At 43.4% G+C, this 288,358-nt stretch overlaps 18 protein-coding genes across 24 annotated transcripts in view; 8 read left to right on the top strand and 10 right to left on the bottom strand.

The window, feature by feature from the left end:
- The window catches only part of exoc6b (exocyst complex component 6B), an 82,861-nt gene extending 25,727 nt beyond the window's left edge, over positions 1 to 57,134 (bottom strand). Inside the window, exons 1-20 of one of the 4 annotated variants that reach the window (XM_080839979.1) lie at positions 57,026 to 57,134; positions 43,873 to 44,038; positions 42,927 to 42,974; positions 42,369 to 42,459; positions 42,022 to 42,067; positions 40,637 to 40,841; positions 30,259 to 30,435; positions 27,364 to 27,432; positions 19,401 to 19,484; positions 19,083 to 19,129; positions 17,649 to 17,769; positions 17,484 to 17,555; positions 17,276 to 17,373; positions 16,269 to 16,374; positions 16,058 to 16,167; positions 10,871 to 10,982; positions 9,616 to 9,750; positions 9,307 to 9,486; positions 7,618 to 7,647; positions 1,353 to 1,494 (exon numbers count right to left, since the gene is read on the bottom strand). In XM_080839979.1, coding sequence (XP_080696105.1) covers positions 1,353 to 1,494; positions 7,618 to 7,647; positions 9,307 to 9,486; positions 9,616 to 9,750; positions 10,871 to 10,982; positions 16,058 to 16,167; positions 16,269 to 16,374; positions 17,276 to 17,373; positions 17,484 to 17,555; positions 17,649 to 17,769; positions 19,083 to 19,129; positions 19,401 to 19,484; positions 27,364 to 27,432; positions 30,259 to 30,435; positions 40,637 to 40,841; positions 42,022 to 42,067; positions 42,369 to 42,459; positions 42,927 to 42,974; positions 43,873 to 44,038; positions 57,026 to 57,114 — 2,128 coding nt within the window. In that variant the 5' untranslated portion in view covers positions 57,115 to 57,134. The other 3 variants (XM_080839980.1, XM_080839981.1, XM_080839982.1) reach the window with 3 other exon arrangements.
- A 4,682-nt stretch (positions 57,135 to 61,816) lies between these two features.
- On the top strand, positions 61,817 to 65,523 carry badb (BCL2 associated agonist of cell death b). Its single transcript, XM_080840007.1, has 4 exons — positions 61,817 to 61,933; positions 62,746 to 62,877; positions 64,981 to 65,189; positions 65,376 to 65,523. Exons 2-4 carry the CDS (start codon positions 62,754 to 62,756, stop codon positions 65,511 to 65,513), a joined length of 471 nt encoding a protein of 156 aa, XP_080696133.1. The 5' UTR covers positions 61,817 to 61,933; positions 62,746 to 62,753; the 3' UTR covers positions 65,514 to 65,523.
- A 4,918-nt stretch (positions 65,524 to 70,441) lies between these two features.
- On the bottom strand, positions 70,442 to 71,684 carry LOC308366331 (glyoxal reductase). The gene is made up of 2 exons (XM_080840006.1): positions 71,647 to 71,684; positions 70,442 to 71,320 (listed from the first exon to the last, which is right to left on the bottom strand). The coding sequence occupies exons 1-2, from the start codon at positions 71,662 to 71,664 to the stop codon at positions 70,454 to 70,456; spliced, it is 885 nt and encodes a 294-aa protein (XP_080696132.1). The 5' UTR covers positions 71,665 to 71,684; the 3' UTR covers positions 70,442 to 70,453.
- Positions 71,685 to 72,699: 1,015 nt separating this feature from the next.
- Positions 72,700 to 76,583, top strand: majin (membrane anchored junction protein; the record flags this gene model as incomplete). Its single annotated transcript, XM_080839513.1, has 10 exons — positions 72,700 to 72,800; positions 72,891 to 72,936; positions 73,063 to 73,138; positions 73,367 to 73,489; positions 73,581 to 73,609; positions 74,086 to 74,219; positions 75,214 to 75,265; positions 75,668 to 75,725; positions 75,924 to 75,996; positions 76,547 to 76,583. 10 exons carry the CDS (start codon positions 72,700 to 72,702, stop codon positions 76,581 to 76,583), a joined length of 729 nt encoding a protein of 242 aa, XP_080695639.1.
- Positions 76,584 to 79,911: 3,328 nt separating this feature from the next.
- Positions 79,912 to 81,336, top strand: gpha2 (glycoprotein hormone subunit alpha 2; the record flags this gene model as incomplete). The annotated part of the gene is made up of 4 exons (XM_080839789.1): positions 79,912 to 79,917; positions 80,470 to 80,599; positions 80,853 to 81,037; positions 81,232 to 81,336. 4 exons carry the CDS (start codon positions 79,912 to 79,914, stop codon positions 81,334 to 81,336), a joined length of 426 nt encoding a protein of 141 aa, XP_080695915.1.
- A 4,937-nt stretch (positions 81,337 to 86,273) lies between these two features.
- On the bottom strand, positions 86,274 to 102,013 carry ppp2r5b (protein phosphatase 2, regulatory subunit B', beta; the record flags this gene model as incomplete). Its single annotated transcript, XM_080839882.1, has 13 exons — positions 86,274 to 86,448; positions 87,095 to 87,196; positions 88,504 to 88,631; positions 88,910 to 89,029; positions 89,174 to 89,224; positions 89,567 to 89,620; positions 93,114 to 93,222; positions 95,216 to 95,275; positions 95,434 to 95,564; positions 95,815 to 95,907; positions 97,152 to 97,253; positions 98,348 to 98,544; positions 101,818 to 102,013. The coding sequence occupies 13 exons, from the start codon at positions 102,011 to 102,013 to the stop codon at positions 86,274 to 86,276; spliced, it is 1,518 nt and encodes a 505-aa protein (XP_080696008.1).
- A 2,791-nt stretch (positions 102,014 to 104,804) lies between these two features.
- On the bottom strand, positions 104,805 to 106,866 carry batf2 (basic leucine zipper ATF-like transcription factor 2; the record flags this gene model as incomplete). The annotated part of the gene is made up of 3 exons (XM_080839788.1): positions 106,764 to 106,866; positions 106,393 to 106,503; positions 104,805 to 105,140 (listed from the first exon to the last, which is right to left on the bottom strand). Exons 1-3 carry the CDS (start codon positions 106,848 to 106,850, stop codon positions 104,805 to 104,807), a joined length of 534 nt encoding a protein of 177 aa, XP_080695914.1. The 5' UTR covers positions 106,851 to 106,866.
- An 11,353-nt stretch (positions 106,867 to 118,219) lies between these two features.
- On the top strand, positions 118,220 to 122,240 carry arl2 (ADP-ribosylation factor-like 2). The gene is made up of 5 exons (XM_080839488.1): positions 118,220 to 118,415; positions 118,580 to 118,690; positions 118,900 to 119,062; positions 121,654 to 121,734; positions 121,898 to 122,240. The coding sequence occupies exons 1-5, from the start codon at positions 118,351 to 118,353 to the stop codon at positions 122,030 to 122,032; spliced, it is 555 nt and encodes a 184-aa protein (XP_080695614.1). The 5' UTR covers positions 118,220 to 118,350; the 3' UTR covers positions 122,033 to 122,240.
- A 9,595-nt stretch (positions 122,241 to 131,835) lies between these two features.
- On the bottom strand, positions 131,836 to 135,762 carry b3gat3 (beta-1,3-glucuronyltransferase 3 (glucuronosyltransferase I)). Its single transcript, XM_080838692.1, has 6 exons — positions 135,609 to 135,762; positions 135,364 to 135,462; positions 135,032 to 135,200; positions 133,892 to 134,246; positions 133,080 to 133,370; positions 131,836 to 132,809 (listed from the first exon to the last, which is right to left on the bottom strand). Exons 2-6 carry the CDS (start codon positions 135,443 to 135,445, stop codon positions 132,711 to 132,713), a joined length of 996 nt encoding a protein of 331 aa, XP_080694818.1. The 5' UTR covers positions 135,446 to 135,462; positions 135,609 to 135,762; the 3' UTR covers positions 131,836 to 132,710.
- Positions 135,763 to 137,169: 1,407 nt separating this feature from the next.
- Positions 137,170 to 142,915, bottom strand: naa40 (N-alpha-acetyltransferase 40, NatD catalytic subunit). Its single transcript, XM_080839923.1, has 8 exons — positions 142,597 to 142,915; positions 141,378 to 141,473; positions 141,191 to 141,243; positions 140,993 to 141,088; positions 140,435 to 140,593; positions 140,148 to 140,231; positions 139,927 to 140,004; positions 137,170 to 138,229 (listed from the first exon to the last, which is right to left on the bottom strand). The coding sequence occupies exons 1-8, from the start codon at positions 142,600 to 142,602 to the stop codon at positions 138,085 to 138,087; spliced, it is 717 nt and encodes a 238-aa protein (XP_080696049.1). The 5' UTR covers positions 142,603 to 142,915; the 3' UTR covers positions 137,170 to 138,084.
- A 5,724-nt stretch (positions 142,916 to 148,639) lies between these two features.
- On the top strand, positions 148,640 to 155,751 carry rcor2 (REST corepressor 2; the record flags this gene model as incomplete). Its single annotated transcript, XM_080840015.1, has 12 exons — positions 148,640 to 148,762; positions 148,932 to 148,988; positions 149,161 to 149,241; positions 149,418 to 149,470; positions 149,744 to 149,905; positions 151,351 to 151,475; positions 151,570 to 151,636; positions 152,114 to 152,347; positions 153,056 to 153,133; positions 153,232 to 153,289; positions 154,449 to 154,669; positions 155,392 to 155,751. Exons 1-12 carry the CDS (start codon positions 148,642 to 148,644, stop codon positions 155,749 to 155,751), a joined length of 1,617 nt encoding a protein of 538 aa, XP_080696141.1. The 5' UTR covers positions 148,640 to 148,641.
- A 4,648-nt stretch (positions 155,752 to 160,399) lies between these two features.
- On the bottom strand, positions 160,400 to 196,679 carry mark2b (MAP/microtubule affinity-regulating kinase 2b). The gene is given in 19 exon segments (XM_080839111.1): positions 160,400 to 161,184; positions 161,186 to 161,350; positions 162,353 to 162,391; positions 165,231 to 165,257; positions 167,690 to 167,953; positions 172,886 to 172,974; positions 173,860 to 173,990; positions 174,141 to 174,276; positions 174,404 to 174,516; positions 174,766 to 174,865; positions 175,101 to 175,220; positions 176,031 to 176,267; positions 179,451 to 179,507; positions 179,666 to 179,736; positions 181,218 to 181,283; positions 182,508 to 182,556; positions 183,286 to 183,339; positions 184,591 to 184,761; positions 195,434 to 196,679. Coding segments are annotated over 19 exon segments (2,271 nt in total). The 5' UTR covers positions 195,485 to 196,679; the 3' UTR covers positions 160,400 to 160,853.
- Positions 196,680 to 200,946: 4,267 nt separating this feature from the next.
- Positions 200,947 to 211,163, top strand: efs (embryonal Fyn-associated substrate). 2 transcript variants are annotated; one of them, XM_080839925.1, is made up of 8 exons: positions 200,947 to 201,083; positions 201,980 to 202,229; positions 203,504 to 204,925; positions 205,809 to 205,937; positions 206,626 to 207,576; positions 208,626 to 208,700; positions 208,885 to 209,142; positions 209,318 to 211,163. In XM_080839925.1, exons 2-8 carry the CDS (start codon positions 202,218 to 202,220, stop codon positions 209,498 to 209,500), a joined length of 3,030 nt encoding a protein of 1,009 aa, XP_080696051.1. In that variant the 5' UTR covers positions 200,947 to 201,083; positions 201,980 to 202,217; the 3' UTR covers positions 209,501 to 211,163. The 2 variants fall into 2 exon arrangements, with proteins under 2 accessions (XP_080696051.1, XP_080696050.1); XM_080839924.1 differs by having other exon boundaries at positions 208,626 to 208,718.
- A 449-nt stretch (positions 211,164 to 211,612) lies between these two features.
- Positions 211,613 to 239,365, top strand: acin1b (apoptotic chromatin condensation inducer 1b). Of its 2 annotated transcripts, none has more exons than XM_080839150.1 (17): positions 211,613 to 211,762; positions 219,995 to 220,060; positions 220,733 to 220,844; positions 221,104 to 221,177; positions 221,374 to 222,909; positions 223,199 to 223,257; positions 228,220 to 228,364; positions 233,124 to 233,169; positions 234,813 to 234,955; positions 235,146 to 235,295; positions 235,649 to 235,823; positions 235,913 to 236,058; positions 236,226 to 236,333; positions 236,927 to 237,034; positions 237,148 to 237,511; positions 237,719 to 237,819; positions 237,985 to 239,365. In XM_080839150.1, the coding sequence occupies exons 1-17, from the start codon at positions 211,625 to 211,627 to the stop codon at positions 238,402 to 238,404; spliced, it is 3,891 nt and encodes a 1,296-aa protein (XP_080695276.1). In that variant the 5' UTR covers positions 211,613 to 211,624; the 3' UTR covers positions 238,405 to 239,365. The 2 variants fall into 2 exon arrangements, with proteins under 2 accessions (XP_080695276.1, XP_080695275.1); XM_080839149.1 differs by having other exon boundaries at positions 221,101 to 221,177.
- A 1,784-nt stretch (positions 239,366 to 241,149) lies between these two features.
- Positions 241,150 to 246,712, bottom strand: ajuba (ajuba LIM protein; the record flags this gene model as incomplete). The annotated part of the gene is made up of 8 exons (XM_080838875.1): positions 241,150 to 241,428; positions 241,969 to 242,037; positions 242,179 to 242,230; positions 242,547 to 242,677; positions 243,080 to 243,142; positions 243,346 to 243,413; positions 243,890 to 243,991; positions 245,263 to 246,712. 8 exons carry the CDS (start codon positions 246,710 to 246,712, stop codon positions 241,321 to 241,323), a joined length of 2,043 nt encoding a protein of 680 aa, XP_080695001.1. The 3' UTR covers positions 241,150 to 241,320.
- A 4,628-nt stretch (positions 246,713 to 251,340) lies between these two features.
- On the bottom strand, positions 251,341 to 258,831 carry cirop (ciliated left-right organizer metallopeptidase; the record flags this gene model as incomplete). The annotated part of the gene is made up of 14 exons (XM_080839787.1): positions 251,341 to 251,563; positions 251,652 to 251,779; positions 252,225 to 252,350; positions 252,859 to 252,960; positions 253,218 to 253,314; positions 253,425 to 253,494; positions 253,664 to 253,847; positions 255,738 to 255,886; positions 256,083 to 256,167; positions 257,302 to 257,427; positions 257,759 to 257,908; positions 258,016 to 258,067; positions 258,232 to 258,325; positions 258,429 to 258,831. 14 exons carry the CDS (start codon positions 258,829 to 258,831, stop codon positions 251,341 to 251,343), a joined length of 1,989 nt encoding a protein of 662 aa, XP_080695913.1.
- An 898-nt stretch (positions 258,832 to 259,729) lies between these two features.
- lrp10 (low density lipoprotein receptor-related protein 10) lies at positions 259,730 to 268,637 on the bottom strand. Of its 2 annotated transcripts, XM_080838612.1 has the most exons (10): positions 268,512 to 268,637; positions 267,600 to 267,788; positions 267,142 to 267,174; positions 266,814 to 266,952; positions 265,181 to 265,365; positions 264,445 to 264,929; positions 263,350 to 263,777; positions 262,240 to 262,434; positions 261,857 to 261,986; positions 259,730 to 261,638 (listed from the first exon to the last, which is right to left on the bottom strand). In XM_080838612.1, the coding sequence occupies exons 2-10, from the start codon at positions 267,646 to 267,648 to the stop codon at positions 261,015 to 261,017; spliced, it is 2,268 nt and encodes a 755-aa protein (XP_080694738.1). In that variant the 5' UTR covers positions 267,649 to 267,788; positions 268,512 to 268,637; the 3' UTR covers positions 259,730 to 261,014. The 2 variants fall into 2 exon arrangements, with proteins under 2 accessions (XP_080694738.1, XP_080694739.1); XM_080838613.1 differs by lacking the exon at positions 268,512 to 268,637 and having other exon boundaries at positions 267,600 to 268,101.
- A 544-nt stretch (positions 268,638 to 269,181) lies between these two features.
- mmp14a (matrix metallopeptidase 14a (membrane-inserted)) lies at positions 269,182 to 281,892 on the top strand. The gene is made up of 10 exons (XM_080838656.1): positions 269,182 to 269,711; positions 277,095 to 277,243; positions 277,418 to 277,540; positions 277,756 to 278,063; positions 278,188 to 278,349; positions 278,545 to 278,684; positions 278,908 to 279,046; positions 279,158 to 279,308; positions 279,542 to 279,657; positions 279,809 to 281,892. The coding sequence occupies exons 1-10, from the start codon at positions 269,613 to 269,615 to the stop codon at positions 280,123 to 280,125; spliced, it is 1,704 nt and encodes a 567-aa protein (XP_080694782.1). The 5' UTR covers positions 269,182 to 269,612; the 3' UTR covers positions 280,126 to 281,892.
- Positions 281,893 to 288,358: the final 6,466 nt, after the last annotated feature.

Raw genomic sequence — 288,358 nt, 5'->3', positions numbered from 1 at the left:
GCCTAGTGCTGGGGCTACCACTGTGATGCCGCCGCCCCCCCCCCCCCCCCATCTAAGCTCATCATCAAGGAATCAGAAGTCCTTCACCTTTAGGCCAAACTGTGCTGAACAGAAGCCCAATAAATACAGTAGAACAATCTCTAGCTGTACAAATCTGACACATTACAAACAGGACTTTTACACACTTAAAAAAACACTTTACAGTGTTAATAAATGTGAAAGGGATTGGACATTTCTTTGACAGATCATTTTTAAGGCTCCGGTCATGATATAGGCCTAATGCCAATGACTCATTTCTTTCCACCTGAGGTTGAAAATGATTTCAGCAAGGTTCCTCGAGAGGGCTTGGAAGTGCACATGCATTTAGAGAAAACACAGAAATATTAACCCTCATCATCTTACTGCACGCACTTAATGCCAAACTGCGGCGTTTTGGCAAATCAAGTCACACTTTAATACTAAAAGAGGATTTGCAACTAATGCTGAACATGTCCAAATCCGCCCCACATCATCATGATGCTGTCAGTTCTATTACCTTTCAACTTCAAATTTTCCATCTTTTTTTTTGATGTGGTGGAAAAACAGAGCATGCAGAACAAACTAGCACACGGCACAGCATGGACCTGAGCCCCTCCATACCACTCAGGCACTGGGCTCTGGAAAACACCTTGACACAATTGTATTGTTTGGCGCTATATTAATTAAATTGAATTGAAAAAATTCATATGCCAGTAAACAGTATAGGTTACTAAAAGCAAACTGTAGGGCCACTATGGCGACGGGGTCACAGTATGAGGTAGGACAGGGAGGATATTAAATGAGACAATCTCACCCCATTCTTCTTGCCATTCACCCCAGGCTTTCCCTGACATTATGGGAAAATCTATTTCCATAGCTGTCAGCGGTGAGAGGCGTCAGCATGGAGTGGTGGGGAAGGAGGTGGCCAAGGATGTGTCCTATCCCTCCCCTCCCCTCCGCTCCCAGCCTCAGCGAGCCTCTCTCCACACAGGTGTCTGGGGCTGCTCCATGCAGCAGATATCTGGGGGAACGTTCGGGCGGAACCCTGAAGAAGGTGGTGACAGGCCAAAGTTGGCCTCATTCTCATGGCCAGCAGCGGTATTCTTAAATGCCGCGCCACTGACGCACGCCAACGCCCAATGGTGTCTAGGCACAGCTCCACATCTCCACATCTCCACAGCTCTAAGGTCTACAGGTCTACTCTCTCTCGGAGGAGGTGGAAGGGCAAAAGGCTTGGGGTGATCGGGGAGGGAGAGGGACGGGTGGCGGGTTAAATGTGTGTGTGTGTGTGTGTGTGTGTGTGGTCCGGTGCTGTGGTGATTGGCGGTACTCACGCTCGCACTCCTTCACGTCCACGTTCAACTGCTGCAGCGCTCCCATGGACACCTGCCTGACGTCCGGCTCCAGCAGCTGCTGCAGCAGGGAGGTGGAGAGGTGCTTACAGGCTGACATGCAGGCCGTCTGAGCCACCTTACCCTAACAGAGAGAGGGAGAGAGGGGAGACAGTGAGAGGTGGACGTGGAAGTGGAAATAAATCCTGGGAGTGGTAGGAAGAGAGAAAGAAAAGATATAGAAAGAATGCAGAGAAAGAGAAAGATGATGGGCACTGAAGGACAGAGAGAGAGAGAGAAAGAGACAGAAGTAATAGGCTTTTAGTTGATGTGAAGGACACTGTGACCTAGAGGCCATGATGTAAAGGTAGCCAGCGGGTACAGTGCTGTGTAGTTAGTAAACCTCTTTCCTCCAACACCTTAAAAGTTGTGCCAGCGAAAGATGCTAGCATTCATAGATTCTAGCCTCCTTGCTAGCACGCCCGCCTCCCATGCCCGAGGTTGTGAGTTGGAGGGACTGCTTGTCCACACGAGGCAGGTTGCACTGGCACACATGTGAATGGAGGTAACGTGATCTGGGTCTCTCCCTCTGCCTCCGTCTCCCTGTGTGCAGACCCTGTCCACTCTCCTCTCTAGAGACATCCATCACTCTGCTGTGCACTGGGACCCCTCCCATGTCTGCTTGTTTTACACTAACTGAGCCTATTTCTCCACACACACACACACACACACACACACACACACACACACACAGGGTGTATAGGAAGGAATTCTTCAGACAGAATGGGATGAGACAGGCACTGTAGCCCTGATTCATGAACTTTTCACTTAAGGCCCTTCAGGTGACTGTGGCCAAGAGGTCTAATGACACACCATTCAGAACACGTCTGACTAGACACGTATGCACTGACACAAGGTGGGGGATGTTATTTTTCTATACTATATTCTTCTTATTTGTGTGTGTGTGTGTGTGTGTTTGTGAGAGAGTTAGTGAGAGAGAGAGAGAGAGAGAGAGAGAGAGAGAGAGAGAGAGAGAGAGAGAGAGAGAGGGTAAAGGAAAGAAAAAAAACACTGTTACACTTTTTATTATGTTAAAATGCACAAATTATGTTTTTCTGAGATGTGCATGCATGAGAGTCATACATTGAATCTACAGAGGAAACACGCACACGCGCACGCACACGCACACGCACACGCACACGCACACGCACACGCACACGCACACGCACACGCACACGCACACGCACACGCACACACACACACACACACACACACACACACACACACACACACACACACACGGCCCCCACATTTCTCGCGACCCCCACAGAGAAGGAAAGAGGTAAAGAGGGCATTGATGAGGAGCTTTCCACTGTGGAGCTCATGAGCACGTAATTACTCCACTCAATCTGCAGGCTTTGAAACAGGGTGTGCTCTGCTCTGCTCTGCTCTGCACATGGGACGTACTGGGGTACAGCAGGGACGAGAAGAGACACATAACACACACCACAAGCTGCACTGATACACACATAACACACACAACCAGCTTCCCTGATACACACAGTTCACTTTCCCATGAGGGAAAACAGCGAACCAAGGGGCAGAGTGATTGTCAAGCTGAACCACTTCCCATTTCAACATCAGACAAATACACATGATGCACTGTGTGTGTGTGTGTGTGTGTGTGTGTGTGGTGACTGGACAATAAACATGATGATGTTCTGGGCATCCATTAGAGAGTTTTAACTGCCACACTAAGATCACCCACCTGCTGCCCAATGCCTCAACCATGTTTGTTGACATTCTTTTTTCCCCTCCATGCGGTCTCTGCTGAATTTGTGCTAACCGCGCGCACACACACACACACACACACACACACACACACACACACACAGATACCTGTCTCCCAGGAAGCCCATTATAATCACCCACAGAGTTTCCTGCCCTGATTGGGGAATGGTGAAGGGGATTTATTGCCTTGGCGTGCAACGGTCCATTTTTGATTGGGTATGTCTGTGTATGTGTAATTCTCTTCCTTTGTGTTCCTCTGCTATGGAAGCCCTTAATTGCTAACACTCTTTGCTGCTTTATTTTATGATCTGGCAAAGCTAACAGGGAAAAATTGTTGGAAAAACAGATTCTTTTTTTTTGTGTGTAATGCTGAAAAATGATAAACAGTCAACAAAGACGGGTTTATAAACAATGTTGGCTTTCTTTGCAGGCATATGTTCTCTATTCACGTCCTGTGTGCGTGTCGGAGGAGGAGGAGGAGGTCTTATTATTGATCACTCAAATCCCAACGCATGATGCTCTGTGATGCTCTGTGCTTTTGAGAAGAAGAAAAAAAAACTACGTATCTGTATTGATTCTGAACTATATTAGAACACCTGGCTTAAATGCAGGTTGGTGTTGTAACAGGGTATGTCAGATAATTATATGGTTTTATTGTGATTCATTTATATTATTTGAATTGATTTAATTGATAAATAAAATGTCAAATTATAATTCAAATGGAGGTTAACTTAAGTATAGCTCCTGGCCTGGTCTTCTTTCAGTATGAAACCCAGATATAATTATAATCCTAGGCGGCACCTTCAAACTAACACTACACCTAGGTACCTAGGTATTGACAACGCATGCTTGAAACCCATTCCACCTGAAAACAGTTATGGACATTCAATTGCACCCACCTTCCCAATGCTTCTACACTTCCCAAAGCAGTCTTTGAGAGTGTAAAACCATATTATTTTAAAGCATATCCATCCTCCAATCAGTACACTAGGACCTTGACATTCACATTTACAAGCATATGCAGCTGGGTGATGCTGGTATGCCCTGAATGTTGACCAGAGGTCCCGTAGGCCGGTGCAAATAAGCAAACCAGTAGACTTCTGGCCCAAGGCACCGAGCAGAGGTGCAGCCTCAGGAGCCGGAGGAAGGGTGGAGGTGCAGCCTCAGGAGCCGGAGGAAGGGTGGAGGTGCAGCCTCAGGAGCCGGAGGAAGGGTGGAGGTGCAGCCTCAGGAGCCGGAGGAAGGGTGGAGGTGCAGCCTCAGGAGCCGGAGGAAGGGTGGAGGTGCAGCCTCAGGAGCCGGAGGAAGGGTGGAGGTGCAGCCTCAGGAGCAAGAGGAAGGGTGGAGGTGCAGCCTCAGGAGCCGCAGGAAGGGTGGAGGTGTGGAGATGGAGATGTTGGGTAGCGGAGGGGTGGAGACGGAGGGGTGGAGACATAGGGCACTCCTTCCCGCTCACAGTAGCACATTTGTTTTACAGTTCAGGGTAGAGGCATGTTAACAATTAGCCTTTGGGCTCAGCAAAGGGTGAAAGGGGGAGAGAAACAGAGAGAGAGAAAGAGAGAAAGAAAAAGAAAGAGAAAGAGAGATGGGGGCGCAGACTGCAACTCCTCCCGTTTACAGTCCTCCCATTCTCGACCCCTTAATTAAGGAGAGGCTCATCAAAGTGCTCATTAAAAAGCACTCGGCTCCCCACGGCAGAGAAAATAAACAGCCATTAGCCTGATCGACCGACAGGGCGGGTGACTGGGAAAACAAGAGCCAGGAGCAGGAGGGAGAGGGTGAGAAAGCAGGTGAGTGAGAGACAACAGAGGAGAAAGTCTACAGTGACAAATAAGGTGAGAGGGTTAAAATGGGACAGAGGAAAGAAGCATATACATATAAATTATAGGCCAAGAGGAAAGAAAGGGAATAATGAGAGAGAGAGAGAGAGAGAGAGAGAGAGAGAGAGAGAGAGAAAGGGAGATGAAGAAAATATGGAATATGGAAGAGATTCATAAAAGTTGTGGTGAGCGCCTTGTGGCCAGCGTGCATGAGCCAGCAGCCTTCTCACAGAAAATTCCTCTACCCAACGCAGGAGCTCAACGCAAATGGTGTCGGACACGCCATGCACACCAGACACACTCGGCACCCGCAGGGTCCCCAGGGCTTTCGCGTGTCCGGGTGCCACTTGTGTTTAGAAAACACAAAACCTCGCCACGGCCAGTGTTTACCATAGCAACGAGCGGGGGGGCACGGCAGCCCATAATCAGACACAGAGCAGGGAGGCACGAGGACGACCAGAGGGCTGTCAGGCGCAATCACACTCCAGCCTCAGATGCGTGCTACAACACGGTCATCTCCCTTACATAGGAGCGCTCCCTCTCGAAACATCCAGCACACACACACACACACACACACACACACACACAGAAGGCAACAGGACACTGCACGACTCTCTACTCCCAAGTATCAGCTTGCTGTGCTTGCGTTTGAGGAGGTGCTCAGAGAGTTTAAATAAATAGTAACTAGTCCCAAACCTGCTGGCCAGAGGTGTTTACACACACACACACGTCCAGAGTTACACAATGCTTCCATGCACCGCTGAGGACAGCAGGAACATTTGAGAGTCATTTAGGATCAAACCGCACGCACATGTGAAAGCAGAGACACACACACACACACACACACACACACACACACACACAAAAAGAGAGAGAAAAGGAGTCTCGGACATTAAGTGTCAGCATGCCGTTAGCCTCTGGTCACAAACTGCTTGAGAACACATACCACATGTGCAGAGAAACAAACACGCTCTAGCTTCCCCACACTCTAGATAAATACATGCAGAGAGAGAGAGAGAGAGAAAGAGAGAGAGAGAGAGAGAGGTAGAGGAGAGTAGAGGAGAGGAGAGGGATGGAGAGCAATGGAGATCGATGGAGAGGGATGTAGAGGACCAACAGAGTGAGAAGGAGTTGTTGCATTTGGCAAATGAAAACACATTAACCAAAACCAACAGCTAGAAACCTCTCAGAACCACTCTAATTAAATATATCTAATATGTAACATGAGTAATAATCATAAGAACACACACATACTTAGTAAATAGGTTACTATGGTATTTGGTTCTTAAAACAAACTTAACTTAGACACATAGGCCAATAGGCAGAATCCCGCACACTAATATACACAATGACAACGAGTGAACTTTGTGTCTGCAGGTGCTATCACAAACACCCCTTTCAGCCTTGGCTTCATCTGGACCATATAATATCAGTTATAAATGTCACAGTTCTCCTTTAGTGTTATGCCAACAGGATCACTTCTGCCCCTCTGAGGCGGGCAATATCAACACGCTGTGCTGCGCTGGCACGGGTCAGGTCCCCCCTGGACGATGACGTGTCTGAGCTTGTGTTCTTTTGTGCAACAGGCTAAGTGATCCTTTCATAAGAGCGGACTACTTTCCACACCTTGTAAGAAACTGTGCAGCAGGACTGGCCAACCTCCTCCAGAAGATCCAAAATGGCTGCACGCTGCAAAGAAGTCCAATCAGGCGAGTAGCCTCACGGAGTAAAAACCTTGCCACCGCACACCAGCCATACCTCTCTTCGGTGTGAGCAATGACCCAGCCTGACTTTACACAGCCTGCTTGCCTGATCCAATGGCTTCTAAGGGCCATGCATGCCTCTGCTCCCTGGCCTTGTGGCGCGTGAGCGTGAGTCTGGAGCAGTGGGCCCGATCTCACCCCTGCGCTCCCTCCACACGTGGCCAGGACCACTAAAGCAGCTCATTTGAAAACACAGGGTCAAAGAAGGATATTCTTGAGCTTGTTTTTCAGGCTAAATGTTTTCGTCTCCCTCTCTCTCTCTCTTTCTTGCCTTCTTGTGCTCTCGCTCCCTCTCTGTATTTGTCCCTTCATTTCAAAAGCATACGCCTGAGTTCCTTTAAGTGCACGGGACACCGGGAATGCTAAGGCGTCTTAGGGTTCATCGCCATGTGAGCTTTAAGTTGCTGCTGTTGTTTTCCTGTCTACAAGTAAGGGAGAAAAAAAACAGCACGCAAAAAAAGGTGGGGAGAGGGAGAGCATACATGTGTGTGTGTATAAGTCACACATCAGAGCATACATGTGTGTAGAAATCACACTCATACACAAATCATAAATATCTTATGTATGCATTAGCATGCCAGAAAGAGGTTTGTCCACTGTTGATGCCCATCAGTCAACAAGCATGCCACCAACCTAATTAAGTCACAGCAAATGGAGCGTGTATACACACACACACGCGCGCACACACACACACGCACGCACGCACAAGCACACGCACACACACACACACACACACAAGCACACACACACTTCTCTCAATGGTTCTCAATCAACGGTTCAGTCTGTAAGAGATCGAATTCCAGGCAGGGAGCTTTAGTGGTGTGTTATGGTCAGTGCTTGGTTGGTTGGTTGCTTGGTTGGTTGGGGGTTAAACCACACCGTGACCATACTCACCGGAAGGGTGCCGTGCTCAATGGCCTTCCCCTAAAGGAGAGAGAAGGTGAGGGGGTTGAGAACATCAATCAAGCTCCGGAGCCCGTGCCATGGAGCCCGGTCTGTGGAGATCCAGAGAGTGTGGCTGGAACATCAGTGTTCTGTGGTCACGTGCGAGCTTGTGTCATTCGCGGCCCACGCCAAGATGTATTCCCCTGATTGATCTGTGGTCAGGAAGCGCAGGGATCACGGCCAGGGCTGCACGGGACAAGCATTCATAGATCGGAGGATTGTGGCAACGGGGTCATTCCCTAAGCAGCGAACTTTTGACTGGGCCGAATCTCGGGGAACGGGGAAACACAAGCACTTTCCCATGCCTACGCACACGTTTTATGGGACAAGAGCAGTGGCCGGTGGCTTTGGCATAACCTTATCAGCGCTGACGGTCAAATGAGAAGCGACATTTACAGAGAGGGGGACTTCTAGGAAATGGGACTGTGGTGAAGCCGTGTGTTTGCGACAACTTGGCACGTGAGAGCACTCAGAAATCACGAGAATGTGTGTACGTGTGTGTGTACGTGTGTGTGTGTGTGTATTGGCGTCAGCTCAACAATGCAAGTGCTGTTGTTTCCTGAGTTTCTTCCTGTGTAGCGAGTGTGTTTGGGAGGGGAGGGGAGGGGATGGTGTGGGTTAGGGGGCTGTCGTGGGGGCGCTGGGGACCCAAGGGTCACTCTAGATCAAGGGTGGAGATTAGAGTCTGACCCTGGAAGCAGCTTTCACCGCCTCGGCTTTAGAGCCTACAGCAGGGCCTCGTTTCACTGGCTGACCTCAGGGACACCTTTGTTCTGCCCCCCACCCCCCTTTCAACAAAAAAAAGAAAAGAAAACATGTAACAAATCCTCGGGCAGTGGCCACAGGGGTCAGTCCACGGGCAAGGCCGGCTGTGCAAGGGCACGATCTCCAGTGACCCTCTGGCTACTAAGCCTGGTCGTTAGCTCCATAGAATGGTGAGGGGCCCCAGCGTGGTGCACAAAGCTTCTTGAGCGGGGCAATCCCACTTAGCTTCCCACCGGAGTTCAAGTGCACAGCACGGCTAATCCCCTTAAAGCAATGGAGTCGATGAGGCCGAGCCCCCTGGGAAAGGCATAGCTAGTGGCTAATGACTTAACCCCGGGCTTTACGTTGGCCATGTTAAACAACCACATGGGAATAAGGACAGACATATTAAGAAAGGGGGGTGTATGGACAGACAGAGGAGGAAAATGACAGGTCGGAGAGAGAGAGAGAGAGAAAAAAACAAGACAAAAGCAACAAAAAAAGAAAAAGAGAGAGAGCACAGAGTGAGAGACAGGCCTCTATTAGCCTGGATGTGTCTCAAAGGGTCAGAGAGATGAAGGGTGTGTGAGTGTGTGGTCAAACTCACGGGCGATGGGTGAAGGGTGTGTGAGTGTGTGTTAAACTCACGGGCAGAGAGATGAAGGGTGTGTGTAAAACTCACAGGGAGAGAGATGTAGGGTGTACGAGTGTGTGGTCAAACTCGCAGGCAGATGGGTGAAGGGTGTGTGAGTGTGTGGTCAAACTCACGGGCAGATGGGTAAAGGGTGTGTGAGTGTGAGTGTGTGTGTGTGTGTGTGTGTGTGTGTGTGTATCAAACTCACGGGCAGATGGGTAAAGGGTGTGTGTGTGTGTGTGTGTGTGTATCAAACTCACGGGCAGATGGGTGAAGACGGAGAAGGTGCTGCAGAGGAAGGCAATGAGGTCACTCAGGTAGTCACTGGCCTGACCCGCCCCCTGCACCGCCATCCAATCATAATCAGCCAGCTGCAGGAACTGATCGATCTTGTGGTTGAGTTTAGTGTAGATCCCCGCCTCAGCCGTATGTCGTGCGTCCTACTCAGAAGAAAAGGTAGAGAGAGAGAGAGAGATGGTGGGAGACAGAGGAGAAAGGGAGGGTCAATAGACATATGGTAGACACCCTTGAAGAGGTGCGGGGTGGACAGGGCCAAGAGCCCAACATGCCTTAAAGGTGGAGGTGCCGTAGAGTTTGGTGGCGTTCATGGTGTCAGGGGGCACGTTGGTGATGTTGGAGATGAACTCCTCTAGGTAGTGGCAGGACTGCTCCAGGTGCGTGGTGTTGATGATGATTTGGACCAGCTGAGGGGACACACACACAAGGAGACCATGCTTGAGGTTTCATGACTTTAACCCCTTAACTTTCAGTCACATGTTATAAAACTTTCAGTCACATGTTATAAAACAACTCAACACTGCCATGCTTACAAAATGGAAACACACTAAACACAGGTGTGCAGTCATCCAGGTCCGGCAGCGTTACTGCACACATTTCTATCCCAACTTGAAGGACTTACTTTTGAGGCAAATATAGTCTGCTCATGTTTGGGCATCACAGCGGTCTTCTTCCAACACAAACAATAGATACCAGAAACATATTACAACCATTTGAGTTCTCCCAACAGGGACTGAAGCCTTTGGAAGGCAGAAAAAGGTATTAACACAGCAAACTTTGTGTGCGTGGTTAACAGGTTTGGCTAAAACACCAATTCTAATGGAGCTTTGGGTAATGGACAACACCTCTGTCCCCATGGTGACCTTCTCATGCCAAATTGACAACCAAGCACTGCATGAAAACCTCACTGTGCCTCTCCACACCTCCACCTCCCTCTCTCTCTCTCTCTCTCTACCTCCCCCCTCCCTCCCTCCCTCTCTCGTCAGTGGCACCCAGCTGAACTCCATATCTGGAGACTGAAGGTTGTAAACAAAAGTCCATAAAAACGGGGTCAGGCAGACTAAACACACTTCTGAGGCAGAGACAGTGAGAGTTAAGCCCTGGCGAGCGCGGCGGGGGCATGCAGAGGCTAGCGCTTCCTGAGAGGTAGGTGTCATGAGGGATGGCTAAGGGACACGGAGGTTAGGAAACTCTTGGGGAAGAGGACTGGGAATGCTGGGAGGAAACGGCTGAGAATGCTTTTGGGAGAGGGCTGAAGGGTTGGGAATCTGGGAAGCAGGGGGGGGTGACAGGGTGGCTGGGGGTGACACGGTGGCTGGGGCCTCCCGTGGGACCCTGGAGGTGGATGGGGAGAAGGAGTTGACGTCGCTGAGGGCAGTGGTAGCCTGTGATGTTCACCTGGTACCTATTTGGAATCAGCTCACACCAACGCACACACACCTACACACACACGCACACACACACGCACACACAATCACTTCAAACAACATTCAACAAACAAACAAACAAACAAACAAACACTCTCACCTCTGCTAGTCCCACATTCTTCTTCTTGATGGCGTACTGAAGGCAGTTGCTGAGAGTCCTCGTGAGCAGCAGGTTGGTGGACTTGCGGATCATGTCATCAATCTCTGTTGAACTGAGAAGAGATAACACCCCTTACTCCTCTGATCCCCATTGTGTGAGTACACACATACACACACAGACATCCAGCATTTACCATACACCACGTGCACATCAGCATGCAGTGCCTGGCTGCTGCAACACTAATTCAACCTCTAGAGGGACCAGTGTCAAAGATGGCTAAAGTCCCTGCTCCTGTGTGACTGAGGTCTCGAGAAAATTACAGATGTTCCAAAAACAGATGCTGCAAAAGCAGCGGGGTTATCAATTTTCTCATCTCTTCTTTCTCCCATTGTGGAATTTAGGAAATGTTCAACTGCGGCTAATGGAACGCTCATGTCCCAGTTTGGACAGGCAGCCAACCTCCTGGAGCGGGCAACTGGAGTGGGGGAGGGCAAGAGTAAGAGAGGGGAGAGGAGTAAGGAGGAGAGTGGGAGAGGGGAGAGGAGTAAGAGAGGGGAGAGGAGTAAGAGAGGGGAGAGGAGTAAGAGAGAGGAGAGGAGTAAGAGGGGGGAGAGCAGTAAGAGGAGTGGGAGAGGGGAGAGGAGTGGGAGAAGAGTAAGAGGAGCGGGAGAGGGGAGAGGAGTAAGAGGAGTGGGTGAAGAGTAAGAGGAGCGGGAGAGGAGTAAGAGGAGTGGGAGAAAGGGAGAGCGAGTGAGACCAATCGTAGGATTGATGAGATCCATGCAACACTGTGCTGCTTCTCTAAAAAGAAAACAAACACATTCCTTCTAAATTGCTAAATTATCTCCTCCATTTTGCTGTGAGGACAACAGCAGCCTGTGCAGAATCCACTGACTTCAGAGCAGTGGCAAGTAGCAAGGACAGATGTAGACTGAACATGCAAGTGGAAGAATCAAATTCAGGAAAACAAAAACAACATTCACGAGTGCAGTGACCTTACACTCCTGGTTTAAAAATGGATATTCCATTGGTTTTGGGCCCCACCATGGCTTGTTGGTGTGCACTCGGTCACATGACCCCACCACGTAAGAAAGATAAGAACACACACTCACACACACACACACTCTTCACCCATCTGCCCATGAGTTTTACACACACTCGCACACCCTTCATCTCTCTGCCCGTGAGTTTTACACACACACACACACACACACACACACACACACACACACACACACACACACACACACACACACACACACACACACACACACACACACACACACACACACACACACACACACACACACACACACACACACACACACACACACACCCTTCTGGACAGTCCAGACAAGGATGAGGAGACGGCAGCAAAGAGCCAGGTGTCAAGCTGACTGCTCTATTTGGCAAGTGGCAGCTATAACAGCAGCCATGAGATCATGGAGAGAAACGTCACCCTGTTTTCCTCTGCCTGCCGCACTGAACTCTGGGTCATTAAAGGTCAGCGCGGGGAGAGATTGATGGACTCAACCTGAGGAAAATAAATGATGCTCGCCTAAACCCATGAAACAGGCGCTCAGGAACCTAAACTGCCCCGGTCAGGGCGTACTCCAGCTGCAAGCACAGCTGTCCAATTGTTTATTTAGCATTTCGCACACATTAAAGAGGATAAGCAAATAACATTAAATGGTTATCATCATCACCAGAGACCCATCAAAAAGCCCAAAACTCGAAATTTCAAAGACCCTCTAAAACAATGGACGGCGGACAAGGACATTAAAATACAGATTTAGTGGTTATGTGGAAACACACATGCTCGAGTTACTTGCTCAGTCTATGATTCGCTTTTGGAATAGGTGCTGGGATTATCCTAGGATGTGACCAGAGATTCCTGGGGCAGGAGGGGTGCGGAGTGGTGCGGTCAGGAAGGAAAGGAAATCAGGAGAGTAATTTGGTTGATTAAAGAGAGAAAAAGGAGCAGGAGGGAGGGACGAGGGGGGGGAGGCGGCCGCAGCGGTGGTTGGAGCGGAACCGAGGATGGATGGATCCTATTGTGAGGCACCTCTCTCGCTCCCTCCATTTATTTATGCAAGCCGCTTAGGAGCCTGCCTGATTAGCAACTGATCCTTAACAGGAGGGGAAGAAATTTAAATATTTCCAGCGTTAAACATTACAGACTTAATTGAATACCACTGATGGTGATGCTGGGTTTTAAGGACACTCTGAAGGCACAATGACACAAGGATGCACATTCTGAGGAAAGGGAATTCTGTAGTAATTGCCACAGAGAAATCTAAACCTTCAAGTCACTTGGAAAACCGAATGATTTTTGAGTGGCGATTAGGGCTGTGAAATGTCATATGCCTCCCCAAAAGCCAAAAGTCCCTTTTGTATAGAAGCAGAAGTTCAAAGTTCACAGATGCATGAAGTGAAAGGAGAGAAAAAACGGGTAATGAGAATGACCAGAGGAAATTCCTGAATTCCTGCGAGTCAACACCACCTGCACTGGCGTTCTCTCGTTCCCTCTCTCCCTCTCCCCCTCTCCCCCTTCCCTTCATCCAGCAGCACCTCTCATCTCCGTATTGAATCCGGTGCAAACCGCAAGGCCTAACTGTCTCCTCCTCCGTCTTTGTAGTATGCAGCTCTGCTCCCCGTCTGCTTTGGTCTGTCACTCACAGGTTTCCGTTTCCGATAACCACAGGTTTCCAGCCGCCTCCACCACCACCGCCCCACCCCAGCTTACCCCACCCCACCCCACCCTGTCCACACACTACTGCAGTTCAGTACATCTGGTGGAGTCTGATGGCTCCCTTGCCTTCAAGTCCCACAAGCCCTGCACTCATTTCTCACATACTCTAATGAAGACCTGTCTGTAAACTGAAAAAAATGTCAAATATGCTCAGCACCGCTACACAAGCCACTGGCTGCTCTTTTTTCAGGCAGTTCAAAAGTCTGGGGATGGGGACTTGATGCTGCTCAGAGCCCAGGCTGACTCCATGCACTCCACACCACACCAAAAGGAAAGGCTGCTGGGTGAACAGGGCTGAAAGACAATCCCCTCAGAGGGTTCATTTCTCTTCATCTCCCATTTCTAACGGACACACCCCACACCACCACCACCCCCACACCCCAAAGAAGAAAAAAAAACACACACACACAGATGGAGTGAGTGCACAAACTCACATTGAACAACATACCTCCCTTGATCTCCCTCGCGCTCGCTCGAACACACACACACACACACACACACACACACACACACACACACACACACACACACACACACACACACACACACACACACACACACACACACACACACACACACACACACACACACACACACACACTTCAAATTCCCCCATCGTAGGCTATGCATGCTATGCAATAAATTACCAGCTTTAGCTGACAGTAATAAAAAGGATAATTTTTAGAAACGAAAAAGAGGACATAGAGTGTTAAAAAGCTCACAGGGCCATTAATCCTTCCTGACTGTTTCCTAACTAAACAGTCTTATTTCCTTGCCTGGTCATTGAACCATCAAAATCATTACTGAAATAACAAAACAAAACAAAAAAGGAGTCAAACAGGCTTTTTAAGCACAGGAAGTCTGGACAACAGAGGAACTTTAGGAAGCAGGTTTAAGGTTGCTAATATCTACCCACCTTCTCAAGGTCTCGCTTTGAGTCGACCACTAAGGAAACCCTTCTAACCCCTGGCTACCAGCACCAGACACCCCCACCCCACCCCACCCCACCCCCCAAATCAAGATCAGGCGGCCAGACGGTCCATCGTCCTGTAGAGGTAACCAGACCTGACACACACGTCCCAGAACATGCAGGCAACTCAACTTCAAACACACTCAAAAACATACCCTATTCTGAAATGGCCAATCATTGAATTCTAAGCTTTGCGCAGACAAGCAACCCCCACCATGTCTGTTGCATGTAAGAACCGGACAGAGGGCTTAAAAAAAAAAAAAAAAAGAACTTTTGTCATCGATACTACCGGGTACAAACTCTGAACTCTGACCTTGACCTTCATGACCCCTCAGGCCTCAATTTGAAAAGGTACTGTGGCATGGCTTTAGGGGATCAGATTCACTGGTCTGCATCCCAGAACTCTGCTGAACATGTATATATGTATAGCATAGCTAAAGCTGACATTTTCAGGGATGGGGCTACCCACAAAAATGCAATATGCTGTATGTCAAGAATGAGTCTGACTGAAAAAAAAAGCTAAATAAAGTATATGCCTTGATATGTATGCAAATATATAATGTATATGCATGCAAATCATTACTTACTGAAAGCCTGGTTGTTTTACTACTATTGGCATGCTTCATGAAAGACAATGCAAAGACTGGATACCATTCAATGAAATACGCTGGTTATATGGTTAGGCATATACACCCTGCATGGAATACTATCAATGTGGACATGTGTGAGAGCTTTTACTGTAAGCCTTAAAGAACTCACTGAGAGACATCTCTCAACATACAACCCAAAACACTCCCATTCCCAGGGCCACTGTGGACCTGGACAACACATTAAGAGAGCGCGGAGGGCTGGGTGTGCTGACGAGAGCTCGTGTGCTGAGGAGGCTGGCGTGTGAGGGCGGGAGGCGGCGCTGTTAATTATCTCTGTCTCTGATGACGGCCAGACAGACAAGACAGTCGGTGGCGGCACAGAGATGGGCTGAGGTGTGAGAGCATGTCTGGCCATTAGTCCTGGTTGAGTACAGCACTGCACCTCCAAATGTACATCAGCCACACTACTGGATGTCTATGTGTGTGTGTACTGTGTGTGTGTGTGTGTCTGTGTCTGTATGCTAGAGCGTGTGTCTGTGTCTGTATGCTAGAGCGTGTGTCTGTGTCTGTATGCTAGAGCGTGTGTCTGTGTCTGTATGCTAGAGCGTGTCTGTGTCTGTGTCTGTGTCTGTGTCTGTGTCTGTGTCTGTGTCTGTGTCTGTGTCTGTGTCTGTGTCTGTGTCTGTGTCTGTGTCTGTGTCTGTGTCTGTGTCTGTGTCTGTGTCTGTGTCTGTGTCTGTGTCTGTGTCTGTGTCTGTGTCTGTGCAAGAAGGCAAGTCTATGTTTTGGAAAAATATTGTCACAGTGTGTGTGTGTGTGTGTGTGTGTGTGTGTGTGTGTGTGTGTGTGTGTGTGTGTGTGTGTGTGTGGTTTACCTGAGGTGTAGGTCCTCAGAAAACTTGAGACAGGCGTAGATGAACTCCTTGAGCTGGCTGTAAACTCTAGGCACAAACTCTGAGAAGGGCAGCTTCTTAGGAAATGGACTCTAGAGGGGACAGAGTGATGGCGAGAGGGTAAAAAAACACACACTCTTTCTCTAAATTATGAATCAGAGCTACTATCTATCAGGTGTGACCTTGGGCTCACCTTGTCCAACTCTGGGTCCTGGAAGGGGAACTGACTGGTGATGCTATGATACTCCTCTGGAGTGGAGACTGGGATGGGGCTGTAATTGTCCAGGTCCAGGATTTGCCTGAGTGGGATGGAGGAATAGGTAGAACAATCTTCAGGTGTCTTCAGTAGAATCACATGTAGGTTTCAGATGAATCATTACAGTTTCATCACCAGCAGAGGTGACCAGAGGGATACAGATAAACTAAACTATGCTGTACTGACACATAAATAAAAACAAAGCCAAGAATGAAAGATGGAGGACAAAGCGCTTCAGAGGTCAAATATAAAAGTTCAAACTTAATGTTTGACCACTTGACCTTCATAAGAATTCAAATACACAATTTGGAATACTGTTATTAGGACAAAACCCAACAACACTTAAGTCTGTCGATCCACAAAGTGGGAGGCGTGTGTGTGTGTGTGTGTGTGTGTCTGTGTGTGTGTGTGTGTGTGTGTGTGTGCTCATCTCATGTGTTTCTCCAACATTCCATGTGTTTTTCAGGGCCATACACATTCCAAAGACTCCGTCTCCTGTCTGCCACAGCCAAAGAGTCTCCCACCGGGAATCCACAAGGATTTGCACAAGGTCAGAGCCGTGTTCCCATCCGGGCTTTTTCCCAGCCCATTCCGGACACATTATCCTTGCTCCTCTGACTCAGGACTTTGATGTGCCTTGGCTGGCTGGCACAATGGGCAGGCACTTCCCTGGCCTTCCTTGTCCAAGTTTAAATGGGTTAAGAGACTTCCAGAAAGTTTCTGTGAAACTTCTCCTCTGAGGATGCCAACAATGCTTTTGTTTTTTATGTTCTTGTATATGTGTGTGCGTTGTTGTCATCAATTTGTCATGAAGTTAATGTATCTTTAATCGTTTAAAGGATTCTCAGTGAAGTGACAACAGCACCAAAACCTCATGCCTCAAACACAAAAGACCAAAAAAACAGAGATATCCTCCTTCATCTCAGACTTCATCTTCATCTCACCTGAAGGACACGGCCCATTTTTTCAGCAAGATCTCGCCATACTGGTCTCTCATCTCCAGTAGCATGTCAAACAACTGGTTTACGGTGAAACCATAACCCTTTAGGACGAGAACCAAACACCACGGTGAAAAAAAAGCAATGATAATCACACAGATACAAATGTAACATCACACATAGTTCATCTTAAGATCACATGTGTGACGCCCACCTGTAGTGTGTCTGCGAAGAGCACAATGAGGTTCTTAAGATCCAGTACCAGGTCAGGATCGGTGCAGTATGACTGTGATGGAACAGGGAGAAGAGGATCAGTGAATATCAGAACTGTTCCTATGAGGAGCCAGGCGAAGGCCATAGGCATAGGTGCAGGACCTACTGAGTGTGTGCGCAGCGCTGCTATGGTCTTGGACAGGGCCAGGTCCCACAGCTCCTCTAAGTATGCCCTGTTCACCAGCCCCTGGGTCGTGTGGAGGACTTGATCCTCCACAACAAAAAACCTGTCAGGTGAGGAAGGAAAAATAAGGGAAAAGAATGAACAACATACTACACAGGTAAACACAGAAGAATGAACAACATGCTGATTCAAGGTTGGCCATTCTATACATTAGATCAGTTCACCGAATTAAATAAGAGGTATTCGTCCTGGTCAGGAGACACGAGGCGCCGTGCCCAGACTTCTCCCTGTACATGTGGGCCTTCACCCGTCCATCTCTGGGCAGGGCAGGGCACTGCCATGGGAGTGTTTGCAGAGCAGCCTGCACCAGATGTGGGACATTCCCGCCATTCTCATCCAGACAGTCAGAAAAACACAGAGCTGCCATGTCCCATCCCACTGACTGTAAATCCACACGGAGCCCCTCGCTCTGACAGGCCGGATGAGGAGCGTCAGGGGAAGAGTTTTTGCAGGATGACGAGGGGACTATTTGACAAGGGAGCCTTTCGGATCTCAATGGTTTCTGGAAATAAAGTGATTTCACATGCTACCTTTCCTACGATTGAAAAAAGAGCAGCCAGTGCTTTCGACTCCATGTTAAACCCTCAGAGAGAGACTGCTTCTCCATTGTGTTTGTGGGAGTCAAAATGGCAGACTGGCAGATCCTCTCAACAGACCTTAGAAGTCATGGAGATCTTAGCACTGGACACCTTCAGACTGCTACCCATAGTTGACAGTGTCTAAAATATGTACAACCATCTATGTCACATTTATGCAGGGGGTTTTGGAACCATTTAAATATCATAGACTCCCCTAGCAAAGATGTTAAGTGAGTATTTTGACACCACGTCTCACCTCACAAACTTCCAACATGAACCTTTTCAGGAGGCATCATCAACCCAGTGGGTTAAGAATGTTGGGGAATGAATAATTTTTGGGTCCATAGACTTATAATGTGGAATTTTAGAATCGTACATTGTTGATGCAAGTTATTTAAAATATATATATTATTACATCAAAATGTTCAAATCTCAAGCTGAAGTGTTAATTTGCGCACATTGATCCTCAATGATAAAATAAATTGTCAGATGTTCTCTTGGAAGGCATATTCTGACAATATTTAGTGTTTTGGCACTATATGATACAGCATGACAGACATAGTCAAATAAAATATAAATAAATACTTATTTATCCCAAAAGAAATGTAGGATATTTAGAATTTGAGATTATAGATATATATGTAAAAAAAAACTACTCTCCTCTCATTTTTGCTAGTCTTAAACTAAATGATAATCCGGGATAGAATTGAGTTGAGATGGATGTGATGTGATGTGTTGTGTTCAGCTGAGGAGGAATGAGAGAAGAATGGAAACATACCCCACTATTTGATTGAAGTACCTCCTGTATCCCTCCAGGGTCTCGTGCTGGGGATCACACACACAGAAAGAGCATAGACACATCTAATGGCAGCAGACTACAGTACAGCATGGCCAGAGCCTAGTAATAATCACTCATATTTGTACCTCACCTTCACAAGTGTGTGTGTGCCTGTGTCTCTGTGTGTGTGTGTGTGTGTGTCTCTGTGGGTATCTGTGAGTGTATGAGTAGAGCTTTGTGTGTTTGTGTGATAGTGGAGTGTAATTTTGTATCACATCTTCAGACAGACTGAGTTGACTGTTAAAGCTTGATCCGTACCATGTTGGAGTGTGGCTGGAGCACTAGCCGTGCCTGTTTCCTCCGCTGCTTCCTGTAGTAGTTCTCAAACGTGTCCCTCGCACCCTGGGAGACACAGGACAGTTTCAGGACAGACAGGGAGAGACACAGGACAGTTTCAGGACAGACAGGGAGAGACACAGGACAGTTTCAGGACAGACAGGGAGAGACACAGGACAGACAGGCAGAGAGACACAGGACAGACAGGGAGGGACACAGGACAGTTCCAGGACAGACAGGTCTCAATGGTTGAATGTGAAGGAACCCCAGCACATCCAACTTTCCCTGGGCAACCTTTGGGATTTCCAGAATTGCCTCATTCTAAGGAATTGTCACCAGCATATGCTATCTAGTGTGTGAGTGTGAGTGTGAGTGTGAGTGTGAGTGTGAGAGAGAGAGAGAGAGAGAGAGAGAGAGAACAAAATCATCATAGGGCACAACTGAATATGACTACAGCTCTTTGCTTAAACTTTTGACACACACATGGCAAGACACATAGTGTGTGTGTGTGTGTGTGTGTGTGTATGGGTGTGTTTGTGTGTGTGTGAGCAGGGGTGGACAGCAACTAAGTAAATTTACTTGAGCACTGCTATGGGGCATGCATCCGCGTCAAAGTAAACCGTTTTTTTTTTGTTTTGTTGCCAGCTCTGTCTGACAGGTTCATAATGTAATTACAAGTGTCTGACTCATGGAAAGGATCCCTACAGAAGGACACCGGTCTCACAGAACAAAACTGAAACGTAAGCAACAGAAACTGTAGCTCTTTACAGTCAAGCAGACACAGGTCTATCACTGTAGGAATCTTTTACAGTAAACAGACACAGGTCTTTCCTTTCCATGTTGTCAGACACTTATAACAGCATTAAGAGCCTTTCAGCAGTGAAAACAATCAGTTTACTTTGTTGCAGACGCTTGAACCCTGGGAGTACATTTTATAAGCTTTGCGGTTGCTGGTTACAGTGTTCCAACTCAATACTGGACAGTTTTAGATGAATCGCCATTAATTATCCTTAGTAAAAGTTTGACCGAAAAAATATAAAAAAATAGGGCCCAGGTAAAAGAAAAAAAAAAGTTTCCCTTTAATGATTTTTAAAAGCAAGTACTCCAGTACTTTAACTCAAGTAAAAACCTTCCCTTGTATTAGAGTAATATTTAACCAGGAGTATCTATGCTTGGCCTCAAGTAATGGAGTTGTGAGCATATGTTCTCTTGTATGTTGATCTTGTGTCCTTTTTCAAAGCCCCTCTCTTAAGGCTCAGGCCAGGCCCTCAGGTACAACAGAACAGCAGACGGAGTGGAATCACAGAGCCTACTGGGACTGCAAGCTGTCTGAGACCCAACAGAGAGCTCCGTGTGCTCCACTCCACTCCCCCTCCCCTCCCCCTCAATGCCGGCGCTGTTCCTTATCGGAACACGCCTCTTCAGAAAGAGCCCTGCTTCCATCACCACAGGACCTCCAGAGCAGGGCAGCGAGACACAGGGGCAGAAAGTCAAATGGAAAGGGGTGAGAAGAAAAGCTCAAACAGTACTCACTCTGTGGCCATGAAGCCTTACCACATCCGGGTAGAGGGCCTCCGAGAAGTGAGGCCTATCTCCCAGCCAGACCAGGTTCCTCCACTGGCACCACCCCAGAGATAAGACTCCTGGAGCTGGGGAGATGTTATCCCACAAAGGGCCCCCTCACATCCAGCCAAAGTGGAGCCGTTCAGAGCGAGGGTCACCAGCCACCCCTGCCACCCCGTGGAGCTGGCCGGGAATATGAGTGCCACTGACTTTCCAGTGACGACTGATTGACAACTGGTTGAAAGGACTTGCCACAGTGGCATTGTGGTGGGAGAGTGGTATTCTTTCAAGGGTCCCATTATATGGGGGGGAAATAAACATTTTAATAAGAGACAAAAAAATCCAAGACAAGCCCAAGGCCACATGTGTGGGACAGATCTCACTGGAGTTCTGTCCACGCGTAAACAATGACAAACTCTCTCTATTGACAGAAGGGTTTGGAAGGTACAAACAGTGGCTCTTCATATACAATGGCAAATCCCACTGAGAGGTTCAAAAAACACACACACACACAAAAAAACACACACACACACACACACACACACACACACACACACACACACACACACACACACACACACACAGTATCACCGAACATTAGGGTTCAACTTTGACCTTCCACATTTAGTCTGGGCACTTCCTGCTGTGAAGGAGGTCTGCTTCCTGCCCGATAGACTTGCGCTCTGAGGACCAGAAACCGCGCACCTAGGTCACCGCCACACCAACAGGCAACCCAAGACCAACCCTCCCCCTATGGGGACAGGAGGGGGCCGGGTGGAGAAGGTGAGATTAAAAAACAGCCGACCTCCCTTGAGTCCCCCCCCCCCCCCCCCCCCCCCTCCTTCCCCCCATTTTTTCCCTTTCATTCCTTCTCTTTCCCTCCCCTCCTCTCTGCACAGAACCAGGAGGTGGAGAAGGAGTCAGTTTCTTGGAGCAGAAACTGAATGACCTAAGGAGTCAAAAGAGGTAGAAACAGTACCCTGCTTTGTTCTTGCACTCTTTTTCTATGAGAAAGTGCGTGTGTGTATGTGTCTGTGTCTGTACATGAGAGAGAGAGAGAGAGAGAGAGAGAGAGAGAGAGGGAGAGAGAGAGGGAGAGAGAGAGAGGAGAGAGAGAGTGCAGGAGGGGGTGAATTTACGGCGACACCTCCAGGCATAACCCTACTTCATCTCTTTCCAGTTCAGCAGAGGTCACGTCAGCAGTGCGGACAGGCAGAACACTCTGCTCCATAAACATCCTCGCACCTCCTGGCTGCCTCCTCGCCCTCTTCCAGACGCCCCTCACTCGCCCTCTCCCTGTCTCACCTCCATCAGGCGCTCCCTCGCTGCCTAAACACCAGATCACGGCCCCCATTTCAGCCATTTTTCAGGGGAGAGTGATGAGAAAACCCAGGCCATGTATAGTCCTTGAGTAATGCACCCCTCCAAATACACACACATAGACACAGACGCACACACACATATCTATATATACTCACATCTTCACACCCTCTCCATCTAGGGTTCAGCTGGAAATGTCAGCCTTCCCCCTGTATCCAAGACAGGCAACCCTAGGCCACATGGAGCCGGTGGGGTGGATAATGTATACCTGGTGGTTGGCTGCATCCAGGCAAGACAGCACGAAACAGGGGTGCTGATCCCTGGGTCTGACTGGAAGCAGTTAGCCCCGACTGAACCGCTCTGTTTACATTGATCATAATTCTAATCAGATTTTTTGGAAGCCTGTCTGAGAGGTAGGAGGTGGTGGCAGACAAAGGCGTATTGTTCGCAGGCTGAAGTTCAACAGGGAGGAATTAAAACTGGACTGGGGGGGGGGGGAGAGTCAGAGTGGGGGCGGGGGAGCATAATGGACGAAAATCTTGATTGGGAATGAGCTTTTACATCCATGTTTAGATTTGAAATAAATGAAGCGAGACTGGAAGGAGACACTGGTGCAGGAGGCGTACTATGGGATAACCTGAATGAAGTATAGAGATGGAGAAAGGGGGCTTCCAACAATAGTCAGAGATTGGCACCAGTCACCAGTCACGCTCAATCAGGCTATGGCCACATCCGCCATCTTGGCTCTGAAGTTCTCCCTGATGGCTCAGGCCTCCTGTTTCCCCCCAAGCCCAGCCAGGCAGCACTCTATCAAAGAGAGGTCAAGAGTACATGGGTGTGTTTATCACCTCTGGATGCACTTAAAAGGGAATAACAACAGCACTTTTAAGAGATGAGGTAAGGTTAAAAAACAAAAGACGTTAAAAAATGAGGGAAAGAAACAACGGTGGGAAAAGCGATGGAATGAGACAAAGCCAAACAAACATGGAAGTCACAAAAAACAAAAACAAACAATGAGGGCTGACCCGATACCACGAGCCGGAGCGTTGAAGAAGTCACGCTTGTCAACACCTTGGGAACGCCGGCCTGAGCCCTTCTTCTGCGTTTCCTCCAGCCAGATCCCAAGCTTGCCTCCCCCCTCCCCCCACCTCTGTGACCTGCCCCAACACTGGCTCACCGAGGGCAGCTGGAGGTCACTCACTCGGTCTCCACAAACACCCCCAACTTCACCTGGTTCATCAGCGGCCTGGGTCCACACGCACACCCAACCTCTGTTCCTTCCACCAGTTTCTTGTTCTCACCCCAACCTCTGTGGTTTCACCCTAAACACCCCCCATCAGAGTGCCATGGCCATGGCCAGGTCACAACCCTACTCCTGCCATGGTCAGGGAGAAAGAGCAGAGGAGACGCAGGCGCTCCCCTATCCCCACACCCCCCCTCAGCTTCCTCTCACGGGACCCCCAGCCAGCATATCAGAGCACATTAGCACACTTATCTCACATCATATACATCCATAGTATCATCTCCATCTACAGAACAAATATACAGCAAATATACGGCTCCCTCCCTCTCTGTCCCCCTCCCTCCTTCTCAGCCTCCCTCCCTCTCTCTTTCTCAGCCTCTCTGCTTCAACTCCTTGACTATCTCATCATCTCCCTTCAGTTGTGACTTCTTCTTCATCTGTACCTTTAATGTTGCCACTCTGTTGAAGTTAATTACTATCTAAACATACACAATCTCTTCCTGCCCCACTACTGACGATCCATACGATGAAGTGTGTATGGGAAAGTCTCACTGGGTACATCCAGCAGACAACACTAACCCCACGTCCACACACACACTCCAGCCCTCCAGAAGGAGCTGTGTTTCCAAGGACTCACAGGGGGTGAGCGGAGGGTCATGACCAGTGCCGAGGGAAGGAAACACATAAACTACAACATTCCCTACAGAGAAAAGAGAAAAAACAAAACCCTTGCCTATCGAGAGACGCGATATACTCCTTAAGTTTGTTTACCTTCTCCTTTTCCCCCTTTCCCTTTCACGACAGCCATGGGATAACCCCATCCTGCCCCTTCACCTCGCAACCAACCACTTCACCTTTTGACACCGTGTGTGTGTGTGTGTGTGTGTGTGTGTATATCTGTGTGTGTGTGTGTGTGTGTGTGTGTGTGTGTGTATCTGTGTATGTTCCTCCACATTTCCTCTCTTTCCACACTCCATCGTGTTCCACTCTCACTTATACATGCTCAGGGAGCAGGCAGCGAAAATGTATCCCTGTGTGTCTGTGTGTGTGTGTGTGTCTGTGTGTGTGTGTCTGTGTGTGTGTGTCTGTGTGTGTGTGTCTGTGTGTGTGTGTCTGTGTCTGTGTGTGTCTGTGTCTGTGTGTCTGTGTCTGTGTGTCTGTGTGTGTCTGTGTGTGTCTGTGTGTGTGTGTGTGTCTGTGTGTGTGTGTGTGTCTGTGTGTGTGTGTGTGTGTCTGTGTGTGTGTGTCTGTGTGTGTGTGTCTGTGTGTGTGTGTGTGTCTGTGTGTGTGTGTCTGTGTGTGTGTGTCTGTGTGTGTGTGTCTGTGTGTGTGTGTCTGTGTGTGTGTGTCTGTGTGTGTGTGTGTGTGTCTGTGTCTGTGTGTGTGTGTCTGTGTGTGTGTGTCTGTGTCTGTGTGTGTGTCTGTGTCTGTGTCTGTGTGTGTGTCTGTGTCTGTGTCTGTGTCTGTGTCTGTGTCTGTGTGTGTGTCTGTGTCTGTGTGTGTGTCTGTGTCTGTGTCTGTGTCTGTGTCTGTGTGTGTGTGTCTGTGTGTGTGTGTCTGTGTGTGTGTGTCTGTGTGTGAGTGTCTGTGTGTGAGTGTCTGTGTGTGTGTGTCTGTGTGTGTGTGTGTGTGTGTGTGTGTGTACATCAGTGTTGTTCATTGATCACGTTCATTTTTACGAGAACGATGAACTGAACACAACCTAATTAGAAATAATGAATTTGAACGGTGAACACGTTCATATTATCTGGGTCCGGTGCAACTGAGGTCTAGCTAAAACGTTACGGAATGTTTTCCTTCTACTGAGGAGAGACGATGTTTAAATCAAATGCTTGCAACCTGTCATTGCTCAGTACCTGTTAAAAAGGCCATAGTAATTATTTTGTTAAGTTGCCAAGACAGAGCATGTTTAGGTAAATGACCATATTTGGTAATTGCGTTAGTCATGTGATAGTGTTTTGATTTCTCTTCATGGCTTATTTAGATGGAGTGGCAGTTAACATCGGGAATATTTTCACATAATTGAACGTTGCACTTTGTTGAAGTTTTGTGCGTCCATGTAGCCTATACGTAAGTTTGACTTTGTAGCCTTGTCATTACGTGTTTGTTATAGTTTAGCTTGCTCATAATTGTTACGAGCACTGTCACTTAATTAATAAGCAGGATGGTACTGTTCGTGAAGTCGCTTATCATAAACTGCTAATGTATAAATACGAGTGTTACAGGATTTACCTTTGCTAACTTTTGAGCTGTCATTCATTTAGTGTACATGCTCTTGTCTATCTTAGATTAAGCCAGTCGCATATCATTGCTTAAGAGGTTTGCATTCTTACCGTTAGTTCCCTGTATAATTCATTATTTAAATGGTAGCCTACACGGGCTGTGTATCTGATAAAGTTTCCGACAGTAAAAATCGCACCTTTCTGTGCAAACTATGTCCTCCTGGAAAATTAGCAATAATTTAAATAAATTAAAATGAACTGAACTGAACTGAACTGAACTATGAACGAGTTCAGAATTGAAATGGTGAACTATGAACGTGAACGATTCATATTTACTTGTATGAACTGAACGTTGAACGAGTTCATGTGAGGTGTAAACGTGCACAACACTGGTGTACATAGGCATGCATGTGTCATGTGCCACAGACAGAAATAAAGGGCCTTGTGAAAATGACAGCACTCTCCCCTCCAGGACTGTGAGACTCTGAAAGGCCAAAGGGTGATATTCAAATCCTCCTCACCCTGGGCTGTGCTCGGAGCCCAGTGTTCCCCTGGAGGAGAGGGCTGAGCCCAGTGTTCCCCTGGAGGAGAGGGCTGTGCTCGGAGCCCAGTGTTCCCCTGGAGGAGAGGGCTGTGCTCGGAGCCCAGTGTTCCCCTGGAGGAGAGGGCTGAGCCCAGTGTTCCCCTGGAGGAGAGGGCTGTTCTCCTGGAGGAGAGGGCTGTTCCCCTGGAGGAGAGGGCTGAGCCCAGTGTTCCCCTGGAGGAGAGGGCTGTTCCCCTGGAGGAGAGGGCTGATCCCCTGGAGGAGAGGGCTGATCCCCTGGAGGAGAGGGCTGTGCTCGGAGCCCAGTGTTCCCCCGTCCGCTGCTCTGTGTGCCTTCACTGTGTGCCCAAAGCCCTTGGTTTATTTGGTTAGGCTGACTCACAAAAACTCTTGTGGACCAAGTGGTAGGAGGAGAGGGGGTGGTGAAGGGCATGTGCATGACTGAGAGAGAGAGACAGAATGGGAGAGGGAGAGAGAGAGAGAGAGAGAGAGAGACAGAGAGACAGAGAGACAGAGAGACAGAGAGACAGAGAGAAACAGAATTGGAGAGGGAGAGGGAGAGAGAGAGGGAGAGAGACACATAGAGAGGGAGGGGGAGAGAGAGGACATTGTGGGTTGCTAATTGGGAGCTTGATTATAACCGCTGTGGAACAACTTGTGAAAACACATGCAGGTCCCTAATACATGGAGTCCAGTGAAACACAACACATACACAGTCCAGATTCCCATATCTGTAGAATGGAGGGCATCCAGAGAGAGAGACTCTTATCAGCATAAAAAACAGTCAGTGGTGTGGTGTTAAGCCTGATTTATGCTCAGAGACGCAAGCGCAAGCGCAGGCGCAAGAAGCCCTTGCGTGCCCCTTGCGCGTCTTTTCACGTCTTGCGTGCGTTGGCCGATTTTTCTAGACTTGCGCCATTTTACGTGTTGCGTCTAAAAACTGAGTATATCTCAGCCTTTAGGCCTTCATTTGTACCGGGTGGGGAGGAGGATGAGAGGAGGGAGGAGAGAGAGGAGTGGGGAGAGAGGAGAGAGAGGAGACAGGAAACTTACCAGGACTGTGTAAATGTGCAGACAGCGGTAGACAGGAGAGTAGTCAACTAGTTCCTGCGCACCAGGCACCTGCAGAGAGAGAGACACAGAGAGAGAGAAAGAGAAAGAGAGAGAGAGAGAGAGAGAGAGAGAAAGAGAGAGAGAGAGAGAGAGAGAGAGAGAGAGAGAGAGAGAGAGAGAGAGAGAGAGACACACACACACACAGAGAGAGAAGAGACAGAGAGGGAGAGAGAGAGGGAGACACACACAAAATATTTCAAGGCATCGTTAGAGGGCACAACTGAATATGACTACAGCTCCGTAAACATTGCTTGAAACCTTTTAAACACACACACAGAGACACACAAACACACACACACACACACACACACACACACACACACACACACACACACACACACACACACACACACACACACACACACTCACAAACACACACACACACCATCTGAAACCTGTTCCATCCTTCTTTGGAATGCTGCTTTTCCCCAGAGCTGTGTGGCTAAACAATGCCAGCTTTCATCTCTCTCCCACGGAACTACCAGGAACACTCAACTCAACATAGAAAACAAACACAACGCAAAACACAGCACCGGCAGCCATCAAAGAGCGCAGAGAGGAAGAGCAATGTAAAACAATGGTGTGCAGCAAACAAACAGGCCTGTAGAGTCTTGTACCGAGCCACATTGAAATGCTCCCTTGGCACAGCAGGCTAAAGCTCACATTGAGTCGGGGACCAGGAAAGGAAAGGCCAAAGGAGTCATGGTCGGGTGGCACCATGCACTGGCACGCTGGGACGACCTGGCCTGGACAGGATATGGGACATGGTGCTGAGAGATGGGCAGAGTAGACGGAGTTGGCACGTCCCCGCACAGGAAAGGCGGCGATGGTGACGCATGTACTGGGGTGAGACCGAGGTGGTGAGGGGAGGACAGGAGAAGGTCAAGAACCGGTCCCAAGGTCAAGTCAACACGTCTCTTAAAAGCATCTGTGTTGTGTTGCACCAGAAGGGAACTGCAGTTCTGAAGTTTGAGGAGGGCTGGTCTTTTGCAGGCCTAGTGGTCAAACACGGAACTGAGGGTCAACACCACCATGGGCCCATGTTGGTGGAAGAGAAAATGTCCCATGGAAGTGCCTGCTATAACAAAGATAGCAATATTCATTTAGAAGGGCTGTGTTTTCTTTCAAAGGCAGCAAATGCAATGAACTTCCCTTCGTTAAACAAACTGCGTCACTGAATTCTTCGAAGCGGATTAGACAGTACAGGAGACTGAGGGCACAACAGCCAGACTTCTAAGTCGACGTTAATGACATTTTAACAACTGATTCAAAAGCCCATAGGGAACAAAGAGTCATGCCTTGTCTCTATCTTCTCTAATGTCGAGGCCACTGCTCCTTTATGTGGTGAGCCTTTGAGACATCTGGGGCCTTTCTGTATGGATCTTTTCCATCATGACTTCACTTTGTTACTCCAAACCTGTTGTGGTTGTGGGTCCACATCTGCAGCTCTCCTAGAGTTCACCCTCCTTTTCTGACATGTGCAGCGTTTGGTTCCAGCCCCCTATCCAACGCATCAGTGCTGGGCATTATTAGTGCTCCTGTTGGCAAAGTGCAAATCTAACACCGGCCACATGTTGATCTATGGAATTTGCTGGTATTTCCGGTGAACTGCATGTCACCCTTACCGACAGAAACAGTGACTAATATTGTTATAAAATCACAACAGACATCAACACAAACATCAGCATCAAAAACAGCTGAAGGCTACGTGTGATATGTCACTGGAGGCAGCTGCTGCTGAGTGGAGCTGTTGGATCCACGTGACTTGGAGGCCCTCTCCTTTCCTTTCCTTTCCTCTCCTCTCCTCTCCTCTCCTCTCCTCTCCTCTCCTCTCCTCTCCTCTCCTCTCTCAGCATCATTACCTTCGGCTGTGCAGAGATCACGTTCCCCATGCGCTGCACGGCACACCCCCACCCCAGGGGAATGAGACGGCCCTAATGACACTAAACTACTGCAGAAACGAGACGATCCATTAAGAAAGGGGAAGGGCGGGGTTCGCCAGAGCAGGCCTGCTGCCAGGAGCCACAAAGACAGGAGAATGAGGGAAATCAGGAGGGGAGGGGGGATTGGGACTAAGCAGAGAGAAGAAGGAAGACAGAGAGAGAAAAAAGGAAATAGAACATAAAATGACAACAGAGACACTCGAAGGAAGCAACAGGAGAGGAAAACGGTATGAGGGGAACAGCCAAAAGTGTGGAAAAGAAAGCATCACACATACCTACTAACGGAACCACAGATAACAAGAAAAGCAGTTCACTGACAAATAGGCATGTTTACCTCCACAATCAAAAATATTAAGAAAAGAAAAGCGGCTCTGCGCATTGACCATGACCAAACGAAATATTCTCAAGCATGGAGTACATACTGTATATACCAATGTCTCCTGTTCGGTCAGACCCAAGAACTGAACATGGAACAATTTACAAACGCTTGCTCCTGTAACGTCTGGTTAAATGTTCACACCAGTGTGAACTGTATCGAATCTCTGTTGATCGAGATGTGTCAAAAAAAAAATACTCTATATAAAATAAGGATATGATAAAATGGCCACTGTCAAGCTGTTGAGATGAGGTGTTGTATGCTGAAGCAGCTCACACAGCTGTGCCTCCAAGCAACATCTGGTTCATCTTTCATCTGCGGTCCCAATTCTGGTCTGAGTCGGCCATAGGAGCCGCTGCCAGTCACTGATCAGAGCTGTAGACCCTCAGACACAATGTTTCCAGCAATCAAGCTCGAGCTGGAACACACTTCCTCAGAGATGACCCCTGGATTTGACATGGCGTCCTGAACCATCACTTGACACGTGACATGAAGGTCAGAGGTCACAGATCTCACCTCCTCTTCACCGTCGTCCTCCTCGTCCTCCACATCCAGGATGCCAGAGTCCTGCTCAGAGAGGGGGCTGCCGCTCTGGCCCTCCAGCTCGGTGCTGGGAGGCTCCTTCCGGACGCGCCTCCCACTGCCTCCTCTCTGCTGCATGCCTGCACTGTTCAAGGAGCGCTGGGTCTGGGCCTACACACACACACACACACACACACACACACACACACACACACACACACAAACACACAAACACACACACAATATTCATGAGACTGTAATGACACGTATAAAAGTTTCCCAATGAACAGGTTTATTAGCCTGAGTGCCATCCGTTTTGTACCACTGATTGCTGCCTTCTCGCTGAACAAGCGGTCTGGGATCGCTCCACACGGTTTGGTCTGGTTATGACGATATTCGGCAGAATATGGCCGAGCGCCTGGATTGGTCCCTTCCATATGCGCCCCAGCGGGAAGGCTTCTCATTATCATAAACATGGCCGACGCGGAAGCCGAAACAAGGTCTAGCTTGATCGAGCAGGCGATTTCGTCTGTTCTCGCTAATTTAGACAGAATTTCAGAACTAAAACGTGAGCAAAATGAGGCACTGAAAGCTTTTCTTTGCTCTGCTACCAAATGGTTTAAAAAGAGTTTGATTTACCAACTTGTGCCTCTCGTATGCAAGAAACTTGCCCCCGCCCAGCGCGCCCCACATGGTTCAGCTCATTACGTGACATCATAACCAGATCGAAAACGGGTGGAGCGATCCCAGACCGTTTGTTCAGCAAGGCAGCAATCAGATAATAAATAAATAAAACTTTTACATAACCTATTAACTATTTTCCTGCACAGGAGAAGAAGATGATTGTCTTCAATTCTCAGAGGAAATTATAGAAGAAAAAGAAGATTCAAGCAAAGGAGGCATTTCTGAAGCCATGTCAAAGTTCAGTGATGGTTTTGTGGCAACTGCTTTTTCTGCTCTGGATTCCTCTCCAATATTTAATTTCACTCTAAAGATTCTTCTTGCAGAAAATGTGTAACAAAACAATGGAGTTATGGGTTAGTTTGAGTGTATTTTGTAGATAACCTATATTAGTCACTAAAACACTACTCAATGAAAATAAAATGTCTTCCTGGGTATCTGAAGGAGCACCAAGTTCCCATCAGTATTAAAACTCAGACATCATGGATAGGTCCATTCTCACTGAAGGACAAAGACTTTTTGAATTAATCTTTGCAACCACCATTATCATCTCCTCAAGAGAAGGAAGATGCATTGGTTTATCCCATTCACTGGGGAGCAAAAACAAATTAAAGTTAAAGAAAGCATACCAAAAATGAGGACCTCTTTCTGAAAAGCACAAAAGAGTGAGAGAGCCTACGTCAGGCCTTATGTCTGCACCTGCGTCAGCAGCTTTTGTGCAGAGTAGGAGCGTTCATTAATTGCAGACTTAGGGGAACGTCAGGAGAACTGGAGAGCCCTGCCACTCACGTCATCACTGCGAGTGACAATGGAATCCAGGATTTTTCAGAGTGTTGCAGAGTTTTAAGCAAAAAAAAACAGAAGAGTTTGAAGTGGAGCCCTCAAACGTGAGCGTTAAAGGAGAACAGGGGTCCTCCTCCTCCTTGAAGCAACCCCTCCACACCCATACAATCCCAACCACCATGTGTGCTCATCGCGCCCGCAGCACACTGTTGTTCTATTCTTTTTCAGAGACTGCAAGTGCAATGGATCCACTTAACGGTTTTCAGGGAATAGCAGGTTGGACATCATTGGAATCTGCAGTGACGTTGAACGGGCAGAAGCAGAGGAGGACGGCGGCGTTCCCAGCGTCTCTTCCCACGCTGGGGCCTTTGTTTGGGTGGAGAGGTTCGAGGAGAACTGCCCCCCCCTCATGCCCTTCACAAAAGGTAGGAGAAGGATCAGGGAAAGGTCACTGAGTGCATCCTCAACTCCACGACCCAAGGGCAGGTACATACTAGTCAGAGTCAGTCGGGCTGAGTTGAACTTGGTTCGGCTTTAGCCTTTCAATATTGTTCTTCAGTGTTACTTTACCCTATAATAACATTTAAGGAAATCACACTGAAAACAAATATTCACCATTTGGCAACCAAATAGAGATAAGGCAGTTTGTTGAGTTCAGTGAGAATCAGTCGAAATGCTGACTGAAACCGTTACTAACCGAAGAATCAAGGTCATCTCCTTCTCACCATCAGCTGAGTTTTTACAAGTCTGAGGCACAGAATTGTGACCATTGGGTCTTTAAAGTTGTCACCACAATGTTGGCAATACTCTTAGTCATTTGTGGAGTTAAGGCAAACATACGCTATAGGGTAAAAAAGCAATCTCTAACAAACATCAAATGGATACTTCCAGCCAGTGGTGTAGTGGTCCCTGGAGAAGTAGGTATACTCTTATATTTTTTTTAAGCAGCCCATACAGAACAGGATAAACGGCCTGTTTTGAGAAGTGGGTATACGCAAAGCTGACTGAAAAATAAGTGGGTATACTCCGTATACCTGCGTATACCCTGGACTACACCACTGCTTCCAGCCAAGCCTCCCAGCAGACTTGACGGGCCCGAGTGCAAAGCTAGTCAATAGGCCCCCCTTACCGTCGTAACGTCAGGCGAAAACAACGATATTGCAATTCAACAAGACGCAGGCCAATGTACTTATGATGTACAATACACATTAAGGGTTGCTACAATATGTTGTCATGAAAACACCAATGAACATATTTCATCGATCAAACTGATTTTGGAGAAACAGTGTATAATGAGCAGATAGACAACACATGGGAAAACATTAATACAACTTCTTCAGGGGGTCATCAAACATTATTGTGAATTACGAACATTTACATGGATTTATGGGAACAGCTGCTCGACAGCGCCTCGTGTGCTGCAACCAAAACAAACTTCCTCCAACAATATCACGTAGGCCTATGTGCAAAGTAACTTATTCCTTTAAATTGAAGCGAAAAAATACATTTCAAGTAGCATTAGGCGTATTATAAAACGTAACATGCATGACATTTAGAATGGCATTCTACGGTAAGAAACAATAGCAGAGCCGTGCACAACTCGCCAAATGCTGATGTAACCAAGTGGTTATCCACAATCTGAGCTTTTGCTATCTGTTGCACTCATGACTGCTGAGAGATCGCTGCTTGAAAAGCAGGACGTGATATATAGGAGTTGACAGTATATCAGACAGTATACCAGACAGTAAACGCTATGTGATTAGCCTACTCTGGTGGGCCTCATTGCCGTTGGGCTGGGGTCAGAGACGAAGCGTTCTCCTGAACACTCTTCGCCACAAATCCAAATGAAGATAATTTTGGCAGTTTTGCCACCCTTTCATTGTCTGGGAATTCCCTGCCCCTTCACTGCATTCCATTTGTTCAGTTGGTCTGGCCAACTCTCAACGGCGCTCCACTTCAGCCACCTGATTGGACAGTCCTTTAACCAATCAGACCAACGATACTATACAACGATACAACGATCGGTAATAAAGCAAACACATATTTTTTCTGTATGAATTGTTCCAGGGCAAGTTTCTGTTCTGTTTTCAAAGAAAACTTGCCTTATCGAAGTTTTGCGGTGCTTCGGCGGCCACCATGTCCAATGTTTAAAAACTGTCCGTGCAGTAGATTTTGTAACGTAGCCGTGGTAAGTTTAAATCCGCCAATGGCGCGCCAGGTAGCCAAAAGCCAGTTTGTGATTGGCTCCAAGGATTCTGGAAATCTTGAAATGAACGGGTATGCAAACTTGGCCAGACCCAGTTCTGAGGCAAAATCAATTTGGCCGGAAGAAGTGGGGCGGGACTTCCCAGACTAACCCTTTCATCCTTCTCGTTGCGTTCATACCGCTTCCTGCAGCCACTTTTGTGTTTGAAGGGCATGGGGTAGCCTACTAATCGCTTACTCAACACGCAATGCAACAAAACACAGGATGGGAAACAATCGTAACATGTGTGGGTGGGCTGTAGAATCTTTGACAACAAAATTACCCAGACATCCTTGCTATTTTTCGATGGCAGTATTACTTAATAAAAACGAGACTCGATTCATTCAGCAAAAGGCAAATGAGGCTAAATGAATTATTTGCTGTTAAGACTGACTATTGTTAAAATGGTTATTGGGCAAGTGATAGCTCATAATTATGAATAACTGTCACCGTAATTGAGAAATGTTTGCGAATTGATGGAACTGAATCATAAACAAATTTCCAACGCGTCGAGCATGGCGGGGGGCCCGGTCAGTTCTTCAATGTCTCCCTTCTGCGTTGAGATTGAGGACGGGCCCCCTTTCACCACGGGCCCTAGTGCAGCTGCACTCCCTGCACTCCCTATAGTTACGCCACTGCATCAACATGATCTGAAATCATGATTGGTGCTACATCCAAAGACAACCTCTTTCAGCTCTGGTTTGTGGTAAATTAATTTCATGTTTACTTATATTAGAAACATTGAATTAAGAAAAGTCATGAAGATAGACTGGGTTCCAATATCCACACCTGTTGATAGCAAATGAATAGATACCAGGGGTACCTATCAGTATGTATTCAAGTGAGCTACATGGCAAACTGAAATAAACTTGTTTTAAGAAAGCGTGACAGAGAAAAGCATTGAATGCAGAATACCTCTGGATGGAGATGAAAACTAGAGAGTAAAGAGAGTAAATGTTTCCATACACAACAAAAAGCTCCACCAGCTTCCTGGACCACCACTATCTAAGCGTAGCTGTGATCTATACCGCCATAATATACAAAATATTCTGTATTAACCATCATACATTTAGGGGGTGCATATCAGGAATAAGGACCTCTGAATTAAACCCTCAAAGCAGGCCTTGTACAGACAGATTTTTTAAGTACCATTTATTAATAGGCATTCAGACACAATTCAACCAATAATATTTGGTGGTCACCGACCACTAAATGTTTTTTTGCTAGGCCTTCTGGGTGTGTGTGGCACAACCTTAATTCTCCATTTAAGAAGCCATGGGGAAGAGATGTGGGCCAGGCTGGCTAGATCATCTTGCAGGAGTGAGAGAAAAGACAGACGGACAGTGAAAGGGGAAGCCATGATATTCCAGTAGACGCTGGGTCTAATGTGCAGTCAATAAGTGTGACAACCATATTACTTCCTCTTCTGTGAGGTCTCCCTCTCCCTCTGTGTGTGTGTGTGTGTGTGTGTGTGTGTGTGTGGTGTGTTTCGGTAACTAGATACAGGTAATCAATCTTCTACTTCACAGGCAGGGCAATGTGTTTCCCATTAATCTGTGTAGTAAGCCAGTCTGAGGAACTACTGAGGGTATCCATACAGAGAGAGAGAGAGAGAGAGAGAGAGAGAGAGAGAGAGAGAGAGAGAGAGAGAGGTGGAGAGAGGGAGGGAAAAAGAAAGAAAGGGATAAAAACAGAGATGGGAAGCCTAAGACTAACAGAAGAATGTAGACATCAATGAGAGCCTAAAAGAGGCTGAGTAGAAGAGAGAGTATGAGGGAAGGAGACGCAGGTCAAGTGAAGGAAAGAGATGGAGACGGAAAGGGAACTGTGGGGGAAGGGTACATTAGGGCAGAAAGTCTCCAGCCTCAGAGTTTTACCTCCCTATACTACACTCACATAAGTGTGCGCACACACACACACACACACACACACACACACACACACACACACACTTTTGCCTTGTGGCACACAATGGAACCATTCTCAGAGCTCTGGATCCCCCTGATTTATTTATTTTCAGATCATTCATTAGTGGAATTAAAACAAATCACAGGCGCGTTGCAGACCTGGGCCTGAATTCCAGCAGAATGGCTGTCTGCAGGACCTTGCGGCTCGCCCCAGACAAACCGCCTCCTGTTATTAGTGGCTAGTTCCTCCATCTGTTGGGCTTATGGGGATGGCGTTAGTAGGTGGAGGAGAGGGAGGGGAGAAGGCCCATCCAGGAGCTCCCTTGGGGGGGGAGGAGAGGACCACCCCTGGGTTCCTGCCTCCACATGGGTCTACACTGAGGGGAGAGAGTGCAGGCCCAGCTGCTCTCACTTCACAGGGAGCAGAGAGCTGAACACTGCCCCTAGATCTGTGGGGCTGATCAGAGCTGGAGCACAGGACTCAGTTCTGGGGAAAAACACAGCGGTGATCTGCAATCTACAAGTCATTTGTTTAGTCACTCTTAGTCATAATTACACATTATTTCTGTGTATGAGCAGAACAACGCATATCCGTTTTCCACTGAAATCATTTGAGAGGAGCAAGGTCACACATGGCATCGCTGACTCTAAATCATCTCTGGAGCAACGGAAAACACATTTTCCTGAGAAAAACGTCGTTCAGATGCCATATGAGATTGTCTTCATATGCTATATGAGACAATTCCATGAAGCATCATGTGGTGGTCACAGACTGATCTCCAGGATGAGATTAACAGAAGGGGTGACAATCACCTGTGCCTTACTTTTAAAAAAAAAAATTAAATCCCACAAGAACCACAAAGACGATGGTGGTGTTAGAGGCCAAAGAACCTTTTTCTCAAACCGTGTTATACGCATGATATCAAGGTCAACCACAGTGGCCTTGCTGATTAGGATCAGCGTCCAATCCTTTTTCAAGACCAACAGCCAAGAGAATTCAAGCTAGAAAGCAAAAACCAAATATTTGACAGACAGCATTCCAGGAATAGTGCCTGGCATCTCACCACTAAAAGCTCAGGAGCTGAGCGGGAACACGCTGGCTACTGGGGTAAGATGACCTCTGTCTGAGGCTCAGCCAAGCCAAGAGCCGTGCAAGCTTGAGAACTCCTACTGTGATTATCAGGACAGAGGGGCATGGCTAGATGATGTAGCCAAGATGCTAGCGAGGACCAAGAACAAGGTCCCTGGGTATATAAGATGGACACATGAGAGCCTGACAGGCATGGCATGGACCTCAAACTCAGGTCAGTTGTGATGGAATGAATGTAAGCTTTCCCTCCAACCTACCAGGAGTTTACCAGAAGGTGAAAAGGGCAAACATTATTACACAATAAGGTCAAACCCAACTGTTGTTGCATTGGAGCGTTACAGTGCAATCACACAAACACATCTCAAGTGGAAAAGGGCATGAGGGAGAGAGCAAGAGAGAGAGAGAGAGAGGAGGAGAAAAAGGGAGAGAGAGAGATATATTCTGAGACCACATGCAAGAAAACAGACTTGGAAGGCTGGAATTTGGGGCTTTGGCAAGTATTTCTCTGACAACCACTTTGTCAGCGAGGGTTACTAGGGTTTAAATCTCTGTTAAGTCCTGAAGCAACATTCCGTTGCTGCTGGAGGGATCAGGGAGGAGGGGCACAGGTCCTACTGCTCCGGTGGCCTCTGCTGCCACCTTGTGGTAAGGAGTGAACAAGAAAAGAACAACAGCCTTTATCCTATGACAAACCCAGTTTACACAACAAACATCAGAATTTTCCACGTTGAAACACCCTCTCAAACACATGTTTGGGCATGGTTGAGAGGTGAGGAAGCTAATTTCTGGTCATGACCCAGATGTTCTCGTCTCCCTCGTCATTGAGAGCGGTAAGTACAGAGTCATGAATTCAGAGTGACAGTCAAGGACAAGGGGTGGGATGATGCTGTGGATTATTAACTAATGACTAGCCAACCGCACCAGCCACCAAGGCTTCACAGACTGCTCAGTCAGAGCAATGCAGACTGATTCCAGTTAGCATAATCTCTAAACATTGTGTGTGTGTGTGTGTGTGTGTGTGTGTGTGTGTGACCTGCATGTTACAGAATGTGATCAAACTGCAGGAGTGGACCAGGCCATCCCCTGAAGTTGACTAAACTGCAGGAGTGGACCAGGCTGTCCCCTGAAGCCGACTACTAGGATGAGGAGTAGAACACAGAGGATGGAGTAGAACACAGAGTAGAACACCGAGGACGTGGAGTAAAACACAGAGGATGGGGAGTAGAACACAGAGGATGGGGAGTAGAACACAGAGGATGGAGAGTAGAACACCGCAGGGCAGCAGCCAGAAGCTCAGAGGATGGGGAGTAGAACACAGAGGATGGGGAGTAGAACACAGAGTAGAACACAGAGGATGCGGAGTAGAACACAGAGGATGGGGAGTAGAACACAGAGGATGGGGAGTAGAACACAGAGTAGAACACAGAGGAAGTAGAGTAGAACACAGAGGATGGGGAGTAGAACACCGCGGGGCAGCAGCCAGAAGCTCAGCTAATGGTGGTCAGCGACATCATTTTGAAGGGAAATTCTGAAGAGCAAGAGGAACGAGGAGGATTCCTTCCTTACGAAGGACGAAAGGCATGCAGTCACACCGCATAGAGGAGGCAATGGATCCTCATCAAGAATGTGTCTGGAGTCAGGGCATCATTTCATTCCAGGGGACCCAAGCAGAGGCCCACTGCACAGGGAGAGAAAACATCACGACAGAGAGGAGAGGAACTGGGTAAAGGAAAGGGGTACACGAGAGAGATACAATGGACAGAGGGAGAGGGACACAAATGAAAGAGAGACTGCTTGCGGGCTTGGTAAGATTTGTTGTGGATCCAGATGTCAAAGGGTTGTGCAAGCCGTCATCCGCAAACGTTCCGGTCTAAAAATGTGGTAATTTGCAGTGGGGGCACTGCACAAATGTCCAAAGGAAGCAGGCTTCGTTCACAGTGCACAATCGGTGCTCAATTCAGATGTATTGCTCAGATCCATTGTTTACATTATTATTTATTTTTTTTTTAAATGTGGCCAATATCAGATTCTTCTGTGAACTGGTCACGATATGACCTGACCCACACTCACAAAAGAGTAATGACAAAGACGTCACACACATCGTGCTGTCGTACGGAAGGAAGTATGAAGGCGTTTACAGTTTCATTTAGAAGTTGATGTGCTCTGGAGGCTAGCAATTTTTTATATCGTCTATCGCAGCGGTCTTCCAAGGTCACATTGCAATAAAAAATCCTACTTGTAGAATCTAAATTTTGAACCAGGTATGGAAGTGGCCCAAATCAGAATCAGAATCAGATTCCATGTGATTTGTGCTCTACACACTGTTATGAAAAAAATCATATTTGGGCCTCTTTTGCGTGAGTGAAATCTCAAATCACATCTTAATGACTTTCAAGTAGCCCAGACAGATATGTGTACTCACTGATACACCCAGATGATCACAGTGCTGGATATCCACCATCACTGTAGCTCTGAGAATCAGCTTCCTCTGCCAACCCCTTAGACATGGCTCTCATCAAGAGACAGATAGGGGAGTCCTATCTGCAGTATGCCGAAAATCCTCCCTCGTTTTTTTTTTAGGCGATCCGACCATAAGAAAACACACATTCTCCACAGGACAAATCTAAAGGGCACAATCATCTGAAGGCCTGAAGGCAACAGGCAAATGGTCTAATGAACACAACACAGCCAAGTTAATACATGTCATGAGTGAACTCAACATCAAGATGGCTTGCAGAACATTCACAGTCAAAGCGTCATGGTGGATATGATCGCTTAAATGTTCTTCTCCAAGTTTTCAAGTTAACCGAGTTCAAAATGGTCCTGCAACAAAAACAGGAACATGGAAGAGCTAGAGAAGGGAAAAGAAACAAGCGAGGAGAATTTAAAAAGTCATGAGAGAAAAACGATGGATAAAAAAGGAGAGCGAAATATAAGAAAACAAGATAGAGTAATAGAATCTGTATGGCAGATGTACAGAATCATGTTTGCGCTCCAACGTGTGTGCATATGAGAAAGAGCCAGAGAAGAGCGCGAGAGTATTGTTCATGCACATTGGCATCAGTATAAGCGCAGGCTTTCACTGTTCCTTCACCCCCTCTCTCCCATCTTGGACTAATGAAGCAGAACCAACTCATGAGGACATTTCGCTTCAGTTCCATGAGTCCAGGCAAGCCCCCTCACATGGTTTGCCTTTCGTCCTAGAGCCATGCTTCAGAGCGAGGAGGGCCAACCCGCCAACACGTACATGTGGACAAATCACACACACACACACACACACACACATACCAACACACACCAACATCAAAACTGCGTTGCCCTCTGGAATTTATCAACAATTTAAAACAATTTGTCAACTCAAAACAGACTGTCAACGCTCCTCCAGGGTATCGACAGAGCAAAACAGAGGACAGAAGCCGTAGGAGGCCCTTTTCCCATAATAATCTCCATTACATTACTGACTGTCGTAAACCTCGGGGGAGGGTTTGGGTGCCAACAGTGCAGTGCATCAGACCCAAGAGCAGGGGTGAATGAAAGGTCATGGGGGAAGGTGAAGGGGATAGGAGCGACCCGTTGGCATCCCCTTCCAACTCCTCCTGTGCGGTCAATGCAGTGCCCTATTAGAAGAGCCCTTGGCAGGAGGTGACTACCACAAGGGTGTTTCACCTGTTTCATCGCCGCCCCTCCGATCTTGTCCGAGTGCTTCCGAATGCTCTCCAGGAAGTCCTTGAGCTCCGACATAGACACGTCTCGGATCTGGACACGCAGGCGTGGGATGTTCTCGGCCATGATGGCGCAAAAGCGGTACTCTCCTGCCTGCGGAAGACAGCTCTGCTCCAGATTCTCCAACGTCCGCAGTGCTGGGTAGTACCTGGATACACACACACACACACACAGTTTCAAAGGGTCAGCATATGCAAGTAAAAAACACACAAGACTGGAACTTCACAACTGCACCAAGGGACACATGTTGGAATTGTGCCTTAATTTCAACCTCCGTAACTGTAACATATTAACAATAAATATCAGGCAAATCTTCAGCTGCTTTTATTGCATTTGTTTCCAGCAGTGTTGCGCCATAATCCCTGAAGCGCCTTCTCAATATTATAGATTGGGTCTCAGAACTCCAGGAAATCACTGACAAAAAAACGGTGATTAAAATAGTAAACAGTTCTCAACTACTATATGGTAAGATCATTAATGCATCTGAGAACTTTTGAAACAACAGTCTGAATGATAACTCCCAAATCTCTGAGATCAAATCAGAGAGAAGAAAGCATGTGTTCTGGGGCTGTGGGAGGCAGAGGAAGAGGACAGCCTCACGACTGATGAGCAGTAAATAAATAACATACTAACGCATCCTTTCGCAAACACCCTGGGAGGAGTTGCTCTTGGCCGACCTGCCCCCTACCTCAGGGCCGATGACAAAACCAACTGTGGACGGGGGGAGGATTTATGTGCCACCAGACGCTCATCTTAACAGCTGCTTAATGATAGGCTCCACAAGGGGGAGAAGAGCTCATGTACCCAACACGACCCAATACTTACTCATACAAGCACTCAGACTGATGTATAACAGTGAAAAATGTATAACACTTTTACAAAATCCTTCTCATAGTTTGGCAGATACTAATAAAGAATATGCTCTGGGAACACAAAACCAGTCAGTAGACCTTGGATCCTGCCAATCAGGCGTTCTATACCAGGGAGATGCGACATTCAGCTCAATCAAGTCCCCTCTCTGAATGTAAAGTTCTCGCCTGCCTGTAATCCTTGCTACACGGTCATATAGAGTGAGAGCAACAAGAAGTTGCTAACAGGACGATGGGAGTCTGGATGCATCTGGAACATTCTGAGCAGAGAATCCAGTGCACTCGGATGGGACATAAGACTTCTCTCTAGGCCTCTCCTCCTCCTGTGTTTACTGAATTCTGTCGCCATCTAGCGGTCTCCGAGAAAAAAGCTCTAATATTATAGACCAACAATAACTTTCTATGGAGTTACTGTATAAGCAAAGTTAAAACTAATGAACCTTCAAAATAGAACCATACCGTTTGGCCTTCATCTGTTCTTGTAGCTTGCTATACATCTGCAATACTGAAAGAAAGGAAAACATTAATTAAAAGAACATTGAGTTACTAAAAAGCCACGTTACTACTTCATAGCTATTGCACTTGAGAAGCCAGACAGTACAGAGAGTTACAAAGGGAAACACATAAAATTGGCAGAGATTTGTTCTTGGAAACCTATATTTTCCAATCTTCACATAAAGTAACTTCCATGTAACCCTTTGTTTATTTAGAAAAGGGGGATTCTATTTTGTTTGTTAAGTTAAGTGAAGGCATGAGGTTTCTTTTTTCTGCCGATGCTATGGAGGAATATAGAGAGGGAAGCTCACCGGGCAGGCAGCGTGTGAGTTTCTCAATGGTGGTGACGATGTTCCTCTGCTGTATCCGACAACCCATCAGCTCATCCATGGTGCTAAGGATCTGTGGAGACAGAGGGGACAAAAAGGAAAATAACCTAGGTCATTAAAACAGTCAGATCTTAGAACACATTAAATATCACATCAAAAATAAGGCCTGAACTATATCATTGTGCATCCAAAGACATTTGTTTCAATTTAAATAATTGATTTGAATAAGGTTGGATAGGTTTGGCCATTTAAATAAGTAAAAGCAAGTATTAACAACATACATTATTTAGACAATCTATTAACAACAGAATAGATTGTCTAAATAACACCTCCTTCATCTAGGGAAAGGCAGGAAAAGTCAAAGGTCATGTATTTAGTTCAGTGACAGTACTTGGCCTCGGTGTAATGATCTTTCAAATAAAAGGAGCTCAAATCAAAGCTAATGTTCATCTGTCAATGTGTCTGATGTTTTGAATGTTTGCATACCTACCTAACTACAAGCCCTTTAAAGTGAACAGATCTCTGTTAGAAATGCCATACCTCTTTTCCATCATCCTGGAGCTTTGTGTTGGTCTCCGTCACCTGACTCTGAGAAAACAAAGTGGCTGTTAAAGGAGAACACACAAGAGTCTGCTCAGCACAGGTCCAATCACAACACGTTCTTCTTCCTCACACAAGAGTCTGCTCAAACACAACACGCTCCTCTTCCTCTTCCTCACACAAGAGTCTGCTCAAACACAACACATTCCTCTTCCTCACACAAGGGTCTGCTCAGTTCAGGTCCAATCACAACACGTTCTTCTTCCTCACACAAGAGTCTGCTCAAACACAACACATTCCTCTTCCTCTTCCTCACACAAGAGTCTGCTCAAACACAACACATTCCTCTTCCTCACACAAGGGTCTGCTCAGTTCAGGTCCAATCACAACACGCTCCTTTTCCTCTTCCTCACACAAGGGTCTGCTCAGTTCAAGTCCAAACACAACACGTTCCTATTTCTCAAACAAGAGTCTGCTCAGCACAGGTTTACTTTTTGTTTGTTTGCTAAACAGATTACTCTTTCTTCTCCAAATGGGACAGATGCCTTGAAATTATTGGTTTCATCATCTTTGCTGTATTCACTATGTCTGCAGTAAAGCTTGATCGGTTTCATCATCTTTGCTGTATTCACTATGTCTGCAGTAAAGCTTGATCGGTTTCATCATCTTTGCTTTATTCACTATGTCTGCAGTAAAGCTTGCCGAGAATGTTGAGATCATCTAGGAAAATAGTTAAAGGTAGTTTCAAACGTAAACTTCATCTGTGAAATCAGAAGTGAGCTGTCCAAACATTTTTCCACATCTCCATGGACAGAGACCAGTGGAAAATATTCACTGGCAATACTCCATCCTTGACCTCCCACAAGTCTTCCACTACAATCCAGCTTCTCCCTGCCACCACCTCCATCCTCCTGCTCTTTGCCTCACTCTCTCTCCTCCAGCTCACCTTCAGCTTCTGGGCCTCCCCGCGCACTTTGAGCAGCTCAGTGATGGAGTCCACAAACCCCTGGAAGTGGTGGTTGCACATCTTCTCAATGTCACGGTCATGGTTCCGAATCCTCCCCTCCAAATTCTCCACGAAGAGTCCGTGTGCCCGGCCATCGTAAACGGACCTGGGAGAGGGAACAAAAATACAAGATCTTTGTAAACAAGCGTCCAAATAACACTGGCCAATATAGTGTTTCACGCGTTTTGGAGTGAAGCACGGGGTTGGATCAGTGATGGTTTGGGCTGAATCATGGCATTCCCTAGGCCCACTTCTTGTTCTAGATAGGTGTGTCACTGCCAAAGACTACCAAACCATTCTGGAGGACCGTGTGCACAAAGTGATTCAAACATTGTGCCCTGGAGGTGGTTCCGTGTATCAGGATGATAATGTACCGATACTCAGAGCAAGACTGGTGACAGTGATTTGATGAACATGGAAGAGAAGTTGAACACCTCCCATGGCCTGCACAGTGAATATTATTATTATTGATGATTATTTGGGGTGTTTTGGAGGAGCGAGTCAGGAAACGGAAAAGCATCCCCTGGTGACTTGGCCCCTGTTCTACAAGAGGAATTGCTCAAACTTCCTCTGTCCACTGTGGAAGTATCTGTCAGTCAAAAGACGAATCGATGCTGTTTTGACAGCAAAGGAGGCCTTTACACCACACTATTATTATAAGTTAATTAGTAAATTATTATAACCAGGTGTTTGGGCCTTATGTTCCCTGAGCTTGGTAACAGATCTTTTACATGAATTGTCCAGTAGGTGGCAGAAGAGCCTAACCAACAGTGAAAGCAGTAACTTCCTCAGCCCAGGCAGCACAGGCTAAGTGGGGAGTTGCAGGTGAAAGGGCACAGGAAGGGCTCTGTGGTGTCTCTGAGGGGAGAGAGCTGGCAGCAGATAGGGTTTACGTATCTCAACAGTGGCGGGCACACGTGTGTGTGTGTGAGTGTGTGAGTGTGTGAGTGTGTGAGTGTGTGAGTGAGTGTGTGAGTGTTCCTATAATTCAGGCTGAATGAGGCAATGGCACTGAATTTAGTTTTATTAAATTATGATGTAGTGTCATATTGTTTATATGCTATGTTTAGTGTAGTGTCATATGTCTTTAAGACAGTACATCTGCCATTTACCCAACTCCTACACAGACACAGACACAGACACAGACACAGACACAGACACAGACACAGACACAGACACAGACACACCAAGTTCGTATCCCCTCTTAGACCACTCCACTCTTTATTTCCTAATGCAACCCAGACCTAGATCCTTCTCCAGAGGTTACAACCTTCTCAGCCCTCCCTGAAAATGATCTGTGCACACATCTCGTCCCTCGTCCAAGAGTCCTGCAGCTGTGAAGACTCTGTAGGATTACGGCCGTCAGCAAAACAAATTTAGCCCAACAGAAGAGGGCTTGATGTGGACTCAAGTCGCCCCCCTCCACATCATCCTCTCAATTCTCAATTCTACTGAATTTTATTTAATTTATATAGTGCCAAAACAATAAAATTGTCTCGAGGCGCTGAACTGTTCCACAACTCAGAGTGAAGGGCTGTTCACGGCTCCACTTCATCCTGACAAATATGTGTTCTTTTGTGAGGGGGGACTGGGGCCTCTCAGCCTAAATACTTCCTCCGTTTAGCATTGGACTTCTTAGCATAGAGCCCACCCCCAACTCGGATAACGTTGGTGCTCTAGTGATAAGAAAGCTGAAAGAAGGGAAAGGAGAAGGGGTGGACTGACTGACTGACTGATGGATGGATACAGACAGACAGACAGAGAGACAGACAGACAGACAGACAGACGCAAACAAGCAGGCAGACAGACAGACAGACATATGAGGGATGGAGTTAATGTGAGGGTTACCGGCACGGACACTGAGGCTCGAGCCTTGATGAGACTGGTTTAAGATCACACATCCACAACCCTCCAGTTCACTTCTTTGTAACCACATAACTTCTCCTTTCCTTCTTCATTCCTTCTTCTTTTTCCAGCCCCTGCCTCCCTGTTTCTCTGTGTCCAATATTAAGAAAGATAAGGGTAGAGGCACTTTCTCCAATAATATTTAGCCCTAATGGACTTCAAGCAGAAACATGCAGGCGTGTCCTGTGCTCTTTGCTCACACAACTCTCCCATCATGTATTTGCACTCAGCCTTGTATCTAATCATTAAAACAAAGCCAGAGCTGCCACTGAGGACGTGTCTATACCCATTAGCCTAATGTGTCCTGGATTGGCTGACACTATGAAGCTTACTCTATAGATTTTGTTTAGTCAGTCGAACAAACAGAGAAGGAGAATGGCCATAAGCTCACACGCTCATGAAAAACAACCTCTGTACGAAATCATCCTCCTTGTTTGTTTAAGATGGACTCTGATTTGTGAATCCACACAGGACAGAAACAAATGATCAGATCTGCTTCATGCATAGACAACAAAACTGCATCTCCTTCACATCGTTGTCTCCTTCAACGTCGCCATTAAGGCTGGCTTCAGGTTTTGTCTGAATGAGTATGAATGAGGAAATGTAACTGTGTTAGTGCTTTAGAGCACCAGCCAGTCATGCAGCATTCCAGCTCCCATCAACCTCCTCTACCAAGAAGGCTTCACTCCCTCCAACCGACAGTATGAGATCACATCTCGCACTTCATTGGAAAAGCAGAAGCAGAGCTGGTGGAATTTAGCTGGTCAGGAAACTATCTAAAAAAGGTCGGCATAACCTTTCTTAAATTAGAATTCATCCACTCATTGTACTCACTCACCGTCCTAGTCCACGTATCTACAATAAGGTTCAAATGGTAAAAAGAAAAAAGAAAGCCCCTGGTTCTCTATCGATGTTAAATGTTAGGGCCTGACGCCAGAGGCACAGGCATCCCGTTGGCTTCCCTATTTAGCGTGCAGGAGAGAGTTGCAGTAACATGATCAGGAAATGACTACGGCGTAAGGTGCTCACTAAACATTGAGCCGCAGCCACACACCCCCAGCTGCTCAGAGTGAATGAGGCCAAGTCCAGAGCATAACACTGGTTTGTTCACTTCATGCCGCTCTTAAACGCCAAGTCGAGAGCACAACACTGGTTAGTTCACTTCATGCCGCTCTTAAACGCCAAGTCGAGAGCACAACACTGATTAGTTCAGTCTAGCGACTGCAACGAGACAAAGTCATAGCCTTCAAAGCAATGGAATTGGCTTTTGTTCAAGAAAACAAACAAAAACACACTTCTTGTTGAAATATGTTAGCATTTGCATATGGGAACACATTCCTCAAGTTTGTACTTTCATGAAATATGAGCTTGATCTTGCACTCTCAGTTTGAGACCCTGTTAGGAATGTCAGCTTCATCCTTGACAAAGGAAACTATACATGGAAACAGATGATTCAGGGGAAGATGCATGTCTGACTGCTTGCTGAAACAGACAGGGTCTTAAGTATATCAGTGGGAAACCAGGTCAGCGTGCCAGGCATCCTCTAGCACTGAGAGAAAGTGATGCGATAGGGGGGAATGTTCACATTCCTCGGAGAAGAGAGGGCAATGGGGGGGGAGTAGACACAGCAGCTTCAATACAAAGATGCTTAAAGCAGCGGTTAGGAGTTTTGCTCTAAAACTAAAAAGCCAACTAAATTAAAGGCATGACAGAACCTTGCAAACAGCAACAACAGTTGACACATACAAAAGCTAGCATGCTAACTGGCATCTTCTGCCAATATAGTTGGCGATATCGTTCTGTGAAAGCTTTTCTCACAGTTTCACAGAAATACATAGCGCGTAACCACGGCAGCCGGCAACTGGGAACGGCAGGTGTGTTTGAGGTGTGCATCAGTCATTCACAACTGTTACACCCACAAACGTAATAACTTCACACAAACGTGATAACATAAGGTGCTGTTTACCATTTGGTTTTGAAAAAAGAAACAAAGGGCTCCGGCTTGCAAACACACTGTAGATGCATGACGGTCAAGAAACGAATCCAGTACTGGTGATCTAAGAGAATCTGATACTGCTGACCTATCCAGTGCTGGTCAGGCTTAATGCCCTTATACAGGTGGTAGTCTGTCAAATCTGGCTGAAGCCAGACACCCCAGTCCCGATGGGGATGAAGTCCCAACACCAGTTAGGCTGGTGAACACACAATGCCAACCCATGTCAGAGGAAACCCTCAGTAGGATTATTAGACACACATTGAATTCAGACATGCAGTCAATTCTGGCTAAGACGTAGAATGTTTGTCTGACAAAACATCTGAAACCTGCTTGGCCCTTAATTATAACCTGGACACACTATATAAGTGATTTATTAGATTTGATGTAATAACGACATTTTACCTTCCCACAAACGTAACATCCTGCAAACAGATATTACGTCCACACGCGTCCATATATCATCAAAAAGAATTTGAAGGTAGCCAAAACTTGTTGCCTACAAAAAAACATACCTAAAAAACTGGCAAATTTCTGCATAATGATGCTTTAAAATTATGTAGATAAATGCCATACAACAGAGTCATTGTAATGTGACGGCCTATTTGAGGCATTTAGAAGTAAGGCATCAAGGATATTTAGGGAACAGGGATGTCAGGGGCCATAACAAAAAGCCAGTTGATGTCTCTGAAGATAATTAAAGATAAGTTGAGAGTTGTTTACAGATATACATAGTACTTGAAACAAACAAAATTCCAACAGAAATATGCCCTGAATCGAAAATAGCCTAAGAATTGGCCTGGGTTCCTTAAATGGAGGGAACTAGGGGGAAACTAGTGAAGAACTAGGAGATCAAAGTCTACATCAGAAAAGGCAAAGATGACAGCATGGAATGGCCATTCACAGCATAATAAGGTGCTATGCAAAAACAAAATGAGCACATCTGTCACCAAGATATTTGTGCATAGTCACATGTGAGGTCTCAGAGATGATTGGGAACATCACATCCAAAATCTCCTATTCCATTTTCAGAACACAGACAGGCAGGAGAGAAAGGAGGTTATACAACACACTGTGTCGTCTAGTCCAGAAAAGAATGGACTAGGAGCAAATGGACTGGTTTCACCCATCCACAGTGTCTGACTACAGTGTTCTTCCAAGCACTCAGCACAGATTTTAGCAACACCAGCTTCTGGCATGTATGGGACACAGTGTTCTCCTGTAAGAGGACAGACTTATAGAGGCCCTATCCTCCACAGAGGATTGACCAACAGAGCTGCACTGAGATCAGTTCCAAAGAAGAATGAGTGTGTGTGTGTGTGTGTGTGCTTCTGTGTGTGTGTGTGTGTGTGTGTGTGTGTGTGAGCGAGTGAGCAAGAGAGTGAGAGAGTGTGTGTGAGTGAGTGAGAGAGAGAGAGTGTGAGAGAGAGAGAGAGAGAGAGAGAGAGAGAGAGAGAGAGAGAGAGAGAGAGAGTGTGTGTGTGTGAGTGTGAGTGATTGTGTGAGAGAGAAAAGTCACTCCACCCCCTGCTAAGTTGGACCTGTGCGTCACACTCTGCGGTGGCCTGCAAGTTCTCTGACTCAGCAGGGAGGAGATCTGGCTGCACCCAGCAGCCCCTCCTGCACATGGCCAAACAGACCTACTCAAGAAGGCAGAGTCTTAGGAATGAAACCTGTGTGTATACTATTGAATGGTTTAAAGAGCCAAACAGATCTACTTAGGGAGGCACCATCTTAGGAATGAAACCTGTGTGTACACTATTGAATGGTTTAAAGATCCAAACAGATCTACTTAGGGAGGCACCATCTTAGGAATGAAATCTGTGTGTATACTATTGAATGGTTTAAAGATCCAAACAGATCTACTTAAGGAGGCACCGTCTTAGGAATGAAATCTGTGTGTATACTATTGAATGGTTTAAAGATCCACATGTCCATTCAAAGTCTCGGTCCGATCACATTTTAACAACACTACATAACCTCTACTTATTTAAAGATCTATGGTACCTGAGCTTTTTAATTTCTTTGTTTAAAAGCAGAAGCTCTAGATGACAATGGGTCTACAGTTTGTCAGTGAAAAAAATGGATGCTGTAAGGACTGAGCTGATCAGGTAAAGGCCATGGGGACAGGAGCTGAGATATTTGTTCAAATCTACTGTGCTAGGTTTTGACATAACTTCACAGGGAAGTAAGAAGAAAAGTCTTAACATTAGGTTTGGAATTTCTATTAATTTCTTTCACCTGAATAGACACATTTTTACTGAAATGAATCTTCCCATTAATGGCTGCTTTGGACATGGCCACTCTGGGGACCAACCACAAACCTCAAAAGTGCTGGGCACAGACAGACAACACAAATGGGGATTCCTGTCAATGGACAAACTCTTGATGGTCAGCATAATCAAGGAGGCATAATAAGAAGCAAACACTGACAGCGCTACCATAACAGTCATTCAAAATCAGAAATTCTGCATCTTAAAGAGTGAGGGCCTGACCAGATCTGTTCCTGGCTGTTTTCCATAACTAATTCATTCTCTCAATCACTGATGTCATAATGTTGAAAAAAAACTCAGTCCCTCCTGATTAATGGTTTCAGCTGCAACAACATTATTAAACAAACACTGTGCAGGAAAAGCCAAATGAACTGAGCACTAGTCTCAAGCTGTAGTTTTCCACCTCTACCTGATGGCTCTCCCCCAATTGTTTGTTCGAAGCGGAAGAATTTTTCCTGCTCGCCGCGACCTTGTGACCCCACCCATAATGTTCATCCCTGCCTCTCCAGAAATGGGTAGAGTGTAAGGACTAGGAACAGCAAGGACTTCCTTATCAAGTTGTTCATTGTTTGCAGGTTAATTGCTCTTGATTGCGTGTGGCGTTTCCAAGGCCAGGGAAGGTCTTGGCTGCTGGTTCCCAGCCAGGCCATAAGGGAACGGGGTTGGGGTCGCAGGGTCGCCATGCTAGTGTTGTACAAGTCGGACAAACAGTGCCTGTGACATATTCTTGCTCTTTATTAATCTTGACCATTTCCGTTTAACATCCCTATCATCGCTTATCTTCCAGCCCTCCATGATCTTGGCTTTGTGATGACAGGGCCAAGAGCACATTAACAGTCTACGGACTTCCTCAGCAGTGGACGAGAAGAGAGCGGAGAGGTGAACAGAGAGGCACTTCCCTCCCCTGGATGGCAGTACATTTTTATCAACCACTCCCTGTTGTTGGGGGAAAAAACAACCTTGTTTCAATGTTGATGTCACAGTCCCTGACTTCTCCACTTCCCCCTGTTCCCTAGGAACTAGTCTATTTAAGCCATCACGCAAACATCACAAGACATCCCACTGCAATGGAGACCACAGTCAAGATGAAAGCCACCAAGCATCAAGAACACTAAGCCACTAGATTAAGGCTATTCGATATCTATCAGCACTCAATGCGGAACTTTTATTGAAACATAAACCTACTTTTGCCCACGTGTAACCTATAATCTCTCCAATGACAACCCAGTGTAGCCTGCTTCATGTAACGGTAAAGAGCATTGCAGGACAAACGCAGCTTACACCAAGACCATTCGTCAAGACCATCAACTCCAACATCTCAGCTCAACAAGCAAAACAGGGTAGGGGTTCAAGTACATGCGTCAATACAGGAACTCATAAGGAATAATAAAAAAGGGTAAATAAAACTGTTGTTGTAATGTGATCGTTTCAAAGCTAACAGTATATTGCAGTTCAATTACGCCGCTACAGTAAAGATAATATTTAAATATAAAACATACAGATAACATCCGACTGGATTATTTTAACTAAACATACTGCATAGCGGTGGGTAATATGACACTGCACAAAGTGAGAGAATGAGCATGGATGGCTTAAGAAATCAGGGACCCCTGGGCATGAAAGCCTCCTAGGCACTCTAACTCCCAGGCTTACAGCAAGAACCAACTCACAGTCCAGCCACCCGGTGCTAACATAACATATTTAATACCTGTAGATTGCGGACAGGTGTCACACCACATTAACACATGATGCTTTATTAATGTATTTGAATTGGCAATAAATAGCACATTATTTGACAAAGTTAAAAAAGACACCTGTATAGGCCATCATACAAGATTCACATGACTAACAGGCAGTAGCTGTGTCTGTTCCTCTTGTTCCTGGCCCAGCATGCCTTGCCACTGACCCTGCCTGACCTTTCACAACCAATCAAACAAGGCAGGCTTGCTTAACGTATCACAGCACACAATATTCTTCAACAATCACTTGACTTCACTGTATTGATCTAGTCAATTTTGTGCTTTCTGACTCTACCTCTCCACCCTCCTTTATGAACCGAGGTTCTCCTCAAGGTTTCTTCCTTTAACGTAATACTATGCAACAATGACACTTTTTCAGGTCTGTAGTTTTGGTACCTCCTCAAATTAATTTTGATAGCATATGGTCATGTGAAGGACAGATAAACACCTATGTCTTTCCTACTAGCCATCCATGATATGCACTATGTAGTTCTGTGTAACTGGCTGGAACACCTTGCATAAATGGAAGAAAAGCTTTCACAAGCATGACATTGCCAGCTATACTGCCAAAAGGCACCAGTTAGTGTGTTGGCAAGGTCTTATCAGTGTCAACTGGGCTGTTGGTGGTGTTTGCAAGGTTTTTTGCATGCCTTTTAGGTAGTAAGCGTGCTAGTTTTGGAACAGAATTCCTTATTGCTGCTTTAAGAGGGAGTTTTTCCTTGCCCCGGTCACCTTTGTGTTTGATCGAGGGGGTTCAGGTTCTGGGCTCTGTAAAGTATTGAGACAATGTTATTGTTTTTGCACTATGTACATAAAACTGAATTGAATTGAATTCAAACGTTCGGCTAGCAGAGCTAAATCAGTTTAGTTGTAGCCTAGCCTTAAAGATCGTTGGCAACTAAGCATTACAATTAAAAGACAGATCCATTCATTTCTTGGCGTGAATGTATATATATTCTGACTGGAGTGAACACAACACCAGATTGGATACCCTCGCCCGCCCACTTGCAATTTGCTGTATGTTTTTATGGAAGCCAAAGATTTCTGCCCATCCTCTACTAACCCACAAGGCATTTTTTTTCTTTCCCAGTCCAGAATGGTACAAAACTCAAAGATGAATTTTTCTTCAAATAAATTGTAAGGAGGCCAAGTGGGCCTTAACCTAGTTTGGCTTCCCCTCAGAAGCATTCATGTACATGCAAGCCTACTGAAAATGAGAAGCTTACGATTTGATATTGAAAAGCTTTCCTGTCCCCAGAGTCATAGTAAAAACAAAATGTATACAAGCAAAATTGATATCGTGAAATGTTTTATGAGGTATATTTTATATGAGTATTGTTACAGAGACTTTCATGACTTAAATTATTTCATTCTGAGGAAGCCTGACTTCTGCTAGGATCCGCTACTGAGGCCAACTAGCCACCGATGATGCGGCTCCTACAGGCCAACTAGCCACCAGTTATGCGGCTCCTAGAGGTCAACTAGCCATAAAAATGTCATTATTTTGGGCAAAACAGTTGTCGATTATTGTCTAAAGTGCTTTGAGCCTATCCCCATTCAGAGGGCACTAGCATGAAGGGATATGTCCACCTAGGGACACAAACCTTACATTCCATATCAGCCATGTGGAGCTACAATCACGGCATGTTTCATGTGATTTGGTGAAGTCTAAGTATATTATATTGGTATGATGGTTAAGGCATTTATAACCAATTATAAATTCAAAAATGATATATTATTGATATCAGTATTCATAGCATGAGCCATCACCCAATTTCCTTTAAATATACTTTGGATAAATGTATAGTTGCTCTGAATGTGGGATGGGCCTAGCCAGGCTAACCTGAAAGACAAATCATTTAAAACTGTAGCCAATAACTTTGACATTGCAGGATTCTGAAAAAGGCTGGGCAATCTACCATTAAACCTATATGCACCACAAAATAAGCAGGTGGTTCCCAATTTTGCCATGAGTGTGGCCACCTTCCTTTACACAAAAAAACCCTGATGTAGCAATAATATGAAGTGCACAGGTCTAGTACTATTTATTTGGAAAGGAGAAAGAGTTCCATCAGTCAAAAAATTGAAAGATTTCCAATACGAGTTCCAAAACCCAATCTTGGGTCAGCGGTATCTGACTGGACCTAGAGTAGATGGGGTAATTGACTGCCTTCTCTAAGCTTACCGTGTTTTACCATCCAAGATTGTGCAGGAGACAAGAGCAAGACCTCCTGTCATGGATCCCAAACTTGAGTCCACCCCACCCTAAAATGAGTGTGGAACAAGTCCAGACTGTTCCAGCATGTCAAGACTGAAGTGTTTCTTGAGAAGGGATACTTCATTTCTTAGTAATGTTTGCATAATTATCGTGCAATCCAACACTGACATACCGACACAATTTGTGTCACAGCACATGACAAATAACATTCTTTAGTTCCTCACCACTGTTATGTTGCTGGTGCATATCTTGCATTAAGTACTTAATGTTTGCTTTCACCACCGAACTGGAGAGAACAACGTCATGAAGAACACTAGAGTAAACAAACAACTCCCATTTAGCTGGGCAACTCCAAGTAATCTGAATTCTGAGAGAGAGGCATCCAGAATCAAATCTTTCTTAATGGATTGAATGTCCCTTCAGAGAATATGCGTGTGTTTCTTACCAATGGAATGCTATTGAACTGCACACTGAAACAAACTTCTTGTTGAACTGTCCTCTGACTCTTGTTTTTGTTTTTGTTTTTGTTTTTGTTTGTGTGTGTGTGTGTGTGTGTGTGTGTGTGTGTGTGACAGTGAACTCCCAGGACACAGAGAGAGAGATGGCTCACCAGACACCACTGCTACTATGGTACTCTTGGTCCTGGACACATTAAGTCAGTTAAGCCACACAGACCCTGGTGCTCAAGGACTGGTATAAGACTGCCATCTAGATAGGGGATGCACCCTGAGGTTACAAAAGATGATCCAAACGACTAGCATGAGAAAACCTTGAGACACACTCATTTACAGGGTCGATCTGCCATTGCCACCAGAAATCGCTCATAATATAGACCCAAAATGTATGGCACAACTAGAACAAAGTTGGTAACTGCCTCTGTCTAATTAGGCCATTGATTTGTGCTTGCATGCTATGTTCGTTAACCTAGGACAGTGAAGGACCATGGCAAACAACTGTCCCCAACACTGTCAGCACTTTCTGAAACATGCTGATCAAAGATCTTTGATCACAGGGGTGAGGCAAAACCTACGTATGCTTTCAGTCTAAGTGTGGGAGACATACACAAGTCCTCAAACACTCACCAGCAAAAACACATCCAACACTGATACCAATTCAGCTCCTATTTACTAACTACAACTTCTAAATGTCTGACCCAACAGACACTCAAAATGGCCTGACAACATATTCTCTTAGAGCTAGTAGATGTGTACACCACACACACACACACACACACACACACACACACACACACACACACACACACCCACACCCACACCCACACCCACACCCACACCCACACACTCCTTCACATCCTTGCTGAAGACATCCTGGCATCATCAGAAAGCAGATAAAAATAGCCCTCTGTTTGTTCACGTCTGTGTGTAAGTATGGGCACTTTGACTCAGACTCGGACTGTTTATGAAAGACCACTGGAAGGACTGGGAGGACTGACTCACTCACTGGGCTGGGTCTATGAGTGCAGAGCCTGTCTGCAAACACACATGCACACACACATGCAAACACACACGCACGCACACATGCGCATACACACACACACACACACAGAAAACAATGCTTTGCCACACTGCCACACATTGTGTCACTGAATATTTATTCAGAACCAAGTGACATAGACAGACACATACTGTCAACTAACACACAAAGTCCTATTGTAACTCCCCTTATACACTTAGAAAAAACCCAAACATACATAGGGCTAGACTGGTGAATGTCCCACCAATGTCATGGCAATGTAATTTCCCTATGTAAACCCTGTAGCCTACCTCCGTCACAGCGGATCCATAATGAGTTAGACTGCAAGACAGACCCTCTCAATTAGAGTTATCAGTCTAGCTTTCAAATGGGTTGTGCCCCTGGTGCACGTCAGGTAAACGGTTAACAATGGCACAGCCTGCAAATAGGGAACAGGCACTAGTGGAAATACTAGTTGATGGACCAACGTAAGCCATCTAGACTAAAGACAGTCATTATTGATTAAAAGGCCACATTCTCTCACTGCTCAAAGAAAGAGAGGATGCTGTGTGATGCTACGTGAAGCCATTAGATTATAGCGTAGGCCTATAAAATCATATCTAGAGTAGGTTTTTTTGTGGATCTCTCCATTTAAAGAACATTTTAGTTTGTGAAATTGCACATTGGCTTTGTCAAAACACTCAACAATGTATTATTACAAATAAGTACAATTGTACAATGAAAGGCGATTTTTAAAACAAGTTGTGTGGCACGACATAACTAAAAAAGATGTCTTCCTGTTTAAAATGTAATATTTTAAAGTGTAAGTTCAGAGGGCGAACTTCCCCAGGAATCCAGGCTAATCAGTTCTCGAGGTGTTAGAATGTGAAAAAAAAAAGTTAAATGTGACGCAATTTTGACAGCTTGATGCTCGTTCTGAGAGCAATGTATCGTGTGTTGTTAATTTGCTTTACCATCAGACCAACCCAAGCTGTTCTGTCTCTGTTGGTGACAATTATAAACTGTCTGGTTCACAGAAAACTAGCTGAAAACGTATGCTTTTTCTTTTCGATGTGTACACGTTGGGTGTATAAGAAGCATAAGAAGCAGGAATAGACTTCATAATCGTATCGTAAAATAACTTCACTTTGTTCAAACTTGAATAGATTTAACTACTTCTTACAACACTAGTCATAGCCTATCAACAGGGTTCCGCTGAATCTCTGCCTCTACCCACTACAAAGTGACCAGAATGTCAATGATTTCGAACGTCTTCCAAGAGATACTAACAATGTATTCTTTCTGCGTTCTGTGAGGCCACTGTGGTGAATCAGCTATCCACAAGTTCGATGAAGACTCTTTGAAAGTCTAGAAAGTTTCGGCAATCGAGGAGACACCCTTTTCAAACAGATTACTTACAATACATCTGAATGACAAGCAAAGGTAACGTCGCGCATAAACTACCACACCCGCATTCTTCAGCATGTCTTACCGTAGAGTGGGTCCGATACAGTTGGTGTCAGTACTTTCAATCTCCCGTAAAATTCGTTCATGTTCCGCAGCGGTTTCCACACTCGCCATCTTCCATGCCCAACTACACCTCTCGTTTGCGTCATATTATAAGGTGAAGCCATTTCTAAGGGTGACTTTTGTGAAGAAAAAAATACACGCGTTTTACTTCCGGGTTGCAAATAGTGAAAATAAAAGTTCAGATATCATCAAGTAAACTTGTATTTCAAATGTTTTGGTTAATTGCTGTCAAGAAAAAGATGAAAGAAATCTAAAGTTAAACAATAGAACTATAGAAAAGTAAAGGGAATTGTGAAAAAATTATTGAAAACAACTCAGTAAACTTGCATGTGACTACCCCATCCACTGAATAAGATAATTCATCTAGTTGAGGGAAATAATATATCTCATCTGCAAATAGAATTCTCAGAACACAAATTGCATTGCCATCTTACAAGGATAATTGCTGTTTCTTTCTCTGGGTGAGGGTGTTATTTCTGATAAGCTTAGGCAGAGGCCATTTGAGATTTGACCAGGGTTGGGTGTCCAACCTTGCTGGAATTATTCTCATTTCATGGCTTCCTCTGGAATAGAGGGTAAATTCAAGGTTTGTTCCTCCCAATACATTATAAGGTCAGAACTAACCAACAGTTTAAGTCTTAGATAGTATAGGCCCAAGCTACAAGATGACTACCTATCTATGGCTATTATCTTGGATAACTGAACAACTAGAAGCCGAGATAAATAATATATAATATAATGTAATAATATATACAGGTTAGCTAGCTAGTCAGACTTAATTACGTGGAAGTAGAAGTTTCAAAGTCTGAGCTCAATCACAAGATGTCCACAACTTACATTCTAGAGACTTCTAAACAATAGTAATAGTAGCGCGGATAAAGGCTGGACCTTTTATTGACGCACACCTGCACACTTGCTAGACTGTTCAATTATTTGTTCTCAAAATGCTATGAAGTAGTCTTACCTAGTTTTTTAAGGACCCGACTTGGAAGGACTCGGAAGGACCTGTATTACCAAGGAAGCATCCTTGACTTTGAGCAATACTCAATAGGCCCGTGACTCATATCACTGCTGGCGAGAGTAAGGAAATACAGATGAAAGACCATCATTTTAATTTCACTGATTAAAAACTGGACAACTCCAGGTACCGACATTGCCCACACCATTGACTGTATATTATACAGATTCTATATACAATCTTTGGTTTACATACAGTATACTTTAAGACAAACACTGACCAACCAACAACACATTCAAATGAAATGATAGAGGAGATATGAGAAATCATGTCAAAATCAAATCAATGGCTATGACAGCAAGACCAAGAGGGTAAATTTAGCAGGCTAGCTAAATATCAGAGACTTATTAGTAGAACAGAATGAATGGGAAAAGTGAGAGCAATATGAGGGAGGACTTTCACCCTTAGGTTTCAGGTGATTCTAACACATCCCAGGAACCAAATGCAAGATCTCTGTAAAGCAAAGAGAGTCTTAGCAATAGTTTGAACATAGACAGCTGGTAGACAACTGGGTATGACATGGTGAAACCCATTCTTTCACTGGTACAGTCCTTTCATGTGAAATAGAGAGAATGTGAAAACAATGAGGTTTACAATTTAAGACAACCAAAATAGAAAAAAGGGAATCCTCAAAGTATCTCTCTTTGGGCAAGCTGCTTCACAAACTGATAATATTCTGCCATTTTGTTTTATTGTCAGTGAAAGTATACCAGGGCTGCTCAGGGCTGACTGACTACTCTGCCCTCCCCCCCACATATTTACTACATATGGGCATACTATGGACTATATTTAGGAGTCCCTTAAGTGTGTGTTTTTCAAGTATGCAAGGGGTGGACACCTCAAAACAGAATCTCAGGATTTATTGAATATGCTTGTAATACACTATTCGGCTATTCATTTTGAATTGTTAACTTTTAGGTTGTTACTTCAGAGTTAGATTTTTGAACAATATAAAAAAATGACTTCATCTTCAGCGCAGTTTGTATACATGTCTATGTACCAACCGGAATGACGTAATCACTTTTGGTTTCTCTGCCTCACCAGCCACGAACCTCCCTGCACGTCACTGGAACAAACCCAGAGCGTGATCACGTAGACAGGCCTGTAGGATGAGTTAAGAAGACCATGGACAATGACATTTCTAAAAGATTAGAAATCGAAATAGAACAATTTGATTGGCTGATGTGTCTTACACTGTCACTATACTGCAGACCTGCTGAGTCCTGGGTGATTTATGGTGGGAATTTAGTTGTTGTCTTCTAAAGCTGTGTCTGTTGTCTTTTAAAGCTGTGTCTGTTGTATGTTAAGTGCTGTGTCTGTTGTCTGGAAGGGGAGCCCTAGCAAAATACTAACAAAAAACACCCAGGCCCCAGAAAAGTTAGGACCGGCCCTGGGCATACCAGTCTAATTTCCGATTGTTTACCTGATCAAATTATTTTGAATATGAGCTACGGTCATGTTCTTTGATATTCTCTGGCTTTTCTGCTGGCCTCAGAAGGATCTCCTTGTAACCTACAGTAGTTTAAAGGGTAGCCTGTATGGTAGAAAAGCAAGAGGAGGCCAGTGGCCCCTATCTTATACTTGAACTGGTAAAAAAAAACCTCTTCTATGGGGAGAGTCCTCTGGCCTATGTGTTTTCCCATGACTATATGCTACTTTTGATGTCACCCTTGAAATCTCTCTTGAAAAACACTCATGTTATTTAGGGTGACCAGACGTCCTCTTTTACCCGTACATGTCTTCTTTTCGAGACCTAAAAAATGCGTCCAGCAGGGATTTCAAAATTGTCCGGGATTTTGCCTCGTCGGATATTTGTGTTTCTCTTGGTCTTTCACAAACTAGTTTTTACGCCCTTACAAGTTTCGCAAAGGGTATCTCCCTTACGTTCCACCTTCTTGCGCAAGCTCTGACTGTAGAGAGAACTTACATTGGTCGACCGCCCTCTCAGTGTTGCCAGATGCACGAAAAGTATCCTCCAAAGATGATCATTTTGAGCATTTGGTACGATATTTCGCCATTTCCAATCTGGCACCTTTCGGCTTCCATTAGTAACTAGTATCTTTTCCACATGCAGATGTCATGTGCTGTTATTAACAATGCAACTAGTGACTTGTTGCATTGTTAACAACAGCACATTACACAGATGGCATGTGCTGTTGTAAACACTAGTTGCATTGTTTACAACAGCACATGACATCTGCGTGTGGAAAAGATGGCAAAACCTTGTTGCAGGGGGAGGGAGCGGGGTCATCTGTATGCTATACTCTACCACGCCCCCTCCCCTGTGACAAAGTTTCCTCTTTTTCTCAAACTCAAATATGGTCATCCTATGTTATTGATATAAGATTTCCACCCATGCTCATCTCATGTGTGTGTGTGATGAAACCCTATAGGCTAATAAATGAATGCATACATGTATTATTGATAAATTGCTAGATGAATGAATAAATAAAATAATTAAAGTCAAGATAACAACAATTATCATTAAAGCATTTTATTCATGCCTAACATGTGGGTTAGCAGATGTATTATTAGTAGTAGTAAGATGCGCTATCATGTGCCTTCGCCATTGGGTCGGCCCTCCCGGGCGCTAATGGTACAGTCCAACCACAGAAATGGAAAATTAGTTTTGAGTCGTGTTTTTCTCTTATTCAAAAATCTAATTCTGAAATGGCAACCAAATAGTGAACAATTAAACATGAAACTGATACACAATTATTTATTCACGAAGTAAAACAAAATGAACAATGAAACTTTTAAACCCATGAAAAACGTCTGCCTGCTTTGATCTGTCTGCTTTTTTGTTACACTGCAAAGAAAATGCAACTGAATATTACAAGCATTATGCAATAGGTACAATGAAATCAATTGTATCAATACAGTGATGTAACGTAGTTACGACGGGCCCAGGTGCAGGCTATTGTGAAGGGCCCTATAGTCAGTGGCGTTTTACAGTCCCGTACCCCCTTTTTTTCATGTTTGTAACCACCGCCACGCCCCTCCCCCGCGCAAATATTCTGCCTATAACACTTGAAACTGTGAAGTTGTCAGGGTGGATCACTAACCACCGCCGCCATGCTTCCTTCCCCCGCACACATATTCCGCCTTCAGACTTTTTAGATTGACGTTATTATGCCTATGGCCCACGACTACGGGCCCCCGAGTCCCACGGGCCCAGGTGAATCCGCACCTGCTGCCCCCCCTTTAGTTACGGACCTGTATCAATAACAATTGTCACTATATTAACTATATTATATTGTCACTATTCTGTGCGTAGCATAATTGACCAGTGTGTATATTTATAACAACAATGTAATAGTTTAGAGATTGCAGATCTTATTGTAATACTACTGCCTAGGCCTACATTCTGCCGATAACAAAACCTTTATTTTCATAAACATGAAGTCATTATGCATTACTTCAGCCTGCAGCCATATTTCTGTAGACTGTTTCATGCTGCAAACCAACCTTTTATCAATATTGGTCGGGACGAGTGGATTTGCTAACATACAAGTATGTTGTTAATGTAGTAGGCTTATAACATGGCAGCAGAACATACTACATTTGTTTTACAGATAAAGACTGGGTATGGCAAAGAAAGCCTGTCTTAGCTAGCCTGCGCAGGACGAAGTGCCAACTGGCTCCAATGATGTCATCAGGCAGGCTGCTGATGTACCATCCTACTCTCCGCGAAGACGTGTGTGATAGGCTGAGCGCAGGGTGCCGAGACAGTTGAGCAAGAACAGGAGGACAACTTGAGACATCAAGCAACAACAGCAACGAAAGGACAAAAAACACAAGTTAAACACTTGATATTGTCGCACGATCATTGTAAACTGCCAAAATAATCAGGTAAGTGTGGTCATTTTTGAGCGTGTTTTATGAAATAAGAAATCTTGGTCATTAGCCGACTCCAGGCGCGTTTTGACAGTTGCTCTCTGGATATCGATTGGATTCTACTACTCCGTCCGGACGATACTTCATGACTCCTGTTAAACCACTGTCAGTAGTTAGCATTTCGACTTGGTAAGATAACAAAGCGATAAACTAACACGGAAAGTGTTACATGTAGTGACAGTGTAATGGTGAACAACCCATTTGGACTTGGCCATTAGTAAAACAACAGGAAGTAATGTTTCGGTGTATAGCTTCATGCACCGCCAAGACTATAGGCTGGTTCTCGATGACTTCTAATAATTGACTATGAACAGGCCTCACTGACAACAAAACCTGTTGTGTAATACGCGGCCTTACGTTGCATTCGTGCACTTACGTTGCATTCGTGCATCACCAAATTACTGTGGGTTGATTTGCCTTAAAACACGTTCAATCATGACAAACTAATAGTAGAAAGATCCATCTGGTTAAGGCTGTGTGTGGCGCCACAGGCTCCAATGTTCCAACCAAGGTGCTGGAACATAGGAAAAAATATTTACCCATTTTTACCAGGCATATTACTTCTGTCAGAGTTTAGAGGACAACAGTTGGCAGATTCACTATTATATGCATTATTATATGCATTATATTGCAGTGCACCACATTCAGTATTACAAAGTTTGTGAGAGTCTCATCATACTTTTAATTTCTTTCATTTTAACCAATGCTTCTCTAACTCTGTCTAAGTCAAATCCTTGGATTGCTTTGCTTTTTGGTGTTCTTTTAAGATGTAACAATGGCCCTGATGTTTCACATATCTGATCCCGACTCTGACACACCAGAGGAAGGTCGAGTCAAAACAGAGGCCACAAAGGTGCCACCCTCTGGAGGCACTCTGCAAATACCTGGCCACAAAGCAGGTAAGCGCACCTGTAGTTTGTTCTGTGATTGTATGCGTGTAGATATGAAAATGAGGATCTTAATCCTCAATGTGTCTTCCGAGGCCTAAATAAATAAATAAATCAATCAATATTGGTACCATGTCGCATATATTGTTTCAGACGTTTTAGAAGATGCAATACCAAGCTTTTAGATGCCAGGGATTTTGAAGGATTTTAAGGACCTTACACCAAATAACCTCAGGCACTTTCTGTAAATCTCGTACCCACATCTGTAAGGCAGCACATAAGCTTGGATGTTTATGAACTGAATGGCGAAGGCTGTTGTGTTTTGAATCCACCCTAATTTTGGATTTACTCCCTTTTCCACTCTCCATGTATCCAATTCTGCACCTATCACTTGAGGGGCATCCTGACAACTGTCAGTTCCCAGACCAAATGATGTCACACTTACAGCTGTGATGTGCAGTTAGGACACATTGCCACTCTCCACTAGAAATATGAAGCCATGCCCAGTGATATGCTAACACCACAGACCACAGTCATGTTTTTAATTCCAAGACTACATTAACTGCATTCCTAACTGTCCCTGCAAATGCAAAACCAAATACAATATACAACAAATGATCAATAATGTATATTCTGGTATGCTGTAAAGGCCTCACATGTTGTTACCTGATTTGTTCATGGGACAGATTAAATGGATTCAGTGTTCTTAACAGGACCTATAATATTAATTTTCAATGGTCATAATCTTATTTTTGAGGTCTACTAGCAAAGATTTACATGCTTCAATGTTCCAAAAACAAAATTTTTCCTTGCACCTTATCATTCTGCCTTCACCTCTATTCCTCTTCTGTCTGAAATGCTCTCCCAGAGCCCCTCCCATCCCGATAAACCCAGTGTCTCTGAAAGTGGTTTATATGGCAGATATTTAGTCCCTTTGCCATGTTCTTTGGGCTTTGTAACTTTGCAGAATATTTACATGTAGAAAAAGCTTTATAACACACCAAAGGGACCGCAAAAGCATACTAGGTCCTCTTTAACATATCAGCACCTTGCATGGTTTATTTGTATGTTACGTTACTGTGAAAAAACAGGATGATCACTGCAAAAAAAGATGTAGTTTGTGGCGGCGGCCACCCCAGGTAGTAAATAGTTCAGGCGCCAGGCAGGCCTAAAATCCTGCCACTTAACCGAGGTGTACTACTGTCAGCAATTTAACGAAAATAAGTGATTGCAAATACGTAAGTATACAACTCAAAAGAGTTGATTCAAACGTACATAGTGCTTATTTAATAAATAACCAACAATAAACACACTATCAAAAATCACAAATATCACCCCCTTAATCCCACGTTAAGGCAAACATGAAATAAACAAAACATTGTACATTAAACAGACGGTGTGTGTGCGTTTGTATGTGTGGGTGCGTGCGTGTAAGGTTATGTGCGTTTATGTAGTGTGAAGCAGCTTGAGAGTCAGGAAGTATGAGCAAGGTGCTCTCCAGTCACGGCACGTCGTTTGAAACCAAGGATCTGCCCTGGTCCTATGAGAATAGAACGGCAGGTTTGGCGAACAATTTGAACCAGCGTGAGGGAATTCCGGGATTTCCAATGTCGGCTTCTCAGTGTGGTTTTTCCGTGACTCGTCGGGAGAACTTCTCCAGACCACGAACTCCAGCACTCTTCGCGACAGGAAATATGTCCCATATCCAATTCACTATTAGAACTCCTCCAGGCTCAACTTGGACTCTCTTGCTCCTTACGTGGCTGTGTCGGCGTCAGTGTCTGTTGTTTGTCACTCTCACTGACTTTACAAACCCGCCATTGATTCTGTGATCACCCTTTATTCAGCACACCACTCCCATATTGACGTGACTGACGTAAATTGGCAATTACGTGTGTGACTAAAAGTAGCAGGATTATGTACTCTGCTAAAAGTTGCAGGCTTAATATCTAGCAAAGTATAACTATTTAACTGTCAGTTAGTGTTTTTATGATGTGCACTGAAATAAGTTCACCCAAAGAGACAATTTAAACACATGTTTTTGCTGCAGAGTACAACAGCAGTGCTCAGAAGTTTACAGGTTGAATCCATGTTTTGCCCTCTCTCACCCTACAGGAAAACTGTCTACAAGGCACCGGGTTAACTCTGAAGACCAGACCTCTCGAAAGACTGCATCTGAACATGAAGATGACGGTTTTGACTCTGATGACACACCATTCCGGGGTCGCTCCCGCTCAGCTCCCCCTGCCCTCTGGGCTGCCAAAAAGTATGGCCAGCAGCTAAGGAGAATGAGCGATGAGTTCGACACCCTGCTAGTCACAGCGGTAAGGTTTAGCCATTTAAAAAAAAAAAAACAGGTTAAAAAAATGTGTTGGATAAAATAAAGGCTGACTATGCTCAGTCACCTGGCTGCTTTGAAAATGTGAAATGTACAAACACCGTGTCGGGCTAGTGTGAATAAGGAACAACATGAACAACAGAAGGTTAAAGTGTGACCTTTAACCCTCCAGGAGATGAGACGGGTCCAGAGTGCAGGGTCAGCCCGGCAGATGCGTAAATCCTCCAGCTGGTTTCCCTCCTTCTGGAGCCACAAAGAGACAGAAGTGGATGCAAGCATCACGGACTCAGAGACCTTCACCTCTGAATGAGGATGAGCACAACCATGGCCAGGGAAAAGAGTAGGCCACCAACGAATGCACTGAAACCTCAGAGAAACCTCTATACACTATCTCCCAGCGTAAGGCCCTTCACCTTGCCACTCAGACAGACCTTCCACAGCTCTTTTCATGCCTCCTGAACATTGTGCACACACTATGCAAGGACAGATTGAGGCCTTGACAGGAGCATTAAGGATAAAACATAGTTGATCCTGCAACAATCTATTGGAAGACTTTGGAGAGGTGTGGATTCAGAAACTGCTACTTTTACAATAGTGCTTACTACGCAAGCATGGCTGAAAAGTTAGAGAAAGGATTAGAATGGTCTTGGGAGCAAACTATGAGTGGACCAGGAGAACTGTTGGGCATTATTCCATCGGATGTTGATTTGTAAGACCGCAATCATTTGGCCAATTCAAATTTGAATCTGAATTACAATCTGAAGTGCCTATACTAAACACATCTTCCAAAGCAATGGGTAAAACCACTAAAATGACAACCTGTGGTATATGGCAAACTACATTTAACCTACTGTTCAAAAGCTGGAATCACTGAGAAGGTGTTTTTATATTTTTGAAGTAAAATCCTAATTGATCTGTAGTGAGAGCAGGGTGATCCTATGGTGTGGGCAACGTTTGGAAGACAGTTTAGCAACTAGGCTAAGGTATACAAGACTGCAATGGTTGCAACTGGAGATTCAGCCACCACATTGATATTTCAGTTGGAAATAATAATTTCTCACCTTGTCAATGTGTTTGATATTTTCTATTCATTTAGCAACTTGATGAACTTAACTTTGATCGATAATAACATGAGCCTTCATGGAAAATGTGACATTTTGTCAGTGATTCCAAACATTTAGGGCTGTATTCACAAAGCTTCTTAAGACCAAAAGTGGCTTCTAACTAGGGGTGGGGGGGAAAAATCGATTAATCGATTTTTCTCGATTCTTTCTAAAACGAGTTGTCTTGATTCAGAAAAGTTATAATCGATTTTGTAATTTAAATGTTTTTTTTTTACACATCCATTTTATGTTACATTATATTAAAGATGAATTATCGATTATCAATCCAAACCGATAAAACGATTATTGATGCATTTCGACTAATAAATCATTGGAGTTTGCAACTCAGAGTCTAAAATCACTTCTTACTTCGTGTTTGATAATTAAAGAAAATCAACAGATGAATTACCTTCTCTATTTGCTTTATTAGAGAAAAAGCTTTTTCTTGTCACAATTTTGACTTTCTATGAGCAATGCAATAATCGATGCAGCTTGCATTTCAACATAAAATGGATGTGTAAAAAACAACAAAAAAAAAAACATTTATGTTGAGGTCGATAATCGGTTTAAAATCGATAATCGGTTTAAAATCGATAATCAATTTAAAATCGATAATCGATTTAGAATCGAATCGTTGACCTCTGAATCGGAATCGAATCGTGAGGTGCCAGAGATTCCCACCCCTACTCCTAACTCCTAAAAGTGGGCGTCAGTAATGAACTTAACTTTGATCGATAATAATATTTTGTCAGTGATTCCAAACATTTAGGGCTGTATTCACAAAGCTTTTTAAGACTAAAAGTGGCTCCTAACTCCTAAAAGTGGGCGTCAGTCTATCTTTTGCACTGCTAGAGTAATTTAAAGTCCCTTAGCGCTAAAAGTAGCACGTATGTCTGGGAGAACTAATAAGCAGTCGACCATACACTAGAAGACTCTGAAAAGACTTTTAAAAGACTTAAGTTTGACAACCTCTCATATCTAGTGTTTAGACACAAACTATGATTTTGCAAAGACTTGCAGGGTCACTATTTGCAAGACTGCAACTAGATTCCTTTTGAGATTATCTCCCATCATTGTCCTGGTGGAAATTTACAGGAAAATAAACTGTTGAACAATGGAGCAGAAACAAAAGCAGCTTTTAGGAAGAAGAGACACTCTTGCTCCCTCAACGGAGTCTCTTCTATGTCTATCTACCCCCCACAGATGTTCCTGTACCTGCTTTGCTGCTTCCTGTTTGGTGCTGGAGAGAGTTCACCTATTGGTTGCTGACAATGTCCACGTCACTATAAGTATGAGCCTAGACTAAAACCTTATGATGATATTAAACACGGTTGATTTTATCGGAAACGTCCGCTATAATAACCACTTCACTACAAACGATTACGATGATGGGAGCACGCCACAACTCAAACAAAACTCGGATACCGGACATTTGTCTGTGATAGTGAAATTACTGTCAGGAGCCTTGGTGTAAGGCCGGCAAAAGAGCCACTTGTTTGGGACAAATGTAAAACAGCAGTTAGTATCATTCCACATTACAATGTTTTGAAAGCAGATGCAGAATTACTGAAAAGATACTGTCTCAATCGCGAGGAAATAATAAGGGATGCAATACGTTACCAACCAACTGAAACAACTGACTGTGCTGAAATTAAATGGAACGTTTTGTTGTACAAATGAACTGTTTACACAAAGGTGTCATCATAAGATGCTCTGTTGGCAGTGTATTCCATTTCATTTGTAGTCTTATTTATTTATCATTTCTTGGGATAGGCTTTGAAGCACAGACCGGTCACACGTCAACCAATCACAGAGGTCATTGTAAGCAAGCAAGTCTTTATAGGGTAGTCCCGCCCCTCAGTAGCCATCTTGGAAACGCTTTCTGTCACCTATGGCTATTTCAGGCAAACAACATCAGGCACCGATCTAAATGAATGGGGAGCGATTCATAACTCCACATAGGATGGTCAACCAGCAATTAAAAGTACATCATGTGAATCCAGGGATTCATGAGAAAACTTGTAGTTAGAAACTTTCATTGCGACTGAGGAGTACTCTCAGTAGTAAGATCAAATGCTTTGTAGATATGGGCCCAGTCCAGAACAGTATATATTTGTAACTGTATGTACTCCACCCTGCATCGGGGTCATGTCTTATGATTGTCCTGCCCTGACTTATTTCCCTTTACTGACTGACACACTATACATTATCCCTTTCATACACCAACATTGATGAACAGGGGAATGAAGTCAGATATTTGACAAGAGCTTTTCATTGTAAATCTTCGCCAGTGCCTCTGGAGCATTTTTACTTACCCACACTTTTCTAATTTAAAAATGTTTCATACATTCACACTAAAATACACTCACAAATCAAGGAAACAACTTTTGTAAATTAGGTTTATCCTGAATTCCCTATTAATTGAGGTGATTCATATTCTAGGCCTATAGCCTACTTCTGTATAGCCTGACGATGTCATACTCATGATTCTAGTCAGAATATGAGTCTGATACCGAACCATTGGGCTTTGATTATGGGGTGTGTTTCAACGAACCAGGAAAGAAAATGCCTATTCGCTGAATTGGATACCTAGAACCAATCAGAGCAACGTAGTATTATCATCTGATAGATTAAACTTTTACCTGATCCCGTAGGAAGGACGGCAAAAACATCTTTTCAATCGACAAATGCCTTGATCGCGTTTCTCTGTTCCTCTTTCAAAATGAATGCGCTGTCAATGTCTGTTGAGATATGCCTGCTCACGTTAATTAATTAGCATTAAGGCTACAAGCTACCGTTTGTTTCAATGGGTTTTTTGTGTACACGTTAGCAATGATCTAACAATAATGGTCTAGATAGCTTAAGTTAAGACAAACAATACTCTGCAACATCCGTGTTGCACATGCACAACTAACCGAGTCATTGTAGACATTAAAAAGTCGTGTAGATAGCTTAATTCACATAAAATATTCCCCACTAAGCACTCGAGACGCGGCCATCTTGGTCGGAGATCGAATCTACCGGTTAATTCAACTCAAGCGTTGGTATCTGTCCATCAACGTATAAAGCCCGCCCTGACAATTTGATTGGTCCGGTTTGATCCTACCGATGAAACTCTCTCCCAATTAGCCCAGAGCCAGACCAAATCTCCCTGACCAAAAATTTTGTGGGCGGGGTTTGGGCTGGTATCCAGGCTAATTTCTGTACATAGTGGTATTTTAATAATATGAATTAAAAATAAGGTGAATTGTCAAAAACAGGGTAACAGAACATATTTTCTACACAGTAATTTTATATTTAACATAATACATTGTTTTAGTACCAGATCTGAGGAGCATGATTTTAATGTATATGTTATCCACCCAAGTTTTTCATCTGTCCTCAGCACTGTGGGTAAGATTTTGAGTAGGCTGTAGGGAAAAACATCTGGAGAATTTGGGCTTTTTTCTTTGCTTTGTCAGTGCAGGTTTCCTTTTCACTGTTTCTGGCATGCATAACTTTGCATTAAAAATATATGATACCAGTCACATTACAAGACGCCCTTTGTTAGAACAACTAGGCCTGCATTTCCACCTAATGCTATGAGGGCTGTGTGATTTAAGAGCACCTGAGCAGGAAGATCAAGACTACATTCAGAAACAGACAAAGACCTCAGACATTACTTAAGCACTTGCTAAGTATATTGTGTTTTAAGTGGGGAATGTTTAACCCGTTTTGTGAGCTTATTTTCATGTTTTTGAAATATGTAACTTGTAAGTTGTAAATTTGCCTCATCGTGTTTTGAAACTATTGTTGGTGTTTTGTATAATAAATAAATGACATGAAATGAAAAGCATCTGAGGAATTTAGTTTTAGAGTATTCCAATTACTGGCAGCACAAATACTAAACGTAAATCTAGAATGAAGTATGACAATGGGCTGCATTGTTGAAGGACAAAAATAAATCAATGTGTAATAAATATGGATGAAATCCTATTCATTTTATGCATCACATACTGTCAGTTCATGCATCTCATAATGCCGTCATCGGATCATCAGACTGTTAAGACTGGCTCATTTTAAGACACATTTAGTAGTTTGTGTGCAAACAGTTCATACAGTACATCAAGTTTTGACTTAAAATCTTATTTGAGAATGTTTGCTCTCTCTATGCCACAGAAGTTGGATCCCAACAGAACCTCAGCCCCTTGTCCAGGCCAGTCAGTTTCTCCATGTCCTCCTGAGTCAGCTCAAAGTCAAACAGCAGCCCATTCTCCTGCACCCTACTGGGATTACATGATTTGGGCAGCACAGGTACGCCTTGCTGTACTGCCCACCTCAGCAGCACCTGAGCTACTGTCCTCCCGCACCCTTTAGCCACCTCCAGCAAAGTAGGGTCTGAGAGTAGTGCCCCTGTGCCCAATGAAGAGTAGGCCTGGAAGCACACTTCCCTCTGGGCACACAGAGCCCTCAGTTCTCGCTGGACGAGCCTGGGATGGAACTCTACCTGCAGGACTGCAGGAGCCACCTTGCAGCTTGCCAGCAACTCCTCAAGGTGGCGTACGGTGTAGTTTGATACCCCTATGGCCCGGAACTTTCCACAGCTATGGAATTCCTCCAGGGCCATCCAACTTTGCGCACGATTAGCACTGTTCTGTGGGTCCTCCACGTGTAAGCCTTGTGTGCCGGGCCAGTGTACCAAGAACAAATCAATATACTCCAGTCCCAGTTGATCCAGGCTGCGCTGACATGCTTCAGGAGTCTTGTGGCCTTGGTCTCGAGGTCCCAGCTTGCTGGTGACAAAAATATCAGCCCGCGAAAGCCCATGCTTTGGCAGCAGTTCACGGAGTGCCTTTCCTATCTCCACTTCGTTGCGGTACACAGCAGCTGTATCGAAATGACGATAACCTGCAGCAAGAGCTGCATCCACAGTCAACATTATGTTCTCTAAGCCACGGAGTTTAAAGGTGCCCAGGCCTACAAGCGGCATCTGGGAACCTGTATTCAGCAGAACGGAACGCTGCTGGTCAGACATCTGTGAACAAAATGGTGATTAAGCAAAATGCAACTTAAGTTTACTATTTGTGTGACAGCCACACAACACACAGCCTACATTAGTTATCTTAAATATAAACATGTGATCAAGAGGCTAGACTAAAGGATTCAGAAACAAGAAGCCTATAACGTTCCTCCATGTGGGATCAGACTTCTCTACTGCTTATTAAACCAAACTGTAAGTTCACGTCGAACAGATAGTAGGTATCCGGGGAAGTAGTCCGTTCAGTTGACCTAAACTGTTATTCTCACGTTACCTACCCTACACTATTATCTTGCACGTTTGCAATTGTAATGTCTACTTACTTTGTATTTTTCCTTCATGCATTAGATTCTTCTTTGAAGAGATTCACATTTCTATGAACTTGCTCACCACTACCGTCATGCGTGAATTTGCAAGATCATGTGACACGAACAAGGTGGGTGGGACTGAACCCGAGGCAAACCAATCCTGACGAGCAGCCAGCATAGACTATGCTGTTGATTGGATATCGTTTAAACCAATGCAACTTCTGAAAAGAGCCGGGAAGTCGAAAACGACCTGCGGTTTGAGGAAAAATATATTGCACTTATTGTGGTTTGTCAGTGAAGACATTTCACTGTAATTATCCTTAACTTCGTGTACCATTACATTGTGCAGGCTACCTCGATAATATTCCGAACTTTGCTACTTTGTACATGTAGCTACTGTTGAAGATTCAACTTTTACAGCTAACTGAGGTAGCTTCTTGTGTTGAAAGATTGTAAGGTTATTGAATGCTAGCTAAAGTTAACTTAAGATAGCTCGCAAGGACAATTTGATGACCCTAATGCCTGGTATAACTAGTGACTGGTACAACTTAAATGTTAGGTATGGGTAACAAACACATTGACTAAAATTAATGTATAGCATTTACCTCAGCTACCATTTGGTATTGATATCTTAGGGGGTGCGAAACTATTTGAAACATTTAACCTATGGCTTGACATCATAGGTCGGATGTGGTCGGATGTGAATGGGTAGGACATACAACTGAGACTACTATACTGTCATTACTTGCATAAATGGCTACTTACTATGAATAACATTTCATGGAGTTTGAATACATTCATCACAAATGTTATGACTTGACTGTTAAGTGTAAAATGTTGTTCTACCTACTGAAGCACATACATTATTATTGTAATGAACAACAAACAAAAACACACTTGGACCTCTTTAGCGAGTCAGAGCCCAAGTAGCTTGGCATAGATATTCCGTTAGTTAATGACTGTCATTATTATGATCAACAAAACTACTTGAAGTATATTACCCCAAAATCATAAGTATAATTTGATTTCTGGTCTTGGTGTTCCGTGTATCTGTACAGCAGTACCATCATGCCAGTGCAGGCCTTCTCCTTCCCGGTCCCAGAGACCAGGTTCCTTCAGGCCGGTCGACGCGTATTCAAGTTCAAGATCACTCGTGGTGGCAACTACAGGCAAGGGAGCCAGGGGTTTTGAAGTTGTTGTTTTTTGGTAGGAAGTATAAATAAAAATAAATTCTACTTGTGTTCTCCATTTTCTCTTAGTGGCGAGGACATGACGTATGAGGATTTTGTGAATGAGGAGCTAGAGGTAAGCTATTGATAAGCAGGGATATGCTGTCCTCAAACCAGACATGACACCATACAAAAAAGAAGTAAACAGTTGCCATCATTTCTTTTAATCGCTTGCTTTAAAATCTTCATTACTGTCTTGTAGGATGCCATTCGCATTGTTCTTGCCAGTTTGGATACCCTTCAACCATTTGCAACTAAACACTTCAATGTCTTTCCCTGTAAGGATAGGAGTGGTAGTATTTTTTAGATTACAATTTCATAGGGAAGAGATTATCTTAGTTAGAGATTAAACATATTCTCTACTTGCTAATCAGTAGCATCTTTTATTGTTGTGAAGTTTGTTTCCTTGCAAATGTGCAAGGATTGTTTTCTCAGTGTTAGATGATACATCGGTAGGGACTGTGGTTTCCTCTGGACAAAATCAAACTTGTGATATTATGAAATAGATAAGTGCAGATGGGAGCGAGTGTCAAAACTACGCTTTGAACTGAATAGCATAAAGCTGTCTCCATACCCCTACCTCATCACGCTGTATGTGGAACCACGTCTTCACAGCCACGGACCTACAGGTAGGAAACACTGGCCTCGAACTTGTTATCCTTTCCAAAGACCAAACACATCCATCAGTCATGTCTTTTCTGTTGTGCTTTTACTAAGCAGGCAGGCAAACGGGGGACTGGGATGTCACTGTAAGTGTTTCCTCTTTTTCCTCAGTTAGTTTGCATTTTTATCAGAAACTTGAATACTGTCATGAACGCTGATGTTAATATTGGCAAAAATATTTTTTTTTTATAAAAACTTGGTATTGTGGGTTGAAGATGGCTCAAAACGGCATCTACTGTTTTAAATCAGTCCTGGACTTTGTAAGGCCAACCAATTGTTACATACATACATTAAGAAATTAATTTGTTGCCTCCTTATTCATTTCATTTGCTGATCGAGACTCATCATTCACAGGAGTACACGTCCCCCTGCCCAGCTCCACTCTGCCACCCCTCTCAGCCCCTTGCCCACTTTTTAGCATTTTTCAAATATATGCAGCGGGTGGAGTTAGTTAGGCTCAGAGTCAGGGTTTAACATACACTTTAAGTGTGTGCAATAACATATAATGAGAAAACTATATATACATATATATATATGAACTATTGTCTCCTCTGCTCAATAGGACTCAAAACAGGATGCGTCTCCATGCCTCTCTAGCCCTTGCAGACCAAGGAAACGCAGTAAGAAGGAACAGCCACCAGAGAGCGCCCTTCTACAACCCAGCACTGATACACCCAACCAACAAAGCTGCCATCAGTGAGTACCATGTGTACTCTGTGTGTGTATGAGTGCGTTTGGTGGGAAGGGAGGTTTTCCTCTCACCTTGTGTGTGAGCATCACCCTTGCTTCGTATTCCTTGTTGTGATCTTCCTTATTTTCAGTCTTCATTCTCAGAGTCTCCTGTGACTACAATGGTGTCAGTCTATGTCATATGGCCCTGTTATGAAACAGGCTGACTGGGCCTCTGTTCTCGACTTTATCGACTTTTCTTCACCCACTGGGCTGCAGATAATAATTTAGTTCCTAGAAAAGCTCCTGTTGCACACGTCCACTCAGGCGTGAAGTGGAAGTCCAGTGAGGGGACAGGGGAGCACTTGCTCCTGAGGCAGTCACTTATAGGATGTTCTGGCCCACTGGTTTACAGTGATTCAGACGAGAGCTTGCTCCCTTCAGAAATAGGGACTTCCACATGTAGTGTTCTGTGAGTCTTTGGGAGTTGGGCTGTGAGATTGCAGACGTGCCCGTGCTGGGCCTTTTGTTTTCTTATTCAATGTGCTGGAAATGGCAACAGGAATGGGACGTGTCAGTCTGGAGCCCACAAATCAAGACACCTCTCTTTCTCCTCTTCCCCCTTTTTTGTTTGTTTCTCTTTCTTGACTGTTCTCTGCCTCTCCTGTGTAAAGCACAGTCATGCTTCCAAAGCAATTAATGAGCACACAATTTAACACAGAGAAATCCTGACTCATAATAAGAGGGAGACAAAAATAAGTCCACTGAAATAGTACATCTCGCCTTCTGTCTCTCTCTCTCTCCCCCTCTCGCTCTCTCTCCCTCTCTCTCTCTCTCTCTCTCTCTCCCCCTCTCGCTCTCTATCCCTCTCTATCGCTCTCTATATCTCTCTCACTCTCTCTATCTCTCTCTCTCTCTCGCTCTCTATATCTCTCTCACTATATCTCTATCCCTCTCTCCCCCTATCGCTATCTCTCCCTCTCTCTCTATCTCTCTCCCTCTCTCTCTCTTTATTTCTCAGGGACTCTCCAGAGCGAGCTGATGATGCAGAAGCAATAGTGTATGACAGTAAGGTAAGGTCTTGTCTGTGTGTCTCAGTTCTAAATCATGCTTTATTGGCGCTGCAGGGCACTCAAACTGACACATTAGCCCAGTAAGGCGCAATAACTGGCATGATTATGTTAATTATAGCATCAGATTAAAAATAAAGCTGGGAAAGATTCATATATTTTTAGAGAAGGTGATATGCAGCACATGTTCAAATGTGCAGAAGTATGTGTGTCGCTTAACCACCTTCTCTCTGTCTCTGTCTCTATCTCTCACAATGCTTCGGCATTTCTTTTGATGAATTTAAATAATTGATCAGTCAGTTTATCCGTCAGTTAATCGGTCAGTAAATGTGATAGTTTCTCAGTGCTTAGGATATATACGCTTACTGAATACGCACTCTCCCCATCTCTCTGTCTGTCTGTCAGGTTAATACTGGATTAGAAGAGTGTTTGAACAGCACACCAGATGAACACCGTTCAGGAGGTAAAGAAACATATTGCAGCGAGAGAAATCCAACTTCTCACATGTCGAATATTACATGAGCAGGGCAGAGGTGTTTTATCATACTATTATATGGGTTTACATAACATAGCATAGCATAGTCTATCTAAATGGTTTGAGGACAAATTAAGACATTTTACATTACAGAGCTGTCTCACCACTACACCATTCACATTACAGAGCTGCCTTGTGGTTCAGTGGAGCAAAAATCACCAGAAGAGGACAACCCTAACTTAGTGACTCGCCTGGCCAGGTAAAGGCCATAATGTCCATGAGTGTGCCCGTGTCCATGGTCTTGTGGGCAGATGTTAAGGCCATAATGTCCATGAGTGTGCCCGTGTCCATGGTCTTGTGGGCAGATGTTAAGGTCATAATGTCCATGAGTGTGCCTGTGTGTCCGTGGTCTTGTGGGCAGATGTTAAGGCCATAATGTCCATGAGTGTGCCCGTGTCCATGGTCTTGTGGGCAGATGTTAAGGCCATAATGTTCATATCTGTGCCCCTGTGTCCGTGGTCTTGTGGGCAGATGTTAAGGGCATAATGTCCATTAGTGTGCCCGTGTCCGTGGTCTTGTGGGCAGATGTTAAGGCCATAATGTCCATGAGTGTGCCCGTGTCCATGGTCTTGTGGGCAGATGTTAAGGTCATAATGTCCATGAGTGTGCCCGTGTCCATGGTCTTGTGGGCAGATGTTAAGGTCATAATGTCTATGATTGTGCCCGTGTATCCGTGGTCTTGTGGGCAGATGTTAAGGTGCAAAATGAAGGTCTGGAGTTTGTCCGTTTCTCTTTTTCTCTCTCCACAGGGCAGTGTTTCCCCTCTCACTTTTCTTCAAAAAATGAGCACCACTGGACCTAGGAAGAGGCATTCATAAGTTGTTTCTGTTGTTTTGCAAGATGTTAGGACATACCTCAACATACCAGTTTGTCTAAGATTCCCCTCAGTTTTTAATACGAAAGAAAATTTTGAAATGTTGTCGAAGACAAAAACAATGAACCATGTCTCTTGCCTAATGTGCCTACAGCTACTGAGTCTCTTGTGTGTTTGTATCATATGGACACGAAAGAATGGGTTGTGTTTATATAATTTTATAGTAATAAACATTTTATATGTGTCAAACTATCAGTATTTTTTTTCTTCAAACTGGAAGTGAAATCTACATCTTAGATAAAGAGTCTGTTTGGACTGTTTGGAATTTAAGTGTGTGTAGGAGTGGGAATGCGAGTGTGTTTGTGTATTACAACATTTGAGACACATGGTGCCAGCTCTTATTAGTGGTTAACTTGTCACTTTAGTGTATTCAAGCAGATGACTTCTTATCATGCCATCTCTCACTAACTCCTTTCTTTCTCACACATTCGGCCATTACCAGTTATGAAACGGGCACTAAATGTCAGTTTTTGGCTCAAGGCTTAGTGTTAATACATTATTTTGTCAGGCAATTATCATTGAGATCTATGGAATTGTGATTTGTTGGTTGTTTATTTCCTCACTTTGTCTATATTTAACACTATCCATGTGATTATGGTATGTATGTGGTAGAAGTATACTGCAATATGTCTTCTCCCTTTTCTTTTTTAGTGTCCATCCCTTCTCTGCCCTCTCCTAGCCAGCCTTTTGTGTGCCAACCTGAGGTTGATCCATTCCTCATAAGCAGGGGCTGATAAGGACAATTTGAACATATACGAGCGTATATTATCATGGGATGATAAACCCCATGAGATGTGGCCTGTGGGCTGCCAAGGCCAGCGTCGTTTACTCAAGTGGTTTTGTATTTTCAGGCAGTTTGAAATATCTGTAACCTGGAGACACGGCTGTCTTGAAAAACGATAATATTATGAATATGTCTCCTTCAACTTGTGGGCCAGTTATTCTGGGCAGCATGACGCCAGCCAGCGGAGGCCTTACTGCATCTTTCCCACTCATTAAAATCAATGGCACTTTGCTCTCTTCACCTCATGCCCTTTCACCCTCTCGCGCCTTAGCTCACCTTTCTTCTTCCTCTCTCCTTCACTCTCAAACTTCCTCTCACACTCTCGGGGGGTCCCACCTTAATAGAGATCTCTCCCTCAGTACGCTGTTGTGATCTTTTTGTGTGTCTTTGGAGGTGGGGGGGGGGTGCATTAGGGGAACCTGTCTCTTACAGTAATTGATGGGGATAAAATGAATGTAAAAAAAGGAAGTTGACTTTTCCCCCTCTTAAAAGCGACATGTGATGTCCACAATTTAATTGGAGAGCGACGGGAGGAATAGTTTAAAGTGCGTGGTGCATGCGTGTGTATACGAGTGTGTCTATGCATGTGTTTAGGAAGGTATGGGGACTTAGTGATGTAAGCCATTCCGTTTCCAATGACGTCATGAAAGGCGATTGTCAGGGGTTGAGGGGTGTAATAGTTTTAGTTTGCGTGAGTGTGTTGCTGTTGTCAGGGGGTCGAGGGGTGTAATAGTTTGAGTTTGCGTGAGTGTGTTTCTGTTGTCAGGGATGTGGAATGCATTGTGCCGGCGAGCTGCACCCCTAGAGTATGGGGACTGTGGCTGCTTTATGTTAAACAGGATGTTTGTATCAGGACTCAAAGATCGGTTTGGTGCGGGTGGCCTGGCAGACCTGTTCTGCTGTCTCATCTACAAAGTGTTGCGCCGTGAATGGTCATTGAACACTGCAACGCAACATTACATTACTGAACGGAATCTTAAAATGAAATATTCCTTGGACTCGAGTGCATGGAGTCATGGAGGTAAAATGGAGGTATTGACCATCATTAGAAAGTCCTCATTAAATGCTAAGAGCACAAAAGTATACACACACATGCGTGCGCACACACACACACACACACACACACACCACACACACACTTGAATTAAACCCACAGAACCTTCTGACCCTGCCATGGGCTTTCTCCCGCTGCCCAGCCCAGAATAACAGAGAGAATGGAAAACCCAGGCAGAGGGTGGGTTGCGGGGGGGTTGTAACCCTGGGTGTATCTACCACACTTTAACACAGCACAGATACAACATGTCAACCAGACGCGCCACACACACACAGATCCGGGGGTATTTATAAATCAGAGGGAAACGGAGTATCCAGAGAATACCATGTTCTGTGGGTTCACATGTAAGGTCAAATTAAAAAACATGTCTTAAGTTCATTTGAGCTGTAGAAATCCATTCCTTCATTGCCCCCACTGGGAAACGAATCTACTCTTTCTAGTTTCCTCAGTCACGCCATCCCCTCTGTTTGATTTATAACTAAAGGATATTGAACCTGAAAGGAGCCAGGGAAGAGAGAGAGAGAGTGAGTGAGTGAGAGGTGTTTAACGGGAAAGGTAGACATAGAGCACTTTGTGTGGAAGGAGGGGTTATTACCCCCATAGATTGAAAGCAGGACTGTGGGTGTGCCTGTGTGGGATAAGAGGGGAGAGCTTATCCTTACCTGCACTACTTATAGCTGTGTGTGAGGCAGTGTCTCTGCAGTACACACACCTGTCCACACGTTTGACTTACCTGCATACACCTGGATCCATCTAGAACGCACCTACAGGTAAAACGCACCTCTTTCTCTAACTGAGCTAAATCTGTGCAGTGACATAGTTGCATAGTGACATAGTTGCATTTTCAATCTTCTCTTTGTATGGGGTGTTATTGCTAGTTAGTAGAATTTCCAGGAATGTCAAATTATTTTTCAGCTGTATTCACCGATCATTACCACTTTATTGTATTTTATTATATCATCATGTCTTTTTTGTTTGTTTGCATTGCTGTTATTTGTAATTATATTTCATCGATCTGTAATTGATCAATCTTGTTTTTAGGATGTAAAGCATAGATGATGGTACATGAACATTGAGCTGGTTTGCAATTGTGAAAGAATCATTCAAATTTGTCCAGAACATTTTTGAGTAGAATAGACACTGATAAAAATGTGTAAACATATTATTCCACTTAAATAATCTTGAGGCATGGATAGCCATATCCCTCTTAAGAGAAAAAAAAGGAAGAAAAGTTTCCCCTAGAATGAGAGGGCAATTTGACGCACCCCCCATAATGGTGTCCCAGGGCAGTAATTGGAACGCTCGGCAGCTCGTGTAGCGCCAGAGCTGGAAAGAGTGAGATGAGGTCGGGTCAAGCACATAGCAGGGAAATTGAGATCCTAAAGGAAAAGATGACTTTAGCATGGAGGTAAACATTGTTGAATCACTCACAAGGACACAGAGGCATGAGATTATAGAGCGGACCATGAAGTAATCCATCTTTTAAGGTTGACGCGCTGGATACTAATGCACTTAAGCCTATATCTCTCCCCAAGTGCAAAAGTCTGTATTATCTGGATTTGACTTGAGGATGTGAAGATTTAAAAATGTATACTTTGAAAACAATACATTGAATATTTTCTTCATACTCATGGTTAAGTCAAGCACGCCCGCAGCCTGTCAGGGAAACGGGGGAGGGAGATGGGATCTTGATAGACATATAAAAAGAACACACTGTGTTAACTCAAGGGGGTTAACTCAAGGGGGAAATCCACCTATGAGACTAGAAGCATTATTTAAGCTCAGTGAAAGCGTATGACTGGCCAGGCATGACTAATGAAAAAGTCTGGTTTCAACCTTAGATTCAACAGTACATACAGGATAAGAAATGATAGCCTTAATAGAGTTCCTGCAGCATCTCAGAGAGTAGTGGGAACAGTCTTGTTGACCCCCTGTGGTCTTTGCTGTTTTCCCCACACAGACTCCTGTCCTCATGTCAGGCTGTGTGACCTCCGCCCTTGTAATGCTGATGGTGCCTCTGCTGGCTTTGGTGCTGCTCAGTCCCATCAGCTGGAGCTATGAGTTTCCGAGTCCTGGCTGTCACCTCTACCGTAAGTTACATACACACTCAAACACACACACACACACACACACACACACACACACACACACACATAGAGACTATTTCAAATGAGTAAGACACACATGCCTACAAACACTGATCTATCAATATTCATCCATATGCACACAAATGCATTACCTAAGTAGGCATATGTTGGTATTCTGGACTTGCACACATGTTTTGTAAGTGTGCAGGATGAGACACACTGACATGTTCTCTCACCCATTCTGTCTCTGTCACAGCCTTCAATGTGACCATACGTAGCGACCGCAGGGGGACGTGTCGCGGAACCCACGTGGTGTACGCCTGTGTGGGCTACTGTGAGTCCAGCGCCTTCCCATCACGCTACTCTGTCCTGCTGGCATCCAACTTCACTCACAACATCACCTCCACCTCCCGCTGCTGCACCATCAGCAGAGACTCCAGAGTGAGTCAGCTGCTTTAATTTTCATCAGTAGATACAAGTTTAGGCCAGCTACTGTGGTTCCATGAGAAGGCTTGATAATCTTGCCTTAGTGTTTGTGTTTTGGTTAACTAAAATAAACAAGATATTTATTTTTCCTGAGATTTAATTTTTCTTGAGGCATTTCATGTTAAAGTTCCTTGTCTCCACCTCTTCAGGTCAAAGTTCGGCTGGACTGCCCCCGTGGCCGCCACCATGATGAAGTTGAGATTTCGACAGCACAAGCCTGCAGGTGTGATATGTGCCGCAAGTCCCGCTACTGAGGCGCCATGGCAACTGGCAGCATTAATCAAACACAACTTAGCTTACTTTAATCTGAACAGTGCAACTTGTCATGGATTCATGGATGTGTGTGTGTGTGTGTGTGTTTGGGAGAGAGAGAGATATAGAGAGACAGAGAGAGATAGAGAGAGAGCGACAGAGAGAGAGAGAATGATGTGAAAATATTCCTATAGTATCCGATTGTCAGAGCTTCCAAAGGAACTTAACCAACCACTTCAGCAATAATAGTACAAACTCATCCAAACTGCAGACCTTCATTTCCAGAACAGCACTTGAACCTGTGCAATTTGATGATGTAGTGAATGTACATATTTAATTTATATTTTTGTGGCTTTTTAATGAGAAATGTTAAAATAAACAAAGAAGACAAATACTCTGATGATGCATTTATTACTTGAAACACATCAATAGACTGGTTTAGTGTCTATAGCCTGCACTATAAACTATAGTGAGCAAATTCCAGAAGTACAATGATATAAAAATTGTTACAAAACAGCATGTGACCATAGACCTGTACCCATGCAGTATGGGGAGGCTGAGACGTGTGTTATTTGATTGGCCGAGTTAGTTTGCAGTGAAGCACTGAGTTACAAGACAATAAGGAATCCTGACAAAAACACTTGTTAATATAAGTCTATCAGTGAAGCAATGGCAAAGAGTAGTATCGTCATGCAATATCATTAGGGTAATCTTAATGACTATAATGTAGCCTGCTGTTTCATCAGAAGGTCTGGCACTCAGTATGGTGATGAGAGCAGGCAGAGCAGTCACACTGTAGGGCGTGTGGGTAGTGGAAGAGTGGAGAGATGTTCGGGTGGCAGCCAGGGAGTCGGGCAGTCAGGTGGCGCATGCGGCTGTACGTGCAGACTCGGTGGTGGCGCTGAATATATGGCGGCTCCGGTAACGGTTTCTGAGAAAGAAACAGAGGGAAAGCTGTAAATTGCATCTGGTACAGTAGGCAGACATGAGGACGCTCATATGGATGGTTTTGTATTAAGAGTGCGTACCTCCCAAGTTTGGCATCTCCCCCAGCATGCCTCTGTGTGCACGCGCAGACCCCTGCAGCCAGGTTTATGCGCTACAAAGGAGAACTCGCGCACAGCGCAGCCGCGAAAACTGTGCAAGGTGGTCACAGCCAAGCATAATCCGCCCATCATACCCAGCAGCAGATAAATTAGGGGCGAAGCAATGCCTGGACGTGTCAACATTCTAAACAAGAGTTATAAGCACAACACAAAACAGCATAACATTAAAATGTGGATTCCAAAGTTCATAGAAAAAATTTGAAATACTAAGAGGTAGAACAAATTTTGAAATATTCTTTATATTCTGAATACATTAAACTGGTCAATGCAGTCAATTTGAGCTGACTGCCTCTATACAGCGCCCTCTTTGGTGCCAGAACAGATCGACTTTAGACTACACATTTTGTGTTTTTTGATGTAGCCTATGTATTCCGTTTGCTCCATTATTTATTTATTCATTCGCAGAATTTCTCAAAAATCCATGGTAAACTTTAAATTAAGTGGGCTATGCAACAGATGGCAGTAGGCTAACGTATTTATTCGCGGTCTTGTTGTACGTGTCTTTTAAACTTTTTTCACCATTCCCATAATAATCTCCAAAGTAATAAAGTGAATCTATCCCGCCCCCCATTAAGCTCTGCACTAAAGGAAGTAAACCAAATAAAAAACAAATAACCCCTACCAGTGGTTTGAGGAAAGAGAAACATAAATCAATAGCGCATATGCCATAGCCTACTCTATAAATGTTCTAAAAATCAACAGAACTTAAACCTACCTGTTATTTTCAGGCGATAATCCTCCTTGTAAATCTGGACATTCAGTCTCCCGAAAGAGCAAACCGCTTGTTATTGTTATTAGCCCGCGATGCTCGGACACTCTGACATCATCACAATTATAATACAAAAAAATCCCATTAAGAGGGGATACTCCCCGGAAAATAGGGCATAACTGTCAATAGCGCCTTATCAAAACACTGCTAAAACTGGAACTAGATTAAGTATCCTAGATTAAAGTAACAATCATGCAATACATAAATGTAATGTTAGCAGAATGGTCGAATGGAACTAATCACTTTATATTGTAAAAATGCCCACTATTTCACAGGGTAACAGGAAAAAAACAACAGTTCTATTTTGTCTTTATCCTCAAACATTTTTCAATTAAAATTTGAAGTGAAGAAGCAATAGGTTTAAATAAGCCTACAAAGGAAACTCCATCTCTAATACCTCCAGCTATGTGATGCAAGTGGAAATCAGGTAGCAACACTTCTTAATGTCAATGAGCCATTATGTGATTAATAGCACTTTAACAAACATTTACAATATGGACGCATTTTAATACGCAGTTATCAATAAATTCTAACAGTCAACCACATGTCATCTGGCCCTGATCATAATCTAATTTTAACCCTCACCCACATCAGGTATTTTTAAATGGTTTGTTTTTTAGGATGCATATAAAAAAAACATCAGACTGTAAAGCTCTACCATCAGATGTGTGTCTGTGTGTCAGGCTGTATGTGAAAGAAGACATAGAACACCATCAAGTTTCTATGGGAAGTTATTAAGCACACATCTCCATTGTAATATCCCAGCTTTTATACATTCATATCCCAAAGCCATTGGTCCCCAAAAATACATTGCTATGTTTAAACACAAAACATCGATCAAGAGGACAGTGCAACTGTACTTTAAGTGATGCTACGTATGCTTACATTTTCAACCCATTTTATTGCCTTCTCTAACTCTACGGTAGCCTGTCGGTACTGGAACTTTCAAAGGTAATGGGATCATTTCCAGCAGTCGGACAAAAAGGGGATCTGTAAGTCATTAAGAAAAGCATGAATAAAAATGCACAGAAGTGAGGGTAGTGGATTGTTTTTCATCAGTAAACAAAGACAATTCAACTTATTCATATGCTGTTGGTTTGGTCTTGGGTGACCAATGACCAGTAGCAATGCTTTCTGGAAACAAATAATCAATCAAAGTGTTACATTCCAATTTAAACCCTGTGCTGTTTCAGGACCGTTCCTAACTGTACACCACTCTGACATGGTAACACATACCTAAAGATAGAACACAAGAGTTTCACACACACAAGCAACATACAGACCCTTTCATTTCTCTTCTAACACACGCTGTCTCTCTCTCTTACACACACACACACACACACACACACACACACATGTATACATACATACAGTCAAACTAACTTTCGTTTACGTGATTTCTTCCTTCTAAATAAGGTTGCAATAATAAACAAAAGTACAAATAAACACCATAATAAATATACAGCAACAACAAATTTCCGTATCATAAAAACAAAGATAATTCCATACGATGTAAACAAATATAAAGTAACATTCAAATGAGTGTGCACAGAACTACAAAGAGACAACGCTGTATGCTGGGGAGGGCGAAGAGTGGGAAGAGGGTGACCCCCAACCCCCCCTCCCTAACCAAGACTCCGCCAGACACACAACCATCCAAAGATGATGGAAATATTGCTAAAATAACATCTTTTGGGTTTTCCTTTTATCAGCAGAAAGAAACGACTAGAATAAGGTATTGTCACATCAGAACAAGTTTAGTCTAGCAGCATACTTCTGTCGAGTTTTAAGTGGTGCTACACAGGGATACCCCCACCGACACTATAATCAGACATAGATATAATATTTATATATATTTATATATAAAAACATCAGTTATAGTAGTAGTAGAAGTAGTAGTTGTAGAATAAGCAGAAGTAGGAACATTATAATCATTTCTTTTACAGCATTATAACCTTGATCCTTCCTCTACGTTGTTTGGGAGGTGGACGTGTTGTCCAATGATCGGTACAGAGTGACGGGACCCACTCATACTGGACAGAGAGCCTAGATCCAGTTTTACCACTCAACCAATGGGATTTGGTGTGGGACGTGTCTGTTTGTATGCATCGTGTTGAAAGAGAGAGGAGCAGAAGAAGTGAGAAATGAGACTGAGAGACATAGAGAGAACAAGAGAGAGAGGAAGAGATTGTTGACAAATGTTTGACAAATGTACTGTAGGTTGTCATGCATGTATTGTGTGTGTGTGTGTGTGTGTGTGTGTGTGTGTGTGTGTGTGTGTGTGTGTGTGTGTGTGTGTGTGTGTGTGTGTGTTTGTGTCTGTGCATGAATTGTGTCATAGTCAGGGCGCAATCTACTGTATTGGGATAAGTATCATACATGTGTATGCCTATCCATACACTGTACTTTAGGACCATGACCAAACTTAATAGGTTCTGACTTGCGATTACTCAGCACCAAGTGATGGATGTAGTGCCTGCTAGATCCACCAAATAGCTCCAGTGTAAAGAGTTCTGTACTAACCAGGCAAACCATTAATCTAAGTCATACAGCATGTGGATACATATCCATTCTTCTTATTTTCACCAGGTTACTTCTCTGAGCTGTTAACAATTACAATAATTTCAAACACTGATACATCCATATTCATTGAAGTTCCCACCACTGTGATGTTGTTTTCTTTTGAACTCTTACAAGTCTGTACATTGAATCACAGGTTAAGCTTGTCATTGGTCAAGAATATCTTATTGAATCACAGGTTAGGCTTGTCATTGGTCAAGAATATCTCAACATGAGCTGTTTGAGGTGGTTCCTGTTTTCTGTGCCAGGCTGAGTGTGTGTGTCTGTGTGTGTGTGTGTGTGTGTATGTGTGTGTGTGTGTGTGTGTGTGTGTGTGTGTGTGTGTGTGTGTGTGTGTGTGTGTGTGTGATGGAAATCTGAGTATGTGTGCTTGTGTGTGTGTGTGTGTGTGTGTGTGTGTGGTGTGTGTGTGTGTGTGTGTGTGTGTGTGTGTGTGTGTGTGTGTGTGTGTGTGTGTGTGTGTATATGTGTTGGCTTGCAGGTTCTAAGTGGTGTTAGTCGTGCTGCTCTCTGGCTGACTCTGACTCTGAGCAGGGTTCTCCCTCTCTAGAAGGTTCTTTTGGTTCCTGCTGGCCTCCATTAGGCTCTGCAGCCGGCGTTGCTGCTGCTCCTCCAGGCCGCGCCACAGCTCCAGACGCTCTCGCTCACGCTTCAGCTCTCTGCCCACCGAACAGACAGAGAGAGAGAAAGAGGGAGAGAGAGAGAGAGAGAGAGAGGGAGGAAGAGAGAGGAAGAGACATGTAAGTTTGACATGAAACCAAGGGTCAGTAAAAAATGACAACAGTGAGGAATCAAAAGTGGGAAACACAGTGGTGGGAGAGACTCAGAAAGAAATTGGCCAATCTACAGAACGGAGGAGAACACACAACACTTGGTTTACACCGAGTGAGTAGACCGTGGGCCACCGAGTTGGCTAGGGTGGGATAGCAAGGACTGAGAAATGGCACAATGTACAGACTCAGATGGCATGGCTTGACCCCAGAGAGCCATGAAGCCTAAATGCTCCACACAGGACAAGCCGTGCTGAGAACTGAGAACAAATTGGAGGACAGAGCAGCACTTTGTAAAAGCACCAATACTGAGAATATAGGGTCAACTTTTTTATCCCGAAACCTTCGATGCTCTCTGTTCACAAGCTGCACAAATTAACCTGTTTTCCTTCAAATATGCAATGAGGAAGAGAAACTAAGAACGAGTCACACGTACAAACTTACGCACACACGCACGCACACACACACACACACACACACACACACACACACACACACACACACACACACACACACACACACACCGAATACTCACTTCTGTTTCTCCACTTTGTAGGAGGCAGTGAGGTCATCAAAGAGCTTGCTATTCATTTCCATAAAGGTCTTCAGAACATTGTAGATGAGAGAAACAATCGTCCTGGCAAGGGAAATGCACAACAAACTCAATAAGAACAAAATCTTCAGACAGGTCTAAATTTTCAACGCAGGTGTGCAATGCAAGTGCAGTACAAACTTGTGAGAGTGCAGAAAATGGTATATAATGCTACAATCACAGATTAAAGTCTTCATCTGGTCAGGTGAAAATACTGAAATATTTCCATAAAGCACTTCATATCTGTGTAACATTGCTCTATCAGTGTATGAGCCACTATGTCATGTGAAAAACGTTATGGTTTATATCAGTACTCTTTGCTAGCCTGGATGCCAGACCGAATTTAGCCCCGCCCACAACATTTGAGGTCTGGAAGTTCGGTCTGGCATCGCTCCGTTGGGGAGAAATAATGCCCGATCAAAAACTAGACAGCCAATCAAATTGTCAGGGCGGGCTCTATACGATGATGGACAGATGATCAACCGCAACGTAATCAACAACGTCACCAAAGAACGGTTGGTTTGAAGCCAGCTGCCGCTGGAGAGCTGAAATGTGGAGATTGGAGTCTGTTTTAGAAGACATTGATAGCGCATTCATTTTGAAAGAGGAACAGAGAATCGCGATCAAGGCATATGTCTATCGAAAAGATGTTTTCGCCATCCTTCGTACGGGTTCCGGTAAAAGTTTAATGTATCAGCTGGCCCCGATGGTCTACGTTTGAAACACGCCCCATAATCACAGCCCAATGGAGCAGTATCAGACTCATATTCTGACTAGAATTATGAGTGTGACATTGTCAGGCTAACTCTTTGCAGCACTTTTTCCCCAAACATTCTAATAATGTGTAATATTTAATATATACTCCAAGTCATCTCTCAGGTGAACTCAACTAACCCATGGGGTACCGAAGGCATTTTTCTTTTCCAAAGGCAAATTTCCCCTCGTGAGTTGGAGAGTTTACTGCATTGCTTACATAAAAGAGTTTTGGCAGACAGCACTATCTACTGTTGTGAGATCTAAATACACATTACGGTACACTTTCTAATTGAATCAAAATGTGTACTTAGATCTCACGGCAAAAACAAAGATGGCAACTTCAGCGTTATGGTCTTTTCTCCCACGCCAATATGTGCATGCTGTTCTACATGCCTCCAGCACTAAATAAAACACATAGACCCAAAATCTACAAAAAAACTCATATCTAATCACTTCACAGCCACCTCAGGCCAGCTTAAATTGATGTGCTTCTGGCTCCTGGCTGTAGTGATTAGAGGTGAGGGAGAAAGAGTTCCTTACTGCTCCTTTGGAGACTCTGTAGAGGTTTGAAAAGACTAGGAGAAAGAGTTTCTTACTGATTCCAGTGCTCTTTGGAGACTCTGTAGAGTGTGGAGAAGACTAGAGGCAGGATCATCTGGCAGTTCTCCTCAATCAGACTCAGAATGTACTCATTATTCCAGAAGTACAGAGCACGCTCAGCCACCTGAGGGGGAAAAACATACACAGGCATTCACTCAAAGAGCATAACTGAGTAAGCCTCATCCGTGGATGTATTTTTAAGCGTGTGTGTGTGTGTGTGTGTGTGTGTGTGTGTGTGTGTGTGTGTGTGTGTGTGTGTGTGTGTGTGTGTGTGTGTGTGTGTGTGTGTGTGTGTGTGTGTGTGTGTGTGTGTGTGTGTGTGTGTGTGTGTGTGTGTGTGTGTGTGTGTGTGTGTGTGTGTGTGTGTGTGTGTGTGTGTGTGTGTGTGTGTGTGTGTTAGACCTGAAAGTGAGGGCTGGAGATGCAGGCAGCAATCTGTTTGAAAAGCGGCTCCTGAACCCGAATGAACTGGGATGGCTCGATCACATCCAGGATCTCCTCAATCTCCCCCAGGAACATGACCTGGGTACAGACAGAAGCAGCTAACTCCAGCACCTTCAGGCACTTACATTGCATAATGTAGCATGACGTGTAATATTATTAGTATTCATTATTCATTGCAATCATACAATAAAAAGTGGCATTTCATTCATCCACACATATCACCTCTTTCTGAGTGCACGTTTTTGGCCAGTATCTGAGCAGTCCTCGGATGATCTGTTGATGTGACAAACATCAAAAGTAGCATTTTAACCAGGCAAGCTGCAGCGCACCCGGTTGCATCCCAACTATATATATGAGCGCCCGCAGTCATGTTCCAATACCACTTCCATCTCTCTCTCCAACTCATTTCCTGTCAATCTCTTCCTGTCTTATCTGAATAAAAGGCAAAAAGCCCCACAAATCAAAACGTCCCACTACACTGTGTGTAACTGTGGCTACATTCATCATACTTGTGCATAACAGGGACTGATCTGTCAGTGTGCCACGACTTTACTGTTCCTCCTCACCCACAATCTCTTAAGTGAAAAAGGAGTCTGCGGTAGAGGGCTGACTTACGGACTCTGTGACGGTGGCATCCTTCTCCATGAACTGCACCACACAGTACGCCAGCTGAAGGAGACAGAGCAGAGAAGCAGTGGATCAGACATCATCTTAATTCTGGCATGACAGGATAATCAACCTAACCAGACAGACATCATCAAAATGGAGTCCGGGTTTTGAATCATCACGGAGACTAATAAAAGTGAGAGCGTCTGTGTGTTTTTGTGTGTGTGAGTATGAGTGCAGTGTGTATGTGGCTGTGTAAGTGTGTGTGTGTGTGTGCACGCAAATGTGTCTGCAAGAGAGCAAGAGGATTATAATCTAGTGAGTGTCTAACCTAATTGGATAGACACACTCTAATTTGTATTTGGAAGGCTTGTCAAACTCTAGGCCGGCTCCTGTGATGAATGCGTAGCAGCAGCTAGGTGCAGGAGTGTGCTGTGGCGTATTAGTGCAGGCAGCCATTGATCAGGCATGGGCCGGATGTTGACTATCGGCAGCTGTTTTCCCGCAGACACTGTATTGATTAATTAATTGATTCTGTTTGCAGTTCTGGCCAGCTTCCTCATCATGGGCTCAGTGCAGTAAAAAAAATACACACAAATCTGTCATTTTCAAAAACAACAGAAACAAATGTAACAAAACAAAAACAACAGTGAAGGCACATGGAATACTTGGTGTTTTTTACTCTATGGCTGAATAGATGGTTCTTTGAATGACTGTTGAAGTTAAAGTCACAGATACACAAGCTCCACAGAGAGAAGAGGGAGCTTTCTTGGCATTCTCTCTCTCTCTCTTTCTCCTGCTCTTTCATTCTTGTCTCTTGGTGTGGATTATCATTTTTCCCAGTGGGAGCATTCCCGGGAGTGCTGAGACACAATGGCCTCTAAGCCTGTGATCCCTTGAGATTAGGAACTAAAGATCGGAAAAGGATGATTTTCCAAGAGGTGGTTACAAAGTTTGAGTGCGCTGCTGTGCGAACGTGTGGCTGTGTGTGTGTAGGTGTGTGTACTCTGCGTTACCACGGTTGCCCTTCTGCCTAGGCTGGTTGCTGTGGTGAGCTGGTCTGCAGCGACAGCACATATGTGTGTTTACTTCGGAAGGACTGATGTCACAGGATCTCTGTCCCTTGAGGGGAGACTCAACCATTATGATATTTCTCTCTCTCTCTCTCTCTCTCTCTCTCTCTCTCTGTCTGTCTCTCTCTTTCTCCCACCCTTCCTCCCACCCTCGTCTCTAAGACACACAGGATGGAGAGCGGAGCAGAGGAAACAGCAGTTACACAGTGGGTGGGGGGCTCAGTTCTGTAGGTTAAGTAAAGTGATTAAGCTTAGTGGCGTGTGGGGTGGAAGGCATTGCAGTGAGATCAGCCTGAAGTCTCTGGTAAATAATATGCTGTTTAATTGGGCTGCCGGGGTTCGGCGCAGGCCTTAGGCCCGGAGAGGCATGGCCACGATGACTGAATCAAACCGCAGATGTCACCCGGGAGACCAAGAGTCTACGGTGATTAATCTTTAACGGTGCAAAGTAAAGCCACAGGACTTAAGTGATATTTGACCCAAAGGCTGATGTGCAAACAAAAACTATTGTTACCATGTTACTGTGCTTATAGGTTACCCAGAGTTCACTATTCCATGGCACACAGGGCACTTCAGAGCAGGGGCAGTAAATGAGTGAAGAGAGAACCTATAAAGCAGGCTTATGACTCAGAGCACAGGAGACCTGTGGTGGGCCCTTATACTGCCATGTCCTCAAGGCCGGCACTACAACAGCTAGAACAGCTAGAACAGCTAGCCTATCCCAGGGGTCATGGGGCTTTTAGCAGGGGGGCACCAGATTACTGGCAGCGTAGAGGTGCATAGTGAAAGTGGAATCATTCAGTGGTATGCTAACCGGGAAAACATTTAAAGAGAAAAGAATCGCAAAATGAGTGCATTATCGTTGCTTTCCTGACAATATCAACACAGGTAGAAACACATATCTACTTTTGCCTACTTTAAACAGCTGAAAGAGTAGGCAAGGCTCACCCCGCTACTCTTGGGATCAAAATTAATTTTATTTTAGTGTGGTAAATCCAAGCATTAGGCCCAGGAAGGATGGCATCGATGCAGTCAGTACAGAGCCATTGGCATGAGTCACAGGCAGCCTTGCTATAGCCCGCTATATTCTCCAAAAACAACTGCAATTGGATAGGCCTACACCTCATAAGCAAGTCTAGCGTATCTGGATAAAAGTTGATTTTAATAACCACTCACTCACCAAATAGGCCTAATGTCCGACAAGCAAACTCGACTCAACCGCCTTCCTTCCCTCTAGGCAGCTGGTTTTTCTTCTAGCGAACATCAAGATTGTCTAGACTAGCCATAAGTTGCAAATAAAGAGTATCCCCCCACATACTATACAGCTGATAGAGCCTGTTTACTCCATTCAAAGACAATTTAATATCAACAACAATAACTGGGGGAAACCTGTTCCCTTACCTTGCTAGCTGCCGTAGCTAAAATGCCTGTTTATGCTAGGCCAATCAGGCACCATTTAAGCACTTTTACAAAACCAAGAAAAAACTGATGTTAACAGTAATCCACATTTCATTTCTATATAAAGATGAGTGCTGTGAGGAGATACCTTTTTAACTTGGAGCTATTAATGTTGTGTCTAAACGATTCTCACATCATCTGACTACACTGGGCCCAAGTGAAGGTGGTGGAATCAACCACAGAAGACACAAACGTGGTCTAAGACTGACTTTTTTTGCCACTATCAAGACACACAAACAAACTTTGTTCAAAATATTCAACTGAACAACAAAAAGGTTTCAGTTGGTTTAGTCAGGCAGATTGGCCCTAAAATGGGTCCCTTCATAAACAATGAGAATTGCCACTTATCTATATCTTTTAAAAAATAGTCCCAAGACACCCAAATCAACTGAGACTTGAGTTTGAGTGTGTCAGATCCACAGTGGATAGCAGACTGAGCAAACTGTGTGTCTGGACTCCCTGACCCATAAAGGGAAGACGTATAGAAGAAGAGGAAAGAGGTCTCTCCGTACAGGAGCTCTCCCCGGGACAGGCAGGGACACCTGGCCAAGTCTGACTCCAGTTAGCGGCCCTGTCTGGCTGTGTGAATTATGTATGGGGCGAGAAAAACTCGGAGGAGAGAGTGTAGGAATGTAGGGCAATTTGGCACTTTCAGAAATCACAAGTTACACACACACACACAGACACACACACTCAAATACACACACACACACACACTCACGCACACCAATACACAGTTATGCATAGACACTACATTTAGAAGCAAACACACACAATGTGCAAAGGGATATCAGCATGTTCATTGCTGACCATTAATTCAGTTTTTGCCCCACTGTAAGAAGAGGGTGGTATCAGGCATGGGATAGAACTCTACTGCCCTCCAGTGTTCAGTGCTGGGCTACTGGTTTACTTGAACTTGATGCTGAGACATCGTGAAGAAAGTTGAGTAACTGGGTATAGAAGTGTATGTGTGTGTGTGTGTGTGTGTGTGTTTGTGTGTGATTGCCTCTCTCTCCGGCACTGACCTGCGCGTGAAAGATGGATAGAGATTTGGCCGTGTGAAGAGGGATCAGGACTCTCACCAGGAACTGCTTATGCTCCGACTTCAGAGGCAGAGCAAAGCCATTTATGATACTGAGGAGAGGAAGGCAGAGGAAGCAACCAGGGGAGAGAGAGAAGGATGGCCAGAGGAGGAGAGGAAAGGGGTGAATCAAAGAAGAAGAACAGAAGGTAAATATGGGGAAAGGAGAGCAGATGTGAGGAGGAATGGGGTGATTGGGATAACGCATTGGATTAGTATCAACAGGCCAAATTCACAATTCTGTTCATCTCTTCACTGACACACTTACATACACACACTTACATACATACATACACACACACACACAGGTACGTGCATGCATGCATACACAGACATAACACATCTCATCTGTTGACGTCTATTGAGATTGCTGACCATTAATCCGATGAATCCCCTCTCCATCTAAACAACTATGGATCTATGTCTATACATTTTGTCTCGCACATACTTTTCAGGGGCACATACAAGGGAAATTGTACACAGTCCAAGTGATATTATTCTATAAATGTATAGTTAAATCCTCTCTTTCCTCTCTCTCTCTCTCTCTCTCCTCCTGCCTGTCTGTCTATCCATCCTCTCAACTTTGTGTGTATCAGAGGCAAGATGTGGGTGGATCTATAAATACCTCAGCTGGCATCAACCTGAATATAGAGCCTCATCCCTACTGCACACTGACTCACCGAGGAGCCGCCCCCTCCCCTCTCTCTCTCTATCTCTCTCTCTTTCTTTTTCTCTCTCTCTCTCTTTCTTTCTCTCTCTCTCTCTCTCTGTCTATCTCTCTCTCTCTCTCTGTCTATGTGTCTCTCTATCTTTCTATCTCTCTCTATCTCTCTCTTTCTTTCTATCTCTTTCTATCTGTCTCTGTCTGTCTGTCTGTCTCTCTCTTTTTTACTACCTCTCTCTCTCTTTATTTCTATCTTTCTCTCTCTCCAAATGCTTTGCTTTGTTTACTCCTCTCGGCAAAAAAAATGAAAAAATTATATTCACTCTACACAAAGTGAAAAACAATGATCACAGCCAGACACATGACCTCGCAGAAAACTCTCAGCTCCAATGAGACTCGGCTGGGAATAGTGCTATGAGGAAGTGCAGGTGTTTTTAGCTCCATTTACAGTCAGAGATGTGCTGTGAAGATGGGCAGAAGGAAGCTGACAGCATGAATGTTTTCCGTGTGCATGAAGGTTCTGAGTCATAATCAGGCTATGGCATTATGGGAGCCTCCTCAACCATTAAGAAGATGGCTGAGTTAATCTTTACCAGCACAGAGGGAACGGACCACTTTACCTTTCAATGAAATGATTCTCATAAAGGGCAACGAGAGATGCGGAGCAAATGTGATGTTTTGATTCGCCAATGATGGATTTGTGTAAAGTGATAGCTTGACTGACAATGTAAACAATATGGGAAATATTTACTATCTGAAATGTATTAAATGCTGAAAGTGTTAAAATAAGGCCATGTGATTGGAGGGCTGTCACTCATCTGCTGAGGGTTTCTTTTTAAAGACCGTTTCTCCGTTTCGGTTGCCCTTGGAGATGTAGGCATTGGTCTCGATGAAGCGATTCAAGAGTTCAGTGTCCTGACTTTCCTTTTAAGAAGGAAACTTTTAAGAAGTTAGGTATTGAACTGTGACGTGTTTAGCAAGGTGTATCTGAACAAGGTGTATGATGTATCTGGCCAGGGTCATCCTGACATGTCTGTGTAGGATGAGTTAAGGCAGTCCCCCACAGGACACGCTCATGAAGAAAGAAGGAGGGATAAGAGTGAGAGGGAGGTTTTAATGTTTTGTAAAGGCTCCAAAACTGCTGTAGAAGAAGTCGTTTAAATGAGCACTGTAATAGGAAGGCCTGTAGAGCAAGTTATTAAAGCATCTGCAGAAAGGAAATTAGCCTGGATTTAAAAAAAAAATGCTCTCAGTATTGCGGATGTGTTATTCTGTAGGCAGCTAACTGTTTGAATTGTTCTAATTTGTTGAGCTATTTCAAGCAAGTTTGGGACTGACAATTGCAACAAGCATCACCTGATAATATCAAGACTTTGACCTACCTGCCTAGAATCTCTAACAGCTCTGCAACTCCATTGAAATGCTCAGTTTCATATATAAACCTGTACACAAGTCACAGAGGGCAATCAGTTTAGTTCACAGAGAAAGATATTCATAGTACTAATCATGTGCATGTGCGTGTGTGTGTGTGTGTGTGTGTGTGTGTGTGTGTGTGTGTCTGTGTGTGTCAGCTTCATTTTGGTGTGGGGGCATCACTAACCTGAGGAAGATGTTGTTTATTTGTTTGCGGATATAGGCTCGAAGGCCAAGCAGCTTGCCATAGACACGGTGCAGAATAGTTTTCAGGTATTCCCTCTCCCTAGGGTCCTCACTGTCAAATAATTCCAACAACTGCTCACACACACACACAAACAAACACACACACACACACATACACACACACACACACACACACACGCGCACACACACAAACACACACACACACACACAATCAGCATACTATAAAATGCTTGTTCGCCTCTCTATCGCTCTCTCTCCTAGTTATTGAACAAATAATGCAAAAAACGTGCATTCATCTGTAAATGTATATAACAATGTATATAAATGCATATGTGTGTATGTATATGCAGATGTAGTTCACCTGAAGGACAAACTTCTGGTCAATGTACCGCTTGGCCATGGAGGGCTGAAAGTCAGGACTCTCAAGGAACCGTAAAAAGAACTCGTAGACCAGCTGTGGAGAAGGAGACACAAGCAGGTGGAGGTGTGAACTCTTTAGTGTGTGTGTGTGTGTGTGTGTGTGTGTGTGTGTGTGTGTGTGTGTGTGTGTGTGTGTGTGTGTGTGTGTGTGTGTGTGTGTGTGTGTGTGTGTGTGTGTGTCTGTGTGTGTGTGTGTGTGTGTGTGTGTGTGTGTGTGTGTGTGTGTGTGTATGTGTGTGTGTGTGTGTGTGTGTGTGTGTGTGGGGGAACCCTTTACTGTGTGCATGTGTGAACTCTTTAGTGTGTGTTTGATTGTGTGTGAACCCTTTAGTGTGTGCATGTGTGAAACACGTGTGGAGCGTTAACAGTCAGTCTCTGTGTGTGTGAGTGTGTGTGTGGGTGCATGTGTGAGAAAGGGTTTGTGTGAAATGGTGTATGAGAGGAAGATGAAAAAAGAGCATGTGTGCATGTGAGTGTGGAGCGTTAACAGTCAGTCTGTGCGTGTGTATGTCCACTGTCTGTGTGTGTGTGTGTGTATGTCCACTGTCTGTGTGTGTGTGTGTGTGTGTGTATGTCCACTGTCTGTGTGTGTGTGTGTGTATGTCCACTGTCTGTGTGTGTGTGCGTGCGTGTGTATGTTCACTGTCTGTGTGTGTGTGTGTGTGTATGTCCACTGTCAGTGTGTGTGTGTGTGTGTGTGTATGTCCACTGTGTGTGTATGTCCACTGTGTGTGTGTGTGTGTGTGTGTGTGTGTGTGTGTGTGTGTGTGTGTATGTGTGCATGTCCACTGTCTGTGTGTGTGTGTGTTTGTATATCCACTGTCTGTGTGTGTGTGTGTGTGTGTGTGTGTGTGTATGTCCACTGTCTGTGTGTGTGTGTGTGTATGTCCACTGTCTGTGTGTTTGTGTGTGTGTGTGTGTATGTCCACTGTCTGTGTGTGTGTGTGTGTGTGTGTGTATGTCCACTGTCTGTGTGTGTGTGTGTGTGTGTATGTCCACTGTATGTGTGTGTGTGTGTATGTCCACTGTCTGTGTGTTTGTGTGTATGTCCACTGTCTGTGTGTTTGTGTGTGTGTGTGTGTATGTCCACTGTCTGTGTGTGTGTGTGTGTGTGTGTGTATGTCCACTGTCTGTGTGTGTGTGTGTGTGTGTATGTCCACTGTATGTGTGTGTGTGTGTGTATGTCCACTGTCTGTGTGTGTGTGTGTGTGTGTATGTCCACTGTCTGAGTGTGTGTGTGTGTGATGTAAGTGTGTCTGTGTCTCTCTCTGCCTATACCTGTAGGTGGGGCCAGGAGGCTTCCAGGGTGGGTTCATCTTCCTCTGGGTCAAACTCCGGGTTCTCGCTTGGTGGCAGTGTACGAAAGATATTCACTGAGATCTGAACAGGACCAGAGAGAGGGGGAACATTAGTCAGTCCTCCCATACCCAACAGCAGAGATCCCACAGTGAAATACATTTTAGAAATTCATTTGATCTCTCATTCCGTTTTTTCCCACTGTGCCACATATTATTTTAGCCTTTCCATCTCGTCTCGCTCCCCTTTCTTCTAAACTACACAGCGCTCATACAGATTCTTGAGCCACATACTTTACCTCTTGACACTTTATCTCCCTACTTCTTTCACTGTCATTGAGGCACCGACGACAGTTTTCTTTCTCCAACCGACCTTTCAGGTTCTATTTCTTTAATGTATTTCACAAAATGTTGTGAAGCAAATCAAAGACATTGTTGACAGCAAATAGAAGTTATCTGGCCAACTAAAATTATATAGCAAGCTATACACCCATTTCTTTGAAAGACTTTTAAGCTGGGAGAAGCCATTTGTGTCATTGTGTGTGGTCCTGACAGAAATAAAATTCCCACTCAGGATTTAGAACCAATCTGAGTGCTTAGACAGTCCTACTTAGAATAATAAATTATCTGTCTTGGGCAATATACCATCATGACTCACATGGTATGTCAGGTAATCTCACAGCATCTTCTCCAAACTTTCACACACACACAAACACACACACACACACACACACACACACACACACACACACACACACACACACACACACACACACACACACACACACACACACACACACACACACACACACACACACACACGCACACACACACACACACACACAAACACACACACACACACCCTAGAGTTTCTAGACCCTTTCCTGGATTTTTTTCAGCCACTTATTGCTTGGCCTTAGGTGTGTATTCTGTTACCATGTCTCAAGAATCTGTTGATTTCAAAGGCATGTGATGAGAACTCCTTCATTTAGTTTGACTTTGTCCCTCAACTGACCCCTTTAAACTTGTCTCTTTCCCTATTTCCTTATCTTTATACCTGTATACATTTAATTTACAGTAAAGTTTAAAACACAAGTCTAATCTGCATCATGCTATCCCCATCTGTCCTGTTATCCATCTCTTTCCACCTCTTCTCCTCCATCCCCTTTGGTTTCTTACCATCTTGATGATCTCAGGGTAGAGGGGCTCGATGAGAACCCCTCTGTTGGTGGCCAGACTCTCCACCAGTTCATTAAGGGCAGCGCGTTTGATTTCTTTCCCCTTGAGGTCAGCCACGCAGTCCAGGAAGTCAAAGAGGACGCAGCACTGCTGCAGCTTCTTACAGAAGAGGTCATGAAGCTCCGCCACAGGGGTATCTTCACACACACACACACACACACACACACACACACAAACACAGAATATAAATACTTATAGAAACACAAAGGAATCAGCAGGTGTGATAGAAACAGAAAAAGGGCTAGTAAAAACATTCACACATACACATTTAACAGTAAACATACTGTACACTAATCTGTAAAAGAACAGTAAATAATCTGTTTATAGCTGAACTGTATACTACTGTCACATATGTACACTTGCTCGAATAAGGGTCACGAACACGATCAGCGGAGAGTAAATCCATTGTGAGGCACAACATGATTCTAACTGTAAATTTAGACCTATAAATGATTGTTGTTAAGGAGTTATTTTTAACAACAGCATGGTGAAATTGTTGACCTTTGATTGCCAACTTCCTTGTGCCCTGTAAGAAGACATGGGAAGAATACCTACAGAAAATTCCTCAGCAAGCGTAGAAGTATGTCAAGCCTGGGGGCTGAGAACACACCATGAGTGCACTAGTGTTGCATACTTACAGTAAGCCCTTACTCTGTCTTTTCAGAGAAACTACTACAATTGCTTGGACCTTCAATAAATGTAGTCATTTCCCTACATGCATCAACAACTCTTGTGAAAAAACTTAGTGAATCAAACCGATCAACTTCTTTTACAGTCAGTGATGGCCTCCTCTCCATTGCTACAGTTGGCAGGGGTGTATATTGTTTTGTCAATAGACGGTGTTGTTAAAATATTGATTATATGTCACGTTTAAAATGAAGACACAGCAGCCTGGGTGTGGTTGTATGGTGTTGAATGAGCTTGTGAGCCACATCAAGGCCTTCCTACGTATAGAGTCTCTTCTGCTTTGTAATAGCAATACAGTAATGAGAAAATGAGCCATACTTATGGGCCATGCATGCGTACATGTACAACACTCAGACAAGAGCACGAGTCAAACTACTCTCTCACTCGCTCTCTTCCTCTTCCTTCCACTGAGGCTAAGTGGGTACAATCAAACCATTTCTAATTGACAGTGATTGTAGGGAGAACTGGTATACACAGGAAGAGAACAGCTGTGTGCTCGTGTGTGTGAGTTCAAGAGTGTGAGAGAGTGTGTGGGTGGGTGAAGCGAAAGTCGGAAAAAAGATGGGGGGTAAAGGAAGGGGGGAAAGAGTACAAGGGAGCATGAAGCACGTACTAGGTCAAGGCTTGTAGAAAACAACTGATCATCATTGAACTAGACTCTCATGGCAATATGTTCTACTAATCAAGATCTGTAGTCATTTATACTGCAAAGACAGAGAGAGAGAGAGAGAGAGCAAGAAAGAGGGAAGCATGATGGACTGGCAGAGAGACCGGGTTAAAGCATGACGTCATCTCTTCTGTTGCACTCTCCACCCTCTCACTCTGTCTCTCCCACTCTCACTGTCTACCCTCTCTCTCTTCTGCTCTCCCTCTCTCTCTTTGGCTCTCCCTCTCTCTCTCTCTATCTAACACTCTCCTGCTTGCTCTTCGCTCCCTCGTTCTCAGAGGTTCTCTGAAATAAGATGAGAGCACTGAGCACGAGCAGCGCCACTCGTTAAATAACTGTTACCCGGTTTGGGTGTCTATTTTTGGTGCTCCCCTCTCTTTCCATGCTTTCATCTGACAGACCCTTGCAAAACCATCACGAGCTACACTGCAAGAGCAGAGACATACACCAGGTGAAATGTATAATATACCTCAAAGAAATAGCTGTGATTTTTGGCAGATTTGAGCTAGCTTTAGGAAGCTTGACCCTATGACAGTTGTACTCTTTCTTTTGTACATGCATCCTCATAGATCTGTACTGTAAAAGTGTAATCAGTTCCACTGCACCCTCAGACCCATGGGCTCGTCTGCAATCGCTGGGGTCTATAATTTTTTTGTCTTTCCCTCCTTCAAAGTTACATATTTATGGTTATTTTTACATTGACCACTTCCCCCTTTCCACTGTATTTATGTGCATTTCATTTTCTTTGCCAGTACATGCTGTCACTCTGCACCTCCTCTCCTGTGCTCCTGTCCTCCTGCTCTCTTTATTGATCTGAGAAGGCCTGGAGGCAGTGAGGACGAGGATCCTGTGTCTGCTGTAACATTAGACCAGTCTCTTATTCACAAACACACACGCAGACACACATATAGACTAACACACACCCACACTGGCATAACCCTGCAATATGGAGGGCCTTTCCTGTAAAATGGAAAGACATATTCTTGTCAATATAGCCTGCTCTACCCTCTGATACATTTAATATGGAAATTAATACATTAAGATTTGTTTTAATATGGTAAGCATGAAGAGGTTCTCTTAAACAAAGAATTTGGGCCTCTTCTTTTGCATTAGAAATATGACAGTCAGTATTGAACAATGTTATGTCCTGATGAATATCACTGAAATAGTCTGAGGAAGATTACTTGCGTCTAGGACACTAAATCACACTTCTTAGGGCTTCAAACAGGTCAACATGGAGGTGACAGTCCAGAGGCTAAGAAGGGCAGGAGAAATGGGCAGAATAGAGACTGGGGGGGTAATGTCTGGAGAGACTGTCCTGCTAATACCAGCTGGAATTAAAATAGAAATAGAAACATGTCTCAGAGATTTGTCTTTGCGCAGGGCTGAGGCCTTATAAAACACACAAGGCCTTTCCAATCCAGTGTGTACAAGTAGTACAGAAGTGATAAGGTCATACTCTGGTAGTGATGGTGTTCATTTACAAACTGAACTCATACATTGCACATAAGCTTACTCATGGATGATACAAAACCATTGAATAAACTGTAGCTTTTGTACAACTTGCAGATATTTTAGAGCATGCTGCCTGAGAAAATGTATGTTGATGTGTGATCAATTCAAGGATCAGGATCATAAAAACAAAAAACTGTTTGAATTTGAAAGACACCAGACCAATCCTACATGTGGGGAACTGCACAGTAGATTAACACACACCTGCTCTTGGGCAAAATAAACATATAACAGCCTACTTCACTAATAGTGTTGGCCAGAGCATACAGTTCCATGTCTTGAGGAAGCAAAATCGCTGCTGAACACCGCTGGATTGATTTACCACCTCCATATTGTAATCGAAGCCAGTCCTGTTACTATTTACTCGTGGTGAGATTCGGTTACATTAAACTCTAGGTAGGGGGTGCACTTTGAATAGCCAAAGGTCTCATGCTCAAGTATCTACATGCCCTAAACGATGACTTATTGACAGACAATGAAAAGGGAAGTGTGCCTGTACGTTGTAAGGTTGGAGAAATGGATCATACATCTCCAGCCAACCTACCTTTCAGTAAAGGCAGCGGTGTTAGCTCCACTTGAGAGCTCTGGTAACGGAACTGTGAGGAGCTGTGTGACCGTCGCTGCCGAGCACGGCGCATTGACCGACGGGGAAAGCCATCTACTTTCTCCGCGCTGGGCACCGAAAAGCCCGTAGTAGGTGAAGAAGGGCTGGAAGGAGGCAGCTTAGTGGGAGTCTCCATCGCTGCAGTGATGATGCTTTCGGAGGATGCAAGCAGGGGGGCCGTTATTTACTTGGTTTACTTGACAAAAACTACAACCAGTATGAAAACAAATGTCTCTTCCAACGATAACTGAGAAGGGTGACAATGAGCCAGATCAGAAAATAAGTCAACAGATAACGCCGTGTTTTAGGCCGATATAGGAATGATGTTTGGTGCTCAATTCGATTCGCCCAGGGTGACTGCCTCAGCAAACCCGCTAAACTGGGCTCGATTTAAAAATAGACACATCTCAGAAACAAAGACGCGAATGATATATATTTATAATTCCATATTGAGACAGGAGGGCGCACATGTATCGCTACTATTGTGAGGCTTTGCCGTAGTGGCGTCATCAGCAAGTCATCGGCCTAAATTTGGTCTTTATTTATATATTTAAGATCGTAGATGTGTAGGAAGAGACTGAAATTAAAACAAACCAGACAATGTTCTTTCCGGTTATTCGTACATTCCCATTTGCTTGCTTTACAAAGTCGATAGGCTCTAATTCAGAAAAAAATCAGTCGTCTCTCTTCTCCACATAAGCTTACAAAATACATCCTTTATCGATTTTGAACGACCACCTCATCACCAAATCTTTCTCTGAACCAGATCCTCTCTGTCTCGCCGTCGTCTCCTGCTGGTTCTCTACTGTTCCTTTATTCTGCAGAAGGTCCACCGCTGTCGTCTCAGACCCAGTAAGCAGCATCCGCGCAGGGCGGGGATGGCGAATTAGAATGTGCCGACATGTGCGCACCTTCGGAACCGCCGCCGCAACACTGCTACTCCCGATGCCCCCTCACCCAATTCAACTCTGAATTAATGGACACTGCAGTGTCACCGCGACCGATGTGAGGCTGTTCGTTTCTTGCTTCTCCCGCTCCTGCACCGTGTTCCGTTTACTGCTTCCTCTTGGACATCCGGATGAGATCTGCTCAGGTGCTGGAAAGAGATAGGCTAACCTTAGCCACACACTGCGGATATGGCTACTTTATGCTTTCTGGTGTTTTAACGCTAATACCAGGATGGTTGTTCAGTTATTTACATTTGCTGACTGGTTTCGTTAAACTGCATCACAGGTTTAACGCGGAGTGCTATCACATGAGATTTTTTTCTTCATTCACGTTGGCTCCTCTCTCTCTCTATCTCTCTCATCCCACCCTCTTCTTTCTTTATGCCTTCACTCCCTCCCTCAATGGTTGGCACTAGCTCGTCTGTTTACCACCGTCTCAGGGCTGACGTGAGGGAGCTTGTGATGTGCAGCATCAAACCATTGTTCCCATGTTCCTTGGCTTGCCCCCTAGTCCTGTACAGCCACCATGTTGCGCAAAACTGACCCAGCATAGGGATCACAGATTATGATATTTGTTTTGCAATGTGTATTTTTCCCGGTACAGCAAATTATACTGTAACACAGACTGCCGCTCCTTTCTCTCCGCAGTCAATGACAGTTATAGCAGTTAAATGATTCCAAACATACATTACAAACATATTAACATTTAGTGGTGTCTCAGGGGGCCCTTAAACATGACAGTAATGGACGTTTTTTTTTAAGTATTCCAATTTTACTTCATTTTTATATACATACTGTAGAAGTAATGCACCGTCTCTAAGTCTAAGGAGAAATATGTCTCAGAAATGTATGAAAAATGTAAAATAAAAATGCTACACACTCATGTGATGTTTCTATTTAGTCATTCTATTAGTCATCAAATTGACAAAATGTGTTTAGGCTACATCCCCCTCATATAAGGCACTCTTTGATTGTATTATTGCTATTATTATTTTATATTTAGTTTTTCTATATATTTATCTCATCATGTCTGTCATGCTTACACCAGGTAAGTTTAAAGTTCCAAGAAAGTACACACACATCCTGACATGAGAGTCACATTATGGGGCTATTCATATGAATCATAACTTATGTTGAGCTGATTAGTTAAGTGGCAAAAGCAATGAACCCTAAAGATAAATATTGCTTGTGCAGGTCTAGGGTTGTTTACAGTCAAATGCAAATGCAAATATTCACAATATATTTCTATGGCAATGCATACCTATCAGTGAAAACCTACTAATACCTACTGATGTTATTTGAATCTGGTTAGTTGGCTTAACATTATGACGACTATAGCAAATATAGTTATATAGTTGCTCTAGTATGGGATTTTCCTATAACCAGCCAGTACAACTTTCAAAATTGTCCATCTGTATGTATTAATCCAAAAATGTCCACTGACAGAGGTATGCCGGTCTACCAGTTAGTTAATGTGTGCTCTAAACATTGAGGTTGACTCTTATGGTGATAGCATGAAAGTTAGCAAAACATGCTACCAAAACCAAGCATCTTCAATGGTAAAGGTTGAGCAACAAACAGCACATCCCTATCCCACCCCTAAACTGTTGATAGACAAATAGCAAAGCTTATCCATTACACAATAAATAATACATTATATATATTTAGATATATTTTAAATACAGTATGAATGTGTTTGTATGGTCTGAAAAGTTCTGTATATTCTATAATGTACGCCCAAAAGTCTTTGGCAGCTTGTGACAAGAACAGAGACACACTTAAGGTCTGCAGGGGTGTGGTAATCATACCTAAGAGTATATCACTTTGCACTAAAGTGATTTTAAACATTGAATTTCTAACAATGACTAATGTCAAATCAAATAATTCTTTGTTTCAGAAGAACTGGGCAGTGCCTTTTTCAGTAGCCCTTTTTTGCAATGGAAAATTTGGAATCTGGTCACACAGTGCTGTGTTTCATCATCAGTGTAAACTCCAGTGTCCCGGCTCCCAACCTCCACTGTCCAAGAGGTCTAAGAGGGAGAACTCGAGCTGGGTCTCTCCAGGACGGGCAGGCAAGGACTGCGCGCTGGTGACAGGAGCGGTGTCGACGTTTAAGGCTGATAAAGAGATAGTGGTAGAGGTACAGGATAGGGCCTTCACCGGTGGGGTGACATGACCTGCTAGTCTTGACTGGCTGTGCAGTGAGCACTGAGGCTCGTGATGCTGCAGGGCTGTAGTGTAGCGCTGGAGCTCAGCTTTCAGGTCGCCAATCTCCTTCTCGAATGCAACATTGGAACGCTCCAGGAACTGCATCTCCTTCAAGAGAGAATAAGTTTTAGTGTAATAAAATGAAAAAATGTCATATCCCAATCAAAGGACCATTACAATACACAATATACTGTACAATATTGTAGGAAAAATATGTATAAAGAGGAATATTTCTGCTAAATATCAGCTTAAATAATCATTATATACAGAGCCTTTCCATATGACAAAGAGCTCTATATACAACTATAGGGAAGTTGGGTCAACCGACGTGGTTACTTCTCTCTCTGTTGATAAATCAGGTGTTGTTGTCACCATTTGAAGAGTTCCATGTGATAAGCACATAGTCACATGTTGTCAGATGTTACAGTGCAGGGAACAAAAACAGCAGGAGGCACACAAGACCTTATTCGTGTCGGCCATGCACACTCAGACTTGTATGGGCATAAATGAGTTCCCTTGATAAGCCTAACTACACTGTGATAAGAGATTAATTACATTACACTGTGATAAGAGATCAATTTCCATCAATTTCTCTACAATTGTGTTAAGAATCCAACCTGTCAGTGAAATCCACTGTGAATTTGTAATGACTTAGTATCGGACCATTTGTCCCACATATTATTTAGAAAACCACACACAGTTCTCAGTAGGCAAAAGGTACTTAGAATCATCAAAGTGAAAGAGAAAGCAGAATTAACAACAAGGCAATATGCGGTATTAGATATGACTGAGGGTTTTTTCTGATAAGAAAAGGAAAGCAAAATATAGGAGTGCTCCAGTTCTTTGGTAAGAGTGTGGCGAGACTTTATGAATTAACTGATATGATGGTGGTTACATAAATGTCAAAGCTGTCAGAGTTCATTACAATATGGTAAGAGTCTCCAAATAAGTAAAGGTTATATGTAATCTAATTTGCCAAATAACCAGAAAAAAACACTATCAGATGACAGAAAAGTTAGTCTTGAAAAATAGCCAAGAAGTGACATTTGTTAGCAAGAGTTTGGACTGCTGTTGGCGGGGCTGTGGGGAAGAGAGATTCTTTTCAGAGGCTGTGTTTCCCAGAAATGCCTGCAAGGGCAAGTGAGTGTCTCAATACCTCCCCCTCATGCATGGTGAAACACACTCACACAGGGGTCTTACACACAAGGCAGGGGTAGAATCCTATTTTTCTTTATACAAACCCTAGTCCTCTTCACTTATCATTCACACAATGATCTATATTTGTGCATGATCTTACAGGATGACCAAACCAACCAAATAACAGTAAGAGAGAAAGAGAGAAACAAAAACTGATACTGACCCCATGTAGAATATCTGCTCTCTCTGTTTGTTTCTTTCTATTTTTCCTTGCAGCATCCCGGTTGTTCTCCCTTCGTTTACCGGTTTTCACAGGACCAAACCCACCTTTCCCCTATTTACAACAACAATACACAAAGGTAGTTTGGTTGGGACCTGCCGACTCAAGTACGGTAATTTGATCAAGTTAGAATTAAGATATCTGTACATTGCCCTCTTCACTTAGGCTACTAACTAAAGCGTAATTTTAAATATTTACCTTACGACTATTGTGGCACTGTTGTCTAGTAGACTACCGTTTAACAGCACGTTAGTGTAAGGCAAGGCGATATTATCTTATTCGTTAATCACATTAATGCATATCCTGTAATTTACCCAGTCTGAGGAACTCTGAGACTCTTCGCCAGAAAATGAGGCAAAACTCTCTGTAGAATTGGTTGTGTCCATAAAAACACCCGGCATCCCGTTGTAACTTCGTTTTACTCCGCTTAACAGAACGCATGTATTCTCAACAGGTGAGAAAGATAGCGCATGTCAGTCAATGATTTACGCTTGTTAGGGGACGAACTCCTCTCGGGCAGATGGCGATGTGCTAATTTTGATATATAGATAGGCTAGAACTGTCCCCTGAACTACGTCAGCTATTAACTTCGGTCAGCTGAGATAGACTAAACTATAGAGCAGACAACAATCCCATGTAGCAAAGTTAATTTTGCTTGTCTCTTCGCTGCAATGAACACGCTGGGATGTTCTTGCGCTTTAAATAGGTTTGCGTAACAACTGGTCATTGCCTGCGGGGACCAAGGAGGTGGGGTGTCAGTACTTTCAGTTTCAGATTATTTTAAATGCCTGGTCTGCGAGGCAAACGGAAATGCGGGCGGATCAGTTTAGGCGTTTTACGGGAGGCACCCACGCACTAGGAATTTCTCAGCGAAGGTTAGTGTTCGTATGTAATTAGGCATTAGGCAAACCGTGACCAACTGTAGGGAAAAATGATTGCTCTTTTACAAGCGCAATAAGACACGTGCTGTAGCTTTTATCTGTTGTTTGTTCCGAGAGTGGAGACTGCAAACCGCATTCTATTTGTCTTAGTGTCTTAAGTCTTAATGTCTTAATGTCTAAGTCTTAATGTCTTAAGGTAGGTGACATCACAGGGGGTTGTGGTCAGCATCACACAGGAAGTTGACCCCAAAAATCAAGAGGTAAAAAAATGATATATGCTTTAGGTGGATTTTAATATAAGGCTGTAAAATGTATATGCTTCATTTAATGTGGACACCAATGATTAGCAAATATGTGTGATGTATAAGTGTAATAATTAACACTTTTTTGAAATTATGTTTATATTAATTTAATTTGAACATTTTCTTGGTGTCCCAAAATACCAAACATGGTATGGTAAATTGGGACAGCATGTTTCAGGTAATTTAGGACAACATGTTTAGGGTATAAAATGAAAATGTGTCTATAATTTAGTCATAAATAACCTGATTAAAAGTGAACTGGTCACTTTTATAACAACACAAAACCAAAGTGATGTATCCTAGGCAATTTTTAGCAGAAGAAATTACAGGCTAAGGTTGCTAACCGTCAGAGCTGTGTGTAGTGGGCTAGAATGAAGGGAGCATTGCAAGAGTACAGAGAACTGGAAAGGGCAGGCAACAGACCTAAGCTCCGTTATCTTGCCAGGGCCTGTTATGTCCCAAAATCCACCCTCAAAATCAGAAGATAACACATACTGCACAACCTTAATGATATATTTATGGATAACAAATCAATTAAAATGTTTTTTTTTTTTTTTTTAATTTTCAATACATTGTCCCAAATTACCAAACATACTGTCCCAAATTACCAACAAGTTGCTTAAAATATTTTTTTTTGTCAACTCCACTAAAATAGTGAGCCATGTGATCATAAAATATCATGAAGACTTAATTTTTTTTACTTATATAATGTGGATACCTTAAGGAATTCAGAAATGTCTCATTTATTGGGTTATGTTTGTAAATTGATGACAAACTTAAGCTCAGAAGACAAAATTACAAAAAATGTCCCAATTTACCTGAATCCACCCTATTTCATTTAAACTCTTTGCCCTTGAATCAATAGCTCCTGGTCACTTTATACTTTGTGAAAGATTACATCCACTTTAGACCACTTAATGTACTCATTTGAGAACCTACATTATTTCCAGTGAAATACTGTGGCGAGCTAGGCCAGAACAATGGAGGCGGACACAGCTGTCTCAGGTTTAAAGCCAAAGCCTATGCCCCACTGCACGACCCCGGGAAAAACTAGCCTACTTTACGTGACCCTGGGAGTGCCGAAAACCCCACACTGAACGAGATACAGAAGTCAGGTCTTCAGGTCTGGGCAACGTTCAATGTCATCCACTTGATCTGTGAAATCAGATCAGCCATGGCCAGCTACCTACCTGTAGTACACCTGAGGATCTCAGAATCCAGGTACAGTGCTCAGCCAGGACCAGGTATCTACACAAATATGAGGTCTAGTTTACCCAGAATCAGAACTGATTTATTGTCACCCACAACTAAATAAATAATAATAATACATTTTATTTAAAGCGCCTTTCATGACACCCAAGGTCACTTCACAAACAATCATCTCATTACAATTACAAGCATCTCATAGAAATAAATAAAAATAAGAAAAATAGAAGTCAGTCAGTCAGTCCATAAGCTATCTTGAATAAATTAGTTTTAAGTCTGCTTTTAAAGTCAGTAATTGAGTCACAGTGTCTGATGTAGTCTGGCAGTGAATTCAACAAGGGTGATGAAGCTGTTAAGAAATATAGCTTTCTGAAAAAAAGTGTTCGGGGGCAAGTTGTGCCATTAAAGAGAATACATTGGGGTAAATTGTGCCATTGATTATTGAAGTAAAACAGTATATTTGCATCTCAGAAACTGTGATGCTATATAAAAGCTAGACAAATTCAATGCAAAATTACTAATTTAAGGTTTATTTAAAGTTATTTTACAACATCAAAGGCCGGTTTTCTACAAGCCTATTATAGAGTAGCTTACCAAAGCACTGAAACATGTGTGAAATGTTTTCAAACTTGTCTATAACTGTTTAGACACAACAATCAAAAAACTGTGATCATAGAAATTTTACTTTGAAAGGCAAAAAAACTGTTTTTTGAACTTAAACGTGCTTATCTCTCATGCAAAGAGGCTCTCTTCTTTGCAGGATGAGTTAAATGGCTCTTCAAAAAAATGTGTGGTCACTAAAATAAGGGGTGGCACAACTTCCCTGCTGGCACAAATTACCCCACTCTCCCTTACACGATGTAGGCTTAGTACAGCTCCATAAAACCTGAACCAATTACCTACATATTACAAATTAATTTCAGAACAAACAAATGCATTTCATGTACTTCTCAGTTATGTAATTTGTTCATTAAGGCAATATTTTGACATGCATTCAGGAAACTTAGAAATCCAGTGCAGATGTAGTGCAGGTTGAGGAAGCAGCAGCTGGACCATAAGGGCTTCAGATGAGGTGGAGAGCGTTTAGTTTTTTATTTAAACTAAGGTTTTATGATTCTTATTATGTTTAAATCAGTTCCAAGTTCCACAAGTTAATACACAAATGTTAATTCATTTAAATAAAGTTTGCCTGTTCAATATAACATCAACTATGTTTTTTTTATATGGGGGGGGGGGTGTGTCCCTACCAATGCTGAGACCAAACCTACGCCCTTGGTATGACACCAAGGCTCTTGACCTGGTTGAAGCAAGGGATGGTGCTGCCATCTACACATGGTGAAAGGTTCCATCTTAGCAAGAGCTGATTTGGAGCCAACCACTAGCAGCTCAGTCTTACTGCTATTAAGTTTCAGGTAATTTTGTGTCAAGTTGATGTCATGTCAAATGTCACTCTTGTTAACAGACTATATGCTAGGGGTGTGCATGGATAATTGAATATCCAGATAACTGTTTGCTTGATAACTATATACAGTCATGGACAAAAATATTGGCACCCCTGCACTTCTGTCAGATAATGTACCAATTCTCCCAGAAAAATTTTGCAATTACAAATGGTTTTGTATTCACATGTTTATTTATTTATTTTGCATTGGAAAAACACCACAAATCGGAGAAATAATGTCAAATCTGACTTTATTTCACACAAAACTCAAAAAAAAAATGATTGGCACCCTTTCAAAATTGTAAGAAATAACTGTATTTCAATCATGTAATGCTCCTTTAATCTTTATTTAAACACACCTGTGGCAAGCTACAGATGCTGGTAATATAGAAATCACATTTGCAACCAGTTAAAATGGAGCAAAGTTGGCTCAACCTTTGTGTTGTGTGTCTGTGTATACCGCACTGAGCATGGAGAAAAGAAAGAAGAGCAAAGAATTGTCGGAGGATTTGAGAACCAAAATTGTAGAAAAGCATGAACAATCTCAAGGCTACTACAGGTCCATCTCCAGAAATGTTAATGCTCCTGTATCCACTGTGAGCAGTGTCATCAATAAGTTTACAACCCATGGCATTGTCACTAACCTCCCTGGGTGTGGAAGGAAGAGAAAAATTGATGACAGAATGCAACAAAAGATTGTTTGAATGGTGGATAAAAAACCTAGAACAACTTCCAAATAAATTCAAGCTATCCTGCAGACAGGGTACAACGGTGTCAGCTCACACTATCCGTCGCCTTTTGAATGAAATGAGATGCTATGGTAGGAGATCCAGGAGGTCCCCACTGCTGACACAGAGACATAAAAAAGCCAGACTGGAGTTTGCCTAAACCTTCCTGGGGAAGCCAAAATAATTCTGGAAGAGTGTCATGTGGACAGATGAGACTAAAGTAGAGCTTTTTGGTAAAGCAGTTTACAGACAATGAAATGGGGCCTTCAACTAAAAGAACACGGCCCCTTCAGGCAAATATGGTGGAGCTGGACCGATGTTTTGGGGTTGCTTAGCTGCTTCTGGAACCCAATGACTGTGTGCATGGCATCAGGAAGTCTACCAAATCATTTTTGGGCGCAATGGAGGGCCCAGTGTCAGAAAGCTGGGTCTCCGTCAGAGGACATGGGTCTTCCAGCAGGACAATGACCCATAGCACACTTCAAAAAGCACCCAGAAATGGTTAAGACAAAGCACTGGAGAGTTCTGAAGTGTCCTTGATGAGTCCAGATCTTAATCCCATGGTACAACTGTGGCATGATCTCAAATCAGTAGTTGGGAGAAGGCACCTTTCAAATCTGAGAGACCTGGAGCAGTTGGCAAAAGAAGAGTGGTCCAAAATTCCAGTAGAGAGGTGTAAGACACCTCATTCATGGTTACCGGAAGCAATTGATTTCAGATATTTGTATTGCTTTATTTTAAGGGTGTTCTACCCATTATTAAGTTGAGGTTGCCAATAATTTTGTCCGGTCCATTTTTTTAGTTTTGTGTGAAATAAAGTCAGATTTGACATTATTTATCAGATTTTTGGTGTTTTTCTAATGCAAACTAAATAAATAAACATGTGAATACAAAAGCATTTGAAATTGCAATAATTTTCTGGGAGTAGTGGTGCATTATCTGACAGAAGTGCAGGGGTGCCAATTTTTGTGTCCATGACTGTACATATAGCAGTAGCCCTATTCAGTTATTCTGTACAACATGGGATACTTTAACAATTATATTGTTAATTTGTGGAGATGATATGCACACTCAACTCAACACACAACTTGTCCAATCCTATCTGCCCAAAGCCACCAGGTCTTAACAAAACTGACCATTTTCTAGTGTTATTATTGTGAACTGGCAGTGTGTAAGAACACATGAGTGAATTAGCAAAAGTGTAGCTCTGGGTAAAGCACTTTTCCCAAAATAGTGGCTTTGGAGCGAAACGGGGCCAGAGCCTGGGGGTTAGTTCAACCGGGGGTTTATCTTACCCTCTCATGATATTTAGCTAAGTCACATTTTTGGTGTTAAAATTAGGGGTGCATCCTAAAATTGAATAATTGACATTGTATTTCATATTTAGGATGCAGCATAACAGCTGTCATGCCACGTAATTACACAAGAAAAACAGATACAGATGTTTACCTTGTAGATAACAAAGAAACATCACTCTTGTTTTGCAATGTTAAATAGCATTTTCCTTACATACAGTATGTGACACGTTAGTGTTTATGTTATTGACAACAAAGTTTGTGATTGTACGGATTTCCAGAACATGTTGGTGGTTATGGTTGTAGATTTAAAAGTAAGCTATTGTGCCAAACTTACAGTTGAAAGTCTACACTGAAAGGGAAAAACAAATAGTCTGTGGACTTTCCTCAAAATAATAAAAGTTTTAAGACTTCCACGTCTATTTCTTATTCCTAGAGGTTTGGCAAACCATCTTCAGATTTTAGAACAGTAGACAAAGTAGCACCATGTTCCTAGATTAACGTTTTTCATTTCACTGTGTACTAGCTGCATTTGAAATGACAATAAAGCCAGTCAACAGTCTAAAGTATGTGTGTGTAACAAATTCCATGCAGGAAAATGAATAGTCATACGCCTATATTCAACTTCCGGAACTATCTGGAATTAAAGGCAAGGCAAGTTTATTCATATTGCACGACTCATTCACAATTGGTCATTTGAAGTGTGTTACAAAGGAGCAGAAAGACCATAGAAAAAGAAAAGATTAAAAAGGAAGACTACATTAGATCAGCTTAAAGAACAGAACAAATAAAAGGGTATTAAAAATCAGTAAACAAAAAGGCATCTTAGAACAGTTGGGTTTTTAATCTAGATTTGAAACTGGTTACAGTTGGAGCCCCATCAGGAAATTGTTTCCAGAGGTGACCATTAATTCTGACCGCAGGTATTACGAACAGATATCTCTTCAGGGATCTGACAGGTCTAGCCGGTGTGTGCTGATGAAATATATCTGAGGGGTATTTTGGTCCTCATAAAGTGATTTAAGAATATAAAGAAATGCCATTGACTCTTTCCCTTGCATTTTCTTTAGATGATGTAGGTTACTAGGTTAATGGCTAAAATACTGAATAAATTCAGGTTGGATGACATATTACAACCGTTGTTTACAAGGTGGCATGTCTGCTTTCAGCCCATTTTAGTGATTGTCTTCTTAATGCTGTAAGAAATGATTGTCTTCTTAATGCCTTAATGTCTTCTTTAGCTAAATGAAGTCATCTTTAGCTACACATTCTTCTAAATGTTCTAGGTATAATGGGTACATTAGATATCCCAGGGTCTGGCATACAACTGCATGTACCCCTCACCAAAAAGGTTCTATTTTCTTGCAGCTCCACAAAATATGCGTATGGTTTGGTTACATATCACCACATCTAGCTCTTTCGCCCATGTAGCCTTAATGTTTATTGTTGAGTGTTGTTTGGATTCCATTAAACAAGTATAAAGAATTTAAGTTGCCTTAGGTATTTCTCTACTCTATAGTAGGATGTCACAAGAATCTCCCCATCCTTCTTTTTTATTTCTTTTTCATAAAAGTCCCTCATCTGTAGATATCTGAACAAATCTGGGTTCCTTACACCAAAAAAATCATTATTTTCTTGGAAACTCAGCATTTCACCTTTCTTGACATATTGCAGTTATGCCTACATTTATCCAGAATCTAAAGGTCGTATCCATCTCCCCAGTAATACATTCTGTCAAATGCAATCCATTTTAGAAGACTAAGCTCCCTGCCTACTTTCAACTGAGTGCCATGTATCTAGCATAAAATATGTTACTGGGTTAATCTGATCCTTGATCTGTATAGGGGTTTGCCTTTCACCAATGCATGTTTGGATTGGGTAATTGTGGGTGTATATCTGTGGCAGGGATAGAAATTTGAAATCATTTGTTTAAAATAATAAGAATGGACGAAAACTGCCTGTCCATTTTTGTTGCCCAAATGTTTTGGCTGCACATAGCTTGTCTGCCTTATGGTTAATCTGGCACTCGGCCTGACCTGGGGGACCTCGTAAGGAGCTGTCCATGCCTCTGGACTTTTATTCATTTTTGGAAGTAGGTACAAATACCAGGGGTCGTGGCGAATTAGGGCTCTTACGACCCCATGTGCCCCTGTGCACCATGCCTACAGTCCCTGTACTGGCCATACCGGGGCAGCAGGTTGTGGGCCTGCAGTGGGGAAACTGATTAGCCGTGATTACACACACCTGGCGCGGCTGTGGGTATAAAAGCACCGTAAGGTCTTATGAGCGGCCCCTTCAGCTTCCGCTCATTTACTTTTTGGACACTTTTTGCAACCATCCCTACTCATGAACATATTCGCTTCACGCATCCCTTCATATTTGTATTAGTGTGGATGGTGTCATACATGTGTTTGGAGCTGTAAACCAAAGTATACAACTTAAAACGCCCTCAATCTTGCAACTGGGCTATTTTTCCCACAGCAAATCCATAAGACAAACTGTATGCACATATCGTGTACTTGTTTATGTAACCGGCCTCAAGCCTAGGGGAACTAAGGCCCGCACAAACAGGTTCTTTACATTGAAAAGTAAAGAACAAATACACAGGTGTTAAGGCATGGAGGCATTCAAACAAAGCTCTCAAATTCCTTCTATTATCCTGCCTGCCTTGCAGAGTGCATCTGATGACGCATCATTGCTCCCTAGCGGGCTGGAGTGAGTTAAGCATGATGGACTAAGAGCACTCGATAGTTTACAAAGAAAGATAAGGTGCATGCCTATGTGTGTATTTGCGTGCAGAACTAATGATGGCCCGTTACACTCACTTTTAGAAGAGGTCTCCTGACATCTTGAATAATTGCAACTACTCCTCAGTGCTAATAGCCCCACAAGACTGGCCTCAAATAGGGATGCCACACAGGATATGAGGCGTATGGCAACAGGTCCTTCTGGAAAGGGGGGGTGACATGTTACTGCTTGGACTCTGGTCTGAAATGTTGGTATGACTGTTGACCCAGACTTTGATATGTGAGCATTTCTCTTGGTCTCACTGGGCGTTCAGATCTTCTCAGCATGAGCTCTTCCAGCTCTTGCACTGGCTCCACACTCTCAGGGTCATCAGACATCCTTACAGGCTTCTGGCACTTCCTGAACTTGTGCAGGTTGCTCCAGCTGATTAACTGGCAAGCAGGGGGTTGCAACTCTGCTGCTGAAGGCCTTAATGTTGGATGACCATAGTGTGCTTGATTGATTGAGTGAGATGAGCCAGGCTGTGCTCTGACATCTATAATCGGACTCCCCCCTCATCTGAGTCACTTTGGCTTATGCCCTCAGAGGCCCTCTTTCCATGGGCCCTCTTTCCATTTCTTACAGATCGCTGTTGCACTGATGGGCCAGCTTGAATGTCCCCGTCCAGCTGGAGGTCGCGAACTGGTAAGAGCAGGTTCATATGTAGGACACGGGCACGCTGGTCTCCCTTTACAGCTTGAACTTTATACACCGGGCTGGCCACATCTCAGACGACCCAGTGGATGGTCCTCTTCTCCAAGTAGCTTTGGATCCCGGGATTGATTCCGCTCTGACAGGTTTCTTACCAACACCCAGTCACCTGGCTGAAGTGTCCCCCCCTTGACCCCTCTATCATAGAAGCGCTTTGCTGTCTCTCTTCTTCTTTTAGGGTCCAGAGCATCTGGAGCAAGGTGCAGTTAAGCCTTTCTAGTGAATTTCCCTGAGGGTGTTACAGGGTTGTTCTAGAGTGGGAGATGCCGGCCAATTGCTCTAACCTCTGAAATAACCCATTTTCAAACTCGTGACCTTGGTCATGGTGGAGTTTTTCAGGGAAGCCAAAACGGGGGGAAGTCATTAAATAATTTCTCGAGATGTTTTGCTAGATTTATTTTTAGTGGGATAAGCTTGGGCAAAGTGTGTGAAATGGTCAATTATGACCAAAATACTCATAACCACCACTACTTAGTTCAAGATGTAGGTAATCAACAGCAACTTACTCAAAAGGTGAACTTGTGGAGATGGAGCCCATTGGTGCTTTGTCTAGCATAGGGGGATGTTTTTGCTGGATGCATGCACACCTTCTCAGGAAATAATCCTCCACCTCTCACTACATATACAGTGCCACAAGTATGTGAACCCCTTGAGCAGTTAAGAGTTTTCTGCTGTTTTACCATGATTTCTCAGTTTTTTCATCACCAATTTTCGAAATATGAAATGTCAGGTTTATGTTTATCAATAGCATGTACTTGTTTAGAGGGAATTAAGTGTGGTCATTTGATTGGTTTGCTTAATTGACTAATTAAGCATCCAGGTGTGTTTCAATGAATCTGTTACCTACTTGACTTCACCAATGCAGCTGGGGGTTCACTTACTTTTGCACATACACTAATTCCATGTTTCATGTAGTTTTTTGGCTACTCACACAATTCCCTTTTAAACAAGTATGCAATTGATAAACATAAACCTGGCATTTCATGTATGGAAATTTGGTGATGAAAAAATGGAAAAATCATGGTAAAACAACAGAAAACTCTTAACTGCTCAAGGGGTTCACATACATTTAAGCGGCACTGTATGACCAATAGAATGTTTCTCTCATCAGATTAAGGACCTTCTTAACACCCACATGGCCCATATCATCATGCAGCTATTATAGAACAAGGGGCCAAATGTATAGGATGATTAATTTACAATTGGTCATTTGAAGTGTGTTACAAAGGAGCATATAGACCAAAGAAAAGATTAAAAAGGAAGAAAACATTAGATCAACCAAAAGAACAGAAACAAAAGTGTAATAAAAATCAGTTAACAAACAGTTGGGTTTTTAATCTAGATTTGAAACTGGTTACAGTTGGAGCCATATCAGGAAATTGTTTCCAGGGGTGACCATTAATTCAGACCGCCGGTATTACCAACAGATATCTCTCCAGTGATCTGACAGGTCAAACCGGTGTGTGCTGCAGAAACATGTCTGAGGGGTATTTTGGTCCTGGCTCATGATTTAAGAATATCAAGAAATGTCATTGTCTCTTTCCCTCGCATTTTCTTTAACTAAATGATGTAGGGTACTGGCTTACTTGCTAAAATACTGAATACACTGAGGTTGGATGACATATTAGACATTTTAAAGTATTGTTTGGTAGTCCTTGAGTGCGCTGCGGCCCTTTGTTGACTTTGTTGCATGCTGACTGTAAACATGACAAAAGCACAATGGCTGCCAGTGCCAATCATATAATTATCTCATAACTTGTCATGTTGGTACAAGTGCAAACCTACATAAACCTACACAGCGTTAATTACATTTTGCCTTTTGCAGTCTACCTTTTTACAATGAGTTCAACATCTTGTCACATATATACACATGTTATCCAATGGTTGAATATTGAACAAATAACACAGCACACAGAAGCACCACTCTGAAAGAACAACGACAAGGTAAGGTTCATCAAAATACCACATTCTATGAATTTGTTCACATTTCAGTGCCAGAAAACTATTAAAATTGTAATGCTACAATGCTGAATATACCTACAGCTATAAGCAGTCTGCTTTTGACCACAAAATGTTATAGCTTACTGTGCCTGTACCACACTGACATGCATACACTGAATGCGTGGCAATCTTGGTAATTTTAGATCAATTTTGTCATCCAGAACAAGAAGAAACCCTTCTTTCGAAATCATAATGGCTCAATTGTGTGACATACCCACAGAGGGCGTAGTTTTGCTTTATTGAAGAGAAGCTGTTGCGAACACCCTTCCTCACAGCAGAACACTCGCCCAACGACGTGAATGATGGTGTTATTATCCAATCATTTCCTCTGCTGTGACCAAACTCTTCACATATTGGCCAATGGTTGGTGTGATGGGAGGATCCATATGTAACTGACTTCCTGGCAACAAAGGCGGTGTGTGCTACAGGGCAGTGGATGGCAATACGCACATACTAAAACTTGAGAGATGATTGCCGTTCTGTAAGAAAGCATTGGCATTATATATTTACTATAATTTATTTGCACATTCAAGTTATCATCCAGTTACGATGGGGTTATTAACGATACTGAAGAAAATGAAACATAAGGAGCGTGAGATGCGATTGCTCATGCTGTATCCTTTATACTGCTGACAGTTTGACTGTCTCTGGGTAACAATGTGGTGTTCTCTACGTAGCTAAGTTGCATGCTAATGGTTATTAGTTTGCTTGGGTTTTGCTGTGTCTTATGTTGTCCCGATATACTCAAAAGCAAAGTGGTACTTAACCATGTTTTTAGTGGCCTGGATAATGCGGGGAAGACAACTATTCTGAAGAAATTTAATGGCGAAGATGTCAGCACGATATCACCAACACTGGGATTCAACATAAAAACGCTAGAACATAGAGGGTAACGTTGGCGTTGTACTAAATCGCTGTTTGTTAATGCTATTTTGATATTTTGTGGTTGTAAGCAAGTTTGGGATTTAATGTAATCTAATGTTAGTGAGCATTTTAAATAGCGTTACTGGATGTGTCCTATGAAGTCGAGAGACACACCCAATATTTTAACATTATTAAGAGAGGCACTTGTCTTTATCACTTTGTCATGATCTCCAGGTTTAAATTGAACATCTGGGATGTGGGAGGTCAGAAGTCTTTGCGATCATACTGGAGAAATTACTTTGAGAGCACTGATGGGCTGGTGTGGGTTGTGGACAGTGCTGACAGACTCCGGCTAGAGGACTGCAGGCAAGAACTGAGTGCTCTGTTAACGGAAGAGGTATGGAAGGCCAGTTATACACTATCTTTATACAGACAACCTACTGCTCTGCTCCCCCTCTCTCCCCTCTGTTACTTGGTCAAAGACAAATAAGGATTGGCAAGATGCCAACTAAAAAAATATGTTTTAAACCTGTTAAAACAACATGCCCAAGGACTGTTAGAATGTATATTTTGCATTTCTGTTGGTTTCATAGTATTTGATATGACATTTCTACCATTTTTCACCAAATTAGGAACTAATGGCCCTGTATATTGTCAAATGGTGTAACCATTACACAAGTACAAGTATTTAATATTTCATCCTCCTAGATTTTATGTACTTGTAGTCATGAAAACAAGTAATTGATTTTCAAATATCACATGACATTTTTTTTATTATATTTAAAAAATTCAGATTAAATTGATGTTTTATTGTACTAAGCAAGACATTATGTTGTAAACATTAAAGTTTTCTGCATATTCCATGGCCATTTGGGTACAAATGGTTTTAAAACACATTATAACAGTGTAGTGGAATACTTAAGTATCATCCATATTAACTTTTTTGTACAATATGAGATTTTTGTGAAAAATACTGGTTACGCCAATTGACATTAATCCGTTACACCAAATGACCATTCTGCTTCTACAGCCAAAGAGCAAGCAATTGACACAGAAAAACAAATAAGTAGTCACCAAGGTAAAATTAATTAGATGTTTTAATATATTATCATGTTATTTTTCATATTACATTAAAAACATTAACCAAAACAATGAAGAAACAGGACCAAACAGGACCAAACTGATCAGTTAAATACTCTGAGGAGGGCCGTCATCCGCTGACGGATTTAGTGAAAGAGTCAGGTTCAGCATGTCTGTACTACCTTTCCTGTCTTTTGTCCAGGCCATTGACTGAATGCCTACCAGATATGAGGCATACCAGCCTATGGCAAGCCACTTTTTCTTTGGTTGAAAGTGGCATCTGTTAGGGGACAAGAGGATAGAAAGCTTATTGTTTGCAATTACAGTATGTCCAGACCTATATCAAAATTCTGTCTACTTACATACAATATATTATAGAAATGTGAATTTAAATGTATGAATGAATGAACAAATAAATAATGAATTAATTAAATAAATAATTAAATAAATAAATACAACTAATCATACAAAAAAATCAATAAACTTCATGGGGGGAAAAAAATCACATTTAAACCTGCTGTTAATATTGAACAGTAGGAGTCACTATTTCAACCTTTAAGAAATTGTATAATCAGGATCACAAATAAAGCTTTTGGCCCTAAATTGATCAAATCGGCCTCAAACAGGAAGATGTCAAATGGTGTAACCGGTTACACCATTTGACATTTCAATTTAAAACCTAAATCTGCACGCATTATTCAGAATGACTATGTCAACATTGGTGTGAATATTTAAAAACACATTTTACATTTAATATAATCACTTTGATTATTATGGTTTATTTATATTTTTACTGAGGTCATACCACTTGACATGTCACCTGACCATGGCTGAAAAACGCTTAATTATGTCACATTTTAGAGAGAGTACTAACCTTGACATGTAGCAGTTAGGTTCTTCAGGGGTCTTCTCTGTGACATGATCTTCTGGCACAATATTTACAAAATGGCTCCTAAAATGCGGTTACACCACTTGACATTTCAAGAGGTTGATTGGCAGACATGATTCCCCATATTAATTTAAATATTCTGAACAATGATGTTACATAACTATTATTACGTTTTAAAAAGTGCAAGTGTAAGATTATGCCAAAGTATATCAGAGGCTATTTTGAAGAGAGTTTCACAATTTTTTAGAATGTTCTATTACTTGGTACTACGTTTTATGGTTACACCACATTGACAATTTTACCATTATTTTCCTAATATTCTCACCCAAATGGATAAAACCAGAACTTTTAGAATTTGGTCTTGAAGAAAATGATGTTTCAAAGTGATTTGATAGATTATTCTCAAATGTTAACACTTTTAAATGTATTTCCTCCTCATGTTCACAAAAAAATGAGCGTCACGTCTTTGACCCTACTACTGTTTTCCCAGACGGCTACTGACTGGGAATCAGACAAGGCCATCCATCCCAGATTCTGCAGTTTTTTTGCTCTGCTTTAGAAAATATAGAGCGAAGCATATTCTGCAGTTGGTCAGTGCAACCTATTTAAACATAAGCCATTTTTCAATACCAAACAAAGCTAGCCCAGAAATCTACCATCCAAAATCGCAATTGCAGGTTACACCCATGTTGGTTTCTGTCTTTTGCATATCAACATTGAACAAGACCAGTGTATGTGTGTGTATATATAGAGAGATGGCTTTAAATGCAGGGTTCCCAGAGTCAGGGAAATCCTGGAATTTTAAAATCCCATTTTCCAGGTCTAGAAATGTTTTTAAGAAGCTGCTCTGAACAGCATTTGAAACAATGCAATCATCCAATAATGTGGTGAATAAAGTTGTGTGTTTACGGATGTTTAATGATACTATGTTATAGCAACAATATCCTTGTTTATCTGAATAAACTTTCAGAGCAATGTTTTGAAATACTTCTTGCCTCCCTGTTGTTATGTTGTTTTAGAGGCTGGCTGGAGCAACACTTCTAGTTTTTGCCAACAAGCAGGACTTGCCGGGGTCTCTGTCCAAGGAGGCAATACAGGAGGTGAGCATCATTCTGTCTCTTAGTATACCCTCAGTGTTCTTAATCCCCACGGGTGCTAATCATTCAGATTGGTAACATGGCTTGAGCTACTCATTCAGGCTGTTGCTTAAGGTGGTGTAGGGACTGGAGGAAAGGGCTTACCTTGACTTTTGTGCTGTTTCAGGCCATGGCGCTGGATGATATCAAAACTCATCACTGGTGCATCATCGGCTGCAGTGCGGTCACGGGTGAAAACCTGCTCATGGGGGTGGACTGGCTCCTGGATGACATCGCTGCACGGATATTCACCACAGAATAACTCATTGATGTGCCTTTGCAACAAACATCAAAGTTGACTTCAAATTCGTAGTGCAAAGTGGAAGTTACACTTGCATTACACATTTTGTGAGCAAATTAAGAACAAGTTCCCTCAAGTATATAAGGCTTACTTTTACGCACTTTTATGTGATGATTTTGATATTCTGTTATTAAAATGGGAGACTTGTTTGTCTCATTTTCTTTCTGTAGTGCTTGTGTTTAATGCTTTATGTCTCATTAAACTTAAAGAAACCCCTTTGCCTTATCATGTACATCTGCATCAGATGTTGTAAGCATACCAATGGATCATCAACCCCTGTGAACAGCTGCTGGGAAAATTAGGGGATGTGCATTTGTAGATGTACATGCTTGTTTTAAACAAATAAAACAGACAACAAAATAAAGGTTTTTTTCTCCATAAGGAGACATTCAGGCTAAGGCTTCAGAGAAAAGGAAGGCATCCTTAACCTGCAGAAGAGTGGGTCACTAGAAATCAGACTGTAGTAGCAAACAACTCTCACTCATGCTTACATACATACTGTATATTAAAATGTGGTCCATGGACACATAATCATGTCTATGTGCATATCCCAAACTCAGAATGCTGATATAGAGGTTACTGGTCCTAAAACCAGGTGTCTGTAGTAATAAACTTGCTATTTTCCACACAGAAAACCCTGGCTGGTAAATAATTGTATATGGGCCATTCTACCGAATTGGTGCAAAGTCACGTCGGAAATATTTTGAATTTTTTTATGTTTTATTCCCAAAACTTTGTCCGTATGTATATTGTACCATATCTGAAGTACACATATCTAGTAAAAGAACAGTCAGTTTTTATATTGTATTTTCAGAATGTTTTCCCTCTACCAAAATTGTCACTACCAAAACATCACATTTACTATAGTAAAAGAAGTATTATTATTAACCGGTTCAGATTGTGTTTCCTTCCCTTCTCTGAAGAGTATTTTTACAAATATTTCTTGAAGGTTTTCACAATGAAATCCATAAAAATAAATTTTTTACCAAATTTTCAAGTTCAATTTATACAATTCATCTGTTTCTGTAGTGACTGCACTGTTGGATGGATGTTCATTTCTCTCCCAAAATCTTCCAAAAGGTGCTCTGGGCCGCCCTTTAGTCCACACAACACATTTATTTAAAAATTATGGGATTGAACTACTTACCATTTCATTTTGTCACTACCGAAATCATCTGGTCACTACCATATGTTTCGGTAGTGACTGTTTCGGTAGTGACAACTCTAGCTAACTTTAAGCATAAATAAAGAATTGTAGCAAGCACACGGTTTGCAAACAAATCTTTGAAGAGGTGTACACACATACAAACATAAAATTTAGCATGAAACCCTAAAAGGTTTACTTAATTGAAGAAAACATGGGTTTCGGTAGTGACAACTCTTAAGGTTACAAGACAATTTTCAGACTTTGGAACACATCTATATAAAAACTATAGGATTTAGCTACTTACCATTCAACCATGAGGGACAGGGATGCAGAGTCACTGCATGGTCAAAAATGCAGGGTCGTGGTTAAAACACAGGCTCAGCCAATGGACTAAAACTCTTGTGTTTCGGTAGTGACATGAAAACTAGGGACATGATTTTTTTGAGTATAGTTAATTGATTTAAAAATTAAACCCACAATAAATCTAAATATTCCAAATTAAATCATTTAAAAAAATTTGAAAAGTGTTATTTAAAGGCATTGAAATTTAGATGTCAGGGTTGGGGACAGCTACTTCCCAATAGAAAGTACCCTGTAAATGATGATTTTGTATATATTTAGCTTATCACTATCTCATTTAATGCATTGGGTTTAATTAAACCATAACATTTTCTTAGTAAATATCTATGCCTAAATACCTTATTGTTTTGTAAATAGTTTTTATTGTTGAGGGACTGCATATTACACAAATTCGGTAGAATGGCCCATATACAGAGGGACAGGTCACAGGTTAATGCTATTTATAGCAGGTATTTGCAAGACATTTGAAAAGATTGAACTCTGCACTTGACATAGTAACACCTCATCAATCATGGCCAGTCTGGTTGCTCAGAAGATAATTGGGATGTGTTATAGCACCTCACTTTACTACGGTGCTAATACTATAGACAATAATGTCTTAGCTGCAAATAATCAGTCTTGTCATTATAGTTGCTGAAGAAATAATAATCACTGTAGTTTTAGATGAATTCTGACCATGCCATTTTCTGCCACAAGATGGTGACATAATATTTATTTCTTGAGATGTCAGTGCAATCGCTAACATGGCAAAAATTATTCTCAATTCTCAAAATACTGTATTTAATTTTTTTCAATCCTTAATTCACATTTCAAGCAATTCAGCACAGACACATCCCAGGTCAAAGATCTCCATGTTACCCTGACATTATCGAGTCATCTCATAATTGCCCATCATCCTGGCTGTCACAGTGACGAGTCATCTGAGAGGAATTCAACTTCCAACGTGGACTTAGGGATCCTGGGACAGTATGGTGTTATTCCCCTCTGCTGGTAAATCTTGTGTGTCAAGTACAGTCATACCTTTTAAACTAACTGGGGGCAAGTCCACTAGGTCATTCACACCTGCTACTGTTGTCATGTTGTTCACAACAGTGCTGTTATTTATGGAGCCAAGGAATTCAGTTGGAGAGGGTATTGGTTGCTCAGTGGTGCCGATTACCTCCAGATTAGATCCAGAAATCTCAGCTGTAGGTGTATTCTCATCTAAAACGCCTGGAGCAGAATCATCACCTGCTCCTGAATAGTCCACATGAACTTTGATGGCACTCAAAGTAGCTGGAGGATCTATTTGTGTTTTGGGTTGTCTAATTGTGCTGGTAATCATAAGGAGAGATTGAGTCATTTCATCTGTACCTGAGGATTCCACTTCAGAATCATCACATCGGCCTGAACACCCTCCTGGAGCTGTTGGCACAGAATCAGGAATGGCAGAGGAGATAACTTTATCTCCATAAATGGCATCATTAAACCATTGTAACCACCAGTATGATGTAGAAGCCTCATTTTCAATCTCCCCTGACCCTGAAATGTCATCTGTAGTCTGATCAAAGAATGGAGTGATTGGTAGTATGTCAATATCCACTATCCCAATATCACTTTCACTTTTTGTACCTGAACCATGGACATTTTTCTTGGACTCAGCACTAAAGGCCTGGGACCCAGTCATAGCCTGCTCATGTCTCTCTTCACTCGTCCCCAAGATTGGAAAAGTCGAAAAGGGCTTATCAACCTCATCGTCATTGGTCAAGTCCCAGGCCAAATTATCATACAACACAGCGTCATCAAATGGAGAAAACCGATGTAGGGGTGAGTCTGTTTGGCTGGCACCATCATGATGCATTTCCATAGTAGATGAAATAAATTCAAAGCCAGATGTTGAAAACTGAGGGTCATCAGTTCCAATCTTTGCCTTGGTAATAGAGTCTTCAGTGAATTCTCCAGCATCAGCCAGGGAGAATGTTTTGAAGTAGTCATCATCTTGTAAGACTTCCTTACCACTAAACTCCCCTGAAAACTCCAATTCATCAAACAGACCTCCACTCTGATCTGCGTAATCACCACTGGCTTCCTCTAAAGTTAGGATTGAATTCATATCTTGCTTGTCATCGGTCTGTGTAGTTTTCCTTTCCACAAAAGCACTGGTTGTATTCATGATGAGTGATGGTGATAAAGAAGGAAGGTCCTGATAACTGGGTGTAGTAGTCATCTCTGTGACATCTGAGAACATTGGAGTTGATACGATTTTCAATTCGGACTGATGATTCTGTTCTGACTCAGCACCAGAACTTAATCTGTATAGGCCCATATGCCCTGGAAGAGGCCTTGCTGACCCTGGAAAGAAAAAAAGAATCAGAATTCTTCTTATTCGCCAAGTACATTTACACATAGAGGAAATTAACTTGGTGTGGTTGGTGGTGCATAGGACATGAGACATATAATCTTATTTCACAAAATAGCAAAGGCATCTATAATTAAACTCTATAATTAAAAAAAATGGCATTACTACCGGCCAATATGAACACGAGATGGAAGGCCTAACATAGCCAGCTATAAATTAAGATTTGTAACAGGTCTGTACATGGGTTTTGGTTGCAAAGAGACTTAGCTTTAGTTTCATTTAGTAGTAATATAATAGAAGTAATATAGAAATGTTCAGTCTCAAGCAAACACTTGTAAATCTGAAGAGCAAACACATCACAATTATCGTCTAATGATTACCCTAAGATAAAATGCCAATTGCCACCAATAGCTATTTGGCTAGCATTGTATGTTTGGCACAGCCAGGTAATGTTAACATTACTGCGGGCGAAGTATGTCAATATATTTGCTACAGAAACAACTACTTTGACGTCAAAAATATATAACTTAAACTTTCGCAAGCTGCTGCAGCATAACATTTAGCTGTCTGGCTAGGAAGCCTGCTAGGGCACAGTAAACCTGCCTAGCTTAAATGAACCATGGAGTTAATAGATTGTTTTACCTTGGTTGCATTGAAAGCCTAGGTGCAAAAGTAAAATGGCAAGACAGTAAGGTGCATAAGCCATTGCGTTCGCCGTAAGAAATGTAATGGTCCAAGACTACGGCCTCGTTAATGTTACTAACTTGGGGGGAAAAGTAGAGAGTATGAAGAGATTTTTTTTCAAAATTCGAATATGCATTTAGCATTTTGGTTACTATGGTAGTATGAAGCAACAGGAGAGTATTCTAAAATCCTTGTTCCATTGTCAAAACGGAACATGGTAGCGTTCTATACCTGACATTATAGAATATTACCAGGCCTAGTTCAAGCCAGCAGTAACATGCATGTTCTTTGGTTGAAGTAGAAAGATAGTAGTGGTAATATTGGTTGTGTGCTTTATTGCAAGTTTACCAGGTATGATATAATATGTATAGTAGTAGTCTGTAGTAAGGACAGTAACAACCAAAAGTGTAATGATTTATTAACCTGTGTGAGCACAGGGAATGATACATCTACTACAGAGTAATTCAACAGTGCACCATATCTTCTATATGGCATATTTTGTTTTTATTTTTTCTATTTTTAAAATGATATATAAGCAGCATGTTACACCTACTAGGCTCGTTTGGTGAAGCAACATGAGACCTGATGTCAGATAACGTTTAAATTAAGTTATTTATTTAAAGTAAGTAGGAATACTCCAAAAAAAGACAATATACCATCCGGTTACATGTAAGAAACAAAAGTGTAATGTGAGTTAAGAGTATGTTATGCATAAAAACCATAAATGCATGTGCACTGGGCACCTGCCAGGAAGCCCTTATATGGCCCCAGCAACCAATCAGGTAAACTACCTGCATCTGTCCACTAGCCCCACCCTGCAAAAACGTCAGCGCTGTTACAAGCAATTGGCCTTCGTGGCAGCAGCTGTGTGGGTGTGTGTGTGTGTGTCCTCTGTCGCCACCCTAAGTGCACGTGTGTGTTGCTGTGTCATTTGTGCCAAAAAACTTTGACTTTGAAGATGTAAAAGTTTGGCATATAAAGTATATGAATGTTTAATTTACAATGAAATGATAAATGTGATGTGAAATATTACAGGGTTGACCAGTATATCAGAACAATCTATTTTGGTGTAATTTAAAGAGATAGTGAAATTCAAACCAGGACATATAGCAGATGCTGTTTGTCAAAATGTGTTATTTTAATCTAAATGCAATGTTTAATAATGGTGTTGATAAGCAAAAAATCCTATGTACGTTGACTAAAATATAACCCGTTTAGATTTGTAAGAATGTCAAGTTCTTTCATTTAAAGTGAGTCCAAATACCAAGAAATTGGCTTTACTGAATGGTGTTTCAAATGAAACAAATAGGCTGCTATATTTAGTTTGAGTTTGTTTTATTGAAGACTGCAACTTCAGTGTAAATAATATAAACAACATATCAGTGACTAAAGACAAAAACACATACAAATATTGTAGAACCTAATGTTCGTACACACTGTAAATGTAGCAATTTGTCTCTATGTGAATGGTGAATATCTCTCCCTTCAGCTCTTCTAGGTAGTGTCCTTTCCCAGATGTCATGGCCAAAAGTGAGAGTATGAGCACAAAATGTAGACATTTTTTAAAAAGTTGGACAATAAATATTTAAGAGCGAGACATGCATAAACTAAAGTATGATCAAACCTTACGAAAATTTGAACATGCTACTTATAATTTAACTACGAAATGTACATAGGATTAATTTACATAAGCTCACACCAGTACAAGAAATGTTGCGTCATAATGGCCATGCCCTCTTCAGGATAATTTGACCTCACTCTCAGGTTACAGAATTAGTAACCTTCCTAAAATTAGGTCAATTTAAGTTTACATGGTGCATTTCAAATTAGTACAGCCGACATGAAAACGTCAGAACACAGTATCTTAATTTTACAAGGTGAACCTTGACCCCTTAACAGAACAGTGTGTTCTAACTCTCCAAGCTGGTCAGATGATCTATCTGTAATCCATTAGTACTGATCCACTGTTTTTTTCTGATTTTCCAGATGATGATGATGATGCCGGTGTAGACGTTACAGGGGTCAGAGACACACTGTATAGACTGGTGACGAAGGTCTCCCATCCTCTCCGGAAGGCCCTATCTATTGCCTAAAAAATGGAAAAGATTATCAGTGTTACTTCGATTATTATTTTAAAATAGACTATTATTATTATTTAAATGATATTTACACATCAATGTCATCAACAGGCCTACATGTAAATCTGCACAAACAATGGTAAAACCTGCTACAGCATTTTTGGTTTGACCTGTTAACATTTTGCCTTGGTGATAAATTATGTACAAAGAAATATTTAAAGTCCCTTTGGGTTATTGTTGGAGCATCAGTGAGACTAGACAACACAGGTAAAAGTCTTTAGAGGACTTGAGCACATGGGAAATGTAGTCTGAAAAGAATCATTGTTCCAGCCTTTAGCTTGGCAACACCCTTAAGGTCAAAACCCCCTCAAGGTCAGCCACTGGAGTTAATAACACTCTTATCCCCCACCTCATAATGTTTCCTCAACCCTACCCTACCCTGTTGTACCTGTCTATCCATATATACACAGTACACAGTCTTATCTCAGACCCACAGACAAGGGTGAGGAGAGTGGGATGAAAGGAATGTGTGGTGCGTTGTGATAAACTAGAGCTAGTGGATTATGGACAACCCACTGAGGAATCTTGAGGAATTGAGATGATGCATAAACAAGTGAACCAATTGTTCAACTGCCTTAATACTTATTTTGTGGGCTAGTCACTTGTCAAGCCTTACTGTGTCATAGGAGCAGGTTTTTCAATATTAACTCTGAATTGTAACTGGATATACAAATGCCAAATACAAATTTCCACATCAAAGTATTCAAATCTGGGTGGTATACTCATGGCTGTAGAACAAGAGATGACATCAGAGAGGACAACCACAGGTCTGTTGTGACCTCTGAACCCACTGCTTACGTGTCCACATGATGCCTAATGTAATTGCCTGATAATACAGAACCATTATTACTTGCACTAGCAAGTATGACCCAACGACTCATCAGGACTTTATCCTGTTTGCCAGCCTACAAATTCCGTGCCATAAATGGATTATATAACCCTGTGCTGCTGTTAATCTGTAACTGCTCTGGCCTCTCCTGGATCAGGCTGCCTCAATGGCAAACTCTTAAGCAAACTAAACCGTTTTTCAAGGTTGAGTGGATATCAAGGTATCGGACTTACATCATCCTGTTGTGACTGTGAAATTCTGTGTAGGCCCACTGTATTATTATATTTCTCGTGTTTAAGAATGCAAAATACGTAATGAAACTTAATTTGAAAATGTAAATCATAGCTTTGAGGCAGAGAGCTCACTACAGCAAGTTATCTAGGATTAGATCCACCTTTTCTTATTGTTGCTTGTGGTCAGTGAAATGTAGCCATTCACTTTCATTCCAAACCTCACCTTACGGTAGAGCTTCAGTGTGCTTCGTTTTGCCATCTTCATCTGCTCTCCTCCATTCTTCTCTTCCCGGTTCTCCTTTCCTTTTTTCCTCTCTTTTACTTCTATCTCACAGTTTTGTCCCCGTATGAGAGCATGGTCATCGGCCTCCTCCCGAATAGAGAAGTGAATTATAATGGGTTCAGGATCCGGGACAACTGGGATTCCCACAGTCTGAGTTTCAGATGATGTGACACATCCAGGGGTTGTATCAGAATCCGTGCCCACACTCTGGATGTTCTTCCCTGAGGAACATTTGTCTGCTTTGACCTTCTTGGAGCTTCGTCTGCTCCATCGACTAGGTTTTCTTCTCAACAGAGTGGTGGTCCCATCGTCCTCCATCATGCCTTGGTTAAAGTCAAAAACATCAGGTTCCTGTTTCATCTGCCCAGGTGACATTCCTTGTTCTGTTGTTTCTGACTTTTCTCCATCAACCTCTGTCTCATCTAAACGTCCATAGAATCCCCCTGCCTTGTCCAAGAATGAAGGGGATGAAGAAATCTTGGTCTTCTTTGATCTGTTGCCAGTCATGGTATCTTCCTTGTCTCAGATAACCTTTTTATTTATAAATGAGAGAAAAATTAAAACGTTGTTGAATTCATTGGAGCAGTATGTGTCCAACATATATTGCCATCATTAATTAATTACTCAAAAACATTGAACCCACTGCTTTAGCAACTTTAGTAGCGCCATATAACAGCCCAGTTACATAATGAGCAAAATCAAAAATAGCATGTATATCCTTATATATAATAAGTGTGTGTATATATATATATATATGCATACACACACACACTTATTATATATAAGGATACACACAGACATATGTGAGAACATTCTCTATGAATTGATGTTGGTGGCTAATTCAGAAATATTTGTTGGACGACACTGAATTCAATTTGTTCAGCTAGTCCTCTGTCATGTTTACATAATACATTTAATAGGTGGAAAGCTGTGTATGTATAAGTATGATAGAATCAGTAAAAGAATGAAGAAGGTTTACCTGATGTGTCGTCGTTGGTCCTGGTGTGCCTATGGTCTTTCCTGAGCCCGTGTTGCCACCCTAACTCCTGTGTACACGCACACGTGCCGACACCCAGCCATAAAAGGCTCTGCCTGAACCCGTCGTGTTTCCACTCTCTGATAAGACAAGCGCTCTGTACGGTTGTCATGAACACAAGAGCTTTACCAACCATACAGGAACCACTTCAAATCAATTCAGTCAAGAATATGTCTGTGATTTTTCATCAACAAACATCCTGAATGGTAGTTGAAATACATGTACGATACTTTTTCTGCTTGAAATTTGAAGGTGATGAGCCATTTGTTTACATGTTTGGTAGGACATTTTTCCAGCCAAGTTACACAAGGTTCCATTTATACAGTTCTAACACATCCACAGCAGTTAAAAATTGTGTTTAGATACAAGTGAATAAAAAGCACAAAGGGTAGGGTGACCTGCTATGAAGAGGGGCTTTTGGTCACCAGAATAATTATTTACCACCGACTAAGCTTAGTTAAGTCAAGTACAAAGGTACAAAGGTATGTGTAACTATCGGTTTGTTTGACTGACTGTCATCCTGACAACTACTAGAAAATCCTCCTGGTGTTTTAAAATATGTATATAAAATGGCTATGAAAGATAAAAAAAACTAAAAAAAAGACTCTGATACATTTTGTTCAGGCAAAAATGTATTTAGAGTTATGCCCAGGTGTTTCACAAAATAAAAACATTATACTGTAAACATTACTATTTTAAGGCAAAAGGAAGGCAAAAATGAAAACATGAAGATTACATAAAATGATGCAGAAACGGTACAACCCGTAGCCTGGCACTGCCAGACTGTATCTGAGCTCAGGCTCCAGTGGAGTTATAGTCTGGTAACTCAACGAAGAGGCCAAGCACCAGATTCCTGTTTCAATAACGTTTAAAAAAAAAACAGGCTCATTCCCGATAACCCAAATGCAAAATGAACCACTATGGGCTATGTCCAGACAACAATGTACAGAGAAATTTGAGGTTTGCAATCACTGGTCTATATCAACAGCATAGTAAAACATGTGCAGATGAACACAATAAAAGTACTTCCAGTTTACTATTCACATACCTACAAAATACAGTGAGCTCCTCTTATCATGCACATATAATAGCAACACACTACATACATTCACAAGCAAAATAAACATTCAGACTTAAATATATTTTTTGGTAATAAATATCTCATGAACCATTGTTCTTTTGCATTTTACAGTATTTAGTCCACTAGAAGCGAGAGGAGTAGGGCTGGTATCCATGACGCAGCCCTACGTTATCTACACGGAGCATAAATAGCAATTTAAAAGGAAAAATTCCATTTTCAGAACCACAACTATGGGTTTGTGGGGAATGTTTCTCCATTAGTGACATTTTCTTACTCGTTTTGTAACTCCAGGGCTTACTAAGCACTGTAACCTGTTTGTCATTATCACATGTGATGATCAAACTTGCAGAGTGATATTTCAGTGTTCGTTTTCACTTCATTCCCAGCATTCTAAGTGTGTGCCCATGACCTTCCTCTTCCTCCTCTCTTCTTGACCGCATGGCAGTCTGCAATGATGGCTTGATGGGAAAGGGCAGGATTGGACGGCACATGAAGAGCTATGACTGCATGTTACACTTCCACCTTAGGGTCAGAGCCCAACCCCTGTTTCTGTAAGGCGTCTTCCCGCTTCATCTTTGGCTTCTCTGTGCGAGTATGCCACACCAGAACCTAAGAACACAAATATTTATTTAGTAACCATACGGACATTATGACATCAGCACACTTTTAGTACAACACAGCAAGCTCTAAAAAGAAGACAGTTTGACACCACTGACATGGAAATCAGTCAATGTCAGTCTCACTGGAAGGGCAAATGTTCCTCATCCTCCATCTTCCTCACATAACATCACAATAAAAATCATGCACAGATACTCATAGACATTATTAAAGCCTCCACAACAGCATACTGGACCACACAAAGAGGCTGAGGAGATTCACCTTAGTGCACATGTCTGCTTTGGGCTCCAGCTCCTCCATGGTCACAAGTCCCTGCAAGAAGCTGCTCTCCAGGAAGCCCATCTGGGCATCGCCATCAAAGCAGGCGTCCGGGTTGGTCAGAACCAGGCGCAGAGACACCGCAAAGCCAGCCATGTCTAGTGGAAATGGACGATTGGGACGCCAGCCAGTGTGAAAGCGGACAACCTTTCCGTTCTCCACTACCGGCCGCTCAAAGCGCATTCCCCCCACTAAGCCCACAGGCCAGACTGAAACACGCTGGGTGTTCCGCATCTGAGAAGAACATCAGACAGACAGACAGACAGACAGATACACAGACAAACAAAGAGGCAATGAGTGCCAACAAACTGTTTATCTTTAACTTAAAATGCTCCTCAGCAAAATCAACACGAATTATAAATATCCTGATAATTAATTCTATTCAAGCAATTCTATTTCCGATTTTCACTTTCAAATGTAAATAAATGTCTGGTTATCTTGTGGCATAAGTATTTATACATTATAACTCTATATGCTTTGCATGAGTGGTAGAGGAAGCCATTCTGGTGGCAATTTTGCCCTTAGTCTGGAAAGGCGTACTAAAGGAGAACAGCTATGAATGTCATTACAGTGGAACATTTTTACTTTTAAACCAAGAGTGTTGCTGCACTGTAATATTCTGGAAATTAACTCAGCAATCTTAGCACTGCCACACCCTTGGCACTTGGTTTCCTCAAATCAAATGACAACAAACACACTAGTGACAAAAACATCCACAACATCCACCTCTGTGCCAAAGTGACGTCAAGGCTCACCTCTTCAAACAACATCAAGCTGTACGTGTTGTCATCATCCGCAAAGTACACCACTGAGGTCTCCATGGCGGCTCCCTGCTGCCCCTTGCTGGCCGAGGCCATCTCCCTGAGCCAGCGCAGGCCCTCGTTCCTCTGCTCTGCACCACGCGGCTTCAGCCAGCTGGGGTCACCGTCCTGCAGCTTCCTCTCCTTGGGGGTGAGCGTGTGGAGCTGTGTGTAGGCCACGCCCGACGTAGCGAGGAAGTCGCGCACCAGTGCTGTGGGCTTCTCAGAGTCCTCCACCACGACCCAGTGAAGCTGTGGCACGTGCAGGAACGTCTGGGAGAGCCGGGTCAGCTCCGCCTTCTGCACCAACCTGACATGTGGAGGACGAAAGAAGGAGAATATTTGGCAAGAGCAGACAGTGACATGAAAAACTGCCAGCTTTGTAATCACTGTAACTTCACAGAGTCACTGTGTAACTTCACCCCCAGCTCTACACCAAACACAACTTACTGCATCATTTTGAAAAATGGGTAAGGGGCTCCTGTGAATGACTCCTGATCAGCCAATGAAAGGACTCACACTAACATAGCGTATATAACGACGTAGATAAGTCCCAAATGGTTGCCTCTACGTTGACATCAGCAAGGTTCAGTATGATTTGAAAAAGTAGATGGTTTGTTGAGCTATTTTCAACAAACTGCGAATTTTCATAACAAATGCAAATTCTATAAATATTAATACCAGCATTGATCTGTTTCATAACATTCATATTCATATAATTTAGTTTACAGCTCAGAAAACACTTTTAAGGGTGCCGTTACAGTATAGTGAAGAATGAATTACAACTTACACACATGTCTTTGTCACAAAATAGTACATGCTTTAAAGGGAAGGATGGGAAGGTAAGGATGAGGGAGAGAGTGAAAGTGAAATTTAGCTGATATTTCAAACTGATGGTTTACTTTGATTACAATGGCGTTTACTCCCATCTCTAAATGTCCTTCAACTACAATCTATTAGTGCTTCTTTCAAATAGCAGTGGGAATATGTTGCCCTCTGTACCCTTCGCTGAGTTGACCATAACACAATAATCTAATGCAAAATATAGTGGTGAAATCATTTCAATTTCATGCATCCATTAAAATAACGAATTACCTGGCATAGGTGGGAGTGATGACATAAATGGTGGGTAGATTGGGCTTCTTAGGCGGTTTTGTAGTGTCAGATTTCTTCACTTCTTCCTGCAGTTTGTGCAGTTCACCCCGCAATCGGTAAATTGTGTTATCCTTTATCTTGTCATGCTCTGTGCAATCGCAGCGTTGGCCTGAAAAAGATTTGGGCAGTGCTGTAACGCAAATTCTAATAATGCTGCAGAAGAATCCTGACAGATGAGAATGATTCGTATTGAAAACATCAGTCTAATGTAAATGGTATGATATCACAATTAATTGAAGCGGGTTGGCTTGGGTGAGACTGTCCTGCCTTACCTAGTTGCATCAAGGTATAAACGAGCCCCAGCAAAGAGACCATGAAGTAAAACACAAACACGGTCTTCAGCTTCAGCCTCATCTTCAAAGCATTCCAACCTAACAGAATATTCCAATCAGACATGCAATTGCGTGTTAGCCCTGGGGTTAACCAACTAGCTTAACTTGCCAGTAAACTCGCAGATAGCCAGCTGTGACGGCCAAAACGCAAACGTAGTACATTGATGTCAATCTTAATAGCTTACCTGTGGGGAAACTTAAGTAAAATAGCGCCTGTCAACCATATTTTCCATTTATTCTGTGATATCGCTGATACTCCAGCAATCGTTCAGGACTGACAAACAAGCTAGCTAAAAGTCATTCATTTACATAGCATTTAGTTTAAAAAATATTCTGTCTACCAACAACTTCCGCTATACTGGTGCAGCAAACGTAGCATTCCCTCTTACATTTCGGGCTGCTTATAGAGGTTCCACTTAATGTAAATGCGGTCAGTGCCGAGAAGTATATTGCACATCACATCAGTATCTTGTCATGCTGAACCTGACAAGCTAGCATTATTGTCTCACTTAAATGGGGGAAAACTATAAATTCCAAACTCAAATGTTCTCTAATCTAAAATCTGGTGGCCGGCTTTGCAGTCATCGTGAGAAATGAATGTAACCCTTCCAATGTAAAAGTCTGTGTGCCATCAATGCACTTTTGTTGTAGGCCTACTGACTATTGTCTTAACCTTTCACTGAATTAAAATTCAGTCATCAACATAACTAATGAGAAATAATAACCATTGCATAAACTGAAGTCACCTTGTAGATCACGCACAAACACCACAATGACAGAGGCAAACAGGGAACTTTGTAGCCTACCACTGCCATTTTGTGTTCTGTACATGGAACTTATCATTAAAAAGAATCAGCATCCATATGGATGTTTTTGCAATTCAAATAAAAGCATGTTGGCTTTGTCATCATCTAAGTCACTCCCCACTGCTTGCAGGGCCAAAGGACAAGATTGTAAGCTCAACAAATTCACTCATTCCATCTATCTAGAGATGTGGCTATAGTCAGAATATTTTGGAGCAGGCTGTGTTCATTCACTCCTCTTCAGACTGATTTGCTCTGCAATGAAGTTGATACTGAGTCTTAAAAGAGGAAAAATACAGTTCTATCTATGGATAATCCTCAAGCTATATTGTTTTCACATTTTGTAATTCTGCTAATATCATATGGCTGTAGTCCCAAAGGTTTCTAAAAATGGCAGTGGTATGGACTTTACCACAGGCTAACCTTGTGAAGTTGAATGTCCTTTTCAGATGGCCACACCATTCAAAATTCTAACCGGGCTCATTTCACCAGAGTTTGAAAGCCACATCAGGTCTCAGTTGTGAGGATTTGAATTCATATTCAATGCAAATCCTATACCAATGCAAATAACTGTTTTGATTACGTCTTAAATCTTAACATTATAATTTCGCTGTTATTTGCGCTTGTTTCTGCCCACAAATTCATAATGCATTTTTCTTTCAAGGCGAATGCTAACATTAATTTCCATTTTGTAAACTATACACTATAGCGGTTTCAGTCTTGTGGACATGTTGGAAAGGAAGTCTGTACCACTGTAAATTTGAAACACACTGGCATGACGTTAACCTGATGCCCTGTGGCATGCAAAGTTCACTCCGCTGCAGGCTGATATTTATGATGAATCCTTCAGATTTAACATAGAAATCATTAAATCAAGGAAATTATCTTTATTTGCAACATTAAAATATAGCACGTAAGAAATCCAAATGACTAGTCCCTTTCTGTACCAACATCAACACACAAGACTCATTTAATTTCTCCTCACCTTTTAATTTTACGTCTTTCTCCAAAGATTAAGTAGTTTTTCTGAGAAGGCAAATAGAATGAATATGGCAAACACGGGAAGACATTTGAACATAAAACAATAAAAGCATGTGAAAGTAAAATAGAAAATGTACACACCTAAACTAAATGACCTTTGCTCCCATGCCACATCTCAACCACTTCATCAAAATGTTGAAACATCAACACACCTCTCCCCAAAAACACCTGTTTATAAAACGTTTCTAGGATTTGAGTTTGATTTCAGTGACCTGAGACCGTTTGCGTGTCTTAACAGTTTACCATGTAGAGTAAGCTGATGTACTCACTATTTACCATGAGTCTTGTAATACTCAAACTGAAGTAAAACTCAAGGTTACCTACTTAAATAACCTGTTTGTATATATATATATATATACCCTGAAGGAACTTCACAGAGAAGCAGCTATGAAACCCAGTGTGGCAGAGCACTGATTATACAGACCCACGATCACACTCATCAGCTTTCTTGACTACATTTGTTCAGGGTTCAATTTAGAATTGAAGTCACCATGCTGTTTCCTGAGGAGAGAAATATTGAACTAAACTGCCACAGTAGGTCTAAATTCCTGCAAATATTCTAGCAGACCTACAGAATATATGGACTACATAATTGAAGTTTTTTTTTGCAAAGTTGTACCAAAAGAGTGTTTAAAACCAAAGCTAAAGCGCAATATTTGTGAGGGTAAAAATGGCTGCATTAGGAAGGAAAAAGACCACTTTGGAGATATGTTTTGGAAGGAGGGCGTTCGAACGGGGTGGGTGCAATGGTGTCTCTTGGTTAGGATGCGCAATGAAGAAGCAGTGTGTATCTGAGTGACCAAACAAAACACTGGAACTAATGGCAGCAGCCGCCACAGTGGCCGCCTCCATGCGCGTGTCCCGAGGCCTCGCCATGTTTTGTCCGCCGACTGAGAATCTCATAGGAACAGTCGTCTCCACAGCAACCAGACACACTAGGCGAAGTGTCATCGATCTCAAACCTGAATGGAAGAAAAAAAGATTAGGAGAAAGAGAAGCCAACATCCACGTGTAAAATGGTGGCTCTATACTAATCACTAATGCCTTAGTTTTTGGTTGAGGATGAGTAACCAACATCACACATGTAAATGGCGATCACCCTGTTGATGGTACAGTGGTTAACGTTGCCGCTCTGCTCTGAGCAGATGACTCGAGTTCAATTCCTAGCCAATGCATTATGCCTATGTAAGTCGCTTTGGATGAAAGCGTCTGGTAATTTTAAACAGTGGTTCTATGCTCATCACAGATGCATGCATTTTGGTTTGAGGAAAATGTAATGGGACTTGTCAAGTGCTTTCACTTAAAACACAATAGAAACCAAAAGGGCTGCAAAACAGGACACAGTCCTCACTATCTCCCTAAAGGGCATTCCAGGTTTCTATGGGAACTCTCTCTCTACTACTGCCTCTAGACTTAACTGAAAGGTAATGTACAGGTTCTCACAAGCTCCAAAACGTTGCAACAGCCCAACGGTAAGCACTGGTTCAAACATGTGAACGTGCACATGTGTGCAGTGCACCCACCCACCCACGCACGTACACACATCACTGATTCACTCACATTCAAGACACACAAACATGAGTATACTGTAGAGAAAAAGCTGATCTGTGCTTGACCATGAGATGGATAGAACCAACATCTGCTGGGGAACATTTCAGGCACGTCTAGTCTCAAATGTCCTTGTGGTACTTTGTAAGGTCTTACCATTAAACATATCTTTGGACTGCAGTCCAAGAGACCAAGCAAGATATGATCGTTTTAAGTGTCGCATGGATGTTTAAGAATCAAATCCTTGTGGATCACCAAGTGAACATCATTAGAATGATCATCATAAGGATCTGCACTGATCCTCTGAGTAACGCTCATCGCTACGGTCAGGTGATATACCACACAGAATTTTGGAGATCTGTTGCGTTTCCCTGGGTTGGCAAGTCGATTCTTTTTTTTGCTACACACACACACACATAGTGTTAGCTTGCTTCCTGAGACACAAAACTAACAGGAATTGTGCACGACATGATGTTGCTGCAGGACATCCTTCTCACAACTGACATCTTCATGCTGATATGGGCACAACTTCTGTCAAATCTGTCTAGCTACTTTCCTATTAAAGCCCCAAGAGGAATAATTCAACGGAGGCACCTGAAGCCTACAGGAGGCTTGTCGTACTCGTGAAGGCTCTCCTTTATCCACACTATTAGGAGGAGAGGTTTATTCTAAGATGGCAAAGCTAATGACAGCCCATTCTCCTTTTGTGTGGTCGGCCCAGGTTGTGTGCTGCATCACAAATCCTCAAACCTATTTCCTATGTCCTTTTATTGCCCATCTGCCATCATGTGTCTAGTTTGCGACAAGAATGGAGACAAATAATGGGGATTCCTACGGGAGAGCAAACATTCAAATATGCCACAGGAGACCTGTGTTGCAAATGCATATCTTTTGAGATTTGATAGAGTATTATGCACTCATTCTTTGTTAAGATAATTTCTTTTTGACTGATTGCCAACATTAGCTGCCACAGAAAACAAAGGCACAACAACAGTGGATAAAGTGTTTTCAAACTCTCAGAACATGTCTAAAATCAAACCATATAAAATGATAGTGAACTCCTATGCATAGCATATAGTGCAGGTCATGAGAGAGATGTGGTATGGCTCACTGTAAGGCTTCTCTGAAGAACTGGTACGCCCCGTGGTTGTGTTTGAAGACTGTCAGCATCACTTTCTTCATCTGCGTGCTAAGGGAGAGTAAGACTTCTTTTAGAATTTTGTTCTGCATTCTCATAATCAGTCCATTTTGGCACACACTCTCTGACATAAGCTACAAACTCTTAACATTTCGGACTCAGAAACTGTTCAAGGTATAGTCTTGATTGCGTACCTGTTGGCGATGAGTTGTAGGATCTGAACTAAAAATTTGCCAAGCCCTTTCCTCCGTACTCTCGTTTCCAGCTGGATCTCATAGCTGTAAAAAATAAATTCCATTAATATATATATATACGTATATCACTTCATTGACCAAACTCAGAACAAAATGATGGGACCTTGAATAGCATGCAGGTCAATAGTCTCGTCAGCTGATTCATTTTCAGAGTTTTCATCTTAGACTTAATGCTGAACCCAATGGCATCATCTGAAGACCACACAAAAGAGAACGCATACACTCACCAGTACAGCACCTCTTCACCACACTCCACATCAAACCGGAAGTGAGAGAAGGCCATGGGGGCTGAGTCCGCATCACAAACCAGAAGGTACCATGCTCTCTCATCCTTCATCTCCTCCCTCTTCTCTCTCTCCTTCCAGCCCCACTCACTCTGCTCATAGCTGGGTAGCAGCATCAACACAGCAGGACAGTGCAGAGCATTAGATCACTGACAGTTTGTGAAATGCTGTTATCTAAGGGACAGTGTGTTTTCTTTTTCAATACCAATTGAATCTATTCACTTTCATTTAATTCAAAATGTTTTGTATCTTTTTTTTTGTTTTAACATGTTTTAGAACAATCGAACGTAGTGGCAGGACCAAACTTGTGACCAATAAATATGCCAAATACAAAAGGATAAAGACTTAAGACATTTAGCAATACTGGCAACTTGAACTGCAAGTAAACTTTACCAAGGCTAGGAAAGAAGCTAGTTTTGGGAAATACACCCATACCACTCCCCAAAATTCATCCAACCATTCATTCTCTCAATTTCTCCCACTCATTCCATTTGTGCTTACAGTGTCTGCATGTTGGCTCTGGTCAACTCATAGGCCCACTCCACTGTGAGGGGAGGGAGAGCAGAAACCCGCTTACATTCAATCTGCAAATTCAACCTATGGGGTAAACAGGACAAATCATTATTTTAAGTCAGACACGGTATCAGTGCTGCACTGGGTACACAATAGAGATTCTTTCTGGTCAAGGTTTACACGTACCCATTTCTATCAAACTTCTTGAACACCGGTAATGCAGAAAGTGGATCATCAAGCTGAAAATATAATAATAATAATGATTTTTACAGAGTAGTAAACACTTTTACTCTTTACTTGTTCTATTCTATTTTTGTTACAGCTTCACTTCCACTGCAGATCCTCTGTTGGTTCATGCCAGTATCACACACACCTTGTTGGCTGCCTCCACTTTAGCACACACTGCATCCATGGCTGCCCTCTCCTCGAGGCGTTTCTGCTTCTTCTCCTTAGCTTTGCCGGACTTTCTCTATGGAAATGAAGGAGGAAGGGTCAAGGACTAATGAAGAGATGTTAGACATAGCAAAGGGCTATTTCGCATGGTTGACCTTAGTGTTTGCCGGTCCACCTCCTTACAAGTTTTTAAGGACAACATTCTACAAGGGGACGGTAATGCAGATGATTGCTACATTTATATTGGACAACAACATAGTATCTGCTTGCATGGCAAGAGAAACAATACACTCGTGAGCTTAAGAGAGATACTACTAATTGCTAATAAGACGACATTTTAATAATAATAATTATTAATAATAATAATAAACACCGTATTGTCATAACAAGAGGAAAAAAGGGGGGAAAATACTGGAGAATGAAAAAGTTGCACAAACGCGCAATAACAGTAAAGTAGCCTGGAATCACTCATGGCCTGCAGGGCAAACGCACGTGCAAGTAATGGGCAAACTTTTTAAGGGACTAATATCAGTAGTGAATCATTAGACCACTTTCTTTCTTGAGACGGTGTTTGTAGTTATAATTGATGTTTGGACATTTTCACTTATAATTACACAAGATTCCAACAGCTTGACGATTTCCCTACGCTTAAGAAAAAAACAAGGTAAATTGCAGCCACTGCTTCCTTGACTAATGCACGGAAGTTTGGCTTGCTAGCCAAGTTAACCTAGTTCCTCCACAAACAAGAAAATACGCATTCGTGAAATTCTCTACAAGCAAAGATAACACATTGAACGGCTGAATTGTAACATCTTGGCAAAACCATGATGGGCTAGCTTGTTTTAATCGCTAACCTTTCATCATCTTCATCGATTTCTTCCTGACAACAAAACCAAAATTTGACTGATAAGCACAAAGTTATTTTTAGAGGGAGAGTAAAAACTCCTTGAGCAAAGTTAGCAATGCATCATCACGTACGAAACAAGTAGGACGATGGTGTTGCGTATTTAAGTGTCTAAATATTTCCACTGCAACTACCTTTCGACATTGGTAAGGACACCCCACTTTCTCTCCATCACAGTGACTTCTCATGGATCATGCTTCCCTACGCACGGTCTTTGTTCGAACGCTGCTATTACTCACCCTTCTACCTTAACCAGCCTTAAGTCAAACAACAGATGGACAGAGAAGCGACTCACCCCCATATTGAAGTATTAAACGACCACCTTGAAGAAATTGTCTACCGTTAGTTATTTTCTTTAGATCTTGGCCAGCTTGCTGTAAATCAATGTGTGAGAGGGGCTTGTTGTGAAGATTGATAACAATGCTAGCTAGATGCTAGCTAGGTAGCTAACAAAGGCACAAATAACCAGTGGATCACCAGTAAATCCACTCGCGACTTTCACGTATATCGATGTTTACTTTTTTCGCCAGATTGGCGCCAAACCGCGGGGACGAGAATTACGTCTCTAGGCTCTACTCCCTCTCTCCCTCTCTTCTTTCCTCCCTCCCTCTATCTCTTTCTTTCCCTCTCCGGCTTCGTGCAGCGACAGCTCAGGGAAATGACGACATGGGTGCCAGGGGTCAAGCTGTCTTCCAACACTTCCTCTTGGTGTCAGTGCATTCTAAATGTCTCGGTTTAAAGATGTTCTGATCCAAATACACTAATATATTTTATTATGTTCGTTGATAAATCTGTTATTAACAAACACTATGTAGACTTAAGGGACATATGTTGAAGGCAGTCTTTTTTTAACGTGCAATGCCACATCCAGACGTCAGCTAAAAGGCCAAGAATGGGGAAACATAGGCTACATAAGCTACATTATAGGACGAGGTCAGCAATGGCAAACCATTTACACAACAGTATTTCCTTAGACTGCATGTTTTTCCTGTTTTGTTTTAGACTACTTGCCACCATCATGTAGAGATCTGTCAGCATTTCGAATGAACCTATAACCGGAGGGCGGCTGCAGGAGTTTTTACTTTAAGGGATATAAGATTATCACAAATGTAATTTCTAGACTATTCTTTCAGCGATAACTACGACAGTGAGTCTGTTTTCCTGGCCGACAAGAAGAGGTGGGGGATATCAGACAACATTGGCTATTGTTGATATATAGCCCTATTCAATTCCACATTATAGCGCTCATCAGTTGTCTTCATTCATCATTCGCATAAGCATAGCGCTTGTTATTCGTTTTGCATTTTGATTCATCCAGCTTTTATATTATTGGGCACATCCTGGTAGATCTACACCTTCGCCACATCCGACTGTGTGTGACTTGCATACAAGCTATTGTCTAGGCTATGCAACATGTTTGCCATTGGCTAATAAAAGAGACAGGCGAAATAGTTTATCGAAACTGAAGTATATTCTAGCCACCGGTGTGAAACCAGAGCCTATGTTGCCCTATGCTTCTTGTGAGTGCCCCCTGTCCCTTGCTCGCAAATGGTCGAACGCCCCGCCCCGCCCGTGTCTTTTTATAACATTTCTCCCAACAGAAAAATGTTTTTTTTAGGAGAGACATGGAAGATCTTGAAATCAACGCTTTGGTGGACAGGATCTTGCACATCGCCACCGCTTAATTTGTGGTGTATTTGGCAGCTATACTTGTCTAAGAATGAGAATACATACAATCTGAGGACACTGGCCTACTTGGTGTCCTTGGCTTTAGTAGCCTAATGTCTATAGCCTATTTTTTTAGAGAGAGATTAGGCCTTCTGAGACGGGTTAATCATCGTGGAAGTTGCAAGTCTCCTCTCTTTATGAGCCCCCGCGTCTCCGCATTATATATCTCCCCGAAATATACAACAGGCTCCCCATTTAGATCGTCTAGTCTCCATTAAAAGTGATATTATAGGGTCCGACTAACACATACATTAAAGGAGGGAGAGGACCTCTGAAATAAGAGAATACTAGAATAATTGAGAGTGAGGAGAGGAACCGACGGGGCTTACACAGAAATATGTAGAGATGGGCATGGTAAACGAAGTGTGGATGTGAGAGGTAATTAACTCGTTAAGGACTATATAAAAAAGGATGCAAAAAGGAGACATATGGGAGGAGTCCGGCTACAAGTGCTAGAATGTCAGCCTGAGATCTTAACAAACCCCTTCTCAGTATCTGAATATTGTGTAGAACACACACACACACACACACACACACACACACACACACACACACACACACACACACACACACACACACACACACACACACACACACACACACACACACACACACACACACACACACACACGATGAGTCTGCCCATCTGCCAGTGTATTGAATATACGTTTGCAAAGATCTCCTTATCCCGACTCTGAATCTCATCAGGCCCTTCTGCTCTACTGGCATCACAACGCCAAACATCACATGTAGCCCATCATGAAATCAGTTGCTCTGTTCATAACGAATAATGAATGGTCAAGCATGTCTTTTTCTGTGGTAAATAAGGGTAAAGGGTTTAACGTAATGTATACATTTATAGACGTGTAGACTGTCGCATGAACCAAATTCGTTAACATTCGCCTTTCGCTTTTTTCAACTTGCATAGATCAGAAGTCTGGACGACCTCAGCACCCCAATGCACATCTGACGAATCCATCCGCAGACACCGGAAAGGACCCCCTGGCCTAAATGATGTATAGCCGATAGCAGGGTATATCGTTGATAAAGCAGATATCACATGTTAAGTCATGAACATGTTTGTAGCACTCTTTAGCCCACCAACGGTAGCCTACATCGCAGCTTAGAGCTTACCCTACTACATAGAAAATGGGGTAGCCAACCATGTTCACATGAGATCCTGTTTTATCATCCTAAAATAAAAGACATTCGAAGTATGGTGAGACAGGCCTAATCTTGTTCAGCCAGAAATATTTTCCTGCTAAAATAATGTTCCATCTATGAAATATCACAAGGGACTATTTTTCGGATGCCGAAGTTTGTGAGAGATGAGCAAGAGACAGTCGCGGAATCTCCGCACGATTACAGGGTGTTATTCGGCACTCGCACACGGGTGAGCTCTGTGTTGGAGCTTCTATTGTTGCGTACCGGGACGCGTGAATTGGAACCGATTAAATAAGTTCGCGTTTAAATAATTTTCGGTGGGCGATATCAGTTTTTGGTGTGGCAGACAATTTCTGCCCTGAGATCAACCACTTAAGTTTTTTTCAGGGAAATATCCATAGAGACTGCAAGCTAGTGAGCTATCCCGGCTTGCAACTACAAATGTTCAACGACAGCTAGCCAACAACTGGAATTGGAGGACGCAAGTGTGGCTACACACAAAAGGACTGTGACTTGTAAGAAAAAGAAACAAGAAGAAGTAAGGAGATGGAAATTGTAATTTATTTTCTAAAGAAACCCATTTAGTTATTGATGTGTAGCCATCCGCCGGTTAGGTTCGAACCCACGTTGATTTGAGTGTGTCTTCGGTATTTATATGTATATTAAAAAAAAAAAAAAAACATTCTATCGATGGCAGAGAAATTGATGAATGGAGATTGAATCGGAGGCACTTCTAGGCAGCTTTAGACTATCAAGAAGTTTAAAAGTGAGCAAAGTGGCATATCCTAGAATTTATGGGGAACTCTAGAACCTCGATTCATTTGGACAATCTCGCGTTCCCTTCTTTGAGGTAGTTAATATAATGTGACTCAGTAGTACTCCCGTTCTCACATGTTTAGCCATTTCGAATAGTATTGGGAAGTGTTGTATTAGAAGTTTGCTCCTCTGTGAGCTATTCTTATTGTCGCGTCCTCATCAGTCGAAGACTTATATTTAAAAATAATACAGTCCTGAATAGATAACTCAAAGTTTTTGTAACCTATTCAAGTAAAAAAAATCGTGAATCGTTACAAAGTGTAGAAGTTCACGAATATCTTGTAGACTAATCTTGTCGGTTGATTACTTGTATGACCTAAGGAGCCCAAAATGCTGGCATCACTTTTTCACGTCACAAGGTGACGAGGTTAGCCTAATAATGCATTGCCTACCCACCACTGGTAAAGCATCACGGGCTAGATAGTGCGCTGATAACCGACTGTTGGGGGTATTGAGTCCATTGTTAGGAGGAAGGAGCAGGGTATGTCAGTATATCCTTAATGCGCAAAATTTGAATACATTCTATGTTTTAGCCACAAACTGAACACGTTTGATAAGTAAGTTTGACAATTTGAAGGGTTTTTGTCAAAAGCGCAGTCTCCGTTACTTTGTGCGGAATAGGACAACTCCAAACAAAGGGTGCTCGCTCATTGTTAATTGGACAACGACGGTCAGGAGAGTAGCTGGTAGTGCATGAAGTTGTGTCGTACAAGAGTTAAAGAGCAAGGTGGTGTAACTGGGAAGTAAGGACATGTCGACTGTTTCTTTAGATATTCGCATTGGGAGGGGTTTCTTGTAAAGTGCCAATAGTCTATGATAGACGTAAGTTCTAACAACTTGCCATGTCGAATCCAACTGTCAAGATTGACGCCTGATGGCCATCACACAAATTGCACTTCAACGGCAAATGTTAGTTGCCTCTCTTGAAGAAAGATAGGGTGTATTCTTTCCAGTTTGGGTTTGCTCTTGTCCGTTAACTTGACATTCTAGTATTGAAATTGTATGTTGTAGATGTGTAGCTGAAATGTTTCTCAAAGCAATAGGCACAGGAGCGGTTTATTGTTTGCTTTCTCATGCAGTACATGATGATTTTTTATTTTAAATGACAATTGTGAAATATCGTAGCATCTTATCATTTTTGTCTGGTGGGATTCACAGTTACATTTATACCTGATTACTAAACTTACAGTGCATTCAGAAAGTACTGACACTTTCACCTTTTGCAGCCCTTTTGTCAATACAATTGGTTGAATTCACAAAGGGAAAACCGGATTTTAGATACTTTTGCATTAAAAAAGGAAAAGAAAAACACAGCTAAAACAAGATCCACCCTTTACCCACTACTTAGTTGTAGTACCTATGGCAGCAATTACAGCCTTGAGTCTTTGGGTATGATGCAACAAGCTTCAAGGTCAGGTTGGATGGGGACCGTTGACAGAGAGCGGAGAGATGAGAGTTCAGTTGGGTTCAAGTCAGGGCAACTCAGACATAAGCCACCACTGCATTGTCTTGACTGTATGTACCATGGTCCTGTTGGAAGGTATACCTTTGGCCTAGTCTGAAGTCCTGAGCACTCTGGACCAGGTTTTCCTTAAAGATATTGTTAAAGACATCCTTTAAGATACTTTGCTCTATAAAAAAAAGATACTTTGCTCTATTCAGCTTTCCCTCATCCTTGACTAGTCGTCCTGTCCATGTCACTGAAAAAAAAAATCACAGGAGTTGAGCAGGTGATGAGAAGTGCCTGTGTTCCTCCCGACATGACTCTCAGAATTGGGGCCAAACAGTTCAAACTTTGTTTCATCAGACAGAGAATCTTGTTTCTCATAGTCTTGGAGCCCTTTAGGTGCTTTTTTTTTAACAACTCCATGCAGGCTTTTTTGTGTTTTTCAATGAGGAGAGGCTTCAGTCTTTCCACTCTGCCATTAAGCCCAGACCGGTGGAGTGGTAGTAGTGGTTCTGGAGGTTTCTTCAATCTCCACACAGGATCACAGAAGCTCAGCCAGAGTGATCAGATTCTTTGTCACCTCTCTCATCCAGGGTCCCCCCTTCTCCCCGATTACTCAGTTTGGCTGGATGGCCAGCTCCAGAAAGAGTCCTAGTTGTTTTTAAACTTCTTCTATTTAAGAATTATGGAGGCCATTGTGGTCTTGGGAACCTGCAATGCCTCGCCACAATTCAGTCTTCAATCAGCTCCGCAGGCAGTTCCTTCGACCTTATGGCTGGGTTGTTGTTCTGATATGTATTGTCAGTTGTGAGAACTTATATAGACAGGTGTGTGCCTTTCAAAATCATGTCTAATCAGTTAAATTTACCACAGGTGGATTCCAATCAAGGTGTAGAAACACCTCAACGATGATCAAAAGAGTTGGTGTCACAGCAAAGGGTCTGAGTTCTTATGTCAATGTGATTTCAGTGTTTTTTCTTAATACATTTGTCAAACATTCTAAAATCCTGTTTTCCCTTTGTCATTATGGTGTATTGGACTGATGAGGGCTGATTTTTGCATAAGGCTGCAACATAACAAAAAGTGTAAAAGTGAATCTGACTACTTTCTGAATGCTCTGTGGCTGTGCTCTGATACGGTGGTGGTGTAGGGGACTGAACTGACTCTTTTTTTTTTTTTTTAGGCATGCCCTCTGTGATGGAGCGCTCCGGATCGGGGGTTTTGTCCCGAAGCAGGGCCAAAACAATCACCAACGGTAACAGCCATCATTCTGAAGAAGAAAGCAGCGATGAAGAGCATGCTCATGGTATGTACACACACACAAATTTTAACTTTAATTTGTATTATTGTGGTTGGTTTGCTCTCTCACACTCATGTTCATAATTGCATTACTAGCATAAGACAAACAATGGGAATGTTTTTCATGTTTCATGACGCATAGCTCTGTCTTTCTATCTCTCATTGCACTCCAACAGACAGTATGATCCGAGTTGGGGGAGACTACCAGGCCCAGATCCCAGAGTTCCAACCAGGTATGAGTTTGGTTTCAGCTTTGGACACACGACACAACTTGTAAAGTCCGACCAGATAATGAGTAGCGTAGGTGTCGCATGCAGACTGAACTAAGTAGATCCGTTTTTAATCACCACGGTTAACAGGATCTATTAAGATGTGTTTCACTCTTGATTTTGTTCACATTAACAGATAGCATGACGAGATTCACAGAGAAAGACGAGAGGAGTATGCTGGTCTGGTCTCCCCATAGCCTGGTGTCTGGTGCCATGTGTAAGAAAAGAAACACATTCCATTGCAGCTTTAATGCTAGTCTAATGCTATACAATTTGAACAGCACACCACACACACACACACACACCCACACACACACACACACACACTCAGATTTGCTTCACAAGATGTGTTCAATTTATGTGTAACACCAAAAATCTCTTTCTTCCCCTCAGTGGATGAATATATTCTGATGGCGAAAGAAAAGCATGGATATAACATGGAACAGGTGCGGTTCACCATGACTCTCACTGACTTCAAGCCAGTGTGGCTAGCAGAACTTCATTTAGCTACTTTTTGCCAGTTGAGTTTAGCTAACTTTGACTCTTCTCTATACCCCCTCTGCATTGCTATGACAATACAAGTGCATACATTTTGGGTAACACCAGTTGAAAAGTTGAACTGCTTAAAATGCAATGGTCATCATGTTGTAATTATGTAGGTTGTTCCAAATAGACTATAGCTTGAGCTTCATCATTCCCTTTCTACCTCTCCTCTGTAGGCTCTGGGCATGCTCCTGTGGCACAAGCACGATGTGGAGAAGTCACTGGCTGATCTGGCCAACTTCACACCCTTCCCAGAGGAGTGGACCGTGGAGGACAAGGTGCTGTTTGAGCAGGCCTTTAGCTTCCATGGCAAGAGCTTCCACCGCATCCAGCAAATGGTGAGAATATCCCCCTCAACCCCAGTAGTGTCTGTGGAAGACTGACACACACACCCTCAACCCCAGTAGTGTCTGTGAAAGACTGACGCACACACAACCTCAACCCCAATAGTGTCTGGAAGACTGACACACTCATCCCCCTCAACCCCAGTAGTGTCTGTGAAAGACTGACACACACATCCCCCTCAACCCCAGCAGTGTCTGTGAAAGACTGACATACACATCCCCCCCCAACCCCAGTAGTGTCTGTGGAAGACTGAAGCGTGAAGCGTGAAATATACTTCTGACCTTCTCCGCCCTCGAAAATAAATGGGCGGGTGGTCTGATTCAGAAGGATTTGATCGTACTTACAGGCCCTATACACTTCTACGACGGCTGTGGGTGCTGAAAGTAATTTACCGCAGCAATAATAATTATAAGGACGGCAACAGCGCTTTAAAACGACGTTTTACATTATTCAAAGGTGAAAGATTAAAGGCAAGAGAATCGCCAGGTGTAGGCAACCTTCTCATTATGCGTGTGTGTTTGTAATACAATGGTGTTGGCTGTAAATAAACTCCACTTTTGACAATAAAATAAAATTTCCGTTTTTGACAATAAAATAAATCCCATTTAGGATAACAGCCTTCTTACTATGTGTGGGAGTTTGTTTAACAGTTTAACTGTGCAGGAGTTGTCCCATTTCCCATGGGGCTTTGCTCCGACCATTCTACATTAAGAAACAAATTAAATCGCTGGCCAATTTATATTTGTGGTCATGAAAGTTATGTAACGTCTGAATAAAAAGAAATTGATCAAGATAGGAGGCTAAACAAAAATCAGTAGGCTGGATTAATGAAAGTGAGTTCGACACACACCGTGAGTGAGCTATAGATAGACAACAAGTGTTATATATATACTGGTTGGAATCAGCTGGAACCAGCTGTTGGAGAACTTGGCGATTATTTTCTTTTATGAGAGACATTGACTCGGTGGGTGATGATGTCGTTGGGAAATAATGTCGTTAGTGGACCAATCACAGCCAAGGGGGTATCCGACTCTCCGACTCTCTACGAAAAGTTAGAAAAAAGCGTTCCTCTCCGACCAGCTCTCCGAGGGCTCGGATGGGCGTTAACACCTGGGTGAAGGTGTTGCCAAGGCGTGCCAAAGTGTCCCTCTACGACCGAATCCGACAAGTAAAAATCGGCCTTAACACACTCATCCCCCTCAACCCAGTAGTGTCTGTGGAAGACTGACACACACACTCACTCCTATGTTTGCTCTACCACCTTACAGTAGAGATTAGTATGTTATACATAAGTAATAGTAGAGATAAGTATGTTGAAGGACATAAGTTTGTGAGAAGGATCGTGTTGAGGGAGCTGGTGTGTCATGTTTTGTTATTCAGTAAGACTAGTTTGTTTTGCTACTCTAGTGAATGCCTCTATGTGTGTCTTGTGTTCCAGTTGCCAGATAAGCTGGTCTCTAGCTTGGTGAGATACTACTACTCCTGGAAGAAGACTAGGACTCGGACCAGTGTCATGGACAGACAGGCTCGCAGACTCGTCACCAAGAGAGAGAAGGATGACAGGTAAGAGAAATGAGTGTGTAATATACGGCGTGAAAGACAATGTTGCACACCAGTGTTAAGTAACTTGACTCCTGATCATAATTATTCTTTTTAGCCACGATGAGGTCGAGGAAGGAGAGGCCGGGAGTGACAGCGACTTTGAGGTCGAAGCAAAGAAAGAGGTGCGCTCAGACTCTTGACTGTTGGAATGTTTGGAGAAACATTAGTGATCAAGTCATTTAGCATGTAGATTTGGCTCCTAATGAAGTGGTTTTGTAATGTCTGTTGTCATGGCATTTGTCTTAACATTCCATGGGTAAATGATTCGGACAATCTGTTTGTCTTGCGCTTGAATTGAAAGGCAGTTCTCCAGGGCCTTAAAGTACCCACCAAGGCACATTCAGCACTGAAGGGCAATACTTTGTGCATATCCTTGGCAAAATGTTTTTACATTTTGTAATTTTGGAGTTTTGTACAAAACACTTTTGGTCTTTTGGTCACAGACAAATGCAATGAAGTTTCTCCCTTCCACTTTAGCCGTATTGCCAGTCTATGCTGTGCCCAGAAACGGTTGAATCAATATCGGTGTCTGGGGTTGAATCAATATAGGTGTTTGGGGTCCTTAATAATATGTGCCCTTGTTTCTTCTTTCAACACAGACGGCAAAGCAGAGCTCGGTAGGCCCCGGGGAGTGGGGGTCGGGGCGATCAGGCCCCATCCGGAAGGAGAACCAGGGGTCTCAGTACCGGCACCATCCCCTAAGAGCCCGTCGGCGCCCCCCAAAGGGTATGCACTTGGACCAGGAGGACCTCCTCACCCTCTCTGCATCCTCAGACACAGGAGTTGTGTCCAACCGGCAGCTGGACACGCTTCTCGTCTCCCTTAAAAGACAGGTACACATATACATTTACGATCTACAACACAAAAACACCTACACGTTTTTTGAACAAGTATAGTTTTTTTTTTCTTTTGCAGTGATTGAGAATCTGTGAGTCATTGTTTGGAAGTTGAGCCTTTTCTGTAAGGTTTCCATGGTCTCTCATAAGAGTACTTGTACATACTGTGGGTGAAATAATTTCACTGAAGTAACTGCCAGTGGTCTTCTGGGTATAAGACAAGTGACCCCTAGTGTCCTTCAGGGGAATAGATTTATTTAGCTCAAGAGTATTTTTCCAAGCACCTGTGTGATAATATATTGGCCTGACCCTCTCACAATGGACAATTACAGAGCTTGAAAGGATAGTTGTGATGGAAAGACCTACCATCATTGACGACTCAGATTTGTATATGACAGGACTTGAAGTTGCAGTAGGTTTTTCCAGTCTGAGTGTGTCTTCTATAGGGGATTCCCTTGTTTAGTTGATGGTCAGTGAAAACACATATTCCAGTCTCCCTCCTGCTTGTATGGATAACGTTGTGATGCCAGTCTCCATGGTGCACTTGTGTATGCTGAAGTAGAGGACAAGAAAAAGCAACAACTAAAATGTAATTGAAACTGACCACCACACTAACACAAGCTGTAAAAACAGACCATTAGAGACTGTCTCTTTTGAAGTGAGCCCTACTTCACCAGCTTAACCATTACCGCTCTCCCATTGCAGGTCCAGAGCATCAAACAGGTGAACAGCACTATGAAGCTGGGTCTCAACGAAGGCATCGACACCGTCAGGCCCAACGAGGTAAAATGCTGACATCTCTCATAGCTGTGGAGACACACTCAGGCCTGTATGTGGACCACTTGCACCTCACACCCATCCTCCTCTCTCCTCCACTGCAGGCCAACCCTAAGATCAACTCACGCTGGACCACAGAGGAGCAGCTCCTGGCTGTGCAAGGTGAGTCAGCCTGTCTCTCGTCACTTTGGCTACATTTGGATGGGAGCGAGTGAGCACCTTCCAGTGGGTGAAAGGGCTGTCCGAGGTCAGGCCAGTCAGGACTAGATTAAGCAGTCAGTGGGCCTAAATATCGGTGGCTATAGAAGGCTGTGCAGACGGCTTTCCCTTCAAAACATAAGGAGCCTTTCCTGGCCATGAGATGGGCATCCACACCCCTAGATGTGTGAAACACCAGCATCATCATAGAGAGTTCTGTGAAGTGTCTTGTTTGTAATCTATTCCGTCCTAAGTACCTGTGAAACCTTGTCTGGGAATTCCCCGCCCCTTCACTGCATTTCATTTGCTCAGTTAGTCTGGCGAAGTACTAAATGGAGGTCCACTTCAGTCACGTAATTGGACACGCCTTTAACCAATCAGACCAACGATACTATACAACGATACAACGATCGGTAATAAAGCAAACACATCTTTTTTTCTGTCTGAATTGTTCCAGAGCAGGTTTCTGTTCTATTTTCAAAGAAAACTGGCCTTTGAAATCATCCAAGACAGCCGCGAGAGCAGTATATAGTTTTGCTGTGCTTTTCTCTTTGCTTTCGCTTTTGTCACGTAGACGTGGTTATTTTAAATCCGCCAATGGCGCGCCAGGTAGCCAAAAGACAGTTTGTGATTGGTTCCAGAGATTCTGGAAATGTTGAAATGAACTGCTATCCAAAGTTTGCCAGACCCACTTCAGAGGCAAAATCAAATTGGCCGGAAGAAGAGGGGCGGGACTTTCCAGACTATGTGAAACCCACTGCCTCATGTCTTGATGCAGTTAAGGCCTTGGTACACACTCAAAGTTCCCTGATGTAGGAGGCCAAACTGATTTAAAAGGCCTAGCGCATTACTGCCTCTGCCACTTAAGCTGGGAATGGAAAAGGTCACTGTCCCCACTGAGACACTGTGAGCCTCGAGGGTGGTCAGTTCTTGGACAGTTCATTTTAGTAAGCTGCTGTGACGGTGAACCAGTAGAAACTGAACAGCAGACAGAGAGGTTAGCCAGAGCGCTCTCCTGTTTTAGATTTAGCAGGTCTTCACCAGAGCGCTCTCCTTAGGGAGATTTAGCAGGTCATCCGGACAGCAATGTGTAACCGCCTGCCTGGTCGTCTTTCTTCTGCAGCAATCCGCCGTTACGGGAAGGACCTGGGTGCCATCGCTGAGGTGATAGGAAACAAGACGGTGGCCCAGGTCAGCTCGTTCTTCAACAGCTACCGACGGCGCTTCAACCTGGACGAGGTGCTGCGGGAGTGGCAGGCCGAGCAGGAAGTACTTCTGGGCAGCGCGGGTAATGCAGAGGCCATGAAGGAGCTGAATGGAACCGCAGGAATGGAGGAGGAAGATGTGAGTGGAGGAAAATGGAGGGTGTTAATAGATGGAGAGGGATGAACAACAAAGACCATTTATGAAAAGTCTAAGGGAGATGATTAAACTTAAATTTGGCCTCATAGAATGGGTGCACTGTAGAATGATTCACAAAGTCCCCCCCCCCCCTTCTGAGAATAAGCACAATTATTGCAATGTGAAGGGGTATTTTTTTACAGATACTCAGTCAAGTGCCAAAACACTTGAAGAAGGACCAGGGAGACAAGGTCAAAGATTTGTAAACTTATGTAAGCCTAAGCTCAGGAAGTTACTGACTGGTATTGAAAAAGGCATAACATTTCTACTAGGCAGATAGTAAAGTTAGCATTCAGTCAGCATTCTTCAGCTAGGAGAGGAATGACAGGTGGTGACGATGATGCAGGGAATTCTAATCTACGCACAGAACAGACAGCGACGGATTGTTTACTTTCTGACTCTGCCCTTCTGAGAACCATATGAGGTAAAAAAGAGCACTACCTGCTTGATAACCAGGGAAGATATTTATGGCAGGATTCAATTTTCTGAGTGGTTCGGGTCCATCACTATATTCTATGGAAATAAATGACACAGGTTTTCAACTTAAATGCAGTCATTGAAACATCTGGAATCCAAGCATGATTGCATGTTAATGAACTGAACCCATCTGTCTGTCATGTCCTTCCTTCCTGTCCATTGATGCATCTCTGTCCCTCTCCTCCTAGATGAAGATGGACACCTCCTCCCCTCAGTCTCAGTCGGGCACCCCCTCCCCCTCCTCCGGCGTGAGTTCCGGCGGCCCCACCAAGACCCCTCCTCCTCTGACCCAGCCCCCTCCACTGCTGCGGCCTGCGCCACCCTCCGCGCCCCCCAGCCTCCTGCGTCAGCCCCCACCCCTGCAGACCAGGCCGCTCCAGAACCGCACCCCCCACAACCATCCTCCGCCGCCCCTCATCCGCCCGGCCGTGGCCGCCTCCGGGCAGCAGGCGGGCCTGCGGAGCTCACTTGGCTCAGGTGCACCCGCGGCTGGCCAGCTGCCCCCCTCTCTGGTGGGGCTGAAGGTGGATCCGCCCCAGGCCCACTAGCAGTGTGACGGGGCAGGTGCTGGGGGGGGGGGGGGGGGGGGGTTGGGTATGGTATGTTAACACACACATTCATGCACTCAGAACCACGCTCTAACTCAGGCAAGTTGAGTTCTTTCAGATCCTCTGAATCCTTTAAATCTTCCACTTAACCTCTCTGCCTTTCTCTCTTCCGTCTTCCCCTCCGTTACACATCACTCCTTCTCCTCCACTTCGCCCGCCATCTAGTATTCTCCACACACATTCTGCTTTGAAACTGGCCACAGCCTCAGCCATGGCCTGCTCATTGCAGTGATGGCAACAACCCCTCACAGCCTTCACGTGCAGAGAGGAACCCATCCTCTCACATCATGCACTCGCTTAGCTATTTCCATGGTAACCACAAGGTGGTGTTATCAGTTTCAGCACCGACCGTCTTGGGGACCTTCCGTGACCCCTGCCAAAGCTGTTCAATCAAAGAAGACAGAACTCGTAACCAAAATGTCCTCAATACAACCCAAGCCTTCAGAGCTATACACTGGATAGTCATGGACGTGAAGGATACCATGACAACAGGCTTGAGTAGACCTCCCACCCACAATTGCCACCATGTATCACTATGGCAACAGTTGAACGTGTTGAACTGTGTACTGCAAGGAGACACATGCACAGCGTTCCAAAGTGTGTCGGTCATCAGGAAAACGGCAAGTGTGTGTGAGCCTGTGCGTTAACTGACACTCGACATAGAAGAGCCATGTACTGTTAGTATTACAATTACAATACTGTAAGTGATACAATTGTCCCTGTGTTTCCTTTTTTAATATATATTTCCTTGAATAGGTTTTCGAAGCTAGGTAGTCTAAGTTAGTAGTTACATAAGTTTATATTGACTAAGCACTAAAATGACCCAAACTACTTGATTTCATTGTGTACACACAGACACTAATAGATTGCCTGTCCGTCTGATGGCCACAGATGGAGATGCCAAACAGCTGGTTGTAGCTGGCCTGTTCTCTAGACTGCTTATTTGAACTCTTTGTGTGAAGACTGTTTACATGTGAAACTGGAATTGCTTGTAATGTTGAGAAACTTTTTTTACTTTTCTTTTTTGTTTGTTTTAGAATAAAGAGACATTGCCAAATGTGTGTTTTTATATTATATGGTGTTCATGGATTTTCTTACCACCTAAATCATGCCATTCTGAAGGAATAGTGAAAATTCTATTCCCTAATAGCCCGTTGTATTCTATGCATCGTGTTTGTTTCAGGTAGGGCAGGTTTCTGTGAACCTGTAAAAAAAAAAAAAACTGATGCATAAATGTAAACAAATGCAAATGAAAGGCCTGAAACAGATAGATGTGTAGAATGCCTTATGCTGTCAGAATTGAATCATTTTCAAGAACTATTTTTGGAAATAAAGGCTTCTTAATGTTTTTCAGATGCAAATACTAGCCTATTTGTATAACATCTCAAATGAATCATTATATAGTCAGTTGAAAGACAAACACCCTCTTCAGTTTTACCTCAGAAACAGGGTATATTTTTATATTCCTTTATTACAGTTGAGGAATCATACCAGAGGGTCTAGTGTGTTTGTGAACTTGTAACGGAGACGGTCAGATCAAAATGATCAAATGCATTTGAAAAGACATCAGAAGGGGAAAGCTAGTATCTACCAGCAGTCAGATAGAATTTAAAAATACACTACAAAGCACAATTTCCCTTATGATAAATGGACACATCCAGTTATCTGGGAGTAAAAGGTGTGGCTCTTCAAAAGGGAATGTTCCAGAAGGGAGGGGTTTCCAGGTTTACCTCATATTAGTTTTTCAGAACAGTACTTCACCAGTGTGGCCTTGTACAGGTTGACAGGTAGCTGATGGCCGATTCAATGGCTGATATCCAGATCCACAGTGAGTGGTACGATCAGATGAAATGCCTCTTGGTTGGCAAGGGAATTTGTTGTGTACCAGCAATAGAATTTTGTACCAAAATAAATGGCATTAGTTTCCTACAGGATTTTGACGAACAGGGGTAGGGGTCATTCCAAGGGCGATGGGGTTCTACAAAAAGGTCTGATAAGGACAATTCTAAAACCTCAAGGATCCTCCAATGAAAAGGAAAAAAATATTTGTTTACTTTTATTCTTAAACTGCTATTGTCAAACAGTGGACTAAAGCCTAATCTGGTTACATCCAAGACCTAGAGTGCTCAGAGAAATGAGAGAAGTAAACATGTATGTAGTCTCAATCTGCCAGTGAACGTGACAAACACTACTGGCCTGGGAAGGCTTCTGCAATGAGCCTCAAACTGCAAAATATGTTACTGATGTCCCAAAAATGTCTTGCAACATATTTTCAGACAGACTATTTGAAATAAGCTCAATAATCATAATTCCCACACACTTCTAAAGATCAGAGATGCTGGAGTTTTAATAATGATGCAGCATGAAGATACTTGAACAACAGAGAGATAACCGAACGTGTCGATTTGGTGCCAAACTTTTGGGAGGACATTTCGTTTCAAGTTACTCAGGACAATGTTCTGATGGCACATACCACTTTCACAGATCCTTACATTTGACCATCATGAAAGAGAGAAGAGAATCACATTCTTTTTTTTTTGCGTGAATATCAACGCGACCTGTTTTAATTTTTAGTATCATTTGTTTTTTATTACTATCATTGAATTGATCATAACCATCATCTCTGCACAAAAAAAAGTATACATGTTCACACCCCCTTTCTCTCTCACCTTGCCATTTTCAGAGTCCGACACAGAAATCATTGAAAAATTACAGCAATGAAAAATTTTGAAATAAAAATCAACCCTGAAGAAAATAATATTAATAACAATAATATAACAATACGATTCCCAGCACCATAGACAACGATCATTTGAGAGTACAACAAAAAAAAATATGTATTGAAAATAAAAACAGAAAGATCATCATCAGAGAAGATATAAAATATACAGTTGTGCACAGGTACCCCCAAACTGTTGACTGATAGGCCAGTTGCCCATCAATCCCTCCCCCCACCCAACTATAATCTCTGACGGGTTGATTCTGAACCTACCCCTTACCTCTGAATTAGAGGATGATGCATGCATGTACAGACAACTGAACACGTACACAACCTCATTCACAACCCATCTCTTTCGCTGTCACACACACACACACACGCACAAACACACACACACTCGTGCACACACACACACACTCACAAACCCCTCACGTTTTCTCTTCTGTGCTTATGTCCCTGCCAGTCTATACTGTCTATTCTGCAATATCACACCAAAACTAGATCAATAAAATATTGTAGAAAAAACAAAATAAGATAAATCAAAAGAAGTGACCAGTAGTAAAGTAATCTAATCTTGATGCTTGGTACTTTTCACTGTGGTCTTCTCACTATTCTCATACAATCAGTATGTATAGATATGTCTGTGACAGACAGGTCTTTGGGTTGCAGGGGGCCCCAATCTTCTCACTTTCTCTTACACACTTATGTGGCAAACTCCCTCTCTCTCTCTCTCTCTCGCTCGCTCACTCACTCACTCACTCACTCACATACACGCGCAACCTCAGATTTTCTTTCATAAAAATACAATTACAGCGAAATGTGATATAATAACAACAATAATAATCAACAACATTAATGCTGATGACAGTTGGGCATCCATTGCACTGGAAGGCAGAGCACAAGCTTCTTCTCCTGGGGAGCTGGAGAGCCCAAGGCTGGGGGCCGTAAGAAGATGGAGACCAGCACGGACTCCTGGAAGATAAGTGTCAAGTCATGAGCCCTCTACTCACCAGTCCTTATGAGGGGCTTTCCTGGGTTTCTGGAGGAGGGGGTGGGGAGTTCAAGTGACCAGCGAAGGCCTGTGAGCTGTACACGCATGGCGATGGAGATGCAAGAGTTTAAGGATGGCGGGTCCTCCTCCCTCTCGTCTTTGTTTCAAGTGAGGAGAGGCGAAGAGAGGCAAGATGGAGATGTTTACGTTTTTTTTTTTTCTTCTTCTTCTTTTTTTTTTACGACTTCGGACATTCTCTTCAGAGGTGGTGGTGTTTCAACCCCTCAAACCCCCCTTAATGATCACTATAAGAATTGCTTCTGAATAATAACAGACCACAATTGCCAATCATCCATAACACTATGAAATACATTCTGATTTTCGCTCAATTCATCAAAATAAAGAAGAAAATAAAGGCAAAAACCACTGAACTCTAAAAGAAAAATCCAGTGAAACCCAGCAGACACAGAGCTAAAAAAAAAAAAAGTACAAACTAAAATCACCTTCCTGTGCTCACACACTCTGTAGGTGATCGAGTGTTTTGGCGATGGTGGTGTGTGTGTGTGTGTGTGTGTGTGTGTGTGTGTGTGTGTGTGTAGGGCAATAAAGGCAGACAGAAGGGATTGAACAGGTGGACCTTTTCTCGCACTCAGAGACGTCCACCCAGCCACCAACATGCGCATGAGATCTCACGAGAACATTGGCAGCCGTGAGATGTGGCAGTCTGTGCGAGAGCTTCAGATGTGGTGCCCCAGGGGGTGGGGGGATAGAGTCTCAGGTCTGGGCTCTCTGAGTCAAGACACACAGGGCACAGGGCACCCACCACCACCACCTCCTCCTCCTCCTCCTCCTCCTCCTCCTCCTCCTCCTCCTGCTGCTGCCCACTCACCCTACAACATTGATGTAGTGATTCTCCGCCCAAGCGCAGGCCTGGGCTCAATGGGAACTATTTGCGGAAATGAGGAAAAATATACAAATTCATTTCTAAAGGGGCTCAAAGAAAAAGTGAACAGGGAAAAGTATTTTTTTTGGAAGGATTTGAAAGACCCACCACAATCATTCTCTTTCATTGACTGCTGCTTCAGATGGGGTCTTTAACCTTATCTTTAAAACACACCATAGCCTCAGAGAAGGCTGCTCCTGCACTCTACTTCTCTGTGCAACAGCAGTGCTGATCGCATCTTACACTCATCTTCACATCCTCCTTGTTCAGTCTTTCCTATCCACCCTGGCATCAAACACTCTCTCTCTCTCTCTCTCTCTCTCTCTCTCTCTCTATCTCCCTCCCTAACCTCCCTCAGCTCCCTCCCTTACCTCCCACCCTGCTCCTCCTCACAGCTTGAGCTCGTTGGCGACCTTGGAGGCAATGTTCTTGAAAGCGATGGAAGTGCCGGAGATTCTCTTGAAGCGCACGCCGTTGAGGGAGAGGCGCGGCAGCTTGCACACCTCCATCTCCCACTGGACGAAGTCGTCGTGCGCAGGGTTGCCTGCCACGCACAGCAGCATGAAGCGCTCACGCAGCTCGTACTCGCAGCTGTTGGCATCCAGCACCTTGCGGATCTCCTTCATCATCTCGCCGGGCTCCATGGATGACGTGGTCTTCATGCTCCAGGTGAAGCGCAGCGCGCGCGGCTTGGTGGCATCCCTGATGGTGCCGGGGGGGGCCGCCCACCGAGGACGGCGGTGCCAGCGTGGAGGCCGGCGGGGGGGTGACGCTGCCTGGGGAGGACGAACTGATGGAGTCCTTGTTCTCGTCGCCCCCGGAGCCCAGAGTGCCGCCCCCTCCTCCAACCTTCTCAGACTTATCCACCGTGCTGCTCAGCATGGACCTGCAGGTCAGATGGGGATGATTTAGAGAGAGAGAGAGAGAGAGAGAGAGAGAGAGAGAGAGAGAGAGAGAGAGAGAGAGAGAGAGAGAGAGAGAGAGAGAGAGAGAAAGAGAGAGAGAGACAGAAAGAAAGAGAGAGAGTCAGAGACAGACAGAGAGAGAGAGCACATAAGAAAACAGGGAAAGAATAGAAGACAGGTGAGTGACAGGTAAGGAGTATGAGGAAGGTTGAAAAGAGAATGAAACAGTCATAATGGTGGGAAAAGAAACAAAAACACAGTGCATGACGAGGAGAATCAGAGGCATGAGTTTGTTAACAGTTGTGTGCGTGGAACTATAAGCCATCTGCTCTTTTCTACTAAATGACCAAAGCTTTGGAGCCAGTTATATGTGGACAACCACTGTCTAACCAGGGAAACAAATATGACTACGCATATGACTATTTGTATAGGCATATGCAGTGTGAGTGATTCCGATTTCTGATAACTGGCAAAACGACTAATTGCCAGACAACCTAGATGCCTAAAGTTTAAGCTGAAGCATTCCAGTGTCCATCCCAGGCCCTGGGCCCTCTGTAGATCAGAGTTAAGGCCAGAACATCCCCCTGAAGAACTGACATGTTGATCTGGTCAGAGCAGACAGCTTCTTCCTGAGTGTGGACATCTTGCATGCATGTCAGACAGTGAGATATACACACTAGCAGAAATCAAGAGGAAGTTCTAGGATTTCCATGTTCCACACACACAAACAAACTTTATTTCCAACAATCAAGAGATATTATGGCCCAGAGCTGCATGCACGTATCCAGTCATCACAGCTAAGGATTCATTACATTTAACCTCATCGTCACCTTCACCGTCTCCTGGATTCAATTCAAGTTCAATAATCAGTTCACTCTCTCCTAGCCAATCACGGCTCCCGGATCCCCTCTACTGATTTGAAGTCTGATTTCAGGCTGGTTTTCCTCCAGTATGACATGCTTGCCAAATTGTTTGTTTCTCACCTGCTACCTTCCTCCCGACCCTCTGCCTCATACGGACTCCTTGAGAGAAATTGGCAGAAGTTTAGTGTCGGGGTCTGTCTGTCTGTTGGCTACCACCATTTATGAGGAAAGGTGGAGGATTCTAACACCACGGACGTTTGAGACATCCACCACCACACACACACAAACCTCACCCTCCGAAATTCCATTCCACAATCGGACCTCCGAGTCCATAAGACTACAAAACATTTGCTTAGTGTAAACTGGGTGTCTGCACAGCTCTGGCAATAATTGTGACAGTACTACAGAGACCACAATGCACTGCCTGCTACTGCTACAGCAGCAGTCCCATTCTCCACAGTCTGATCTGTGGGGAATGTACTTTTATGTTTTAAGAGAGCAAAAAATGCCATGCAAAAAGGGCTTCTAAATCAAAATACTGGCCTCTGGTAAAATGAATTCCAATAGATCACAGATCTGAAATGCATCAGCTTGTGATAGCCTGATGGAGATGGAGGTGAAATGGGAGGTCTGAATGAGGAGATGATGTAGAATGGAATGGAATGGGATAGGGAGTTGGAGAGTGACTCTAGTGTCTGCCGCATGGCCACACCATTGAGCCACCCAATCTTGCTCGTACCAAATCAGACTGACAGGACTAGGCGTGAAGCCACACACAAACACACACACACCGGACAAACAAACACACACACACACACACACACACACACACACACACACACACACACACACACACACACACACACACACACACACACACACACACACACACACACACACACACACACACACACAAAGGCACAGTAAGCACATGCACTCAGACACAGGGACAACTGAACGACTCAAACAGAAGCAAGAAATCAAACAAGAAAACACTGGAAACGCTTGGAGAGGTCTGTGTTCAGGGAACGCTAAACATCCAAATACAGATATCTGAAGTGGAAAGGAGAGTGCGACATACAAATAAAGTAGGTTTGCTGAACATGAAATATGGAACACAGACGGACAGATTTCAAACCCAACTAAAAACATATAGGGAACATAAGGGAAAGGAAGATGTCAAACTGGATGGACCAGAGTAAAAAAGAATGGCCAACTAATAAAAGTCAAAAAGCTACAGTAAGGGATTTTATTACAAATTAGCATCTGAGGCCAGGTGTCCCCTAAAGATGCTACTTGCACAAATCAATGATTTTCACGGGTTCGGTTAACAAAAGTTAATACAAAGATACAACGCAACTCAAAACAGGGTCAACCTGATTGGCAGATTGGCTGGCCAATTAAATATTTAACTCATTGAATTCAATTACATATTGAGCCTATTTCTCATTTAAGATGGTGAAATATTGGACTCTAGAATCAAAGGTTCCAGAAAGGTATTTTCCTTTGAGTCGGCAATGAGATCATTAAACATTCCATAACTGTATGAAAAACAAAAAGAAACTTAAAACCCCCCATGAACTTTTCCCCCCATGATTTTTTTAGGAAACAACAGCACTGAGTGTAAATGGAGAATTTGAAAATGATAGTCATGTTTAGTTTCCTCTACAAGGATTTAAGAGTTGGGCTAACGTCCTGCCCCTAGTTAAATAACTGTGCTACTACGCCCCCTTTTGGCTCATCATCCCAATGCATTATTTAAAACATGATGACACAAGACTGGGCTCTTTAGTGAAAACTAGTCTCATTTAACATTTATTCAAGCACTATTGAGGTTCTGCTTAAGGGACAGGGAGTTTTTCCTTGCCCCTGTTGCCATTGTGCTTAAACTCAGATGGTTCAGGCTCTGGGCTCTGTAAAGCGCCTAGAGACAATTGTGTTGTTATGGCGCTATATAAATAAAATTGAATTTAAATGTTTTGCCTTCATGTCAACATACACTTTTCCATTAAAGTAAGTTATACGAGTGTGTCTAAACTCATCTTGTAGAGTAATCACTGCATGTAGGTTTCACTTGACCCTGGGAAATAAAGAGATTGCATGACACAATAAGGCATGGATGGGTTTGTTTGGCCAGCGCACATCCATGGGCTTAACAGAGCGAAAGTGTGTGTGAGTTTGAGGGCCCTTTAGTGCTGCAGCAGCCGACGCCATGTTAAAGAGAGGCGGTGTGAGGGAGAGGAGGGGCGCACCTCCAGAAAGGGTGCAGCAGCTGCTCAACACAGAGCTGATCCTTTATCGCCTCTCGCCACTCTCTACACACATCCAACCGTTTCCAGGAAACCAGTCAGGGGAAAAGAATTGGACTTAGAAATGGTGTAACATTTATGATGTATGCTTAAAGGGACTGAGGGAATTCCCCGGGGTAAATGAGGTTATCACACCATAGATACGACTCTGTTTTTTTTTTTGCAGAATTTGACACCATCACCAAGTTCTGGCTGCTTTGAGGAGTCCCCCACACCTTGGTAATAAACACATGGTGTTCCTGAAAGAGGTCACCCCAACTAGAGGAGGACTTTTAAACTAAGTCCAACACCACACTAAGTCCCAGAGGATGATCTTTGTCAGGTCTAGAAGATAAAGGACTGGAAATAGGAGAGGGAGGGGTGGTGAGGCAGGCCAAGATATGGGACGGATGGATGGATGGATAGGAAAGGAGAGGGAGAGTCCATGTGTGTCAGGGTACGGTGGATGAAGGGTAAGGGAGCTGGCGAGAGGGTGGTTAGTACTAGCATAAACATCACATAGAAAAGGCAACAAAAGGAGGCCAAACCACAGAGGATAATATGGAGGGATCAATAAGCAAAAGAGATCATGACCAAAAACAAATGGATAAGGAACAAAAAGCTGCACGAAACACCAAAAAGGGGAAGAGGAGCCAACTTGGAAAACAAAACGTCTCTTAGGAGAGGGGTTATGGTTGTCATTTGCCTACCTTCTGGGGAATCTGAATGACAGATTTCTACAAAAAATAAAAATAACAAAAGATCAATCAAAAAGTAAAGAAACAAATAATAATAGTAATAATGTGTTCGTCTATGTAGGTATCAAGACAGTTGCTTACAAAATGCACACTGAAAAGCGTTCACTCAAGTCACAACTGGTAGGAAACCCATTACATAGCAAGCCCTGTTTGTAAACCTTGTGTATTAGCTGATCACATGTGCAGATACTGGGCTGGAGAGTGCGGGCAGGAAGTGCCCTTTTAAACACAAAAATCAACCCAATGGGAATGCAGAGAATGTGATTGGACAGGCTGGACATTAGCACACTGGAGTGAAGAGCACCACTGGTCTTATTAGAGGGCTCTAGCCGGCTGTAGCTCTCTCTCTTTCTTTCGGGCTCTCTCTCTCTTTCGAACTCTCTCTCTCTTCTTTTTTCTTTCGTGCTCTCTCACTCTCTCTTTCTCTCCCTCTCTCTCTTTCATGCTCTTTCTCTCTCTCGTGCCCTCTCCCTCTCTTTCGTGCTCTCACTCTCTCGTGCTCTCACTCTCTTGTGCCCTCTCTCTCTATTTGGTCCTCTCTCTCTCTCTCGTGCTCTTTCTCTCTCTCTCGCGCTCTTTCTCTCTTTCGTGCTCTCTCTCTCTCTCTCTCTCTCTCTCTCTCTCTGTTTCGTGCCCTCTCGCTATTCACGCCCACTGCCTCTGTCTCGTACTAAAGTCAATGTTTCCGCAAAAGAGCTTGTTTGTAAGAGTGTGTGTGTGTGTGTATGTGTATATTCAAATATACCCACTGATTGTGTGTCCTATAGTTTTGGCTATGTCATTTCCTGATTCTCTGAGCTACTGTGCGAGTGTGTTTTTTGAAACTTCACAGGGATAAACCCATTCGATATTAACTTTCAATTCTGAACAAACACAGTGTGTGTGCGTGTGTCAGCCGTCACACTCTTGGATGATGGGCTGAGGTCAGGCCATGAAGCCGTGTGAAAACACTGGTGTTGCCGGGACACCGCTGAAATGTGACGCCTGGCATCTCCAGGCAGTGACCCCTCCCCCAGTCTCTGCACGCACACTGCAAAACTGGCAAGATCGCGCCAAGGTGTCCCTGCCATGTGTATTTATAGTGCCACTGCAAAGCAATACCTCCGCAGTCACCATGGTTACCACAGAGGTGCAGCACTGTGGAAGCAAATACACTTTTTCCAGAGTGGAGCGCACCACTTAGAGATAATGAAAGGGTTGCGTGTTGGTGTTAGCTAGAGATAGATAATGGATAAAGACAATGTGTGTGTGTGTGTGTGTGTGTGTGTATTTTCAGCTAGCTTAATGTATTGCCAGGGTGGGCAACAGGTTCTTGGATAAATGTTCAAGATAGTGTGCACATCTTACAGACGCCAGAATGTTTGTGGGAACTAAGGATGTAACAGCATAGGCATCTTTCTCATGCGATTCTTGGCCCAATAAGGACACTTTCTCTTTCTCATTAATATGAAAGAATGTTTTCCCCAATTCAGATTCAGGGTCAGTTGAGACTTGATACATGATGCTTAACAGAAAAGTCCAATAAATGTTTGATATGCAGTTCCATTCAAACAGTTTGGGAATGGTTCTGGAGAGAAAACAACGAGAGCGAGTTGAATTTCTGTTTAAATGTGCCTGTATGCGTGTTCAAGTGTGAGTGTGTGGGTGAGGCAGAGTGCGTCATGCACATCTTCCAGGCTGGAGAGGAGAGGAGAGGAGAGGAGAGGAGAGGAGAGAGTCCTGTCCTCCAGAGCCTGTCTGTATGCCTGGAAGTGGGCCTGTGTGCAGAGACGTGGCCTGATTATTCAATGAAGACCTGGCCTTGAGGGGCTGTGCAACACTTTGACTGCATCACAGAATGCACAAGGATGCAGTAGAAACTGGAACAGAGGTGAGAATGTCCGTGAAAGAGACCATAAGGTCGGAAAAAAGTAGTTCAGGTTAATTCAGAAGACCTGAGAAGAGTACACTCCACATACAGACACACACAAACTAAGACAGAATTCAGTGCAAGAAAAGACCAGACTAGACAGAGCCAGAGGACAGGCAAACACATAACACACACGCACGCACACACGCACACGCACACGCACAAAGCATACAGTCAATCCCTTATCACCAGTGCACAGAAGTGGAGGTGTTAGAATGTGTGCAGCATTTCTGTCCTGTGCTCTCTCTCCCTCCCCAGTCCTTGTTTCTGCTCTCCATCTGGGTCTGTTCCCCAGCCCTTTGAGTATCTCATGCAGATACTCTCACAGAACAGCCTCATCCTCCCAGCCTCTCTCCATCAGGATGCCTGTTAAAGTAGCTACAACACCCACACCTCCACTCCTACAATGCCCCCAAACACAGCCACCTCCCCTCCCACACCTCCCAATGCCCCACACCACCGTCTCTCTCTCTCTCTCTCTCTCTCTCTCTCTCTAACTCACCTGCGCACAAACTTGGAGGTGAACTTGCTGAAGATGCCCGAGGCGGCAGGCCTTCTCTGCTGGCTGTTGCCGTGGGAGAGGGACGGTGAAGCCGGCTGCCCGTGATAGGGCGAGCCCTGCTGGTCGCGCGCCCCCCGCTGCTGCCCTGCGTGGAAGGTGCTGCGGCTGGCCACCCCTCGAGGGAAGTTGGTGCGGTCCCCTGCCGCCGCGTTGCTGATGTTGTGAGCCGAGGGGGACGCACCAGGAGCCCTTTGTGGGGGGGCACTGTGAGGGAGGGAGGGGGGGTTATTTATCACCAAAATAAAAGGAAAGGAGAAAAATGGGAGAGAAGTTAGCTCCATGTCCAAAACAAGTATGGCTCATGGCTTGAGTTTTAACGCTGGCCTTCTTTGTAACGCAGATGTCAGGGGGCGGATTGGCACCAGACTACGGGAGAACTATAGATAGACGGCCAAAAGCGGCTGGATTGAAGGCTGCTGAAATCAGCGGCCATTTCAGCTGGCATTAAAAAGAGCACTGAGCTCATCTCATCTCCGCTCCCGCCCCATCCATCCCTCTCTCCCTCTCTCTCTCTCTCTCTGCAGCTGCATGCTGTTGCGTAACGCCAGAAGTGAGGGGACAAGATGAGCCATTGTGTCTGACCCCAGCGCTATAGCGTGCTGGGAAATCTTAGCGCTAGGCTGTCCCTCAAACACCCACGTACACCCTCGCTCCGAAACGCAAAAACACACAAGATCTGGCACACAAAAACACTCAAAATTTCTGACACACAAAAACACTCACGATCTGACACACAAAAACTCCTGCTTCCATCTGCTCGTCTTTATATTCATAGATCACCTATGTGAAAGCCCTCGGTATGTATTCTATAAATACTACCTCAGTGAAGCACCTTGGCATGTATTCTATAAATACTACCTATGGCCATCAAAGTTGCACAGCACCAGCAAAAACTCTTCTGATCCTGACATCTGTTTAAGCTGGAGCCCAACACACATGTGGCAGAACTAGGCCAGAAACAGCTGTCAATCAAAACAATCCATTTCCCCTATTTCTTCCTGGAGATGACTATCTATGTACGTGCCTACTCACACATCAATTACTCAAAGTCACACAAATTAAAGGCACGTAGATGTATACATTCTCAACAAAATATCTATCATCTTTGGACACTTGCACATAAAAATTCAGTGCATGTCCCCTATCACAGCAACAGCTTAAGGGTCTAAATCAGAGGGCACAAAGGGTTTGCTGAACGTCACACTAACAGGTTTGGGAAAGGACCTGCCCAACACATCACAGACAAACAGGCCAATGAGAGAGGGGATTTGACTTAATTAGGCTGTTAACCACTTTTACAGACCTAGGCAGACCACTGGGGTTCTTGAAAGGCACCTTTACACAGATGCTGACTGACAGACAGACAGACAGACACACAGACAGACACACAGACACACACACAGACACACACACAGAGGAGACTAAGGATGGCACGCCGTCACTGGGCCTGGCATTTCCAAGGCAACAGGCTAGGGATCTGATATAGTCCTGGCATGCTCAGACATCTTGAACACGGCGCCCATGTCCGACTCCAGGGCACACTGGCCAATGTGTCCAAAATCCAGGTGACACAGTGAATGCTACACAGGGCACATGTTAAGATGGAGCAGCCTCTTTGGGTGGTGGACTGTTTCTCCTTTTCCTGTCCAATCTCTCCATCATCACTATTCCATACTGATATCAAATGATGGTATTAAATGAAGGGTGATTTGTTTCAGGATGGATGTAAACATGTATTCTAATATTATGCTCTTATAGGCTCAGTGGAAAGCCTCAGTCTTTCTTTGAATGAGATAATCTCCCCAAGCATGCAAGCTTTAAGTCCAGTGTAATGCAACATACGTGGTGGAGCACAGTGCAACAGTAAGGCCTGTGCATGCTCGGACACAGGTGAATTGAAACGCTCACACAGGTGGATGGATGATGATGGAGTGGTTCTGACAGAGAAAGAGGGGGGGGGGGGGGGGGGGGGGGGGGGGGGGGGTCGTCTATGAGGGGAAACAGCAGGACTGGGAGCGACGGTACTACTGAATTAGTACCTTCTTTCAAGGGTCTCCAACCAGGCCCGGAAGAGCCTGAGCTCACTGCGTGCAACAGATCAAGCCTCAACACAGTCAGTCACAACAGCACTAACACACAGACTCAGCACTGCTAACCCACAGACTCCACAGATCCAGGATCAGTAGAGCACATGTCTCATGGGGAAGGCTACTTCACACTAGTAGACTGTTCAGAGCCCCAGGGCATGAGGCACACACTTTGAAATGGTTTTTACACGTCAAAGGCTGTATAGGAGTAAACAAAGTGGATATCACAGTAGTCACAAACTTACAGTTCACCATACTTACAGAGGGCCTTCTTGGTGCCGACGTTCCCTTCAGTTTGATGATTAATAAGACTTAGCATGTGTGTGTGTGTGAGTGAGTGGTAGATCATGTCATTTTACAATGAAAATAAATTGTGAGACAAATGTTATGTGTTTGAGTTAGCTTAGCATCATGTTAGTGGCAGGATGCTGAGGAGGCTTAGTGTGGCAGTAAAGGTGATGGGAGGTGGTTGTAAAAGTCATCCTCAGATGTTTGTTAGTGTGAATGGTGTGTGTGGTTTGTCTAGCAGGTATGTGTGCTAGACATGCTTAACCACTTCTTGTCGGTCATATTTGTATGTGAAACAGACATACAGTATGTATTATATATTATATATACACGTGTATTATATAGTATAAATACATAGACTCTGCTGGAAGACAACTCACTCTAGTCTGACCTCTTCTTCAACTAGCTTCCTCTCTTTCTTCATTATTGATTATTCTTTCCCCTGTGGTTGTGTGAGTGAGAGAGTGTGTGTGTGTGTGTGTGTGGATGAGACTTGCCTGGGGCGCTGGTGTGTGTGCAGGTCAGTGGGGCAGGGGTGTGCGGAGGTGGACAAGGACTTGTGGTGTCGGGTACGTGAGGAAGAGGAGGATGAGGAGGAGAGCACAGCGGCAGCTGAAGCCGTGGAGGCGCGGGACCCAGGAGTGTTCAGGCTGGGGGGAGGGAGAAAACCGCACAGACACACGCGCACACACACATACATATACACACAGCCGTGTGTGTGGGTATGCGTGTGAACAGGGTGCAGGGTAGAGAGGGGACAAAACATGATTAAGAGCCACACTCAGCACACAATGGAAGGCTAGGGACACTGGGGTGGGGGATGGAGAAGACAAAGGGAAACGGACGCGAAGCAAAGAAAATAGCAAATGGAGAACGTCTAACAAATACTTTTAGCAAGCACTATCGCATACAAGAACACATGGATTAGTAGGGATGGAAGGGGGGAACGAGAGAGCAGGAGGAGGAGAGAGGAAGGAGGAGAGGAGAGGCAAGACAAGTAGACAGCTTAAAGAGGGCAGTTCAGATCAAAGATCCGGATTTAGAAGACGTATTGTGAATCTTTTGCACGGCTAATCTGCGACAGGGACCCAGGACATCAACATGCACTTTTCATTTCACCATCAATCTTTGATCTGAACTTAAGAAAGACAGGAACACCCAAAAAAATTAAAATAAAGTGTTGATTACAACATGTTCAGACAACCAAACGAGGATTAGGCAAGAGTGAGATGGAGAAATAACACCCTGGGCTTCTGAGGGGGAGGAAAGAGAAGTCTAGTGCACAATCTCTCACACAGAATGAACAGCACTTCCTCCATCACCCAGCAACAGAACAAGAACTAACCCTTTAAAGGCATAACCAAGCCAACACACATTTAGAAATCATCATGCATCGCATCAACATTCCCACACAGCAACAGACAAAGAACAAGACAGACAGATAGAAATAGAGATGCGACAAGCAAGGAAAGATAGAGCAAGGTCTGAAGTAAAGGAGGGAAAGAAAGAAAGGAGAGGAAACAGAAAGGGTTGGGGGGAGGGGGGGGGGGTTAAGGGTTGGGGAACATGAAGCCCAACAACTAACCTAGCGCTGGCTGCTTAATAATTCAATAGCACATGAACACCACACACAAAGGAACATGTGGGGCTCTTTATAATCTACAATGACTAAGAGGATGAGACTTACAACACTGCACATAATACACACAGTCAGCAGGACTCACACTTCACACCTAAAGCTTCCAAATAAACTACAATGACCAGAAGCACAGTGCCACAGCTGACCACAGGAGAGAGGGGAATGCTGCTCACAGGAAACCACCTGGTGGTATGAACTACTGTCGTGTCAGTTTTACATAATGGCGTAAAAAAAAAAAAAAAAAACCTTAAACAGTGGCCAATAGTGCAAACAGCCAGTTAAAAATAACTAAATAGATATTATTTGCAAATGGGGAAAGGCAAGTGAGCCAAAGGCAAATGCAACAAAAGGAAAACCGAGTATAAAAATCATGAAAGTGATGTTCAGGCCTATATATATATATATATATATACGTTATAATGAACCTATGGCTGCACTTCAGTTTCCTGGGAGCAGATTGCCCTTCTCACCAAACCTCTACAAGCCTAATTATGCATTAGGTTATGCATAAGGCATGACAATAATACATATTACATATGGCACAGTTAAGCATGTACAGAAAGCATGTATATGTATTATGATGGCAGGCATGGGGGCACACAGTTAAGGATGAAACCCACTACCGAGGAGGACTGGGGAGTGAGTGAAGGAGTAATGGAGGGCTGGGAGGATCTGTCTGTTTGTTTGTTTGTTGATATGTGAGGATGGGGTGAGTAAAGGGAGCAGAGGAAGAGAGGGTTGTGTGTGTAGGGGTGTGTGTGGAGTGTGTTTCCTGCACAAAACAGGAGGAGGGGAGGAAAGGAGAGAAGAGCAGGATGATGAGGTTGTGGGGATGGGAGTTCACAGGGGACTTCCTTTGTGGGTGTCAGATGAGGACTGAGTCAGACCCATGTTTGTATCCTTGAGTAGGTGTGTGAGTGAGTGTGTGAGTGTGTGTGCTTGTATGTGTTCTTCCAACAAAGGAATATCGAAACCACTACCATAAAACCAACAACTCCCTTTCGTGGGTGTCCGTTATCTGCCATGACTCACTGGTCAGATGACCGATCTTTATTTGTTCATGGTCACTGGCTGGGCTGCGAAGAGAAACATGTGTGTGGGAGAGTGTGCATCATCATGTACCTGTCTTTGCCATTATGGACCCCAAGCGTGGACCTCTCAGCGAGGGGCGAGTTTCGGCTGCGACTTGTGCCCGTAGACAGGATCGAGTTCTGAGAGGAGGGGAGAAAGACAGCAGATACAGAACAAGAACTTAGTCTTTGTTCACACCGCCTGCTCAAAGTCACCCAATTCCCATTTGTGTGCTCAGATGTGGCACAGATCAGATATGTATCATGAACGTGTCAACAGGAGAAAAGCACATGGAATCGGATATTCTCTGATCCGTTTCGGTCCTCACTCATATATGGAAATAAATCCACTATTAATTGGATATATGCCAATGCGACAAACTTCTGGATGTAAATGACGTAGAGCACGTGCACAACTGGCTAAACAGCAGAAAGTCAGATGGAGGATCAAGACCCTCGCCAGTGGACCCCTGCCGAGGGGACCTGTCTTTGCAGACCTCGGAAGATGCTTCGGAAAGCAACGGATTGCTTTTTTTAAATTTTGTTTGCGTTCGCTGCAGTGCTGGCTGGTTGTTTCCTTTTGTTTTAGTAACCTATCCCTGGGTTGGTGTCAAATGTGGGTTGATGCAAGTGTAAACACGGGTATCATATATGGGTCACTTTTAAAAGTAGAAGTAAACAGGCGGTCAAAACAAAACAAATCAGATAGTTAAAAAATTGGAACTTGGTATCAAGCCCTGCAGTGTAAACACAACCATAGAGACAGTGAGGGGGCATCACATTTCCTTCTCTATCAGTAAATCAACTGAAACGAACACACATGAGAGAGTCTGGAGCAGCGTGGAGTCAGGTGCATCTACACATGACTGAACAGAACAAACGCACAGGACCTGTCATTTGGATCTCATATTCTGGGAACTGTTTGCAGAACAGATAACAAGTGACACGTTTCACATATGAGGTAAACATGAATGCATCACATGAAAGCACAAGCTCTATGGAAGGCTGAGTGTTGCGTTCACTCACAGAGGAGGGGGTAGAGCTTTTTTTGTGGTCAATAGGACTGGGCGGCACCTTAGCGGAGCTACTGGAGCCCTTGCGCCCGGTGTCCTCAGTGGTGTGTTTGTTGTCGCCCTGAGCACGCTTTGAGTAGGAGCCTGAGACCAGACAAAAGAGAGACAGAGTGTCAACATATGAGGAGAAAAGACCAGACACAAAAAATGAGAGTAAAGTGTGTGTGTGTGTGTGTGTGTGTGTGTGTGTGTGTGTGTGTGTGTGAAAGTGCACAGACTTCAGTGAATACTCACTCTGATCTGTTGACCTCCGGGGCTTCTGGGAGGACGACACACTGCGCTGTACTTTGTGAGGTGGCGACGGGGCATTGCTGTTTGTGAGGTCACTTCCTGGGCGAGGCTTTGATGACAAATTGACACTCTCATCCAACTGAGGGTGAAAGAGGTTGAAAGGTCAGGTGTAGGTGTGTGTGTGTGTGTGTGTGTGTGTGAGAGCATGCACACCTTAGTGTGTGTGTCAAGTTTACTGGAGGTCAGGTGTGTCTTAGTGTGTGTACCTCAGAGTTTCTGTAGTCCAGCAATAGGAAGGTTGCTGTAACCTCATTATATTTTTGGTTGGCAAGAGAGTCTTTGATTTCCTCCAGGGAAAAGCCCATCTGTACCATCATATCTGGGAGAAAGAAAAAAAACAGACACACAGAAAAATGACATTATAAATAGGCTTATCATGCTGTGACAGTCCTGAATGAAATATGGTATGAAAAAGTCTTTATTTCCATTATAAAGCCAACTGGTAAAAAATCCATTTGCGATTTGAAACAGTTTGAAAGGAATCTGAAGATAATTAAGTCCTAGTCATACTGGATTGAGGTGGACGGACACACACACACCACACACACACACACACACACACACACACCTGTCCTCTTGGAGTCGTTATAGTCGACTACAGGCTCGAGGTATGGCTTCAGCTCTTCCTCCTCATAACCGACATTCATCCAGCGGTCCTTCATAATTTGCTTTCGGGAGAGGGGAAGGCAAGAAAGGAAGAGCACAGAAGGGGAGATGATGACAAGTCCAGAACTGTAAATGTCAATTCCAGCAATGTGAACACATACAGTGGTATGGTACCTTCAGCAGGTTATGTGTTAATATTGCATGGGCTAAATAAGGAGATTACTTTCTAACAAATCAACTCTCATCTAAGGCAAAAGTATTTTTTAAGTGTGTGTGTGTGTGCGTGTCAAGACATACTTCCAGGCTGCCTCTCTTCGAGGGGTTGAGGATAAGGAACTTCTTCAGCAGGTTCTCGCAGTCAGTGGACATGTAGAAGGGGATACGATATTTCCCTCTCAATACACGCTCCCTCAATTCCTGAGAAAGTACAAACCCAATATAGTATATCCTGATATAGTAAAAACACAAATATCATTGAACTTACATCAACCTACTCTGAAATGGCACACACTCACACCAAGCAATCTCCCCATTAACGGCTCTCATCTAAAGTAAGCAAAAATCAATTATTACTGACCATCCCACTAGGACATTACATTTTATGGGGGCAAGGTGAATTGTTGACAAACAGATCAGAAATGTGTAAGATGGGAGCATCTAAGTGAAGTGCCTGCTGGAGTTTCAGGGGCAACACCTGAGGCGTACCTGCCACTTCACAAAGTTATTTTTTCATTATAAAATCTTGTCTGTTAGCCTTCAAGTTTTTGCCAAGGCTCTGCATAACCCACAAATCAATTTCAACGTCTGATAAGTTCATATAGAAAGACAACACACTAACCCTTGCCAAACAGCACTGATAAGCTTAGTCAGTTCAAGTAGTAAAGAATACAACCGTCTGTATGCTTTGGCAATGGAGGACATGAAGCAAATGGGCAGAGATTTACATAGGCAACATGCAAAACGGACAAACAACCTACATTCCTAAACGTGCAACAAAAACAATCTCATTATTTGAAGCTCTTTGGTCTTTGACGCAGAAACACACACTGAAATCATTGAGGTGGAGGAAGAAAAGCCTATTGAACTATCTGAGGGAGAAAAGAATGGAGACAGTGAAGTCAAATGAGGGAGTACACGGAGAAGAAGAGCATGCTGGGTAAAGATTAATTCACTGAAGAGGTTGTAAATCCCCACTTCCATCCCTCAGTGTCTCTCCGGCTCCCTCACCTTCAGGTTCTGCCCGTCAAAGGGGAGCGAGCCGCTGACCAGCGTATAGAGGATGACCCCCAGGCTCCAGACGTCCACCTCGGGCCCGTCGTACTTCTTGCCCTGGAAGAGCTCCGGGGCCGCATACGGCGGGGAACCACAGAACGTGTCCAGCTTGTTGCCCACCGTGAACTCGTTACTGAAGCCAAAGTCTGCAATTTTTATGTTCATGTCCGCATCCAGAAGCAGGTTCTCTGCCTAATAAGAGAGAGAGAGAGAGAGAGAGAGAGAGATAGATAGAGAGATAGAGAGAGAGAGGGAGAGTTCGGAGGTGAGGGGTGTGAGGCAGAGCAACTCTAAGGTGGAATTTAGAAACATAGATAGAAATAAAAATAGTGAAAAGGCATATAAGCAACAAGGCCAAACACTGGACAAAGCCAGCATCTGTTCCTTTGTCCTACTTCAAAGCAACTCTTCCCTTTGTCAATACTCAAAATGTGTATCGTGTTGTTTGCATTACGTTTTTGAGGTCACATCATTCTAGAAACGAGCAGTAGCCTACCAGCAGTGTTCATTTGTCAGCTCAGTGGAGAGGAGCAAATGTTGCCTGGCAACAGAGCATAGTTACAAGTCATCTTTGAAGTGCATGAAACACTATGGATGGACTCTATTGCCTGGCCACAATTTTCACTTCCATATGTGACAGTCATCATCAACCAATAACCCTACTAGCTGCTAGAAAGACTGATGTGTTACCTGCCGCTACCCTCTATGTTAGTTCAAACCAATGAAGCAAGAAGGAAGTCAGAAGACTATCGGCTATATATGGACACTAGCGGTCGGGAACTTACAGTAGTTAACATTAGTTCGTTTTAGTAAGTCTTAGTAAGTCTATTCCTGAAAGTTGAAAATGGGCAGGGTACAGGGTAACTATTTGGCACTATGATGGCAGCTGACAGCCGTTTCCTCTAAGTGTTTTCCCTCTGTAAATAGTTGGATTAAAGAGGCATTATGTATGAATAAATAGATGGCAATAAATATGTTCGCTGCTGAAAAAAAGTCCTACCAAACACTGATGATCTTACCCATACAGAGGGTGCCAGACCAGATGACATTGAGCCCAAATAGACAGGCAGCAGGCAAGACCAGATGAGCATGTGCCATTAACTAGCTCAATCCAAACAAGGCAGCTGACTCAGTGAAAGGGGATAATCCAGTGCTTCAGAACGCTGTATTCATCAGAGACTAGATAAGCCAACACTGGTCCCAGATCAGTCCCCTAGGGCGGGAACCCTGGCAAGTCCCCACTGTCCACTACCACAAGCCCTTTCAGTCTTGCTTCTGAGTCACATGATCAGGGAGGAAGCGGTCATTACAATAAACAGAGAAAGCCACCATATCTGTTCTCTGTTGCTGCTTTCAGTAGGATTTGGTGAAACATTAACATTATGTTCTGATGCATGTGTGAAGGGAAGTTCTGCCTCGGAATGGGATTTTCCAAGTACAACACTCTATGACTAGCCTCTCCTTCATCCCTATAGGGGCAATTGAATAAGGGTAATGAAGAAGATTACACTACCACACCTTACTGATTTAAAGCACATTAGTATGATCAGCAATACCTGCATTTTATAAGAGAGAAAATGAAAGAGAAAGTGTTTTAATGGTTGAAATAAATTGTTAGCTAGGCTATTTCCAAAGAGCTAAATTATATTCTGGCCGTGTCCTGTTCATCAAGTTAAACCTAATGAGCTTTCTGGAAGGAACTTTAACCATTAATGGTTTTATACACTTAAGACAAACCAGGGCTTGTATCATCTTGCGTACCAAAAGAACACAACCTTTCAGCAATTTACCACATTTTATCACAACGCTGCGCATATTTAACGATGCACTGCCACTGTTTAATGTCCCAGTCTGTCTCTGCCACTGCCACTGTTTAATGTCCCAGTCTGTCTCTGCCACTGCCACTGTTTAATGTCCCAGTCTGTCTCTGCCACTGCCACTGTTTAATGTCCCAGTCTGTCTCTGCCACTGCCACTGTTTAATGTCCCAGTCTGTCTCTGCCACTGCCACTGTTTAATGTCCCAGTCTGTTTTTGCCACCGCCACTGTTTAATGTCCCAGTCTGTCTCTGCTACTGCCACTGTTTAATGTCCCAGTCTGTCTCTGCCACTGTTTAATGTCCCAGTCTGTCTCAACCACTGCCACTGTTTAATGTCCCAGTCTGTTTCTGCCACTGCCACTGTTTAATGTCCCAGTCTGTCTCAACCACTGCCACTGTTTAATGTCCCAGTCTGTCTCTGCCACTGCCACTGTTTAATGTCCCAGTCTGTCTCAACCACTGCCACTGTTTAATGTCCCAGTCTGTCTCAACCACTACCACTGTTTAATGTCCCAGTCTGTCTCTGCCACTGTTAAATGACCCAGTCTGTCTCTGCCAATGATTAATGTCCCAGTCTGTCTCAACCACTGCCACTGATTAATGTCCCACTTCTCAGGTGACGGGTAAGTGATAGATTGACGGCCACGCTTCACAACATAGCTAGACCTATTACTGTTCTCATTCAAATGTAATTTAACTACTTACACATTATGTGTCAAAACAAAAATACTCATATGGATCTGTCTGATGTCTGTGATTAATCTGTCCTCTAGCATGTGTGGAGTTTAATTGAGGTTTAAAGAGAAACTAAAATGGCCAAATTTCACACACCCACAAACACACACACACGTGTTAATAACCTATTTTTGCAACAAAAAAAAACAACTCTGGACAACTCTGTGTTCACAATTTCATGTATCTGAGCCCAAAAGTTAGAAACCTTTGGTAGGTGTGTTTTTGAGGGTTTATCTAAAGACTGACACAAACTCTGTATTGATCCCGATGCTCAGCACAATGTGTTCATCTGCTTAAACACACAGCTCAATTTAAAGCCTTCCAACATGTTCTGATAAAGGGTTCAGAAGGAGAAAGACCAAACGCAATAAACCCATAAAAACACACTCATTCAGTGAGTACACGGGTGAGGTGCAAGCGGAGACCTTTTGGCCGCAGTACTGTACTGTTTGAGCCGGCTGGGTTGGCCCCTGGTGCGGGAGAAGATGGGGGAGGGCGTGTGTGATTATGTAGCACTGAGGACACAAGTGCTACAGATAAGATCTTATTTTAGCTGAGGTGGCATGTGCAAGCCATTACAGGAAGTCAAAACAACATCTCCACCAGCCTAATATGGAGATCCGCTACACAGACAACTGTGGTCAGCACCCATTATCATCAGTCTGTGCGTATGCTAGGGGCCAAAGAGAACGGAGATCAACCCCGACAATGCCTTTCACTCTTCCAAATCCTACCAACACTAGGCCGGGCCCTGAGCACACACAAAGACTGCAATGCCAATCTACATACATACCACATAGCCAGCATAGTAAGAGCACTCACCTTTAGGTCCCTGTGTACAATGCACTTTTGATGGCAGTATTGAACTGCTGAGACAATCTGCAGACACATGGGAGAAAGATGGGAAGTAAGAGACAGTATTTAAACAGCGCAAATGACAGTGACTCTATATGTATGTATGCACAGGAACAGGGTCATGAGGTCTGTGCAATCTGACCCCACCGGTGCAAGTGTCCTACTTTATCATCCATACACACCTGTCTGAACTTGGCACGAGCCTCCTTCTCCTTCATCCGCCCATGGGCAACAAGGTAATCAAACACTTCCCCTATAACAAGGAACACAAATAAGAAAAAAGATCTCCGTTGGGGAAAAGAAAGAAAGGTAGTGGAAGACTACAGGGAAATATGAATGAGTTATACACCAGTTGGTTCACATATGCAACTGATACAGTGCCCTTCAGAATGATTGGCAGCGGCACCCTTGTTTAAAATATGAGTGAAAAAGGCTGATGAAAAATACCCTTGCTGTTTATCGAATGTTGTCTTTACTCAGCAAATAAAGCAAACATGAGCCCATTACCACAAGAAACGTGAGCAGAAAATACATTTTATTCCGATAAACACATGTTGTGATTATTGCCACAGTCTCATTGAGTTTTTTGGTAGCGCTAGCATCACAACTATATGGCATTGAGTTCTACGTGACACGACGACGTAACGTTGAATAAACGGTGGGTAATACACGGGCGCAGTCAATAAACAGCTTTGATTTGTAACATAAAATACTGCAATGTGGTTAATATACAGTGCGTTTATAGTCTGGAAAATACGGCATCTAAAAATCTATGAAAACAAGTTATGTCCCATGTATGCAAACAGTACTGCTCGGGCCTTTGGAGGAGAAAACCCCTAACAGCATCACTTCACCATATTTAACTCCTGGTTTCCCTACAGCCAACTTAATTTCTATGCGAAATCCCCCCTCAACTTTTGTTTTGTCAGATGACAGCACCCTATATCTCTGTTAGAGTTCCAGTGGTATCTGGCAAACTCCAAGGGCTTTTTCTTGTGATGAAAAGATGGTTTCTTTCTGGCATACCTTCCTAACTGTGTTTTGGCATGGAGGTGACGTCTGATGGTGGATTTGGAGACATGGTGACCCCAAGATACTACCAAACTTTAATTCTGAAACTGTGGTCCAATTTTAGTTTGTACTTCTCAGGCTGCTGACACAATAGCCTTGAAGTCCTCTTCCAGGCCGGTTCATGTTCATAGTTTTGAATTTCTTAATGATTGCCCTTATTGTTGATATGAGCATTTCAAGTCCAGCAGCTACTTTCATGTATCCATCCCCTGACTCACTCCAAATCACCCTTTTGCCTCGCCTGTAATGGAATGCTCTTCAATCTGTGCAGTGGTGATAGATGACTCAAGGATTTGGACCCTGTGTCAGCTCATTTTTATACCCCAGTGAAAGCGGAAATCACTGATGACAGCTTTATTTCCTTAACACTATGGCCAACAGAAAAGTAGTTAAATATGTGTAGGATGATATTTTGTTTATATTTACTCAATTTAATATATTTTGGGGTGCCAATGACTGTTACATGTGATTTCGTTTTTACACTTAAGGCTTTCTTTATTTTCAGACAAAATGTACCTAAAAATAAAGTTAAGATTTTTCTATTTTAAATATAATAACAGCTAAAGTTTTTTATATATTTTTTTATAAGCCGTTTCAATCATCTTCGATTCTGGAAGGCACTGTTTGTATGTCAAGTTATAAAATGTCGAATGCGGTGCTTACCTCCACTGGCATACTCCATCACCAAATACAGAGTCTTCTCTGTCTCGATCACCTCAAATAATTTCACTGCAGAAAAAAAAGTGTGAGGGACAGGGGCAGACATAGAGAGAGATGGAGAGAGAGAAAGAAAGAAAGAAAGAAAATCAAAACACAAAAACTCAAGGTGTTGAGATGAGAAACTTCAGGGAGAGCCAAGCTCTATGTGACAGCAGTTTCAGCCTGTCCTGTTCATAACCAAATAATGAGGCGATAAACTGCATTTTCTGGAAATATTTTTAGATGACACAGTCCCACTTCAGTCTCTTAAAGCTACTGTTCGTTTGAAACGTGCTCAGTAGGAGCAGCATTATGTTCACGTGGACACGAGTCCCTGAAGGCTTGTGGAAGCATGGGCAGCAGCACAGAACATTTTGCTTCTTAGGTTTCTGAGCAAGCCTCGGCCTAGAATCAATCGGAAGCTTAGGCAGAGGCTCCATCAGAGGCTGAGGCAGAGGCTCAAACAGGCTCAAAGCTTGGCACCGGCTCCTTCAGGAGCTAAGTTTAACTAGACAATGCAGGTGATGGGCTGGGCAAAGCAGGGAGAGGGAGAGGGAGTGGAGGAAGTAGAGAAGTTCGTTATGAAATCTCCGTCTAGCTTGATGGGCAGGTCTTGCTTACTCTATCTGTAAGAAACTGGCGATTGACATTACCTGTTCCAGTTGACATTAAAACTGTTGAAATAAAAGTTCTATGATGACAGACGGATTTGTCAGCAAATACACACTCAACATTAGGGTGCTGCAGTAACAAATCTGGGTATATCCGAGTCTGGTAACTTACAGCTGCAATATGCGGGGGTTGATGACTTAATTAGCATGTTAGCGAGGGTCTGTTAAGAAGAAATGTGCACACGTCTTATGTGATTTTTTAGTTAAGCAAGAGATTTCATCGGACCAACAGGCCAGACAAACATCTGTTTAAAAACACAATCATCTCATTTTGACAAATGCCTCCGCTTTTGCTTCAGCGTTGAGTGGGTTTATATAGAAGACACATAACACAGACAGGCACAGCTCTGTGTTGTCTCATATCCAATGCAAGTGAAGGCTGAGATTAGCAAACGGTTCAACAGGAATGCTAAATTGTCCTGATGATCATCACTTCCTAAACTTCTTAACTGAGTCTAGCTCTAGCTTCCAGGAAATCATTATTTTAACTCTGCAGCCCAACATAATACTTAAGGCAACATCATACAAAAGAACAATTATGAAGCAGATGATCAAATTCTGTGCAAAACATCATAATCCTCACCTATATTTGGGTGATTCAGAACTTTCATGATTCTCACTTCACGGAAGAGCTGGAGAGAGAGACGTGGACAAAAAAATGTGAGGGTGGTGAAGAGACAAAACAAAGATCAGGATATGAACCTGACCCATCTGTGACTCACTCACTCGTTCAACATCTGACACACATTACATCACACTGGGAAGGGGAGACATGTTTGTTTTCAAAATGCAGAGAGCACATTTGGGATGTTATCAAAATATGAGTACCTGCATGCTTACGTGGATACAGCAGATGCAGACATGGTGTGTGTGTGTGTGTGTGCGTGTGTGTGTGTGTCAGTACTTGTTTACTGATAGTACAAAGAGGGACAGACAACATTTCTCACACATTTCCTGCAATTATTCCCCCTGATCACCAGCTATGCAGACAAAAATAGTGTCTACGCGAGTCTCTGGGTGCGTGGCTGCATCTGTGTGAAGGTGCTTTTTAAGAACCCCTGTGTTCTGCCTAGGAGTGTAAAAGTGGTTAACAGCCTTGTGAAGTCAAATCCCCTCTTTCATTGGCCTGTTAGTCTGTGATGTGTTAGGCATGTCCTTTCCTATTTTTGCAAAAAAAAGAAAATTGTGTCTACACCTCTGTTTTCAACTGTATTCTGGTATGTCGTGGCGTATGTCTGTGTGTCTGTGTGAGAAAGAAAGAGAGAGAGAGAGAGAGAGAGAGAGAGAGAGAGAGAGAGAGAGAGAGAGAAGAAAGGTGAAGAAGAAAGGTGGGCACAAATAAGAGGGAGGGTGGCACTTACTTTTTGGAGACTGGAAGAGTTGAGTTGTGTCTTATCTATGATCTTCACTGCCACCTGAAATTAAAAGTATTTTATTAAAAAAAATATCTGAATGTTTTGACATATCATAAATCATACGAACATGTACTGAAAGTCTACAAAACAATGTATTTCTTCTAAATACCAAGAGAGAGGACCTCCTAGACTATAAAGACACAGCTGGAGTTTATTCAGGACCCAAATTGGACCCCCTACCACCACTGTACTACTAGTGAGGAGATTAACAGCGATTCTTTTAGCAGACAACCTTCACTGGTTTTCATTGGCACTCATACAATGATGCCATTCTGCTAATACCGTCACTGCTGCTGAGGCCTGGACAACAGGGGAATGTCATATGTTACTGTTGCTGTCTGACAAGAACCTGAAGACCTCACAAGGCAATGACCGATTACCACATCGTTTAAAATAACACTTAAGCTACCATCCTTTCTTCAGCCTCCTTGCAATAGGAGGGCAGGGAAGTCTAAAAGCAAGGTCAGGAGGTCAAAGGACCGTTGGGTTTCATTAACTGGTCCACGTCCCTTCACCTTCATAATGGTGACTTGATAGATTCTAGGCAGACAGATCTGTGGCATTAGCCCCCGCCAGCTAAGCCAGTTAGCTGTTAACATGTGGGCCATCATCAGTGCACATGAGGATTAACGTGATTAGCCTACTGACCAACCAGGCTCTTGATGCCAGTGGCTTGGATGCACGGGTCAGTGGTTAGGTGGAAACTGTGTCTGAGGCAGGCTAGCCACATGGTGGAATCAAGGGGTTAAACAAACATCACTGGTCCAAAAGATACACAAACATGTGTGGCAAGCTCTGCACACTTCAGAATGTAACCATTTTACCAGCCAAACTTATCAAAACTTTGATCTAACAATGTTCCTATTACAATCGAGGAAATGTCTATTGTGCTATGTATGGCTACTGATTTATTGCCCAGGCTTAGTGTACATGGCATTTCCCTGCACGGTTGGACAGTTTGGTGGGCCTAGGAGAGGGGATGGATTCAATGTGTTCATGAGGAACTGAAAGTCTAGAAGACTAATTATGAACGGGTCACACCAAACCGATTCAGACAAGAGACACCAACATCTTCCAAACTGGCGATGGTGGTGGTGGGGGGGGGGTTGAAAGCTTCCATCTCTTTTAAACAGCGAGAGAGTGTTACTTGAACACCTTTATGAAAGTGATGTAACTCCAGGCCAGGTCTTTAGAGCTGTGATGCTGATGAGGGATGAGGACCCACGGTGATGTGTGCAGGTGAGCACTCACCTCTTTCCCCGTCAGGACATGCCGGGCCAGCTTGACCTTGGCAAAGTTGCCCTTGCCGATGGTCTTCAGCAGCCGGTAGTTTCCGATATGTGGGTCATCTGCTGATGTGGCAACAGAGTTCCGGCAGCGTGGCATGCTTGGACGGCCTCCTGCTTTGGAATCTGAGTGTGGCTGTCAGCGTGCAGCAAAGAGACAAAGAGAGAGAGGGAGAGAGATCGCCATGAGGATTGAGTTATAACAATAGTAACCCTATAGCAGTCTTAGTGGTCCAGAAAGGCTCCAAAACATTGAGAGAAAACAATTGAAAATTACTTCATTGAACACATCAATTGGCCTGATGCAGCCACTACAACTTGACCTGATTTAACCACATTCATCATTTAAGATTGAAGAACTTTTAACATCTTTCACTGAAACTTTATGCTAAATATAAACTCCACGTGACTATATATAGCTGTATATTCCATACTAAAGTGTTCCATGTCCAAACATCCTTCCCTATGTGATAGTTGTCCCTACATGGCTACTACAGTGTGTGTCTCTCTGGCAGCACTCACACCCACGAACACAGATGGGCACTCATCGGAAGGCACAATCACAAACCACAAAATAGAGCGATATAAAAGAAATGCAACCTGGATCATCTGATCAAGTGTACTACAGACTTGTGAAATGTGAGAGAAGCATGGCGAGGTATAGCACAGATGAGAGGACTATCTCCACAGAAGGCAGAATGTTCATTTCAAAGTTGTGCTCTCAAAGGAGTACTATACACAACCATGTGAAATGATGTGCTGCAGGGGAAAGCATGAACGCTGTACAGGTTTTGTGAATATTGGTAATAATCAGTCTCCAGACACCTCACTTAATCAGCTCACTAGCCTACTATCTGAACCTTTCTAAAACTTTTGCTCTTTTTCCCACGCCACACACACATATTCTTACTAGAATTCCTTCAATGTGTGTTATCATACACTGAGATATTTTAAGAAAACTAGGCTATATCTCAGATCATTGTTCAGTCAGTTGAACTGTACCCTGATTTAACAAACGAGATACGACTTGCTTTTGTTCGCCGTCTGCCCAAAGACTCACACGCCTGCCTAGGCCCACACCCCAGCTGGTACCATTGTTCTACCCTGGCCAACAGGGCAGTTACTTCTAACATGTGAACACTCATGTTTGATTAGAAGCTTATTATATGCATTTTTATACAGAACCAAGGGTATATCTTACATGGGGCAAAATCCTCCTCATGGGTTCAATATATAAGTGATGTGAATTAACAAACCTTTTCTTTAGCATACATTCTTGTGTTAGTATCAATTCAAACAATCAGCCTTGTTCAATGTTTTGAAAGTGGCAATGTTTACTGCCAACAATCAGGAAAACAAGACATCACACAGGTCTGGAGTGCTACATTTAATTGACGTTAGCTGCTTATTTAGCATTCAGGGTTAGGGATCTAGCTACCTTGCCAGAACACCGTTACCTTTAATTCACTGTTAACGGTTGGTGCAATCCAAAAAAATCACAGCTAAATATCTACATTTGTGGCCCCATTTTGCTTTATACCAAACTGGTGGGCAGAAGATCAGATTGGATCTCTTTAACAGAACCCCCTGTTGAAGACCATCCAACCCTGGTTGTGAGTGCATATGTGTAATCAGACTGGATGTCTTTAACAGAACCCCCTGAAGGTGCTGTGCCCATGTGTTCCCCCTGTGTCAAAGTGAGTGAGTGTGGAGCGCCCCGGGGAATTGGTCTTGCTGCTGTCTACATGTGTGATCTCGGCAGACAGGTGAGGGTGGTCAGGGCCAGAGGGGAGCGGGGGGGGGGGGGGGGGGGGGGGGAGGGGGGGGTCTCCAGGCTCCAGAGAGAGACCCGATACACAACATCCAAAGTCAGTCAGTCACACAGACAGTCTGAGGGGCAATGGAACAAACCACTCCGCTAACAAAACCTCAACTGAAATACGCTAATGCTATCGCATTCATTACACTGAGGGAAGCCTCTGGATGGCACAGAAATCCCCTAATCTGTAAATTAATTTAGAGCTCAATCCCAATTTCACATTCTAAAATTCCAATCCCCCCCAATTTAACACATTAAACTGCCATCCAACACAGATGCTATACACAGATTAGACCAGATTAGATCGGACCAGCCATCGCCATCTGGTCCTTTAGCAGGGTGCAAACACACACACACACACACACGCACTCTATGGTTCCAGCCCTGACAAACCCATGTATTGAATACAGAGTGCTGGCTTTGCACCACCACTGGCTCTAGACACTAGGACAACAAACAGCAACATTCACCTCACTGCATCACACATTTGTATAGAGGAAGAACCCTATATAACCCTATATAACCCCATACACACTTGTATAGATGAAGAACTCTACACACTTGTTTAAAGGAAGAACCCTATACACACTATAGAGGAAGAACCCTATACAACCCTATACACACTTGTATAGAGAGGAAGACTAAAAGTTATTCAAAATGTAGTTAATCAGCCACCAAGTGCAGAGGAACTAGATGAATGCACATGGGTGCCAGAGCCTACACACACCACTACTGTACTTGAAGAATGCTGCCTTTTAAAGGCAGCCTTGATCAAAGTCCAAAGTTGTAAACCGTGACGTCAGTGAGTCCACACGTGTTTGAGTGTGTGCATGCACTACAGTCCCTCAAATGAACATACAGTCCTCAATTTGAGCCATTTCATGCCGCATCATCCCCATCCACTTCCTTAGTGTATGTAGTACAACTGAGGCCTGTGCCAAAGTCCCCATTCTGTGTGTGTGTGTGTGTGTGTGTGTGTGTGTGTGTGTGTGTGTGTGTGTGTGTGTGTGTGTACTTATTTTGGTCTGTGCAGTGAAATATCGGGAGGGAGAAAGGCATCAAAGGCTGCTTGGCACTGAGCGACTGACACAGACAAAGACAGGTGTAGCATGACATCATCGGTACATTTGGTGCCCCCTGCCATTCTCTGTTACAAACACACACACACTAACACACACACACACACACACACACACACACACACACACACACACACACACACACACACACACACACACACACACACACACACACACAAACAGACATACACAAACACACAACTACACACACAAACAGACATACACAAACACACTCTCACACACACACACACACACACACACACACACACACACACACACCATAGCTCCAGACTCACACAGACAGCATGACCAGGGGGATTGGACAGTCAATAGAGCCTGGCCCAGTGGGTGCGTGCACTGGGGCTTAGTCAAGGGTGCCCATCAGCAGAGGTGCAGGGGCTTCCAGATACAGCATCCCCACTCCACATGCTGCGCTCTGTGTGGCTTCCAGATACAGCATCCCCACTCCACATGCTGTGCTCTGTGTGGCTTTCAGATACAGAATCCCCACTCCACATGCTGTGCTCTGTGTGGCTTTGAGATACAGCATCCCCACTCCACATGCTGTGCTCTGTGTGGCTTTCAGATACAGCATCCCCACTCCACATGCTGTGCTCTGTGTGGCTTTGAGATACAGCATCCCCACTCTACATGCTGTGCTCTGCATGGCTTCCTGTGCAACTCTGTGCGTGCATCATTGCCAGTCAAAAGCTGTCCTCTCTGGGGTTTTACATGCAGCCATTAGAGCACAGTGTATTTGGGTGCAACCACCAACTTTGTCTATGTGCCTTAACAGCAGATTTTAACATTTGCCAGGTTGGTGTGGGTGGATGACTCTTTTACACGCACACTCACAAACAGAGAATGAGGTAGATGTCTCCACTGCTCAAAGCTGCCCTTTCCAGCTCGACACAGATTAGTGCCTGACAGGCATATTCAGATGTTTCTCCCTTTTCAACTGTTTCTCTCTACTTGGAATGTATTTGTGTGTGTGTGTGTAGTGTGTGTAGCCTGTGTGTGTGTAGCCTGTGTGTTTGTTTAAATACTCGTCGGAAAAGCTCCCCTCCTAGGCTTACATTTTGCTCTAATGGCCCTCAGGTGAAACACAAGACCAGACTAGACCAGTCTCTGTCCCTGTCTCAACTCTAATCAGTTCTGATATTTTCTAGCACTTCCCCACCCTTCCCCTTTAAGAAAAAGAGCACTTCCCCACCCTTCCCCTTTAAGAAAGGGAGCATGTTGGAATGGAAGACCAGCAGTATGCTGACAAAGTCGTGATGGCCATGTTGCCATGGAGATCTGGTGCTGGATGGGATTGTCTTCCCTCTATTCAAACACTAACATTTTATCCTCATCTTTCTCTCTCCCTCTCTCTCTCTGCAAGAAATCCACTGTGTGTTTTGGACAGGTGCAGCTGAACTCTCAAAAACTACACCTAACCAGGCTGATGCCAAAAGGCATCGCATTCTGATACTTGATCCAGCACTGCATATCCGCCGTTTTATACAGAAGGAACATAAAACACAACTCACTGTGTGCAATCAGCTATTGGTCAATGACAGCGTGGACGACAGCATCACACCATTGGTCATGCTGAAACGTCAAGATTCAATAGTACTGTACATTTTTATCCCCTCTGGCAGTGAAGTTAAAACACTCCACACAACAAAAGGGTCTTACTATAATGACAACTTCACATTGTAACTGGGTCTTAAGCTTGGTCTTTTGCAGTCTTCTAGGTGAACTCTCTGATGCTGATGGTGTAAAACCTGCTGTTAATATGCTGCAGATTAGTTTTTTTTTCTGATCTCATGTCAAGAGCTTTGAAATTGCTTGCATGTTTATGAGACTGTATGCTACAGCTAAAATAAAGGGGGGGAAACACTATTTATTTATTCTGTTCATCCATACCATAATGCAGACTGAAATATGACCCCAAACTAAGGAACAAACTGAACTATAAAAAGGGTAAACAGACACACCCTTACATAGGTCCTTCTACAGGCTAAAATTAGTGCTGGCCAGCCTCATATACCTAACTCAAGACCACTGTATTTTGACACTATACAGAGATGAAACAGGCTTTCTCGCACAAACCTTGAGAAAATAATCTTTGTGACACTAACATCATTAGGCCTAATTATTGAATCTCATTCTACTTCTTTCTTCTATAGCTTAGTCATTTCTTTCTATGTTAGCGAAATGAGTCATTGCTAGGTCTATTCTGCCTGTATTGTATTGGGTTAGCTACAATGTATGCTCAACCAGTTCTGAAAGAGCTTAGCAAGTTATAAAGTCAGCATTGGCGAATACATGCTATGCCGTGGAAAATCATTAACAGACAACCTTCCTGTGCATCTCTCTGAGTATCCAACTAGACTCAGACTCTCTCTCTCACACACACACACACACACACACACCCACACCCGCACCCACACCCGCACCCACACCCGCACCCACACCCGCACCCACACCCACACCCGCACCCACACCCGCACCCACACCCGCACCCCTTGTACCTTGACATCAGGAGAACCCAGCACACTTTAACCACTACACCCACATTAAAGCTGCCCACTAAAAGCACAACTCTCAAACAATGCTGAAGAACACAAATCTAGGCTATATTCTCATCCCATGTTAGCCTACTGATCCTCATACCCCATTCCCACTCACACTGAAAGCTGTTTATGTATCGCCATTATGCTGTAATGGTGTCATGTGGGAATTGTGGCAAAACTGTATGGTCAAACAGTCTATCCATCAACATCTAGTACAGAAACGATAGACTTCTGCCATGGTTCAAGTGGGGATGCAAAACACAAGAACCCAGTCAAGAAAGTGGAGGGGGGGGCCTTCTCCCCCTTCATTCACTGCATTGATGTCACAATATTTCTTTAAGGATTGTGTAATGTCTTGTGAATCCATTTAACATCATTATCATCACATTATAGTGTTTGTGATCATTGAGAACACAGGACTGCCTTTTTTTGGTGAGCGAGTACTTGACAAAGAAAACGAAATACTCGTATCCTTTGGGGGGTGGGGTGTAAGTAAATCATCAGCAAATCTATGGCTATTATTTCAGCTATTAGCTGTGTTGTTCTTCAAACTCTGTTTTGTCAACGCTTGGTAGCAAGCTAACCTGATCGATCATTGTGGTCACTTGCTAGTACTCGATTACTCATGCCCATCCCTGCAGCAAATGGTGTCGCCTGGTTACTATGCTATAGCTAGCTAAGGAAACTTTTTAATAACCTTAAACGGTTTAAACGGCAGCGTTCCATTTGCATGAAATGATTGCTGGTTTTCTCAAATCTTCTCAGTTTAACTTAACACACCATAGCAACTGCCAACTGTTAAGGTGGCCCCCTAAGCAAGAGTTAAATAGCTAGGTTTACTGGAATGAGACCTCGTATGTTTCCCAGTCTTGGAGGTTCGTGAAAGGGGCTTAAGACTCGCACGCACACACACGCGCACACACACACACACACACACACACACACACACACACACACACACACACACACACACACACACACACACACACACACACACACACACACACACACACACACACACACACACACACACACACACACACACACACACCTTAATACGGGCCTGACTCCCCTTGCATGCTGGTGTGACACAAGGTCACAGTTTGTTGCCAAAGACAGTAGGTAAGTACTGGGTTTAGATGGAGGGAAAGAAAGAAAAGTGGACAAAGGGAAGGAGATAAGATGAGATAAATAAAGGAACCTGCAGGTAATGGATCTGGGTATAAATATCATGCTGCGTCTATTTCCAACTGAGCACGGCAACAGCCAAGGACACAAATAGGCAGCAGCTGGACGTCCTGCCTCTCCCCCTCTCCCTCTCTTCCTGTGTCAGAAAACTGTCAACAGCCCACAAATAAAGCCTGTATCAATTTGCCTTCCTTACTGACAGCTCATTTCATTGAAATAAAATAAAACTTGGACAGCACAGAACATATAAATTCTCCCTACCACAAATCTTTGCACTCATTCTACAGCACTTGGTTGTGACAAGAACAGACACGAAGACAGACATTAGGCCCATCATACAAGATGTATGTTTGCATGTCTGAGTTCATGTAGCTTGGGGAAAAAACAGCCTGGACATACATCAGTCCTCTAACAAAAATAGAGGGAAGATGTGGAGAATAAAGGTTTCAGCTTCCCTATCAGAAAAGTGAGAAAAATGTTTGTGAAATGGTTGGAAGGATTATGATAGGACTAAATAGGGAAAAACACAAGAAGCAGCCCGGGAAAGACTTCAAATGCTTTGATGACAGCAAGAAGTGTCAACATAATCTTGCAGTGACCCCAACTCCCCACCCCCCGCTCATGCAAACACACTGAACTATTTATAACCCTGTCTTACAGAGAATATGTTGGAAACAGAGAACCTCATAGGGAGAGAGAGAAGGAACAACTGGAGGATTATTCTCCCTTCTCTACACTATGTCTAAATACTATACCCAGTAAGCTTTTGCAAACTTTATGTATTGCATTTTAACTTATCTTGTATTTGTTAAATGTGCAATGGAAGCCTGCCATGTCTTTTAGCAGCAGTCAGAGCCAGAGTACAAAATGGAGAAACTAGACACTCACTCGCTGCAGTTAACATGACTCACTTGATCATACACAAACACCTGAATGACGTCAAGCTGCTGAAAACAGAAAGGGAGAGAGAGGGAGAGGGGTGAGCCATGGCACTCCCTCTAGCTGACTTCACACCGAGCTCGACTGGAAATGCCTGTTTTAACATAGCAACACAATAATACTGGCTGGCCAGTCCACATGAAGTGTAAAGGCTGCTCATGTGGGTGGGTAAGAGAGAGAGAGGGGGGGGGGGGGTGACTCCAGGAACCCTGCACTGAAGCCCATGCTGTGGTGTGGCATGACGTGGTCTGGTCACATCTTGATATAGTGCTGTCTCTAAAAAATGCAAAGCGCCGTGTAATTATGAGCCCTGTTTGACAGGCTGAAGGTCAGAGATCCAGAAGACTGCACGCTTGATTGTGCTCACCCACACACCAACTCGACACCCTGTGCCAGTGTACTACACGCATACCACCACATTGGTCCACACAGGCCACAGGACACGGCCCTTATCCATTTACAAGGCAGGAGTGGCCTGACTAGGAACTGTGGGGGACTAGAGTTCCTCAAAAGGGAAATTGATTTGGTAAGCTGCTTGCTTCTAGTCATGGGTTAGATGTCTAGCAGAGGAAGCAATATATTTCATATTTACTATACTAACCAGTATTTGGCAATCCATTCTGAAACTAAGGTCCAATACGGTCTTGAACAGTTGGAAGTAAAGACGATTTGACGATCAGTTAGTATCTCTACCTGAAGACATGAAGATCTGACTTCCTTATCCTTATCACTATGACAGCAGAGGACCTCACTCTACACATCATTCAAAGAACACACATACATACACACACACACACACACACTTCACAATGAGGAGCTAGACTACAAACTGAAGCGAACACTGAACAGAAAAATGTGCGGGACAAGGACAGTAGAAACCAAGAGTTGTAGGAGTTCATTACTAATGTCCTCATCAAATGACAGGATGTTGCCATGATCAGCAGGTTTGTGTAATGTCACAGGCGTGCTGAAGAAATGGCAAGCTGGTGTCTCAAGAGCAGAGCAGAGCCTCCACAGCATCATCAACAGCCCTGGCAGCTTTCACTTTTCCACAGATGTCTCACTGGATTGGCTTGTCATCCTCCTATCCCACCATGCCATGACATCATGGAGACCTGTAAGGCAGACTCTGAGCCTGCACACAGGTGGTAGCTTTAGGGTTTTAACAGCTGGCCATTTCACATCTAATAAAACATGAACTTTTATAAAAATGATGTTCTACTCCAGGCTTGCCTCACACATGGGTGTTTGAGCCGCTACTTCACCTGTGAGGAAGAGTACACTGCAGAACAAGGACAAAGCTCGCTCTTCTCTCATCACATTCTTTTTCATATCGCCATCAGCACACGTACCTATCCAAAGCCATCGGCCCATCTCTCTGGGAGATTGTCTTGCTGAGCTTACACTAAGATTCAATATTCATCTCCAATGACTGCTGATAAGGCAAGCCGAGACAGGATGAGCAGACTCCAACAGCTTTTGCAACTCAACAGCGGCTGCACACGATGTAGTCATAATGACAGGGACAGGATGATGGGAGGGATATGTGGGCAAAAGCATACTCCCAGGCCAGTTTTTGAAATCTAAGGTATTACTTAAATATGGCAAAGAAATTAGGCTAATTGTTAACTATGTGGCTTAAAATAATTACAATGAGCCTGTATGTTGGCCTTCTCTCTTAGCCATTGTAATTTAGGGATCTGTGTCTGACCAAAGTAGGTCTCTGGGTAATAAGGTAATGAGAAAGATAGCCCCATGGTCTCAAATCTCTCTCTGTGGTGTGTGTGTGTGTGTGTGTGTGTGTGTGTGTGTGTGTGTAGCGTGTTGACACTCCATCACTGGCAGTGTACAGGGACAATATGAGCAACACCCTCACGGTGGATACCGTGAGACCACAATTGTATTCCTTTACTGAAATGGCCAACCATCCCTCCATGAAAATACGATAAAAAACAGCATTCAAATCAATAAAAACTCAGTTCCTCTCCTTCACCATATCCATCCAGCTACTTTTTACAAGCTGTACTGCAACTTGGAACCAACCCTACTGTGCTCATCTTGCAAACCTAGTGTGTATAAATGTGGCTCCCTCCACACACATGGATGACTCATTCACTGGAGCCCAAATCATCTTCACATGGTTGAGGAGGTTGTGAATTGAGCTTGTAAACATTATGCCCACTTACTTATTCTGTGATGGGAAGTCTACTGCCTCTGCAATTCTGAGTAACGTAATGGTCTTGTGACCTCTTATCTCTCACAATACAAACATGTCTCCCTTAAAATCATGCGTAATTATGAACTCTTTTTGCCTTAACTATTACGCTAAAGTTACGTATAGGGATGTGTGGCATCTTGTTGGCTTTGTTAAATATGATCACCAAAGGAATCTGTTCTTGGTCACCTCAAAAACGACTTTGACAAATGAATGAAATTATGGATCACCAAAAATCTCTCAGACTCAAAAATTAGGTCTGTGTTTCACTTACGCTAGTTCATGAGACTTAAACTGCATTTACACAAGAATAAGAAAACATTTAGTATCGGAACCCAAACATTCACAAAGATGAAATTACAGCGTTGTCCTTAATAGTCACAACGTTTACAAAACACCTCTTATCAGTTTTGCTCCCTTTAACTACATGGCTAGCTAGAGCGCTAGATTACTTGGTATCGTTAGCTAATGTTAGCAAGCTAACTAGGTGGTAATAACCAGCCAATGGCAAAGGAATAAGGTGGGATGCTGTGTATTTTGTTATCGCTAGTGCAATGGCTAACTAGGAGGCTAGTTAGCTGAATAGCGAACATTAACGTTGTAATTAAGTCACTAAAGTAAAGGTTTCTTTACAAGCTGTTCAAAGGACATTAGCCAATCTAACTAAACTATGTTCATTGAATGACCTCACCGACTGTAAATCATAACATTTGATTGGAAGTGGTCGATTTCACGAAGCGTGAGATGACTGACTTTAACGTTACTCAGAGCTACCTAGCCACTGATCGCTAGGTGGCTGCCTCAATTTGACAAAATGGCAAAGACTGTGAGCACCACACTCACAAAACGCTGGGCAGTTACATGCAAATTATATTTTCAGATGCCAGCTATATGCATAACCGGCGTAACATAGCTAGCTATCCAGGTTGCTTGTAAAGGAATGCAAGAAAGCTCAATGACAGTGATAGCCAGGCTAGCCAAGAGACTGTCTTAAGTATTCCACTTACCTGGCCTGACGAGTTTTCTATGACAGTTAGTAACGGAGGCCGGGTTGTCATTTTTGGTCAGGGATCTTCAAAAAGGGGTCCGGGGATGAAGAAAAATGTCTGAGAATCATACACACATTTAGCAGTAGAGGTTATTACTGTCCTTATGTGGTCGAGGACCAAGGATAAAAAATGTCCAAAAGAGCTAGCAAGCTAGCTAGAAAGCTAGCCACGCAGACAAAGATCAACAAGTTGAATCCCACATTACAAGTACGTGTCCATGTCAACAGAGGTAAAAAAAAAAAAAAATTGGGCTGCAAAAGTTTTCCAAACGTCAGAATTTTTAAACACGCTAAGGTTAAGTCAATTTCCTGATTTGCTGATTCCGACAACAACACGCACTGATTTATTGAATAAACAAACTGAAAATAGATTACAGAATTGATATCCAGTCCAAATTAACGTTAGTTAACGTTACCATCAACTGGCAATCCAACAAAGGAAGCACATCAACGTGTCACGGTCTTGCCTTTCATAAAATCAACTGCGCTTGATTTGGGGACCCACATGAGCTTTTAAAAAGGAAAAAGAAAAAAGCTGGTGTTTAAAATGTCGGATCTTTGTGAGTGTTCAGGCAGTCCAAAATCAAACCCGAAGATTCAATACATCAGGCCGGTCTAAATCGGTTCCAACTCGACCGACCTTCGTGTAGAAAAATTAATAGCTAGCGTTACCTTACAAATAACTTCAACAGGGTAACGTTAACGTTTGCTGATGTGAATATTTAGCAAAAACAAAGGTTCTTCCTGGTTTCAAGGGGGGTGATTCGCGTCTAGAAATAAGCCGCTTGGTCAAGAAAATCAACCAGCTAGTCAGCTAATGTTAACGTTACATCCAAGTAGATATGAAGCTAGCAACCGTAGCAAATATTGTGGTCTGCTGTGGGATTGCGCTAGCTAGGCAGCTACTAATCCGAGAAGTAACGTCTGGTCAGCGAGCACACTGGCTAATAAGCAGTCCAGAAAACTCAAATATCCATGAACAGCGACGTCCCCTCTATGTCCGAGTGCGTGATTCAAATAAGGACGGTAAACACTTAGAAGTACAAATCGTGCTACGAAGGCGATGTCCTCAAAATACGTCCGGGAAAAAAATCAAGTTGTAAAATCCACCAGCATTACATGCTACGATAAGTGTATGTATGCGCTAGCTTGCTCTCTTTACTGGGAGAGGACAGTAGGCCTATGGAAAGCAATGGTTACTGCGTTCAAGCAGCAACGCATTCTGTAAGCTACACGGAATCTACCGAGATACCGGAACAAGCAGGAGGCAAGCAAGCAAGAAGCAACCACTGGGAGGCAACATGGCCGACTGTGCACAGCAGACAGAGTGGAGGGAGGGGAGGGGCACTGTCGGTCGTAGGTACCCGATCAGCTACCGGAAGCTTCCTTGGTTATGGTCCTATGATGGTAACCTGGTTCTGACACTGGCTATCATGTAACATCACATGTCATGGATACCACAGTGATAAAAGACTAAACACTTAGTCCAAATTACAGTGACCAGGTCAAATGGACAATAAAGAATAAAATAAAACAAAGAGAATACAATAACAAAGCTAGCAGGCAAGTATTAAAGCAACATCAACAACAACAAAAACTTACTGTGATGCTGCAGGTGTTAACAAACAGTGCAAACTGGGCAGTAAAAACACACAACATACAGTAACCCTTCCCCAAACAGCAGGTCGGGTAAAATACATTGAAAGGATGAGCAGTGCCATGATAAATGTGTTTCTGTTTTGTAGGACCAATGCTCAAGCACATAAATAGAATGTGAAAAGAGAGGGATTTTAATTTGTTTGCTTAAGAAGTTGCCAAAGAGTTGTGTCTTCATCTTTTTTTTTAAATTGGGACTATTTGGAGCTTGGTTCTTCCATTTTCACAGGACCACTAAGGCAAAGAGCTTTGTTTGGGTGTTTTTTGCAGTGGTATAGAGACTACTTCACAGAGTACAGAGGACAGTAGGAGGGTGATGCCTGCAACCACAGAAACCCAGAGAAGAGAGATGAGGGCATTGTAATCTAGGTGAGTGGTGATTGCCTGCACAAGGAGCTACAGTGTGGCATTCGGAACAGTAAAGTGTCTCCTTATTTTGTAGAGGGCAAATCTGGAGGATATGTGGTCAGCAAAGCTTAGCCATGATTACCAGCAGTTTTCTGATCAACTTTGAGCTAGCTGTAAGCAATCCAATCTAACACTGTGCTATATGGATGAGTTGGCTGGGAAGTCAAGCACTTCAGCCTTGAGATAAGGATGAAAATGCCTTTCTCTCATCCAAGCAGAGATAGCTGTAGGTCAAGCTGAGATGAGTGCTGAAACAATGGAGTTCTCAGGTGGACACCATAGAAAAAGTTAGGTGTCCTTGCAGGAGTAGGAAAAACCATGTGAGCGGATGTCAAAAGGTGTTTTTCATATAAGAGAAGAGGGTTAACAACACGTGAGTCGTGCAATGAGAGACGAAAAGCTGGACACTTTGCTAAAACATGATAGAGGTGGGACAAGGCAGCTTAAAGCTGTTCAGATATGCTCAGTGAAAGTGAACTGAGTACAAGAGAACTCAAAGAGAGTGAAGACAGAAGGATCTGGTGATTTACTGTGTCAAACACTGTGGACAGATCAATCAAGATCAGGACAGAAGAGTTGGCAGCAGCCTTTGCAGTCTACAGGGACTCCTCAACCTCAGAGGGCCGACTCAAAAGAGTGGCCACTCCTTGGGCTGGATACTGAATTGATTGGTATTGAAGAGAGTATTCTGAGAGAGAAAAGCAGAGATTCGGTTAAAGACTGCTCATTCAAAAGGCATAAAAGGAAGGAGAGAGACTGATCTGTAGTTCTCCACAACAAAAGGTTGACCGATAGCTTTTTAAGCAACAGGGTAATCCAGGCCTGCTTAAATTTGGTGATGACCTTGGGAGGATCTACAGTTCCACCACATCACTGCGGGACGAGTATGCAACTCATTGGCTCTCTTCATGCTGATTATTGACAAGCCAATAGTACCAACTATACACCCTGAAGTGAATGAGTTAATGAAGGCCTTGCCTTAGGTGCAGTTTCAGAAGATGTTGAGAGACAGACACTGGGTTTAATGGTACAAGTGAGGAGGTAGGTCTGGCTCCGGTGCCAGAAGCTGTAAACATTTGAGACAGCTGCAACGCATTTTTGGACGTCTTTCAACCACCAGGCCAGGCTCTTGCATTATGTTCATTTTTACACTCCATGGTATTACAGAACTGATTTATGCAGTGATCAATCTCATATGAATCATATATATATGCTCACTTTGACTGCTGTACAACTGCACAATGCTGCACCACATGAATTTGTTGTAGGACTTTAAATAACTTCAGTTACTATTATTGCCTACCACTATGCACTCAGCCCACTGGCAGGGAGACATAGGGACAAGATGAATGGGTCTCAGGCCCAACATGGATTTGAGAGGGCCTGATGTTGACCTGATGGGTTTGCCATCACAAATATTGCCTCAGCATGCTCTCCGTGGCTGCTAGTAAGTACATCACAAAATGTTTTTTAACCAGGTACATAGAAAAGAACTCCCTCGCTCCCAGTGAGAGGAGCTTGGACTGTATTTTTAGAAATAGTGGGACATTTCTTTGGCCGCTGCCTGTCTTACTTAACCCTGGTGTGACTTGCAAGGCTTCTTGCTGCAGTCATGTCTATGGGGAAGCTTGTTGTCTTTCATCTGTGTCCATTTTGACACTGGCTAATATTAAAGTAAGTGTCTGCAACCTGGTACAGATACCTCCACGGTCCACATATCCCAAAGCTGTGTCAAGGCACTTGTGAATGTACTTCTTATGGGGGTACCGTCCCCAATATGTAGGGAAGAAAAAAGTCTTTTTTGGAAACAGATTCTGTGTCTCACCAAGTCTACCTCTCAGAGTGGTGAGGACAAACCTTAGGCACAAGTGCTGTTGTCTGACAGATATGGCAGCTGACTGAAGAAACATAAAACATCATTTAAACATATTTTATGAAACATTTAATTTATGCTTACCAACTTACAAAATTAAATCATAGCTGAACTAAACAGTGCAGTAGTTTTACATGACACAACTCCTAACCCCTTTCACTTGCGTGATGGAGAGTGCCTCAACCACTGAACTGATTGGAGAGATCTGCAGACTACATGAGTTACGTAGGTCATAGTACAATTTAACAAGCTGAGCAGACATGTTCTGCATTTTAGCGTGATGTTGTATTGTGATATTTGAAACATTAAGCTTAGTTTAGCTCAATACTGTCACCTTACTGGAATGCAATGACATGTGCAAACACAGAGGTACAGTATGTCAGGTGTTGATGTAAGCACCAGTCCTTGATGGAAACCTTTCCTTACCAGACCAGCCTTTGTGCATTTATGCATTTGTGGTTTGTTTATTAACTAATGGACAATTCTGGGACACTTTTGGAACTCTAAGGTCATGTGGCTTAAGGTCAAGGACAAGTCACTTCGATGATGCCTGTGAGGAGGACACTGCTATCTTTGCAACGAGCTTACATTTTTTTCACTTGAAATACAGGCAATTGTGCATGGCTTTAAAAATGAATATGCAAATAGATGTTTAAGTTTTAATTGTGGTACTAAAAGGTCGGCCAACTGTACCTTTAACCAGATTTTTTGAGAAAAAAATAAATAAATGATACATTTCCCAAGCCCATGTGTGGCACAGAGAATAACAAATATATAAGAGTTGAAAAGTATTCTGATGGGGCAGTGGTTAAAATAGTGAATTGTATAAAATAAAAAAATGTAATAAAAAAAATAATATTGTTTATTAGATTATCAGCCCCTATCCAATCTGAGGCCCTGGTTTGCAACAAAATTGTAATGTGTGGGACAACTGAAGCAACAAAAAGGGTTAGGCTCAGTGGTCATTACATGAGTTATGAAATGCTCCAATCACTTTTAACACAATTAGGATCTACACTCATTAAACATAGGCCTAATTTAATTGAAGACCAAATGAATACTGCATGCAATGAATGCAGTGAACCTAACCAAGTCATGTCCAGAGAGTCTGTAGCGTATGGTCAACCTTGTGATGCGCAAGGAGCCGAATACATCATGTGTAGTAACACCCACATAAAAAGAACTTGGATTTACTGCACCTGCACCTCGTTTAAAATCAGGTTGAAATGAACACAGAAATTCCAAAAGAAGAATAATTACTAAAAGAACTAGAAGGTACATTCTGCGTCTGATTTGTCATTTATATAATATGGCATTTATTGAGGCCATGGTCACAGAGGCACAGAGACTCTTCAAGGGTTACATGGTTTAATAACAGTGATACCGTAATCGGTCGCTAGAGGCAGCTATTTCCAATTCAGCACAATATGGCTACACGTTTGCAGCTCGTTCAGCCAGGGCGCTCGATGGATCTTCAAGTTACAGTGTAATTCTACACCGCCCTCTGTGTATCCTCGAATAGGCCAGGGTAGGGCGCAGCTTGGCGGAGCAAAAGCCTGAAGAGAAATAGGCTACAGAGAAATGATTATAACCTACTTCTGTTTTTGGAACATCTTCAGGTCTCCATCGCATTAAAACAACGACATTGTGTTGAGAAACAATCCGTTATACGGTAAGCAAATATACCGTTTTTCATGGTTATCATGTGTGTAAGGCTGAGCCTATGGAAATCTTCTTTGTGCTCTTTCACATTGCATTAAAGCGATTTCTTACCGTTAATTTATTTCAATGTATATCCTTCAGTAACGACAGTGTACAGTTACCATGAATCGATATTGTGAACGAAATATTTAATATAGGATATTTTATGCCATCCAGAATCCCTTTCTAATCCATAACGCCGTGGAAGAAATGGCTCTGTGTTTGACTCATCCAAGTGACCATTGCTAGGTTTGGGGTTTCTGGGCCGAAAGGCGAAAACGTGGCTGATTTACTGAGACCTACATAAGGCGACTTCAATGAAGTAGCCTAATAATCGCAGCCTGTTTTTGAATACCAGACATTCTGTTGTGTGTGATTAACCACGCTGAGCTCCTGTGTCTTTTGCCGTTTTATGTTGACTTGGCTACTGATAAATTGTCAGGGCATCTTGTCACCCCAAAAGGCCCACAACATATTTCCATTCTGTTAACGAACCATGGTTTAGGTTCATATTCTAGGCCTAGCTGTGGGAAATTGGTAGTCGACCAGACTTCTTTTTTATTTTTGACTAAGTGACGTAGGCTACCATAACTAGATAAACTGGCGTATCTGGTTCAACCAACTGAATTTAGCCATGAACAATACTGAAAATAAGTCTGGTCTTGTACTATTACTGTCGGCACAGTTCGAGTTCATCATAACTGTAATGAGTAGGCTGTATTGGCTATAACTGTGTAACACATTGTCTTAAAGCTACACATTGAGTCTAAAAGCTAGTTTGATCACATCTTCTGTTGATCAACTAACCTCAACGAAGGCTAGTCAACTCAAAAGAGTGATTTTCTGTTTTTGCATTCTTGATTACAGGCTATGTACAGGACAGCAATGGGAAATGGCAGGTCCAGGTAAACGAATCTGTGATCTATCCACAATTGTCCCTGTGATAATAACTCGGTCACTGAAACCCGCCCCCTTAAGCCGCCGGTAATGGCAAACATCGTGTTGGCACTGATGGACTACGCTTTGAGAGCTTAAACCTGACTGAAGACTTTAAGAAGCACCGTGGAGAAACCGGGGACACTCACGCTGTGGGGCAGCCGCCGGCATGTCTCTCTCAGTAAGTAGCCTACATTCAGCATATTTGTCTGAGAGAGAGAGAGCAAACTAGATGTCACATAACTCTCTCTCTCTCTCTCTCTCTCTCTCTCTCTCTCTGCATATTTCCTGATTTTCTATCTGGAAGGCAGTTTGTTCTGGTAGAATGCTTTCTCCTTGGTGTATTAATGATAGGGGGATGGGTTCCTCAAATGAGCCATACAGGGGATGACAATAGGACCTCAAACTAGGGACAGATGTGGCCATCCTCCCCCCTCACCTCTTTCACTTCTCATTAATGCCCTTTTCTCCCATCTGTTTAATCACCCTCTCTCCTCCTCTGAGTCTTTCACTGATCTCCTCATAGAATGAAACCGTTTAGCATGTACGTAACTTCATGTTTGTTTCCCTATCGTGTTATTATAGTACACCATTGTTTCAGCAGCCTTTGTATTTTATGTCCTTCTGCGTCCTCATCTGATTTACTGTTTATTATGAAGAGGCAATTTAATGATGCTATTTGTTTTAAAATAGATCTAAACAGATCAATTTTCATAATCAATACAAATGGAGTGGTCTGATCTGTAGCCTAATACAAAAAACATGTCAGTTAAGCATTCCATATGGCATTGTTGTAAGCAGCCAGGATGTCTACTGCTAAAAGGTCTTGGCAGATCACATCTAGTGTTATGCTTTTATATGAACCACATACATCTCCTTGAACCTTTTGGATTATGGTTTGAGCAGGGAAATTGAAAGAACATATTGGTGCACAGAAGTAGTTTTCACACTCCATTTAACAATAAACAAACATATGACAACAAAAAAAGCATAGAAAGATGTATAAAAATGGCAATTAAATTAAAGATGAGTTATGTTCATAATAATAAGAATGACACAACACATATATTTACCTCAGGCTGTGGCAGGTATGCTGTAATATACCTAAGACTGCCCCAGTAAAGTGTTCTGTTGCTAGTTCAGATGTGAACAGAAGGAGGCTATGGCAAATTTCTGTCAGCAAAGGTCAACAAATGGTAGTGTTTGAACAAACCCAGATATCTACAATTAAGGTGTTGCATAAAGTAGTTCTACTACACTCTTCCAAAAGGAGATTTTTTTGGTGCATGTTACAATGAGAAAATAAATTCAAGGAAGCCAGTATTGATGAATTTCCTAAAATGTTTGAAACAAACATTCAACATTTCTGAATGAGATCCAATATCTCAGTGAAAGTGACCTAGTGAGCTGAACTTAGCTAATCACTGCTATCCCTGCTTTTTTACCCTCTTTCAGACAGTATTAGCAAAGGCCCTTTTCGACAATGCAGCAGAGAGCCCAGAGGAGTTAGCCTTCAGGAAGGGGGACATCCTGATGGTCCTTGAGCAGGAGCAGGACGGAGGCCCTGGATGGTGGCTATGCTCACTGCATGGAAGACAGGGAATTGCCCCTGCTAACCGCCTCCGCCTCCTCCAAACACCCTCTTACCCAGGTATGGACGCCTGCCGGGCCCCGAGCATGGACTCTGTCAACATCACTCCCAGGCAGCTGGCTGCCCATGGCAATACTCCTGCCAGTGATGATGGGGTCTACCTGTCCCCCCACAGCATGGCTGAGGGCTTGTACCAGAGCCCAGGGGCCAACTCAAACTCCAGGCCTGGGGAGATGTGGCATATGGATGGAGGGCGTCCCCGCTCTCACTCCAGTTCTGGGACACACTCCAGGCCTGAGTGGGATACTGCAATGGCGAGTCGCCCAAGGTCTCCCTCTGTGAGGGGTCGGGGTGTTGAAACTGACTCCTTATACCAGACCCCCACTGGGCTGTCACCCTTGACAGCCCAATACCACAGATCCCAGGAAGTCTTATCGTCTGAATCTGTGTACCTAACACCCAGCGCAGTTCCAAGTGTTGGCATGGCCCCTGAGGCCCAAGGTGAGACCGCATACTTAATGCAACGGGAGTCAGGTGGGCAGGGCAATTCTGATGGCTGTTACCTGGTCCCCAGGATTGCAACAACTGCTGCGTCTAGTGAGGACTTGTATCAAACCCCAACTGGTGGTGTCGCGGCTGCAGTGCCCACCTCTGGTGGTTCCAGCATGTCCATCCCACCTCACTCAAAAATGAACCACGAGACTCCAAGCATGTACCAAACACCGACACCTCCTGGAGGACCTCGGACCTCCCCAAAGGAGCCTAACCTTTCCAGTTCTCCTGCATCAGCATCAGGACATAATCACAAACTTTCCCATACCACGTCTAATAGCTCTCCAAGACCTCAAACAAAGGGTGTTGCCAAAGACCCAGACAACCTGGGAGTGCCTTCCACCCCTCCTGGAGTCCGGGGGAAGCTGTCTGCAGGAGGTAGAGGGTCCCCTTTGCTGGTACGAATTGGGAAAGCTGGCATTCCGGGATCTCCAAATTTTTTGAGGAAACCTCCTCCCCCAGCGCCCCCAGTCAGAGGGGTAACCAAGAAGAATGCTACAGGACCCCCAACACCTGCCCCCAAACCTGCTCTTCCAGTGGCTTTGGCTAACCCGAAACTGTCTCGAGAGGGGGATGAGGGACATAAAATGGTTCCGTTAACCAGAGATGACATTATCAAAGAAGGATTTACGCAGGACAAGTCAAGAAAGAAGGATCCAGAGGTCCAGATGGCGACTGCAAAGGTCGATGATAAAGCACATCAAGATTCGGATAGTGACAAACTCGAAGATCAGGTGAGCGTATAAAAACCCCAGATGTGACATATCTCTTACAGTATGTCTCTGATCTCAGCAGCTCTGTGGCATACTGTACATCTCATCTCTGTTAATTATTTGAATGATCAACCAAGAATGTCCAACTGTCTGTTAATGTTTAGCTGTTAATAATGCAAGAGTAACAGAATGCACATCAACGGCTTTTAGTGAATCAAACCATGCATTGGAGATTGGACATGCCTCTGTCATGGGAGTGTATTTGAATTCACAGAACCACGTGTGGCATTTTTATAAGACATAATATTTTAACTCTGTACCCAATTAAGTTTCACTTGTGCTCATTTCCATAACTGAGTTCAGTCTGATGAAATGTGATGTATTACAACCTATTGCCCCCTGACTATGCGGTGTGGAAAAGCAACAAGGAAGGCAGACAATGAGGTTACATGAATGTTTTATTGACAAACTAAAAGTGAGGTGCTTGTTCGAAACAGATTAACAAAATGTAGCAAATAAACTCTGAATTGCAATTGCAAAAAATGGGAGGCATTTGGACTGCAGTCCAAAGTCAAGTGGTGAAATTGGTTGTTTTTAACAGTCTCAGATGGGGACAGGTGGTGCTTAATCACATTAGTGTTGTGTTAAATTACGTTTTAAGGTTGTGAATGTTTACTCTCTAATGCATTACCGTGGTTACCACAGTGCTATCCTGACTCATCTGGGCAGCTTCCTGGTTGTTTCAAGGGTCATTTTAGGACTTCAGATGTAATTGCAGCTATTTGATGTGAGTCAGTTATTTTGCTAGGCGTAACCTGAAACCTACAAATCGAATATAGGCAAAAAACTTCACCAACAGTTTAAAGTTAGTCTAAGTTATTCGGCTTTTGTAACTGTTTGACAGGTTTATGATACTCCTCCGACCAACCGATGGCAACAGCCAGCCCCTTTGGCATCTTGTGATGATGAAGATGACATCTATAACACCCCGAGAGCTGTTCCTCTTAATATTGGGTTTGACCAAGAGTCAGAGGTAAGAGGTATTCTGATCATGGGTTCATACCATATGTTATTCATTTGTCATCCTCTTTGTCTTTTTACTTTTGGATAGATCCATAGGCATTCCTTTTCATTTGGATCTTTGAAATATGGCCTTGCCATAACTATCTCCTGCCCATACCCAAATCCCCTCTCCTGCAGTATCAGTACTTTTCTGGCACTTCTTTCTCCCAGTATATGTTCATTGTTTCAGTATTTATGTATCTTTGGCCTCTCATGTTGTTTTTCATGCCAATAGTACAAATTGACTTTTACTTTTTTAGGTTTTACAATGTCACAACTGCATCACAGCTCTTAACACTTCTTTGTAGGACCATTCTGTTGTCATTACAAGGGTAGAGATGCCATACTTTGCAAAATACGTGATAGAATTGAGTCTTAACATGCCGGACTCAATTGGATGTGTTTTAAAAGCACTAGTTGTTGAGCTGGAGCCCAGCTTTAAATAATGGAGTTCTGTTGAAGGTCAGCAATTTCAGAAAAATAGAGTGCATTGCAGCCAGTAAGTACAGACTATCACTGTTCTCAACATTGAACGACTTTAGCAGTCTCACAATGGTTATTCATGAGCTCCGTGGTCAAGCTCTACAGTGTCTGAGAAGCTGCTGTTAAGAGGAAAATGAATGATTCACCCCGTTTCCCTGTTTTTTTTTTTGCTGCAGATCTATGATGTCCCCACTCTCATTCTCAACCCTGCTGCAGAAGCCCAGCAGGAGACCTATAATGTTCCAGCATCCCTTCCTATTGCAAGTGAGGTGGACGAGGATGAAGAGGATGTTTACAGTGTCCCAAGCCTCCCTGGCCATCCCGTGGTCCCTGCAGAACCAGAAGAGGAAGCTGGCCATTCTCAGGTCTACTCTGTCCCCAGCCCTGGAAAACCAGATGCAGACAGAGCCCAACACAGCAACTGCTCAGTGGTGGAATCTGAGCACGATGGTGGGATCTATGACATGCCTGCTCTTACCTTGGATGTGCCATCTACCTCTTCGGTCCGCCGCCTTTCTGTTTCCAGTACAGGCTCAGGAGATGTCCAGTGGAGGAACTCCATTTCCTCCATCATCCAATCAGCATGGAGCACAACTTCCTCAGCTTCTGCCAGAGAGTTAGCGACCTTGTTGGCTGAGATCCTGTCTGTTTGGAAGACAAGCCATACAGGTGATGCACCTCCACCCCTCCAGCAGGCTTGGTCTCGTCTCTCTGATGTGCTCCCTGCCTTGGCCATGTGTGGGAGTGGACCACCATCTGAAGCCCTGCGTGGAATGGTACGATCTGCCCTGGAGGACTCTGCTCTGCTTCTGCAGAGTCAGGTACGACCACGTCTTCCATCCCAAGATTCTCTGTCACGCAGGCCCTTACCAGCTCTTCCAGTGCCTGAAGCACAGCACATAGGCACAGGTATGGGCTCACGGAAAGGTAGCTGGATCCAAGAGAGACCTCTTCCTCCTCCACCTCCTCCGACATTCCCTTTACCCCAACCACCGGCATGTCTGCCACCCTCTATTGGAAGGAATGAAGAGGATGATGAGCTGGGAAATGAATATGCAGGAATTGGGCTGACACCTGCCCCACCTTCGTTACCTGTGGGTGACATTGTGGGATATGTGAAGTTACAGGTCAGTCTCTTTTTCCATCTTTTTTTTTGGTTCTTTATTATTTAACTTTTGAATTGTTATATCTGACTCTATGGTCCACTTCATTCCCTTCTTTGTCATATCTCTTTCTCACATTCAATTAAATTCAGCGCCAAAACAATAAAATTGTCTCAAGGCGTTTTAGAAGCCCAGGGCCTAACCCCCTTAGAGCAAGCACAATGGCGACAGGGGCAAGGAAAACTCTATAGTGAATGGGTTCACATTTTTGTTTAAAATTCTTCACATTTTCATTCTTTTTTTGTCATTTTTGGTAGTATAGTGGCATTGTTTTAGTGAACCACATCAACAAACACAAGCAACATCACTTCTTACCATTTTGAAGGAGCTTTATATGTTTGAGGTTTTTACCATACCTCCACTCATTGTGATGGCATATGGTCATGTGAAGGAGAGATAAACTCACCTGTTCTTCTTATAGCCTCCAAGGCTATTCATAATGTAATTGTGTGCATCCTGCAAAGAAGAAAAACAGCCAGATATCATTAACGATACTGCCAAATCATGAATTAGCCAGCTAGGTAGCTTTTATCAGTGCCTAAAGTGCTGCTGTTGGTGTTTGCAAAGCAAGTCTGTTGGCTGTTAGCCAGTTCACTTAGTGTTAGTTTAATTTTGAAAAATCTATGTAATGCCTCATTAAGTAAATGTTAACTAATGACTACATGGCACATTGAAGGGAGAGATGCGCTGTCATGGTGGCCAAGTCTGGTGAAAGTTAGCAAGAATTGTTATAGCATCTCTTACAGTATTGTATTATTTGATTGACATATTCAAGTTATATAATTTAAGTATAGATGCAAAAGATAACCTCAGTCATTGTAATGCAAGGACCATTTAAGGCAGCGGATTCTACATATGAGAAAATTGGAGTACAAACAAATTTCATTTAGAAAGACTTACAAAGAAAACAGCTCAGAAGTCTGATATGAAATCCAGCCTTTTCATAGTAGCAGATGGTTTGCACCAGCTCCTCTTTTTGTCTTACTAAACCGAGTTACTGTTTGTCAAATTAGGGGATGGCAGAGCCCCATGCAGAGGCTCAGACAGAGAACAGTTCCAGCCAGGTGATCCTCACAGCTGAGACACGGGTAAAGACACATGGTCAAGTATGTTGATGTCATTTTGTACCAGAAATTACTCAATGAGTCACGATGTACCAGAACTGAATGCCATTTTCTCAAAGCTTTTAGATGTAATAATCTTCCAAAGATTTTTCAGTCAGGTGCCTGATTTTTGAACAGTAGTTTTGCCTCTCATCTTCCCTCTCTACAGCTGAGTCCATCTCCACCCCTTCCGGTGACACTCTCTCTGGAAGATTCAGAGCTACTGTCCTTCTATTCATCCCAGAGTCTGTCACATCTCTCTTGCCTGGCTGACTCCATCGAGGCTCTCTTTACCAGTGTTCAGGGCAACCAGCCACCACGTGTCTTTGTTTCCAGAGGGAAGAGTCTGATTGTAACTGCTCATAAACTTGTCTTCATTGGGGACACTCTTTCCCGTCTCCTCAGCTCCTCTGACCTCAAGGCAAAGGTATGTGTGAATTTGCTTCTTGATTGGGGGTTGTTTTTATGTACTATTTAGTATTAATGTGTTTAGTTTTATTAATTTTACCGGCACTGATTTAGACTGGGGTTTCATAAGACTATGTAATATCCTATGTAGCATATTTTCAGTATTTTATTCAAATACCCTACTGTCTTCATAGGTCACTACATCAGGAGCACGACTTTGTCAGGCCTTAAAAACTGTAGTTGTGGCAACAAAAGGGGCAGCACAGAACTACCCATCAGTCCCTGCAACCCAGGAAATGGTGGACCGTGTTGCAGAGCTATCCCAGCATGCTGCTGGCTTTGCAGGGCTCCTCCAACGCCTGGCAGAAATATCGTGATGTCATGTTATTTTCCCCATTATACCCCCAAAAGACCGTTCCACAAAATGCCTTAATTGTATTTTTACCTTCTATTTTGATTGTTTAATTTGTTTTGGAAGAATATGTGCCGTTGACATCACAGTAAGTGTTTCAGTGACTTGGTTAAGACCAGTCCCACAAACAAGAGAGAGAAGAGTGTGTGTGTGTGTGTGAGTGGGTGTGTGTGTGTGTGATTGTGTGTCTGTGTTTTAAATTGGCTTTTGTTTACATGTCTTCAGTGCCAAGCACACTTGTCCTGTGTGACTTTATAACTTATTGGTGTTTGATATTGGAATGTTTTTTGGACTGTGTGTTAAAGCTTAGCGTGTAATGGGTCTTTTTTATATATTTTTTTTCCTAATATAGGGTATGCTCAATGGTTATCATTGACATTATCCTGATTTGTGTGTGATGGTTGGCATTTGTTTTCATTGGCAGTGAGTGGTACGAAGGAAACGAAGTGTTTAAAGTTGATATGTGAAGCACTACACTTGGTAGACAGTTTGGAGTTGGAAGGAATCAGCTTTGAACTTCACAAAAAGGTGTGGTACTGGTATTGTGGTGTAACAATGGGATAAATAACAGGAACCCCCTCCACCCTCTTCCCTAAGTGATAGGACACAAGTGAGCACACTGTGAGTTAAATGTAATAAATAAAGTAATAAGTATGTAAGAAAAGAAAGAGTTTAGAAAGGAGCAAAAAGATTTGCCCACCAATTTCACTGTGTCGTTTTAAACGGACAATGAGCTCTGGCAGAGCCAGCCTGTACGCTCTGTCTGTTTATCAGTTGATTTGTTTCTTTTCTTAAATCTCTCACTTTCGTTGTTCCCTCCATGATGTCCTCCATCCTCAGCTTGTTCAGCATCACATGCAGGTTTAGGCATGTTTTTTTTTTTCTCAGTTTGTTTCCCACAACATCCACTTAGTGGTGGTGGTGGTGAGAACCACTCTTGTTCACATGTAACTCTGTTATTGTTAAGGAATTTCAGGACATGTTGTTGACATGCTATAGGGAATTCATGCCATATGTATTTTTCTCTCCTGAGTCTATTTCTCCTGAGTCTCATTATAACACTTTGTCTCACTCTCTCTCTTCCCTCCAATACTTATGTAAGCTACCAGCCATCCTTTTCTTCTCTCATGCTTCACTAAATGCCAAATATATATCAGAGTTACGAGAACTTGCATGCAGGTTGTTGAGTGACCACCAACTTTTTAAAAGTATACCGATTACCACTTTGAACTGGTCTCAGATTGTGAATTGAGCACCACCCAATGGGACATAGCAGTATTACTCATTATTACAGTATGTATATTTTTATGTGATAGAGGTGGTAGTTTGACAAAATGGTAGACAAGAGCAGACCATACACAACTTATTGAAGCCTTATTGAGTTTATCAAAGTGTGAACTTTATAATCATTTCTTTGGCTATTGTGTTTCCTCTGCTCCATGATTATAAAATGTTTGCATGGCTTTATGGTAGGCCTACTCTTTTCATACAGCCCATATAAACACGGTAGTCTGGGGTGTTTAAACACTGCTTATGTGATTACACCAGTATATCGTCAACTCTTTTACATAATATTTGTATCAGAATGTATTTTTGACAGCTCATGTTTCTTTCAGACTGCTGGGGCCTATCTGTCACTAGTGACCACTAGATCACTTGGTGTGGTCCAAACATGTCTTTTTCTTTTAAAATACATGGTAAAAACTCTAATTCAAAGTCATGTGTGGTTTGATTTAAGATTGTTTGGTTTCATGTTAGTTAAAAGGGTAATACACGACAAACCAGTTTTTGAAATCATGTTGGCAGTTGACTGAACGGATTTCTTCACAAGCGAATAAGCAAGACGAGTTGCAATGGCGGTTTTGTTTTTAGTTTTGCTTAGTGTACACTTTAATCTTTTGACGACGTGGTTGTAACATTGATTTATGCTTCAAAGGGATAAATGAATGAAAATGCCCGAGCTTTAGTACATCTGACAGTAGCACATGCAATAGGAGCGCTATTCGCTTCCGGTAATCTCTTCGAATGTTGACGCACGCGCGGCAACGAGTACGTTGATTTTGTGCGCTAGTAGTGAAGGAAGAGCAAAATGGCGGAACTCGAAGACGTTACCTTGGATGGAAAACCACTTAATTCCCTTCGTGTGGCAGATTTGAAACTGGCCCTGGAGAAAAGAGGGCTTCCAAAAAGCGGTCAGAAAAATGCACTTATCAAGCGACTTAAGGGGGTAAGTTTGGTGACTGTACTTTGCTTCCGCAAAAAGTCAAGTTTAGTCCGAGTCTCGTCGGAGATAGGCCAAGCATCAGTGGACATATGTGGGAAGCCTTTGCATAATATTGCTAAATACGTGCATGATTTCGTAGGTGCAACACCCAACCCCCTAATAAAACGCAAAAATAAATACTGGGATAACGTTACTTACCACATGCATGAAACAATTAAGTCAGCTACTTTGTTAAATTTTAGCTCCATAATATGACAAGATGGCTCGCATTCGTTGTGTTTACGTGAGCCAGTTGATAGAGCTGTCCAGAGTTTCCTCCCCCTGAGTTTGATGTTTGTTTCGGCAAGTGAATAGCGTGGTGTGCAGGAATGGTGAAGCAAATAGCTCCCGCAACAAGCTACGATTCTTTAACTCGACTGAAATGACTGGATAGAATAAATCCTCCTATTTAACTTATTAACTTTCAAAACAGGATTGCATGCATACAAATCGGGTGTGTGTTGGTCATTCCGTCGATCCCGAATAACATTAAATGGATTTTGTTTGCTAGGTCGTTGTGATATGTGGTAATAGTAAAGTACATATTAAAGTATATCATTTTCGTGGGCTTGTGTTATTTTTAAGTTAGTTTTATTTCCCCTTTGCCTTTGCTGCCGTCCTACTCTATCTAGCTAATTAAGCTAACGTTAGCTAGCTAACTAACAGTTAAACCGAAGCAAGTGTATTTAAAAAACACACGTAATATATCGTTTAAGTTGTTTTTAAATGTATAACGATACTGTACGAAAGGTTGAACGCTGCATTGGGTATCATTGCAACAATTCATTCCGAGTTTATTTGCTTTTCGTCTCAGTGAATCCAGGTTGCGCGTTTAAAGAAGTTCGCGGGAGATTAACGCTGCATTTTGTACTTCAACCATTAATGTTGTAATGCCACTAAAATAAACCTGAAAACACATGTTATAGTACAATAATTACAGTTGTACGGAAACATTGGAACGTCCGACTTGGCAAAAAATTATCATGAATGACCAAATTGACCATGAATTTATATAACTTAAGATCGACTAACAATGTAATACTTGAAACGTGGGTATTTTGTGATTGTTTAAAACAAATTAAATTAAAATAAAGTTAGGCCTGTTTGTGTCCACTACCAAACACTGCCAGGGGAGCGTTTCGCAGCTCCTTCTCAACGCTACGTCGTTAAGAGGTACCTTAATGTTGTGGTGTTTTCCAGAATGCCTTTAGCTAAGGTTGGCCAGCCATTAGGAATTATGGACTTGGGACGAAGTTTTACAAATTGTGTCCCACACCCACTCCAGCCCCACCACCCACCCACCCTAGCTTTAATTAACTCAATTCAGTAACAATATCAACTTTATGTATTCTGCATCCATCAAATTCAATATTGAGGGTTACATTTCTAAAATTATTGGTCAAATTGTGTGCAGAACTGAAATACTGTATACGTATTTGCTCCTTGCTTATTTTCCTGTGCTGCCTCACCTATCTCCGACTCTGAATCAGAGTCTGCAGATTGAGCTGGGGAAGTTGGCCAGGTCTGTGTGGGGATGGGGATTCTTGTCTCTGGGTTGGTTTCTGATAAAGGGTGATATCATAGGAACAGTCTGATTATTTTCCTGCTGACTTTAGGCTTAACAGTTTGAATCTGTCAGGGAGCCAAAGGAGCAAGAGCACCGAATAAACCATTGTTTGCGTGTTTGTTGAAGGAGGGGCTTCGGCCATAGTAATATTGAAAAGACAAATGACTGGTTTGTCAACAAAGTTATGTTGTTTATGCACCAATAATCGACAAACAAAAGCTACGTAGTGCCGAACGCCACTGACTTCATGCAGTACCAGATGATTGATAGATGACTTCGTCCTAGTAACAATAACGATCTCTGTATGACCTGGTGATTTTTTGCACACCTTTCTATAGGGCCTTATACATGTGCCACTGAGATCAGATCAGTTTATCGTATTCGCGTGTAGGTGTGAAGATTTTCAAGGGAAACGGCTCTTGTCGTTAAGCCTAATTTATACTTCTGCATCCCTCTCCGTCCTCGAAAAAAAAATGGGCGGGCGGGGGCAGGCGGTTGATTCAGAAAAAATTGAACGTACAGGTCGGGCTTACATACTACTCCGACGGCTATGCGTCCTAAAGCCTATTCAACCTATTCAACGCCGGACCGTTGGGTGGGGTAACGACTGTTTGTCGAGCCCGTAGCTACCACATAACCTCTTTATTGGAAGTCATTGATTGTTTTTCCTCCCAACTGTCACTGACATGACACGGATGCTGCTTCAGGACCTGCCGGGCAGGTGCCGTCACATGGGCCTTGGAGACATGTAGCTCAGTCAACACTAGCATGTCTAATGCTATATATTCACTTGAGTAGGCAAATGTATCTCCATCGTGGTGGTCATTTTTTTGTGAGAAACATTGCGATTTATAACAAAACGATATGCTTATCTTACATACAATACAGAAACTATTATAAAACGATCCAATAAAATGAATACGTTCTTATTTTCTTTGGTATTTTTGTCACATTCATACTGCAATGATCCCTGGGTAACCTTTGAATAACTACAACGCTATGACAATGCACTCATTGGCCACGAGACGGTTGCCCTTGTCAAAAAGTGGTAACGTGAATGTGTCACTATGAAACAAAGCATGCACACTTCGAACAAAATTACCCCCCAAACTCTGAGGACAGGGCCAGAAAAATAAACCCACGGTATTCATCATACATCATACATCATGCAGTGTTATAGTTATATCAGACACACAGCAAGAACATGCATACCTCAACATACAGTTGTGGGACTGCGATTTCAACCATGAATATGTTGAAAAACACATACATTAGCACACTTACTAATGATCCTCTGCCAGGCTCTCACACACGAAAAGTTGATTCCAAAACTCTCGAATTTAAGACAGAGTGGACTGACAAGTAGGCTATGCATTTGTGCTGCTTGTGGGCAGGACAAAACCGATGTGTTTAATCTGCAACGAGACGGTTGCCCTTGTCAAAAGTGTTAGCGTGAAACGTCACTATAAAACAAAGCATGCACACTTCGAACAGAAATACCCGTAGAACTATGAAGTAAGGGGCAGAAAAATAAACCCACTGCAGTCTTCATACCAATCCACATGCAGTGTTATAGTTATATCAGAAACACAACAAGAGAATGCATACACATACATGCCAATAAACATGATTCTGATTCTGATACCTCAACATACAGTTGTGAGACTGCCTTTTCAACCATGAATATGATGAAAAACACATACAGGAGCACACTCACTTATTATCCTCTGCCTGGACACCTTTAATGCCCAATTCTCAAGAAGACGATCTTAGAGAAATCGTTGTGTGTGTGGTAGTCGTTTATTGTATAAATTCCTCCTCCCGGGAATCCTCACAACAGCGAATGATGGCAACTAACAGACAATGAGTACAACGTTGTCGTGCCGATTATGCTCTCACACGCCACCCTCATTGAGGCAAAAGTAATGTTTGACTCAAATGTCTTTCACTGCCGTTTTATGTAAAGTCAGTCATTCTAAATAGGTTCTACACATACATGAAATACATTTCATATTTAATAGATGCAAAGTAATTATGCTGCCAGCATTACTCCGTAGCAAATTACGTTAGATGTCAGTTGAAGCTGGTTGGAGAAGGCACTTTCAACACCGAGCCACCAGCCAAGAGACCAACAGTGGTCGGGAGAAATGTACTTTTCGAGGGTTTATATAAAATACGGTAGCCTAATGCTGCATGCTGTGCAGCTTTGTAGTTTACCAAAGTCGTACTAAAACATTTTGACAGAAAACAGGAAATGTGAGGTTCTGACATGTGTGATTCTGGAAATGATGTTGTTTGGAAATGATGTCGTAAACTGGCCAATCACAGCCAAGGGGGTCTCCGACTCTCTCCGTCTCTTTAAGAAAAGTTAGAAAAAAGCGTTTGTCTCCGACCAGCTCTCCGACGGCTCTCCGACGGGTCGGATGGGCGGCAACACCTGGGTGAAGGTGTTACCAAGGCGTGCCAAGGCGTGCCAAGGCGTGCCAAAGTGTCCCTCTACGACCAAATCGGAGAGAATCGTAGAAGTGTAAAAATGCCTTTACCTGTATACATGTGCAAAATGTGAAGCTGTTACATTGCCTCGGGCATGCGCAAAGACCACGGAGATGTGCTCCCACCTGGTTTGTTTACTAACAACATCAACGTGTTCCGCATCTGGCACAGGCAGTGTAGTGGCTTAAAGTTCCCTTCTTTCTATCAGCATATAGTTCTTAATATTTTCTTTGAATAACCACTCTCGGATGGAAAGAAAACGAGTCTACGCGTGGATGTGTTTCAACAACGGTAGAAAACTGTGTTTGCTCCGTCTTTTACTGGACTCATAATTATATGACAGTGGTATTAGTTACAGTTGAGACACCCGAAATAACTTGCATGCGCAGCAATCCTGAGACGTGATTTTTAGTTTGCACATGAATACTAACGTCTTCTTTGATCCCAGGAAATTTGAGCACATAACCCATCTCCCTTACGGAGATATTGGCGAAAGTTGTTTAACCTACTTCATTGCAAACGTCTAGTTTTTCAAACGTGTCTAGTTTTTGTGCAGTAGTGAATAGAGTCTCAGTCTACTACACCATACATAGCATATCATGTTTGTAGAAAATGATTAAGGTGCAACAAATGCCAATAAGCATATTTAAATTAAATGATTCACATTGCAAGCAAAATGGTGCGGCTGGAGCACAGGGAGGGACAACGGTGACGCAGTTAGGATGTAGCGACAAACATTTATGTGCTGTAACAAACAGTGTTAACCAGGATGTTAGTAACGTGGCTTTTATTAAAACATAGCGTGTGTAATGTGTAGCTATTTCATTCCGTTTATTAACCTTTCCGGGTGTCTGTATTACTAGCCAGCAGCAGACGTAAAGGAAAGGGAGCATTTTACTCCCCGGCAATCTCTCTACAAACTTCCATATAGACGCGGGATCAGCAGAGGAAAATCTACTTTCCTTTTGGGAGAAACCAGGCCAGTCGTTCCCACGACTACAGCACCTTGCAAAACGAATTATATGCGTTCCAGCAACAGGTGCTGCGAGTGAGCGCTCCTTCAGTGCAGCAGGGCGCGTTAGGGCTCAGATACACATACGCGTTTTTGTAAAAACGCGACGCTAGGAAATACATTGATTCCTATGGTACGGCGCGCTTTCACGCAAAGCGCCCCGTACCATAGGAATCAATGCATTTCCTAGCGTCGCGTTTTTACAAAAACGCGTATGTGTATCTGAGCCCTTATAGAAGCCAGGCGCTCTCGCCTGAATTCTGACACTGTAGATGCTATTTTATTCCTGCATAGTGCTAAGACAAATTCTAAATAGAACGAAGGTTAGGCATATCAGCAGAGGTATATTTTGGTTACATTAGGATGGCTACGTTTATAGCTTGCGTTTTGGGCGCACCACAATGCCAAGAAGTTTGTCGCAACTGTAATGGCATATTTCATTGTGGGGGTGATTGATAGCTTAAGGCTTAGGAGACACAGTGTTTTCCGATGTTTTACTGAGTCCTCTCTGTCTCTATCACACACACACACACACACACACACACACACTAACGGAAGCAAAAAAGGTTTAAATTAAGTGACATCCCTCAAATGTCAGTATTGGAAGAAGCCTTAACGTCTCGAAGATGAAACTTCCTGGGTTATTTTGTTTCGTTAGGCTATTAGTTATATTTTAAAACAGCCAGTCACATTGTAGCCTACCACTCATGGAATAAGGAATTTCAAAGAGATGATGGAGTGAACTTTCTAGCCTCTAACTTTCTAGCCTCCTGTCACCGTCTCCCCCCAGTGACGCACGGCCTCCCCCATGACACATCGGCCTGATTTGACACGCCCTTTTCTAAGCCGAACGATCGTGGTAAACCACCTCTCTCGAAAGCTTCAGACGATCGGCGGAAAAACGAACAGTTCACATCTAGACCCCTTATACATGAGGCAATTGTAACACGTTCGCGAGTTTCTATCGTGGTAGAAGCGATGTAACAGCTTTACATTGACGCATGTATAAGGGGCTTATGTTAACAAAGGCACCTTCCTATGGGAACCAAACAAAAAGTACAATAAAGCAGCAGTAAGGATTCTTCAACTAGCCAGTTAGATAGGCTACCTAAAAGTCATGCAAAAACCTGCCAAGCTCATTGTGTTGTTTCACAAGTTGAGGTTTTGAGATTTTTACGAATTAGTTCACTTTACCCCACTTAGACTAACAACACATTGGGTACTAACAATGGTGACCCCACCATGTACATGTTGTAGATGACCATACACATTACTTGGGCAGTAAGACTGCAGAGGTTTGCCTGTTTGTGTGGACTAAACTAACAATACATTCATAAGAAAATGCAGGCTACTTGTAAAGCAAATAGTGAAGTCTTATTTGCCTGTTGGACTGTGGGGGGTTGCCAGTTTGTGTACTGCAGGTAGAGGATTTTGTAGCCACATGTTTGCACTCCTGTACCAGACGGCACACTACAGCAGTGGGCACAGCTATCATTCGTTCCCTCTTTGTGGCTTGCACCAGTAAGCCACAAGCTTGGCTCAAACCACATACTTGGGTAAACATTACTGTGTTAAATAGTAGATTGTGTTTGAGTAAACAGACAGGATTAGCTCCCACAGCATCCCACATGACATTCATGGAGGGGACTTTGTGACCTAACCCAAGGGGAGACATTAGGATGGAGAGAATCTGGTGCAATGATGTGTTCATCAGTTCTATTAAAGAACGTTTTTTTTAATTCAAGGGATGGAGCAAAAGGGATCATTATTAGAAAGAATATGAACAAGACACACTATGCAAGTCAAAATAAAAAAGGTTCCCAAATAAACACAACTGTAGGCTAGCTGTTTCTCATAGATTTGTATGCACAAGAGATTAAAAATGACTGGCTACATTTATTTTATTTTATTTAATGAAGCATAAAATGTAATGCAAAATATATCTTGATCTTACATGGCAGTCAGTGCATACGTCCAGACACTGAAACATCATTGTTAGGCTCTAAAACAGTAGTTTTATCTGAAGTTAAGAGTTAAGGTATAGCTAAGAGTTGTCCAGATCAACCTTACAAAAAAAATCTCTTACAGAATTTATACTTTGCCAAGGAAGGCCTGGGACACACCTCAAAGTGTTATGGTACAGCTTAAAGGCACCCAGTGCAACTTTCAAGGCTTGAGACATTCAATTGGCGATTGTTGTTGTTTACAATTTTCTGTCAGTTCTCACCACACAACGACATCGCATCTTTGCTCCTTGAATGTCGATATGTAATGGTATGGAGTTATTGAAACTTACTATGTGTAAAAAAGACTAGAAATTGAATATTAATATACTGTATAGAACATTTTTGTCAATGTATGGTCATAAAACATAATATCCGATTTTAAAAGGTCAGAAGAAGAAATGTAACATCTTGTCGACTTTGGAAGGGTTGAGGGGAAGTCCTTAAAAATGTTGAAAGGTAATGAGAAAACCCTAGGAGGCTTTTTCATCAAGTATTTTTTTTCTGTCATAAACCTTTAATTTCGGGACTGATTAAAATAACATTTAATGATGTGATGTCTAGCTAAACTGGGGATTTAACCTAAACGTTTAGGGGAAATTTGTCAGTGTTGAATTTTCTAAACCAATAGACTACAGTTCACTACAGACAGTGAAGCTCAAAGTAGCACTAGTAATTCAGAAGAAGATAGGTTTAATAGTATTGTCACTAAGTTTTGGATTGGTTCTTGTTTTATTAATTTTTTTAATCTAGTACCAAAATTGTAAAAAAAAATTACCAGGCTCTCTTCACAAGGTTACATCATGTGAAGATCACATCTGACCCAGAAAGATTAGGCGTATGAGGTTACAGCTTTGCACAGTCAATCCCCGTATCAACTTCTGTCTTGAATGTATAACGGAATTATATCAAATCTCAACCAACTTCATTTTATGCATGAGTGACAATGCAAACTGTGGTAGTAGATTTGAAACTGAAGACCCACCATTTTGACAGAATAGACAAATATACTCCCCTTTCCACAAACATAGAATGTAATAATCTGTTTATGTATTGAAGTCCAAAGATTGTTTGAGGATTGATCTTCAAAATGTTTTACCTCTGATTGTTCTTGTTTAAAGGCTCTCATGTTGGAGAACCTGCAGAAGACATCTACCCCTCATATTGGGCTGCAGCCCAACTCTCAGGTGAGGGAACTCAAATCAGAGCTGGACTGAGACCGGAGAACGTGTCAGTCTGGCTCCTGGTCCATCCTATTGTTAGTCAAACTGGACACCAGAAACAGATTGATATGCAGCGCCATGGGCATTGTTTTTCTCACTTGTGCCCTAGCATATGGTAGAAGCCTTGTGAGGTCATAAGGGAATCATATCCCTCCTGTGTTATTATTTCTCTAAGTAAAATAATCATCACTGCACCCTGAAGACCAGTTATTGAAATCACTTGGGATGGGTACTAGCCTGCTAGCTGTGTAACCATAGAAATAGTAATATTCTTTCCAATTCTATGCAACAAATGGATGCCAGTGCAGAAATAGACAGAAAGCTAGTTGCCATGTGCTGAGTTAAATGTTTGGGGCAGATGTGAGCTGTGCGGTATGCACATATATACGTTTGAATGCAAGGAGAACATACAACTTGGTGCTCCACAAGCTTGTGTTCCTTCACTTTTACAACCACAAAGGTGGCATTATAGCATAATTGGTACTAGAAATGACTATTTAATTACCTAGCTCAATAGACACAAACATACAGTTTTTATGGACCAGGTATATGAATCACTGTTATGACATTGTTTCAAAAAGGTGTTGGCTTGCCATATTTATATCTTAAATTTGTTTTTTTTCTTCCTTCCCTTAGATTGGTGCGGAGATGAGTCAGAACAGCTTCATACAGCAGTATCTAGCAAAGCAACAGGAGCTCCTGCGCCAGAGATTAGAGAGAGAGGCCCATGATGCAGTTGACAATGAAGGTAATGCTACCCAATCCACGTGGCCGTGGATGGGTTAACGGATGTCATGGGAACTTTCATCTTTGGTCGATGTTGTAGATGAGGCATCACCATTTTAGTAACTATAAATTAACTTAAAACATAGCCTTGATATATGCTTACACTATGTCTATAGAACACACCAACTTGTTGTCAGCTTAATATTTTCTCTCTCAGTAAGTTGTCACGGTGACACAGCTGAACATGTCCATAGCTCCTGACATCTGATTCCTTTCAGCAGGTATGGACAGCCCTATGGGCGTCGAGGAAGAGGACAACTCTGAGGCCAATGACAACTCTTCGTACCGAGCGGAGGTCAGCATATGCACCAGCTCACGTGCACTGTATACATTTACATTTTTATAAATACTAGACCTCAGGTGTTTGTGAAGTTCACATTTGTTTCGATTGAGGGCAAACAAAACATATATTAATGTTCTGGGTGTACCACTGCCAGTAAACGCTCATGCTGCTTTTAACGCCATCTTTTCTCTCTTTATGACTCCTCTAGCATAGTATACCCTCCCGCCCCTCACTATTGGAAACACATGAGGCAAGAGGCCTGGACCGAGATGGTCCTCCACGTGCGGTGGCATCACTGTCTGTCCGTGTGGTGGGAGAACCAGAACGCCAAGGTCCACCCATGCACATCCCCCAGATCCAGGAGAGCCACAGCTCAGCCAATGCTGAGGCTGGATCTGCCCATTCAGTGCTACAGCACCATCGCTTCCCTCAAGCAGTCAGCCAGTCTGTCCAGGAGGAAAGTGATGATGACGACGACGACGATGATGGCGAAAGTGAGGAAGAGGAGGAGTGGGGACCTTCTGCCGGGAAGAGAGGTGGTCACAAAGCTGCTGCTGCTGTGCCGATGTACCTGCCCACCCCTCAGAGGTCCCGGCGTAAGCTCCAGCCCCCCCAGCACATTCCTCCTCAACCGGCCATCCAGCCTCCCCTGCAGCTTCGCCAGCCCACCCCTCCGCCCTCCCCTCCCCTGGAGCTGTCCTTCCCCCTACCAGACACCCCCAAGCAGAGTCCACCTGACCTGAACCAAGCAGGCGTGGCAGCTGCTGCTGCAGAGGGTCCGCCTGCCGGCCTCCAGAGACAAGACTCCAGCTCCAGCTCTGGCTCCAGCAGCCCCGAGCCTCCCTCCAAAGTGGGCCGTGGACCCCTCAGCCTGCTGGTTCGCAAGATGGAGTCGGAGGGGGCATTTGAAGAGGAGTCCGCGGCAGCGCAGGCTGCGGGTCGGAGGGAGGGTGCACTCGCCCCTGGTCCGGGGATAATGATGTTCCCTAGTGGTGCTCACAGCAGTGGGGCAAGGTTGGTGTCTCCTGGTGCCCTAGCTGCCTCCCTCCACTCCTCCCTCCCCCAGGGGTCAGAGTCTGTACCCACCATCACTGTCAGCTCAGGAGCCCCAACAAGAGGTGTCATAACAACTCTGGCTGAACCCTTGCCAGGTCCACTGGAAGAGGAGAGGAGGAAAAGTGAGAATGAACAAGCAGTCAAGGGAGACAAAGACAGACCAGAAGACTTCCACGGACAGCAGACCTCCTCCACCATCTCCCAGCCTCTCAGCGATGCGTCTCCCACCATCCCTCCTGGCACGGCTGCATCTTTTTCTCCGCCCGCGGCCAAGAGACGCACCTTCTCTAATGTCCCCCCACCCAAGTCTCTCTTATCGCCCACCAAATCTGATCCCACATGCTCAGACACGTCAGCCGTTCCCCAGCCAGCTGCTCGGGGTACCGTCCTCTTCTCCGGCCACCAGCAGACTCCCCAACCATCTGTCACCGAGAGCACAGCAGATGTAGAGATGCCTGAAGAGGCGGAGAGCCGGCCGGCGTCTGAGGGCACTGCCAAGGCAGCTTCTCTCCTACCTCCCTCACCCCCACCAGATGACGCCGAAGCTGAAAGGAAAAGCCGTGGAAAGGAACGGGGCACCAAGCGTCTATCTTCCGCTTCCAGCGACTCGGAATCCTCCGACTCTGACTCTTCCTCCTCAGGGTCCTCCGGCTCCCGGGATAAGTCCTCTTCTGTGAGCCAGAAAAAGGTGCGATTGAGGGTCGAACAGTCTCCTGCTTTTTTAACCCACATGCTCTGCTCATTAGCCTAGCATTCTAAAACAAAAACATGTCTCAATTTTTACTTAGTTAAAGTAACTGAGAGGAAGGTTAAAATTCCATGTGATAGAAGAAAAAAAAAAGAAGCTTGTCCAGACCTTTAATTTACTGCACAGGGCCAGAATGAATCCTTGTTTCTTGTGCTGTTTGTGGTATTTCATAAGCAGTCCATCCCAACCTCTTCTCTGGGCTTTTTTTCATGGTCATATTTGATTACAGGGAAAACAAGACCAGCGGAGATCTGATGGCAGAGGCGATGGGAGTGGATACATTAACAGGTTGGCCAAAGTGCTACTGCCTCACACACACAAGCACTACGTCAGTCACACACATCTACATTTCATTCTCACACTTACCTAATACTTGCCAAGGGATTCACAAGCAGTCCAGCTCTCCCACCTGGTGAGTGGCTCTGTTCATATTGGCCAATTTCTCAGCATTGGATTTCACTATAGATCTCTGCACTGTAGTGGGACACATGTTAGCATCCTTATCCATGCATGACTTAAAACGCACCTGATGAAGGGCATAAACTGAAAAACAAATTCATATGTATATATTCATCATATATTGTCACACTGGAGATTTCTCCAAAACTAGGAGCACGCTCAAAATGGAAATAGCTAATTTGTATAGCACAACTAAAGTAACACTGTGCAACAATTTGACACTTTTTTAGGTGTTGGTACCATCCTCAAATTAATTTTGATAGCATATAGTCATGTGAAGGACAGATACACACCTGTGTCTTTCCCACTAGCCATCCATATGCTTTATGTAGTTCTGTGTACCGGACTGGAATGACCTGCAAAAATGGAGGAAAAGCTTTCACACGCATGACATTCCCAGCTATACCGCCAAATGACACCAGTTTGTGTGTTGGCAAACTTCTATCAGGGTCAACTGGGCTGTTGGTGGTGTTTGCAAGGTTTTTGCATGCCTTTAAGGTAGTTTTGGAACAGAACTCTGTATTGCTGCTTTAACACAATTTCACTACTTTCCCCTTCCAAAGCAGCATACCACATTTCATGTGCTAAAACTTGTTTGACTATGGGTATTGCCATTTTTTACTTTCTATGACGACAGGTGTTAATTAGTATTGTTTGATTTAATGCTTTTATACAGTCTTAGGTTTAACTATGCTGGAGATACGTTAATTAGGGAGTTTGGGACAAGATGTGCGTTTTTTCACTGAATTTAAGATGCACCTGGTTGGGTACATCATTCGGTCAGTGCACATTTACTTACAGAAAAGGCCAGTGCAGAAAAGGAAAAAAAGTGGAAAGAAAAACAGGTCACTTTATGTTTTACTAGAATAATGACTGAATAATGCAGGCAGACCATAGATCTTCATCCTAGATTTAGTCTGCCATCATTATTTTAGTGATGGGCATGAGTTGGCATCATTTTTTTGAAATGATTGGTTATTTGTACCTTAACTTAAAGTGTTGAGTTCAGTTACAGATGAAAAGTGAAAAAGTGTGGCAGAGGTGGTGTAGACACACACACTCTGAAATTCACCTCTGCATTTAACCCATCCAGGGAAGTGATGCACACACACAGGGAAGTGAGGTTACACACTAACACCCGGAGCAGTGAGCTGCCATTGGGAGCAGTGATCGGGGTTAGGTGCCTTGCTCAAGGGCACTTCAGCCGTGGATGTGGGCATGGGATGTGGGCATTTTTCCTACTGGTCGGGGATCGAACCGGCCACCCTACGGTTTCTGGCCTGAAACCCTAACCAGTAGGCCACGGCTGCCCTAAATAAAATGCACGGCATTAATAATCTGCACGGCAGATACTAAATAAAAAAAGCTAAATTCACAAATAATAATCTTATTTGGTTCATAATCTAATGTGACACAATACATTCACAATCTCAAGTAAATGCGTAATACTTTTGCACTAAAAAATTAAATAACAATACAGGGAACATGAAATATATTCCCATGACTTTTTTTTTGCCACTATGCTGTATTGTTTGCACGTATTGTGAGGGGAAAAGTGACAATATGCCTTGCTTTATAATTGAAAAGAAGTTTATGGATTGTCATATGAAAAAATAACTAATTTGCTGTTAATTATACCAACTGCTGTCTCAGACATTTAATCACCTACATTTTAGGTCAAAAATCATTTACTTAAACTTGGAAAATAAATGTTTTCCTATGTGCCAGCTCCCCCTGTTGACCAGATTGGTAGTAGCCTCTTCCAAGACTATTTTGGGAAAGGCTAGTTCTCTGGGCTCCACATACTTTCATGGGTGGAGTAGTGAAGTGAATTTCACCAGAGCTTTGGTGAGGGCATGGTTTGTTATGCATAAGACTTGTGGCTAAAGTCTGCCTTTGCTCGGCTGCCACGCACAAGGCATTTGGAAGAGGGGGAGGCGTATTTCCTTTCGTGAAACCTGAATGTGCCTTTGTTGGTCTAAAAGTAGAAGGAAGATCATTTTCATGTTTTTTTTACAGGATGACCACATGCAGCTGAAAAAAGACTGCAGATTAGTAGCTCGACATCAAGTGGAATCTGTGGTCATGTGTCAGAAATAAGACGTCCCCTTGTGGCATTATTCTGAAAACTTTCCATTGAGAACCCCAAATTAGGTTTCTCTCATGTGCAGTCACTGGAATAGGAACTGAAATGGGGACTTAGTAGACTGAGATCAGAGACAATATCTTTTTTTATGTATATACAGTACATACAGGTTTTTGTCATAAGTATAATGAAGGGTTTCTTGGATAATAAATGATAAAAAACTGTGACTTAGAGATGCACTTTTAAGATTGTCAAATGTGCATTAGCTATAAAGAATGCACCCCCCTGCCGCCACCACCAAGAATGCACCACCCTGCATCTGTTGTTGATGAAAGGAGTATGTTTACATATGACGTAAGAAGGCAGAGATATTCATCATTCAGCAGTTCTGGACTTAATGATATAGGAAACTGCTTACTGAGGTCATCCGCGGCTTATAGACAACAATTCCTCAAGTCTGACACTTTTAGGGACACATTATTCACACTAACTTATCACAAGACAATGTGATACAAAACATGGAAAAAAATGTTTCTTGTGCCTGAAATTATAGAACAACTCAACAACTGGCCTGTGACTTAACCATAACAGTTCCACTGGTAAAGCAACTGGTCAGCAGTCCCAGGGTATTGAGCTACATTTTTTTAAATACATACTTGTGCACCCACTCTACCACCCATTCATTACCAGGAAGATAATGCATGTTATGAAAGTGTTCTTGGGACGGGAGAAGTTCAAAATGTGCTGATTTGCCTTCTGACAAGAAATGCAGTGGCTATGAACCAAATGCTTGTAATGCATTGTCTTGCTGTTTGACTACTGAGAAACTGTAATTCCACTTCTTAGCAGTACAGGAACCCGATCTCCTTAAAAGGTTCCTGAACCTTGGTGCTAAGGTCTCTGATTGAAACTGGACACTGTCTTCACATATCTCCACAATCTTTCATTGTTTATTTTTGTTATTTCATCTCACTTGTGTGAGTGTTTAAATGACTTACACTATACAAAACAAGGATCCCTTGCCCTAGCGGTGATTCAGTGATTGTGTTGTTATTTTCTAAAAAAAACGTAACGGCTTGGATGAACATATTTTTATGTTATTCTCCAATAATGTAGGAACTGGCTCTGGCAATCTAAAAAAACAGAGGGCAATTTTAGGTGTTCTTGTTAGTTGCGGCAGTGGTTATTCTCTCTTCCATAAATGGAAGGAAATGGAGCTAATGACAAAAGGCTCCTCTCCTTTTCGCAGTAAGCTCAGTGACTACAGGCCACTCTCCCCCTTACCTCTTGCTATACTAGAGTATGTTTAATAACACTGATTCATCTGTGCAAGAGCAAATGATCTAGGGGATGTGAGATAGGGTTACAAGCAAGCACCTCTAGCAGTGATGTCACCCTCTCACAGTTATTTATGTCACATTTAATTGATCACATAAGTATAAGTAATATACATTTTATTTCGCATAAGTGGGGTAATGTTTGACACCTTCAAGGAACGTGATGAGAAGTTGCTAATGAATCGTGTTCCAAGATTCTAAACGGTGTTGTAGCCGAATGAGACGTACCAAGTCGACTAGTCGGTCGTATTTCTTGTCAGGCACTCAAAACGACAGCCTCGAGCAGTGTTGCTTGGAGAGGGGAGAGGGCGAAGGCCGACTTTGTGTGGGTCCTTTTTCTTGTTTTTTTTTTTGTTGCCTACCCATAGTTCCTATTTGAGCTAGTCAACATGGCTGCCGTCTCTATGCCGCTGCCATGAAACCGACGCATTGCACAATTTACCGGCTCTCACATTCGGCAGCGTGCGTCCGCATTCCGGACAGCTATTACGTTTAAACCAAAGACGATGCTTTTCGAAGGTCACAAAAACGGGTGAGGAAACGCTTACTCCTATAAAAGATAACCATCAATGTAAGATGTAGCCACGATAAAGGGGGTGACACTGCAATAGCGTGTATGGGGCGTATTATAAACCGTGAAGCGCTTCTTCCGCGTCTTTAAGAGCCTTGTGCTAGTGCGTTGATGTAATGACTGTGGCGTGGTCGCATTCAGCTAGTAGCACCTGGCCTCGTAAATTAAAAGACATGAGGTGGACATGTATTTCTCTGTTCATTCTCGTTTACATGTCAGAAAGATAGTTTCAAATGCATTTCAAACGCAACTTAAGTTTCAACAGAAAATGTGCATTTTAATTTAAAGAAGTACAGGATATGCTTTCTATTGTTAAGTACCTATAGATTGTTATTACTCTAAGATGAATGAACATTCTAATATACCGTGAACTATTTGCTGCCATTCTTTCCAGAAACCCAAGTTTTTATAAGCAGAGCTGAAGTGTATGCAATATCTTTCAAGAGGACTCCATTGCTCTAAGGGTGTCTTTGTATTGAGAATAACGAGGAGAGAGCCAAACATTAAAGAATTATCAATAATGGTTTCCCTTTCTTATCAACTTGGTAATGTGAACAATCAGGTTAGATCATTCCCAGTGGTCACCTTCTTTTTCTTCACGAGTGGCACAAGCCATCACAACCCAAATGCTCCCCATCAAGCACAACTTAATACAGTTTATCTTCATGTCTTTGGTCTCATCATTCTTTTCATGTCAAATATATACGTTTTTTTTAGGTGTTCACCTGTGCATCGGTACCGGTGTTAAATCTTTTGTTTCCCTGCTGCTCAACCCTGCTTCTGTTTTTCTGTTTTAGGGAGGTGAAACAGTCTGCCCTCTCTGAGTCTGCAGATCCGGCTGCCATGGAGGTAGTGGAGGGGGTTCCTGATCGACCGGGTGCAGCACAGGGTCAGACAGAAACTCAGGCTGAGCCAGAATCTAGTGAGGAGCTCACAGACAAGGTAAGCCTTAACCCAAGCAATGGCACTTCCATGCCCAGGGCTAGGTGAAATCTCAAGGTGAGACTGCTGCAGGTGTGTGTGTTCAATGATGGAGGAGTTGCCTAGGCTGTCTTTTAGTGTAGGTATGTAGGGTGATATCACGTCTCTATACTCTCCTGAACCTCTACAAAATAATGTCAAGGAATGTCAGGCCTATAGCTTTAAGAAATTGGCCCATGGTCCCTGTATTCTGCTTCTGTGTAGATAGTTTGTCATACCGGTCTCATTGCTCAACATGTAATCATTATAATTAAGATATTTATTTCATCAAGGATGCCCTTTACAGGTGTAGTAGGCAGCATTTTCTTAAAACAGAACTTGAAATGGCAGAAATTGAGTTGTGTTTGCCACAATAACCAGGAGAAACCTAGGGCCTCATGTACAAACATGGTGTACTGTATGCCATCTTTCACGCTCATGGTGGCCTGTTTCAAGGGTGAAAAGAACATGAGAACACGAGACTTCATGGCTGGTGTACACACATTGCTAATGGTTGGAGTCAGTTGGTCATACTACGAGGCTATGCAGGGTTTGTTTTATGAGGTGAAGGCCCACATGTGTAAAATATTACTTAAACGTATTTACACAATATTGACACATGGGTGTTATTAGAAATAAGAGAGAAATTAGAGGATATTGGCAATGGCAGAATTCCTGTGTTTACAGACAGTGCAGATTTTAGTTTTGTTCTATGATGACTAGTTAATCAACCACTTCAGACTCCCAAGTGCTATCCTCTTGGAAGTCCGTGCTGAATTGGGTCAGGCTTTTGGGTGCGATGTTGTGAGGAGACTGAATTGGGTCAAGCTTTAGGGTGCAATGCTGTGAGGAGTCACGCATTTGCCCGTTCCCTTACAAGTGCTTACCACATTTCATTTGAAGAATAAAGTTATTTTGATATCGTTAAACCATCAAGCCACTGTGGTTACAAGACGTGGCTGCTAAACCCCCTGGCCAACACCCAGACTGAGAAATACCTTCTCTGATGCCACCACACTTAAAGGCACTTTCATAGGCTGTTTTCTTTTGTTATTAATACCAGATGACAAATTGAAATTTCTCTTTTTGGTTGATTTGCTGCTTGCTTCTGCCATTTTGTAATCAATCTAATCACTTGGTTAGCCTAGGCCTATATATATTACTATGAGTCTACTTGAGGAAGGAGAGAGGGTGGAGTGTGGTGCTTGTGCATGTTCTGAATTTGTCGTTGATCGGGATGTACGTAGAAAAGGTGTGTGGAACCTTAAATGTAAATAGTTTTGTGCTTGAGCAGCGCTCCAGCTTCGTGCGTATGCTATGTTTAGTAGGTATACTACACAAGTCTTTGTACATGGGGCCCCAGATCTTTAGATACATTTCCAAATAGTGTGAGCAGATGAGACAGCCTTTGTGCATGAAGGAAAATAGTCTTTACAGTCTTCTACTCGATACCACTGTCAGCAAACCTTTTTATTTCTTCAACACCCAGCAGGTCATTAAAGCTTGTTTAGGAGAATAGAGTGCATTACATTGTCAAAAACTTTCCTAATGTACTTATTAGTATGGAGCAAGTATCTAGATGGTAACTACCAAACATTGAGATGGATGGAGGCTTGATGGATGGTGGTATGTAAATTGAGATTAAAGTGAGACAGTAAAAACCCTGAGAGATTTTATGAGTGTAGCTTATTGCTTCTTCAAAGACAATGCTGCCTATTATACCTTTTATATATTCTAATATGGACAAAAATGACCATAGGAAGAGACGGGCATTTTCCTTGTTAGCTTTGCTTAGCTTAGCTTCCCACCTCCTGCATAAAGCCAAGGATACTCAGAATAGCCTTGTGGGACCCAGTTGATCCACTAAAGTCCGTTCCAGTTTGTAAAACCAGACTTATTCATTTCCAATGTGTTTGGGTTTGGGGGAGTGTTGGCTTGTTTAACCCTGTTAGTCCCAAAGGCAGGAAAAGACAGCAGTAGATGGATATATATTTATATTTATATATATATATATATATTGTCTGGGTCAAAAACGTAAAGGTCCCTTGTTTTGGTACTAATAGCATTACTCTTTGTAGTTGTGTTTGGCAGGCTTCTAGAAGCACAGTATAACCAGCTACACCATAGCAACACATTTGTAGTTCTGTCCATTGCTTGGACTGATTGTGGGACTGATGGGGTTAATGGACCCTTAAAATGTGAGGGGAGAGATGTAGGTCTGTTTGAATTATTCTCCTCTCTTCTCAGCCTCTTCACATTCCATTTCCTCTCTGCTATCCCACTTTCGCTCTCTCTGTCCCACTTTCTTTCTCTCCATCCCTCCCTCCCTCCCTCCCTCAGCCTCTCGCCTCAACTCTGTATTTGGTGGTGTGCCTGACTGTTGAAAACCCCAATTGATTGCTTTTTTGTGAAGGTGCCCTCCCCTCCTTCATTGCCCATAATGGTACCTGCCTACTTCCTCCACCTCCTGTTCCAACATCAACACCACCACTACCACTCCTCCTCCTCTTCCTCCACCTCCTGTGCTGCTATGCCTAAGCGTGTCGGCTGTGCCTGAGCTAGGCTCCCCAGACTCACCACTGCACTGAGTTTACAAGAACCTGTGGAAAAGCTGCAAGGACACACAAGAGAGGCACGCTGCCATAGAAAGACTATTTCACCCCATAAACAAGTTCCAGCCCTTTCCAAGCTGGGGATGAATGAGATTTGATGCGGATGGCCGCCCTTTCATGCCCTCTTACCAGTGCAAGAAACATCCACAACTCGTGAATTGTTTGAGGAAGAACTTTCAAAGCTCTGCCTGGACTCTGCCATTGCGAACAGCACACATTTTGTTGTCTAGGTTGTGCTGTGCCATCTGTGTTTGTCCTGCCAGCCCAGACTTGGCAGAAGGAGTCACTGATGGTGCTAGCCGACCCATAGACTCTGATTCTGCCTGTTCCAGATTTGTACACTCTGTTAAAATGGATGCAAGAAGGCTCATCAGTGCTCCTGTCGAAATGGCCTTAGCCATTTTTCCCTGTGGTTTTGGATTTTGCCATGATGAAGTGACTAGGCACCAAGTGAAGTTCCTTCATCTCAAAGCATGTGGCCATATATCCAGTGTATCCCTGACAGCTTGACCAAAGACGCACCCATCATCTCAGAATTCATTAATGGATTACCACACCTGGATTTAGCCTTCTCAAAGACTTTGTTAGGATCAACCAATCAATCCAATAGTTGATGAACATTCACAGAAGTTCAGTCCCAGTTTGCACCTTCAGTGATTCATTATGCCACAAAATGAGGCTTGGTGTCCTGGCCTTGGAGATGTGTATGACTTGGGCATAGAACGTTTCAGAAGAATGCTGAAATTGTTTGGTGTTAATGCATCATGGACACATTCTTTCTCACTCGTGGATATCCAGTTGCACTTCTGAGATGGACATAAGTAATCTTGTCACCCGAGGCACCACCTTTTCAAGAGAGACCATTGCCCCAACAAAAGACTTTTGATTATGAGGCTCCTGAAAGGTCTGCAGAGTTTTAGAAGTGATGGACCCAACCAAAGCAAAAAGGGGACTTTTGTATCAGGTGGCCAGTTGGCCCTCACACCGTGTCTCACCCCCACTGATCTACCTGTCACTGCTTGGACCCTTGTTGCCTAGATACAGTGCACACTGCCATGCGATTGGGCCATAGCCAAGCCAGTGAAGAATCAGGTGTCAATGGTACAAGGAAGTACATTTCTTACAAGATAGATTTATTTTTCATTAACTAATAGACATGACAGTGTCTTCACAGTACTCATTGCAAAACAGTTTTACTTTATAATGTGTAATGAAGTGTTTTTTAATATTTGTGAAATAATCCAATGGCCTTTTTTATAGCTTTGCTGGAGATGGAAGTGTCATCATTGTGTACAGAATTAAGTGGCAGCGCATGCCTCGGGGAATAGGCCCCAGTGTTGTTCTTTTTAAATAACCCATGCAGCCGTACTCAGTTTAAATGACAGTGCTCTGGTAGACCAAGAGCAGTCATTCAGAGAGACAGAAACTCCAGTGCATTGCTTTTTATTCACATGAGAGGTAAAATGGTAATTTCTCATGATCATTTACATAATATGATTGTTGAATTCATAGTGTCCAATCCAGCTAGCACTCCTTTATTGGGAGTATATGTACCATTAAAAGCCAAGCAATCAATAAAGAGCATTGACTATTGACGTATAAGGCTTAGGCTGTCATTGTCTGTTTAAAGACTGATCTCGGAAAAGTCTATTCTTTTGGAATGACGTAACATTGGTAGAGGCTCTAAAGTTTATAACACTAAGGAACTTTTGTAGTCAGTGCATGTTTGCAGTATGAATCATCCCTATTGTTCTGTACATCTTTCTTGTAGCAATTGTATGCCTTCTCACTGAGATGTCTCTTACTTTGTCAATCAGTGTGACTGGGTTTGGCTGAAGTAGGCCCATATAAACTGGTGTGTTGAACAGTATACTCAGGGCAGTTAAGGGTTTGTTGCACTGGAGCATCTGTCACTCTGTATTGACCCTTTTTCCATGTTGATCCCCATGGTAGTTTGTTGGAGTGGTTAAAGTTTTTAACTCATGGGTTTCTCCTCCTGATCTGTCTGTCCTTTCCTCCCATCTTTCTCTGTCCCTCTCATTATTTGTTTGCCTGTTGAGTCTCTCCATCTCATCTCGTACACCCCTGTGGGGTCTGTTTTTGTTTGTTTGTCCTTTTCTTCATTGCAGAGCGCCACAGCAAAAGGACTTCCAACACGAAAGATCTCTCTAAGTAGTGAGTACCACTTACCTACTTTAACTCTTCCAACCCTAGACTATTTTTAGCATAGTTTCACTACCCTTACTTCTGAACATCTATCTTGGTCAATATAAGAAGTAGCCATTCATGCTATGTGTTTTCAGATATGTATAGACAAGAAGGTTTATAATATTATATCAGGGCAATGATAGTGGGACACTACAATAAAACACTGAAAAAACATGTATATGCAAAAAAAAGTACATATTATGCAACAACACTAAACCTTGTTGTAGTTTTAAAACGGGATTACTCCACCAAACTGCATTGCACAGATTAGCAAATAGTGTCACCTGAAAGGGTGAGTCCTACTGTTCAGTGTTCTGTGTGTGTCCCATTAAGGCTATCAAGGCTTCAAGTCGTATTCATCTGTATCGCCCAGTTGGGGAAATGTGTAAAGAAATGACCAATGATTGGGGCTTTGTTGAATTTGATGCGATCATTGTGTCAGATGGGTTGTTGGAGTAAACCTGAGGGATTCAGAGAGATAACCTGAGGGCTTCAGAGAGTTAACCTGAGGGCTTCAGAGAGTTAACCTGAGGGCTTCAGAGAGCGATGAGAATAACAGACTTTACTGTGTCAGCCTGGCTTATTAGCCCTAATATGCTGAGATGTTTTGGATGAACCCTAGGTTGGGTGAGATTTCATCAGTATTATATATTATATTATAACTCACACATTGCAGTGTACAGTGCCACTTGAAAGTATGTGAACCCCTTGAGCACTTCAGAGTTTTCTGTTGTTTTACCATGATTTTTCATTGAAAAAATGATTTGGCCATTGAAAAAAAAATCGATCACTAGGTGGCGCTTTAACAAACCATTTAGTAGTTTTGGTCTTCACAGCAATGGATTATCCACCTGTCTGTGCTTTTTCAAATGTGTCCTATAATCATCACCATGAGAGACTACTGACGTCAATCTGTGAAAGGAAATGTAATGGGTTAAGAAGGGCGGTTATGGGTTGGATTAATCAATGGGTTTAGAAGTAAGAGACGGTATGTGACAACTTTTTGACACTTTTTTAAGCATTTTAATTTTAAGTCCTGGTATCAAATGAATGTACATAGTATATGGTCATGTGGAGGAGAGGAGAGATAAACAACCCTGTTGTTACTAGTCTAGACTCTGCAGTTTGCAGTTCTGTGGTCTGGGTATATCACCAGAAGGCATGAGTTAGCATGCTAGCCAGCCATTTCATAGTGCCCCTTTGTTGAGAATGGGGTCATGTTGCTTGGACTCCAGGGACCCTTGGCCATAGTGCATACCAGGGATTGTTGCCACACCCATTTTCCATCACTATTGATTCATGGAGTTGAGTTTAGTTTAACCAGAGTAACTAGGTAGGAGTAAAATCGTGTTAGAGAGGAAAGGCTTTTATGAGTAGTTAAACAGCAACCAGTGGTCTTAGCTACTCATTGCTGAAAAGAGCCCCCTGTAAAGCGCTTTGAGGGTATGTAGAGATATGGCCATAGCTTGCACTCACTCATTCATTGGCAAGTGGAAAGATTAGTCTGAAATGTTGTGTTTGTGAGACATGAAATGGAAATTAATCTTGATTTGTGTGTGTGTGTGTGTGTGTGTGTGTGTGTGTGTGTGTGTGTGTGTGTGTGTGAGCAGCCAGTAAGACCTCTCCAGGGGATGCAGAGGGTGGCTCGGCCGAGCCTGAAGCGCTGGCTGGGGGTAGGAAGAGGCGATGGGGCTCAAGCACGTCCGTCACTGCTAAGAAGCCATCAATCAGCATCACCACTGACTCCCTCAAGGTACCACACTCTACAAGTTACAAGCTGAGAAAGAAGTTTATTCAGTCTATAAAACAAACAGGTTAAACACTTAGAACACAATAATAGTGACAATGAAAATGTTTTTTATTTTATAATTTTTGTTGTTGTTGAGTAACACATCTTTTCTTAACTAGTTTATCTCATATTTATCTAATTTATCTCATCTCAGTCCCTCATCCCGGACATCAAGACCTCAGAGGAAGCTGTGGTGGAGTTGCACCCAGAAGATGGCTGTCTCTCTGGGGGGGAGGAAGAGCGCATCGAGCGCCCGGACAGAGAGGCTGACAGGGACTTAAAGATCAGACGCACTGTAACACAGGTACACTTCCTTAAGTCTTGTTCTCACGGCACACATCTGGATATACTGCCTCACAGCTGTACTGGTATGTGTGACAATGTGACACTAGTCCCTGGTGATGTGAGTGACCGGCTGAAATCCTTGGCTCACTGTTCTGAATGAAAAGGTGTTCCACATTGTAGAACATTGAGGGGGGGGGGTTAAACAATCCTGTGTTTATGATACCGTTGTCATGGTTGTGTAGCCCAGAGCTGTAGGATCAAGGAGACACAGCTAAGACTGAGTTGTAAACCTGACCTAGGCTCAGGTGGAGGCAATCATAGGTGGAATCTGATTATGGAAACCAGACTGAGATGGATATATCTGCTCTTTAGGTGGTCACCCCTAAAGACCGGGAGAATGGCCAAACAGAGGAAGACGAAGAGGAAGAGGAAGACGAGGAAGTCCAGGAGAGCGAGAGGAAACGACCCCGTATAGACGATAGGACAGATAATTCATTAGATGCCGGCGAGAAGCAAGGCTCTTTCCATGACACGGAGGCCAAGAAAGGTAATTGGTCAGCATCCGATGAGGCAGTGTCGGTATTGTTTGTGTCAAGCGTTCCTTCTCTCCTCACCCTCCTCCATTCCTCCTCTTAGTTACTCCCAGTGACTCTGTGACCCGCCGCTCCGTCAACCAGCAGAAGTCAGGGGTGTCCATCACCATCGACGACCCTGTCCAGGTCAGCAAACAGCCCTCACCTCCACGCGGCAAGGTTTCCAAGATCATCCACGTCCGAAACCTGGTAAGATCACACCCTTTCACTCAGATGCATACTCGAATGGAACCCTTTGCTGTGAAAGTTTGATGTCTCATGGACCAAAAGACACCGAATGTATTCAAGTGGTCGTCTGCTACCTTTTGTGAGTTAACCTTTGACTTGTGTGTGATTGTATTTGATTGCCCCTCTAGGTGCGACCCTTTACCCTGGGGCAGCTGAAGGAATTGCTCAGCCGCACTGGTGCTGTGGTGGAGGAAGGTTTCTGGATAGACAAGATAAAATCCCACTGTTATGTCACTGTGAGTGAGCACTGATTCCCCACTCAGATACAAATACTAGATGGGAATGAATGGAGCAGTACAGTATAGATTGTATACTGGAGCAATATGACACGAGTGAGATTTCTTATGTTTATTTTGATTTTGTTCATTTTCCACGTGAAAGATAGTTCCAAGCAATGGTGCTGCCAAGCAATGGAGACCATCACTCTACAGCCAAAGGCTATTTGTACATGTTACATTACAGCATGCACCTGTCTTTGTGTTCCATGTTCATCTGTACATTACCCCCTACTCCGCCTTCTCCCTTCCCTCACTTGAACTCTGTCAAATGTGACGTTTATAAATCGTTGCTTCCCATTCTGTAAGAATGAATGAATGAAATGCTAAAGTAGAATTCAATGGTTGAAGTATATCAAACACAGAGTGATTACTAGCTGTGAAGAAGCAGAGTTGGGTTGTGCCAGATATCCCATAGAATAACTCATGGAATACCTCTTATATAATGGTATATAAATAGTTTGACCGTACCTAATTGTTGTATAATGGATCTCTGTTGAGTTGTGGGACCATATGAAGAGGGTTTTCTCCTGATGGTTTCCTCTCTTCTGCAGTATTCCACTACAGAGGAGGCTGTGGCGACACGCACAGCCCTGCATGGGATGAAGTGGCCCCTCAGTAACCCCAAAGTGCTCAATGTGGACTTCAGTGAGCAGGAGGAGGTAAGACCTGCGCGCAGAGGACAATATGTAGAAACCGTCCCCTGTTGCTCTTTCTTTTCCCCCTAGGTCTATCCATTCCTCCAAAATGTTTGATTTGTTTTTCACCCCTGCAGTTGGACTTCCAGAAGGGTCTGAAAGGGGATGGCACTGCTGAGGACCGTGGGCAGCAGCAGCATCAGCATCAGCAGCAGGCTCCTGGAGCTGGGACTCGTCCTCCAGGGCCGCCCCCCCTCATGGCCAACCTGGAGCGGGGCCCAGCGGGTAACGTGCGCGACCAGTGGGCCGAGCGTGAGCGGGAGATGCAGCGGCGCGAGCGGACACGATCAGAACGCGAGTGGGACCGCGACAAGGTGCGGGAGTTTGGCAAGCCCGGAGAGGAGCGAGAGGGCAGGCGCTCACGCTCCCGGGATCGAGAGCGCAAACGCAGAGAGAGGGGGAAGAGCCAGGAAAGGAAGCCGGAGAGGAAAGGCGAGGAGAGTAAGTTAAAGGACCCATGTAGAGGTTGTTTTCCCTTTGGTTAGGAATTATTAGTGATATTTGTCAAAGAACATTTGTCAAAGTTGTGTGTGTTTTGTGGGGATGTGTGGAAGTGTCTCTGTATCCAGTGTGGTTTGTGTTGGGGTGAGGGGCGGGGATGGAGTTGGTAACAACCATGTTCTTCTTCTTCCCCTCCCACTGTTACAGAAAAAGCAGTTGAGGAACCTCCTGCCAAGCTACTGGATGATCTGTTCCGCAAAACCAAAGCAGCACCCTGCATATACTGGCTTCCTCTCTCAGACGATCAGGTGGGTTTCTCTCTCACACACACACACACACACACACAGATTCCATCAGAAACATGGGGCCAATGTCCGAGGCACAGGAGCACGCTAAAGTAGAAGCCTTAACTGGCAGGTTAACACAGACCAGAATTTGACAATCCCTGAAAACACTTTCCTTTTCATGTATAGGCGGTGCAGAGGGATCTGCAGCGTGTAGAGCGCAAGAAGGAAAGAGAGAGAAGGCAAAAAGAGATGGAGGAGGAAGAGAAGAAGAAGCAACAGGAGGAGAAGAAGGAGAAGCCCCAGGGCCGAAACAGAGAGGGAGGAAGCGCAGCAGGATCAGCAGCAGGAGGAGCAGGAGGAGGAGCAGCTACAGCCACAGCCCCTGCTACAGCTGCCGGCCGGCCGGGAGAGCGGGATCGCCAGAGGGAGAGGGAGCGTGAGAGGGGGGGGGAGCGGGAGAGAGATCGAGATCAAGAGCGAGACAAAGGCAGAGATGGCGAGAGGAGACGAGATTCTTACCGTAGCCGTGGAGCAGATCCCAGGCCCTCTGGAGCAGGCCGTCGCTCTCGCAGCCGCAGCAACCCCTCCAGAGACAGACGGCACTGAGCCTGGTGTGTGTGTGTGTGTGTGTGTGTGTGTGTGTGTGTGTGTGTGTGTGTGTGTCGGTGTGTGTGTACGCCTGTGTGTACGTGCGCACCTGCCTGTGTGTATAAGGGTGGGGTCAACACTGACCCCAGACACTGAAGCAAATACTTACTGTATCCCACCTCCCCATAACCCCTCCTAACCTTCCATCCCACAGGTACACTGTTGCCACTCGCTAATCCTTAGTAAACACTGTCACCTTCCATTGATTAAGGTTTATGTCTCTCTCGCTCTCTCACCCCTACTGCTAAACCAGTCCTTCCTCAGGAACCGCCCTCCTCTCTCAAACATCTCTCCAACACACAGTTCTGCCAGTGAAGGGCCTTAGAAGGCCTCCCTTTTTTCTGAACCATGTTGCTGTTTAATTGTCATTTTTGGCTTGATGCTGTGTGTATGTCCTGGCCGCTTGCTTTTTCGCCTCCCTATTATCCATTGCAAAGAGAACTGTGGTTGTGTGATCAGACATTTAAAGGTGTGGAGGTCCGTGTCATGAAGGGATTGTGGAGCCACGCTTCAGTAATGCACTAGTTTTCCACCACTGTCACTTTTAGTTTTTTTGCTGTGTCCCAAAACATCTTGGCTGATCAGAAACGTACATCTTTAAAGACAGACCACATTAGACCTCCATAGTCTTCATTTCTCTCTGATTTCCTCACGGACCCTCTCGTTTCTCCTGTGAAACTATGGATGTGTGACTGCAATTTTGTCTTTGTAAATCAGACAAGGGATGAAATTTTAAATCAGAAATGAACCTTTATAGAAAGATAATTAATACTTTAATAATATACTTATTTTAAAGTTTTGCTTTTAGTTTGAGAAGTTGAAAAAAAAATGTATTTGCTTTTTGATTTATTTTCCTCCTGTATGTGTTGGATGTATAAAGAATAAAAGAGGAGGATGATGTTTTAGTTTTAACAGAAAACGTTTCGTTTTGCATTCTTCAAAAAGGCCAGAGGTCTTCACTGTTTAAAATGTAGCAGACCTACTGATGAGGGAGACCTAGCATCCTGGAAAGGGTAGGTCACTGGAGGAGACTTTTAGTAGTTTCTTTAAGTTATGACAAACTGTTGTCTGTGTGCCAGAGCACAAAGGCCATTGATGTTGGATAAAAACTTTGCATTTATGACAATTTACTAGATAAAATATAATGTGTACTGAAAATATGGAAATGTATGTTGGTACTTTATTTTTTGACAGGTCTGATGTGTTGTCAGTACTTGTGCAGTAGAATTCAACAGGGCAGTCGCTTAGAAGGGAGAGAAGAAAAAAAAGAACGGTTTTGATGATGATTGAGCAGTGTCATATTTTTGCCAGAATGACTAATGTGACCATCATGGTATTTTGATCACTTAAATGGGGGAAGGTTGAGTTACAATTCCAGCGTTGATGTTGAAACAGAAATGAAGAAGAGAGTGTGCTGGAAAGGGATTCTAAAAAGGCCTTATCCACGCACATGTTGCCACTAAATCATGTAAGATGGGTTTTTTGGTTTTTGCCCAAGATAGAAAAACCTTTAGAGAAACATGACGTTTTCATAGGACCTTGTATAATGAGGCATGATGACTATTGGGATATCTGGCAGTAAGCAATGACGTCCTACTTCCGCTGGTTGGTGATCAGATTCACAGTCATGTGTTATATCATGTACCCAGGAATCAATGGGAAGTTGTGAAGTTACGATCTCATTCAAACGTTGGGCAGTGCCCCCTACCCTTTCCATCACATGAGCAAAGGTTGTCATCAACTGCGATTGCACATTGTGCTTTGTAGAAATATCTTCAATTGGCTCCTGCCCCATCGTGACACAAAGCAGTCAGAAACGTGTTAACATGCCCTTGATATTGTTCTTCTACAAGTTGAGCGTATAATGCTAGTCTCTTATATTTGACAACAAACAAGTTGCCCAATACACATTTTGCATCACAAATTAATAATGGTCAAATAAACAAAGTAAGCTTTTCGTTTTTCAGAGTGTTGGAAATGTGATTCCTTCTTACAAAATAAAATAAAAAGCAACTAGCCAAGCATAATTGAGAATGTGGTATAAAAACTCAGCAGACAGCCGTTTCAAATGTGCTTTCAGGTACGGGGTCCTTTGGCTGGCACGTACAGTACACCACACTTATCACTAATGTCAGAGTTGAAACTGTTGACTTCACTTCCTGCTTTGACTAGAAAAGGATTCAACTGGATGAATTTAGTAGGTTATGGAAAAAAATGCGCACTTACTTTTCTCTGAAACCACACAAAATATTTATTAATAAAAAAAAAAAGATACAGGAATGTTTTTTCTCTTTTTTTGCAGGTACATGTTCTTAAATCTCTTTAAAAAAGGTAAACATTTTAAGTGCAAAACCATTGCTACTGATATTAAATATGAGACTTCACAAGAAACAGATAATAATCCCTTGTTCTTTTCTACAGCACACAGTAGACATAAAGAATAATAAACAGTAGTTTGTGTGTTTTTAGTACTTAGTTCATACGGTAATAATATAGCTGTGGTTTTGTTCAAAACCAGAACTCAAGACTTTGAAATGTCAGCAGGATCTGTGTGTTTTGTTGCGCTTTGTTTAGGCAGAGACAGTGGTCTCTTGGTCAGGCTTAAATAATCGTACGACAGTTCTGACCGTAAAAAATGCAACAGAGCTTGCCTCATGAATGGCATTTTGAACACCATCATTTTTTATCTGTCCATCACTACACTGGCACAGGCACGGGCGTATGAGCAAGTCAATGCGGTCACACTTGGTCCCCAAAGACAGCGACAGGGACAGTGCACCCGCTTCTGAACTCTGATGGTTGGATTGAGAGCCGTGCAAACGAGTGCTTCTTGCCAGGAATGGTTCCTTCTCGTGTGGTGTTGTGAGGGGAAGGCTATGTGCAGCGCGCGACCCGGATCATGTGGCAGGCATGACACAGCAGGTGGCCGTCCAGAGGAAAGCACTGGGAACCGGCCTGATCAGAGAGCTGCTTCCCACATTCCTGCGGGAGAAAGCGAGAGGAACACCTCAGGATTACAGGTCAGGAGAGTATCATATGATGCGTCTTCAAACATTAGTATTCTACTGGGAGTGTACTGACTGCCTTCAAATCCAATCCCTGAAAGTGCATCTTGGATATATAATAAACCCAGATGTTTAACGTGGATTAATGAATGTCTATACCCTGGTTTCCCCCTCTTTACATTTGTGTTCATATCGGACGTCCAAAGTAAGAAACAAGTTAGAGGTGCGTGGACAAACTGGTCCTAGCTTGATACACCCTTTTCTCCAAGTTCCTCTTGAGGGCATTTAGATAAAAAGGAGTTTGATTCAGATGCATTTCTTCAATCACAGGTAAATGACCATTGTTCAACACACACACACCCACAAACAAACACAAAACAGCACACTACTCTTCATCCTTTTAGGACAGACTGGTCCTCTATATTCTGGTTACTGTACAACACAAAATGCTCTACATTCAAAATGTTAAGCACTCCTCAACACAACATTTGAAAGAAGGACCAACTTCACAACTGACCTCACAGTGGTAGCACTCAAAGTGATAGTCTTTGTTCATGGACACCACCCTAAGAATCTCCTCGCTGCCCTGAAACACAAAAACAACATGGACGCCAATCACAATCAGCCATTTGAGAAGATCAGTTTTGCAAATAAATCCCAATCGCCACATTGACCCATGAACTCCATATTTCAAAGCTGCATATCCCTCCAATGAGGGCCCACTCACCTCAGCAGGTAAGATAGGTTGTAGACAGGCAGCACATTTAGGAGCGAAGGCCCTAGAATAGAAAAACACAACCCTGTCACATGCTGGTATACTTCCAACCACAAGTCATCAGATAAACACAAAGAGGCTCAGATGCTGCTTTGCCAAAACAGCCTTAGGACAGAAATCTGTGTCATGTCAAACCAACAGTGACCATTCCTCCTGCTCACAGAAAACATCAGATGACATGACTCGTATCTCATACGGTTTGCCTTGAGTGGGTCAGGCTGCTCTACAAAGCAGCCGTCCACTACATCTAGGAGAAGAATCAGGCTTGGATTGTGTGAAGGAGAGGGCATTTTAGCTGACCTGAGAACGGCCTTTCTTACCTGTTGTAGTCAGAGACACAGTAGACATGGTTGAGGTAGTCCACTGTGAACGGAACCCCATCCAGGGATTTGGAGCACACGATGCACCTGAAACAGCCTGGGTGGTACGAGTTCCCAAGAGCCTGCAGAATCTGGTCCATTCAAACATACCCAAACAGAACATTATGATCTGATCGATTCAAACATACCCAAACAGAACATTATGATCTGATCGATTTAAACATACCCAGACTGAACATTAGGATCTGATAGATTTAAAACATACCCAGACTGAACATTAGGATCTGATCGATTTAAACAGTCCCAAACTAAACATTATGATCTGATCGATTTAAACATACCCAGACTGAACATTAGGATCTGATTGATTTAAACATACCCAAACAGTACATTAGGATCTGATTGATTTAAACATACCCAAACAGAACAATAAGATCTGATCCGATTCAAACATCCCCAAACAGAAAATTAGGATCTCAAACACGCCAGCACACTAAAACAAAACAACCAAAACAAAAATCCTATACGCTCACCTGTTCTAGGATAAGATGGCCACACACATTGCACTTCTCAGCTGCAGCTTGGAAGCCAGAGAACTGAGAAGGAGATTGTGGGGAAGAGAGATGGCATGAGGAGGAAAGAAAGTTAGAAAAACAGGTGAGAAATAAAAAGAATAGCCATGTTTGAACTGTAGGACACATAAATGAAACTCAGTTCAATAGTGAGACTATAATACTGCTCATGTTTGGAATGACATGCAGCTTTGACAAAGAACTGTGTGCACTCTGTCATTCTTTACCATATAGTCCTCTTTACAGTATACAGAGCCGTTGACATTGTAGAAGTCCTTGTTCCTTAGGGTGCGACCTGGAAGGGCAGATGGAGAGAGCGGCTGACTGAGAATCCCCTTTATAGACTTTTCAAATCCAGGTCAGACCATCTCAAACTGGCCTGCCCGACCCATTACGTGGACAAACATGACCAACCTTATTTGAGTCACTGGAATTCTTAAGTAATAATAGCATGGACAGTATTCACCATTTTCCATGCACTCCCTGCTTTGACCATACCCTCCAACCTATAATTTCTCAAGTCCCCACTTACATATGAACTCTGTTGTGTTATATATACACAGTAGGCCTATAAGATGAACACAAATACATACAGGAACATAAAGCATTGATGTATACACAATCTGCAGCAAACTGAATCTTTACCTGGTTGAAATATTGATAAGTGTATTCAAACTCTCACTGCTGTCCTCATAAACAATACAGAAACATGTAAAAACTAGTCGACTCGGGGTACAAAAGTATGAACGAACAGCACAGTAAGTCACTCACCACAAGAGACGCAGGTGAAGCAGCGGGTGTGGTACAGGCTGTCCAGAGCCTGGCAGGCGTTGTCTGCCCCATACACCCCTTTTCCACACTTCACACACGGACCTGGAGGCACAACACACGGCTCATTACTCTCCACCAATGACTGTTACAGTGATGAACATATGTGGTGTAGTCTATTATCTCTCCAACAATGACTGTTACTGTGATGAACATATGTGGTGTAGTCTATTATTCTCCCACATCTCACATATATGGTTAAATGCAGCTATTTAAAGAGTCAGATTTTCAGTGCAGCACATGTACAATAACAATTATATGGGACTTGTGGTTATGAAACATCTAACCATTACTGTGTTTACCTACATCACTAATAGCCCTCAACTTCACTTTGCACAATGTCTACATAGTTGGCTAAACAATCATTGCTCAAACTAGCCTATACAAGCACCCCCACTGCCACCACTCTCTCCACAGACACACACAAAACACACACACACACACACACACAGTCACACACAAACACACACACAGACACACACACAGACACACACAAACACCCACACACCTAGCTCAAAGTGGTTTGTCGCACAGAACCTCCCCATGAAATTCCCCGGCTACGCTACAGAGAAAACCTTGCCCCAGGACTCAAATACCTGTGATGCAATACACACGCCAGCACATGCCGCCAGGCAACACACACACACACACACACACACACACACACACACACACACACACACACACACAATCCAGTTTGGCGTCATGCCAAAGACGAACACAAACAGTCCCTGAACCCTCCCAGGCTGTCTGGCTAAACAGCTTGATGTTTTTAAAGGCAGCGGTCTGTGGGCATTACTCACTCCTCTAGGCCAGTAAATATTCCCTGCCTTGGTTTGGCTTTTTCAAGTCCATTCTGAACTTTTTTGGTCTTTATGATGGCATCCATGAGTATGCAACCACCCCCTCTCTCAAATTGACTCCACATTACCTTTTAGTGAAATTTGGATTCAAATTTATAAATAAGTCTTTCTTTTCACAAATTACGTTCTTTTCAAATCACATTTTCAACAATTAAAGCCATCTAAATGAACACAAGAGTGGTAGATCTCTGTGGTCGCCTGGTACTTCTTCAACCTTGATATGTCTTCTGGATTTACTGGCTGGATTTAGAGGACTCACTGTTCTGTAACCTTTCAACTTCTCTCAGCTCAGCCTCTTTGGTCTGGGTGGCAAACATGATTTCTCTTCATCCTCTGAACCATGCCACATTCCACACTCTCCCTACCTCTGGCACCACACTAGAAGGCCCGAACCCAAACACTGAGTCTGTTCACAAAACAAGCCCGGGGGGCTGGGAGCCTATGACCACTTACCAAAAAACTCCTGCCGGTTCTCCGCCGTCTCTCTAGCAGCTCCTGACTCCTCCTGTGCCTTCAGTGGTCCACCTGAGGACAGGTGATTGGCAGCAGCAGTGGGTGTGGGTTTGGCGGTCGTGATGTGGAGGTCTTGGAGGGTCAAGCCCCCCATCAGATCCTCCCCCTCCCGGGCAGCATCTCTCAGGAGGAGGCGCGTCAGCTCCTGCTGGTACCGCACGCCAGGGAGGTCAGAAAGCCTTCCCCGCTCCGCCTCGTTCTCTGCCAGGCCTGCCCGATGTTCTGCCCACCCCTCTGCAGACCTGCTGGTGGCGGGCGGGTACGAGTGCCGGCTCTCTCCGACTAGGGCTCCCTCCAGGTAATCCCATGTCTCCATGGAGTGTGAGCAAGGCCTGCCTGCTCCATGGTACGGGTAACACTGCCCACTGGTGACCCCACCGAGCTGCATGGAGGAGAGCTGCGGCTGGAGCGGTCCAGAGGGGGTGTATCGTGAGTCGTAGCCCAGGCTAATGCCACTTGTGCGGTTGCTGCTGCAGCGGCTGCCCATGGGGCTGCCCCCTCCTCCTCCTCCACCACTGGCCGTGCTGCTGGCGAAGCTGGAGCGAGGGCTGGTCAGCAGCGACTCCTGCAGGCTGTAAGATGAGCAGGGGCTCAGCGCGGTCCCTCCTGGAGGGAAGAAGCCACCCGTACCACCCAGCCCCATTCCTCCTGCACCGTCCAGAGCCCGCTGTGGTGGGTGTGAGAGTGAGGCGGGCCGCACGCTGTCCCACAGTTCTCCCCCTGAGCTCAGGCGCTTGTAAAAGAGTGCCTCCTGGAGGGAGAAGCGCTTGTGGCGCTCCGGCTCAGGCATAAAGCCCGACTCGGTGGCAGAGCGCGGGCACGAGGGATGGGACGGGTACATGGGGGGCATGGAGAGAGGTGGCTGCGATAGGAGCTGCTGGCGGCGCACGAGCTGCTGGAGCTCCAGGGAATAGCGGCGCTGGTTAAGCGAAGCACGAGGACTCAGCCCACATTGCATCTGTGGCTCAGAGTCACACCGCAAGGCCCCCTCACCAGAGCCTCCTGCCCGAAAGTCTGACACACCCTCTGACATGTGGAATGAAGCACGTTGCTGGGCCGATGGGCGCCGTAGTTGTGCCAGGGATGTTGGGTGGAGCTCGTTCATTGTACTGCATTCTGTGGGCACAGCAGGGGCAGCACTGGTGGCTGTTGGTGAGGGAGTGACTTGGGGAGAGGGCCTTCCACTCAGGCCGCCAGTCTGCGTAGCCACAGTACTTGAGCTTGTGGTGGTACTACCATGATGTGAGGTTGTACCGGTAGGGGTGTTGCTGCGGTTGCTGTTGTTATTTGTGTTTGCCAATTCATTTTTCTTTTTTGAACTGGAAAATTTCACACTCCCCGAATCTGTCAGTTTCAATTTTGTCAACAGTTTACTGCCAAGTCGGTCCATTATATGAATATATATATTACGTTTTCCCCAGATTAATCAACAGGTAAAGTCCTGAAACTACACCAGTATGTTAATTAGCTGCAAAATTACGCCACTACTCAATAAATTAACCTACAGTGTGCGTACAACAGAGATTCAAGTATTCCTAACAGCAGTCGAAACGCTTGCGACCGGCAACATTAAGATTGTAGACAACTGAACAATTTCTCTACAGTAGACACAAATAAACAAACACTGTCCATATACCTTGGATAAATAACACGACTAGGGCATTTTAACAATAATTACAATTTGCATCAACCATGCAAAAAACGTCCTTTTCAACTACAATCATGGGGTTCTTGCCATGGTTCTCGGCAGGCTCACCATGTGTAAGTTTAAGCAGTAGAAAGAACAGTTAAAACAGTTACCTGGCCCAACCTGAAGCGTGGACCTACCTGTAACCCGTTATCAGCAGTAGGCTACAATAAAAACAGTTAAACAACAAACACGCTAGTTTAGTTACAGAATGTAGAGTTGTTGTTTGCGAATTACGGGATTTGGATGTTCAATCTGTACAGCTTCCGTATGAAAAGAACGGTCCGCTCACACACGTTGAACTAGCGGTCACATTCGTGAAGTTGTTGTCACTATACCGATATTTTACGAAGCTTCAAGAGCCACTTCAACATTTGTAGCCTACAGCAGCATTCCACTTCATGGTGTTTTTGCGTTGAAAGTAAGTTGTTCTGAAACTGAGTTTCTTTGGTACAAGTCAGTCAGTCCGTTTTCTCCACTCAAATAATGAAGTATGCCCCCACAGCTCTCTTTTCCCTGAGATCTTTGTCGTTGTGCTCTGCTGTTCCTGAGCACAACCCGTCTGTTCACGGCTAGCGGGGTCCAAAAAGAGGAAGAGAAAAAATGTCCTTTTGAGACAACTCTTCTTCAGGCGCTTCTTGTTGAATGATATTCCAAAAACTGTCGTAATCCAAGTCCATATGTTATAAAATAAAAGAGCAAAGTAACTTCAGTGTTTTCCGAATGTTTTGCCACTTGCCCCCATCCCGTTTGAAAGAGGCAACATCATTAAAAACGGCAGGTTTTCAGAAAACGAGGAACAAGACAACAAAGTGAATATTCCTCATGAACATAAATGCCTGAATATTTTAATCTTACACTCATTCTGAAATCTAAATGTCTGACATGCATCGATAAGACCGCAATTTTGCCCACTAGAAAACGTACGGATTCTTTCTGCCTTCCTTTCTTTCTTTCTTAAAATTAACTACCTCCACCTCCTTTCTTTCTCACTGGCTCTTTCCCCAACCGGAGCACCTTTCGTGCAAGCTACGCGGATGAATCGCATCCCACACTATTTCGTCACACATCCTAAAGTTTCCTTGTTGTGTCTTCGTGCATAACCTGAGAAATGTAAGGACAGCGAATCGATTTAAATTCAGCATAGATCAGAACTGAGGGAAAGTGGAGTTAACTTAACGGCAATATAAATCCAAGTCAAGATGTTTATTTTTGTTAGTTAAAGGTTTATATGGAAAGAGTTACATTATTTTTCCACCAAGTTTAGGTTAAACAGAACAATACGTCCGTTGAGCCATTTCCACTCTTTCCGCATTGAATGTTAAACAAAGATCTATTTTTTCGCGCTTTTAGTCTGTGGAATGTGCGGAAGGATCATGCCAGGGCGAGTCAGTCATGGTTTGGCCGCGTGTGTGCTCTGGAAAAGCAACAATGTATCTGTTTCTCCTGAAAATACCACTAGTTGTTCCATAGTTACCGGTGGCATAAATCCCAATGCAAACTGGGCATTCGGGTCTACGTAGTCAGACAGAACCTACATAGACTATAAAAGACGTTGGCCTTGTCCCTCTACATTTTAGAAACATCGCTTTTTCTTTACCCTGAAGCACCCTCTCCTCCCTTATCTTGTCTTCGCCTGCCTTTGCGGTTTGTCAAAGCGCGTGTGTGTCAGCGTGTCGCAGCCTCTCCCTGCTAGGCTCGTTATCAGCGAGTGGGAACTTGTTTGGAGCTACACAGGAATACTTCTGAGCTTACTCAGTGTTTGAGGATACACTCGAGTCAATATAACCTTCTGTAGACTACATGGTGAGGGGAAACAGGCTAGTTTGAGAGCAGCAGATGCTATAAACTACAACAAAGGGCAGAAATGAATATCCCAAATATCCACAATTTCTCAAGAAAAGAAACGTGTTCATATCACAGTCTAAATGTCGAGTAGGCTACCATTAAACTTTTTTCCAAAGTGACTTTTCAACCTGTTATATGACACTCGCGATATTGCACACTTCAATAGTAGCTCACATATTACCTTAGGCTATACCTTTGTACTTATGCAAATATCAAAATAACCATATTGTAACCAGCGAATGTAATGATGTAGACAAGCATAATTCTGTCTTGTATACCAGGATTCCAAATTAATCGCAGACAATTCACAGCCGTGTGCCATCTAGCGGTCGCGAATATGCAACATCAATTTGTTCGTGCATTTTGTCCTCCTCGGTTCACCGTAGGAGTAACCTATTGAGAAAATGGCAGCGCCCTGGAGGAGTTTGTGTTTTGCAGGTGGGAGAGGACACGTATAAGTATACAATTCCTTTTGCTAATGCCAATACATTGCGTGAAGATTGTGCTACCTAGTTATTGTGGACCACATTTGCGTTTCACCCATCAAGTTAGCTTTCCAATTTAGATGACAATAGAGCTGCCTTAGCAGCGCTAACTTGGATACAGTTAGCCCTCACTGTGGATGTCAGCCATCTCCCTTTAACACTTGTTAATGTTTGCATTTTACGTGTCAGGGAGTTGTTCGAATTTAAATGCAGGAATACACTCATATCTTTGTTTGTTTTCAGCTCTAAAACACCAGTATCGTTCATTTTCCTCCACCAGCTGCGCACAAGCTGGTCAGATATGGCGACTGAGGTTCGTAGCATTAGACTACATCATGGGATATAGTCATTAACGTTGTTGTCAGCCTGAAAATGTTTCAGATAAACATTTGAGGACATTTCCCGTCCTGTACTCTTCAACTTTTATTTTAATACTGAACTCAAGTAAATCTTCAGCATGCATCTGACATTGACGTGTTTTTCCTCAAATGATTGTTTAAGTCATGGCTTACCAGCAAATGGATCAGACTATGGGCCCATGACAGACCTGCCTGATTGGTCATATGCAGGTAAATAGCCTAAAAGTATACTGCAAATGCATTTTGGGTGAAGTATTTATATCTGTGATAAAAATAATTTATAATGTGAAATATATTGTCAAATCTGACTTGATCTTAAATGTATTCGTTTTTTGGTCTGTATAATCTGCATGCCATTGAGAGCTCTCTGTTTTCAATAGATGGCAGAGCCAGGCCAACAATGAAAGGGCAATTACGTAGGCAAACAGAGAGGACAGAGTTTGCGGTAAGTATCTCCATCCCCACCCCCAAAATTGCACACACAAACAAACAATTTCCATGTAAAGAATACCACTGCAATATGTCATTTCCTCATTTGGTGTATCTTCTCTTACAACTACAGAGGCGAGTAGTGTCCTTGAGTTCCGAAGTGGACATGGGGATGAAGCACTGGCAAGAGTCAAAGGAAGCTGAGGAACAAAAACAACAACGTAGAAAATCTCTCTTACTCAAGGCGAAAGGAAATTCTAAATTAAAGAAAAATAAATGAGTTCTTCCTTGACCTGTGGTGATGTTGGTTGTCTTTTGTGAACGGAGATTTAAACTTGTATGAGAATGAGGGAGATGCCATAATTAAAAAAAAAAAATATTCATATTTTATCTTGTAAAGCATTTTTGGATCTTTGGAAAGTGCCATATAAATAAATATTACCATTATTATATAGAGTTGTGGTGATCTTCATTATTTGAAGATCTATGTACAATGTAAATAAAAAGACCTTTAATGATTACAGTTCTTGTTTGATCTGCAGAACATGCTGTTTTGGGGAATAACTACAGATTGCAAATTGTTGCAACTCAACAATGATGCAAAGAGAAATATGACAAGTCATATTCATTATTATTAATACCCTCTACCACAAAAGTAATTCTGACCCTAGTGGTCATACAGTGAACAGGGGGTACAGTAACGATTGAACATAGTTAATACCCATCCACTCTTTCTTCCCAAAAATAAATCCTGGGTTACTTATCATGAAGTTCGTGTCCCAACACACAGATGGAAGAAATGTACTAAGAACAAGCACCAGATTAGTGAAATAAAAATGTAGTACAACACTAGTAGAAATTATTTGGAAAAAGCACTGTTTTATTATACCAGGTGAGCATACTTAAACCACACAGATATATTTAATTCTAAATACAAAATGAGTCTGTGATAACAGCATTTAAGGGGAAATGATTAACTTAAACAGTTGAAATGATTATTTAGTCTTCTGCAAACTGCAATACTAATTCCTATGTTCACAACCTAAAAATACTAACACTGGTGTTGTATTACTTGGTGCGAAACAAATACATTTAATCCATTTTAACTTGATTTTTTGTATAAACCTTTTTATATTCATTGACTGCTACTGGAAACCTTGCTATGGATTCCAGAGCTACTGCTTTTTGCTCACTCCTGAAACACAAACCCTCATGATAATCCCCAAAGATCAGGTGCTTGAGCATGAACTCTGACCCCACCATGTAAGGCCTTATAGGCTGCTCCAAAGGCAATGATGAGTGATAAAGCTGAAGCAAGGGCCAGCAGTATGGGTACAATGACCTTTACACTTTCCCATGGCTCTGGGGGAAGGAGGTCCATGTCAAAGGTCAAGTTGGGCTTTGCTGTTATGTGAGGCGCATGAGAGTCATTTCTACAAGGAAAACAATAATGGAATATATTACTCAAAAGGTAATCACTTCATAATATTTTGTTCCCAATCCCAAAGGACGTATACTCACAAATCTGCAAATGAAGAGCCTAAGACAGAGAAAACCCCATGGTCCAGACTATTTAGGGGAGCGGCATGGTCAGTTTGAGAACATAATATTTTCCCAGGGCAAAATACAACACCTGCATAACCTGGCACCTGTAAAGAAAGTTTTGTCAGGGTATTTAGCCTGGGACCTTGATTAAGAATAACTGGTGAGGTGAAATAGCAGCAAGGCAAAAGGTGCGGAGCCCAATATCAAAGTACAGTACCTTGTGATGCATACAATATCAAAGTACAGTACCACGTGATGCATACAATATCAAAGTACAGAACTAAGTGATGCTTACAAGATCAAAATACAGAACTAAGTGATGCATACAATATCAAAGTAGAGAACTTAGTGTTGCATACAATACCAAAGTACAGAACTAAGCGATGCTTACAATATCAAAGTACAGTACCACGTGATGCATACAATATCAAAGTACAGTACCACGAGATGCATACAATATCAAAAAGTTATCAGACTGACATAGACTTGAAGGGATTAAGGAGGCGCTTTTCATAAGGTCTCGCAACAGTTTCATAGGCCTATGGGTACCTCAATGGCACTTCCTGGTGGACAATCCAGCCAATCCGTGTCCAACACCTGAATCTGGTACCTGTGCCTGCCTGTGCATCTGTGCCTGTAGCAGTGACCTGCCACTGAGACTCTGTGAGCGGTGTTCTTCAGAGAGGAAGAAAGAAACAGGAATAGAGGCCGAGTTACTCCATACAGAGACGGGGGTATTCCAGAGTGCATGCTGGTCCAGCTCAGTTTGAGCAAGGATTATATTTGAAGCCTCTCAAGCGAGAAGAGCTCGGTCTGCCAAGCCAATTGGCGGGACAATTATAGGGAGCAGTGGATCCTACGTCTGGTTATATAATTTTAAACCCTGCCCATTTGTGTTGAACCAAAACCAAAATGAATCCCTACGAATGTTCAGACCACAACAGATGCCGTTAAATATGCAGTGAGGGAAACACCAGGCTGGATCATTTTTCCACTGGTTAGAGGATTTGCTCTGTATCAGTTGACCAGAGTTCATATTGACTGAATGGTATGCCCATAAACAAATCCATATATGGGTTGTGAGCATCCATTAACCCCCTGAGCCTTCATCATCTTTTTGCTTTAATGCCGCTTTAGTCATCGGTTGTCAGCATCCTAAAATAAACAATTAACACACACACACCTCTCTGCTCAGATTGGAGAAGAAACAGCGGCTCTCCGACTGATATATCTCTCCACTCCAGTCCACACTCTCAGGCTGGTTCTCTTCTTTCCAACATTCGCTCTGTAGGGCATAAGTGATACACACGTGGTTGGAAGGCAACAGCAAGAGCTTTAGCTGTAAATGGTCAACAGATGCAAGAAAAGATTTGTAGAGGTGTACAAGAGTGGAAAAAATAGTTAGAGATCATTTGTTTACGTGTTGTTTAAAATTAGCATGAACTGTGGTAAAAAAAGATTTGGTAAGGCTGGCTGATACGTCGTATCTAGGAGCCTCCTTGAAAACCCCCCATCAGTGATGGTCTAGTGCTCGAGTCTTACTGCATTTGCTAAGGGTTTGTAAATGCGGCATCCCTCCAGATACGGATCACTCTGACACTCCCCCTTGTGGAGATGATGGTAATGACACCCCTGTCCACTATTGGAAAGAATAACAAAGAATTAAAAGAAAAGTACAGATGCAATAGGCACTTAGCATAAGCAGTTTTCCAAGTTGAATTGTGGGGAGGAATTCTGAACACACATTACCTGCCAGTGCAGAAATAGAAAGATGTGCTGTCATTACAAGTAGAGAGAGAACCAAAAAGTGCACCTTCACCTATGACCACAGGAAGCAGAAACATACACACACACACAAACAGAGATAACATATATAGTCATCAATAGATTTAAAGCATCCACATGATTAAAATGCTTCATTACATTGCTATGTAAACTGTACTCATATGCCTTTAAATGGGCACAGTGCTCTGTGGTAGATTTCTTACCCTGCCCCCACACCAGGCTCTGGGCTCGGCTGCGGTTGACTGAATACCAGCCTGTGTCTTGCAAAGCTGCCAGAGTAATCTGGTCTATCTGTACAGTAGAGGGCTCTCCAAGGGTAGATGCCATAATGGAACCGTAAAGAATGCGAGCCTCCCAGTGGGATGAAAGTCCACTGAAGTCAGCATCCTGAGAGAGGGGTAGGGGTAGGGTTAGCATCCTGAGAGTGGGGTAGGGGTAGGGTTAGCATCCTGAGAGAGGGGTAGGGGTAGGGTTAGCATCCTGAGAGAGGGGAAGGGGTAGGGTTAGCATCCTGAGAGAGGGGTAGGGGTAGGGTTAGCATCCTGAGAGAGGGGTAGGGGTAGGGTTAGCATCCTGAGAGAGGGGTAGGGGTAGGGTTAGCATCCTGAGAGAGGGGAAGGGGTAGGGTTAGGGTTAGCATCCTGAGAGAGGGGTAGGGGTAGGGGTAGGGTTAGGGTTAGCATCCTGAGAGCGGGGTAGGGGTAGGGTTAGCATCCTGAGAGAGGGGTAGGGGTAGGATTAGGGTTAGCATCCTGAGAGAGGGGTAGGGGTAGGGTTAGCATCCTGAGAGAGGGGTAGGGGTAGGGTTAGCATCCTGAGAGAGGGGTAGGGGTAGGGTTAGCATCCTGAGAGAGGGGTAGGATTAGGGTTAGCATCCTGAGAGAGGGGTAGGGGTAGGGTTAGCATCCTGAGAGAGGGGTAGGGGTAGGGTTAGCATCCTGAGAGAGGGGTAGGGGTAGGGTAAGCATCCTGAGAGAGGGGTAGGGGTAGGGTTAGGGTTAGCATCCTGAGAGAGGGGTAGGGGTAGGGTTAGCATCCTGAGAGAGGGGTAGGGGTAGGGTTAGCATCCTGAGAGAGGGGTAGGGGTAGGGTTAGGGTTAGCATCCTGAGAGAGGGGTAGGGGTAGGGTTAGCATCCTGAGAGAGGGGTAGGGGTAGGGTTAGCATCCTGAGAGAGGGGTAGGGGTAGGGTTAGGGTTAGCATCCTGAGAGAGGGGTAGGGGTAGGGTTAGCATCCTGAGAGAGGGGTAGGGGTAGGGTTAGGGTTAGCATCCTGAGAGAGGGGAAGGGGTAGGGTTAGCATCCTGAGAGAGGGGAAGGGGTAGGGTTAGCATCCTGAGAGAGGGGAAGGGGTAGGGTAAGCATCCTGAGAGAGGGGTAGGGGTAGGGTTAGCATCCTGAGAGAGGGGTAGGGGTAGGGTTAGCATCCTGAGAGAGGGGTAGGGGTAGGGTTAGCATCCTGAGAGAGGGGTAGGGGTAGGGTTAGCATCCTGAGAGAGGGGTAGGGGTAGGGTTAGGGTTATCATCCTGAGAGCGGGGTAGGGGTAGGGTTAGCATCCTGAGAGAGGGGTAGGAGTAGGGTTAGCATCCTGAGAGAGGGGTAGGGGTAGGGTTAGCATCCTGAGAGAGGGGTAGGGTTAGGGTTAGCATCCTGAGAGAGGGGTAGGGGTAGGGTTAGCATCCTGAGAGAGGGGTAGGGGTAGGGTTAGGGTTAGCATCCTGAGAGAGGGGAAGGGGTAGGGTTAGCATCCTGAGAGAGGGGTAGGGGTAGGGTTAGGGTTAGCATCCTGAGAGAGGGGTAGGGGTAGGGTTAGCATCCTGAGAGAGGGGTAGGGGTAGGGTTAGGGTTAGCATCCTGAGAGAGGGGAAGGGTTAGGGTTAGGGTTAGCATCCTGAGAGAGGGGAAGGCAGGTATGCTCACATATATGTGGGTTGTGGGTTGTGGAAGCCCAAACCTCTTTCTCAGAACAGTCCCTCAATTCTCAAAACATCGGCCCAGTTGCTAGTTCAAAATGAACATGCTAAAGCATATTTAGCAAAAGTCATCATTGGGTAGTTTTGGGAATTGCAGTAAGACTTTTAAGAGTTAAATGTGGTAAGCATTTAAGGAAATGCATCTTCACGATAACAAAAACAAATGCAATATCCTGCATTTAAAATCGAGTTCAATGTGGTGTACATTCTAACCAAAGAAAATATGCAGATTACAGGTGTATATGATCTTACTAACGACAAATGTATCTATGTATATAGCCCTGCATGTTTTTTCAGTTTGTACCAGGTTTTCTAGAGGACCTCCCAGTTGAGGGTCTGTGGAGTTGAGGTGCTCCTGTAGAGCTTGGACTACTGACTGTGTGTAGATCCGCACGTGGCCCGTGTCATCAAAGTTAGTCACCCATCCATGAAGGAGGCATCCCACACTGCCAGCTGCACAACGAAAGAGAGGAGAAATACCTCTGCTCTCTGTCTTTCATTCTCACCAGTAGTAAGGTCTGGACAACTTCACAGAATCTCATACCAGATTGTTTAGCTTTCACATACTCACTGTATCACTGTAAGACATACAACTATACCAAAATCAACAACATTGTACAAATACAAATTAATACAACAGCTGGCTGACCTTGGGGAGTTTGGAAACAGTCCCTCCAGGTTCTGAAGAGTGTTCTTGAGAAACCCAATACATGGAACAGCTCATGGATCAATATCTGAAAAAATACAAAGGCCTTTTCAAAATCACACTGCATACACAAACACACAAACACACATCGTAAATGACAAACACAGACACACATTGTAAATTACAAACACGTAGGGAAATATAGCTGCAGGCAGCAACGAAGGGGACAAGCAGTCCACAGGGCGTAGTTGCCATGGAAACTTGATGTCATTGTGTCAAATATATGGCCACCACTCACAGGAAGTTTCATGTCAATTGACCAGCGATACGAGCTCACGTTTTGCATTGAATTGGGTAGGCTGTACTGGACAAGTGTTTTTAGTTGTTGTCAGGTTTGTGATTAAAACCAATATGGTAGCCACATACATTTGGTGAAGTTGACATGTCCCGTCCTTGGATCACCAGACATAATAACCACTTTATAAGGCCAACACACCCAAAGGTGATAGGAAAAAAGGCATTTTTGGTGTCAGTGTCATTGCATCAAAGAGATGCTGAGATATGATCTAACTTCCTGTTTGGCAGCTTTGCTGTCAATTTTGATTAGCTTTAACAGACAAACAGTTTTGAAAATCTAAAATCCATCTAATGACTTTTGTGAGGCTTGGTCTGAAGATCATCTGTAGCAAATTAAGTGAAATTTTTTCAACCTTTTGATTAAATCCAATATAGGTGCAGCATCAATTAGGTTGACAAGACAAGTTGCCGTGTCTCGGCCTTGGGGCTTCCCACAGCATTTTTAGACATTAGAGTTGTTGTCCTATAACAAACACATCAACAGTTATTCGACAAAACAGATTTTTGAGTATTGCAGCGCCTCCTTGTGGGAAAATGACACAACATGTTTTGTGCTTCTTCAAAATGGGATCCTGAGTCCCGGTACCAAGTTTGGTTTTGAGACATCAAAGCGTTGCTTAGATATGACCTCACTTCTTTGCCAGCTTTGCCACTGATTCTTAACATTTAAAAATCCAATATGCCCAGAGTGCCTGAGGCACAGCAATGAAATTAGGTGGAAAGAATTAGAGGACTGTCCCCAATCAAAGAGACGTTTTACCATACAGTTCTAGGGGCTGCCGTAGACTCCAAAGGAGAAAGAATAAAGAAGAAGGTTGAAACACAAGGAATGCCTGTGCAGCTTTGCTACCTGGCCCCAAATTACCTGCACAGTAGTGTCATGCCTGTATCTCTCCTGTCTTAGCTGCTCTCTGCAGATGACCACCGTCCCAGCCAGGGGACGACCCTGAGTGTCAGCTTGGCAGTGGGCAGCATAGGCCAGCATACTGGGCTAACAGGGAAGGTTTAAAAAAGTATCAGTGACTACCTAACTTACTGATTTGTTATGCTATTCAACAGCAACTTTAATATCCTGGCCCTCTGAATTGATTCCACACTGAAATAACAGACCACAACTGACTTTTTGGCTGGTCACCTTTGTGGTGTAAAGCTCATGTATCAGGCCCAGGCTCAGGCATGTACTCGTAATAGTGATTTGAAATTGCGTTTATTAAAACGTTTTAGAGTTAAAAAAAAAAATCATGTGAGTCTCCCAGAACATCCTATGTTAGGCTATTCTATGTAACAATCTTGGCTCCTCAGCCATTGTAAGGTATCCCCACCTCCATGCTGCATTTGTGAGAGTTCTGTATGTGCAGATACAGTAGGAAGTCTGTGTTATCAAGGCCCACCCCCTCAGGTCTAAGCTCGGTCCTGATTGGTGAGTCAGGGTGATGGAAGACTGCACAGCCCCTTAGGTGCTCATACGGTATCTGTCAAATTACACAGTGGGAATAAATGTTGATCTTATAAAAAACGTATGTATTTTAAATATATATATTTTATTTTATGATTACAAATTGTAGAATATTACACTTACAACAACATCCAAGCAGGTTTCGTCCCTGTAGCTACCATTAGCTCGGCCGCACCTGACATGCCGGAACATATCTATGACTTGAGCAGGCTTAAGCTGTGAATACTAAAACAGTCCTTTACATTTTCATCAAGTATCAAGTATGCTGCAGGAGAATACAGACGGTTTTTCAATGGAGGCAAGCAGAGATAATCATTCAAGACACAATCTCTTCCACACCTGTTGTAATTGGCAGCACTTGCATTCCTCCAGATGAACTTGCAGTATTTGTTGATGTCTCTGCTCAGAAGCAAAGGGCCAGGAACGCGTCTCACTGTTGACACACACACACACACACAAATTCACACACACACCAAGAATGAACAGTACAGGACATTAGTGATTGTTCTGACATGCAGTGAGAGTGAACCACAGACCTGAGAGCAGACTGGATACAATGCTGACAGTGTGGTTGATCGCTGATTCCAATCTTTCTCTGTCCACCTCCGACAGGGTGAGACTCTCCTGAGGGATCCAAGTATGAATTCTGATTGGTGCCATGTCTGTTGTGGCCTGTCTCATCTCTCTCTGGGATTGGACGCATTGAAGAGAGGTTCCTCTGGTCTGGCGGATATGTTGATGGAAAGATCTGGCCTGCTCTGCAACAGTGAACCCAGTCTGGCTGTCGTCCATTCCACTGTTTTTGGAGGAAGTGGACCCTGCTGATGGGGTAACAACTCTAACTGACTGCTGAACTTCATCAAAGACACACCTTCCACATGCGCTCTGGAACCACAGCAGCAGGAGCAGCAGTGATGGGTGGGGAGAGGGCCTGAACATACTCTGGGTGAGGTGCTGTGAAAACACATCAATCCAAATACATACATGAGGTTGAGAACGATGCTATATCAGTTGATTACCAGCTGCACTGTACAGTTAAGAAAAATATTATGAAAAACTAAATTCAGATTTACCAATTTCAATTTAAAACTAAAGTAATTATGAGGTTTGCCACTTTTTAATAATTCAGTTAAATAATATTCATTATAATGGCCGTCTGCTACCGATGTAATAGTAACAATTACGTTGGTAATATAACTGCGACTAATACGTTAACAATAAGATAATTGTCCCACACTTCGTACGTTCTCGCTAACTTTTCTCGTACTTTCCGAGTTCAACGCCTTTGTAAAAAATCGGGTTGGAGTTGTTTTTGCGTATTAAATAACATTCAGTTGAATGTTTACATAGAAATGAACGTTTCTACTTTCCGACAGGGACAGGATATTTAGCTTGCTGCACAGCGCACCTGCATTCCCTGCAAGAGGCAATTTTAAATGAATGAAAATTCATCATTCTGTGTAATCCAGAGTTTAATCCAAATTCACACGAAAAGGTTTAGTTTTAGAATGTATTTAGAATGACCACTCACCTGTTAACCGGTCATGCATCTGGTACCGCGCTCTTTGCGCAAGCCTTTTAACGCTCCTTTCATCCTTAACCTATGTCGCCTATGCAAAATGCTTATGTGCTGGTTCTTTGAAATGCTAATAGCCTCATTACCCGACTGTTTTACAGCAAAATCACCCACTTCCCGGTTCACCTTCTTCCTGCTCCAACAATGAGCTGCGATGAAGTTAACCACACCGTGTGAGGGCACATTCACGCAAACAGAGAACAATGCATGCAGATGCGTGTGAGTGAGGGGATATAAAAAACACTCGGTCCTTCTAAAAGTGCAAATCATCTTTATCAGTGGAAGTTGTGGAATCTTAGCCCATGACTCATCCACATAAAAATCATATTTTCTCCCTCCCATTTATGGCAAATACAATCAATCCAACCACTAAAAAAAATCAATTATGTACATTCAATGAAACAGAAGTTAATACACCAGGTTTGAAAACATAGAAACTAGAAAGTCTAAACACCAAGTGCTTTTTTAAAGTATGGCACCAGCTAGTTTCACCTCATTACTTCATTGTATGTCATCTGCTTAAAAACGATTGAACAAAATAATTTGAGTGGCAAATTATTTGAGTTAACATCACTTTGATATGGGGATTATCAAGGCCAAGTCCATCTCTAATAATGAAGGGAGCATCTTTTGGGCTAGGATACATTTCTTCCTACACAAGTGACATTTTCACACAAACACACACATATCTGCAGGCTGATACACAAGTGGATAAACAGACTGCATTTTTGACTGGTCCAAAAAAGAACCGCCAGTCTGCCATGCAGACTTTAATGGGGGTGGGTCCGCAATGCAGTTGGACGTAAAGTGCTCTACCAAGGAAGCCAAGTAATAATACTACTAATGATAGTAAAAGCCAAGTCCACGTGTTTATACAGCTCGAGCGCCTCTTCAGCGTGCACAGGTGAACTTTACAACTTCCTCTTCCATCCTGTCAATATGTAATAGTTCCATAACTGGAGGGAAGGATGCTTTATTGACGGGGAATGATTTGTGCATGTGTTATTCCACATAATCTCTAGGGTGATTGGTGAAGTCCTGTGGGAGGCTAATTAAAAGGCACTTGAGTGACTATTCATTAATAACCGGATACGGTTTTTGGGAGGCCAGCATTAATGTGATCCCCTCTCTCTCTCTCTCTCTCACACACACACATGCACACGCAAAGCTATCCTTTCATAAGCTTAAAAATTCATTGCTCGGGAACCCGATCATTAAATCCCCTCTTACATCAGTAGCAAAAGTCAGAAAAAAAGAAAATATTCTTTTCAGGGAGGCAGGTCCTCTGTGCAAAGTTGACCTGCTTCTCTTACCGTGTTTTAAAACACATATGCAGTCCCCCCAAACCTCACCTCACATACACACTTATGTACACACACTCACACACTTATTTTATCAATAGATCCTATGCAATATCACAAAATCAGTGCACAGGAAAGAAGGCACAAGGCCAGCGCAAGAGTGCATTATGGGTACCCCCTGTACTGGGGCTCATAATTTAGGGAGAGGTGGCGCGGGGCACGAGGGGAGGGGCTCAGGGGTGGGCTCAGGTGAGCATTGGCACATCATCGTCCGAGTTGGCGTCCTCAGACAGGGGGATCAGCAGCACCTCGTCCTCTGAGGAAGAGGAGGAGAACGAAGGGGACGCTGAGAGAGGGAGGGAGGGGGGTGACGGAGCAGGGCTGGGCCGGAAGAGAGATATGCTTAACCCCAAAGAGTGGAGGATGGATGACAGGGAGGGGCTGCTGGGAGGCGCGGTGACGGGCAGGCTGCGGGACGGCTCAGGGGGCGGGGGGACTAGGGCGAGGGATGGGACAGGGAGCTGGGACGCCTGCTGGGGCTGTGGCTGCTGCTGCTGCTGCTGCTGCTGTTCACCCTGTGAGATCAGGCCAGCCTTCAGGGGCAGGTGCTGGATGGTGCTCTCTCTGGCCACAGCGGAGCCTCCGGGGCTGGACTGGCTGGGCTCGGAGCCGGCGGTAGGAGCCTCCGTGGGGTTGGAAGAGGAGCTGGCATTCTGGGAGGGCCTTGGGGCGGGTCTCGGCATCAGGCCCCACCTCCGCAGGCGACGGACAGCCCGCCGGATGAATCGAGGACGGCGGCGGCGGCGGGGGGAGGAGCTAGTGTCGGCCCGGAGAAGCTGAAGAATGCTTCTCAAAGACAGCGAAGTCGTCTGGGAACACAAACGCCCGACGGGTGAGAAGAACAATGAAATACTTTCAGCAAGTTAGAGATCACTCCAACCTATTATGGCAGCCTTCAACTCGCTCTCATAAGCTTCATGTCACAGTAACTTCCATCAAGCTTCAAAGGGAAAAAATGATCATAATGTGTTAACTCAAACTGAACGAAAGCCTGTAAGTATAAGTGTCCAATTAGATCCCATTTTACCTCATTAGGATTCTCAGTGGGGAAGTCCTCCACTGGCGGAATGATTCCTTGGGCGATCAGCTGACCATAAGAGGGCGGGGCCTGCTGCTGGATAAACTCCGCCTCTTGTCGGCTTATGGGGGCAAACATGCTGCAGGAAGGGAAAACATTCACTTCAGTTTGGCCACAAAACATGGGCAGAGAGGGAAGAGGGAAATCGCTGTGTCCTAAGCAAAATCCACAAAAGTAGAAGATCCATCAGGAATATAAACATACTCATACATAAAAATACAAACACAATCACTGATCTGCTGATCAAAAACATCTACTTTTTTAGCAGCCACACTTGCTGTTAAGTGGGTTTGATGGCGTATAGAGTTTGGAGTGGGAGCTGTGAGTGGTACCTGTACTCCCGCGTGCGCAGCGAGTAGAGCTTGCAGGTGCAGCCCATAGCGATGACCAGCAGGAGCCCGCACACCAGGCTGCCCACGGTGGCCGCTGTGATGACCTTTCGGGGCAAGGTCAGGGTGCAGTTCATCTCATCAGTCCCATCCTTGCAGTCCGCCTGTCCATCACAGCGCCAGCTCTCCACTACACACCTGTAAACCAAACAAAGAAACAAGGATATTTCACATTTGTCTTTAAGTTACAAAATGTATAGCAATATTGCATATATAAATTCTATGTGGATTCTTAGCACGCAGGCAAACAAATCTTTTTAAGGTCAAGGCTGCAAAAATGTCCTTACTGCGGTATTCAAAGAATGCCACCTTGCGGTTTCGGTACTACTCCCCTGTGTATTTATGCCAAGGAATTTGTGTTTTTGTTGTTTGTTTGTCTGTCTGTCTGTCTGTCTGTAAGCAGGATTACGCTAAAACTATGAGCCTGATTTTCATCAAACTTAGCATGAGCATGAGCCAAGGAAGAAACCCTCCAATTTGAGAACAAATTTAGTTTGACTTTTTTTTACACAGCAAGAAAGAGCATTTGGCCTTGGTAGAGGTCTGCTTGCTAAATGTTCTAAGTCTGGTCAGTGCAGAGGTCTGTGCCTTTTAGAATCATCCAGATACGTGTAAACAACACCACAGACCAAGCCACCAGCTACAGAGGATAAGTGGAAAAAAAGCTGTTATGACGGTAATTATGGTGATCGGCTCAACATGGCAGTACACCTCCTAGGACTGCGGTAAGGTGGTGATACCGTTATTGTTACAGCCCTAGATGGCAGGTTCTTCATCCGACTGTTATTTAAGCCATTCCAAAAATGTGGGCGACTATGGAACACATGTAAGGACACTGAGCCAATCTGCCATGTTTCTGCTCTGTTTCTGTTTTCCCTTGCCTACCCTTTGACACTATGGCTGACCTTGAGCTGAGCTCTGTCCTAATACCGCAAGGACTTTTAGAATCTGAGGTGTGCTTTGGGTCCACAGGAGATGGCACTTACACAACACATCCGTCACCAAAGGGGTTTATCTGCTGTAGTTGACACGTGTGAAAACAAACGTCCCTACCTGTCTGTGTCACAGTGGAAGGTTCCGGGCTGGCAAATGGTGCATTCCCTCTCGTCGCTACCGTCCACGCAGTTCAGCTGGTAGTTGCAGCGGTTGTTCAGGGTGTAGCAGATGGGGCGGCCGTAGTGCCCCGAGTGGGGCATCCCTGGGGCCCCGCAGGGGAAGTGGCCCCGGGGGCAGCCCCAGCAGCCCTCCTCGTCTCGGCCTGTGGCGGCGCAGTCCCAGTGGCCGTCGCACTGCTGCTTCTGCGTGTAGCAGCCGCCCTCTGAGCCGCCGCACACCCCCTCCCACGGCAGGCAGTAGCCGGCGATGCGGTACGTGGCGTTGAAGCCTTGGCCCTCGGAGGCAGGCATGGTGTGGTAGATCAGGGAGAGGACGCCCGTGCGGGACTCCACCTCCACCGCTTTGTTGTTGGACACACAGGTGATCTGTCGAAGAATGACGGGGGTACGGGGGTAAAGTTAAACTGGCACCACTGTGTTCCTTACAACCTTGTTTACAGATAGTTGTTGGATTCTAAAACTGTTTCTTTAGAACAATGCAGTATTACATTGCCAGGTAATTGACAACATTTCACCTGATTACTGGCTAGGTAAATGCAGTAATGCAGTGTCCTCTGATAAAGTTGTGTAAAAACATCTCTGATGAGATCAGCTTTAGCCAACATCACCAGTGAAAGTGCACCAGCAAACTCCAGCAGCACATGTTCAGCTAATAGGGACCACTGGTCCTGCGAGAATAACCCGATCTGCCCATGGCTCATCAGCACATCGTGTAAAGTAGTACAAATTGTTTAAAGAGGTCAAAATGCCTTAAATGCATAACCCTTCTTCTGCAATGAATCATTCAATGGTGAACTTCTAACTAATTCATTGGAGGTGATCCCTTGAAGGAAAGTTTACTCTTGGGTCAAAACTGTTGCACTGGCTGCACCTAAATCTGTACAATGTTAGACACTGTTCTGTTCCTATGGCCCATCAACAAGCTACTGCTCCATGCATTACAAATTGCTCGTTAGAGGCTACATTTGCTAACTTAAACTGTGTAATTGTTTTACATTTTTAAGTGTATTACCCCAAACAAACCCACTGTTACCGTTTTGATGAGGTTGCCTGCCCCGTGCCTCTGGTCAGTGATGTTGATCGTGTCTCCTGGCCCTAACTCCAACATCTGCAGCTGGAGACGCAGGGGCCGGCGATCCTGAGGGTCCACCGTCCACACACACTCCTGAGGTGGCACAATCCACGCCGCGGGCCAAAACGAGCCGTAGAAACTGTGCAGAGCTCCGCCGCACGTGCCGTTGTGGGGGCCAGGCATCATATTGGGGCCCCTTCGGAGCTGCCAGCGCCCGTCTATCGGAGCTGAGGGAGTTGGGGAGGTGGTGGTGGTGAGTGTGCTCGTGGTAATCCTGATGGTGTTCCTGTCTACATTCTCGTAGTCCTCATAGTCACAGTCCTGCTCATCTGAGCCCAGGGAACCCCCCTCCCCCAGACATTCAGTCTGTCCATTACAGCGCCAACTCAGGGGCACGCAATGTCCAGTCAGGCAACGGAACTCTCTACGAGAACAAGGCGCAGAACCTGGGGGAACGTCACAGTAAAGGTCAGGCTACATTTTCAGTAAAAAACCTGATTAGGTCACTTTTAGGTCACAGTTTGACATGAAAACTAAGCACAGCAGGCCAAACATAATCTATTCATTATAGTCATGTGTAAATATGTTGGCAAGGTCTTTAAGTGTGCAAATGGTTATCACAGTCCACTCAGATTAGATACAGTATTCTACTACACCAAACAAATACCATAAAGAACATCTCATAAACTGGGAGCACCTCTCATGTAGGCCAGGCGAAACACAGACTGAGGATAGTGTGGGAAGTGTAGCGTCACTGTAACGTTTCCCCCAGTCAATTCAATCGGCCCAGGTCGTTGCAAGCCGCACAGAGAGACAGGTTTACCGTCGGAGGAAGTTATGGTAATCCAATCCCGCCCACATCTGACAGAAAACTGTGAGAAGCTTAAAAAGGGGAAGAGCATTACAACACAGATAAAGACAACTAACTCCCCTACATCACAACCACTGATATGGACACTGATTAGCTAAACAAGTCATTGGGCCTCATTTATAAAACGTACTTACGCACAGAATTGATCTTAGACTGTGCGTGCGATCAAATCCACGTCTAAGTACAGATTTATAAAAACAGCCTTAGACGTAGAAAATGACGTATCTCTACGTCTGGTTTTAGTTCGTGTAAGTACATTTCCTTGTGGCAATACTGGAGTACTGCAGGAATTTAGAACTCAAAGCGCCGACACGACATCATCATCATCGTCAACACCACCGTCACCATTAGGGCTAATGTTTCGCTCAATAAAATCAATTAAACTATAAGAACAATTCACACATGAATGAGATTCACGTCTAATAGGTATTCCGTTTTAATTTCACAAGTGTAAAACATTTCGCTCAATCTATAGCCTATAGAAAGTCTAATAGCGGCTTAGTTTTCATTAGGAGATATGGCTGCATTGGCGTTGTTAGAGGATATTGCCAACTGCGCAATAAGGAGAGAAAGGGTTTTTTCGTGATCGCGCAGACTTTTTGACACAAGATGTATGGCTGATAAGTAGGTACCGCTTGCCGAGAGCGTTGTGCCCAAATGGCCTCTCGTCTACAGAGGCGCACCAGATGCAACCAGGCCATACACGTTCAGGTTTTGGCTGTTGGATTCCTGGCTACAGGAACGTTCCAAGGATAAATTGGAGACCAGTCGAGCAATCCCCGTCATCATTAAGCAGAATTTTGCCCGATGTTCATTGCAGTATTATCCCTCTATATGCCCGCATCAATTAGAATTCCATACAGTGCCCAGGAACAGCAAATTGTGAAAGAGGATTTCCTGCGTAAAACAGGGTTCCCAATGTATTCTCATCCAGATTGTGCACACTCAAACAGCCCAGGAAGCCCACTTCAATACAGCACATGCCCGTGCGCGGTCGGTAGTGAAGCGCACCAAAGCCATGGTGCTGCTGCCGTATGCAGTTTCTGGTGCTTCGGAGACATGTCTACTACATTTCACATACTTTGCTTTTGCCATTACGCCACCAGACAGGCTTTCTAACGATGTTTTGGCCCACATCTGCTGTTCCATCAGTAGAACGTCGATGTCAGCCTCACTTTAATTCTTCTGTTTACATGTTTCTTTCTTGCTTGCCACTGTCACAGAGAGTTTGTGCATTGATAATATGCTGATTAGATTAAATAGGGGCGTTTTGAGGGCGGAGATTCAGTTGCGCACAATTTCACAACCATTTGTGATTTATAACCGAAGGATTGGCGTACACATGTTTTTTGTGTGTACGTCTGTTTTCTGTGGATCTCACTTACGCTCATTTCAGGAAATGTCTTAGACAAAATGTAGGATGGTTTCTACGCAACGTTTTATAAATGAGGCCCATTACCTTATAATCACAGGCTCCCCTGTGGCTGCGAGGATCATCCAGCTGCAGTTGATTGGGCGGAGGGACCAACTGTGGTGGGTGGTGCTGAGAATCTCTCCTTGTCGTTCACGAAGAATTTTTAGCGACCGCTCGAAATGAACTGGGGAAGCAGGAACCAATTTTTAGCCGACATATCTCTATACCTCAATATTTAACACCTTAAACACTTAACACAGATTTCCACGTCTCATGACTGATTCGTTTATATATTTTGCATATTAGAATGAAATAAAATTCAATATTAAATCAAATGTTAAACACACAGGGAATGCGGAATGCCATGTCTTACCAGAACTGGACGCAAGCTCCAGATTACTGTAAACTGAAAGAAAAACAAAGAGGCTGAATAAGCAAGAGGTTGACATCAGCCCAATTTTAAATGCTAAACTATGTATATGCACATTCTAAATGATAAAAAAAGAGAGAAGTGATTAGGTTGGAGAATGTGATACTACTAAATCAACATGCAATGCATTTTTAAGTTTGTTTTGTGAAAACTGACTAAAAGATTTCGTTTGACCTAAATGCCAAAAAACTATATGGGTCAACATTCATTTTTAAAGACAGGGTAACTGCTTACATGTCAACTGAACAAGCCCTGTTTGAAAAATCTCTACTTTAAGGCAAGATACAGGAACAACATGACTGACTTGTAAAGTGAAAGTAAAATGTGTAGTGAGCCCTATGTCAACAATATGACAATAAACACCTATCTAAGAATGCTGATGTCAGGATAAATAAACTCACCTGTTAAAAATAACATGTTGAGGACCCACAAATTGATCGACACAGACATGATGATCGTATTTTTGCCTTAGACACACATAAAGAAAAATCAAGCAGAACGGCGTAGGGATTGACCAAAACACAGGACTGGTCCTCGACCAGAGCACTGTGAAGAACAGCCTCCTCGTCGTTGATTGCTAAGGACGTCGTCTATGCAGGGAAGACAAACATACCTAACGTTAACGTTTTTTGTGTGTGTGTCTTCAAAATAACAAGTCTGGCTTTAATATAATCCAATAACGCTCACAACAAATGTGACAGTGTAGTCGGAACCTTAGAGTTTAAACATAATAATAAAGACGACCAATCAAGTCGGTTGACGTTCTTCATAGTTAGCTGAAATTAAAAAAGTACAGAATGCTCCCACTCGATTCAGCCATTTCCTGGTATTCTACCCAGTAATGACGTCAACGGTGTTCTGCTCAGTCTGAACATTAGCTGGCTAGCTAACTTCCTGCAGCTAAAAGTAAAGTTGAAACCACATGAAGTTAAATGCCGAATTGTCATCGGCTTTGAAACGGCTCATTTAACACAACTCTTCAATTTACACAATGTATTCCTTATCAGTTTCAAGCAAAGCTATTCAAAATCCCATGGCCAAGACTGCTAACTATAACAGCTAGCTATCTACCAACACCCTAAAAACTTCTATCTTTGCCAGCTGGTGTAACACATCCGTCTTTTGTTAGGCTAGCTACTGTCAAGAGAGCTGGCTAACTTTACATAGCATAGGTCACTCGGTATCTCTAGTCCAAAACAACATTCATACACCGATCCTCTGAATCTAAGTAGAGGCCTTCATATAGTAGGATTGTATATAAGACCAAAGTAGAAAACGACAAGTATGTAAAACCACTACGTCGCTGTATTTACCGTCTCTTTTGTTGACATTCGCTGAACTCAACTTCCGTAATCTACTCTGGAGTGACACGAGGATGGGGGTGGAGCCAAGAGACTTCCTTTAGAAATAGACGTGACAGTTAAACTTCTAAGTCTAAGACATTTGTGAGACATAAGAACTGTGTTAGCATTTATAAATCACGCTCATAAAAAAATCGGTATGGCAAACATCTTTCTTCGTCAAATTGTTGGCAAGTACAGCAATATAATAGCTTACTGACTTCCCTTTCCCTCCCTGCCTGAAAGAAAAGATGTGTGCAAACAATAACACTAGATGTCAGTAACAGGCTGCTAAAACCGAAGTGTAGCAGCAGTGAAGTTCTGTGCATACATTTTATTTTCCAGCCCCGGCTACTTAAATTGCAACAACTTCTATTCGGCTTTCCATCTCCACTCTTACACATAATAAGGAAGTTTGTTAGTTGACTTAGCTTAGATTTTTTTTACAACAGGCAACGACACGCCAACTTTCACGTTGTTACCAGAGTGATAAAAGGAGAGAGAGAGAGAGAGAGAGAGAGAGAAGAGAAGAGAGAGAGAGAAAAGAGAGAGAGAGAAAAGAGAGAGAGAAAAGTGGTGGTGGAAGTGGAGGAGGAGTGAGTACCACTCTTCCCTGCTCTGCCTTGCTGAAGTAGACTAACAACCACGTCTACAGCTAAGCAGGTCAGACCGAAGTAGAAGACAAGAGACAATCAAGATAACAAAGACAATCGATGGGTAGAATGGAGCTTCAACTGAGATGACAGATTTAAAATCACAGACTGAAATGCTGTGATAGTTTTTAGGCTTATGCTTTTTTTGTAGGCACACTTACTCTGGGAGTGTTTTTTATTTCATGAAGAAATATAGGATAATATGTATTGATTTATTACGTTGAATAGCTTATTTCATCGCTAAGTTTTTGGACTAGTAGGCCTATACGGTAACAAAAAGGACAATTCTGGCAAATAGGACTTTTTTGCGGTTTCCACGGCTGCATACAGTTTTTGCTATTTTTTCCCACACTTTGTTGTTGTAGCCCACTATTTTTTGGGAGAGTGACAGTTCTTTTGGACAGTTTCTTTACCATTTGGAATGTTACATCGGCTGAAGATGATGAGGTTGTTGTTCGGTGCGCTGGCAAGTATATTGTTGGCACAAGAAGGAACGACGGACACAGAAGTGCGACCAGAGGTATTCCCTAATTGTCACACTAGCCTAGCGCGCTCACACACTCAAACACTCAAACGCTTTCTATGTCTTCGTTTTTCAAAAGGGAACATATGATTTCTGAAAGGTGTTCAGTTAAGTTAGAGAGAGTTTTTAATACGGCTACAAAAGCATTTCAAGAATCAGCTTATGATTTGTATTGACTTGAGTTTACTGGCTGACTAGGCCTATGAGTGAAGACCCAAAACGAGGAGGTTGGAGACAATTACACTAGAGATATGTGAAAGTGAAAGGTGCAGGAATACTTTCCTAATTTTGCATTGCACTAGTTCATGTTTAAGGCAACTTATAAATTACATGAAGAGTTAAGACTCCCTGTCTTGAGTCCCAATGACCTTGCACTGGGTGTATGTGAGCCAGACAGATGTGGTCAGACTTGCTATAGAGTGAGGGGTTGCATTTCAGGAGCAACCTTCAGAAGAAAATGAAATTGCACAAATTGTTACATTGCATTGACTGTAATAATCATATATGACCTGCATATTTTCTAGTAGCCATATGTAATTTTACAGTACAGCACATATGTCGGATAATCTGGCAGTCATTTTCCACCCATCATAAATCCCCCTTAGCTGTTTTGATTCATGTCTATGCAAGCCACTAACATTTTATACAGCACAACCAAAGAGCAGTAATGTTGGCAATTCATGGACATGCCTTCTGCTGTTTTGATTATGGGGGAGAGCTATTGGTGCCTATTCTAGAGGACCTGAGAGATGCAGAGCCAAAATGACGGAATGTGTGTCAAACGTTGTGTGTATGTGTGTTGTAGAAAGAGAGAGAGAGTGAGAAAACTGTCTCATAGTGCAGAAGGAGGCTGTGAGTTTGTGTGTGTGTGTGTGTGTGTGTGTGTGTGTGTGTGTGTGTGTGTGTGTGTGTGTGTGTGTGTGTGTGTGTGTGTTTGTGTGTGTGAGAGGGAGAGAGAGGGAGGGAGAGAGAGAGAGAGAGAGAGAGGGAGAGAGAAAGAGATCCAGCCAATGATGACTGAAATTCTGTTTCTGTTTTTTTTTCCGTTGGCACAGACTTTTAGGGAACAACTGAGTCAGTCAGTCAGTTTCTCAGTTTGTGTTAATTTGACCTCTTTATACGTCCCTACGTCCTCCAGTGCCTCACCCTGGTCTCTGTATAAAAATTCTCTATTTGGTTATACTTTGTCCAGTAAATGGCAGTCCAATAGACAATGCTAGTTCATGTCATGTCACATCAGCAAAGGGCCAATTCAGTTCAGAACTAAATATGCTATGTGCTTTGAGGTCAAAATAAGGCCAATAAACATTTGTCTTTAAGTGAGTGAAAAATAATGTAATTGCTAAATAAATAAAACTGAGAGAGCCTGATAGAGCAATGCCAAGAATACATGGTAATGTATAACTAACCGCGGTATTCAGTCGTCTTGAAGCTTGACATTCTAACTGTTCTGAAAATCTTACATATTGTGCGCTGTAATAATCAACATAAGCAATTCCTTAAATATCCACAATTTCATCTGCAGATCGTGCTTCCATGGGGCTGATGGGAATAATTATTATCAGAGTAATACCAACAGCCATGTATCTTCTAAGCATACTGCTGCACTAAACGTGAGCATTCATTTAAAAGCCTTAAGGTTGTTAATGACAGATTATTGTATCAGATATCCAGTGTTCAGATTACCACTTGATGTAGGCTTCCATGTCAAAAAGGACACATTCTGTCCTTGGAGGGGATTTCATCCTCATTAAACATTGATCAAATACATATTTTGATGTAATATTTGGTAACTTGAATTCTGACTCTCTTGAAGAAACATTTAAGTTTTCAGGTAGTTTTGTGCTCCTGGTCAGAAACCCCATTGGAAATGTAAGAACAGCTTTTAGAGCACGATGATGCTTTAAACTGTGCGTGAGGTAAAGAGGCCAAGAAAATATTGCCAGAGAGAAACATCTTATTACAACACCAGCCAATTAGTCCTGCCAGACATAGTGCCTTTGAATGAGGTTCTGTGCATCTCACATGTGCTTGTTCACGCATGTTTTTACTTTAAAGATCCATTTTGAGGATCACATTTAATGTTGTCACATGCAAGTCTAAATGTTTTAAGTTGTATCAGTTAGCTTGTTAGTAACTTAACATGCCAATTGTTGATCCTTAACCATTTTAGGTAGAATTGTGCTCAGTGTTAACTGACCGTGTATAAGGGATTCTTCATATGGTTCCTCATGGATGTTGTTCAGGAAGTTGACAAGAAATCAAGGATCAGTCATAATTGATGAGCAGCTAAGCTTTCCCAACCTTCTTAAATCGCCTATGCCACACACCTCATATTTTTTAAGGGTTTGGGACCATAGGAGAAAATGGTTATGATATTATTTGTTTTTGATGCTATTCTGGTCCACAATTTCAACTAGTCATCTCCTGACTCTTGCCATGTAGTAACTGGACTTACTAGGCTTAAGGGTTTAAGTGTTTCCATGAAAAAAAGAATGGTGCTATACCATCTGAAAGCTCTTCAAAAGAGATTACATTTAAAAACATATGGTGATATACCATCTGAAATCTCTTTGAAAGAGTTAACATTTAAAAACATATGGTGATATACCATCTGAAATCTCTTTGAAAGAGTTAACATTTAAAAACATATGGTTATATACCATCTGAAAGCTCTTTGAAAGAGATAACATTTAAAAAGCCAAATGGCAAAGACTCACAAAAATGTGCATGACCTGAGGTATTTGTTTACCATTGGACAGCACATCCAGGTTGAATGTAAATGTGGAGTAACAGCAAGAAGCCATAAGCCTTGTTAGCTCAGTGCTATTTGCCTTCATATAATAGAATAGCATTACATTTCTATAACATTACAGATAATTCAACTATGAGGCCTTCTTTAACTACTTAAAACTTACATTATAATGAGCTACCTTTAGCCACTTTTTTAGCACATTGGATCATTTCAAAATAGAATATCTTGGCAAAAATGAATGGCTCTTGTTGGGAAAATACAGAATGACCCCCATACTTAAAATGACCCAAAGCAAAGGTCATTTTCAGTGTTCGTTGCACTACTTTGATGATACCACCCGAAAAACTTTCCTCTGTGGACTAGAGTGTCTTGTCCAGGCTGTAGATTCGACCAGGCTGCTAGTGTTTACCATGCTACTGCTGAATCACGGCTCACATACACGGCTGGCGTTACTCTCCGTAAGCCCAGCCATAAAGCCCACCTTTGATGCCGGCTGCAGGGAGTTCCAGAGCAGACAGGAGTTCTGGGAGTTGTTGTTGGCAGCATGCGGAGATATCTGACAACGCAGAGTGACAGGGCAAAGAGAGGTTTTAGAGAGCTGCCAGAGCCCCCCATGCTGCAGCTACAGCAAGACGTTGGCACAGAGGCAGGGAGGAAAGACACAAAAGGAAGGAGTTTGGTTGCCATGCCAGTTTAAGGTCTGACTGTTACTGACAAAAATGGGGTCACAAAACCAGAAGAGTTTCTTATGATTCTTGTGGCATTATGTGTGTGTGTGTGTGTGTGTGTGTGTGTGTGTGTGAGAGAGTGTGTGGGTGTTTGTGTGGGTGTTTGTGTGTGTGTATGTGTGTGTGTGTGTGTGTGTGTGTGTGTGTGTGTGTGTGTGTGTGTGTGTGAGTGAGTGTGTGTATATGTGTGTTTGTGTGTGTGTGTGTGTGTGTGTGTGAGTGAGTGTGTGTATATGTGTGTTTGTGTGGGTGTATGAGTGATTTAGGGAGACCATGAGTTGGAAAAGAGAGCTGACCCTAAATCTACAGTGGTTGCGTATAACTGAGCCTTGTTCTTCGACCTCAGCACACCTCCACCCTCTCCCTCGACCTGTTTGCTTTGGCCGTGTCTGTGCACAGTAAAGCACTGAAGGTGTTCAATTGTGCTCGGCCCCTTCACTTCCTCACCCACACCCCATGAACCACTTCCCCAACTTCTTCGCCTTAATTCGCATTCACTAACCTGTGATTAACCATTATTCATATACTAGAAAAAGAGCTTTCATAGACTGAGTGAATAAATGCGGCAAGGCATGGGACAATCTCAGACTTTCACTGCAATGAAAGGGGGGTTCAAGTAGAGATGGGTTTGAGTAGAGATGAGTAGAGATGGGTTTGAGTAGAGATGAGTAGAGATGGGTTTGAGTAGAGATGAGTAGAGATGGGTTTGAGTAGAGATGGGTTTGAGTAGAGATGAGTAAAGATGGGTTTGAGTAGAGATGGGTTTGAGTAGAGATGGGTTTGAGTAGAGATAAGTAAAGATGGGTTTGAGTAGAGATGGGTTTGAGTAGAGATGGGTTTGAGTAGAGATGAGTAAAGATGGGTTTGAGTAGAGATGGGTTTGAGTAGAGATGGGTTTGAGTAGAGATGAGTTTGAGAAGAGATGGGATGGGTTTGAGTAGAGAAGGGTTTGAGTAGAGATGAGTAATGATTGGTTTGAGTAGAGATGGGTTTGAGTAGAGACGGTTTTGAGTAGAGATGGGTTTAAGTTGTGTAAGGACCGTAATACTTGTGGTTTTACAGAGAAATTCCATTTCATTTTGCTGTTGTTGTTGCATTTGTGGTGAGTAAAGAAACTGTCTGCAATATGAAAAGTAGCATGCACACACACACACACACACACACGCACAAACACACACATACACATACACATACACACACACACACACACACACACACTCGCACAAACACACACACACACACACACACACACACATACACTTTGAGTATCACAGTGTTACATGTCAAATACTGCTCTAAACTAAATTTAAGTATTTGAGGAATGGGAACAACTGACTTACATGGTCAGCTCAATATGTTTTCCTTTACTTTTTATTGAAGAACAAATGCAAGTAATCCAATGTACAAGGAAAGCAATTTCCACTTCCCCCCCCCCAGGGACCCCCCCCCCCTCCATACTTACCTTGGAGGTCCATAAAGTACATGGTTCCAATAAATAAATAAAAGCGTCAGCATATGGGATGCTAGAAACATTGACAGCATTCATAATGTACAAAAAGGAGTTGCCATGTTTTGAAGGAGATCGTATCTCTGTTAGTAAACTTACATTGAAGTCTCTCCATATGTAGCACATTCCCCAGACCCCTTAGCCACTGCTGGAATAGAGGATTAGCCTCTGTCTTCATCTGTTGTGAGATAAGGTGTTTGACCAACAGTGTACAAAATGGCTTGCCCTTAATGAAAGGTATATCAAGGACCGATATTTTTAAGAAAGCCATACAATTGACAGGAATACATATGTTCCACACAAACCTAAAATATGTCTCACAAGGTGATGATGCCTGTTATGTGCCTGTCTCGTCTAATTTACACAACTATTTAATCACATGGAGTTGTGGAGCGTCAGACAGCTGCTTATGACCATTAGTCATATAATGCCACTTCCTGTTTCAGAGTCATGGCCATGTGCTGACTCTTCAGGTGTTCTAAGGAAGTCCAGATAATAGCTGTTGCCATGTTTGTTGAAGCTTTGCACTGGTCTCATGTCTCTCTTTAAAGATGCTACTAACTCTGTCTAAATTCTAATACAAGGCAGCACTGACCTATATATTTTTTAGTACTATTTTATACTTTAGCTTAGTGTATATAACTTGTTCATATACATACAGGTATATACATAGGAACAAGGTCTTCTGTCCTGTTTTATCCTCTTACCTATCTTATGGTCTTATGTCCAAGACTTGTTTTGCCTTGCCTTTCTGATCGTTAGACCTTTCTGCAGTTGCAGTCTGAGACAGAGGCCTCTTCATAACCGATCCCTTTGTGTTGCTGGATTAGACACAAGGTTTCCTCTGTGGAAAGCCTAAAAAAAAGTTTACCTTTGTCTTTACGGCTCAGAAATGCGCACAGTGCTCGGCACAATGTTAGTGCTATAACATTTCTTCTGGAACTTAGAGGGTGAAACTACGTGGCATTGTGTTTTACTGTTCTTTTAATAGTGTAGTTCTTTCCCCTCACTTTATATACTGTACAAAGAATGTCTACACCACAAGTGCAAACTCTTGCCATCCAAGAGTCTTTGAAGTGTACACTGACCTTATGACTAAGAAACTAAAGTAGCAAAAGGTAGGATTGTAGACAAACTCTAGTTTAGCCTACATGTTCTATATACATGCACACTGCCTTCAGCAATGTTTCAGACACTGTCCTCTGGCACTAATAGATCTTAAAAGGGCTTAATAGATCTTGTATGTGCAGAGGTTGCTTTGCAGCACAGAGAATAGATAACATGTACATCTTTTGGTCCAGTATTCACAGGATCTGCTCTAAACCGTTGTTTTATGCAAGTACAGCAACATCAGTTCTGATCTGTTGGTAATACTGATTCTAGGTGGAGTAGATATAGTATAGATACGAGTGGAAATTGATAGATAAACGTAGGTGTTACCGAGTGACAGTTCTGAAAATCAAAAGAAAGAATGAGAAGATGTATAATGCTAAATCTTGATTAACTAATAATGTTTCCAGGTCTATGATTAATGTTTCTCAGTTCCTCCTACTTTTCCTCCTCTCAACATACAGTGATAATATTGGTGTGTAAATAACTCTTCTGAGATTTATGGACACTAAATCAGCTGATGGAAGTCGTTGCTTTAAACAACTTGACAGGTTAGATAGAAAGGATAAAAGATTAGTGATCTAAGCCATGAACCATGAGCATCAGTGGGTTCTCTTGTCAGTGATGGAAGACAGTGGTATGCCCCTGAAGGGGAACGTGACCCGGTACAGGTTTACACGGAACCTGAGCATGCAAACCTCATCCAAACACACACTTAATTTCATATGGTTGATGAGTGGTGTTCTGTCTGTAGCTCCTAGTTGGTGGTGAGTCCTTTAGACAGTGTGTCAGCAGTCAGCAGTAATCCCAATGGAATGTGCTGCATCTCACACAGAAATGGGTGTTACTTGTGGAGACAGTTTTGTGTTCAGTTCAGTGTGGGTATGAGGGCTCTGTGACTGTACTGCTGAAACATCTGGATGTCATATTACAGGGATTTGTACATAGCACAAGTTTGCATTTTGTAATTAAGAGAATTTAGAAATGGAGGAAGTCAGGGAATTAGCCTTGTGAGGAATTTGATTTGGCTTGAATAAGATAGATAGATTGGTATAGACACACTTTATTACATTTATCTTTTTTTCAAATGGTAATACTTTACCACCCAAAAATTTAGCTAGAGCGTTTTTAAGTAGACCCAGCAAGGGTATAGAGATAACACAGTGACTTTTACTGTAAGTTGAAATGCAAGTTTAAATGCTTACGTTTGTAATGCTAAGTTTGGAAATAATGAAAATTATTTCCAGATGTTTTCTGACTTCACCCTCTGTCTTTCTCAGATGTGGTTGCAGCAGTATGGGTACCTGCCCCCGGGTGATGTTCGGGCTCAGGCTATACGTTCCCCTAAGTCCATTCGCACTGCCATCTCATCCATGCAGAAGTTCTACGGCCTCGCTGTCTCAGGGAAGATCGACCCAGCAACCATCTCGTGAGTGCCAAACCCTCAGGCTGTCAGGGAGCCAACCAAAACTACCCATGACAAGATCATGCTGATTTTACCATGGCAGTCTCAGATATCACACGGGCTTCCTATTGTTGAAATTGAAAATTTGCTGAGAATGTCATTGTGATGTCATTGTGATTGACACTATGTTGTTTCCAGGGCGATGAAGCGTCCTCGCTGTGGTGTGGCTGATAAGTTTGGCTCGGAGCTGAAGAGCAACCTGAGGAGAAAACGTTACGTTATCCAAGGCCTCAAGTGGGACAAGAGAGAGATCACTTTCAGGTGAGGCCCTGTGTTTTAATGGTATCACAGCCTAACATTCAAAATCGTAAATATGGTTGGGACCAAGCATATGGTTCCATTTAAGTTAAGTTTAATTACTCGATAAAGTTGTAACGTTAAAACTTATAAAAAACATACAGATACAATGTAATGAATGGTATAAAAATGGAAGTGGACATATAACCTTAAAATTAATATCTTTCTCTTAATTTCAGCATTCAGAACTATTCCCCTAAAGTGGGCGAGCATGAGACCTTTGAGGCGATCAGGAAGGCCTTTAAGGTGTGGGAGAAAGTCATTCCTCTCAGATTCCGTGAGATCCCCTACAGCCACATCAAGGGCAAAGTTGACAAGTTTGCAGACATCATGCTCTACTTCGCTGAGGGTTTCCATGGTGACAGTACACCATTTGATGGCGAAGGGGGCTTCTTGGCCCATGCTTATTTTCCTGGGCCAGGCATTGGGGGTGACACTCATTTTGACAGTGCAGAGCCATGGACTACAGGCAATGAGGACCAAGGCGGTAAGACAACAATACATGGTTAACTTATGGTGAGCCAAAATGTGCTCCCAGACTACAAAGGAATATTTACCTGGTTGCATATTTCAAAAATAAGGAATGCTCTGAATTTCACCATCTATCCTAGGTAATGATATCTTCCTGGTGGCTGTTCATGAGCTGGGCCATGCCCTGGGTCTGGAACACTCCAATAATCCCTCAGCCATCATGGCACCGTTCTACCAGTGGATGGAAACTGAGAACTTTGAACTTCCAGACGACGACCGCCTAGGAATCCAGCAGATCTATGGTGAGTCATAAGACTCTTAATCAGCCATTAGAGCATAATACAGAAAGGCAATCAGACAAGATATTCAGATGAGATACTTTAAACACTTACTTCTTATTCAGCATCAGCTCAGAATATTATGATTATGAATATCTCACGTTAATGCAGTTTGAGCACTAAGATTCCAGCAGTCACAGATATCATCTCTTTCCACAGGAACCAGGACAGGGGAACCGCCTGCTCCTCCCAAGCCCACCCGCAAACCTGACCCGCGAAAGCCCTCTCACGGCCCTAATATCTGCGAAGGCCACTTCGACACCATTGCTATGCTGAGAGGAGAGAAGTTCGTCTTCAAGGTGAGACTTTACATGAGAGCTGACTCCCAGCCAGCTAAACCTCTATTGGAAAACTGACAGATAAGGGCTGGGCCCTTTACAGATCTAGGCTGGGCCCCTTACAGATCTAGGCTGGGCCCCTTACAGAACTAGGCTGGGCCTGATCTCCTCAACATGCACTCAGCTTCTTATGAAAGGGGAGCTCAGTAGAAGCTTAACAGTTTCTGTTTTCTCCATGATGCAGGATAAGTGGCTGTGGCGTGTGCGTGATAACAAAGTCCTGCAAGGATACCCCCGGCTCATTGAGAACATCTTTAAGGGTCTGCCAGACACCATTAACGCAGCTTACGAACGCAATGATGGGAAATTTGTTTTCTTCAAGGGTGAGGTCACCAACAAGTGTTTAAGTGATTCAGACATAGCTGTTCATCTTCTTAGATGCCGTCATGTAATATTTGATTTGTTTTCAACTTCCTTTGCTACCTCACACTTAGATCAAAGGTATTGGGTGTTCAATGAGTACACCATGGAGAAAGGCTACCCTAAGAGTCTGAAGGAGATGGGTACTGGGCTTCCCAAAGACAAGCTGGATGCTGCTATCTTCTACACTCCCACTGGCATGACATATTTCTTCAGGGGGGACAAGTGAGTGACAAACATATCTACAAATGTCAGTAACCCACATATCTACAATTGTCAGTAACACACATATCTGCAAATGTCAGTGACAAACCAGAGTTTCAAAATTTGGGAAAGGTGACTTAGTCTCACATGATGGTGACGCTCTTCTTCCTCTTTTTATTTTTTCCAAATCTTCACACTTTACATCCTGCTGCTCATCACCATTTGTTTCCACCCTCTGTGTCTCTGTGTCTCAGATATTACCGCTTTAATGACAACACTAAGTCAGTGGACCCTGACTACCCCAAACCCATCAGTGTGTGGAAAGGAGTTCCCAGCAACCCCAGAGGCGCCATGATGAGTGAGGATGGAGGTAAATGCTTCCTCTCCACATGGTCATGTTTGCATGTGTGTGAGAGTCAGACAGATGGATTAATGAGTGCCAATCTGTACAATGTTCTCAGCAACAATCTTCTCTATGGTTCCATCAGATCTCATCATACTTTCTGCTCCTTGATCCCCAGACTTCACATACTTCTACAAGGCCAATAAATACTGGAAGTTCAACAACCAGCACCTGAAGGTGGAGTCTGGCTATCCCAAATCCGTTCTGAGTGGCTGGATGCAATGTGACAGCGAGGATCCCAAGAAGGGTGAGACCGACGTCTACTTCGAGGTGGATGAGTCCGCGCAGGAGGGGGTCGGAGCCGCTGCCGTGGTGGTACCTCTCTTCTTGTTGGCGTGTGTGCTTTGCACCCTGGGAGCTCTGCTGTTCTTCCGCAGATACGGCACCCCTCGCCGTCTGCTTTACTGCCAGAGGTCCCTGCTGGACAAGGTGTAAAAAGGGAAGGTACGACACAGACCAGCAACAGATAGACAGATGAGAAAGACCAATGAGAGGCCTATTAGGAAACAGGGAGGGTTGGTTTAAAGGAGAATGGTATGGTACTGGGGAAAGTAGCAAAATGGGGGATGTGAAAGAGGAAGATGAGTGGGGACTTAAATGGGGTTTGTAGAGGATATTGAAGGGGTCAAAGACAAGAAGAGGTTTCTGCTTCAAAGAAAGATGTCTGTTTATGTTTATATATTTACATTGTACAGTTATGTCTTCTGGCTCTTTGAACAAACCCACACAAGAGAGAAATGTAAGATTGGATATCCAGGTATTCAGAGGGGGTATCTCTCATCAGGTTCTCTTCTAGTGACTGCCATGGTCCCTTCCTGAAGATCTCTATTTCAAACTTGACTCCAGCTGTATCGCTGTTTGGTTAGCATTCTTTTTTTCCCCTCCTTTTTCTTTTGTATCTTTTGATAAGACAACACCAGAAAATGTCCCCCATTTGCTTCTCATAAATAACCCCTGTATCAAGCCATTTGCTTCTCAAGAGCATGGTGAGCGGGAAGAGCTCAGTCCACATCTTCACCCTTCAGTGCACTTTTCCCCTCAGATCTCGAAGAGTACAGGACACCATGCGTGTGTCGACATGAATGTTTTTGAGGAGACCACAGAAACACATTTCTCCTGTTATTTGGTACGGATTCTGGGAGTCAATACATGCAATTGTTACTGCTTAGCATTATGAAGGAAAACTTTGATATGAGTGCTTACTAGTTACAGTGTGTAGAGAAAGGTGTATGCGCTGGTAAAAGTGCATTGTGAGTGCCTTATAGGGACAGACAAACCCTTTATACTCTGCTACATGTCTGAACTGGGGAAAAAATTCCCAACTCCAAGCAAACTTTCAATTTGATTACAAATGGCCTTTAGCATTTACTTTATAACAAATCAGAGCAAAAAGCAAATTTGGATCTAATTCTATTCCTTTTTTATGTCTTAAATGACTAAACAAATGGGTATTTAACACTATCATTAACCATTATTTAATATCCAGTATGATGTAATTGTTAGACCTAGTCTGAAATCAAAGCATGCATCAGATTAGGATGGTATTCACCCTTCCAGCAGCCCCATGCTCTCTCTGCTTCTTTGAGGTGACCTAGGTGGCAGCCATTTTGTACAGTGAGGGGATAGGTCAATTGTGTGGAGAGAATTAATCAGTTCCTGATTGAACCCAGTTTAATGGATTTCTCTCAGAGTAGAGCATTTTTGATTGGTACAATTTGAAATACATTGTGTTTTTTTTTGTTGCTATTATTTTAATTATTATTGTTTTGTACAACTATTGCTATTGTTGTGTCTATTATGATTATTGTTTTTTTTATTATTGTTCTCCACTTTGTACTCTAAATGTATTTCTATCAGTGTCATTGCAAGTCCTGCTGGACAGAGGCATTTCATGGCAGATTTTAAAACTGCTATCAAACTTGTATCATGTTGCTCCATCTGGTGAGATGTGAGCGAGTAAAAGCAGGGAAGGTTTCTTTATGTGAAGCCTGCTTGTGTTCATAGTAGTTATCATGTGACGACAACAATTGACATTTTTTAAAAGCCTGATGTATTGTCAAGAAAGATTCAAATAAAGCAGCTTAAACCGATGTTACTGGTAATTATATTTATAATGATTCTGAAGGAAGGGAACAACTTGTTGCTTGCTACAATAATTTTGTATTTTATGAATGCAAAAATAAAGTTACTTTCTAAACGTTATTTCTTCTTCTCCCACATTTTCCCAAAATTGCAAGCATTTTTTGGCATCTGGGAAATGATTTTTGTGGCATCAGACACATCCAGGAGTTTCCCACTATCTCAACTAGGTTGTTTTCTCTCTCTCTCTCTCTCTCTCTCTCTCTCTCTCTCTCTCTCTCTCTCTCTCTCTATGGTAGGTGTCATGGTTTTTCTCAGAAATGGAGGTGGTTGGGTGGATACTGTGGACACAGGGTCTGTTGAATTAAAGCTTTCAGAGAAAAGTTTTCCTGGTGGATTCTCCTGTCAACATCTGAAATATGCAAAATGCTAAATGTATGCGCTTATTTCAGTATCTTCATGACTTTTACTTAGTTTCCATCCCTTTGCTCTCTTCTTCTTCTTCTTTCCTGTCTCATGCATTTTAACCACATTGCAAAAACTGCTCCCTTTTTTATGAGGCTTTTAACTAAAACCACTCCTCCAGTCACCGCAAACATCCCTGGTCTGTTTTCCCTCTCTTCTTTTCCCCTCCCACTCCTTCCCATCCTCTCTCTCTTTTTTGTCCCTTCGATAGTTACACTTAGGTCCTTGCCTTTCCCCTGAGTTTAAGGGGAATCTTGTCTGTCCAAAGATGTCTCACCAACTAACCCGTCCTCTCCTGTACGTGTGTTCCTCATTTTCTCGCAGTGTTTGCTCACATTCTGGATGGCCATTTTACAATTGCGAAACTCCTCACTGACAATTCAGTTTTATAGTGGAAAACTGACCCTGAAAATGATATGTGTGAACAAAAATGCCATTGTCTAGAGCGAGACCCAAACTCCAAACTCAATGAGTGCTGGTTTGTATTTTGATTCTACTTTACTTCAGTGTAGGTAACTTACATCAGTCATACTCAGAAGAAATAAAGGCAAAGTGCAAAGTGACTTGAATTTTCTAATTCCACAGGTGTGCAAATCCTCTTAATTCTGTCACAAGCAATAAGAGTACAAAGAATGTTAAAGCTGAGGGTTGCACCAGAGACAGAGCTTGGAGCCCAGTGTGTTACTGTGGGAGACATCAGACAACCGTGTGTGTGTGCGTGTGTGTGTGTGTTTGGTTCTGGCCCGCCAAGGCCAGCAGAAAGCATTCCTACAGCTGCAGAACAGGAAATGGCCCAGGCAGCTGAATGAAACTGAGCTTGCATGTGTTTGAGTAGCCCATATGATAGTGTGCTCAGCTCTAGCCTCTCTCTCTCACACACACATTTATTCTCCATTCTCAAAGACACACATCCACATGTGCACCCTCCACCCCTCTCAGACACTCACTTGGACTCCAATCCTGACACACACACTAACATTTTGTTGTCCACATTCATCTAACCACTTTCAGAGAAACAGTCTTATATACAGCACCTTTAACGGAGGTCATTTGCTCTGAGCTCTGCTAGGCAGGAATGTTCTGAAAAAAGTTAAATGATTTAGTGGAACATAAGTGGAAGATGTCAGGAAGCTGTTGCTTGTCTTCTCCTGAAGAGTGCTCTTGCTTTCCTCTTCTCTGCCTTTTTTTCATTTCTCTCTCTCGCTCTCTCTCTGTGACATTTCTGAACTGGCCCCATCCAACGGCTCAGGTTCAACTAGCCTACATCTTGTGTGACCCTCTGTGTTTTCTTTATTACTGGGCGCACACACACACATTTGTCTGGAACATACCTACACACGCCTCACACACCTTGTTGAGGTCAGGAAGTGCCGACATTCAGAGTTGCTGATTCAGACCCTCTGACCCAGCCCTTACCTAAACACTGACTTCTGCCCCAAATGCACTTCTGGCCATCTGGTTGCCATCCGCTGTGGAAACCCAGAAGACTAAAGGCAGCATAGATATTTGAATGCTTAGAGTGAGGCAAGCAGACCACATTAAAGAGACAAGGGTCCCCCAAAGCCTTTCTTCCCCTCCTACTCTTCTTCCTCTTGTTTTTCCTTCATGTCTCGTGCCTCTCCCCTCCCTATGTTTTCGTTCTGTCACTGTTATGCTTACAGACATACTTTACTCAACCCACGGCTCCCACCCCTTCTGCTCTCTGTGCAGTAAGCAACATCTGGTTCTTATTCACAAAAAGCCAAAACAACAGGACAAGGGAGAGAGGGGGGGAGAGAGAGAGAAAGAAGTGGGGTGAAAAGCTCAGAGGAAAAGAGGAGTACAAGGCAGGAACCAGGAGATACGGAACAAGAAAGGAACCTCGAGTTAGAAAGATAAAGGAACAGAAGGTAATTATTAGAAAGAGAGAGTGAGACAAAAACAAATGTATGAAACAAAAACAAAATGGTATAGTATCATGCCCATCTGCAGACACTGATAATGGGCTCAAAAAAGTGAGGCATATGACTTGGAAGGCGAAATAGAAGTAGTGTTAAGCTATGCCTTCACCGAGGGAAGGGAAAATGGAAAGTTACATTTGATTCTTTTGTGGTCCAGGTGAATTGTTTATTTGTTCTGTGATGCTACATGTGGCAGGAGTAGACCCAGTGACTTCATGACATCAAGTTGTGGGCTGCACTGAACCAAAATGCTCCATGAGTCCAGTATTACAGCAGCACAAAAAACCCATTTGAAGAAAAAGAAAAACTGCAATTCAGCACCTGGAGTGGTAATTATAGGGGAGCACTGCTGAAATCAGCAGGAAGACCTTAGAAGGCAGCAGCGCCTGGGTATGTGTTTGTCTGGGTGCGAGGGGGATGGGGAGAGAGAGAAAGAGAGACATAGACAGAAAGAGAGAGAAAAAAACAGAAAAACTCAAATGACCGGGACAGGAAAACTGGGTTACTGGAAAATGGCTGATGTTGATTATGTGGAAAAGATTTTACAGATATTACAAGCAGTGTCACTATTTAATGTCTTTAAAATGTCTGCAGGTAAATGTGCATTCATTTCTTATAAAGAAATGATGGCTTATGTACTGTTATCATTCACATCAGCTCAAAGACGTAGAAGAGTAAATTGCTATACTGAAGGACTCTCCTCAGTAGGTCTCCTGCTAAATTACTTAAGAAAAAAAACAACATGTCACCATGGCAATATCGTCTTAATCATTTTTCCAAACTCTCCTCCCAGAACTATTTTCCTTCACATATGCCTAGGCTAGAAATCACAGGAGAGGGTTGATAAAAGCTTTGTCTCAAATAACATATATACATACATAGATACTCAGCATTGACACACAGACACAACAAACATTTTGTATGGGTCCTTCACACTTTAGTCCTTTCCTCTTGAGTAGAGAGGCTCTAAAATGGCGACAATCTTGCTGTTGAATTCTTTCTCACTGGTTGATTTTTTAAATATTGGTAAAACACTTCCCCTGGTGGCAGACTGCCCCCAGTGCATCTAAACAGAAATAATGCAAAGGAAATAAATGCTATTACTCAGCAGGTCACACGAGAGCCCGTTTAGTCAGAGACCTATACATATTGTTAAAAACTATATTATAGATGTTTTTCATATGTATAATATAGTGATTTGGGCAAAGTGTTAAACACTGTAACAGCCAGAAAGCACTTCAGGAAAACCTCCGTATAGTAGTGTCAGTGCATACTCATAATTACTGTATGTATAATTATAAGATGCAATGGCAAATCAAAACTCCAGCACGTATCAAGACAGTTCATGACCAGGGCTTAGGTCTTCTGCAGTTTACCTGGGGGTTCAGACCGAAGAATCATAGTGAGTGAGTTCCCAATTGGACATTGTCAGTCAACTTAAATATGAATCTAAATGCTTCAGCTTCAAGGAGAGCAGCCATTATGAGCCATTATGCTTCTTAAAGCTGCAGTAAGGACCTAAACGACCTAAAAGGCAAGTAAACCACCAACAAAAACCTCGCTAGCATGCTAACTGGTGTCTTCTGATTAGATAATTGGATATATTGTGCTGTGAAAGCTTTTCTTACATTTCTTTGCGGGTTGGTCCATCTTGGACCACAGAGCTACATGGTGCAAAGTGGGAACTACAGGTGTGTTTATTATTGGTTGATTGAAGTTATTGCTGTGGTTTCCAGTTATGAGAAGGAGGGTTCACATACTTTTTCAAACTATGTTCATTTGATGTAAGTTATTTGTCCTAAAATGCTAAACTTATGATGTATTACAGTAATTAAAGGCAAAATCTTAAAAACCTTTACTTTCACAAACTTTCTAGCACCAAGTAAACATCCTCAAAGTACCCAACAAATGGCAAAGTTACACCAATATGCATGCAATAATAAGTTTAATTAAAATAGCCAGATTGGGGTTAAAAAAAAATTAAGTTGAAAGGACCGAAGAGTTCTAAGAGGATCCCATAATCCAAAGGATTATTTAGCTGTGTAGGTGACCTAAAAGACTAGGTGAGACAGTCCCATCTCTGGAGTAGATGTGTTGGTCAGCCTAGATGCAGTCTCTTCCAGTTCAGTTTGGCTCTCAGAAGCAGCCAGTTCAGCAGTAGCCTCATTGAGCCGAGTCTGATAAGATGTTGCACAGGCTGAAAAAGAGATGGCGAAGAGAAAAAAAAAAACACTTTCCAGGTACATCTACTTAGTGAAAACTCAATGTTACAGTGAATGAATGTATCTTTATGCGTTCAGACTTTCAGTTTCACTTACCTGAGACATTGATTTTCTCTTCAAAGGACTTGACATTGTCACAATGTCCAATTTTAGCGCCTTTCCATATTTTCTGATACAGTAAGAGAGAGATTAATCATTTCAAATTCAAATTTAAAGAATAAAGAAATATCTCAACTGCATACTCACAGATCATGTAACACCAATTTGTTCTTCACTCAGTAGCCTCTGTGATCAGTATTAGTACACATAATGTCTAAAATTACAATAACATCTCGTATAAAAACTGAATGCCACCTTGAAGGAGAACTTGAATTTGGGCATCCTGAAGAAAAAGCACCCAACGGTCTCTTCCTCCTGTGGCATCTCCAGTGGGCCAGCAGATACAGGAGCCTTGGTGACCTCAGCCAGCGACTTACTGAGCTCTGTGAAAAAATAGGGCATGATTTATACATCCTCCTCATCCAAACTGGTTCATTTATAGCAGGTAAAAACATGAAAATAGTTAAATATAGATGAAGTGTTGCTTCAAATATCATCATGAACTTACTAGTGTCTGCAACAGGAGAGGTCTGGCTCTGACTCTGTGATCCTCTCTTTTGTTTCTGAAGAACACAAAGTTATATAGTAACTTAAAGATGTACTGTACAACTGGGTACAGTACATCTTGTAGTGTATAGACAGTATGGCTGTATGCCAGTTCAAAACTCCATGAGCTACATGAGCTAAATGATGCATGCATGATACTCCACCTTCGATTTCATTGTTGGCATCTTCAGCCAAACTGGAAACATTTTGTTCTTGGTCTTTTCCTTTCCTTGGTCTTGTCCACCTGCATCTTGAATTGGAGGGAGGTGTGTAGAAGCTGGTGGTTTGCTGGTTTGGCTACGAGTCTTTGTTATCTCTTTTGTTAGCGTTTCTACCAGTGATGATTCAAAAGATTGATCGTGTGATTCAAAGCCAGAACGGAGCAAATCTTTAGACCCAAACTGTCGAGTAAGTTCCTTGTAAACATTGCTGTAAATCTGGTTAAAATTCACGTCCTGAGGATAGATTTCATCGCCTGTCATGCCAAAAGCTGTATCAAGCTCAGACATTATCTTCCCAATCAAGTCTCTGGACATATCCAGCACATTATCTGGAAGTCCATCCTGGTGGTTGCCAATGTCCTGGTGTAAGCTATTGACCTTTTTCAGGAGTCGAATGACCAGCATGGATACCAAGGAGGCATAGTCATTCTTGTCGGACTCTAACAGACGTGGGTGAGATGAAATGGTGACTCCTTCACACTGACTGTTTTGCATGAAATCTTTATGTTCGTCAAAAGAACAAGGGAGCCGACTGTTTGATTCAGTGGTAGATGGTCTATTTTTAGTGTCCTTTGCCTGTTTGTCAACGAGTTTCTGATCCTCTTTCACTAATTCCTTCAAGTCAGAAGCATAATTTTCCTTTAACTCGGGGGAGAGTGCCACCATGACTTCGTTGGTCATCACTTGGGTTAATACGTTCATTGTACTTCCAAACACCTCACTTGATGATTTTGAGGTCCCTAGATTGTGCTCTAAAAGTTCTTGATTCTCAGAAGATGCTGATGGGAACAAATACGACAGAAGTAGTCGCTTCACAGCCTCCTCTACATAATTGTAAATGAACCCTGATGGAATTTCATTCTTTCCCTCAGCTCTACGTGGTACTTTGCACAGAATAGAATCTGAAAGACTCTTTCCAACTGGCACGGAAATGGTCTGGAGACCATGATAACCTTTTAGTGTTTTATGTACACGATCTGCAATATCACAGGAATATTGACCTATTTGTGTTTCAGTGATCAAGTTCTCCAGTCTTCCAGTGTTGGGTACAAGTTTTTCCCCTTCTAAGATGGTGTCTAACACACTACCGATGATT

This window comes from Sprattus sprattus, assembly GCF_963457725.1.
Source record: "Sprattus sprattus genome assembly, chromosome: 5".
Classification (NCBI taxonomy): Eukaryota; Metazoa; Chordata; class Actinopteri; order Clupeiformes; family Clupeidae; genus Sprattus; species Sprattus sprattus.
The sequence above is the reverse complement of the archived record's forward strand: the minus strand, read 5'-3'. Positions and strand labels throughout refer to the sequence as shown.

What these genes read in the sequence shown, in the direction of transcription:
- mmp14a (XM_080838656.1), top strand. Translation starts at nt 269,613, where the DNA reads ATGTTACATCGGCTGAAGATGATGAGGTTGTTGTTCGGTGCGCTGGCA. An exon ending in ATCGACCCAGCAACCATCTC is followed by an intron (nt 277,244 to 277,417) that starts GTGAGTGCCAAA and finishes TGTTGTTTCCAG; the next exon opens with GGCGATGAAGCGTCCTCGCT. An exon ending in AGGCAATGAGGACCAAGGCG is followed by an intron (nt 278,064 to 278,187) that starts GTAAGACAACAA and finishes CATCTATCCTAG; the next exon opens with GTAATGATATCTTCCTGGTG.
- lrp10 (XM_080838612.1), bottom strand. Translation starts at nt 267,648, where the DNA reads ATGTCTGTGTCGATCAATTTGTGGGTCCTCAACATGTTATTTTTAACA. An exon ending in TTCCACTGTGACACAGACAG is followed by an intron (nt 262,435 to 263,349) that starts GTAGGGACGTTT and finishes TTTGGTTTACAG; the next exon opens with GTGTGTAGTGGAGAGCTGGC. An exon ending in CCACTGAGAATCCTAATGAG is followed by an intron (nt 261,639 to 261,856) that starts GTAAAATGGGAT and finishes TTGTGTTCCCAG; the next exon opens with ACGACTTCGCTGTCTTTGAG.
- naa40 (XM_080839923.1), bottom strand. An exon ending in GGTGAAGAGGTGCTGTACTG is followed by an intron (nt 140,232 to 140,434) that starts GTGAGTGTATGC and finishes TATTTTTTACAG; the next exon opens with CTATGAGATCCAGCTGGAAA. An exon ending in CTACAACTCATCGCCAACAG is followed by an intron (nt 140,005 to 140,147) that starts GTACGCAATCAA and finishes ACTCTCCCTTAG; the next exon opens with CACGCAGATGAAGAAAGTGA.
- badb (XM_080840007.1), top strand. Translation starts at nt 62,754, where the DNA reads ATGGCCCTGATGTTTCACATATCTGATCCCGACTCTGACACACCAGAG. An exon ending in AATACCTGGCCACAAAGCAG is followed by an intron (nt 62,878 to 64,980) that starts GTAAGCGCACCT and finishes CTCACCCTACAG; the next exon opens with GAAAACTGTCTACAAGGCAC. An exon ending in ACACCCTGCTAGTCACAGCG is followed by an intron (nt 65,190 to 65,375) that starts GTAAGGTTTAGC and finishes TTAACCCTCCAG; the next exon opens with GAGATGAGACGGGTCCAGAG.
- acin1b (XM_080839149.1), top strand. Translation starts at nt 211,625, where the DNA reads ATGGCGGAACTCGAAGACGTTACCTTGGATGGAAAACCACTTAATTCC. An exon ending in ACGAAAGATCTCTCTAAGTA is followed by an intron (nt 233,170 to 234,812) that starts GTGAGTACCACT and finishes GTGTGTGAGCAG; the next exon opens with CCAGTAAGACCTCTCCAGGG. An exon ending in TCAGACGCACTGTAACACAG is followed by an intron (nt 235,296 to 235,648) that starts GTACACTTCCTT and finishes TCTGCTCTTTAG; the next exon opens with GTGGTCACCCCTAAAGACCG.
- arl2 (XM_080839488.1), top strand. Translation starts at nt 118,351, where the DNA reads ATGGGGTTATTAACGATACTGAAGAAAATGAAACATAAGGAGCGTGAG. An exon ending in GAGATGCGATTGCTCATGCT is followed by an intron (nt 118,416 to 118,579) that starts GTATCCTTTATA and finishes CCATGTTTTTAG; the next exon opens with TGGCCTGGATAATGCGGGGA. An exon ending in GTGCTCTGTTAACGGAAGAG is followed by an intron (nt 119,063 to 121,653) that starts GTATGGAAGGCC and finishes ATGTTGTTTTAG; the next exon opens with AGGCTGGCTGGAGCAACACT.
- b3gat3 (XM_080838692.1), bottom strand. Translation starts at nt 135,445, where the DNA reads ATGAGGCTGAAGCTGAAGACCGTGTTTGTGTTTTACTTCATGGTCTCT. An exon ending in TTATACCTTGATGCAACTAG is followed by an intron (nt 135,201 to 135,363) that starts GTAAGGCAGGAC and finishes AATCTTTTTCAG; the next exon opens with GCCAACGCTGCGATTGCACA. An exon ending in GCTTGATGTTGTTTGAAGAG is followed by an intron (nt 133,371 to 133,891) that starts GTGAGCCTTGAC and finishes TGTTCTTCTCAG; the next exon opens with ATGCGGAACACCCAGCGTGT.
- efs (XM_080839924.1), top strand. An exon ending in GTGACAAACTCGAAGATCAG is followed by an intron (nt 204,926 to 205,808) that starts GTGAGCGTATAA and finishes ACTGTTTGACAG; the next exon opens with GTTTATGATACTCCTCCGAC. An exon ending in TGGGATATGTGAAGTTACAG is followed by an intron (nt 207,577 to 208,625) that starts GTCAGTCTCTTT and finishes TTGTCAAATTAG; the next exon opens with GGGATGGCAGAGCCCCATGC.